This window comes from Papio anubis, chromosome 1 (assembly GCF_008728515.1).
Source record: "Papio anubis isolate 15944 chromosome 1, Panubis1.0, whole genome shotgun sequence".
NCBI classification, from domain to species: domain Eukaryota; kingdom Metazoa; phylum Chordata; class Mammalia; order Primates; family Cercopithecidae; genus Papio; species Papio anubis.
The window spans coordinates 17,895,629-18,182,795 of NC_044976.1; the positions used below are offsets into that span (position 1 = coordinate 17,895,629).

The following is a 287,167-nucleotide window of genomic DNA, read 5'->3' on the forward strand; positions in this document are numbered from 1 at the left end:
AAGCAATAAAGCAGGAAGGTGGGTTGGCCTGGGTGCTGCAGCCTGGAATGCCAGAGTTCAGACTTCATTCCCTTTGTACTGAGGTGCCCTAGAGGTGTCTGTGCAAAGCTGGGTTTCAGGAGACTAAGCTAGGTTGGAGGAGGGAGATGCTGCGGCCATCAGGGGTGACTGCAAGGGTGTAGGCGGCAGAGGATGGGGCCAGTTATGTCAGGCAGTGGAGTTGGAGAGGCAGGGCCGTGAGAAGCGCTGCTGATTGGATGTGGGAGCCCAGCGAGAGGGAGTATCCGGGCTTGAGAGACGTCAATTGAGAAGCATCTTTTGGTGCGCCACCTTGCGGGGATGGAAGGAATTGCATACTGCATCCTCCCCCAATGAGGAGGGACTTAAAGTCTTTTTTTTTTTTTTTTTTTTTTTTTGAGACGGAGTCTGGCTGTGTTGCCAGGCTGGAGTGCAGTAGCGCGATCTGGGTTCACTGCAACCTCCGCCTTGTGGGTTCAAGTGATTCTCCTGCCTCAGCCTCACGAGTAGCTGGGACTACAAGCGCGCGCCACCATGCCCAGCTAATTTTTGTATTTTTAGTAGAGACGGGGTTTCACGGTGGTCTCGATATCTTGACCTCGTGATCTGCCCGCCTCGGCCTCCCAAAGTGCTGGGATTACAGGAGTGAGCCATCGTGCCCGGCCTGGGACTTAAAGTCTTTACAAGGGATTAACACTGATAGCGCAGATAGCAACGCAGGCCCCTCTCTTTCCACTTTGTTTGCCTGTATGGAGCCAGCTCTCAACTGGTTTCCTTCCTCTGCTCCAAGCCTCTGAGGAGACTGAGTCTGCTTGGGTTCATATCTTAGCTGGACCACTTCCTAACTATAGTCTTGAGCAAGTCACATAAGATCTCCGAGGCTCACTTTTCCTATGTGCAAAATGGGGAATAATGGTCACACCTACCTCACTCTTAGGGTCGCAGTGAGCATTACGTGAGTCAGTGCACATGTAGAGTTCGGGACATGCCTGGCTTTAGTAAGACCTCAATGGATGTCAGCTGTTATTATGATTGAGAATGAATAATTGGCCCAAGCTGCAGGGTGTTGCACTGATCGTTTTGTTCATTTATTCCTTCATTGAACAGATATTTATTGAGAGCCTAATATGTGCCAGAGCTCCAGCATGAACCAGACAGACAGATCCCTGCCTTCAGGGAGTTTACCCAGTTGTTCAGTGCCTTCTGGCACAGAGTAGCTTTGGGCTGGCTGGCAACCTCCCTGGGGCCTTGATTTCTCCATCTCTGTCATGAGGCGCTTGCCCCAGTCCTCATGTACGGACAGGCATGGAGGTCTGGGGCAGACAACTCCCTAAAACTTAGCTGTTCCGTAGTGGCACCCACTATCTCCTGTGGGGAGGAAGCTCTCATGGCTAGAAGTAATCAAGCAAAAGCTGAGTATTCTTGAAAGCCCTCTTTACCCTGAAATGTTAAGAGGTCTAGGACTTCATTATTTCATGACCCAAATGACAGTTATAGGAGCGCACACACGAAGCGTCTATAAAGGTCTCAGCCAGGTATAGGACTCATGCCTATAACTCTAGTGCTTTGAGAGGCTGAGGCAGGAGGATCACTTGAGGCCAGGAGTTTGAGACCAGCCTGGGCAATACAGCAAGACCTTGTCTCTACAAAAAACTTAAAAAATTTAGCTGGGTGTGGTAGCGCACACCTCTAATCCTACCTACGTGGGAGGCTGAGGTAGGAAGGTAGCTTGAACACAGGAGTTTGAGGTTACAGTGAGCTATGATAGCATCACTGCCTCCAGCCTGGGCCACAGAGCGAGACTCTTGTCACTAAAAAAGAAAAAAAAAAGTCTCAAGTTCAAGATCATAACAGTATGGCCACAAGGTGGCACCACAACCCTGGCCCAATCTTAAAATAAAATTTTAAATTTTAGTACAGATCATATTCTAACAAACATTAGTGGATCCATCACCCAGAATGAACAAATGTTAAAGTTATTGCCAGGTTTTCTTTAGTTTTGTTTGTTTGTTTGAGACAGGGGTCTCACTGTCACCCAGGCTGAAGTTCAGTGGCTATTCACAGCTGTGATCCTAGCTCGCTGCAGCCTTGAGTTGTTGGCCTCAAGCAATCCTCTCACCCCAGTCTCACAAGTAGCTGAAACTAGAGTCGTGCACCACCACGCTCGGCTAATCTTTAGGTCTTTTTTAAAAATAAAATATATCAAGTATTGTGGAAAAGTGAAAGCAGAAAGACTAATATTCTGTACATTACATACAGATTTTTACAAAGCAACATTTATCAGGCAAAATTTTTTACTCATCCCATTCACAGCTCCACTGGCTTGGTTTCATAGCAGCAGAGAATTTGAGAGGCTTTGCATAACTTCACAGAGCAAGTGGCAGACTCTGGATGATGATCCCAGGTTGCTGGGCTCCCAAATCCTTCCACACAGCACCTCTCAGGGCTGTAGTTGTCCACATCAGAAATCCCTGGGCTCAAGGAGTTGGCACAGAGTTGAATGCATGATGATTGTGCTGATGGGAACACTAAGGCCAAGAGGTAGCATTTTTTTTTTTTTCAGATGGAGTTTCGCTGTTTTTGCCCAGGCTAGAGTGCAGTGGCGTGATCTCAGCTCACTGCAACCTCTGCCTCATGGGTTCAAGTGATTCTCCTGCCTCAGCCTCCTGAGTAGCTGGGATTATGGGTGTGCGTCACCACACCTGGCTAATTTTGTATTTTTAGTAGAGACGGGGTTTCATCATGTTGGCCCGGCTGGTCTCGAACTCCTGACCTCAGGTGATCTGCCCGCCTTGGCCTCCCAAAGTGTTGGGATTACAGGCGTGAGCCAACGCGCCCGGCCAACTAGCGTTAACATAGTACCAAAGACACAGATTACATCAATGTCAGTTAATCCCCTCAGCAACTCTGTGAGGTGGGTGCTGTATTGTTCTGCTAACTATCACAGAAGAGAAAACTGCGACCCAAGGAGATGGAGCCACTGGCCCTGAATCCCAGAGCTGGGATGGAGCTGGGATCCCAAGCCAGGTCTTTCTGACTCTCTGCCCAGGCTTGCTGTACTACGTTCTGTTCCTTGGGGGCATGGCAGAAGTCGTCACAGTGGTGCAGTGTGGTGGCAAGGAGGAAGGACAGGCCTCCTCTCTCTGCTTAAAAGATGCTTCTGTGGGCAAGGCTGGGGCTCTGAGCACCAAATAGCGGCTTAGAGTCGGGGGGTGGGTGCTGCAGGCTCTGAGGTGCCTGTGGGGAGGTTTTTGACCATCTGTGATGGGCTGTCTTTGCCATGGGCATTGAGCAGATCTGAGTTTCGGTTCCACTTTCACCACTTGCTGCTGGTGATCTGGGGCAAGGCCCTTGGCCTCTCTGAACCTCAGTTTAACATCTACCTCTCAGCATTATTGTGGGGATGGGAATAAATAACTGGCGGAGTAGGAAAGCCCCTGGGGACATCGCAGGAGCCTTCGATGTGGGAAGTATTATTTTTCTGTTTCTGTGGAGAAAAAATGATCCCACTCTGTTCTCTTTATACTACTTTTTCTTTTTCTTTTCTTTTTTTCTTTCCTTCCTTTCTTCCTTCTTTCCTTCTCTCTCTCTCTCTTTTTTTTTTTTTTTGACAGAGTCTTGCTATGTCACTCAGGCTGGAGGACAGTGGCACAGTCTTGGCTCACTGGAACCTCTGCCTCCCGGGTTCAAGCGATTCTCCTGCTTCAGCCTCCTGAATAGCTGGGATTACAGGTGCCCGCCACCACGCCCAGCTAATTTTTATATTTTTGATAGAGACGGGGTTTCACCCTGTTGGTCAGGCTGGTCTCGAACTCCTGACCTCAGGTGATCCGCCCGCCTCAGCCTCCCAAACTGCTGAGATTACAAGCCTGAGCCACCGCGCCCGGCCCACTTTCTATGTTGATTATGCCTATTGTTTATCGTCTGTCTCCTTCCACTAGAATGTAAGCTCCATGGAGGTGCGGATCTTTGTTTTGGCCACTGTAGGGTCCCGATGGGTCAGAACAGTGCCTGACTTCTAGTGGATGCGCCTTAAATATCTGTTCAATGAATGGATGAATAGAGTCCACAGTATTAATCTGCACAGCAGTGTTAGGCAGAGACTCTTTTCAGCCAGAGGGGAGAGATACAGAGGGAGGTCACACCCAGGGGAAACCACACCCCAGGCCTCTGCCTGCAGCGACTCTAACCCACCTGGCCTGGGGATTCTCAAATCTGTTCACGCTCTGTTAGACTAGGAGCGCCAACAGCTCAGGGACTTCATCCTTAGTACCCGGCCCCTTTGGCGATCGGGATGGTTTCTGCAGGGAAAGGTTAGCTTCTTGCTCAAACTAACGATGAAGAATGCCCAGAATTACTAACCCGTTTTACAGCTATGGTAACTGAGGCCCAGAGAGGTGTCAGGCGATTTGTCCAATATTTCCCAACTCCTGGTTCCCCTGAAAGCCTGGTGACCCCCTTGTGAGTGGGCAGGCACCCATTAGGGAGCAGTCCCTGGATAAAGGCAGGTCACAGCCCCCTTCTCCGAGTTCCGCCTGCGCCGCCGCCCCGTGTGGGTTGGGAGGGGCATCTGGGAGTGCGGGGGCTGCCGCAGCCCGGAAGGTGACCCCGCGCAGCTGGGGCGCTCGGATCTTCGGCCCACAGGCCCGGGGTGCCGGGACCCCGCCCGCCTGCAGGGCCAGGGCTCGGCTCTCCCCGCCCACCGTGAGGCGGGACGCACGCTCCGCGGCGCGGAGACCGCGCGCTCCAGGCTGCACCCAGCCGCTCCTCCGCGCGTGAGGGCTCCTCGCGGCGCCTCCCGGGTTCGGGAGACCCGGGCCCGCCGCCCGCCTGGCCCGCGGCCGCCTCTTCCTCTCGCAGCCCCGCGGCGCTTGCCGCAGTCGCAGGCGGCGGAGAAGCCAGAGCGCCCCAGGTACCAGTGCGGGCGGGAGGCGGAGGCGACCCTGCGGCCGGGTGGGGAGGGGGCGCCGCGCGGCCGCTGCCCTCCGCTTCCCGCGGGGCCTGGAGGTCCCGGCGCACCCCCGCGCAGTGTGCGCCCGATCCCGGTGCCTCCGCGCCAGCTGAGACCTGCCTTTCCCCGGGGGGCTTTGCTCCGGCCCCTAGGCCCCCGCCCTGCAGACCCCACCCTGGCACCCCACACGCCCACCGGCCGCGGGGAGCCTGCTCCGGCCCGAGAGCGCCCATTCACCCCCCGCGCCCACCTCCTCGCGCTCCCACTTCTCAGAGCTCTGCCCCGGCCGGACGCCCCTCCCCTATCTTGCCGCCCGCCCCCTCCAGGACTCTCTGCTCCCACCCCGGGGCGCCCATCCGACATCTGCTTGACTTCCCGCCGCTTCCTTTAGGGGCCTCGGCTCATCGGGTGCCCCTCCCCAAACTTCCAACCCGTTTGCTCCAGGTGTCCTTGCCCCGTTCCCGAGGGCGCCCAAATAGCCACTCTGCGTCCTCTTGTGGTCGCTGCCCCCTGACCTAGCGCGACCCAGTGCCCCCGCCCATGTCTCCTCACTCGCCTCCCCCGGGGGGCGTGGTGAGTCGCCGTCTGCTCTCGCCGACGGTGCCCGTCCCGCCTGCGCTTCGCCGGGGCCCTCACCTGCCTTCTCACCACCCTATCACGCCCTTACCCTCCACCCCCGGTCCCCATGGTCCCAGAGCCAGGCCCCACCGCCAATAGCACCCCGGCCTGGGGGGCGGGGCCGCCGTCGGCCCCGGGGGGCAGCGGCTGGGTGGCGGCCGCGCTGTGCGTGGTCATCGCGCTGACGGCGGCGGCCAACTCGCTGCTGATCGTGCTCATCTGCACTCAGCCCGCGCTGCGCAACACGTCCAACTTCTTCCTGGTGTCGCTCTTCACGTCCGACCTGATGGTGGGGCTGGTGGTGATGCCGCCGGCCATGCTGAACGCGCTATACGGGCGCTGGGTGCTGGCGCGCGGCCTCTGCCTGCTCTGGACCGCCTTCGACGTAATGTGCTGCAGCGCCTCCATCCTCAACCTCTGCCTCATCAGCCTGGACCGCTACCTGCTCATCCTCTCGCCGCTGCGCTACAAGCTGCGCATGACGCCCCCGCGTGCCCTGGCGCTAGTCCTGGGCGCCTGGAGCCTCGCCGCGCTCGCCTCCTTCCTGCCCCTGCTGCTGGGCTGGCACGAGCTGGGCCACGCACGGCCCCCAGTCCCGGGCCAGTGCCGCCTGCTGGCCAGCCTGCCCTTCGTCCTCGTGGCGTCGGGCCTCACCTTCTTCCTGCCCTCGGGTGCCATATGCTTCACCTACTGCAGGATCCTGCTGGCTGCCCGCAAGCAAGCCGTGCAGGTGGCCTCCCTCACCACTGGCATGGCCAGCCAGGCCTCGGAGACACTGCAGGTACCCGGGGTGTGCAGGGAGACCTGGGCTGTGGGATGGAGAGGAATGAGCAGCCCCTGGGAACCCCCTGGGCATCGCCACTTAGCACACATTTGCTCACGGCCCTGCGTGGCAGTTGTGAGTGCCCACCTTTCTTCTGAACTCCAGACCCAATGCCTGACCCACCCAGCACAGGATAGCTCCGTCAGGATAGGCGGCAGGCTTCTCCCAGGCACCATGTGCAACAGAGAATTTATGGTGGCCCAACTCTCCCCATCTTTGCCTCCCTGGTCTTCCCCATCATGGCAAATGGCACCATTTCGGCATCACATGCCAGGAACTTAGAAATACTTTTCTCCCTCACCCTCATGCCATTCATTAGCGAGATCTGTTGGTGCTCCCTCTAAACAGGTGCCATCTTCACTGCCACTTCTTACTGGGGAGGCTGCGTAGACTTCTACTGGCTCCACTGGTTCTGCTGCAGACCCACTACTCTCCATCTTCTGTGTAGAAGCCGGAGCAATTAAAAAAGAAGTGATCATGCCGCTCCCCTTCTTCAGACTTCAGGCTCCCCATTGTGCTCCAGATAAAGAAAACCTGTCTCAGGATCTGGCCTCAGGATCCCGCACTGCCAACCTCTCCAGTGTCACCTCCACTCTCCCTCTCTCTTACTCTACAACAGCCTTGTAGCCTTTCTCATGCTTCTAGAAGGCACTGGGCTTACTTCTGTGCCCAGGTCTTTGCACTTGCTGTTCCCTGTGCCTGGAATGTTCTTCCCCCGGCTGCCCTCTTCCCAGGGGACATCTTTGACTACCCTGTCTGCAGGCCCATCCACACTCCCCGTCCCTGTTATTCTCCATAAGAACAAGTCATAAGAATGACTTGTTCATTCTGCCTCCCTGACTTGAATATAAGCTCCAGGAGGGTCACACATATCAAGGTCAGTTTTTTTGTTTTGTTTTTGTTTTTTTTTTTTGAGACGGAGTTTCACTCTGTCGCCCAGGCTGGAGTGCAGTGGTGCAATCTTGGCTCACTAAAACCTCCACCTTGCGGGTTTAAGCTATTCTTCTGCCTCAGCCTCCTGAGTAGCTGGGATTACAGGCACCCACCACCACGCCAGGCTAACTTTTTTTTTTTTTTTTTGCACTTTGGGGCGGGGTTCCGCTCTTTGTACCTGGAGTTGAGTGCAGTGGCCGGATCTCAGCTCACTGCAAGCTCTGCCTCCCGGGTTTACGCCATTCTCCTGCCTCAGCCTCCCGAGTAGCTGGGACTACAGGCGCCCACCACATCGCCCGGCTAGTTTTTTTGTATTTTTTAGTAGAGACGGGGTTTCACTGTGTTAGCCAGGATGGTCTCGATCTCCTGACCTCGTGATTCGCCCGTCTCGGCCTCCCAAAGTGCTGGGATTATACAGGCTTGAGCCACCGCGCCCGGCCCAGGCTAACTTTTGTATTTTTAGTAGAGACGGAGTTTCACCATATTGGCCAGGCTGGTCTTGAACTCCTGATTGAGGTCAGTTTTGATCCCCACTGTGCATAGTAGGTCCTATCTCGTTTCGGTGCCTCAGAATGGGTTAGGTGCTCTTAGCTCAAGGCCTTGCATTGTCTGTAAGTGAGTGCCAGCTCTTGCCATCCAGGCCGCAGTGCACCTGACTCCTATTGTCCACCCTCGGGGAGGGGGTGGGAGTGTAGACCGACCAGGCCTGAGACCCAGTGACTTAGGTCGCAGGTCTTGAGGAAAGTCCAAGCTGGGCTCTTTTGGTGTAGCCTTGGGTGGCGAAAGCTCTAGGAGGGTGGGGGTTGCCTTGGAGGTCACTGGGCACATGGGGACTTGGCAGAGGGGTGAAAGGCTAACACCCTTCTTGGCAGTCCCCCAGACAAGCTTGCCTGTCCCACCCCAGTGGTGAGGCCCAAAGCTACCCCTGCCCATCACCTGGTGGGGACAGGGCCCCACATGGACTGGGAGTCCTGGCTGCGGCCCTGCTCCTTCCCCCATCCATGCTCCCTGCAGAATATTCTTGAGTCTTGGCAGGTGGCTGGGACTCTGATTTGCTTCTTCAGGGATAGGATGGCTGCCCTGGGCCATATACCCTGGGTTCTTGTTTTTTTTTTGTTGTTATTGTTATTTTTTAAGAGACAGGGTCTTGCTCTATCACCCAGGTTGGAGGGCTGGAATGCAGTGGCGTGATTATAGCTCACTGCAGCCTAGAATTTATCCTGGCTCATTCTAGCCTGGAGAGCTGGAATGCACTGGCACGCTCAAAACTCACTGAACTCTTGGGCTCAAGCGATCCTCCTGTCTCGGCCTCCCAAAGTGTTAGGGTTACAGGAGTCCTTGGGTTCTTGAAAAGGAGCATTTCACAAGCTTCAGGCATTCAAGAACTGCCTGAGGATATCTTCCTTAATGCCTCTTCCACCACCACCTCCACACCTTAAGCCACTTAATTCACATGCATTTAGCATTTTATTTATTTATTTAGTAGACACAGGGTCTCACTATGTTGCCCAGGCTGGCCTCGAGCTCCCGCTTCAGCCTCCTGAGTAGCTGGAATTGCAGGTGCGTGTCCCGGTGCCTGGCATTCTTAGCATTTTCTTTAAATCATCTCTTTTATCTTTTTGCTTCTATGAATTTGTTTAGAAAGAAAACTTCGTTATCTCCTCTAGAAATGGAAAATCTGTATCCCTTGCCATAAACAGAAGGCGATCACAAACACCACTTCAGTGAAGTTGAAGAAGCCCCAGCCCTATCACTAAAATGCAGCTTGGTGTGGTTGAGGTGATGAGCCTAGAGCCTGCTTTCTCTTTGTAGCGTGCTAGAAGGTATCACAAGCATGGTAGCATCAACCTGGGACTTTGTCTTGACGCACCTGGAAGAGCTGGAAGAGAGCTGTAACGGGCTGACGTGCTCACTCGGTGATTCACTCATTCTATGGGGTGTTCCTTTACCATCTAAAATCATCTCCATTCCCACAGTGCAGGAAGCTCTGCTCTCGTGACTAAGGATATGAGAAGTTGGCTGGTCTGGGTGAGGTTGGGGCAGGAGAGATCAGGATTCCTAGTTTCAGTGGTGCCGGTATCACACAGATTTTCTTTCCATGAATCTCACTGGCTGGTACTAGGATCGAACCTGAGTCTGTGGTCCTGGAACCTGGGCAGGAGTCTCCCAGATGCTAACAGCTGCAGCCCCACAATCTGTGGGCACTCACTGTGTGCCAGGTACCGAGCTAAGCTTATTAATCCCCCAAACACCCAAGGAGTCAAGTACTACCCGCACCCCTGTTAGACAGGTGGGGAAACTGAGGCTCAGAGAGAGAGGTGACTTGCCCAAGATTGCACAGTTGGTAAGTGGGGTTTAAGCTCAGATCTGGTTGGTACCATCACACTGTGCTGGTGTGCTGCCTGTGGGCAGTGATGCTCTTGAAATGCTTTGCTCGGGGACCCCACACCTTGCCCCTTTTCTTCTCTGTGCCTTCTGGTCTCCTCTGTTGGGTCCTCTGGATCCGCCCCAGCCATGGCATCCCTGGGCCTCAGTCCTCAGAGCACCTCGTCCTTTTTCCACATTTCTTCCATGAGTGACCTCATCTTGTCTCGTAACTGAAAATACTACCCACAGGCTGATGACTTCCTACCTGGGCTGCTTACAAGCGTGTGCCACCACGCCCAACTAATTTTCGTATTTTTAGTAGGGACAGGGTTTCACCATGTTGGCCAGGCTGGTCTCGAACTCCTGACCTCAAGTGATCTGCTAGCCTCGGCCTCCCAAAGTGCTGGGATTACAGGTGTGAGCCACTGAGCCTGGCCCTGACTTCCTGATTCCATTCTTGCTCTCTTTCAACCTTCCACAGTGGCTCTAATGATCCCTTTACAACGCAGTTCCTGCCGCGTCATTCCTCTGCTCTGATGGCCTTGTGTTTCACATCACCTGGCCTCTGACCCTGTCTGGCCTCCTCTCCTTCTGTAATCCCATTTGTTTCTTCTCTTTCAGTCATACTGGCATCCTTGCTGTTCCTTGTTCAACACACCAAGCCCGTTCTCCCTCACTTGCGGTTCCTTCTGTTGGAGCGCCCTTTCTTCAGGTCTCCACCCTGTTCTCCCCCTAATTTCCATCACTTACTTCCAGCCTCTGTTGAATTGCCTCCCCTAATCCCTTTCTCAAGAGTAGCACCTGCCACCCTCCCCAGGTCCTCTCCAGTCCTCATTTCCTTAGTTATTTCTCTCAGCAGCACCTCCTACCCCCTGACGTGTTCTATACCTACCCATTTTTGTTTATTTACTGTTTATTTCCTTCTTCTAGAATTTAAGCTCTGTGAGGGTGGGGAACTTGTTTTTCTGTTTTCTTTTCTTTTGGAGACGGAGTCTCACTCTGTCTCCCAGGCTGGAGTGTAGTGGCGTGATCTCGGCCCACTGCAACCTCTGCCTCCCGGGTTCAAGCAACTCTCCTGCCTCAGCCTCCCGAGTAGCTGGGACTACAGGTGCACACCGCCACACCGGGCTAATTTTTTGTATTTTAGTAGAGATGGGGTTTCATGGTGTTGCCCAGGCTGGTCTTGAACTCCTGAGCTCAGGCAATCCACCCGCCTTGGCTTCCCAAAGTGCTAGGATTACAGGCGTGAGCCACCATGCCTGGCCTGTTTTCCACCATGGTCCCAGGACTTAGGGCCACCTGGCACATCGTGGGTGCTCAGTATGTATTTGTGGAAGGAATGCAGTGAACACAGTGCTTCAGGGAGCCTGGGATTCCACCCCTGTTCCTGTGGTTGCCTGTTTTCTCATGCCTTTCAGAGTTACTTCTTGAGTGTCATGATCCTGAGCTTTTTATCGTGTTAATTCATTTGCTTGGTGACATGTATTGACGTCTGCTTTGCGCAGCAGATATTCTGGGCTGTGGATATGGTGGCGAATGAGACCGACAGTGCCTGCCCTCTTGAAATCTGTTCTAGTTAGGGATACAGACATTAATCATCAACCTGTATCACGATGAGGATTATGGAGCTTATAGAAGGGGTGCCTCCCCCAGCAAACATTCAAAATCTATTATTCACTGTGTATATTTGAAGATGAAAGCAAAGAACTCACACCAAGCCCCAAAGTGAAAGGCTGGAGGGGTCTTCATGGGTTGTTCAGGCCAGCGCCTTACTTCTAAGGCAGAGTGACTCAGGGGCCGCTCAAGCCAGAAATGTGTCTGTTCTAATCCCCCTGCTTTCTGGAAAACCCAAACTCTGCCTGTGTTCCTGCTTTCAAATCTACTCGGCTCCTAAGCAAGCCTCCTGCAGGCCATTTTCCTGATTGCCTGGTGAGCAGCCTGCATTTTGGGAACTTGCATCCGGGATGCTGCCTCTGCTTGGCCCTCCTGGGTCACCGCCCCTTTCTTCCCACCAGAGCTGGCCTAGAGGTGGAGGCCCCCTCAATGTTTGGACCTAAAGGAAGTGATGAGAATGAATCAGATGTGGGTGCCTTGGACCCCTTCCCTTTTCCCAGCCCCACTTAGCTTCCTGCCCCATTCCAGTCTCTAGCTTCCCTGCAGAGGGAAAGGAGCTGGGCATAGGTCTCGAGGCCCCAGTTCTTCTGGGATCAGAACATGGGAACTGGTCAGCCTTGAGCATTTCATCCCCTCTCCCTATGTCTGTTTATGGAAACGGGCTTTTAAAAGGCCACTGGTTGGCTTAATCATTTCCACCAGGTCTTCCCACCACCTCAGGGCTGGGAGGAAGGGGTCCTGCTTAGCACTGGGGCTGGGAGTGTGGGCTGGGGATGGAGGAAGAGCCGTGGGGCAGAGTGAGATGCTGCCAAAGCAGGGGAGTCTGTGTGTTGGGAGCAGGGTGGAAGGTAGGAGCCTGGATGTGGGTGGCACTGAGCCATCCTTGGGAGATTGTGGAGGGTCCAGGGTGTTAGGGACAGTTTCAGAGACGCAGCATGGGCCATCGGCTTGAGGGAGAGCCCAGTAGGAAAGGCCCAGCCTCTTCCTCTTCCTGGCAGGATTTCTGGGTCTCTGTGGCCCATAACCTCATCCCATCTCTACACCTCACCTTCCTCCCCACTCCCACCCACCCTTCTCTCCTTCAGTTCCCATGTCTTCCTTCTGTGTGCCCCTGTCTTCCCCTCCCCCTTCTCCTCTCCCATCAATTTCTCCTGCTTTTCCTCCTCCCCTTCCTTTTTTCACCCTTCCTCACCCAACTAAGCATCATTCTGTCTTAGTGATCCATCTTCCCTTCCATCTCTGTCTTTCCTCCTCAGAGGAGGAGGCTGTGATCACAGAAATATCTGTGAGGGGGAGGAGGGGGCGCAGCCAGGGACAGACTGGCAGAGTGACACTGCTGAGCATGGCAGGCTTGGCTGCTGCTCAGAGCCAGGCAGCCTGGTGCAGCCAGGGCTGGAGCAGGAGTCTGGGGGTCTAGCTGGTCAGGGTTCAAGCCCTGCCTCTTTTCTCTCATAGCTGGATGACCTTGGGCAAGGCATTTTACCTCCTTATGCTCCGGGGGTCATGACAGCTATCACACAAGGCTGTTTGAATATTCAATTAGATAATATACACAAACTACCAGGCACATAGTAAGTGCTCAACAAATTTCAGTTAAGCAGTGACTCACAACTGTAATCCCAACACTTTGGGAGGCCAAGGCAGGAGGCTCCTTTGAAGCCAGGAGTTCGAGACCAACCTGGGCAACATAGCGAGCTCCTATCTCTAAAAGTATATGTAAAAAATTAGCCAGGCCTGGTGGTCTGTAGTTACAGCTATTCGAGGAGGCTGAGGTGAGAGGACTGCTTGAGCCCAGGAGTTTGAGGCTGAAGTGAGGTATGATCATGCCACTGCATTCCAGCCCAGGCAATAGAGCAAGACCTCATTTTTTTTTTTTTGAGATGGAGTCTCGCTCTGTCCCCCAGGCTGGAGTGCAGTGGCCGGATCTCAGCTCACTGCAAGCTCCGCCTCCTGGGTTTATGCCATTCTCCTGCCTCAGCCTCCCGAGTAGCTGGGACTACAGGTGCCCGCCACCTCGCCCGGCTAGTTTTTTGTATTTTTTTAGTAGAGATGGGGTTTCACCATGTTAGCCAGGATGGTCTCGATCTCCTGACCTCGTGATCCACCCATCTCGGCCTCCCAAAGTGCTGGGATTACACGCTTGAGCCACCGTGCCCGGCCAAGACCCCATCTTTAAAACAACAACAACAGTTGTTCGTGCCTCTCTTTTCCTGTTGTTGGTAAAATATATGTTTCTGGGGAGCTCACCACTTTGACCCTTTCTAGGGAAAAACATCACTGTTGTCACCAGCACCGTCACCACCACCGTCACCACCATTATCAAACAGCTGAGCCAGAGACCAATAATAACGACAATAGCTAACACTTCTATGGGGCTTCCCATGTGCCGGCACTGTTCTAACTTTCTGTGTATTATTTTATTTTATCCTTATTATAATCCTATGAGGCAGATGCTGTTATAATGCCATTTTACAGAACAGAAAGTGGAAGCATAGCTTGCTTAAGGTCACTCTGCTAGGTTGTAACAGAGCCAGAATTTGAAACCAGGCAGTCTGGCTCCAGAGTCTGTCTTATAACTTTCACAGTATGATCAGACGATGGTAAAAAAATTTAATTGTGGGCTGGGCGTGGTGGCTCACGCCTGTGATCCCAGCACTTTGGGAGGCCAAGGTGGGCGGATCACCTGAGGTCGGGAGTTTGAGACCAACATGGAGAAACCCCATCTCTACTAAGGTACAAAATTAGCCGGGCGTGGTGGTGCACACCTGTAGTCCCAGCTTCTCAGGAGGCTGAGGCAGGAGAATCACTTGAACCCAGGAGGCAGAGGTTGTGGTGAGCTGAGATTGCGCCATTGCACTCCAGCCTGGGCAACAAGAGTGAGACTCTGTCTCAAAATAAATAAAATAAACAAATAAATAAATAAAGTTAACTGCATAAAGGAATACATAAACACACTTTAAAAATTCAACAATAGGGATGAAGGAAAAGACCCCCAAATTCTAGCTAATCACCTTTTACTCCCAAGGACATGCATCAATTTACGATATGTCCTTCTAGGTCTTGCAGGCTGGTCTTGAACTACTGACCTCAAGTGATCTGCCCACCTTGGCCTCCCAAAGTGCTGGGATTATAGGCATGAGCCACCGTGCCCAGTCTAAACCACTGTTCTTTTGATGGACATTAAGGCTGTTTCCAATTTTTTTCCTATCACGAGTAGTGCTGTGAGACACATTCTTGGATATATCAAGTGTGTAGGCATGAATGTAGGTGTTGGCTGGAAGCCGTACATGGGATTGTTGACTGGAAGGGCCCTGGATTGTCCTTCAGGCAGCTGCCCTCTGACATTGATACAGACGGGAGATGCAAACGACAGGACATGGCCCCGAGGGGCTGTGAGGTGGTTACAGGGGAGAGAGAATCCGGAAGAGTGATGCTGGCATCAGTCAGATGCCGTGGTGTGGACTGGTGACTGCCATTGACTTCTGCTCCATGAGGGCCTCTTGGTGACAGTGGTGGGGTTTCTGTAACCCCACCCTGACTGGGCCCATGGATGCCATCTCCAAAGGTGGAAGCAGCTTGGTGAAGTGGGCAGAGTGGAGTTCCTGGGGCCAGAAATGACAGATTCCCCAACTCAACTCTTACCTGCTGTGTGACTTCTGGCAAGTCATTTTGCCTCTCCGAGCCTCAGTGGTCTCATCTGCAAAATGGGGATGACAATGCCTATCTCTCATAAAGACTGAACAACCTAATGACTATCAAATGCCGATGTGTAGTAAGCGGTCGAGAAATGGAGATGATAACGCTGATTTGGGGCCATTCAGGTTTTGTTAGGAGGCCTTGTGCTGGCACAGTGTGACCTTGGGAAGGGTAGAGTGTCCTCTACCCTTTCTGAGTCTCAGTTTCCTTCTCTCTTTCCTCTTGCCTGTGTTCTTGAGTCAACTCTCCGGAAAGCAGAGGAGAAAGAAAAATCTGGATTTGTTCCCAGGGAGACTAGAAAGGGAATCTGAGTTCATCTTCACCCCATTCTCTGGAGCTCCTTCTCACAGTGATTGACCTGAGATATTCCCCCTAGTCCCTCAGTTTCCCCCATGCCCTAGAGCTCTGATAAGATCAAGGCTGCCTCCTGTCCCCTGCCCTCCCCAGGTCACTAAGGGTCGGAGCGATGCCTGGATGAGACAGTGTCTCCTCCTTCTCCATGCCGTCTATTCCCATTGATGGCAGCAATTTGAAGGTGTGGCAGGTCTTAGGAGATTCTTTGGGGGAAGCAGGAGCCTCTTCCTCCAGGCTGACCATGGTGTGGTCACAAAAGCCATATAGAGTCCACTCTGGAGTAGAGAAAACTAGAAGAGGAGGGAGGAGAGTAAAACCCTTTTACTCCCTCGCTAACTTGGAATGACTTTGGAGCAGAACTTGTGTATCATGGGGTGGAGGCGGAGGAGAGCATCCTCTCGCCATAGCATCTGAGCTGCAGTGTGGTGAGTCAGAGCATTTGTCTTGGCGTCTGTGCTGCTTTGGGGAGGCCAGAGCTGCTGGCAGAAGGACAGGGTCCCCAATAGTGCTCAAAATCACCCTAATCTTGCAACACTGAAACAGTAACATGGCTACCAGGTATTTAGCACCTACTCAACGTCAGACACTGTGCATGCATTTATTATCCATAGCTTCACAGTGATGTCGTAAGCTGAGTATCATTTCTCCCATTTTACAGATGTGGAAACAGAGGCTCTCTCAAGATCACAGAGCGAGTAAGTGGTAGAGGCATGATTTGAAGCCAGATCACCTGTCTTAAAAGCCCAGCTTTTGCCTCTGTACAACACCAAGACAGAAGGGAGAAACCAAGGCCTCTGTTGTGAATTTGTATAACCTTGATATTTGTACAACCAGTTTTCACGCGAAGAAACATGTTGAGGGATGGGGATTACAATGTGCTTCGTCTCCCTGTCCCAGCGACCTCCTTGCCATTTCAGAATTAGAATTCCAGCTCCTATGAAAAGACCGCATGTAGTTGGGGTTTCAGCACCATGGACAAGACACCAACTCTGGAGGCCTAGAAAGAGCAGGGGCTGGAGGAGAGGGCATGCGCAGCAGAATGGGGTGGGGTGTTGACTTTGGAGCTCCCTGGAGTTGACACATCTTGGCTTTGCCTCCTCCGCCTTTCCATCTGTGGAAGGCTGCCTGGGAATCTAGCTCCGCTCCTGCCTCCTTCTGACCTTCTCATCTCCCCGCATCCGACCCACCTCTGGCCTCGAGAACTAAGCAGGGCTCTCGTGCAATTTAGGAACTGCGCAAATCCCAGTGCCAGGAAAACCCCCGGCTGTCAAAGCCCAGATGTGTTCCCAGACAGCACGCACACCCTTTGCGTAGCTCATGATGAATTGTGCACACCACTGCCCATGGGCATTAAATAGTAAATAGAGGTGGGCCTCATTTTGTGTAAATCTAATATATGAAAATCCACATTGATTACAAAAAAAACACACATTTTAGAGGAGGGTTTCACATCCCAGCTTTCACGGACTCCTTGGGGTTTCTGGTGGAAACCTAGAGACTTCAAGGTCATCTCTGAACCTTCTGAAAGTGTGGAATGTTGTTTTCTTGTCTGTGTGTGTGTATAAAAATTTATAAGTCTTTTATTTTCTGGGGAGAGGTGTTTTTGTGTGTGTGTGTGTGTAGATTTTGTTAGCTTTTCAAAGGGCACATGAAGTTTAACAAGTGAAGAGCACTGCTGAGCTGAAGAATCATCCAGCTCAGAGAGCCCGTTGGGACTGTGGGGGCCAGTTTGCAAAGTCAAATTCTAACCTCCTCAGGCCCATGCCTTCCTTTCAGTAGCTGCTGGGAAGTAGCTTATTTCTCCTCCTTCTTCCTACCCCCTCATCCTCTTCCTGTCCACTTTTGAGAATGGAGATGCCTGCCAGTTCGCAGTATAATTGAGTTGTAAAATGCCAAGGTCACCAGCATCCTTAGGAACCTAACAAGAGATTTAGCTGCAAACTTATTGGCTTTGTGCACACATTCTCAAAAAAGCCTTTCTATTTTGTGGGGCTCAAGAGTAATTGCCCAGGCAAGACTATTGCTCCCAAATATGAAGAGAATCCACATACAAAGCAATTGCCAAGCTCTGGACAGTAATAGGTCCTCTTTTTCAAGTACTGTTCAACTGCAATTGATATGTGTGTGTGTGTGTGTGTGTGTGTGTGTGTGTGTGTGTGATGGAGTCTCGCTCTGTCACCCAGGCTTGGAGTGCAGTGATACGACCTTGGTTCATTGCAACCTCTGCCTCCCGGGTTCAAGCAATTCTCCTGCCTCAGCCTCCTGAGTAGCTGGGATTACAGGTGCCTGCCACCATGCCTGGCTAATTTTTGTATTTTTAGTAGAGGCAAGGTTTCACCCGGTTGGCCAGGCTGGTCTCAAACTCCTGACCTCAAGTGATCTGCCTGCCTCGGTCTCCCAAAGTGCTGGGATTATAGGCATGAGCCACTGCGCCCAGTCAATTGCAATTGATTTCTGTAGCACTAAAGGCTTTGGAAGGTGCTGGGCTCATTGTAATGTGTGTGTTGGCCTGTGTCATATATTGTCTTTGCAGGGATGGTTGTTCTGAACCATCTGATTTGTGTTTCAGGTATTCTTCTGTCTCATTGCACTTCCTAGAGCTCCTTATGAAATTCTGGGTCAGGGTCAGGGCTCAGTGTGGGATCAGGATCAGGGCTCAGTCTAGGTCCACGGTTGAGGCTTGGTTTGAGAACTTGGTTATGTAGGGCTTTATGGTAGGTGTCAGGCTTCAGCTGGGGACCAAGGTCAGGGCTTAGTTTATTGCTGATGTCAGGGCTTGGCCTGGAGTCAGGGTCAGGGCTCGGTCTAGGACTCTAGCTGGGACTCCGTCAAGGAACAGGGCTCAATTTAATCCTGGCACTAGGGCTCAGTCTAGAATCAGGATTGAAGCTCAGTCTGTGGCTAGGATCAGGGTCAGATGGGGGCCCTTTCTCAACTGACTCGTGTGGCCTTCCTTTCCGCAGGTGCCCAGGACCCCACGCCCAGGGGTGGAGTCTGCTGACAGCAGGCGTCTAGCTACGAAGCATAGCAGGAAGGCCCTGAAGGCCAGCCTGACGCTGGGCATCCTGCTGGGCATGTTCTTTGTGACCTGGTTGCCCTTCTTTGTGGCCAATATAGTCCAGGTAATGCCACGGCAGGGGCAGGTGAGTCCGGCCCTTGCATGAGAGGTCCTGGATCCCAGTCCAGGCATGGGGACAGGGGAGGGCAGGCTGCCTCTCGTGGTGCGTGTGTGTGTCTGCTCCATCCATGCTGGGAAGGGTGGCCTGGGTCCCTGCCCTGGGACCAGGCATGACGCATCCCCTCCCCTCAGGCCGTGTGCGACTGCATCTCCCCAGGCCTCTTCGATGCCCTCACGTGGCTGGGTTACTGTAACAGCACCATGAACCCCATCATCTACCCACTCTTCATGCGGGACTTCAAGCGGGCGCTGGGCAGGTTCCTGCCATGTCCACGCTGTCCCTGGGAGCGGCAGGCCAGCCTGGCCTCACCATCACTGCGCACCTCTCACAGTGGCCCCCGGCCCGGCCTTAGTCTACAGCAGGTACTGCCGCTGCCCCTGCCGCCGGACTCAGACTCAGACTCAGACGCAGGCTCGGGCGGCTCCTCAGGCCTGCAGCTCACGGCCCAGCTGCTGCTTCCTGGTGAGGCCACCCGGGACCCCCCGCTGCCCACCAGGGCTGCTGCTGCTGTCAACTTCTTCAACATCGACCCCGCAGAGCCCAAGTTGCGGCTGCATCCACTCGGCACCCCCACGAACTGACCCGGGCTTGGGGCTGGCCAGTGGGGAGCTGGACTGAGCAGAACCCAGACCCTGAGGCCTTGGGCCAGCTCTTGGCTAAGACCAGGAGGCTGCAAGTCTCCGAGGAGCCCTCTGAGCTCCAGGGGGGTGCGCAGAGCCGGCCCCTGCTGCCATCTCCAGGCCCCTTACCTGCAGGGATCATAGCTGACTCAGATACCATGTTCTGAAGGATGCTCCACCGTCGAGTGTAACTTGTGTGTGCAGAGGATGGGCTGGAGGACTCCGGATGTTGGGGAGAAGGGCCTCTTGGTCCAGGTTAGGGTGTAAACAATCATGGCTTTTGCCCATTCTGTCAGGCTGGACAGCAGGGAATGCCCCCACCTGCAGGCATGGATTAATGCTGGGCTGAACCCGTTGCTACTCACAGTGTAGTCCATGGACAATCAGCATTGCCATCACCTTTGGGTGTTTGTGAAAAATGCACATTTCTGCCCCTGCCCAGACCTGCTGAGTCAAAACTGCATGTTACCAAGATCCCAGGTGAATCACGTGCCCGTTACAGTCTGAGATGTGCTGCCTTAGATGATCTTTAACCCTGAGAATGATTTGCTGGAGGGTTTTTGGACCTACCAGTCCCCCCACCCTGGTATATATGTGGCAGCAGCTGCACCTGGGAGGCAGGCAGGCACACATGTGGGCCTCTGCCCTACCACCTATGAGCTCTGGGGCCGGACACAAGTTACTTAATCTCTCCGAGTCTCGGTTATCCCATCTGTAAGATAGAGAAATGATGCCTATCTTGCAGGGTTGTCTTGAGAATTAAGATAATGTGGGCCCAGCACCCAGTACCTGGTCAGTTAAGTGATACGTTCTGTTGCTACGACCCCCGGCTATCCCGCCCCCTGGCCTCTCTGGCTGTGTGTCAGGAAAGGCTCTTTCTTCCCATTGTTCTCTTTCCATTTGCCTCCCCATCTTCAGCCCCGGCCTGGCCTCCCACAGCCTGACTCTGGTTCCCGAACTCCCTGTTCTGGCTCCTGGGTGGGGACCCCATCTCTCAGGGACCCTCCCAGCTCCGAAGCTGCTGCACTGCCTCTCCTGGGGGCAAAAGGGGCAGGCGGCAGTTTCTTTTTCAGCCTCAGGACTGGTTTACCTCGATCCTGGGGGGTCCTTGGACCTAGAAGGGAACAACTGATGGGGGTAAACCCAGCCCCTTGCCCACCTCCCTCTGGCTTTCCCTGGGGTCAATGAGAGAAATGGGAATGGTAGCTACTTGGGTCAACAGAGCAGAGTCAAAGAAGAGCTGTCCCTGGTGTGGGGTGGGGCCCACGAGGCAGGCAGGTGGACTCTGGCACAGGGGCCTTGGTTTCTGGGGGCAGCGGGTTGGGGAACTCTTGGTCGCCACGGTTTACCTGCCATAGGTCCTTTTTCAGCCCTGCCTCCCCCAAGTTCCACCAACACAAACTCCCAGGGAGTCCTCCATGCCCGGCCTGGCCCTCTCCTTGGTGCTGATGAGACACAACTCTGGCTCCGGCCACGGGCCACGGGCCACGGGCCACGGAGGGGCCATGGTGCTTGTGGGGCTTCCTTTATCCCCCAGGCCTGCCCAAGGGGACTCTCAATAAACTCTAGCTGAAGGCAGTGGCTGTCGTGTGGACTGGATTCAACTGAAGGGCCACACGGGGCTTGAGAAGCAGCTGGTGTCGTGGGAGGAGGCCTGGGGGTAGGTGTCCTGGGTTCTGGTCCAGATTCTGCCCCTTTCATTTGGGACCCCAGCAAAATTCTTTCCCCTTTCAGAGCCTCCATTTCCCATGTGTGACACGGGCAGTTTAGTTTAAAAGCAACAAGAGTTGCATAAATATTTGTTTTTAAATTTTGTGTTTTAAGAGTTGGAGTTGGCACGGTGGCTCATGCCTGTAATCCCAGCACTTTGGGAGGCTGAGGCGGGTCGATCATTTGAGGTCAAGAGTTGGAGACTAGCCTGGTCAACATGGTGAAACCCCATTTCTGACCGGGCGCGGTGGCTCAAGCCTGTAATCCCAGCACTTTGGGAGGCCGAGACGGGCGGATCACGAGGTCAGGAGATCGAGACCATCCTGGCTAACACGGTGAAACCCCGTCTCTACTAAAAAAATACCAAAAAAAACACAAAAAACTAGACGGGCGAGGTGGCGGGCGCCTGTGGTCCCAGCTACTCAGGAGGCTGAGGCAGGAGAATGGCGTAAACCTGGGAGGCGGAGCTTGCAGTGAGCTGAGATCCGGCCACTGCACTCCAGCCTGGGCAACAGAGCGAGACTCCGTCTCAAAAAAAAAAAGAAAACTGAGGCTCCCATCTGTACTAAAAATACAAAAAATTAGCCGGGTGTGGTGGCAGGTGCCTTAATCCCAGCTACTCAGGAGGCTGAGGCAGGAGAAACCCTTGAACTCGGCAGGTGGAGGTTGCAGTGAGCCAAGATCATGCCATTGCACTCTAGCCTGGTGACAAGACTCCATCTCAAAAAAAAAAAAGAGTCGGAGTCTCACTCTTTCACCCAGGCTGTGGCACAATCATAGCTCGCTGCAGCCTCGAACTCCTGGGCTCAGGCAATCCTCCCGCCTCAGCCTTCTGAGTAGTTGGCAGTGGCTAATTTTTTTATTTTAATTTTTTGTCAATACCAGGTCTCGCTATGTTGCCCAGACTGATCTCCAACTCCTGGCCTCAAGCAATCCTCCTACTTTGGCCTCCCAAAGTGCTGAGATTACAGGCATGAGCCATAAATGTGTGTTGAATGAACAAATGAATACAAATGAATACACATGCATCTGAGCGGTGATCTGGCTCCTATGTTCTACCACTCTAATTTCTGCTGCCCTCCTCCCACCTCCCCCAGAGCTTGTCAATTCTTCCTCTGCCTGGGCCTTGATTTCCCCATCTGCACAACGGGGGTGCATTATCTCTGGCCCTGTCATTCAGGTACTGTGGGAGGAACAAAGAGGAAGGCTCTCACGGATGCAGACCCAGTGGCTTGGGGCTTGGGCACTGGAGTCTGACATACAGGGGCCTGGAACTTGGCTCCATCACTAACCACCTGTTCGGCCTTCAGCAGGTTACCTGATCTCTCTGAGCCTCAGTTTCCCCAAATATAAAATGAAGATAATAATAGTCCCTACCTCATAGGATTGCTGTGAAGGGCAACTGACACATCCCAGGCAACCACTTGGTATGTGGTACATGCTCAAGAAGTGGTAGCTTCTTATTGTTATTTATTGCTGTTGTTATCCCCTCTGTTCCTGCTACAGGAAATTCTTTCCATGTAAAATTCATTCTTGTCCCCAGGCCTAGTTCACAGCCTTACTGAAAGCAATTCAGCACGTATTCACCATGCTCTGTTAGTTATGTCCAGATGTTGCGTGATGGGGGAGCACACTCACATTGCATCTGTGTGACTAATGTCCCTGGAGTTGTGCAGTGCACAGCCTGCATGGCTGTACAGGGCAGATCTGATTGGATCTCCTAAGAGCAGGAGTGAGCTGCCCTCTTTGTACCTGCGCCTGCTCGGTTACTGCCAGTTGATGGTGGCTGTCAGCTGGTAGGCTGGAGTGTGGATGGAAGAGCAGGCATACACCTGGTTTTACTGAGGCCAGGGGAGAGATGGTGTGGGAGCCTCAGGTCCCAGAGAGCCCCCGGGACCTCCTGATGGGCAGCCAGACTCCAAAGCTATGAGAGGAAGCACAGAAAGCCCACAGCTGGCTTCCAGTTCTGGGGCTCTAAGCCGTGCTTGGTTGACTCTGCAGGTCTCTGATGAGGGGACGGCTGCTTCCTGGTGGGGTTTCCCTGGGGATAGGCAGCTTCCCCAGGGTGGGCGTGTTCTCTCTTCCAAATTCTCCTTCCTTCCATTTCCTTTCCCTTTCAGTCCTAATTCCTTCAGTTTAGGAAAGAGACCAGTGGAAATTCCGCACCCCCAGAGCTCCTGGGAGGAACTCGAGGGTATGAGAGAGAGCTGCATACAGAGATTGGGAAGGACGGCTCAGGTCCCCTGCTGTGGTCAGTCCAGCCCCGGGCTGGGGCCCTGGGTCTTGCAGGCACAATCGGGGCAGCCCAGTGGGTTGGGGTCCGTGCCATGGCTGCAGATGGGGGTGCTTTCAGGGCTGGCAGCAGCAGGAAGGGAGGCCCCTTCAGATTGGTCCAGCCCTGCCTGCACCTGGGCTTGGCTGGGGTCTGTGGACATGGCCAATTTGGAGGTGTCTCCGGATGTGGGACCCTGGGTTTGCCCAGCGTGGTGGGGGATATCTCCTGATGAGGCGGCAGCTGCTGCCTGGCGAGGCTCCTCGGGGGGCAGGCAGCCTGGGGCCAGCAAGAGCCCCTTCTCATCCCAGCCTGGCTTGGTACGGATGCCCACAGCCTTCAGGATGGCGTCCATCTGCTTGGCATAGTCCAGGTGGCCGCTGACCTGCAGGAGACAGTGAGTGAGCATCACGGTGGGTGTGTGGAGCCCAGCCCTCCCCAGGGACCTCCAGCCAAACTTCTGGGCCTCAGCATTGCCCTGAGCATCCACAGCCAACCAGTCACCAAACTCATGACTCCATTCCTCAGTGGCTCTCAAATCCAGAGTGGGTGGGAAGGCTCTATGTTCACAGCTGTTTTAGAATTTATTAAATAAAGATGAAGGATGTTTCTCTAAAAAATCTGGATCCTTTGGGGGCAGGAAGGAATCTCCTGATAAACAGAAAGGTGGTGTAGAAGCTCTCATTCTTTGCTTGAAGCTTTTTTTTTTTTTTTTTTTTTTTTTTTGAGACAGGGTCTTGCTCTGTTGCCCAGGCTGGAGTACCGTGGCGCAATCTTGGCTCACTGCAACCTCCACCTCCTGGGTTCAAGCGATCTTCCTGCCTCAGCCTCCTGAGTAGCTGGGATTATAGGCGTGTGCCACCATGCCAGTAATTTTTTGTATCTTTAGTAGAGAAGGGGTTTTGCCATGTTGGCCAGGCTGGTCTCGAACTCCTGGCCTCAAGTGATCCACCGGCCTTAGCCTCCTTTAGTGTTGGGATTACAGGCCTGAGTCACTGTGCCCGGCAGTTTTTTTTTTTTTTTTTTTTTTTTTTTTTTTTTTTTTTAGGGATGGGCTTTTTGTCAAAATAGCATGAGAAAAAAGAAAAATGAAGAGAGAGAGAGAGAGAGAGAGAGAGATGGGTTCTGTCCTCCAGGCTGGAGTGCAGTGGTACAACCATAGCTCCCTGCAGCCTTGACCTCCTGGGCTCTAGTGATCCTCCCACCTCAGCCTCCTGAGTAGCTGGGATTACACATGCATGCTACCATGCCTGGCTAATTTGTAAATGTTTTGTAGAGATGGGGTCTCCTATGTTGCCCAGGTCTTGAACTCTTGGCCTCAAGAAATCCTGCTGCCTCAGCCTCCCAAAGTGCTGGGATTACAGGCCTGAGCCACTGTGCCCAGCCGATGCCTGCAGCTCTAGGCTACCCCAGAAGGGCTCTGCTGCTCACTAGCTGTGATAGCTTGGTCAGGCCCCTGTACCCCTCTGGCTCTCAATTTCCTCCGCTGTAAAAAGGGGAACACAGGATAGTTTCACCAGAGGTTGGCTGTGAGGATTTTCCCTGGAAAAGTCCCCAAATTGGAAAGAAAGCTACAGAATACACTGCAAGGTGCTGGCTACAACTCACTCTCCCGTTTCTTTAGTCACAAGGACTCAAATTTACAGCTGGGCACACTCCCCAGGCTTCCTTGAAGCTAAGAATAGCACTGTGACTAGTTTTGGCCCATGAGTTGAAGCAGTAGTGTGATGTGGTGTTCCTTGGAATTCTCTTTAAGAGGAGGAGTGCTCTTCTTCCCTCATGTCCTCTTTCCTGCTGGCTGGAATTCAGACGAGGTGGCCAGAGCTTGAGCAGCCATCCTGGGCCATGAGTCAGCCCACAAAGGAAGGCAGAACAAGCAGCATGAGGGAAATCTGGTCCCTGAAGACTGTGGAGTGGCACATCAGCCCTAACTGGCCTATTCTGATTTCTTTTATGTGACGGAATCAACCCTTGTGTATTTAAGACAATTAGGCCAGGCACGGTGGCTCACCCCTATAATCCCCACTTTGTGAGGCCAAGGTGGGAGAATCACCTGAGCCCAGGAGTTTGAGACCAGCCTGGGCAAGATGGGGAAACCCTGTCTCTACAGAAAAATACAAAAATTAGCTGGGCGTGGTGGTGTGTGCCTGTAATTCCAGTGACTAGGTAGGCTGGGGTGGGAGGATCGCTTGAGCCTGGGAGGTTGAGGTTGCAGTGAGCCCTGACTGTGCCACTACACTCCAGTTTGGACAAGAGAGCAAGACCCTGTCTCCAGAAACAAACAAACAAAACCCACAAAACATTAGCAGGGCCTCTGTTATATGGGCCAGCATCTTAACTAAGACAAAGGCCAAGAACTCAGAAATGGCCACCCGCTTCGTCAGAGTCATATGTCCATCCCATTTTTGTGTTGGGATGTGTTGGTGAGTGTCAAGTAGGGGTGTGACTGAAATGCCTGATGCCTAGCTGTAATAATGGACAATGCCTGACACATAGTAGGTCCTTAATACATCGCAGCAAATAAGCTTACTGGATATACTCCTTTGCTAGGTGTCGGCGGCTCATTGTAGATGAAATTGAGCCACAGGGAGGTAAAGTGACTTACCCAAGGTCACACAGCTAGAATGTGGCAGGTCTGGGATTTGAATCCAGGCCTCTTTCCTTCTTTTATTTCCTTTTTCTTTTCTTGTCTTTTTTTTTTTTTTTTTTGAGATGAAGTCTCGCTCTGGCCCCCAGGCTGGAGTGCAGTGGCGCGATCTCAGCTCACTGCAAGCTCTGCCTCCTAGGTTCATGCCATTCTCCTGTCTCAGCCTCCCGAGTAGCTGGGACTACAGGTGCCCGCCGCCATGCCCAGCTAATTCTTTTGTACTTTTAGTAGAGACAGGGTTTCACTGTGTTAGTCAGGATGGTCTTGATCTCCTGATCTCATGATCCGCCCACCTTGGCCTCCCAAAGTGCTGGGAATACAGGCGTGAGCCACCGCGCCTGGCCATCCAGGCCTGTTTCTAAAGCCTGTTCTCTTCAGAGAAAATCAGCTGGGGAAGGAAGGAAGGTTAAAAATCATCCTCACTTTACAGAGAAGGACAGCAAAGCCCAGAGAGGGGTGGTGGTTTAATGACACACAGCGCATGGACAGCAAAGTCTGGTGCTGAGCCTGAGATGCTGCCTGCAGAAGCTGCTTAGCCTGGATCTGCCCCTTGAGATGGAGCCTTGCGTTCTCCCCGGTCAGTCGAGGGGACCTGCTTTAGTGCCAAAGATGCGTACGAGACCGGACTTTCCTTTAAGGCTGAAGGGGAAGGCTTTCTTTTAAAAAACAAGGACAGGAAAAACACCAGGGAGGCTGTTACTGAGAATCTCAGAAAACAGCACAAAGGCACTGCTGGTAACGTCTGCATTTCCGTTTCAATCACAAATCACACTGCGTGATTCAAATGATTTTTCAAAAACACGAAAAGACAATTCCCTGTACAGTTTTGTTATTTTCTCACCACTAGAATCTGCCTACCTCTCGTTCTTTTCCTCACGAATGCTTTTAAACAGATTCCAGGGAAAATACACACACATGTATCCACACCTCTAAGTGGCTTTTAGGGCCCTGGGTTCAGGGTGGCTGTCAAGACAGACCCAGTGCCCCTCTGCAGCAGGACGCATATTTAGTGGCTGCAGGGCCTGAGAAGGAACCTAAGTTTGGACTCTCTGAGAAGCTGGGGTGCCAGCCTTGGCTCTGTCTCTTACTAGTAACTGGGCCAGTCCTCACAATTTCCTGAACCACAGCTTCCTCATCTGTAAAATGAGAGTCATGACCTTGAATGATTGCTGTAAGGAGTTGAAGGGCCTAGCACTTCATGGGAACTCAGAGAATGCTAGCTTTTGATATTATGTTCCTATATGATCCAAAACAGTTTTCCTTTAAAAAATTTTCTTTTCTTTTCTTTTTTTTTTTTTTTTTTGAGACGGAGTCTTGCTGTGTTGCCCAGGCTGGAGTGCAGTGCCATGATCTTGGCTCACTGCAACCTCTGGCTACCAGGTTCAAGCTATTTGCGTGCCTCAGCCTCCCAAATAGCTGGGATTACAGATGTGCACCACCATGCCCGGCTAATTTTTGTAGTTTTAGTAAAGACGGCATTTCACCATGTTGGCCAGGCTGGTCTCAGACTCCCAACCTCAGGTGATCTGCCCTCCTTGGCCTCCCAAAGTGCTGGGATTACAGGTGTGAGCCACCACACCTGGCTTTTTAAATTTTAAATGTAGAGATGGGGACTTCTTAGGTTGTCCAGGCTGGTCTCAAACTCCTGGGCTCAAGAGATCCATCCTCCTGCTTCAGCCTCCTAAATTGCTGGGACTATAGGCATGAGCCACCATGCCCTGTCCCAAACACTTTTAAAGAGACATTATGCAATTTGAGTTCGTGATACCTACCTAAAGGAGCTGCTGGAAGAAATATTACAAACCATGAAGCACAGTGCCTGGTACCCCAGGAGGTACTCTGTAAATATGAGTTCCCTTACCTTAGTTTCCTAGAAGTGGGAGATGGAGAGTAGGGAGTTAGCTGGGCTGATCCATTTGGGAGCCCAAGATGGCTGCTCAAGCTCCAGCCATCACGTCTGAATTCCAGCCAGCAGCAACTTCACACCCACAGGGACAAGTGATAACTGCCTCCTAAGGACAAACAAGAACTGCCTCCCTATACCTTTGTAATGTTGTAGAGCGCTGGTGCCAGTGCTGGGTAGAAACAGGCCAGGAAGGGAGGTGTTCGTACCCACTGGCTGCAGCTGATACCAGATGGAAATTCCACTGAGTGCTGCCCTAGAACACACAGCTCTGGCCCTCCTTGACTACAAGTTGATCCAGGTCTCAGGCAACCCTAGTCCCTGAGCCACCCCTCTGCAAAGACCCAGGGGAGCAGTTGCTGGGCAGAGCTCTGGTTTTACAGTTAGCTGGAGAGATGAGAGAAGAGGGGTGAGGCGGGTCGGGAAAGAGTCTCTTCTCAGCACCAGAAAGTTCTGGCGTGGCCGGTACTGTGTGAAGATTCAGCCCCTGACCATCTCCCAGGCTCTCTTGATTGAATCTGCCAGCCACCTGGATACACGCTGAATGTGACTGGCGTGCAGAAGCCTTCCGTGGCTTCCCGTGCTGGCAGGGGCCTCTGTGAACACCCTGTGACGGCACTCATCACCCGTCATCATCACATTTTCATGAGGTTGCATTCCCTGATAAACTGAGCGCAGGGAAGCAGAGACCACCTCTCCCTCACCTCTGTGCCCCACAGCCAGCCCCGTGCATCGTGGGGGCTCGGGGGTGACCAGATCCCCGCAGGTACAAATGGGGCCCAGCCCTTCCTGTTTCCTACCTCAAAAGACACCCCAACTTACCCAAACAGAGGCTGCCATCACCCACCTCTGCCTCCCTCAGTGACTCCTTCCAAGCCCACGTTCTTTCACTTCTTGGACCTCAATTTCCTCATGTATAAAATGAGGCTAATAAAGGGACTTATACCACGTGGGCTGGCTGTGTGGTTCTGATAAGATAATACATGTAACAGGCTTATTGGTGCAGGGTTAGAGGTCACTACCAGAAGCTACAGAGATGTGTGAAAGAGGGCAGTACCAAGGCAGTGGTTAAGAGCCCAGGTTCTCCGGCTCTACCATTCACATGCCGTGGCACCGCCTTCAGCCTCTGTTTTCACATCTGTACAATGGGTTACTACCACTATGCAAACCTCTATGAGGATCAGATGACTTATCCCCATAAAACATGTGAGCTGTTGGCTACTGTGGTTATTATCGAGTATCTACTTTGTGCCAAGCCTTTGCTAAGTTCTAGGCCACCCAGCATTTCCTCTGCGACATGAAGAGTCTTGTCGTGGGCCAGCTCTCTGCACCCCAGAAGCCTCAGGAGTTGGTCCCTGGGGTGGCAAATCCCCCACCCACTGTAACGCAGTCCCTGTGAGGACTGACTGAGGGGCAGGAGGGCAGCCCCAGAGATGCGCCCTGCCTGCAACAAGGCCAGCCCAGTGGGTGATCACAAAGGGCCCTGCTGTGTGGTTGGTCCAGCAGGGAGAAGACAGGTCCTGTGGGTCTCTGTTGGGAGCAGAGGGCGGCCAGCAATTTCCCCGACAGCAGTAATGAAACCTCCCTTGGTTTTCAAGGAAAACAGGAGGCCAGCACAAAGGCAGTGCTAATTACCTCTAATTACCCAGAAGAGGAAAGCACTGTTTTTCGTGATGTGTTCCTAATGTGATAAAGAGCTATTATTAGGCAGGAACTGGGAAGCTGCCACGAAGACAGTCTGAGGAAGGAGTGGAGTCTCCAAAGCTGCTGGTCCCAGAGGCAAACAAACCGGGGGTGGTGGGAGGGGCAGGCCAGGAGGGACTAGGATTAAAGGAGGGCCTACTATTCGCTAAGCATCTTACATGCGCTGCCCTGGAAGTTAGGCATTTCCACCATTTCCTAGATGAGGACACTGAGACACAGAGAGGTTAAGTAACTGGCCCAAGGTCACACAGCCAGTAAACCAGTGGCAGAGCCATGCCTCTCTGGTGCCAAAGGCTGTGCTCTTCCTACCATATCCCATTCCCAGGAGAAATCAGATCTTGTGAGGGCTTTGCAGTATTAAAAGCTACTTTCTTCAGCAGGTGCTTTTTATCTCTGATTCCTCTAGCAAAGGGAGACTCCTGGGGTGCTGAGGCACAAAGTCCCTGCTCCCCTTCACCCCATTCAGGGTGCAGGCACCTTGAATAGGACAGAGAGCCCTGGACACGGGTCAGGACGCATCATCTCTGAGTCCTGTTGATAGTGACAGGAGGCAGCCAAATGCCGAGGCAGATAAGGGCGGGTCCCCGGTGAAACCCTACTTTCAAACCAAAAAAACCGCCTGAAGGCTGAAAGACTGGACTGCTGGTCCCAGATGAAACCCATGACCCAGAGTGAGAACTTTTGTTCCTGTTTGCCCACCCTTCCCCTATTCTGAGCACATAAAAGCCCTGGATTCAGCCACACTGTGGGGGCTTTCCTGCCTTTGGGTAGGGGAACCACCCCCACATCCCCTGTCTGTGGAAAGCTGTTTCATCATTCAATAAAACTCCCCATCTTGCTCACTCTTCAATTGTCAGCGTATCCTCATTCTTCTTGGATGCTGGACAAGAGCTCGGGATCCACCAAGCGCGGGTACCCAGAAAGGCCGTCACACTGGCCTTTTGCCCTCACCAGTGGAGGGCAGCTGCCCCACGCAATGCGGCCAGGGGCCAGCTGAGCTGTGAACACGCCACCGTCCATTGGGCTGTCGATGGCGGAACTAAAACAGCTAATTAGCACACTAACGCCCCCTCTGGGGCTTCGCAGTCACGGGTACCCCTGCCTGGGTGCTGCCATGTTCCACTCGAGGCAACACGCCTGGTCTGGCCACAGGCCCTGCATGGAGCTTGCTCCTGTGTCGTGTTTGGAGTGGTCAGCCAGACCCTATACTTGCTCGTTCATGTGCTTCCTCCCGCAAGGGGCTGAGTGTGGCAGACTGAGTATACGGGGTGCTCCTGCTACAAGTGTGGCAAAGGGGCCGAGAGAAAATTCTTGTCACTGTGGTTTGCTGGCCTTGTGACTCAGCTTACCTCATTCCCACAGGGAAGTGGGCAGCACAGTTTCCAACCTGGATTCAGAACCCAGACCTACAACTCTGGCTATGACTCCATGCTCCCAGGTCTCAGTCTCCCAATCTGTGATCTGGGGATGCTTAATACCTCCTCTAGGGAGTTGTGAGGTTTACAGAATGTGAGCCAAGTCTATCTGTGAAGACTCTTTTTTTTTTTTTTTGAAACAGAGTCTCACTCTGTCACCCAGGCTGGAGTGCAGCGGTGTCATCTCGGCTCACTGCAAGCTCTGCCTCCTGGGTTCATGCCATTCTCCTGCCTCAGCCTCCCGAGTAGCTGGGACTACAGGCGCCCGCCACCACGCCTGGCTAATTTTTTGTATTTTTAGTAGAGATGGGGTTTTACCATGTTAGCCAGGATGGTCTTGATCTCCTGACCTGGTGATCTGTCTGCCTCGGCCTCCCAAAGTGCTGGGATTACAGGCGTGAGCCACCACACCTGGCCCCTGTGAAGACTCTTTAACCAGGAGCAACCAGTTTCATAAATGGATGAGTCTAGAAATGCCTCTTATTCTACCCCAGTCCCTAAAGCTCCCAGTTAGGAAGGTACAGGGTGGCTTCATTTGTGATCCTCTGGTGGGTTAGGAATTGTGTCTCAGGGCCCTGGGAGTTTAGGGGTGAAGACACAAGTGAGAATGAATTGGCCCCAGTGACCTGGTGTCAGGCCAGGTGAGAGGCCCAGGTGACCTCTGGGCAGGGACATGGCCGACAGACTTCATGGACAGCAGCACCTGGTGAAGCTCGGATTTTGTTTTTTTGCGCAAGGATTCCCCCATGTTATCAAAGGCTCAGTCAAGTCTCAAAATACATGCAGCCCAGTGTGAGCCACACTGTGGTGGCAGGGATGGGTCTGGGGCCTAGCTTCATTGGCCATTGAGACACAGTGGTAGAGTGGTCAGAACAGGCAGCTGCTGATGCTGAATGGGGAAGCCAGAGTACCCCTCAAGCCAGGGAATTTTTAGATGCCCAGAAAGAAGTCTAGTCTGTCTGCAGGAAGGAGCTGCTCAAACGACCATTAGTGGAAACTGGGTGATATGGTTTAGCTGTGTCCCCACTCCAATCTCATCTTGAATTGTACTCCCATAAATCCCATGTGTTGTGGGAGGACCCAGTGGGAGATAATTGAATCTTGGGGGTGGTTTCTCCCATACTGTTCTCGGGGTAGTGAATACGTCTCCTGAGAGCTGATGGTTTTATAAGGGGAAACCCCTTTCACTTGGTTCTCATTCTCTCTTGCCTGCCACCATGGAAGACGTGCCTTTTGCCTTCTGTCATGATTGTGAGGCCTCCCCAGCCATGTGAAACTGAGTCCATTAAACCTCTTTTTCTTTATAAATTACCCAATCTTGGGTATGTCTTTATCAGCACTGTGAAAAGGACTAATACACTGGGTTACACTTGGGAAGGACTTGGCACTTGATAAATGGCAGCCAACAACATAATAACTAGAAACCAGAGATTTTGTTCTCAGGGTCCCCTGACATTGCAAAGGTTTTTACTGGCTGAAGTTGGCTTGTGCTTGTAGTTACAGCTTATTCCTGCCCACTGCCAACCCCTCTTTGCCCTTCCCCCTGTGGGGCACGTCTCCCACTATTTCTCATATCTACCTGGGCTAGGGCTACAACTACTGGCTTCAGACCTGGGTTTGAGTCCTGCTTTGCTATGTTTCAGTGGTGTGACCCTGGAATGTCTGTAAGCCTCAGTGACCTTGTCTGCACAATGGGGACAGTAATGTCTGTAAAAGGCTTAGGGCAGGCTGGGTGCGGTGGCTCATGCCTGTAACCCCAGCACTTTGGGAGGCCAAGGTGGGCAGATCACCTGAGGTCAGGAGTTTGAGAACAGCCTGACTAACATGACGAAACCTCATCTCTATTAAAAATACCAAAAAAAAAACCAACCAAACAAAAAAAAAAAATTAGCTGGGCGTGGGGGGGGGGGGGGCACCTGTAATCCCAGCTATTAGACAGGCTGAGGCAGGAGAATCGCTTAAACCTGAGAGGCAGAGGCTGCAGTGAGCCAACATCACGCCATTGCACTCCAGCCTGGGAGACAAGAGTGAAACTCCATCTCAAAAATATAAATAAATAAATAAAAGGCTTAGGGCAGAGCTGGGCATAGCGTGAGTGTCCACACGGGAAGCTATTAACTCCCTAGGATAGCATGTGGCAGGTGAACGAGGTTCTTTCAAGTCTAAAAGAACTCAAGCTGTTTGGGCGCAGTGGCTCACGCCTGTAATCCCAGCACTCTGGGAGGCCAAGGTAGGTCGATTGCTTGAGCTCAGGAGTTCAAAACCAGCCGGGACAACATGGTGAAATCTCGTTTCTACCAAAGATACAAAAAATTAGCTAGATGTGGTGGTGTACACCTGTGGTCCCAGCTACTCAGGAGGCTGGGGCAGGAGGATCACCCGAGCCTGGGAGGCAGAGGTTGCAGTGAGCTGTGATTGCACCACTGCACTCCAGCCAGGGCAACAGAGCAAGACCCCATCTCAAAAAACAAACAAACAAACAAACAAAAAAAAACGGCTGGATGTGGTGACTCACGCCTGTCATCTCAGCACTTTGGGAAGTTGATGCAGGCAGATCACCTGAGGTCAGGAGTTCAAGACCAGCCTGACTAACATGGTGAAACCCCATTTCTACTAAAAATACAAAACTTAGCCAGGTGTACTGGTGGGCACCTGTAATCCAAGCTACTAGGGAGGCTGAGGCAGGAGAATCACTTGAACCCAGAAGGCAGAGGTTGCAGTGAGCCAAAATCGTGCCATTGCACTCCAGCCTCGGTGACAGAGTAAGGCTCCGTCCCAAAAGAAAAAAAAAAAAAAAAAAAAGGAAAAGAAAAGAGGCCAGGTGCAGTGATTCACACTTATTATCCCAGTACTTTGAGAGGCTGAGGCGGATGGATCACCTGTGGTCAGGAGTTCAAGACTAGCTTGGCCAACATGGTGAAACCCTGTCTCTACTGACAATACAAAAATTAGCCAGGTGTGGTGATGCATGCCCGTATTCCCAGCTACTAGAGAGGTTCAGGTGGGAGGATTGCTTGAGCCCAGAAGGCGGAGGTTGCAGTGAGCTGAGATCAAGCCACTGCACTCCTGCCTGGGCAACAGAGTGAGACCTCAGCTCAAAAAAAAAAAAAAAAGAAAGATTAAAAAAAGAAAAGAAATTCAAGTTGGGCTTGCGTGGCTGCCCAGCAGGTGCCCTCTCACCCCATTCCCTGTAAGAATTCTTTCTGACGATCTGCCCCTGCACCCCAGCCTAGTTTTAGCTGCATGGGAACTCTCAGGGAGTAGGTTTAAAATGTGGACTCATGGCTCTGCCCCTAGAGGTGATGTAGAAGTTTTGGGCAGTGGAGCCCTGGGCTCTGCATTTTAAAGACATTCCCCAGATGTCCTGCTCTGCATCCCATCCTTCCACAGCCTGGCAGGCAGCTGCTTCTGCTTTTGGTCTAGCCTAAAGCCCTCTACCTGTGTCCTCTGCTTGCTCCAGCTGCTTCTCACAGAAACATACAGTCCTGACTAGTGAGCTGAGATGGGGCTGTTGGGGAGCCCTGGGTGGGCGGGGGGTACTCAGGAGTGGGGAACAGCAGTAATACAGGAGCAAGAGTGAGGGCTCTGGAGATTCAAATCCAATCCTGGTCCTGTTAATTGCTAGTTGTATATCTGTGTGTGTTTTTGCTTTTTAGAGACAGGGTTGTGCTCTGACGCCCAGGTTGCAATACAATGGCACGATCATGGCTCCCTGCAGCCTGGATCTCCTAGGCTCAAGTGATCCTCCCACCTCAGCCTCCCGAGAAGCTGGGACTATAGGCACACACCACCATGCCCAGCTAATTTAAAAAATTTTTATAGAAATGGGGTTTTGATATGTTGCCCAGGCTGGTCTCGAATTCCTGGGCTCAAGGGATCTGCCCTCCTGGGCTTCCCAAAGTGCCGGGATTACAGGCATGAGCCACTGCACCTGGCTCCAAATAAATTCTTATGCTCTATCTCCTGTAGCATGGAACAGGTTGGGGCCACTGTCTTCAGGGGACAGGGGTGGCTGGGCTGGAGCAACTAAGCAAATGCAAAGCCCCAGGAGGGACAGGCCAACACTCACCACAGAGGTCAAGTCCACATTCTCCACCCTCCTGTCCTGCAGCAGCACGGGCTGTAGGCCGGCGACACGGAGCTGCACCGAGGACGTGCGGTACACGAAACTCAGCAGCCAGTCTCCTCTGCGGGAGGGCAGAGAAGCATGTGAACGTTAGCACCAGCCTTGGACAGCCCGAGGACAGGACGGGCCAGGCTGCCTCCTGGGAAGCAGAGTGGGACTGGAGCTTCTGCGGGAAAACAGGGTCCCTGATTGCACAGTGGAGACGGAAGAGGAAGCAGCCACAGCTGATGCTTTTGGAGCCTGGCCTGGGTGCCAGGCATGGTGCGCAGGGCTATGCACAAGCACCAGGTAGCTCTATGAAGGCTGTTGCTTTGTTCCCAGCTGGGTCTCCAGAGCTAAGAACAGTGTCCGGCATGCAATGGAGGAATATCTGCTGAATGAATGAGGAATCTGGATAAAGTTCTCAAAAAGTCAGCATGTGGCTCAGGAGAGCTACTCCTAGCTCGGGAAAGGTGGCTTGTCAGGGCTCCCTGGAAAAAGAAAGGCAGAGAAGGTCTGCCTGTGAGGAGGGGAGGAGCTCTGGGGTCTAGGTGAGCTGGAGGGACCAGCTTGGCCTTCCCGGGACAGGCTCAGCCCAGGCTGCAGCTTCTTTCTCCCTGCCCTCAGGCAGCAGAGGAGGCGAGGGTGGTTGTCCAGGCAGTCACAGCGCCGGGAACATTCCTCTACTTTCAGGGGTGCTGTGACCCCACTCTGTGAACCTGGCCCCAGCCAAACACTGCCCCTACACTATCCAGAAGAAATGACCTTGGACCCTCTGCTGCCCATTGCTTCAGGTGCAATGAGTACTGTCTACAGAGGACATGGTCTGAGGGACCCCTGAGGCAGCCTTCCCTCGCAAACCCCTGAACTGTCTTGGGATGCAGCTGGGCCATCACAGAGCCATGCCCTTGGGCCTCGCCACCAAGCAAGTCTGTGCACAGGCAAGCTTCTGTTCTCCCCTCTGCACCCCAGACTCGGATCCAACTCAGCCCATCCTGCTGTCTTCTATGTGGACTAATTCTGACTCTGGTTTGCATGGCGTTATTTTTGCACACTTGTTCATCTTAAAGAAGGCCCCCCCTCACTGCAGGGGGGTAAGAACGGCTGAGAGATAGGAGGCCGGGGCTGGAGTCCTGGCGGCCCTGTCTATGTGCCCTGCTGTGTGACCACAGGCAAGTCCTCCACCTGTCCGGGACACAGGGTGTGGTGGTGCTCTCTGGGTTCCTCCAAGTTCTGACCCTCTGTGGTCTCTGAGCACGTGGGTTTGTGAGTGGGTACCACTCTGAAGACCCCCAGGAGGACTGAGTCCCTGAGCTGAGGGATCCTCTACAGACTCTCCTGCTGTGTCCTGAAGGGAGCTCATCCATCCCTAACTCCTTCCCCACTGTCATCTGCCCAGTCCTTCAAGTAGAAACCAATGTCTTGGGTGCCTCTTCCCTATGGCCAACGTATCAGTCCTCCCAATTCTTCCTCCCCTCTCCCCTCCAATACCTGTCCCTTGTGGTCCAGCCCTGAGAGTAGGCAATCCTCCCTCCCCGCCCCACGGATGAATGCAACAGCCTCCTCACCCCACTCCCTGCTCCTGGCCTCACCTACCTTGAGCCACTGGAGTCTTCCTAAAACACCCATCTGACCACTGTGCTCCCTCAGAAGCAGACCATGGCTCTCCATTGCCTCTGGGCTTTCTCATCTAGAAAATTCCTTCAGTCTCTCCAGAGACCAATGCTTTCAGGTCCTGATGATTATCTTAATATTGAGGGCCCAAGAAGCACTGTCTAAGAATGGATGGTTGCAGGGGGCAGTGGCTCACGCCTGTAATCCCAGCACTTTGGGAGGTTGAGGTGGGAGGATTGCTTGGGCCCAGGCATTTGAGACCAGCCTCGGCAACATAGGGAGCGCCCATCTCTACAAAACACACAAAAATTAGCTAGGTGTGGTGGTGTGTGCCTACAGTCCCAGCTACTTGGGAGGCTGAGGCAGGAGGATCATCTAAGCCTAAGGCAGTTGAGGCTGCAGTAAGCCCTGGTTGTGCCACTGCACTTCAGCCTGGGCAACAGAGTGAGACCTTGTCCCGAAAAACAAACAAACAAACAAACAAAAAAGGATGGCTAGAGGGAGAAAAGGGAGATCCATTCAAGCTGTTTTATTGAACTATTCGTAAGAATCCAGTGCATCAAATACTGGATATGAGGATGGTCGGGAAATGTTTCCAATACCACTGGGTGTAAATGAGCAAAGACAACATCATTCCTCCAAAATTATTTCTGTTGTAATTACGACAACATTGTAGTTAAAATGTGAATTACATGTATTTACACACACGTAGGGGCAGAGCAGGAACACAGATTAGAAGGTTCTGTACCCTCTCGCTGCGCTGAGCAAACCACAGGCCTTCACTGGCATTCAAGACCTTCTCCACCCAGCTCCGGACCACACAGAGCCAGGTTCAATTCCTGCCTTGTCAATTACGAGCTGTGTGACCTTGGACAGGTTGCTTGACCTTTCCGAGCCTCAGCCTCCTCAGGGTATCTTAGCTCCCAGCATTGGTGGGAGCATTAACTGAGGCGGGACATGTACACACAGGTGCTCAGGGAGCCTCAGTCATGACTATTAGTGCCTGCGCTGGACCTGTGTGTGCTGTGCCGCCTCTCTCCAGCTCAGTCTGTGCTTCCAGTCTCTGATGGGTTCCTATATCCATTCTTTCAAGATTCACCTTGGACATCCCCTCCTCTAGGGAGTGTCCCTGGGCCTCTCCACCCACTACTATATATATGTATGTTTTGAGACAGGGTCTTAACTCTGTTTCTCAGGCTGGAGTGCAGTGGCACAATCTTGGTTCATTGCAGCCTCTGCCTCCTGGGCTCAAGCCATCCTCCCACTTCAGCCTACCAAGTAGCTGGGACTACAGGTGTGCACCACCATGCCTGGCTAATTTTTGTATTTGTTTGTTTGTTTGTTTTTGTTTTTGAGACATAGTATCACTCTGTTGCCCAGGCTGGAGTGCAGTGGCACGATCTTGGCTCACTGCAGCCTCTGCCTCCTAGGGTCAAGCCATCCTCCCACCTCAGCCTCCCAAGTAGCTGGGACTACAGGAGCCACCATGCATGGTTAACTTTTGTATCTTTTTTTTTTTTTGAGACATAGTCTTGATCTGTTGCGCCACCATGCCTGGCTAATTTTTGTATTTTCTTGTAGAGACAGGTTTTGCCATGTTTTCAGGCTGGTCTTGAACTCCTTCCTGGGCTCAAGCGATCCTTCTGCCTCGGCCTCCCAAAGTGCGGGAATTATAGGTGCGAGCCACTGCGCCTATCCTCCATCCGAAACGATTAATCATTCACCCCTTGTGTGCCTGGTACTTGTTCCTTTTATGATGTTTGCCACACATCCTCCTGTGTTTCCCCTTTTCTAGAAAAGCAGAGAGTTCCCTGAGGGCAGGCCTGTGCCTTAGTCATCCCTATATCCTGAGCTGAACCGGGAACTCGCTGCCACTCTCTCCCAGGTCTTCCAGGCCATGCTGATATGCAAACCCCAGGCTGAACAACTGCCACCTGCTGAAGGCAGACATGGCTCACTCACCAGGCCTCGAGCCATCTGTGGGCATCTCCCTGCTCCTTCTTCTGTCATCCCCTCCTCACACGGCACCTGGGGCAGAGCCCACAGGGTGGCCTCTTGTCTCTGGGCTACAAGGAGCCCTCCTGAGGACTCAGAATGCAGCCATCTCACGAGGGGATGAGACAGGCCTGAGCTCATATCCTGGGTCTGCCTGTGAGACCCTGGGCAAGTCACTTGCCCCTCTCAGAGCTTCACTTCCTCAGGGATGTGACAGGCGGCAGTGCCATCACCCCAGCTAGCTTCCAGAAGGTTCGTGAATAGCCCAGGTAAGGGAGTGGATTTACAAAGAGCCTTATTAATGTCAATTACACATGAGTAAACTTGTGTAGTTGGGTAGTGTTGGCCTGAATCCCCTTCCCTCTCATCCTCCATGTTTAAGTTCACAGCAACTAAAAGGCCTTTGGAGACCAAGAATCTGAACTCCTGGCTGATGCTTAATTTAACCAAGGAACTACAGTTGTTTTGATCTACACTCTCTCTCTCTTTCCCTCCTTCCCTTTCTTCTTCCTTCTCCTCCTCCTCCTCCTTTCTCTCCATAAAGAGATGGCCCAGGGTCTCACAAAATAATTGAAAACCAAGTGTATGCGCCTCAGGTTCTCAACAGAACAGATGGGTTTAATAAGATTTTGCTGCGTTCCCCCTGCACACATGCAATTTTAATTCTTTCCCTTTGCTGTTTATAAAAAGTACTAAAAAATCATGTGCTATGTGAGTATGCCAAGTAATAAACATTGTAACTGTTATCATTTATTGGGCACCTACTAAGTGCCAGTTCTTCTGCTTTATAACATCATTTAATTTTCCCAGAACCTCTACACAGGAGGGACTATTATTCCTATTTTATAGGTGGGGACGCTGAATTCAGGGAAGTTGTTTGTCTAAACCCACTCAAACGGCAGAGGCAAGATTTTAACCTAGGACTATCTCACATCAAAGTCTTTGTCCATTCTTTATCTTTTTCTTATTTTTTATATATATATTTTTTGAGATGGAGTCTCGCTCTTGTGGCCCACGCTGGAGTACAGTGGTGTGATCTCAGCTCACTGCAACCTCCACCTCCTGGTTCAAGCAATTGTCCTGCCTCAGCCTCCCACCATGCAGCCTGGCCCAAGGTTGGTGCTCACTGAATTTACTGAATGAATATCCCAAGTGATTGATGATGATGAATGAAAAAAATGGTGACATTACCTGTCATTCACAAAGCATGTATGTACCATGCACACACATACACACATGTGAACATGGACAATCGTGCACATGTGTAGATACGCACATGTAAACACGCACACATGTACAGCTCTGTAAATCCTTCAAGTATCCTCGCAACTCTGAGGACAGTTGCTACCAGTATCCCTCTTTTACTGATGAAGAAATGAAGGTGGGCGTTAGAAGCCAGGCCTGCGTGCTTCCAAATCATGAGCCTTAAACATTGCTGCTCTGAAAACACCTTTGCTTCATCCAGAGGCTGGATGGACAGGGCTTCTTCTCAGGCCAATCTTAGAGGGCTCAGTTTTGGGTTTCATCCTCCCCCTGCCCCAAAGTCTGAGTCACAGCTTTGGCTGAAACCCCGCAGGTCCTCTTTCTCAAACCTCAAACAAGGGTTGCTTCCTTTCTAGCCCTGTGGCCGCCAGCCTTCAGGGGGCCCCTCCTCTGGCTGGAGGGTCTGTCACCCTGTTTGGGTACAGGTTCCTGCATGCCTCCTGTTCTAGTACCCTGCCCTTCCTCCAAGGCAGCACTCAGAAAGCTCAGCCTAGGCCCCTCCAGTCCCTCCTTCTACTGCCAAAGACTAACATAGACGCCTCTTAGACCTCGTTCAAAGACCTCCCTGTGGCCCACTCGCCCATGTCCCTTCCCCCAGCTCCAACCAGGCCAAGCTGCCCCAGCCTCTACTGTCATCCTGCTGCTCTCAGGCCTGATACACAAACATCTTCTCAGAATGCCCCCTGCTGTCCATCATCCTACTGGGGAGATGCTTCCCAGATCAGATCAACAGACCAGGGCCTGCTCCTAACAGGGCCGGTGCCCGGCCAGTTCTTGGGATCTTCCAGGACAGGGATTAGGTCTCGAATATGTGTCCCCAACACAGAGCGTGTGCATGCTAAGTGCTCAGTAAGCATTGCTACTTCCCCACTGGCACGAGGTCTGGACAGACCTGCAGTAGCCGTTGATGATCCTCCCGGACACCACCTTCCGGAAAGGCTCCCAGTGCTTCGCTTCTCCCTCCACAGGTGCACCCAGCAGGATGACATCCTCGATGATCCCTTGGCAATCTGGCAAAAGACCCCAGAAAAGGCTGTCAGTGTCCCTGGTCACAGTGGGTGCTGGGAGGGACTCTCCAACAGCAGTGGAGGAGATGAATGTCACACACATACACATGCACACACGTGAATCATGTGCATATGTGCATGTACACACATGCAAATGCAAACACATGCATGGATAGGCATGGAGGCTTCTACCGAGGTCCAGAACCTGAGCCAAGCCTCTTATATGCTTAATCTATTCCTTCAAAGGATCAATACCCCATTTTATTTATTTATTTATTTATTTATTTATTTATTTATTTATATTTATATATTTTGAGATGGAGTCTCACTTTGTTGCCTAGGCTGGAGTGCAGTGGCACGATCTCAGCTCACTGCAACCTCCGCCTCCCGGGTTCAAGCGATTCTCCTGCCTCAGCCTCCCGAGTAGCTGGGACTACAGGCACCTGCCACCACGCCCAGCTACTTTTTTGTCTTTTTAGTAGAGATGGGGTTTCACCATGTTGGCTAGGCTGGTCTCAAACTCCTCACCTCAGGTGATGCACCTGCCTTGGCCTCCCAAAGTACTGGGATTACAGGCGAGAGCCACCGTGCCCAGTCTCATTATCCCCATTTTAGAGTTAAGGAAAACCAAAAGTATCTGCAAGACCACATGGCTAATAAGTTCCAGCACAGCCTGAGTTGGAGCCCAGGTCTCTCTCCACCACCTACGAAGTTCCATTTGGGCTTCCATGTCAGAGTTTGTCTGAATTCAGGGTTCCAGGCTGATAAGAGTTTGAAAACCCTTGTAGTAGCAAGCTCTCTGAGGTCCCCTCTGGCTCTGAGGTTAAAAGACTCCATAGCACAGAATTCTGACTTTGCTCCTTTTGTTTCCAGGACAATGATAATCTGGCAGAAGAATTTAAAACTTCAGTAAGCTGACAGTTTGTGGTGAATAGCAAGGATGGCTCAGATACCCCTCCGATATTAGGGATATTTCAGGTGCTTTTATTGTTGGCAAGGCTGTTGCTGAAAAGACCCTTAGAGATCAACACGATTTCCCTTGGAAAACGAGGAAACAGGGTCAGAGACGGGATGGGGCTTGCCCAAGGTCACTCAGCCAATCAGAATAAGCCTGGGACCAGAACGCAGAGCTGCTGGTCCCTGGGGTCTTTCTCTCTGCTGTCTGCGATAACAACGTGCACAGTGATCATATGCGGGTTATCATTGCTCCCACAGTGCCAAATGGTTGTGGACCCAGGGATAACCATGAGCTCAACAGCTTTCTCTGGGGGCCGGCCATTCAGGGCGCCTTCTCTGCCGGGCAGAGTCTGGGGCTGCTTTTCGAGCCTTGGTGCGGCTGCCTGCAGGGCTGGGACCCCTTGTGGCCAGCGGTGGTAATAGCAGCATTCGTGAGCCACAGTCAGGATCCACGGACAGCTGTCAGAAAACCTAAAAAGGGAGCTGCCTGTGACCTTGAACTGAGACTCCTAGTTTGAACCCCAGAAAATAGTCCTGAGCACGGACAAACCAAGCTGGCAACACATTTACCCATCTCTGAAGCTGGGCTGGCAGCTGCCTAGCTGGGCCTCTCCCCCTTTCCTCCTTAGACCACTGCCACGCCCAGATGTACCCTTAGATTTTAAAGATTTGCTCTCTGCGTGGCCGCTGACCTGGAGATAAGCTATGTGGCAGGCTCTCAGCAATGCATGGTGTTAGCTAAGGGCGGTTGGCAAGAACCACCTTAGACCAGGGGTGTCCAATCTTTTGGCTTCCGTGGGCCACACTGGAAGACGAATTGTCTTGAGCCACACATAAAATACACTAACACTAGGCGGGTACCGTGGCTCACGCCTGTAATCCCAGCACTTTGGGAGGCCGAGGTGGGTGGATCACCTGAGGTCAGGAGTTTGAGACCAGCCTGGCCAACATGGCGAAACCCTGTCTCTACAAAAAACACAAAAATTAGCCAGGTGTGGTGGTGGACGCTTGTAATCCCAGCTACTCAGGAGGCTGAGGCAGGGGAATCGCTTGAACCCAGGAGGCGGAGATTGCAGTGAGCCAAGATGGCACTACTGTACTCCAACCTGGGCGATGGAGACAGACTCCATCTCAAAAATAAATAAACAAGCAAACAAATAAATAAAAATATACTAACACTAACAATAGTCGATGAGATAAAAAATAAATAAAAAAAAAGAATTGCAAAAAAACTCAGAATGTTTTAAGAAAGTTTAGTAATTTGTGTTGAGCTGCATTCAAAGCCATCCTGGGTGGCATGTGGCCAGCAGGCCACTGGTTGGACAAGCTTGCCTTAGACCCACCCAAGGTAGATGTGGATAGGCAGTCAGAGCCCATTACCACCTGACTGTTCCTAGAATGGGATGGTGCAGGAGGGGAAACCTATTTAGGTTAGGAAAAAGACAATACTGGCTGTGTCATAGCTGCTGGAAAGGAAAAAAAAAAAAGTCAAAATCCACTGTTTGGTTCAAAACCTTATAATACTAGAAGAATTCAGCCTTCCAGGTAAACTATGGAAAATCCTCACTCAGGTACCACTTTTTAATTTTTCTTTTTTGAGACAGGGTCTCCCTCTGTAGCCCAGGCTGGAGTGCTGTGGCGCAATCTGCAGGCTCGATCTCACAGGCTCAAGTGATTCTCCTGCCTCTGCCTCCTAAGTAGCTGGGACTACAGGTGTCTGTCATCACACCTGGCTGATTTTTTAAATTTTAGTAGAGATGAGGTCTTGCTATGTTGCCCAGGCTGGTCTCAAACTGCTGGACTCAGGTAATCCTCCCACCTTAGCCTCCTAAAGTGCTGGGATTTACAGGAGTGAGCTACTGCATCTGGCCCAGGTACCACTTGTAGTGTCAAGCAAGTCCCTTCCACAGGGACAGAAAATCCTTCAGCTCATCATGTGGATTCAGCGTAGAATGTCCCCAGTTTTCAAGACCAACAAAAGAAACTGAGATTTAAACATTTCAGTAATAATGGACATGAGAAGACCTCACTGCCCTTTTACTGCAGGGACAATGAGTGTTTGCTGAAACATGTTTGGGATTTATTCCTACTGCTACTGTCAGCTTTTTTTCTTGTGAATTTTCAAGGCATTAAGAGAGCCCTATATAGCTTTAGAAATATTCAGACTTTTTATGTAAAAGAGGGCAGGGATTAACTTCAAGTTCAGGAGTCAAGTCATAGACATGTAGAGCATTTATACTTGCATTTCTAATTTTTAAACAGTTCTCGCTAAGTTATTAATATTCTATTTTTACTGTGAGAGCTGAAGGCCTTTCATCCTATTATAACTTTGGCATTAAGGCAGTTCCAAACCTGCAGTAGCTGGAAAAGCTTCATCAGTCATGTCTTTACCCTCAGCTCTTAGAACTTATTGTCATTCACATGTGCCATGAAAAAAATGTCTCTTTCCAACACTTTCTTTGCTTCTACCTCTTATTGCTATTTTTAACACAGGAGCCCAGCTGATCCCTTTACATTGTAAGTCATAGGCATGAGATGTCTTTTTGGGGTGATGGAAATGTTCTAAAATTGGGTTTGGTGATGATTGCACAGCTCTGTATATTTCCTAAAAGTCATTAAATTGTGCATTTAAAATGGGTGGGTCTTGTGGTACATACATTACACTGCAGTAAAGTCAGATCATGTCACCTTTGTGCTTAAAAACCTCCCAGGGGACCCATCTCTCATGGAGTCAAAGCTGAAGTCATTGCAATGATCTCGAAGCCCTGCCTGACCTTCCCTTCATTCTCTGCTCCAGCCACACTGGCCTTGCTGTTCCCTCTTTGTTTTTTTTTTTTTTTTTTTTTTTTGAGACGGAGTCTTGCTCTGTTGCCCAGGCTGGAGTGCAGTGGTGCAATCTCGGCTCACTGCAAGCTCCGCCTCCCGGGTTCACGCCATTCTCCTGCCTCAGCCTCCCGAGTAGCTGGGACTACAGGCGCCCGCCGCTGCGCTCGGCTAATTTTTTCTATTTTTAGTAGAGACGGGGTTTCACCATGGTCTCGATCTCCTGACCTTGTGATCCACCCGCCTCGGCCTCCCAAAGTGCTGGGATTACAGGCGTGAGCCACCGCGCCCGGCCTGCTGTTCCCTCTTTGAAATGCTTTGGATGTTTGTCCCCTCCAGATTTCATGCTGAAATGTGATGTGGGGCCTGGTGGGAGGTGTTTGGGTCATGGGGGTGGATCCTTCATAAATGGCTTGGTGCCCTCCTCTTGGTGATGAGTGAGATCTCTCTCTATTAGTTCGCAAAAGATCTATTTACAGAGTCTGGCAACTGAGTGCAGTGGCTCACACCGGTATTCACAGCACTTTGGGAGGCCAAGGTGGGCGGATTGCTTGAGGCCAGCAGTTTGAGACCAGGCTGGCCAACATGGCAAAACCCAGTCTCTATTACAAACACAAAAATTATCCCGGGGTGGTGGCACATGCCTGTAATCCCAGCTTCCTGGGAGGCTGAGGCAGGAGAATCACTTGAACCTGGGAGAAGGAGGTTGCAGTGAGCCGAGATTGCACCACTGTACTCCAGCCTGGGCAACAAGAGTGAGACTCCATCTCAAAAATATATAACCTCTCGAAGTCTGCCTGGGCACATGCCACATGCAGGTTTAGGTGCCCTCCCAGACTTCTTGGTTGTATTAGTCCATTTTCACACTGCTAGAAAGACCTAGCTGAGACTGGGTAATTTATGAAGAAAAGAGGTTTAATTGACTCAAGTTCCGCAGGCATAACAGGAAGCATGACTGAGAGGCCTCAGGAAACTTACAATCATGGTGGAAGGTGAAGGGGAAGCAAGCTTGTCTTCCCATGGTGGAGCAGGAGAGAGAGTGAAGGGGAAGTGTGTCACACCTTTAAGCAACCAGATCTCGTGAGAACTCACTCACTATCACGAGAACAGCATGAGGAAATCTATCACTATAATCCAATCACCAATCACCTCCCACCAGGCCTCTCCTGGCATTAACACATGGGGATCACAACACCACGTGAGATTTGGGTGGGGACCCACAGCCAAACCATATCACTGGTATAAGGGTAAACAATTCTACTCTAGGGGTTTGGGATAGCCTAGTTTTTTGGAGGCTATTGAAGGGAAGCCTATGATGGTACTGCCAAATGCTGAACCATTCTGAATGCTTCCAGACAGTATCCCCAGTAGAGGAAAAAGAAAGTTCAAAGGTCAAAGACCCCCAGAATTTAGATAATTCAGTTTCTATCTTGTGAATTGCTCTTGTCCTGTTTTCAGCAGCTCACATTGGACTCCTGAGACGGTGCTTTACCACTTGGTACCCCTAAAAGTCTGGAAATTATCTTAGCTTTAAAAATAAAAATTAAAATTAAAAAAAAAAACCAAGAGCTGAGAATGGACAGCTTCGTCACAGCAGCAAACTTCAGCTCACACTATAGCCTTGGTCTCAAAAATTGTGTTTAAATTTTTTGTGAAACTAAACATTCTTAAAATGCACCAAGTGGGGCCAGCCCTTCCAAAGAGCCCCACAGAGAACCCTTTCAGACAGTGCAGGGCCTTTGCCAATGGGAATCAGGTGAAGGTCCCAGCTTCACCTTTGTCTTTTCCCCCTTTCCACACGGTGAGCTTCCTTAAAGTGAGGCAAACCCTCGCAGAGCTTTCTGCTGTCCCAGGGCCGGCTCCTTTAGCTGCCACTCAGAAATCTCATCAAACAGCTGGGAAGGCAGCACCGCTCACTCCCACATGCCTGTCATGCTGTCAATCATGAGATTCTTCTGGGCTGCAAAGACCAAGGAATCACAAGTTCAAGAAGCAAAAAAGAAGGATTTTCTCCCTCCTGGTGGGGGTTCGTGTGTGCAGCGAGTGATAAGGTAGGAAACCAAGGAGAAAGTTATCTCCTGACTGCGGGTCCAGAAAAGAGACCTTGAAGGAAACACTATGAACTGCACTAACACAAATGAAATCCATTCCAAAGATACGCATGTGCGCATGATAGACACATAGAGAGAGGCCACAGAAGGCGGGGGTGGGGGGGACCAAGAAAGGAGAAAGGGCGGCTCTGACTGTACCCCCAAGCCCTGCAGTGGAATGAGGTTCACACTGGAAAGAATTGCTTAAAGGAGCCCGTTTGGACATATATCAGGATTTGGGATGAATTCTTTAAGGGAATGACTAAGCCTTCATCTCTCCTCTTTGATTCCCATCTCTTTTATTTGGTCATGCAAAGTGATAAGGCTATTACTAACATCCCGGCGGGGAGACCCTAAAAATTAATCTGCACTGCCTGACCTTCCCTCCTTCTCCCCTCCCCCCGCCCCAGGGGGACTAAAGCCGGGTTTGTCTGAGAATAAAGCAACTGGTGGATACAATCCATGCAAGGGAAAGAAATCACATCAAATGTAATGTCTGCTGTCTGCTATCATGGAGATGAAAGAGCCAGCTGACCGAGTGACAGTCTGTTCCGCATTTCAGCTGGTATCTGGTGACAGCGCAGACATAATTTTCAGCCAAGTAAGAATTTGGGGACTCAAGGGTCAGGATGTTTAAATGTATCTTTGTGAGCACATTGACAAACTCTTTTGCTTTGGTTTTATCTTGCAAACATCATGGGCAGTAATGTTGGCCTAACTTCATAGCGGCAGGGAATGAAACCGGAGATTTTGCTGTCAGGGATTTTTTTTTAAAGCTCTGGAATTCTATTTTTTTTCTTTTCTTTTCTTTCTTTCTTTTTTTTTTTTAAAGACAGAGTTTCACTCTTGTTGCCTAGGCTGGAGTGCAATGGTGTGATCTCGGCTCACCGCATCCTTCGCCTCCCGGGTTCAAGTGATTCTCCTGCCCCAGCCTCCCGAGTAGCTGGGATTACAGGCATGCGCCAGCATGCCCAGTTAATTTTGTACTTTTAGTAGAGACAGGGTTTCTCCATGTTGGTCAGGCTGGTCTTGAACTCTCGACCTCAGGTGAGCCGCCTGCTTTGGCCTCCCAAAGTGCTAGGATTACAGGCGTGAACCACTGGGCCCAGACTGGAATTCTATTTTTTAAAAATTTATTTTATTTTTTATATTTTGAGATCGGGTCTTGCTCTGTTGCCCAGACTAGAGTGCAAGTGGTGTGATCATAGCTCACCGCAGCCTTAACCTCCCAGACTCAATCCATCCTCCTGCCTCAGCGTCCCAAGTAGCTGGGACTACAGGTCTGTGTCACCATGCCCCAATTTTTTTTTTTTTGATTTTTAGTAGAGATGGAATCTCACTACGTTGCCCAGGTGGGTATCAAACTTCTGAGTTCAAGCAACCTGCTTGCCTCAATCTCCCAAAGTGCTGGGATTCCGTCACACCTGGCTGGAATTCCATTTCTTAATCCTCGTCCTCCTCCTCCTCTTCTTTATCATCATCATCTCAGCTTATTTCAGGGTAGGCTCAGGACTAAGTGCTTCATACATCGATTAATTTCCTTTACACTTCCCAACAATCCTAGGAGGTAAGCATGACCACTTCCATTTAATGATGGGAAGCCTAGCCTCAGACATGCCAAGTAATTTGTCCAAGGTCACACAGTAAGTGACACGGTAGAATTTGGTTATGTCCACATTTTCCCTCCTACTCTCCTGTCCCACTTCCCTTTGCAATCAAATAAAACCTTGAACCAAAATATATGTCTTCTGACAACTGACATCTTTCAAAATTGTGTCTGAAAGTCAGAACTCACACGCCTGTGAAGGTGAACATTTCCGATTTTGTTGATTCCCTAGCAGACACTAGACACACTAGCAGGCTAGAACTTGCTCAAAGATTAATATCCCGATGTATAGACCAGGCCAAGGGCATGTGGCCTTCTGCTTTGGTAATCTCTAGCACATGTGCCAAAGCAGAGGTGGGTGAACAGACACCGCTACGAAAAAGAACAGGGGCCATGTGAAACACAACACACTTTCTAGTTTTGGATGGAGAGTTAGGCAATCGGCCCACATCCTGCTGCAGGAACTCAATTTTCCCATCAGAAAGATGAGTTGGAGTTAACAATAGAACTTCGAGAAACATAGCTGCTGGTAAGCTGCAGGCAGTCAGCCAGTAGAGAACAAGAAGTTTCATTCCACGTGTACGATGCATGCCTCATTTTATTGCGTTTTGCTTTACTGCACTTCGCAGACGTTACTTGCTTTACAGATGGAAGGTTTGTGGCAGCCCCACTTCAACTAAGTCTGTCGGTGCTATTTTCCCCCACTCTGTGATCATTGGAGCAGCACTTTTAATTTCCTACAAGAAGCTTTTCCTTTGCATTCACAATTTGGCTGTTTGATGCAAGAGGCCCGGTTTTTGGTTTGTCTCGCTTTCAACATGCCTTTCTTACTCAGCTTACTCATTTCTAGCTTTTGGTTTAAAGTGAGAAATGTGTGATGTTTCCTTTCACTTGAACACTTAGAGGTCATTGTAGGGAGATTTATTTATTTGTTTTTCAGACAGGGTCTCGCTCTGTCACCCAGGCTGGAGTGCAACAGCGCAATCACAGCTCACTGCAGCCTCGACCTCCCAGGCTCAAGTGATTCTCCCACCTCAGCCTCCCAAGAAGCTGGGATTATAGACACACACCACCATGTTGGGCTAATTTTTTGCTTTTTTTTTTTTTTTTGAGATAGAGTTTTGCTCTTGTTGCCCAGGCTGGAGTGCAATGGTGTGATCTCAGCTCACCGCAACCTCTGCCTCTCAGGTTCAAGCGATTCTCCTGCCTCAGCCTCCTGAGTAGCTGGGATTACAGGCATGAGCCACCATGCCTGGCTAATTTTGTATTTTTAATAGAGACGGGGTTTCTCCATGTTGGTCAGGCTGGTCTTGAACTCCCGACCTCAGGTGATCCACCCACATCAGCCTCCAAAAGTGCTGGGATTACAGGCATGAGCCACTGTGCCTGGCCAATTTTTTGCTATTTTTTTGGTAGAGACAGGGTTTCACCATGCGTCCCAGGCTGGTCTCGCACTCCTTGGCTCAAGTAATCCTCCCACCTCTGCAACCCAAAGTGCTGGGATTACAGGCACAAGCCACTGGGCCCAGCTATCCATCGTGTAGGGTTATTAACTGGCCTAACTTCAATATTGCTGTGTCTCAGGGAATAGGAAGGCTGGAGGAGAGGGAGAAAGGTGGGAACAGCCAGTTAGTGGAGCATCAGCACACACACAACATTTACTAAGTTCACCGTCTTACATGGACAATGTTTGTGGTGCCCCCAAAACAATTACAATAGTAACATCAAAGATCACTGATCACCATTACAGATACAATAAAAATGAAAAGGTTTGGCTAGGTGCGGTGGCTCACACCTGTAATCCCAGCACTTTGGGAGGCTGAGGCAGGTGGATCATGAGGTCAGGAGTTCGAGACCAGCCTGGCAAACATGGTGAAACCCTGTCTCTACTAAAAATACAAAGAATTAGCCAGGCATGGTGGCAGGCGCCTGTAATCCCAGCTACTCGGGAAGCTGAGGCAGGAGAATCGCTTGAACCTGGGAGGCAGAGGTTGCAGTGAGCTGAGACCATGCCATGGCACTCCAGCCTGGGTAACAGAGAGAGACTCCATCTCAACAAAAAAAAAAAAAGAAAAGAAAAGGCTTGAAATATTGTGAGAATTACCAAATGTGTCACAGAGGCTTGAAGTAAGCACATGTCATAGTGAAAAGATTTGAAATACTGTAAGAATTATCAAAATGTGACACAGGGACATAGAAGGCCACATGTCTTCTGTCAGTTAGCTATTGGCGTGTGGCAAACCATCCCAGAACTCAGAGGCTTAAAATAATCAGTGATTATGTCCCATGAGCCTACAAATTGGCCGGGCAGTTCTGCTAAAATCATCCAGGTATGGCTGATCCCACTGGGGGCACTCATGTGTCTGCAGCCAGCTGGCAGCTAGGCTGAGGCTGGCTGGGATGAGCTAGCTTTGCTAGGTGGGGTCTCTCATCCCCGCAGGAGCTAACCTGGAACCAATCTTATGGTGAGGTTCGAGGAGAGAGTGGAATTCACGTGCAAGGCCTTCTGAGGCCTACTAGGTTTGAAAATGGTGTGATGTGATTTCCTATGCCTTCTATGGGCCAATGCAAGTTACAAGGCCAGCCCAGATTCAAGGGGTGGGGAAACAGACTACACTTCTTGACTGGAGCGGTTTCAAAGTCACATTGTAAAGTGTGTGGATACAGGCAGGGGTGGGCATTATGGCCATTTTTTTGCCATCAGTCTACCACAGATGTACACAATATGTTTGAAACACTGCAACATACTGACAGCTCACGTGTAATGGGCAACGGGTTAAATCCCGGAAGACACTAATGCAGGATGAATCTTTCTTCAAATTTTTACCCAAGAAGAAGAGGAAGGGAAAACACTGGGAATGATGCCAGGCTGTTGGCAAGTGGCTGACTTTTGGGGATGTGATTTTGGGAGCCCTGGGCTAAGAAAGGATCCACATAAAGAACTAGAGGAGTGAGTCCAGGTAGAATCTTTTAGGCAAGATCAAGGTGGGCATGGTGGTGTGCACCTGTGGTCCCAGCTACTCAGGAGGTTGAGGCAGGAGGATGGCTGGAGCCCAGGAGTTCAAGGCTGTAGCGAGCTATGGTTGTGCCACTGCACTCCCAGCCTGGATGACAGAGTGAGACTCTGTCTCTAAAAAAATATCAATAACAACAACAACAACAACAACAACAAAACCCAAAAAAAACATGCTCCTTGAAGCTCAGAGATTAATTCTGGAAAATTCTCAGCCAATAAATTATCTCTCTCCCCTAGTCTCTTTTTCTTGGGCATTTCTATAAGCAAATGTCAAGCCTTAATTTCTTTCCTATTTTCCATCTCTTTATCTCTCCATGATGCATTGTGGTTAACTTCTTCAAGTCAATCTTCCAGTTCATTATTATTATTATTGAGACAGAGTCTCCCTCTGTCACCCAGACTGGAGTGCAATGCTGTGATCTCAGCTCACTGCAACCTCTACCTCCCAGGTTCAAGTGACTCTTGTGCCTCAGCCTCCCAAGTAGCTGGGATTACAGGCACATACCACCACATCCAACTAATTTTTGTATTTTTAGTATAAACAGGTTTTCACCATGTTGGCCAGGGTGGTCTCAAACTCCTGGCCTCAACTGATCCACCTGCCTTGGCCTCCTAAAGTGCTGGGATTACAGGTGTGAACCACCACATGCAGCCAGTTCACTATTTTTCTCTTTAGTTTTGTCTAAACCACTTTAATTTATCCAGTATTCATTGCAATGACTTTTTTTTTAATTTCTAGAAGTTACATTTGATTTATTCTCAGATCTCCCTATTCTTTTTTTTCAACGTCTTGTTCCTTCCACTTATTTTCAAAGTTTAAATTTATGTCTTTAAAAACTGTAACATATTTAGGGGGTGGGGAGGGCTTCTTCAGACCATTCTGCTGGGCACTAAGGGTCTAATTCTGATTTTGTTGTTTTTGTAAACTTTCTTCATGGTGGTTTTATAAGACTGGATTGAAAAGTCATTTTATAAGACTGGATTGAAAACAGCTGCTCATATATGGGAATCTGTGTGGCCTAGATTGAGAACCTACTTTCTCCAGAGCAGTTTCCTCCTTTAAAAAATTATTTAGGCCAGGCGCTGTGGCTCACGCCTGTAATTCCACCACTTTGGGCGGCTGAGGCGAGCGAATCACCTGAGGCCAGGAGTTTGGGACCAGCCTGGCTAACATGGTGAAACCCTGTCTCTACTAAAAATACACAAATTAGCCAGGTATTGTGGTGGGCACCTGTAATCCCAGTTACTCGGGAAACTCAGGGAGGAGAATCGCTTGAACCCAGGAGGTGGAGGTTGCAGTGAGCCCAGGTCGCGCCACTGCACTCCAGCCTGGGTAATAAGAGTAAAACTTCATCTCAAAAATAAATAAATAAATAAATACATACATACATAAATAAAATAAAAAGTATGGCCAGGTACAGTGGCTCATGCATGTAACCCCAGCACTTTTGGAGGCCAAGGTGGCAGGATCACTTGAGCCAGGAGCACGAGACCAGCCTGGGCAATGTAGGAAGGCCCCACCTCTACAAAAAGAATTTGAAAATTAGCCAGGCACGCCTATAGTCCCAGCTACTTGGGGGTGCTGAGATGGGATCACTTCAGCCCAGAGGGCGTCGAGGCTACAGAGGGTGCTGTTCATGTCACTGTACTCCGTCCTGGGTGACAGAATGAGACTCTGTCTTAAAACACATTATTTATTTATTTATTCATGTTAGAGACAGGGTCTCATTGTATAACCCAGGCTGCAGTACAGTGGCGCAATCATAGCTCACTGCAGCCTGGAACTCCAGGGCTCAAGCGATCCTCCCACCTCAGCCTCCCAAGTTGCTGGGATTACAGGCACAGATTACCAGGCACGGCTAATTAAAAACAATTTTTTTAGAGACCGGTTCTCATTGGGAAGGTTCTGTGAGATGATGTCTAGAATCACCTGTCACAGCGAGTATCTGATAAATATTAGTCCTTCCCCTCTTTGTATATTTGGTGCCTAATAAATGCTTATCAAGTCAAATGAAAACAAGAAGGATATAACTGACGACACGAAAATTTCTCAGGATATAGAAGAAGCTGCCGAGTTCTGCACAAGCCCTCAAGGAAAGGCAGTTGGTAACTCTCCCCAGCAAGCACCCTCTGGACACGCCCCCTGGGCTGGGATTGGAGGACGGATGGCTGCAGAAGTGGCCGTGAAGTGGCCTTTTCCTCTGTGAGGCTTGCACACCAGAGAGCTGCCACCAGGTGGTGCTGTGGTGACCACGTAAGGCCCGGGGCATCTCCAGGGCAGGGTCCTACCCCAGGAGCTTCCTACAATGCCATTCCCATTAGAGAGGGAGGGAGTGCCCTGGGAGTGGGGGCTGATCACATCCTAGAGCGCCCGCCCCTCCCTGGAGTCCCTGAGATGGATTCTTGAGCGTGGGACTCTGGGCTTAGCCCTGCCTAGAGGACAGGGCCATTTGGGTAAACCCTCAACTAATTTAATAGTTGAGGGTTTAAATTAAAGGGATGGGCCTGGTGCACCGGCTCATGCCTGGAATCACAGCATTATGGGAGGCCGAGGTGAGAGGACTGCTTGAGCCCAGGAGTCGGAGACCAGCCTGGGCAACACAGTGAGACTTCTTCTCTATTTTATTATTATTATTATTATTATTATTGAGATGGAGTCTCATACTGTTGCCCAGGCTGGAGTGCAGTGGCACAATCTCCGCTCACTGCAACCTCTGCCTCCCAGGTTCAAGCAATTCTCCTGCCTCAGCCTCCTGAGTAGCTGGGATTACAGGTGCTTGCCACCATGCCCAGCTATTTTTTTTTTCCTTTTTTTTTTCTTTCTTTCTTTCTTTTTTTTTTTTTTTTGCATTTTTAGTAGAGACGGGGTTTCACTATGTCGGCCAGGCTGGCCTTGAACTCCTGACCTCATGATCCACCTTCCTTGGCCTCCCAAAGTACTGGGATTACAGGTGTGAGCCACTGTGCCTGGCCAATTTTTTTGTTTTGTTTTTTAATTAAAGGGACAGATAAAGGGTCAGTAGAAAGAACCCTGGTGTGGGTGTCAGACAGGTAAGGGGCCCTCCCTTGGCTCCATTCATTAATTACAAGCTGTGTGACCATGAATAAATCTCCTGGGCTCCCTGTGCCTGCTCTCTTGAAAAACAGGGACCATTCTGGTGTGCCTCCCTCCAGGCTGGTTGTGAGGATGGATGAGATACCACTTGCAAAGGGCCCGACCTGAAAATGGTACTTCATCCTTCTCTTGGTGCAGTTCAACAGGTATCCATGCAGGCCCTGTCCCTGGGCATCCACGTTGGAGCTGCCAGCCTCAAGGAAGCCGGGCGGGCAAGAAAAGAGGAATCAAGGGCCGGGCTCAGTGGCTCAAGCCTATAATCCCAGCATGTTGGGAGGCTGAGGTGGGTGGATCACCTGAGGCCAGGAGTTCAAGACCAGCCTGGCCAACATGGTGAAACCCCATCTCTACTAAAAATACAAAAAAATTAGTTGGGCATGGTGGTGGGCACCTGTAATCCCAGCTACTTGGGAGGCTGAGGCAGGAGAATCGCTTGAACTCCGGAGGTGGAGGTTGCAGTGAGCCAAGATCATGCCACTGCACTCCAGCCTGGGCAACAGAGAGAGACTCCGTCTCTAAATAAATAAATAAATAAATAAATAAAGGAAAATTAAGCCATGCGCAGTGTCTTATCCCAGCACTTTGGGAGGTCGAGGTGGGAGGATCGCTTGAGGCCAGGAGTTTGAGACTAGCCAGGGCAACATAGTGAGGCCCTGTCTCAACAAAAATTAAAAAATTAGCCAGGTGTGGTGGCATATGCCTGTATTCCCAGCTATTTGGAAGGCTGCAGTGGGAGGGGTTTGAGCCCAGGAGTCTGAGACTGCAATGAGCTACAATGGTGCCACTGTACTCCAGTCTGGGTGACAGAATGAGACCGTCTCTTAAAACAAAAAGAAAGAGAGAGAGAGAGAGAGAGAGAGAGAATGCAACGCCTGTTTGCCAGTGTAATAATGCCCACACCTTCCAATGTGACTGGGAAGAAGAATGAGATGGACTCTGTTCCAGTCTGGCACACAGTAGGTGATCAATACACAGCAGCTTCCTGGCGTGTTTCTTATTTTGGAGAGGAGCAGGTGTTCTCCATCAAATTTCTGCCGAGGAATGCGGCAGCACCAACTAAAAATCATGCTTCCCATTGCTCCCTGAACCTGAGATCCAGGTACAACAACAATCCCATGAAGCAACTGCTAAATACACACAACGTAAAACCACTCAAACAAAAATCCAACTTGAGACTCGCCACCTAGTTCTGACTTCCAAGTACCCCGGTGCTCATCAAAGCGGAAGAGATCATTAGCTCCCATCTGGGTTCTGAAGAAGTCACTGCTGCAGCCTTCCTGACACATCTCTATTCAATCAGGCAGGCACCTTATAAAGATTATTCCCAGCCACGACATTCTTCTCCTGGTCCAGGTTTGTAAGCTCTAGCACTGACCTTTCCAGCTAGCCAAAGGCAGAGATATCCAAGGCTCTGCTGGCTAATTACATCTGAACCTGAGTTCAGTTCTCAAAAGGAGAGGGTGCGACTCTCAGACAGAAGTCAGGTTGAGATGGAAGGTCTCACTACAGGTGCAGCTGGCGTCACTATATCCCCTCACAGACAGGAGAAATATGCAGTCAACTGTTTCTGTTTTCGCTTTGATTGCTGGGAAGCTAACAGCTCAGTTACAGCACTGGGTAATGACAGATAAACATAATAACCATAACAGTAATAAAACAGTGGCTACTGAATGCCTATTACTTGTGAGCCATTCTGCTAAGTGCTTTATTGATTAATTGATTTAGAGACAGGGTCTCCCTCTGTCACCAGGCTACAGTACAGTGATGCGATCATAGCTTGCTGCAACCTTGAGCTCCTGGGCTCAGCTGATCCTCCGGACTCAGTCTCCCATGCAGCTGGGGCTACAGATGTGTACCACCATGTCTGGCTAATTAAAAAAAATTTTTTTTGGCTGGGTGCGGTGGCTCAGACCTGTAATTCCAGCACTTTGGGAGGCTGAGGTGGACGGATCACTTAAGTCAGGAGTTCAAGACCAGCCTGGCCAACATGGCAAAACCCCATCCCTACTAAAACGACAAAAATTAGCTGGGCTTGGTGGCAGACACCTGTAGTCCCAGCTACTTGGGAGGCTGAGGCAGTAGAATCGTTTGAACACGGGAGGCAGAGATGCAGTGAGCCAAGATCACACCACTGCACTCCAGCCTGGACGACAGAGTGAGACTCCTTCTCAAAAATAAAAATAATTTTTTTTTGTAGAGATGGAGTCTTGTTTTGTTGTCCAGGCTGGTCTCAAACTCCTAAGCTCAAGCGATCAATCCTCCTGCCTTGGCCTCCCAAGACACTGGGACTACAGGCATGGGCTACCAAGTCTGGCCCTGATTAAACTTTTACATTTTATTTATTTATTTAATAGAGATAAGGGTCTTGCTATGCTGGCCATGGTGGTCTCGAACTTCTGACCTCAAGCAGTCCTCCCGCCTCGGCCTTCCAAAGTGCCGGGATTACGTGCGTGAGCCACCACCACACCTGGCTCCACTTAATCCTTTCAATTGTCCTATGAAGAAAGTATCACTAGACCTACTTCTCAGGCGAGAGGACTGAGGCGTAGAGGCTAAGTACATGGGGTCTGTTTGCTCAGCTGGTAAGTGGCGGAGCTGGAATTCAGATCCAGGCCTGGCTGCAGAGTCTGAGTGCCTTCTGCTCCAGGCCTGCCTCCCTTGTACTGGACCTTCCCAGTGGGCTTAGAGCTCCTGCTCCTATTTGTTTTCTTCTGGGTGCTGATGTTTTATATTTTCCCATAAGTTGTTGCTTTAGTGGCTGTATTTCCCGAAATGCCTGAAAATCTTTTAGGGAAGAATGATGGGGCTTTGCATAAATAAATAAATAAATTAATTAATGTCTAAGAAAACGAGTTAACAAAAGATAGAAAAAATAAAGAACAATGAAGGCCTAGTAGAGACCCGAAAGGTCAGAGTTCACACATGAACACCCTGTGCTGGGGTGGCAAAGACGGGGTCCCCAAAACTCAGAGTCTGTCATTAAATCACAGGTACTGGGTATGCACTGACCCACAGGCAGAAACATTTTTATCTTCTGCTCTGCCAAACAGGCTTGGCAATTTTCTAAAAGACAAGTTTTGACAACACTGACAATGCAGGCTTGATGATCAGGGAATCTTAGATACGAGGGGGAAAAAAAAAAAAAAACGGTTTCCATTACAGAGTGCTGGGAACTGAGATGATTAATTAACATGTAAGTTAATGAGACTTTGGGGTGTTTTCTTCTCCAGTTGGAATTCTCTCCAACCTCAGAGGAATGTTCCTTTGCTGCAGAGGGTCTGGATTTGTCTGTTGTTGTTATAGACTGAGACTCAGGCATGGGACCTGGCTATACAAAATTCTGAGTGAGGGGGAGTCCTGGGAGGGACGGAAACTAAGAATGGTCCCCAGAGAGGGGATCTCCTTCTGGGACTCAGACAGTCATCAGGGCTCACTGTGGGGGCCAGGACAAGATACACTCCTGCAGACTATTCTCTCCATACACCTGTGCTCGCCACAGAAAGTTCAGCCGAGGATTTGTTTCCCTGGAGCTTAGGCAGACAGTGTGGGCACGTGCTGCACAGCATGAGAGTGACAGTTACTGCTGGACCTGGAGAAAGCAGCATTCAGTTTGCAACACTGTCTCCTGTGAGTTTTCCTAATGGGACTGCTCAGCTCTGGGTGCAAAATAGATTAAATTATATTTAGTGGCCAGGCGTGGGGGCTCATGCCTGGAATCCTAGCACTTTGGGAGGCCAAGACGGGTGGATCGCTCGAGCTTAGGAGTTCGAGACCAGTCTAGGTCACATGGCGAAACCCTGTCTCTACAAAAAATGCAAAAATGAGCCAGGCATGGTGGCATGTGCCTGCAGTCCCAGCTACTTGGGAGGCTGAGGTGGGAGGATGGCTTGGGCCCAGGGGAAAGAGGTTGCAGTGAGCTGAAATCGTGCCACTGCACTCCAGCCTGGGTGACAGAGGGAGACCCTGTCTCAAACAAAACAAAACAAAATAAAACACATACACACACACACGTATGTTTTGGAAAAGTCCAGGGCCAAACCTGGAAACATGCTGACCCTCCAGGTACTACTAACCTTGGGACTCTATCTGAGGGGCCAGCAGCCTCCCTGGACATGGCTCATCTCATTGCACATTCAAACACCAATAGCCTTAACAGATTCTCTGGGCAGGGCTTGATGTTTCACAATTTACAAGCAACTGACTCCATGATTAAATTGATCAGTCCTCTCAATTCCTGACTGACTACCCTTGGCCGAGTAGTCAGTTTCCTGTTACTGGAAGCAACTAAGCAGAGGCTAGTAGACAGATGGATGTCAAGGGGATCCTGTACAGCGTGGAAGTTTGTTTGAACCGGATGATTTCAAATGTCTGTTGGAACCCTGAGTCTAGGAGTCCACAGTCTCATGTTCAAGGGACGAAAGAATGAAATGAGGCCCAGCATAGCAGCCCCGATAAGATGTTCTAGCAGTGCCTTCTGGATCATTATCCTTCAACTGAGTATCAAGTGTCCTTTACAGGAGTCACTGCTATCAAGACTGCAAGTCACCTATTGTACAACAGTCTTAGCCAATCACTCAGCATGTACTATGTGCCAGGTTCCCTGCTAAGAGCTTAGATGCACTATTTTATTTTCCTTATGAGGTGGGTATCATTTGATCTACGTTAATAATAAGGAAGCCATGAAGAATGTAGGGGACTTGTACAGGGTCATACCGTTCCCATGATCTTAACCCCATGGCATGGAGAATTGTGGCCTTCTGGGTAATTATGAGCAACCAACTCTTTACTCTGCATATACTTTAGGAGTAGAAAGTGTGTCTACAAATGGTTACAGCAGGTGGTAGGAAAGACAGGCCAGGCAGATGCAGTCCTGGAAGAAAGAACCCCTGGGACACTTTTGTACAAGGGCTTCCCTGGTTCCAAGGGAGCGCTGCTGGTCTGGAGGTGGTGGGAGGTCTGGCACAAGCTCTGACCGTGGGGCAAGGGGGGCTGGAGGTGCATCCAGTGTCAGTGGCAGGAACAGTGGGATCCTCAGCCTCTCCTCCTTCCGTGCCCGCGCTTCTCTCTGCCCACCTTCTTCCCAGGCCTTCTCCTATTGCTCCTATGGGAAGAGGGGGTGCTGGCCTCATTAGTCAAGTGTGAGGACACTGATGGGCCACATGTACTAGTTGGCAGGTTGCTGTACATCAGGAAGCCGGGCTGCAGGCTCTCCTCCCTCCTCTGAGCTAGGCAAGTCACTGGAGGAGGTTAGGGCCACCTTCTCTCTCTCTCTGGCCCTTATCTGAAAGGCATAGGACTAGAACTATTTTGGATTTCAGATTTTTGAATATTTGCATTATTCTTATTGGTTCAGCATCCCAAATCTGAAAATCTGAAAGGCTCCATTGAGCATTTCCTTGGAGTGTCATGTTGCTGCTCAAAAAGTTTTAGAATTTGGAGCATTTTGGATTTTGAATTTTTGGATTTGGGATGCCCAACCTGTATTCATCTCATACGGGGGACAGTCTCTTCTTTGTCTTCCTGTCTCCTTTCTCCTTTGATGCCACTGGCCAGGACCCCATAGGCTCCCAGATCCAGGGCTGGAGCTTTTGGGTGGCTGAGCCTGCTGTGTGATCAGCACAGCTTCTTCCCTGGGGGTTACTGGGTCCCAGCCTAGGTGGCGTTGAAGTGGTGGGTGCCCCGGTCATCATGCAGCTAGAGTCTGTGTGCTCATCTCTCTCAGGGACCCTGTGGAAGAAGGAAGTAATTTCCAAGGCTAGTATTTGGGCATTCCTGGATTCCTCCAGTCACAGCATCCAACTTCAACACCAACAGCAATCATCACTGCGTTTCAGAGCGCAGATTCCCTTGCTCTCCTTTCCTCACCTGTCAATTGAAGGTGTTGGACAAGGTGATTTCTGGAGGCTCTTCCAGCTCTGAGCTGGGGCCCTGGAAGCTAGGTAGATTTATCTAGCAGATAATGGGGGCTGGTGGCCAATCTGTGAGAGGAAGGTGAAGCGAGTCACCTGGTGACAATGTCCTGTGGGTTAACAGCGAAGTGGAGAGGTCCAACCCCAGAGGCAAGGCTGGAGCAAGCCCTCAAATTCCTGCCTTCTTTAAATAACGAGACAACCCACATTCAAGGTGAGATCAAATGCCTTTTAGCCGGTGACAACTGCTAAGGTCAAGGGTGCCTGCATCCTCAGGGGGAAGCAAATGCCTTTGAAAGGGAGTGGGCAGGCTAAGAGTCTTGGAAAGAGCCTGGGGGCTGGTCGGCCTTTAGTTTAGATTAAAGCAGAGATTAAATGAATCCCACTTCTGTGACTCACTCCTCCCCTGAGAGTTGCCAGTTGGCCTAAACACGTTACTGCTATATTAGTGAGCTCAGAGGCAGTGAGTACTACAACCTTGGAAAAATCCATTTGGATAAACGAATGGAGAAGAAGAAGGGAACACTTACTTATTGGGAGTCTACTACGTGCCAAACATTGTGCTGTTACATCCACCATGTAAAAAGTCCAGCTTTGTGGTCGGACAGGCTGGAGCTGAACCCAGGTCCACTATTTGTAAATTGCTGCAGCTCTTTGCTGTGCCAAGTCCCATGCTGGGTGCGATGACGGGGGAGAACGAAATGGACACAGTCCCTGCCATCAATCTCCTTATAGGCAAAATGGGAAAATCAATAACTATATCTTAAGAGTTGTTTGTATATTAGATGAGAGAAAACAGGCAAAGCCCTTAGCCTATCACTTGGCATATAGTAGGTGTTCAATAAATGGTAGTTATTAAATCCTAGAATAACCCCCAGAGGGACCAATCTCCCAATTTTACTAATTAGTCTGAAGAGGTGAAGTGACTTGCCCAAGGGCATCCAGACAGTAACTAGTGGAGTCTGGGTTTGAACTGATGTTTCTAGACTCTAAGTCCAGTGCTCCTTCTTTTGTTTTTTTTTTTTTCTTTTTTGAGATGGAGTCTTGCTCTGTCACCCAGGCTGGAGTGCAGTGGCACGATCTCTGCTCACTGCAACCTCTGCCTCCCAGGTTCAAGCAATTCTCCTGCCTCAGCCTCCTGAGTAGCTGGGACTACAGGCGCACACCACAATGCCTAGCTAATTTTTGTGTTTTTAGTAGAGATGGGGTTTCACCATGTTGGCCAGGATGGTCTCAATCTCCTGACCTCATGATCCACCCGCCTTGGCCTCCCAAAGTGCTGGGATTACAGGCATCAGTGCTCCTTCTTTCATGTCATTCTCAGCTGGTTGCAATGATCCTTGCATCTTGAAGACACTAGGAAAAGTGATCAAATTGAGCCCACTTACAGACGGCAAAGGGATGGGGGAGCCAGGATTGACTAATGGACCCAAGTTCACAGAGCGAAGCAGGTCCTGCAGGCTCTATGGTGCTGAATGAGGACACCTGCAGGCAGGCTGGCTCAGCTCAGGGTGTCTCGCCAACTGCATGGACAGGCCTAAAAGGCATAGGCAATATGTAATATGTTGAATTCATTCCCTTCAAAGCCTTTTGGATGCAGAGGAGAATAAATGTATAAATAACCTGAAGCAGTAATTGATTTCCTATGGCCATTTCTTGGCTTAGCCAGCTACTACGAGTCAGTTGGAATTGAATTTGCTTTCCAACTACTTGATGTTTCAAAGGCTTTTAAAAGCAAAAATAAAGATGAATGCCCCCTTGTGATCAGGGCCCAGGGTCCATAGTGAGTGCTCAGATGCTGGCCATTCCTGGCAGCAGGCACCACCTCCCTGCCCTTGGCACGCGCTGGGGTCAGAAATATCCTTGGGGATGGGGTCAGTCACTCCGAAAGCAAATTCATGCCCTAGGCTGGGACTTGGACTGTTGCTGGAGGGGGATTGTTCATTGCTAGGAATTCTGACTATGCTGGTTTCCTGCCCAAAGGCACAATCATTTGGCAGGTGCATGTTTTGTCTTGGTTTTGAGTGGGCAGAGTCGTTGCCCAGGCTCTGTGTGTGCCAGCTGATCAAGCCTGATGGACAGTCTGGAACGCAGTGGGCTGAGCGCAGCTCGGTCACTGGGAAGTTTGGGCAATAGCTCAACCAGCGGGCCCAGGCCTTGGGGGCTGAGGAGTCCACTTTGCCTAGGCAGTTCGAGCCTTGCCGCACCCAAAGTCCTCGAGCACGGTCCCCTGCAAGAGCGCTCACAGCAAACTTCACGGCTGCCGTCATGTCCTTCATGAGCTCCTAACGTGTACTGGGCACCTCTACATGCCAAGGCCTGAGCCAGGAGCTGGTGACAGAGGGAACAAAACAGACGGTGCCTGGTGATCGTGAGTGTGTGTTTTCCCTTTAAGCATCAGCCACATTCTAGCAGGGGAGAGAGACCTGCGGGGAGATGCATCGTAACCCAACGTGGTGACCTTGGAAACAAAGATGGGCAAAGCACCGAGAGGGAGCAGGGAGGCAGCCGGACACAGTGCCGTGACCCAGTGTAGGTGATGGCCCTGCGTGTGATGCCTGGCTCAGCCACCTTCCAGCTCTGACTCTGGGCAAATCCCTTCGGCTCTCTGAGTCTCAGTCTCCTTATATTTATGATGCTGTAAAATGGGCTGAATAATACCTCACAAGGACGCTCTAAGGATCAGAGTTAACAAGACTGTTGCCATCAAAAGTGGTGTGTATGTCCCATCCCGCTCTGATGAACGCCCAAACCAAAACCAAATCCATACTTCGCTCTCTGAGATAATGCAAAAATAACAGGGTCACCTTGTCTAGTCTTTCCCATAAGCTGCTGATTTCTTAACGAGAACAGCTTTGTCCCTAGTGTGTGGAATGCTGATGTCTGAAGATACTGCAGACCCGTGAGGCTGGCTTTAATGATTTCATGAGCAAATGACTGTTTTTCCACCAAGAACAAACAAATAAAATCTCAGTAACCTTGGTGACCATGAGTGTGTGTATGTTTCCCTTTAAGTCCCTGGTGTCTCTGTGTGTGTTTAATTTGACAAGCCAGGTCTTCTGAAATCTGACCAGTTTACACCTTTTTGCAAGAAGCAACTTTTCTATCAATACATGTTTCCAAGCCTGAGTCTTCCCACCACGTGGAGCACAGAGCAGGGGATTTTTTAGCCGCAGCCTGAAGGACTGTCTGAGCAGCTCCACGTATGGATGGGTGGGTGACTGGGGAGAATTCTGGACAGTGGGAACAGGTGCACAGGCATGGGACGCCTAGGCTCGAGGAAACAAGAATTGCCCTGAGCTGCCGGGTTTCCTTCCTGCACCCAGGGGAGCTCTGGGTGTGGTTCAAAGAAGCTCAGTTGGTGGTAATCTCTGACTTACAACCAAAACAATCCTGATGGACCTACCTAGGCAAATCGCTTTGCCTCACACTGAGCCTCTGCTTCCTTAGCTGTGAAATGGAGACAATGATCCTGACCTTAGGTGGCTGTAAGGATTGGAGATTGAGTCATGAACAGGAACATGGGGCACTTTGGGAGGCCGAGATGGATGGATCATTTGAGATCAGGAATTCGAGACCAGCCTGACCAACATGGTGAAACCACGTCTCTACTAAAAACATACAAAAATTAGCCAAGCATGGTGGCGGGCAGCTACTTGGGAGGGTGGGGCAGGAGAATCATTTGAATCCAGGAGGCGGAGGTTGCAGTGAGGCGAGATCATTGCATTGCACTCCAGCCTGGGCTACAGAGTGAGACTCCATCTCAAAAAAAAAAAAAAAAAAAAAGAACACAGGGCCAGGCATGGTAGCTCATGCCTGTAATCCTAGCACTCTGGGAAGCCAAAGCTGGCGGATCACTTGAGGTCAGGAGTTTCAGACCAGCCTGTCCAACATGGTGAAACTCCCTGTCTACTAAAAATATAAAAATTAGCTGGGTGTGGTGGTGCACGCCTGTGGTCCCAGTTACTCGGGAGGCTGAGGCAGGAGATGAGCTTAAACCTGGGAGTGGAGGTTGCAGTGAGCTGAGGTCACACCACTGCACTCCAGCTTAGGGGACAGAGTGAGATTCGGTCTCAAAAAAAAAAAAAAAAAAAAAAAAAGAACACAGGTCAGCCATGGTAGCTCCACATTCCAGCTTCATCATGCTAGTCCTGTAACCATGCACTAGTTTTTTCACCTCTGTAAGCCTTAGTTTCCTCATCTGTAAAATGGGGATAATTAAAACCACAGAGGATTACTGCAAGGATTAAATAAGGCATGTGAAGTGTTTAACTGTGCCTAGCACATAGTAAGTGCTCAGCAAGGCTCCCAGCCTCCTCTGCTCCTCCCACTCCTCCAGGCAGGCGGTTTGGGTTTGCAGAAACCAATAATTGTGAGCTGGCCAGAGGAGGAGGAGGATGAAGATAAGGAATCAACTGATCTTACAAGCAGGTAGCAGGGATCTCAGTAAATGCCAGTTGAATTTGGGCCTGTTTCTGTCTGAAGAGAAGATTCCTTAGCTACACGATGCATTTAAAATACTCATCCAGGGCACATGTACCCTAGAACTTAAAGTATAATAAAAAATAAAAATAAATAAAAAATAAAATACTCATCCAGAAGGCCAGGGATTCCCATGGGAAATCAGCCCATCCCCGTCCTCCGGGGCACATCTGAATGTGTGGACTGCTCTGAGAATCTGAATAACAGTTGGGAAAATCTCCTCAGGAGCCTTACAGATCTCTAGGATGACGCATAGTAGAGCTGGGTTCAGCCCCAGATGGGTTTCTGCAAACCCAAACTGCCTGCCTGGAGGCGTGGGAGGAGCAGAGGAGGCTGGGAGGCTCGCTGAGCATCTGCCTCTATGTCCTGGTGGGCCGGCTTCCGCGACTCCTTCTGTTTCCTAAGCCAAGTGCTCTCGGGTTTGGAGTGGAAGAGATGGTCTTTATGTTAGGACAGGACGTGCAGACAAAGGGATGTCAGTGCCACCCAGAGGGCTGCCCTTGAACCTGGTATGAAAGAGCAGTAAGAGTTCCCTTTACCAAGCACCTATTATGTGCCAGGTGTTCCGTGGACTGACTGATACACACCACTGCTGATCCCCACCCCACTCTGCGAGACCCCAACTCATGTCTTTCGGAGGGTGGTTTTTTCAACATAAGTTCTGTGAGGTTGGTGCTGTATCTATTAGCTGTCAACTCCCTAAAGCCTAGTCTAGTGCTTAGCACACAGTAGGTGCTTAACAAATATGAGCTAGTGGAGTGAATTTGATTTTGAATAATTCTCTCTTTAGAAGGTCTCATATGGTATATTGCTTCGATGGAAACCATCCAACCAGGAGGGGCTGAAATATAGTAAGATAAAAATAGGAGCTCTGCTAAAAATACAGCTACCATTCAACCCATTAATCCCATTAAAGGGTATATACCCAAAGGAAGATAAATCGCTACATCATAAAGATACATGCATCTGTATGTTCACTGCAGCACTATTCACAATAGCAAAGACATGGAATCAACCCAAATGCCCATCAATGGTACACTGGATAAAGAAAATGTGGTAAGTATATACCATGGAATATGATGCAGTCAGAAAAATGAGTGAGATCATGTCCTCTGCAGAAACATGGAAGGAACCAGAAGCCATTATCCTTAGCAAACTAACGCAGGTACAGAAAACCAAATACCTCACGTTCTCATTTATAAGTGGGAGCTAAATGATGAGAACTCATAAACACAAAGAGGGGAACAAGAGACACTGGTGCTTACTTGAAGGTGGAGGATGAGAGGAGGGGAACGATCAGAAGCAGTAACTATTGTACTAGTAGCTGGGTGAGGAAATAATCCGCACAACAAACCCCGCCGACACGAGTTTACCTACATAACAAGCCTGTACACGTACCCCTGGACCTAAAATAAAAGTTGTTTTTATTTCTTTTTTTTAAGTAGGAGCTCTGGAGTTGGAAAAAGACATGTTAAAATCCTCATTCTAGGGGGAGCTACTCCACCTTTCTCTAAATCCACTCTTCTCATCTGAAACTGGAGGCAGAACTACTGGCCCCATGGGGTGGTTGTGAGGGTGGAAGAGAACGTACATGAAACTGTGCAAAAACTGGGCCTGAGAGCTAGGTCTTCATAGATGGTGGCTATTGCTACGCTACTATTTCTATGACTATGATTATTATATCATTCCCATTTATGGGCAGCTCTGAGTTTCAGGGCATTTTCACCAGGTCATCTCCTTCGACTCTCTGGGCACTGGGCATGGTCTGAGGGCAACTGCTGTCAAGAAGCCCAGAGCTTTGGCCCAGATCTGCCTGGGCCCTGCTCCCTGCCTGGCTGGATCCAGGGCTGTGTACTGGCCTTGGCTCTGTTGCTATGCTGGGAAACGTGCTGGGCACCATTCCTACCTCTGCCTGTGTGAAGGCCCCTTGGTGAAGCTCCTGGGCTCCCGGGCACCATCCAACACTGGGGCTGTTACCCAAGCACCCTCAGAGCCTGCCCCACTCTGCCTTTCCATCAAGATGTACTTCTAGCCTCCAAGCAATAATGTGAGGGAAAGTAGGGGAAGAGAGGAATGTCCCTGTTTTGCAGATAAGGAGACAGGGTCAGTGAGAATGGTGCCTTGGCTGAGACCTTAGCTGAGGATTAATCACAGAGGCCAGAATCCAACTAAGGTCTTCTGGCTGCTAATTGACCGTGAAGTTCTAGTGTGTGTTCAGGAAACAGAAGCTGCCATTTAGTGGTATCCTTATGGAACCATGAGGCCCCCATAGTGGATATAGACTAAGTTGTGGGGATAGTTACTAGGTACCACAAGTAGTTAGAAAGAGTGAATAAGATCTAGTATTTGATAGAACAACAGGGTGACTACAGTCAATAATAATTTTGTTTTGTGAGACAGAGTCTCGCTGTGTCGCCCAGGCTGGAGCACAGTGGCCCAATCTCGGCTCACTGCAACCTCTGCCTGCCAGGTTCAAGCCATTCTCATGCCTCCGCCTCCCAGGTAGCGGGGAATACAGGTGTGCCACCACGCCTGGCTAATTTTTCTATTTTTAGTAGAGACAGGGTTTTGCCATGTTGCCCAGGCTGGTCTCAAACTCCTGGCCTCAAGGGATCTGCCCACCTTGGCCTCCCAAAGTGCTGGGATTATAGGTGTAAGCCACAGTGCCCAGCCAATAATTTAACTGTACATTTAGAAATAACAAAAAAGGCCTGGTGTGGTGGCTCACACCTGTAATCTCAGCACTTTGCGAGGTTGAGGTGGGCAGGGCACCTGAGGTCAGGAGTTCGAGACCAACCTGGCCAACATGATGAAACCCTGTTTCTACTAAAAATACAAAAATTAGCCAGGTGTGGTGGCGTGCGTCTGTAATCCCAGCTACTCAGGAGGCTGAGGTAGGAGGATCTCTTGACCCGGGAGGTGGAGGTTGCAGTGAGCCGAGATCACGCCACTGCACTCCAGTTAGGGTGACAGGACGAGACTCTGACTCAAAAAAATAAAATAAAATAAAATATAAGAGTACAATTGTGCTGTTCGTAACACAAAGGATAAAAGCTTGAGGTGATGGATACCCCATTTTCCATGAGGTGATTGTTAAGCATTGCATGCCTGTATCAAAATATCCCACATATCCCATAAATATATTTGCCCACTATGTTCCCATACGCATACACACAAAAACCACAAGCAAAAAATAGTGCCTACTGGCCGGGCACAGTGGCTCATGCCTGTAATTCCAGCACTTTGGGAGGCTGAGGTGGGCGAATCACAAGGTCAGGAGATCAAGACCATCCTGGCTAACACAGTGAAACCCTGTCTCTACTAAAAATACAAAAAAATTAGCTGGGCGTGGTGGCGGGCACCTGTAGTCCCAGCTACTCGGGAGGCTGAGGCATGAACCCGGGAGGTGGAGCTTGCAGTGAGCCGAGATCGCATCACTGCACTCCAACCTGGATGACACAGCGAGACTCCGTCTCAAAAAAACAAAACAAAACAAAACAAAAAAAACAGTGCCTACTTCACGGGCTCTTGTGAGAATTAAATAAAATAATGTCAGTAAAAATGTTTAGTATGGAGAGAAAAAAAGGAATAAGCTGTATACTGTTTACCAAATGGTTCTAGCTGTCTGTCTCTGACCACATGGTAGGAAGACATTTACGGGCTCCTCCTTCATGTGAGGAATGTTTCCATGCCTTGCTTTGGCCAATGAAAATGTCTGTAAAAGTTACTTGTATTACTTATGGGTAAAGGTGCCTTAAGGACCAGTGCATAACTCACCACATTCTGTATACTACTGAGGAACCATATGTTGCCCTCGACCTGGGCATCTACAACAATCAGAGTTCCCCTGGGTACCCAGATAGCAGGAGTGAGAAATGCACCTTTGTTGTACCACATCTCTTCAATATTGGGGATGTCTGTCACTGTGGCATAACCTAGGCTATCCTGACTGATACACTGTGAATGCTGATAACATTCAAGTTCCATTTACTTATAGAGCATGTACTCTCTGTTGGTGTTATTCCAGGTACAGGAGGCACAGAGGTGAGTCAGACACAATCCCTGCCCTCAAGGGGCTTGCAGTCTCAACACTTATTTGAAAGGAAGCTGACCACACTGAGCTCAAGGGAAGGGCAGGCCAGGCTGTAAGAGGCACCTTGGGAAGGGTGGCAATCCCTACAGGAGCCACCCCTGGTGTTTGCAGAATCACCCCAAAAGGGAGAGGAAGCTGTGAAGACAGCTAATTCTACAGGCAGCTTTTCCTGGGGAGGGAGAAGGAAGGACAAGTTTTGTTAGGGGCAGTAGAGAGAGGAGGCTGGTGGAAGGATTATGTGCTCTGGGTGACTCTAGGATTTATTGCTCCATTTCCTTACTAGCTCTCAGGGGACTCCAGAAAACAATTAGTGGATTCAAATGTAATTCCTCTTTTACATCCCTTAACTCAGATAATGACAGCTATCCTGTAATTAGGAGAGGGTCTTCTCAGTGTGCAGATTAATTGGGTGTTAAACAGCAGGGCTGCCTGAAATCAGGCAGTGGAGCTGGGAGGAATTAGATGTGAAACAGCAGCCCTGGGCAAAGGGTGAAGAATTCATTGACGATCTTGACCACCTGGAGATGTGAAGATGCCCCACTGGTAATATAAGGCAAGGACTGGGGAGGCGAATGGTTGAGGAAGAGGGTAGGAAGTGCTGTGGCCATGGGAAGGAGTGGAAACTGGAGGCCCTGACCCTGTGGGAGGCCAATTTTTCTTCAGCTAGGTCCAGGGTCCACGCCATCCATGGGGGAGGGATTGCTATAATATGACGTGCCTACTCCCATTTACTAACAGTTTCTAGGAAATTATCAATGCTCAGCAAGTACTTCTGGGTTCTTATTATAGGCCAGCATTTCTATGCATTATCGCCTATAACACAATCCTCCTAAAAACCTGTTGTAGATACTATTATTGGCCATGTCTCACGTAAGTGGGGTTCAGAGAGGTTACGTGACTGGGTGCGTGGTGCGTCTGGAATTCAAACCAGAGGCCCGGACTCCAGAGCTCACACACTTGTGGCAACTAAGCTGGCAGCTCAGCGGGGAAGAGCCCTGCGGCCCGTCATCTACGACGGCAGACGCCTGTACCTTGCCATGCCCTGCAAGTGCCTGGTGCTGGGCCAGGCCCCGAGTGTGCGTGTATTTTTGTGATCACAAGTATGTCACTATGTCCCTGTTTTGATTTGTTCTGCTTTGTGCTTTGTGGGGTGGGTTAAAGCAGTCTGGGGAGAAGGGCTCTGCTCTGGTCCCCACCAGCTTCCTTGGCCTTAGGTCCCCAAACCGGGGAGGTCACACTCGAGTGCTTGGCTCTCGGGATCGGGACCTTTCTGTTCCCCTCTGCAGTGGGTGAGTTTTCAACTCCCCATTTCTACAAACCATCAGGAGTTCCCTTACACTCTGGAAAGAAAAAGGAAAACTGGGGATTTAAATGGCTTCGAGATCTAGCATCAGAGAGATCTTCCTTCCACCTGGAGATGCTGTGATGCTGTGAAGGCCGGCATGGGCAGTGGGGCTTTTAAACTGGAGTGGGGCCTGTGCACCCACCTGCATGGGAGGGGCTGCCTTCTGTCCCACAGAGAGAGCTGGCTACAAGTCTATGAATGTGCGCACACCTGCTGCTCACATTTGGAATAAGCCATGGCCAACTAAGGAACAGACCCCTCTCAGTGGGGCTTTTGCTCTATCACCCAGGCTGGAGTGCAGTGGCACGATCATGACTCACTGCATCTTCAGCCTCCTGAGCTCAAGTGATCCTCCTGCCTCAGCCTCCCAAGTTGGGACTACATGCACGTGCCACTACGCCTGCCTAATTTTTTGTAGAGGCAAATTATGTTGCCCAAGCTGGTCTTGAACTCCTGGGCTCAAGCAATCTTCCCACCTCAGTCTCCCAAAGTATGGAGATTACAGGCATGAGCCACTGGACCTAGCCTCAGTGTGTTCTTGACCAAGGTCAAGGCAGAGGATGACCAGCATCTTTTCTCACCTCCTGTCTAGATGATGAATGAGACAGGGATGGGATGTTATGAAATAAGGGGGGAAACTATCAGGCTGAATAATAATACTGTGGGGGTTGGGCATGGCGGCCCATGCCTGTAATCCCAGTGCTGTGGGAAGCTGAGGCAGGAGGATCACTTGAGACCAGGAGTTTGAGACCAGCCTGGGCAACACAGGGAGACCCTGTCTTTAAAAAAATAAAGTCTGTGGCCGGGCACAGTGGCTCACGCCTGTAATCCCAGCACTTTGGGAGGCTGAGACGGGCAGATCACGAGGTCAGGAGATGGAGACCATCCTTGCTAACACGGTGAAACCCTGTCTCTACTAAAAATATTAAAAAAAAATTAGCCGGGTTTGGTGGCAGGCACCAGTAGTCTCAGCTACTTGGGAGGCTGAGGCAGGAGAAGGGCGTGAACCCAGGAGACGGAGGTTGCAGTGAGCCGAGATCACGCCACTGCACTCCAGCCTGGGCGACACAGCGAGACTGCGTCTCTAAATAAATAAATAAATAAATAAATAGACTGTGTTTAGAGTTTTCTGTGCCCAAGTTCTACCTTCTGAAGGTGACAACAGGGGGGAAAATGCCAGCTGCACTTCTGTCCACTGGGTTCATCTTGGAGTCAGATTCCTATCAAATTCTTGTCATTTGGAAAGCTTCAGATGCTAGTTTCTTCCATTTCTTTTAAAACACAGAAGTTTTCTTTTTTTTCTCTCTCTCTCCCTCTTTTCTTTTTTAGTTTTTGCTTATTACCTACTCATCTGTCAATACAGAAGTTTTCCAGGCCGGGCGCGGTGGCTCACGCCTGTAAAGCCAGCACTTTGGGAGGCCGAGGCAGGTGGATCACTCGAGGTTAGGAATCTGGGACCAGCCTGACTAACACGGTGAAACCCCATCTCTACTAAAAATACAAAAAATTAGCTGGGCGTGGTGGCAGGAGCCTGTAGTCCCAGCTACTCAGGAGGCTGAGGCAGAATTGCTTGAACCCGGGAGGCAGAGGTTGCAGTGAGCTGAGATCGTGCCATTGCACTCCAGCCTGGGCAACAAGAGCGAAACTCCGTCTCAGAAAAAAAAAAAAAAAAAAAATTTCTAAATAAAATGCTGAAGACCTGTGGTGCCCACGTTAAAAGGACTCCCTTCTACCCTCAAATGTTTGTCCTCATCTGTGCCAAGCACTGGGGACACACACGACTGAGCAGGGCATGCGCTGTCCCTGACATGCAGAATCGATTCCTTCACTTGGCTCTTGGGTCATGTGTCCATCAAGCACCTCGTATGTGCCAGGCACTGTGATAGGCTAGGGATACAGTGACAAGAAGGAGAAACAGGGCCCTTGCCCACTTTCGCCCTGTGTGTTGGCCAGGCTACACAAACAATTGCCCAGGGGAGCTATTTCCAAAATAGAGGTGCCTGATCCCTTCCACATAGGGGCCTCATATATATATATATTTGGGAAAAGAATTGCCTGCGTGGTGCTGATGTGTACTTCCAGGTGACAATTACCGGTGGACTGGAAAGACAGATGAGCAAGCAGGAGGAATAACAGGGAGACAGGCCAGTGCTGGGAAAGATGTTCAGGGAAGAATGGAGTGTGGCTTGGAGAGACAGTCTAGCACAGGGTGAAGACCGCACAATCTCCGACCAGACTGCCTGCTCTGCCACCTCCCAGCCGTGTGATTCGGACAAATCCCTGCGCTCTGCATTTCTCTTTCCTCCTCTGTAAAATGGATGTGATAATAGTACCTACCTCACAGAGCTGTTGGAGGGAGTCCATGAAATAATACATATGATGACCTTAGAACTGTGTCTGGTGCATGAAAACACAGTGTATTCCAGAAGTGTGTGCTGCTGCGGTTACCGCTACTGCTACTGCTACTACTACTACTATTATCGTTATTATTGGAGGGAAAATTTCCAGACACAGTGAAACCTGAGAAATGAGTAGGAATTATCTAGAAAAGGAGATACAGAGGATGGACCAAGAGGGAACATTGTCTGGAAATCCAGCTTGGTCTGCTGGAGCCCGGCGTGTGAGGTGGAGAGAGGCAGGGGAAGGTGTTGAAGGCAGATCATGAGTGGGGCCCTGTGACTCATGCTGGAACACCTGCACTGATCTAGAGAATGGCGGGGGCGTTAGAGGCCCTTGGGATCTGCCGAGTTGCTGCCGTGTGAGTGTGTGCAGATGCGTGTATGAATGTGTGCAGGTGTGGGTGTGTGTGCGTGCATGTGTGTGAACTGTAGGGTGCCCAGCACCAGCGCCCCCAGGTCCTCCTTGGCAAGATCCACTCAGTTACTCATTCACTCCACAGTTTAAAGACCTCAATCTTTCCCCAGCATTGAATCAGCTGTTTCCAACTCCTTAGCCTGGCACAGTGCCAGGCTCCCGCCCTCACCTGTTAGCATTTCCTACCACCCCAGGTGGGGGGCCTCTTACGTGGGCTGCAGAGACACCAGATGCCACCATTTCTAGACATCCCTAAGAGCCCCGCCTTTGCCCGTGCTGGCCAACCCTCTGGGATGCCCTACCCTAGTCCAGCTGCCCTCTGCCAAATACAGCATAGTGGTTAGGAGGGAGGGCTCCAGGGCCAGACTCCCTGGGCCTGAATCCTGCACTTAGGATTCTTGTCGCTTCACCTCTCAGCCTCAGTTTTCTCATCTGAAGCAGGGAGACTGGCGGAACCTCCCTCTTGTGGCTGCGGTGAGGAAGGAATGTGATCTGAACACAGCCTGCCTTTGACCTGGTGGGTCTACACTAGCTCTTGGGCACAGTAGCACATGCCTCATTCCCTCACCCAAAGTCCAGCTCCCCCATCTTCCTGACCACTCACAGTGCACCGGACACTGCGGTGGGCACTGGGGGTGGGGGCGGCGGGGCTCAAGGCAGACCCTGCCTACCTGGAGTTCATGTCTAATGTGGGGCTGGAGAGCGGAAACAAAATGGCAAGTTCTGACATCTATACGACACTCACCACGGTTCCCTGTGCATGGTAGGTCCTCAGGTTGGAATTCAGAAGACATTTACTGACGGTACCCAAATTGGGGCCAGGGAACTTTCACATTCATTATGTCATCCCCCCATGATCCTTTGAGGTAAGTGCACAAAGCTCATATCCTTTGAGGAAGCTGAGGCCCAGGGAGGTTAAGTGACTAGCCCAAGGTCCGACAGCCACTCAGTGGCAAAGCTAGCAGCCAAATCTAGGTCTGCCTAATACCAAAACCCAAATCTCACCCATGGGCCATGAGGATCCAGGGGTGGGAGCAGCAAGCAGGAAAGATGCTGGAAGGAAGCTGCTTTGGGAACCATCCCCCAAAAGGCTGTATTGCAGGAAATTCCCAGTGTCACACTAACCAGCCCTGTCACCAAGAGGCCACCTGCCTTCCTCTTCCCTCTTTCCAGTTTCCAGCCTCACATGCTGGGGACAGCTGACAGTCAACCTCACTTCCGGTTACCATAGCCAAATGGTTAATGGTAATTAATTCAATTTGTTTGGCAGGGGAATTAAAGGCTTGGCTGTACTAACGATCTTAAGTTAACATAGCATTTATGCTAGCTGGAGGCAGAGACATGCCTTCTCCTCTAAATGAAGAATCAGTTCTATTAATAAGACTACATCTCTCTAGGTAATGAGCCTGGCAGATAGATGGTTTGCTGCCAGAGAGGGAAAGATGACAAAGAAAGAAGCAAAATGATGACAGCAGAGAGGATGGCAACTTTTCAAAGGCTTCCCCAGGAGACATAGATTTGGAGAGCAGGGAGGAGTCTGCATTGGCCGACAAACCGGCACCGATGGCCAGATACACGAGTGAGGTCAACTTGGACCTTCTGGGTGTTCCAGCTCTGACTACAACTGTATGACTAAGCCCAGGCAGGAAAGGGAAACGGTCTTGTCAACTCATAGAATTGTGAGAAATGATCAGTTATTGCTGCTTTTGGCCACCGTGTTTGGAGAGACTATTTTGCAGCAACAAATAACAATCATGGTGGAAGGCAAAGGAGAAGCAAAGGCAGGTATTACATGGCGGCAACCAAGAGAACGCGTGCAGGGGAACTGCCCTTTATAAAACCATCAAATCTCGTGAGACTTATTCACTATCATAGAAATAGCATGGGGAAAACCTGCCCTCATGATTCAATTACCTCCCACCGTGTCCCTCCCACGACATGCGGGGATTATGGGAGCTACAATTCAAGATGAGATTTGGGTGAGGACACAGCCAAATCATATTAAGTTCCAACACTTCTCTCCCATCCACCCTCCGCTCCCAGGTTCAGCAATTTCTTTCTGAGTTCCTTCTCTTGCCTTCAGAGTCCTGCCGCTGCTACATTCCACTGAGAGAAGGTGAGCTCACGTCCCAGGAGCAGTGAACCACTCCAGGTGCCCCAGGCTCGGCAACTCACTCTCCCAGCCAGCCCCTCCTACAGGCAGTCCCTGCTGGCAGATCTGTCCAAAACCAGCATTCTGCCCTGGAGACCTCACCTACCCAAGGCCAGGAGCAGGGGCCCTCAAGCTTTTCACTGCCTTGCACAGAAAGGATGACACTGGGAGCATGACACACTCCCAAAGGTGTCTGTGTGTGGTTGAATGGTGAACTCCCAGAAGATATGTCCACCCAGAACCTGTGAATGTGACCTTATCTGGTAAAAGGGTCTTTGCAGATATAATTAAGTAAATGATCTTGAGATGGGATCACCCTGGAAGAGAGTGGGCCCTAAATCCAATGACTGTCTGTCCTTATGAGAGAAGAGAAGACAACAGACAGAGACTGGAATGATGTGTCTACAAGCCAAGGAATGCTAAGGACTGCTGGCCGCCACAAGAAGCTGGAAGAGACAGGAAAAATCCTCCCCTAGAGCCTTCAGAGGGAACGTGGGCCTGCCTACACCTTGATTTTGAACTTCTTGTCCCCTTCATTCCCACTTGAGAAAGTGCATCAGGATGCAAAAGCCAGTGTCATTATTACAGGATGGTCCATCTTGCATCTACTCTAATGTATGTACAAAAAATAATTTTCCAAAGTTTGATGATGATTTTTCTTGATTTTTAAACTATTTTTAACTTTTAACTATTATTTCTAAGAACTGGGAACACATTTTGCAAGGCTCATGGCCCCTGGCCCAGAACCTCTGTCCCGGGGAACGAGCTTGTGAAGGGGTTTCTGTCTGTGTCAATAATCCATGCTCACCTTTCTCCTGAGCCATCTCCTGCAGACAGAAGTAGATGACTCTGGCTCCCAGGCTGAAGCCAATCAAGGTGACAGGTCGCCGGCCCTGAAGGGAAAAAGGACACAGGTGTCTGGAGGGAATACAGCCAGTTCTAGGAAAACATCAGGCCTGAGGAGGGCAGCCTTTGCACGTTCCTTATTACCTGATTCTCATCTAATGAATCATGCATGTGCTATTGCGGTCCCTGAGCTCTGATGTCTTAATCAGCAGAGTCAGGACCCTCATTTATGCAGGAGTGCACCTGCTGCTGAAATTGGCTTCCTCCAAGGCCAATAGGCAGCCCCCAGCTGGGTTAATTCCCTTTCATCTCAAACCATTACCCAGCCACCATCTCATCTTCCCCAGGAGATGGGGCTAGTCAATTACAAGAGCAACTTCCCTTGGACTGATCTGCCTTGTGGCAAATGGCTGCAGTGCTGCAGGACCCCTTCTGGAGCTGGGGAGATTAGACAGAAGGCACCCCCGGGTGTGAGGGGTAAAAAGGCAAGAGTGACAAGGGAGGGACAACTGTTCTGTTTCCAGATAGGAAGGTGGGGCACAAAATATTGGCTCTAAGTGACAAGATAAAGTAGTAAGTCAGATGGAAAGAGGAATTTTCTGACTTAAGGACTTGTAGTAAAGGCAACTCATTATGTGAAGACTCTAAAGAAAATGAAAGTTATCTGGGGGTGTCTGGGTACAAGCTTACACGGAAGGAGACGAGGGGAGTGGATGAACTCTGGATGCCCAGCCTGGTTTTATCAGTCTATTCCTTTTCCTTGGTTTTGAGCCAATACACGTATTCCACACCCCCACACCACTCCACTTACCACAGTAGAAAATCCTTTGTTAAACAGTATTCAAATCCCGCAGGAGCTTTGTGCCAACCCTGCTGGCTGCTGCCCAATATCATTCTCCCCTTTGTCCTTTACTCCTGAGTTTGACTGGGCATGCGGCCACCCAGCCAAAGACGAAGTCTCCCGGACTCCTCCATAGCTGGGGGTGGCCACAGGGCTGAGACTTAGCCAAGGGACTGAAGGCAAGCAAAAGCTGTGACTTCTAGGCATACTCCTCATCCCGACTTCCCTACCTCCCACTGTCTGAAACATACACGTAATGCGGGAAGATCTGTCTTGGACAAGAGAGAAGTCCGGCCAGGCACAGTGGCTCACGCCTGTAATCCCAACACTTTGGGAGGCCAAGGCGGGCAGATCACTTGAGGTCAGGTGTTTGAGCCAGCCTGGCCAACATGGTGAAACCCCATTTCTACTAAAAACATACAAAAATTAGCCAGGTGTGGTGGCAGGCACCTGTAGTCCCAGCTACTCGGGAGGCTGAGACAGGAGAATCAGTGAACCTGGGAGGCGGAAGTTGCAGTGAGCTGAGATCACGCTACCGTACTACAGCCTGGGTGATAGAGCGAGACTCCGTCCAAAAAAAAAAAAAAAGAGAGAGAGAGAGAAGTCCAGTGTTCAGGATGAGAGGCCAGGAGAGTGAAGGAGGCTGGACTTCCAATATTACGAAGCTGCCCATGTGGGAGACAGAATAATGGCTTCCCATGGATGTGTTCATCCTAATCCCTGGAACCTGTGAATGTTGCCTTGTACAGCAAAGGGCCTTTGTTATTTATTTATTTATTATTTATTTTATTTTGATTATTTTTTTTGAGATGCAGTCTTGCTCTGCTGCCTAGGCTGAATGAAATGCAGTGGTGTGATCTCAGCTCACTGAAACCTCCACCTCCCGGGCTCAAGCGATCCTCCTGCCTCAGCCTCCTGAGTAGCTGGCACTACAGGTATGTGACATCACACTCAGTTAATTTTTTTTTTTTTTTGTATTGTTAGTAGAGACAGGGTTTCACCATGTTGGCCAAGCTCATCTCCAACTCCTGACCTCAAGCAATCCACCTGCCTCAGACTCCCAAAGTGCTGGGATTATTAGGCGTGAGCCACTGCACCTGGCCTATTTATTTATTTTTGAGATGGAGTCTCACTCTGTCGCCCAGGCTGGAGTGCCGTGGCATGATCTGGGATCACTGCAACCTCTGCCTCCCAGGTTCAAGTGATTCTCATGCCTCAGCCACCCAAGTAGATGGGATTACAGGTGCACACCACCTCGCCCAGCTGATTTTTGTATTTTTAGTAGAGACAGGGTTTCACTATGTTGGCCAGACTGATCTTGAACTCCTGACCTCAGGTGATCTGAGTGCCTCGGCCTTCCAAAGTGCTGGGATTACAGGCATGAGCCACTTGTGCCCGGCTGGCCCTTTGTTATTTATTTATTTGAGACAGGGTCCCACTCTGTCATCCAGGCTAGAGTACAGCGATGCAATCACAGCTTACTGCAGCTTCCACCTCCTGGGCTCCAGTGATCCTCCCACCTTAGCCTCCTAAACAGCTGGGACTACAGGCATAAGCTACCACACCCAGCTAATTTTTGTATTTTTTGTGGAGACAGGGTTTATCATGTTGCCCAGGCCGGTTTCTTGGGCTAAAGCAATCTGCCTGCCTTGGCCTCCCAAAGTGCTAGGATTATAGGCATGAACCACCTTGCCCACGAGGCCAACAAAGGATTTTTGCAGACGTGATTAAGTTTAGGATCTTCAGATGGGGAGATGATTCTGGATTATCTGGGAGGAGCCAAGGTCATCACAAGCGTCCCTACAAGAGGGAGGCAGGAGGCATCAGTTAGACAGAAGGTGATGTGAGGATGGAAGCTGAGGAATAGAGAGATTTCAAGGTGTTACACTGCTGGCTTTGACGGTGAAGGAATGGGGCCTTTGAAAGCTGGCAAAGGCAAGGAAAGGGGATCCTCCCTAAGGCATGCATTTTTGCCTTTTGACCTCCAGAGCTGTAAAATAGTAAATCTGTTTTCAGCGGGTAAATTTGTGGTAATTTGTTACAGTGGCAGTAGGAAATGAACACATCAGCTTGCCCCAGATGCTGACCCCCAGACTGTTCCTTGGGAGAGAACAAACTTCTATCTTCTCTAAGCCAATGCCACTTTGGCCTTTGCCTTAGAGTCAAGCCTGCCAAAGGACTTTTCTGTTTCTTGTGACAAAGACACAGGGATTGAAGCGGATGGCCAGTTTCTCAAGCAGTTTACCTGCATGGCAGGAACTGCTAGTTGTCGTCCCTCAGCATCCATCCTCCCTTTTTTTCCATAGTAATTGAATTTCAGCTGGGTTCATCGTCACTTAGAATAAGTACTGTACTTCCCAGCTTCTGTGGCAGCTAGGAATGGTCATGTGACTAGGCTCTGGCCAGCAAGACACCAGCTGAAATGTTGTAAGGCTTTCCTGGTTCTTCTTCAGTTCTTCCTTTCTCCCGCTCCCTAGAGCTCAGATGATGCCATCTTGGATACAAGGTCAAGACCACAGAGCAACAAGGTAGCAGGAACCTGGGCCTCTGCACCACGGCAGGCTGTTAGGCAACCTTGCTAGGCTTCTCCAGGAAAATAAGCTTCTACCTTGTTTAAGCCATTGTTATTTTGGGTTTTCTCCCACTTCCAGCCAAAACAAATCCTGACAATGCAGTCATTTCTGGTACTATTTCTCAAGCTTTTGTCTCCATTCACTCGAGTTTATTTTGAAGGGGATGGTTTTATTCTGTTGGTAAGTACATCTTTACTAGATTCAAATTTAAAAAGTATTACGATGATGTCTCTTCCTAACCATTTTACACGGTATTTAGACCACCGAAGATGACCTCACAAAGTAGCTTTACACTTCTGGGAAGGCACACCAGGCTACCAGCATGTGGGAATTCCACTGGTGGCCAGCTGAGGCACCTGGTCTTATTCATTTTACTGGCTTCACTGCAAATTGAGTCAGAGGTTTCCACTGAAATATCGCCCCAGTGAGCCCAACGATTATCCTCAACGCTTGAATGAAGAGCTGCCACCCAGGAGCCACTTTTGCTTCTGCCAGAGTCCCCCAGACTTGTTCCTACCTGCAGATGCCCCTGTTATTCAGTCCTCACCTAAATACCTGCTAGAGCTGCAAAGTCTATAATTCTTACTGTTCATCCTAGGACACATTCATTACTTGAACTGGAGGGGCAGCAAGGACTCCTCATCCCCCCAAAACCACTGGGTTACCTCCAAGTAGCCCTGCCCCTCCTCCAAGTAGCCTTGCCTCTAAGGCTGATGTCTGTGAACAAGTTAGCCCCTGACTTCCCCTCTTGCCCCATGCCACGCCCACACAGCCATTCCCAGGTACCTGCTGCCGGGAAAGCAGGATGTGCGCCAGGTGCTTGCCAACCTCTGCTGATCGATGGAGACACACCCCCCACGGGTTGTCGATGACATTGGCGACACTGAGGAGTGAGGCTGGCCAGGTCAGGGCAGCCACAATGCCTGGGGAGGTGAGATAGTGATGAAGGGAATGGCCTCCATCCCAGGGTCCTACTAGGGAAGTGACTGGCTAACAGATGCTGGAACGAATGCATGCAGTCTCTAACTTGGACCTGCAAGCTTGCCAAGTATTGTCGAACTGCTAACGAGCAAAGCAATCTGAAACTCACGAATTTCTGATATACGGACTCAATCCCTTCTGCTCAAGTCCTTGTTACGTGTGAGATGGCCCCAATTCGTCTCCACACCTTGTACCCTCCCACTTTGCCTCATAACTCTGCAGGGGGGCCCCCTGCCCTGCCCATCCCCTCTAGACTCAGTCATATTACTTGCTTTTGCCAAAGACATTAGTAGATGTGAGGCTTGAAGTGGACTTGTGCATCAGGGCTAGCCTCTTGCACTTCCATCGTTGACATGGGCTCGTCTGTTCATCCCAGCAGGAGGATGAGAGACAAATGGAGCAGAGCCGAGTCGCCCCAGACCCGGCCAGCACTGATTGGTGGACGGTCAGCTGACCCATAGGCCCAGCTAAGATCCGCCAACTCCAGCCTCCTGGCTCCTGAACTTTACAGTAAACATCCCACGGAGTTTTGGGGTGGCTTGTCGCGCAGCAATAGCTGACAGACAGATCATGCGACTGGCTGTTTACCTGTCTTCTCTCCATAGGGATCATAAACTTCTCCCAGACAGGAATGCGGCCTTAACCTCTCTGTGTTCCTAGGGTCCAGCATGGTGCATGCCCTGGGGGTTTTGGGCATGTAAAACTATGCTACCACTGTGGGACGAAGGCAGTGGGCATGCTGTTGTTGTGGGGCAGGTAGGGGGGCTTACCAGACAATACTGTGTACTTTAGAGCCTCCTGGGCCACCATGTTGGCGAGACCACTGAGGATGGTCTCCAGGGCGTTGCCGAGCTCCATCAGGTACTTGGCTTCCCAGGCCAGGCAGTACTGCTCACGGCTGTGGGCCAGGGCGGCCCATGGGGCACTGAAGGTGCCTGGGGAGATCACAGGTAGGTGAAGTCTCTCTTGTCTATGGCAGAGGATGCCCCACCCCATCACCCCAGACAGGCAGCACCAGGACCACTCACCCTTGTTGGAAGACAAGAGGTCCACCCCCTGCCAATGAGTGGCAGCTGTCAGCAGAGCTAACAGAGCTCTGTGCAGCCCAGTGGGTCAGCAGGCTGGGCTTGAATCCCAGATCCTGCATTCACTAGAAGCCAGGTGACCCTGGGCACATCACTATCTCACCTTGAGCCTCGCTTTGCTTCTATGTGAAGTGGGAAGATGGTTTATCTCCCTTCATAGGGTAGGTATAGGAATGAAGTGTGTTTGAACTATGATATATGTAAAGGGTTATTTTCTCTCACGCTGAAATAATTCTGGCATTAAGCTGCTCATGACATACAACGAGAGCACACAATGGGACAAGCAGTGCGGTGCTGTGAGTCTGCAGCATCTTGATTTGACAAACATGGCCTGGGAGATAGCTAGAAATTTGGGGAAGAGGTGTTTGAGCCTGGCTCTGTTATCATCTTCCTGGGTCATCTAATTTTCCTGAGCCTCAATTTTCTCACTGAGGAAATATAAATATCAAATGACCCACGGGAGGAGGATGAGACGGCACCACTGTAGCGGTCGATGCCAAGTCGGAAAGTATAACCATGACACCTGCCTCCCTCATCCCCTCCTTCCTTGCCCACCTGGCTGCCTTCAGGATAGGAGCACAGAGGGGCCCCTAATCTGGCCCCCATGCATTTCTGCTTGTGGCCCAAGTGGTTTTCCTTTTCTTTTTTTGAGACAGAGTTTTGCTTTGTTTCCCAGTCTGGAGTGCACTGGCACCATCTTGGCTCACTGCAACCTCCGCCTCCTGGGTTCAAGTGATTCTCCTACCTCAGCCTCCTGAGTAGCTGGGATTATAGGCACCCACCACCACACCCAGCTAATTTTTGTATATTGTTAGTAGAGATGGGGTTTCATCATATTGGCCAGGCTGGTCTCGAACTCCTGACCTCAAGTGATCCACCCGCCTCGGCCTCCCAAAGTGCTGGAATTATAGGCGTGAACCACTGCGCCCAGCGCAAGTGACTTTTTCAAAACACAAATCTTCTCCCGCTCCTGCCTAAAACCCTTCATGAGCTCCCAGATCATACATCAGTTCCCCTAGATTACTGCCACTTGTCCTTGAGATTCCAGTCCAATTGCCTCTTCCATGCGGAAGCCTTCCCAGCTCCTCTGACAAATCAAATGCACCCTCCTCTTTTCCCGTAAGTTCTTATCACAGTCTGTAATTATTCACTATTTTCACATCCTGTTTGACGTGTGCCTCTCCTACAGTCTGTTTTATCAAACACTATATTCCCAAAGCCTGGTGATGTGATGCACAGTAAGCGCTCATTAAACACCATGTGGGAATGGAGGGGTGGAGACAGCTTCCTGGGGCAGCCTGCAGGTTCTGAGCATCAACCTCAGGCCTCTACTTGCCTGCCCCAAAGCTCATCCTTACCTGCAGGGTGCCACGTCTGCACAAGGACAACCCTGCAGCTGCTCCCCTCCCTCTGTGGGGACCCTGTCTCAGCTCAGCAACAACTTGGGGATCAATTGCCTCTCATTATGAATAAGGTGATAGTCAGCCCCGAGAGAGGAGATGGGCCCAGGACAGCGAGGAGCACGGGCTTGATGCCAGCCTGGGTTCTGAACCCAGCTCGATGGCTTCCACTGGTGTGACTCACAGCAAGGCACAGTGTCCTTCTGACCCTTGGTTTCCACATTTGTAAGGATGGAATAATAACATCTGACTCACAGGTGTGGTGGGGATCACATGAGATGCTGCATAAGGCGTTGTATACTTTGGGAGGCCGAGGTGGGTAGATCACGATGTCAAGAGATCGAGACCATCCTGGCCAACATGGTGAAACCCCGTCTCTACTAAAAAAACTAGCTGGGCGTGGTGGCACGTGCCTGTAATTCCAGCTCCTCAGGAGGCTGAGGCAGGAGAATCGCTGGAATCCGGGAGGCGGAGGTTGCAGTGAGCCGAGATTGCGCAACTGCACTCCAGCCTGGTGACAGAGCAAGACTTCGTCTCAAAAAGAAAAAAAGAAATAAAAAAAATAAAAAGGCGTTGTATAAACTGTAAAGTGCTCTACTGCATTGTGCTGTCCCGTGGCCAAGAATATGGGCTGTGGAGCCAGACAGAATGGGGGTGAATCCTGCCCCTGCCCCTGACTAGCTGGGTGACCCTGGGCGCCCCTTATGAGCCTCAGTTTCCTCATCTGGAAAATGGGAGGGCGAATGATGGCCCCTTCCCTGGACTGAAGTGAGGAGCTAAATGAGCCAGTGCATATGAAGGGCTTGGTCGTTGGCTACAAAGTTTTTATCTTTACTGTACATAATCAAGACTAATAAAGGGGTGGGCCAAAGAAAGTCTGGTTATTCCTATCACATAGAAAAAGCAACCTTGTGATGATAAGGCTTCTTTTCCTGGCTCTCGAGGAGGTGGGAATACATGATATTTTTTCCTTCTGAAACTTTCTGTAGCTTGATTATATTTCTTTCACCCAGTCCTTTCCCTGGGTGCCCCACCACACTAGACTGCTGGAGATCAGTGAAGACTTTCCTCATCCACAAACGAACTTGACCTTTAACCTGGGGCAAACTGAACAAATGGGAGCAAAATGAAGAAAGGACTTTGCTTTCCATGCCTGCCAGACTTGCAAATTCCTTTACCTGGGCTCTTGTTCTTGCTCCCTCCTGTAGCATGGTAAAATGAAAACAAATGAAAGGAAACCCTGGGCATTGGATCAGGAGACCTGGGTTTGAATTCTGCATCTGCTACTCTCCTGCCAGGGTTCCTCTTCCAACAGTTCAGGGTCAGAACAGCCTCACCTCGGAGGGTGGAAGTGAGGTTTCTAGGAGGTAACCATACCAAGTTCCTACTGTGCTGGTAAAATGCCAGACTCAGGGTAGGTGTGAAGGAGGCGCTCACTGAACGCTAGTGACCTCTGTGCATGGGTGGGGCCTGGCGGTCACGCACCAATAAGACCTGGCGCCTGGTGACACCTCTAAACGTTTTTCGCTGGCTTTCTTCTGCGTGGTTTGGCAGATCTGCGACTTCTGTCCTCAGGTCAGAGACTTGGGAACCCAGGAGGCTCCGGGGGGGGCGTGCCTGAGTGGCCAGGTTGGGACGTTTAGGATTCCTGCGCTCACCCTGCTCTTTCTCTAAGGGATGCAGTGTTTGTTGTTTGTTGAGCCTCTCGCTGGGCACTTGCAGGGGTCAGCCAAGCAACAAGTGGACCATGGTGTGAGTCCTCAATGCCACCCTGGCTAGAATCCCCCAAAATATGCACGTTCAAATTAGAACAGCAAAGGGAACTAAGGTTGTGTCATGCCAACGAGAAACCACGTGATGTTCATGCATTTCCTCACTTAATCTTTGCAGCATCCTGAAAAGGTGGCAAGAATTCGTTCCACTTTACAAATGAAGTAGCTGAGATACAGAGAAGTTACATAACCTGCTGAGGTCATGTAGCCAACACATACTGATCTCCCACTCACGTGCTTAAAGTCCTTTGCTATCTTCCACTTGCTCTGAGGACAAATTCAAACTTCTTGCCACAGCTCACACGCTCCTGCGTGGTCTGGCTCCACCCACATTCCTGCCTTCTGGCTCCCTGCTGCCATCCTGTGCCATCCTGTGCTCTTTTGGTTCTTTCAAACCACTGGGCCTTTGCACCTGCTGTCCTTTGGCTTGGAATACACTTTCTGCTCCTGGTTTATTGGGCTAATTCCCAGCTAGCCTTAGCCTAAATGTTACTTCCTTCAGAATCTTCCCCAGAAAAAATCCTGTGCTTCCCCTATTGTGCCATCCATAAAGCTCCCATTTAGTTACTTGGTCTGTCATCTATCTTAGGCTGTATGTTCTGTGGGACTAGAGGCCATGGCTGTGCTGCTCACCGCTGAATTCCTAAGACCTGGTTCAGTATATGACACATGGTAAGTACAGCAGTTTATAAATACTGCTACATGGACAGATAGGTGGATGGGTGGATGGATTAATAGATGGGTGGGCGGATGGGTGAGTGGGTGGACAGGTAGATAGGTAGAAGAGTAGATGGATGGATGGATAGATAGAAGGATGGTTAAATGGGTGGGTAGATGGATAAACAGGTGGGTGGGCGGATGGGTGAATAGGTAGAAGGGTGGGTGGGTGGATGGATGGATGGATGGGTGGATGGATGGATGGGTGGATGGATGAATGGGTGGATGGATGGGTGAATGGACAGGGGGGGTGGGTGGTTGGGTAGGTGGATAGATGGATGGAGAGATGATGGGCAGGTAGATAGATGTGAGATGAAGTTACCTCACCTCTCTGAGCCTCAGTTTCTTCCTCTGCAAAATGGGGCTCCCCATCACTGCTCCCTAGCCCAGGTAAAAACCTAGCCCAGGATCTGGCCCAGGCCAGCCACTGCCCACCCCCCTCCACTTCTGGTCCTCCTGGTCCTCACGGTATTTGCCGGACGCGAGCCACCCAGTGATGGCGATGGTGATGTGCAGCTGCCTGCCCTCCGTCAGAGGCAGAAATGTGAACTCTTCAATGGCTCCCACTCGCTTCTTCATCTTGTATCCTAAAGACCCAGATCCAAGAAAGAGAATGGAGGTAACTGGGGCCCCGGGGAACATCAGGGTGGCTGTATGTGCTCACACATGCACACAGTGAGGGCCGTCTGTGTGCCCTCCCCCTGGAAAAACATCCAACATTGTGTTTGAACTCATTAAGGTGGGTGCCATTATTGTCCCTGATTACAGACGAAAGCAAGAAGCTGCTGCTGAAGCTGGCCGGCCCCAAGTGGAAGAGCTGGTTTGGACCTCAGAGCCCAGGCTCTTACCCATTGCTCTGCCTTGGTTCTGTTTCTTTTCTCCTGCCCACACACTGCAGGGGTAGAACACACTCCACTTAGTAACGGCGAATCAAATAGACCAAGAGTCTCAGCAGGGGAGCAAACTCCTCTTGGGGAGCTGAGCAGGAATGTCTGTGCATGACGGGGTTGAGGGAGTGGGAGGGGGGCTGCTGCTGACAGATATCATTTGGAAAAACTCCCCCAGGTGATGCTGCTCAGGGAAGGGCAGCCATGTTCTCCCCAAACACGAGGAAGCCCAAGCATGGAAACTTCCGGATGGTGGAAGCAGGTTCAGATGGGGCTTTTCTCAGGAAGTACACACAGTTGCATGGGGAAAAAGCCAGCTTCTCAAACTCGGCCCTTACCCTGAGTCACCACGCGAGCTCTGGGAAGCCTGGGACCCAGAGTGAGAAAAGCCACGTTTCCTCTGTCTCCCAGGGAGCCACTGCTGGTGAGAATCCAGGCATGTTCTTTTAGGAACTGGGCCGCCCTGGCTGAAAATTCCTCTGAATCCATCATTCCTTTTGAACCTTACCTGTCAGGCCAGCTCCAGCTGCACCAAACAGCGAGGTCATGATGGCTATGCCGGCTGCTGAGCCCAGAGCCGCCGCCCCCGCGCTGCCAATAATCGTCGCTGCTCCAGCGGCAACAAGGGGCGCAGCTAGACCTCCGGTCACACCTGTGGGAAAAGCAGCAGTTTTAAGTGGGAGTAAAAATGTGGTGGCCGGGCGCGGTGGCTCACGCCTGTAATCCCAGCACTTTGGGACGCTGAGGCGGGCGGATCACGAGGTCAGGAGATCGAGACCATCCTGGCTAACATGGTGAAACCTCGTCTCTACTAAAAATACAAAAAATTAGCTGGGCGTGCTGGCGGGTGCCTGTAGTCCCAGCTACTTGGGAGGCTGAGACAGGAGAATGGCGTGAACCCGGGAGACAGAGCTTGCAGTTAGCCGAGATCGCGCCACTGCACTCCAACCTGGGCGACAGAGCAAGACACTGTCTCAAAAAAAAAAAAAAAAAAAAAAAAAAAAAAAAAATGTGTGGCTTGATGAGTTTTTACCCCTCAGCTACCTAATGCCTCCCATGGAAGCTTCTGACAGTGCTGATGAGCATACTGACTACTCACTGACTACCTACCGCATGCCAGGAGCCACCTCCCAGCTGAGCCCCTGCACTCTCCACTCTCACCCACAGCCTGGCATCATGTCTCTGTCTGCAAAACCCGGACCTGTGCCACCATCTCCAGCTGGACTCACCGATCACTGTTCCACCTCCGACAGTCGCCAGGCCTATCAGGAGATAACGCTTCCATTTCCTCCGGTTTTCTTTCTTCTTCCGGGATGCCTCAGCCATTCTGAGGGAAAAGAGGGTGGTCTTTAGGGCCAGTTGTGCCCAGGATCCCTTGAGACATCCCCACTACACCAACCCTCAAACAGGGGCCAATGCTGGGTAGCTACTCTGCCACTCAGAGTAAGGGACCAAAGTCACCCTGAGCCCATTGATGGTTTAAAAAGCTGAAAACATTCTAAAAGCCAGCCGAGGAATCTCAGTGCATGGGATGTACTACTTACCCAATGGATCCATCCTAACAGGGTTGCAATTTGAATAATAAAAAGACAAAAAAGTAATAATAATAGCAAGAGAAGCACAAAAAAGATCTTTAAACAGATGGTCCCAGAAGAAGCACAAAATAGATAATCACAGACTCCATCACCTCCCTCCTCCCCTCCCTTCTTCCCCACCCTGTCATCTGATCCCACCTCCCTCTGGGACATTTGGAAACCAATTTCCTTCAAAATGATCATTTTGAAGATGGGAGACCTTGGTCTTGGAGCAGTAGCTAGACTTGTTCAGACTTGAAATGGAAATGCTAAAAAATTTAGCAAAAGGAAAACATTTAGAGTGAATTGGGGTCAGGTGAGCCCTGAGAACTGATGTTGTGAGCACTCAAGAGTCAGGAAGCCCAATTTTCCTATTGGACATTCAGCCCTCAGCCCCTTTGCTGCGGCTGGGATGGAGAGGTTATTAAGTGGGAACTCTGAACTGAGGTTGGAGTCTGAACAATAACTCAGTGTGGAGTGATAGCAAAGCATGGTGATAATCAAAGAAGAAAAATGGTTAATCTTTACCGAGGGCTTCTTACATCTCAGCCACTGGGCTTTGCACTTCACAGGGTTAATCTTATCCTAAGAAGCAGTATGGTTATTGTACCCATATTATAGATGAATTAAGGGATAACAGTCCCTACCTCCCCATGAACTGTGAGGCTCCAGTAATAGATTATCTGTAAAGCATTTAGCACAGTGGCCGGCACACTGCAAGGGCTCAGTGCAATCAGGGCTGATGTCATCACGATGCTGCATCTCCCCAAGCCTCAGTTTCCTCTTTCGTCAAAAGGTGGATACTAATTTCTACCTCATAAAGTTGTTGGTTTGTAAGGATTAATTTCATTCCTTCTTCGTCCATTCAGTCAATAAAGTTATATTGAGAATGGATGATGTGCTGTGTTTTTGCATCTCCATGAGCAGAAAAATGTATGTGCTCAACCAGTACCTGTTTCCTTCCCTTCTCCCTCCTCATGAACCATACACTTCATTGAGAAATAGCTCCTTCTCCAGTCATCTAAAAGAAATGGGATTTGGCCAGGTATGGTGGCTCACATCTGTAACCCCAGCACTTTGGGAGGCCGAGGCAGGTGGATCACCTGAGGTCAGGAGTTTGAGACCAGCCTGGTCAATATGGTGAAACCCCACCTCTACTAAAAACACAAAAATTAGCCAGGCATTGGGGTGGGCGCCTGTAATGCCAGCTACACAGGAGTCTGATGTAGGAGAATTACTTGAACCCAGGAGGAGGAGATTGCAGTGAGCTGAGATCGTACCACTGCACTCCAGCTTGGGAATAGAGTGAGACTGTGTCTCAAAATACATACATACATACATACATACATACATACATAAACAAAATGGGATTTCAGTTGGGCATCTGGGGACCTGCTGTGCTTTTTGGTTCCCTGCCAGTTCACCTCAACAGATTTTTTTCCTAAGCATCTCCTGGGTGTGAAGCCCAGTGTTTCTCAGTCACTTCATTACACAGAGGCAGAAACCAATAGTAAAAATCTCTGTGCATATCATGATGCTGGTTTTCCACGATTGAAATTCACGTCATCGGTAGTGTGGGATGAGGCTGAACCACGTGCATCTAGCACAGTGGGAGGCAGGAGGGCCATCAAGATGGAGGGTTCTAATGTCAGGATTCAAACTCTGTGGATGTAGGCATGAATCCTAGCTCTGCTGTTGTAGTAGCTGTGTCACCATTCTCCACATATTCCGTTATCCCTCTTACAGAAAGATTATGCATCCCTGCCCTGTTGAACTGAGTGGTCATAGGACCAGTTTTAGCCAGTCAAATGTAGGTAGAGGTGATATGTGTCACTTCTGGCAGAATCTTTTTTTTTTTTTCCCTTTCTTTTTTTGAGACAAGGTCCGGCTCTGTTGCCCAAGCTGGAGTGCAGTGGTGGGATCTTGGCTCACTGCAACCTCCACCTCTCAGGTTCAAGTGATCCTCCTGCCTCAGCCTCCCAAGTAGATGGGATTATAGATATGTGCCACCATGCTTGGCTAATTTTTGTATTTTTTGTAGACATGGGGTTTTGCCATGTTGCCCAGGCTGGTCTCAAACTCCTGGGGTCAAGTGATCCACCTGCCTCAGCCTCCCAAAGTGCTGGGACTACAGGTGTAAGCCACCATGCCGGGACAACTGGCAGAATCTTTAAAGCTGGTGCAGGAAAGTGATTCATCTTCTTTCTCTCTGCCCCAAAACCAGCAATAATCTAGATGCGGTCACTCTGTCAGCCTGGGACCCAGAACCAGGACAATGTGAATTCAAGCTACAGCCAATCTGCAATGGACACACAGTATGAACAAGAAATACACCTTTAATCCTGTAAGCTGCTGAGACTCATTTGGGGGGTCACTTGTTACGGCAGCAAAACCTAGCCTATCCCCACAACGGACAGAACCACTTAATAACTTTGTGACTATGTACAAATTATTTGTCACATCTGAGTTTCCTCAACCAACAAATGGAGATAATAACAGTACTGAATTTCCAGGGGTATTGTGAGGACTAAATGAGACAGAGACACTGAGACATAGTGACTACCATCCTGTAATTATTCAATATGTTTATTGCTATTATCACTCTCTTCATTACTATTGTAATAATTTCCTCCTCAACACAGGCTGGCGATATACTTTGACCCTTAACTGCCTTAACCCTTAATTGATAACTCTTAATTCAGTTCGAAGTGGAAGGCTGAAGATTACTGACTTTCGGCAGAGTTCAAGGCCGAAGAAAACATTCAAGTTGCTGACGATACATGATGGGAATGTGCAACTAGACAGGCGATGTGGCACTGAGTCAGTGGCATCTTGATTCAACAAACACGGCCTGGAAATAGTCTGGAAATCTGGAGAAGAGGTGTTTGAGCTCAGCTCTGCCATGAACTTGCTGGATCATCTAATTTTTCTGAGTATTGATTTTCTCGCTTAGGAAATGTAACTATCAAACGACCGATGGACAGATGATGAGATGGCACACTGCAGTGGCCAATGCCAAGTATTAATAGAAAAATCTAACCATGACTACCTGCCTCTCTCTCCTCTTCCCTCCTTGCCTGCCTGGTTGCCTTCAGGACACTGTCATCTCTCCCCACTGTGACACTTACGCCCTCTGTGTCCTGACCCTTCTCTCCCCCTCTAGCTTCAACACTAATCACTTCCTCACTGACACATCACCCTTGGGAAATACTGAGCTGCCTCCAGTCACCTTCTGGTCCCTGGCCATCAAGGACCTCCCCGCCTTCCTGTGACTACTTCAACATTACTCAACTTTCAGGAGTCAGCCGAGGTGGGACACATCCTCCGGAAAGACTGGCCAAAACCCCAAGGTTGCTGAGATGCCCTGACTCTGGGCCCCCTAGACTCTGTGCCACATTATCCTGGAATTCTACACCAGTGATTTGCAGAGGGTGGGCATCAGAATCACCAGGGGGTGCCTGTTAAAAACATAGCTTCCTGGGGCCGAATCTCTGGGTCTAAGGATAAAGATTCTGTATCGGTAACAAGCTCCTCCTCCAGGGATTCTGCTGTAACTCAAGTTTGAAAATTGCTGAGCTAAGCTCTCACAGCATGGACCAAGCCATTTCCAACTCCCCACCCTCAGCAGCTTGCCCTGGTCTTGCAAACTGGAGGGTACTCAGGAAATCTTTCTTGTAAAGAGCCTAATTATTCCAACAAGGATTGGAGGTGACCACCTTGTTGTGGTGATATACTCTCCAACTCACTGTCCACATCTCTGAAAACCAGAGAGGTACAGGAAGGACATGTTGGCTAAATACAAATATATAGGCTGGGCATGGTGGCTCTTGCCCGTAATCCTAGCACTTTGGGAGGCTGTGGTGGGAGGATCCCTTGAGCCCAGGAGTTCCACACCAGCCTGGGCAACAGGGTGAAATCCTGTCCCTATAAAAATAAAAAAATTAGCCGGGCATGGTGGTGCATGCCTGTGGTCCACCCTACTTGGAAGGCTGAGGTGGGAGGATCGCTTGAGCCTGCGAGGTCAAGGCTGCAGTGAGCCACTGCTGCAGTGATCATGCCACTGCACTCCAGTCTGGGTGACAGAGTAAGACTCTGTCTCCTCCATCTCCCTGACAAAAAGTTTATAAGCATGTGTTGATTTGAAAAGAAGATATTTTTTCCTAAAGTTACTTGGCTAAGGCACTCTCTCCTAACATTCAGCTGAATGGCAAATCTATGTCCCTGTTTAAGTATTTGCATGTTCTTAATAATTGTTTTGGGGGCCAGGCACGGTTGCTCGCACCTGTGGTCCCAGCACTTTGGGAAGCCGAGGCAGGCGGATCATGAGGTCAGGAGATCGAGACCATTCTGGCTAACACAGTGAAACCCCGTCTCCACTAAAAATACAAAAAATTAGCCGGGCGTGGTGGCGGGCATCTGTAGTCTCAGCTGCTCAGGAGGCTGAAGCAGGAGAACAGCGTGAACTCAGGAGGCGGAGCTTGCAGTGAGCCGAGATTGTGCCACTGCGCTCCAGCCTGGGCAACAGAGTGAGACTTGGTCTCAAAAGAAAAAAAAATTGTTTTGTACATAAAATAGCTTTCTCAGGCATCGTTCGTTATTGCAGCACTACACTCTTACAATTACTTCAATTGTCTGATTGAATCTCAACACTGAAAGCAAAGGGGAGATGTTTGCTCTGAGTCACATTTACAACGCTAACACTCAGAGAACACCACGAAATCCGAATGACAGCCTTGCTCTCATCACCGACTGCCTGCTGATGAGACATTCAACGGTCACGTTGAAAAGAAAGACGCGAACCTGAGTTGCCGTTTCCATGTGAGCTGCCCAAAGACAAAGGCTGAAACCACAAGCAGATGTGGGCCAAATCCCAGGCTGAAGGACGCCCGCATTTTCTGTCTCACAGAACCACACATCAGTCTTTCTGTCATCTTATCTCCCATGAGAGGGTGTTTCCTGTCCTTATCCTCACCACACCTTCTGTTTTTAAATCACTTTTTTTTTTTGTGCTGACAGATAGAGATAGCTTATCACTGAGAGGTCTACACACGCGTTCCTAGTAAAGGCCTGGATGGCCCCATAAAATCATTATCTTTCTTGTTTTCTTCAGAATAAAGGAGAAACCCTGCCACTGCCAGCCAGGTCTTGAGGGACACAGTGAGAGCCATTCAGACTGGACACGGTGGTTGAATCAGATGCTGCTGACCAGTCATGTGACCTAGGCTGAGTTGTGCCACCCCTCTGACTTTCTTTCTTTATTTGTGAAACACTTAGGGGGCTGTTATGAGGATCGAGAGAGATGGCATCTTGTGCCTACATCTAGTAGGCATTCAAGAAAAATCTGATGCTGGCAACGTTCTTATGATGTGAGCAGTATCTTTACTAATTTATTTATTTTTAACTGTAATTTTTTTCTTTTTATGAGATGGAGTTTCACTCTTGTTGCCCAGGCTGGAGTATAATGGCATGATCTTGGCTCACTGCAACCTCCGTCTCCTGGGTTCAAGTGATTCTTCTGCCTCAGCCTCCCGAGTAGCTGGGATTACAGGCATGTGCCATCACACCCAGCTAATTTTTGTATTTTTAGTAGAGACGGGGTTTCACCATGTCGGTCAGGCTGGTCTCGAACTCCTGACCTCTGGTGATCCACCCGCCTCAGCCTCCCAAAGTGCTGGGATTACGACGTGAGCCATTGCAGCTGGCCTATGTGAGCAGTATCAACCCCAGCAGCTCATTAGCTCACATCTGCTGAGACTCTACTAAGTGCCAAGCACGGGTCCCAGCTTTTGATATGTGTTAAGTAATTTAATCCTCTCAACAACGCCATGACGGCGATACTACCATTATCCTCATGTAAGAGATGAAGAAACGAGGCACAGAGAGGAGAGGTGAAGTCACTAAACAAGTGAGGGAAGCTGGGTGGCCTTAGGGCTCAGACGGGGACCCAGGAGCAGAGGGGTGGGACGGGTGGGACGTCACACTCTAGACCTCAGCTGCAAAGAGTCACCTTGGTGGGCCTAGTAACGAACTCACCTCCCAGAAACACAAAACCTTACAGTCAAAAGAAATCTACGTATCATTCAATCCCTTAATTGTTTAGGTAAACAACGAAAATGTGTGCTGGTGTCCACGGAGGGAAAGCCACATGCCCAAGGCCACACAGAGGGTTAGAAGCAGAATCAAACCGAGAGCCAGGTCTCCTGGCTGAACAGTTGCTATGGCTTCCCTGGGTCTCAGATCCTTCCAGAGACCACAGAATCTGAGAGGTCTCCAAAGTCCCTAACATTGCATCAACAATTACATGTGTGAAGCCTTTTTCCGGGGAAAGGGTCTACACATAGACTGCAATAGGATCTATAATAGTCTATAAAAGGGTCTGTAATAACACAATTAGAACAGTATTATTAACAACAACAAATAATATTTATGAACTAGTTACTCTGTCCCAGGCTCACCTGAAACACTTCACATATATATGAACTCATTTAGGCCTCACAAGAACCCTGTGAGGAGGGCGCTACTATTATACCCATTTTACAGGTGAGGAAGTTGAAGCTCAGAGAAGTTAAATAATGCCCAAGCTCATGTGGCTGGTAAGTGGCAGAACTGGCCTGTGTTAGACCTTCTGGTTTATATCTTCCTTGACCGGGCATTACTGGTATTATCAGAACAAATCACTCCGGGTAATACATTTCTCTCTGATAATAAGATTTCCAAATAATAACTGAGAGGTTCCTTTAATTTCAAGGCATATAAGATCCTATAAATTCCCGACATATCCAAAGAACCTAGGATGCCCTCATGATTATGGTAATTGGCATGGATCCAGGTATTTCTATACTGACCCAACTCTAGGGGTCAAAGCTATTATGTCTACAGGTTATTTCAACAAACCAAGTTTCCCCCTTTCTCAAGGAAATACCCCTTGTCTTTGCTCTACTAACTGTGGCATGAGGGTGGCTCTGGGTGTCAATTTGGCTTTAGGATTAAATTCTCAGGCGGGCTGACCTGGTGTAACCTGGCTGGTCAAAGAACACCACCGCAACTGAAACAAAACCCAGAGCTGGGAGACGTGCCTGGTGCCAGGAGCCTATGATTAGGCTGTGACTGAAATCGATTTATTGCTCTGGGATTAGATCCTGTGTAAAGTGTCTGCAGAGAGCTGAGCTCTGGCCAAGTTACCAGGATTATTTCCTTCTACACACTCTTGACCATATATAGACAGCAAAGCAACTCTACAACTGATGGGTCTGGGACATGTCAGGGAGGGGAGGACTCACATCTACCGAGTACTTGCTGTGTGCCAGCCCTGGGTCAGGCATTTTATAATGTGCAGACATTCATTCTTCCCAGTGATCCTGGGAGGGCACTATCCATATTCCTGTTTCATAGATAAGAATATTGCAGCTTAGAAAAGCAAGGCCACCCGCCCAATGTCAAGCAGTGGACAGGTATCAGAAAAGGAACTGAATCTAGGTCAACTGTGCCCTTGAACCAGGTGTCACAAGAGCCTGAGGTGGAACAGGGTGTCAGGGCCTCAGGATGTTAAAGTCACAGATTCAAGGCCCTTAGCAATCATTCATTTCATCTTTTCTTTTTTTTTTTGAGACAAGAGTCTCACTCTGTCACCCATACTGGAGTGCAGTGGCACAGTCTTGGCTCACTGCAACCTCCGCCTCCCTGGTTCAAGTGATTCTCCTGGCTCAGCCTCCCGAGTAGCTGGGATTACAGGTGCATGCCACCATGCCCGGCTAATTTTTGTATTTTTAGTAGAGATGGGGTTTTATCATGCTGGCCAGGCTGGTCTCGAACTCCTGACCTCAAGTGATCCGCCTGCCTCAGTGTACCAGAGTGCTGGGATTACAGGCGTAAGCCACCGTGTCTGGCCCATTTCATCTTTTCTTCTTGCAAATGAAGTCAGAGGCCCAGAGAGGGCAAGTAGTTTGCTAAGGCCACCCAGCAAGTCAGGGCTATAGCTGGGACTCTGTCCAGGGCTCCTTTTACCTCACTATACCATCTCTTAAAGGGAGAAGGGGACTCTGTTATCTGCAAAGTACACTGAAGTGGAGATCCTTGGATCCTGATGGGGGTCGCAGGGCTCTCTTACTCAGATTCCTCCTCTTTGATTCCCTTCAGGCTCTCCAGGAACGTCTCTTCAAGGACATCCAGCTCCTCCAAGGGCACCTGGAGCAGGGAGGTCATGTGGCACACAAGGACTCTGGCCCGGGCATCATAGTGCCCTCGAAAGACAGAAACAACAGCGGAAAAGAATCAGTTTAGGTTTTAAGAACAGTGATGTTAGCAGTGTAACTGATAAAACCCACACTGGAAACAGCCTAAATGTACAACTCCATGGGAGCCAGTCAATGAAAGAAAATGACACAGTTGCCTGGACAGAATACTACACAACTATTAAAATATTCAGCAAAAGCAAGGTGGGACTGGGTGCAGTGGCTCACTCCTGTAATCCCCGCACTTTGGGAGGCTGAGACAGGCAGATCGCTTGAGTCCAGGAGTTCAAGACCAGCCGGGGCAACATAGTGAGACCGCCCCCCACCTCTACAAAAAAATACAAAAATTAGCCAGGCATTGTGGTGAGTGCCTGTGGTCCTAGCTACTCAGGGGGCTGACGCAGGAGGATCTCTTGAGCCTAGGAGGTCGAGGCTGCAGTGAGCCGTGATCATGCCACTGCACTCCAGCCTGGGTGACAGAGTGAGACCCTGTCTCAAAAAAGAAAAAAGGAAGGTGGTATTTCTCACCAGTCAAATGAGCAAAGATCAGTTTTTAAAATTTCACAGCTGTGAAGGAGATGATAAAAATGGGTGCTCAATGGGTGCTCAAAGACATTGCTGGTGGAAGTATGCACTGCTATAAACGTTCTGGAGGGCAACTGGACAACACATATCAAAAACTTAAAAAAAATACATCCCCTTTGCCCCAGGAATTCCATTTCTGGAATTTTAATCTTAAGAAAACAACCGTAAATGCAGACGATTTGTAGTAAATAAAGGCACTATGCTGTATTTATAATATGAAATTGGAAACAACCTGGAGATTTCCAACATCAGGAAATTCGTTATAAACCACACCTATCCAGCTGAAAACCATGGGGCCATAAAAAATGATTCCCAAGAAAAGTATGTCATAACTTTCAAAAATAAGTTCTTACCCAGAAGAATTTATGGCTAAGAGAATTTATGGCTAAGTGGTGGTACATGTCTATAATCCCAGGCACTTTGGGAGCTGACATGGGAGGATCACTTGAGCTCAGGAGCTCCAGATCAGCCTGGGCAACATAGCAAGATCCCATCTCAATAATTTAAAAAAATAAAAATAAAAAAGGCCGGGCGCGGTGGCTCAAGCCTGTAATCCCAGCACTTTGGGAGGCCGAGACGGGCGGATCACGAGGTCAGGAGATCGAGACCATCCTGGCTAACACGGTGAAACCCCGTCTCTACTAAAAAATACAAAAAACTAGCCGGGCGAGGTGGCGGGCGCCTGTAGTCCCAGCTACTCGGGAGGCTGAGGCAGGAGAATGGCGTAAACCCAGGAGGCGGAGCTTGCAGTGAGCTGAGATCCGGCCACTGCACTCCAGCCTGGGCGACAGAGCCAGACTCCGTCTCAAAAAAAATAAAATAAAATAAAATAAAATAAAATAAAATAAAAAAGAGGCAGTTCTGTTTGGATATATAAATAAAGAAAAAGGAAAATAAATGCTTATACAATGAAACAAAATTTTTAATGCATAGAAGATGGACTGGATAACATGTCATGAGGTCCCAACTAAGAAACAAAACAAAAAACAAATACCGCACAGGAAAAAAAAAAATGAAGGAGGCCGGGTGCCTGTAATCCTAGCACTTTGGGACGCTGAGGTAGGCAGATCACTTGAAGCCAGGAGTTCGAGACCAGCCTGGCCAACATGGTGAAACCCCATCTCTACTAAAAATACAAAAATTAGCCAGGCGTGGTGGGGGGCGCCTGCAATTTCCAGAAACTTGGGAGGCTGAGGCGTGAGCCACTGCGCCTGGCTGACAATTCAAATTTAGTATCTTATGGTTCTGAAGGCCAGATATTCTAAAATCACAGTGTTAGCAAGGAGAGAATCTGTTTTCTTGCTTTTCCCAGCCTGTTTTCCTTGGCTTGTGGCCCCTCCCTCCAATCACTCCAGCCTCTGCTCCCATGGTCACATCTCCTGCTCTGACTTAGATCCTCCTGTTTTCCTCTTACAAAGACCTTGTGATTGCATTAGGCCTATCTGGAAAGCCCAGGATCGTCTCCCCATCCCAAGATGCTTAATGTAATCACACCTGCAAAGTCCCTTTTGCCATGTAGGGTAACATATTCAGTTGCCAGGGATTTGGATGTGAACATCTTTAGGGGCCATTATTCTATCACTTAACCCTTGACCTGGCTCAACCATCACCTCCTCTCTGAACCCTCTCTGCATAATTCCTTCTTTTGGGGGTCTCTGATCACTTATACAGGCCTCTCTCTCAGTATCTTCCCCCATTTGATTGTACTCGTCATATCTTAGTAGACTGTAAGCTTAGTCATCTGTTTTTCCAACCCCTGTACCTACCTGGGGTGTGACACTTAGTAAGAACTCAAAAAATGTTTACACAGTGAATGAACCAATGAATAAACTCTTCTGATTTTTAGGTCAAATTCTCTGTGACTCAAGTACTATGACAGGCTTCCAAATTGAATCTTTTTGACAGAGAAAGTCACAAGGACCTGGCATTCAGCTACTCCGCACTCACCTTCCCGTGTGCCCTGGCCCTGTGAAGACACGAATTGTCTAAAACGCTAATTCCCCAGTCCAGCTGCCTATCAGCATGACCTGAGAAGCTTGCCAAAAATAGAGTTTCCTGAGTTCTGGTATAGGGGACCCTCTTTTCCCGTTTACCATGATGCAGTCTCTGAAGTCTTGAAGTTTGAGGTTTCAGCTTCTACAAAAGAAATCAGTTCCTTCCTTGACCCAGGGTCCCCAGAGTGGAACAGGGTCTCTCGGGGCTGCCCTGCTGTCTCCCGGGATGAGGAGCTGTCTACGTGCTGGAGACAGACACCACGTGCTGTGGCTTGGGGTTATTAGGTTCAGCAAACTTCACGGAAAAAAGGAGTTCCTTGCTTTCCCCATAGGAACAAAGACTACTGTGCCCACGTGATAATCGGGTTGTAGAAACCAAGCTTTGGCTCTGATGATTAATTGGTGGCAATGATAATTAGTTGCTAATACATACTCCACTGGTCAAGGCTGCAGTGATTCACCTTCTAGCATGCAGGCTGCCGGGTGCACGTGTGATTAACACTCCTGTGGTAATCTCAGGCACGGGGCTTTGTATCTTAGCCTTGTGTACAGGTCATTTCAAGGACTTGGTGGCTGGGATGCTGGTTCGTAGTTCAAGGCATGTTCCTTCTGGAAGCTCTAGGAGCGAATCTCCTTGTCTAGAAGGCAGTAGGGAGGGGCAGAGTCCTGGGCTACCCAGGATACTGACATTCTCTGGCCCAGGCTCTACTGCCAACATGCCAGGGGGCCAACTTGCTCCTTGAGAGCCAGTCCCAATAAAAGGTGCCCCATATGCCAGGCGCGGTGGCTCACGCCTGTGCCTAGAATTCCAGCACTTTGGGAGGCCGAGGCGGGCCAATCACTTGAGGTCAGGAGTTCAAGACCAGCATGGCCAATATGGTGAAACTCCTTCTCGAATAAAAAATGCAAAAATTAGCCGGGTGTGGTGGCGCACATTTGTAATCCCAGCTACTCGGGAGACTGAGGCAGGAGAATTGCTTGAACCTGGGAGGCAGAGGTTACAGTGAGCCAAGATCATGCCACTGTACTCCAGCCTGGGCAACAGAGGGAGGCTCCGTCTCAAAAACAAAATAAAATAAAAATAATAATAAAAAAGTGCTCCATCCACCCTGGGGCTCAGACCACAAGCCTGGGCATTGTTCTTACTTCTTGTTTCCCTGTCCCGACATCCACCCCACCAGCTGATGCTGACTGCTACACCTGCAAAACATAGATCCTGAGTCTGACCACTTCACTCCATCTCCACTGCCACCACCACAGCCATCGCTCTCCAACCACCAGCCGCCTCACCACTTTCTTATCTTCCACTCTTGCCTCTGCACTCCATTTGCCAAACGGCAGCCACTGAGCTTCTTTAAAGTCATCGATCCTGTCGTGTTCTCTCCCTGGCTTACAGCTCTCTGACCGCTCCCCAGTGCACTTAGAATAAAGTCTACATTTCTTTCCATGGTCTGCAAGACTGCACATTATCCAGCCCCTTCCTGCCACCCTCTCCCACCTCACCTTCTACCCGGCCCTGCTTCAGGCACCAGCAGCTCAAGAAGCCAAGCTCATGGCTGCTTCGGGGCCTTTGCACTTGCTGTTTTTGATATCTGGGAAGCTCCTGCCCCAGATCTCTGCTTGGCTGCCCTTTCCCATCAGTCAGGTCTCCACTTAAATATCACCTCCTCAGAGCAGCCAGCGGCTCCTGAATTAGAACAGCTCAGCCCCTAGTCACCCCATCTCCATTACCCCATTTCCCTGTATAGGTTTATTGTCTGCCTTTCCTCATCAGAATGCCTGTCCCACAAGGGCAGGGACCTTTGCTTTGTTCCTTGCTGTTCTCCCACTGCCTGGGACAATGCCCGGCAGTTAGTAGGTGCACAGTTAAGATGTGTTGAGTGATTAGCTGACCAAAGTTCTCTCTCGCCTGCCAGGGTTCTTTGCTGTGGCCACCTGCCCCAGGCAGCACAAAAGACCTTTCCCTGCCTCCCACCTCCACCTGAGACTCCCTCTCCCTCTCTAGTACCCTCTGAGTCCTGCTCCCCCAGGGGACTAGAGGAGAGTGGATTGATGGGTTAAGGCCTCTCTCCTCCTCTCAGTGGGGTCTTCTCTTACAGTGGTGAATTATTCTTTTTTTTTTTTTTTTTTTTGAGACAGAGTCTCGCTCTGTCGTCCAGGCTGGAGTGCAGTGGCCAGATCTCAGCTCACTGCAAGCTCCGCCTCCCGGGTTTACGCCATTCTCCTGCCTCAGCCTCCCGAGTAGCTGGGACTACAGGCGCCCACCACCACGCCCGGCTAATTTTTTGTATTTTTTAGTAGAGATGGGGTTTCACCGTGTTAGCCAGGATGGTCTCAATCTCCTGACCTCGTGATCCGCCCGTCTCGGCCTCCCAAAGTACTGGGATTACAGGCTTGAGCCACCATGCCCGGCCAGTGGTGAATTATTCTTAAATGTCATAGTCTTTTTTTTTTCTGTTTTAAGAGATGGGGATCTTGCTGTGTTGCCCAGGCTGGTCTCAAACTCCCAGCCTTAAGCAATCCTCCCACCTTGGCCTCCCAAGTAGCTGGGACTACAGGCACATGCCACAAATGTCAGAGGCTTGACCATGCCTGGAACACTCAGTTCCTTCCTCAAATTTCAGCTTCTCGGAAAAGCCCTCCCTGACCCAGTCCACTGCTTCCTAGTCTTTTACCATGAGTTATTTCTTATCTTTTTCTTTCTTTCTTTTTTCTTTTTTTTTTTTTGAGACAGGGTCTCACTGTCACCCAGGCTGGAGTGCAGTGGTATGATCTTGGCTCACTGCAGCCTCAGCCTCCCGGGCTCAAGTGATCCCCCATCTCAGCCTACTGAGTAGTTGGGACTACAGGCATGTGCTTCCATGCTCAGATAATTTATACATATATCTCTCCAGCAATCCACCCACATTTGCCTCCCAAAGTGGGTGGTGGGATTAAAGGCATGAGCCACCATGACCAGCCATTTCTTCTTATCACCATTTAAAACAAATATATATATATAATTTGCCTACTTGTTTGTCTCCTCTTCTTCTAGAATATAAAATATAAGCTCCAAATCCACTGTGCATCCCTAGTACCTCGGCCCATGCCAAAAACAAAGCAGAGGTTTAATAATCTTTGTATGCAAGAAGAATGGAATATTTGTAGAAATGAATGTATGACTGAGCTAGTGGAACTCTGTTGGGAAAGATCCAAACGTGAGGGACAGTTCTGCTGGATGAGATGTGTATCCCCTTTCAGCAGAAACATCCTATGATCAATAATCCTATTAATCTGGAAGCTTCATTTATCACCTACTCATCTAGATCAGATTCTGCACTATACTTTCTGCATGTAGTAGCTTACTGAATCCTTATGAGCCTCTGAAGTGGCAGGTACTATAGAAAGTCCATCTTCTCAAAAAGGAAAGTGAGGTGCAGACAGCTTAGGCCAGGGGCCCAGGTTCACCCAGCCAGTGAATAGTAAAGTGGCAGCCTGGCTGCAGAGGCTATGCACCTGACCGCCACCCCTTCCCCGCACCATGACACCATGACATGGGAAGCAGGGCCACGAGCTAGCAGAACACTATCTTCCAGTCACACACCTCTCTCCCAAGCCTGCCCATGCTTCCAGCCTGAGCTCCTTCCTCATGGCCTCCTTCTAAATCTGGGTCAGCCCATGATCAGTGGGTGCTGCGACATCCCCCTGTTGCTCCTGAGAGCTGTGCAGATTCTAGTCCAGTGTCCAGGCCCAGACTTTTGGACCCTGCCAGAAGGACCAAAGGAGTTGGTCTCTGGAGGTCCTTTCCAGCTCAGAGATCTGAGGGTCAGCTTCAGGGTACCTGTTCCTCCTCACAAGGAGAGACCTTCAAAGCCCAAGGCCAAATGGACTTCAAACAGCCCAACAGCAACATGGCCATGTGGAGACTTGAGAGTCACAGCGGGACAGTGGTTCTTAGAGTTCAAGGAACATCAAGGTCCCAGAGAGCTTGTGGAATTTCAGCTTCCTCAGTCCCACATGCAGGAGATCTGGGGTGGGGCTTAGGAATCTGAACTTTTAACAACACTCTCCGCTCCCAGTGATTCTGAAACAGGTGATTCCTACCCCAGGAAACAGAGCACTGGGCTCCCCTCTTGGAAATGAGCTCCTCCCAGTCTGAGATGGTCTGGATGTGCTCACGCCTGGAGGCAGAGCGCGATGCTCCTCCCGCCACCTCTGCAGGGAAGGGAACCCAGCATCCCTGGCCTGCTCCTAAGCAGCAGGCATCATGGCAGGAGCTTGCACTTGTGATTGCTGATCCTCCCCATGGTCCTAGGAGGTTGTCACTATGATGCTGCATTTTGCAAACGAGGAAAGAACAGGTGTAGAGTGGATAAGAAACTTTCTCAAAGCCACACAGTTTAGAGAGTGCTGGAGCTTGGATTATAATCCAAATTATCTGATGCCAACATTTCTGCTCATTCCACTATGACTGCCTTTTAAAGGCAAATCTCTTACTCTTGAGGGAGTTTGGTGTCTTAGGACAATCCCGTTTGGCCAGCTGGGAATCCTATAGTCTATGCACATGGGGTATACATACAATCTCAGGGGCAGCCCTAGGTCACGGGCCACAGGCACACCTAAAAGTTACGTTTCACGGGATAACAGTTCTTTGGAAAGATGGGGGATTGGGAAGGGTGACCCAGGGATCTCAGCTCTGCCACCAGAGGGCAGAAGTGTGCCAGCCACCCAGAACTGCGGGATTAGCCCTGGTGCCCATCCCAGACACACAACCACATACTGTGGGAGCCCCTGGAGCCAACTGGTCCCCCTGCTTCAGCAAGGGGCATGTTCAGAGTCAGGCTGTGTATTCACGACGGGACTCCTTCGCCCACCAGCATTTCTCAATACAAAAGCAGTTGCGTTCCATACTTCATTATGTAACACTCTCATGCATCAAAGGACAGCAGCACCCCGGGAACTTGGCCCTAAATGCCAGTTGCATCCACAAGTTGTGATAACAATCCTGACCTTCCCCACATTTCCAAATCCCCCAAATCAGGAGCGGGCGACAGGACAGCCTCCTGTTGTAAGGCGTTGAACCAGCCTGTTCCCAGTAATGGCTCCATCTCTGAGCGTGGGTCGGGGTTGACCTGGTACCTGCTGGGAGAGCCCACACCTTTGGGAAGAGATCATGGTCAATCCCCGTCCTTTGGGGGCTGCCCTCCAGACCAAAGTGAAGGCACCCAGAGGCAGAAACTTCAGCCTTTGTCAAACAGACCTGGGTTTAAATCTTGATCTGAGTTCCTACTAGCTGAATGGCTTCAGAAAGTCTCTTAACTTCTCTGAGCCTCAGTTTCTTCATCTGCAAAAGGGGAATAAGAATATCTTTTTTTTTTTTTTTGAGATGGAGTTTTACTTTCTCACCCAGGCTGGAATGCAGTGGCACGATCTTGGCTCACTGCAATCTCCGTCTCCAGGGTTCAAGTGATTCTTGTGCCTCAGCCTCCCGAGTAGCTGGGATCACAGGCACCCACCACCATGCCTGGTTAATGTTTGTATTTTTAGTAGTGATGGGGTTTCACCATGTTGCCCAGGCTGGTCTCGAACTCCCGACTTCAAGTGATTTGCCTGCCTCATCCTCCCAAGTGCTGGGATTGTTACAGGCCAAGAATATCTTTTTGATCGGGCTTTTGTTGAGGGGCAATAAGAAGATGGATGTGGTGAGCTTGGCTGGCACCTGGGACACAGTAAGTGCCTGATACAGGGTGGCTGATATTACTTTATGGGAAATTGTCATGTTTCCTCCATCCTGTACCTGTTAAGAAGCCACTCTCTGAGCCAGGGTGCCAGGGTGAGGCTGTGGGCTGCCTGCTGCTGTGCCAGGGCAGGGGCCCCTTGTCCCTCTTCCCCCTGGGTCTGAGGACACACCTCACAGGTCACACTCATACAACTGCTTACCCTACCCACCACACTACTATCCCTTGATTTACCAACTTTTAAAATTATATGCTTTTTCTAGAATATTTATTACGTAGCCCCATTTTTACCCTAAATGAATTATTTTCCATATAAAGAAGAAATTACACAGTATTCCAGTCCCATACACCCTGTCCATTGCTGAGTAATGGGTTTAAGCCCTGTTGTGTGCCCAGGGTCCCCACTTTGAGAGGCTGAGCCTGGCTGCAGAGCCCTCATGGGCTCAAGACTCAGGACGTCTTGGGGATGACTCCTGCCTTTTGTCCTCACGGCTTAGGATGATTAAGGACATTAAGGCGGTGACAAACTTACTTCAAGACCAGTGGTCTTGGAGCAAGGGGGAGAGAGAAGGGTTTGCTTCTGAGACCCTCCCATCTCCACCTTCTTGGATGCAGGATCAGTAAGAGCAGCAGCTCCTCTGGTTCCGGCTGCATGGGTGCCCGCCCTTCATTCAGGCCTCATCCAACCCTCTTAAAGTCAGCTGCAGGGGTGAGGGCTCCACTTATCTCCATGTGGGAGGCGGAACAGCAGGTAAGAGGTGGACTCAGGAGCCCGAGGCCTGGCTGGAATCCTAACTCCTCACTTTCCAGCTTGGGCAGGCATTTTATTCTCTGTGCTGTAGTTTCCTCTGCTGTAAAATGGGAACAGTAACAGCATCTACCTCCAAAGGCCATTGTGGGGTTTCAATGAATTAGTTCCTATAAAGAAAGCACTTAGCTCAGAGCCAGGCATACAGTAGGCACTCAGTGAGCATCTGCTATTAGAGTTACTCTCAGTGTCCCACACAGGGCCGGGCACACACAGCAGGTGTCAGTTCTTATTTGCGGAATAGATGGACCAAGCTGTTCGGATATGGATTATAAACTGTATGAATCTCAGGGATGTTGGGCCGGGCGCAGTGGCTCACACCTGTAATCCCAGCACTTTGGGAGGCTGAGGCAGGCAGATCACCTGAGGTCGGGAGTTCGAGACCAGTCTGACCAACATGGAGAAACCCTGTCTCTACTAACAATACACAAAAATTAGCCGGGCGTGATGGCACATGCCTGTAATCCCGGCTACTCGGAGGCTGAGGCAAGAGAATTGCTTGAACCTGGGAGGCGGAGGTTGCGGTGAGCCAAGATTGTGCCATTGCACTCCAGCCTGGGCAACAAGAGTGAAACTCCATATAAAAAAATATAAAAATAAAAAATAATAATAAAAAAAGGATGTTGATGGAGAACCCAGCAGCCAGGTGACAATATTTGCATTTTACATCAACCCAAGACTAACATGTCAAGCCTTTCTCATTCATCAGGGAGGCAGGGTTTGCAATCCAGTAATAAACACCAGGCCAGAAAGCAGAGCCACGTCTGCGGTAGAGAGTGCTGTGGCTCAAGTGCGTGTGCCTCCTGCAGTTCCAGGGCCTAGAGGTGACCCTCCCTTTGGATTCAGAGATCAGAGGGCAAAAATCACTATGCGGTTTAAGTCTACCAGGGACCAATACCGAGTTCACGTTGAGATTCACTTGGCCTTAAATGGAGTTTTGAAACTTACTTTGAAATGTGATCCTGGGCTACTCACTTAACCTGCAGAACCTTCATTTTCCCCCTGTAAGAGCAGGTTAACAGTACCGGCCTCAGCAGCAGATCTGATGATCATATACTCTGCAATAACTCAGAACCTATGTAAGCAGCCTAGAAGAGCAACTGGAAGAACTTAGGAAGATTACTAAATGCAAGTAAACCAGCCCCACCTGAGATGGCCATATTTTCAGTTTTGCCTCCTAGAGGACATTGGCAATGTCTGGAGACATTTTTGGTTATCACAGCTTAGGAATGTCTACCGGCATCTAGTAGGCCAGGGATGCAGCTAAGCAGCCCACGGCACACAGGATAGCCCCCCACAACAGAATGATCCAGCCTCAAACGTCAATTGTGTGGAGGTTGAGAGTTATCAGCTCAGATTTAGTTTAACTTTCATCACGTAAAAGACTTATTTTTTCGGTTGTGTGGGCAAAGTGCTTCGTGGGTTGCTACTAGATGAGGAGAAGGAAATGATTAGTACACACAAAAAATTCCACCCAGCTGCCAATATGGCATCGTTCGGTGACTAAGATCCCAAAACTCTCAGTAAAGGTCAACCTTCCAGGAAGTTCTGAAAAATGCAGCTTTTCATGCTGATTTCCTGGGCTGACTCCATGACTAATCAGTCCGTCTCACACCCAGGGAGAAATCCTGCAGCACAGAGAGCCTCCTCTTCTGCCCCCATCAATCTCTGTAGAAGGAAGACATTCAGCAAACCACGCTGCTCGGCATCTAAGCTCATTCTCCAAAGAAGAGTCGCCCACCCATCCTTCTATGGCGCCCTCCCTTCTTCCCTCCATCCAACAAGTACTAAGTGCCCACCATGCGTCCATCCGTGTTGTACTTGCTGGGATGCAACTGTAAAGAGGCCCAACAAGGGCACTGCCCTCATGGAGCTCATGGGGAAGGACCTGGACAACTGGCCCATCCAAGACACCAACCTTCTCCATACAAGATCCTTGTAAGGATCTTGACATGATTTACGAGATCATGGTCTTAGAACCCAAGACAGTTTAAAAAAATCGTGTTTTTATGGAACATTTGGCTCTTGCCCCTTATTTGTACTTGAAATTGCAGTTCAGAGAGGTTAAGCGACTGATCAAGGTCACGCGCAAGAGTCTCAGAGAAAGGACGAACATCCAGGTTCCCTGACTCCAGGGTTTTCCCATTTCACCATGGCCACCATCACCCCAGCAACACTCACAGCCTGTGCCCTGCCTGCCAGCTCCATGCCGGGCACTCTACAAGGATTTGCTCATGTAATCCTCACCACCGCCCTGTTAGGTAGAGACTACTGTTACTCCCTTGGACACCTGGGGAAACCAAGGCACAGAGACATTTAGTAACTTGCCAAGGTGGGGCTTGAATTGTAATACAATCAACCCCCAAAATACTCCCCATTCTTGGTCCCGGTCATTCATTAGAACAGAAAAAGAGGTCAGACATGACAACTGTCAGCAAGCCACTCCCCTCTCTGGGCCTCAGTTTCCTCATCTACATAAGAGGGTGGTCTAAGTGATTTGAGGGTCTACCTGCCTCTGACCTCTGGGGACCTTTGGAGCCCTGGCACCTGCTCCCATTGGGTCCCAGTGTGCCACTAAAGCTGTTCCTCTTACCTGCTGGCACCTGGTGAGGCTATCAGATAAACCAAAGGCACCTCCCAGACATTACCAAAGCCTGGTATTATTTAGATATGAGCTATTAGAAATATGAGATATATTTCCATGGGGATGCCTCAATTCCCTAATTCCTGAGGGTAAAATCTGCCAAAGTTTTGACTAACAGCAGTTGTTTTAGAGTGTCCAGCTCTGCCACTTACTAGCTTAGGCAATTACTTCACCTCTCTGAGCCTCGGTTTGCTCATCTGTAAAGTGGGAACGCCTACATTTAAAGGATGGCTGTGAGGATGAAATGAAACAGTGATTGACAAGAGCCAGGTAAGGTCACCAGCATTTAACTGGTGCTTAATAAGTGGTGGTTATTCTCAATGGAAATTTTAAGGGCGATGCTGGTTTAGATGTCGCCTATAATGAGAACGTGCCTGAGTGGGCATGAAGCACCAGGCAATGATGTAAGACAGGCTGTTTTAAACCCACTCAATTCTTCTGCCACAGCCAGCTCCGAGGTCACAAACAGCAGAGAAGAGTCAGTGGAGGTGTCTTAGGTGCCTAAGATGGTTTGGGGTTTGCAGGGGTGGGGTGCAGAAAGAGGTGGTGGGATGCATATGACTCTCTCTGGGTGAGGAAAGAGGGAAAGTCAGATTCCGGGCCCAAGGCTGCTTCTCTTTCTACCTGATGAAGAGGCAATGAGAGAAAGGAAGGGCTGGCCCAGGAAGCTGGAGAACTGCTTCTGACTCCCAGTCTACCTCTGCCGCTGTGTGTCCGCAAGGAAGCCCCTTCCCCTCTCTGGGCCTCAGTCTCTCCACCTGTGAAAATGAGAGGATCACCGGGTGTGATGGCTCACGCCTGTAATCTCAACACTTTGGGAGGCTGAGGTGGGTGGATCACTTGAGGTCAGGAATTCAAGATCAGCCTGGCCAACATGGTGAAACCCCATCTCTACTAAAAATACAACAATTAGCCAGGCATGATGGCACATGCCTGTAATCCCAGCTACTCAGGAGGCTGAGGCAGGAGAATCGCTTGAACCCGGGAGGCAGAGGTTGCAGTGGGCTAAGATCATGTCACCTGTACTCCAGCCTGGGGGATAAGAGCGAAACTTCGTCTCAAAAAAAAAAAAAAAAAAAAAAGAGGATCATCCACGTTGACCTTGATGTGTGAGATTCAGGTCTGCAAGATGGGGGCAACAGCCTTAACCACCTCACTGGAGGATGAGAGATGAAATGCCAGCGCAAGCCCTTAGTGCCACGCCTGCCACGCAGCCAGGACTTAGCACATGGTGGCTTCGCCATTATACTGATTCCAATATTAGATTCTATGTGCAGAGCTGCTGCCCTGATCTCCAGCAACCCGAGTCTCAGACCACTGTGCAATCCAGCCTTTCTCTCCAAGGGAGTCCAGGAGGATGAGATATTATTATTCTTCCCTCACTTCTGTTAAAAAAATAAATAAAGTGACACAATCGCTCTGTGATGAAATCTATGACAACTCCTGAGACTGCCTGGCCCTGGAAATGTAAGCTCCAGGGGGTGCAGACAGAAAATGCCCCAAACTCAGAGTCCAGTGACCGAAGCACTGTTCTCAGGCCAACCTTGCCACTCCCTTGGGGGCCACTTGGCTGTGTCTGCTAAATAAAGTATTAGCGAAGGCCTCGCCTGCCTGAAAGCAGAGGCTGGCCAGGTCACCCATGGAGACCCCTTTCAGCTCCACGATATGGAATTAAAATGCTTTGGATACAGTAGGCCCAAACAAACTCTTTGGAGCCTTAGAGCAGCGCTCCTCTGAGTAGAAAGCACTCAGGAATTGCCTGGGTTCCGTGCAGATCCCAATCAGCGGGTCTGGGCGGGGGCTGAGACTCTGTATTTCTCACAAACCTCCCAGCAGTGCCGATGCTGCTGGGTCCACGGACCACACTGAGAGTAGTAAGAGCTTAGAGGCTTTTTAAAAAATGGTAAAGAAAATGTATTATGCTCATAACAAGAATCCCCAAGGTAGGGTGACCCACGTGTCCTGCCATCCTGGCAGGCACTGACTGTACTAAATACACGTGCATGACCAAGCACACAGGAGAAAGCAGTTCATCCACCCTGCTGCCTGGGCTTGAGCAAGCCTCAGCACCCTACTCTTTTAGGGTCCCTGACTACCAGCTGCCCTGAAAGGGTCACTGGAGACAAACGCCAGGATTCCTGAGACAGAGTCCCAGTCCCCTTGCAGCTGGCACCAGACCACCAGAATCTGAGGGCTGAGACGTCACTTCTGAGCCCTCTCTCTTCTATCCTCTGTACCTGGTCTGCAGCAGTTCTGCAACATGAAGAATGGTTCCGGGGGCAGCCCCTCACCCCTGCTCTCTCTGCTCTCCTTGCTGAGGCCGGCCATCTGCATACCTGCCCAGGTGAAATCCATCCCACTCTCCCTCCTCAGGCTTCCAACTGGCCCAAAGCCCACCTGCTGCACTGCTACCCTGCTGACCTTCCCCTGCGGCTCCTTCCCACTATGAAATTCTGCTGTTCCTCCTCCTCCTTCCACTAGGAGGGTTCCAGTGGGAAGCCAGGCAAAAGTTTCCCTATTACAGGGTTTGGAGGATGCTGGAGATTTCTTCTACATTGTGTTTCCTCCCTGCTTGTTATCAGAATAAACATCAGAGGTCATGGCATCAAAGCTTCTCTACAGTTTAGAGAACAGAAGAAGCCACTTATGCAATAATAGGGGAGCCCTGGCAGAGAGGAGCTGGTGGGAATAAGTCGGATGGGAGCTGTGGGGGTGGGAAGGGGCTCAGGAGGCTGCCCGCATAGTGGCTTAATGCAGGCATCCTGGAGTGGTAGAGAGCAGTAGTCCCCAACCTTTTTGGCACTAGGGACCAGTTTTGGGGAAGACAGTTTTACCATGGACCAGTGCAGGGGTTAGGGGGATGGTTCCGGGATGATTCAAGCACATTACGTTTATTGTGCACTTTTTTTTTTTTTTTTTTTGAGGGGGAGTGGGCTTTTTTCCCCCGGCCGGGGTGGAGGGGCGCAATCTCAGCTCACTGCAAGTTCCGCCTCCTGGGTTCACGCTATTCTCCTGCCTCAGCCTCCCGAGTAGCTGGGACTACAGGTGCCTGCCACCAAGCCCGGCTAATTTTTTGTATTTTTAGTAGAGATGGGGTTTCACCGTGTTAGCCAGGATGGTCTCGATCTCCAGACCTTGTGATCCGCCCACCTCGGCCTCTCAAAGTGCTGGGATTACAGGCATGAGCCACCGCGCCCGGCCTATCGTGCACTTTATTTATATTATCATTACACTGTAATATATAATGAAATAATTATACAACTCACCAAAATATAGAATCAGTGGGAGCCCTGAGCTTATTTTCCTGAACTAGACGGTCCTATCTGAGGGTGATGGGAGACAGTGACCGATCATAAGGTATTAGACTCTCATAAGGAGCACGCAACCTAGATCCCTTGCGTGCGCAGTTCACAGGAGTTCGCGTTCCTGCGAGAATCTGATGCCGCTGCTGATCTGAGAGGAGGCGGAGCTTAGGCAGTCACGTGAGCAATGGGGAGCGGCTGAAAATACAGATGAAGCTTCATTCGCTTGCCCACCGCTCACTTCCTGCTTTGTGGCCCAGTTTCTAACAGGCCATGAACTGGTACCAGTCCGTGGCCTGGGGGCTTGGGGAATCCTGGTATAGAGGGCTGAAGAGTGCACCGCACCCCCCACCACTACCACAAAAAAGATACATCTGTGTCCCAGAATCTATGTATGTGACCTTATTTGGAAAAAGAGTCTTTGCAGATATAATTAAGTTAAAAATCTTGAAATGAGATTACCCTACACAAGAGTCCTCATAAAAGACACACAGAGGAGAGGAACAGGGGAAGGACGAGAGGCCACAGGAAGAAGAAGGCAAAGACTGAAGTGAGGCAGCCACAAGCCAAGGCACACCTGGAGTCAACAGAAACTGGAAGAGGCACAGTGGATTCTCCCCAGCAGCCTTCAGAGGGGGTGTGATCCGCTGATGCCTTCATTCCAGACTCCTTGGCTAGTGAAGGCAGTGAGAGGTGCTGCCACCTGGGGCCGGGTCCCCCATGGCCTTTTGACTTCAGGAAGGAAAGGAACCTGATGTCATTGGTGAGCTGGTGAGCCCTTCATTCATGCCAGGACCACGTGATGCTTCTCAGAGTTTATTTCACTTATTCCTCGCAATAGGCCCGCGGTTTTACCTCCTCAGTAACTCTCGAATCTGGCTCCTTCCCCTCTCCACCCAGGCCGCTGGTCTGAGCCACTGTGAGGCAAGAGATTCCTGTTGCTTTAAGCTGCCCGGTTTGTGGGAATTTGTCACAGCAGTCCTAAGAAGCCAACACAGGGAGCCCCGCACTGCCGTGTGCTGAGCAACCCTGGGTAAACTGCCTAACCTCTCTGAACTGACTTCCTGATCCATACGATGGGGCCATAAGATCTATTTCATTTATTCATTCAACAGATATTTACCAAGTGTGTGTGATGTGCCAGGTGCTGGGTCAGGCCCGGGAAGTGAACAAAATCAGACACAGACCCTGCCCAAATGGTGCCTTGTGGTCTCGTGGGAAGCCAGTTACCAATCCAAGAATCACGTAACTAGGGGCACAGCTGTGACCATGGTCCCTGGGGTGCTGGGAGCGTGCAAGTCAGGAGACCTGGAAGGCTTCTGCTGGGAGGTGATGACTGAGTGAAGGGATGAAGGAAAGGTCAAAAGTGAGTAGGCAAAGAGTGGCAAGAGGATATTTCCAGCCAGAGGAAGGGTATGTGCAAAGATGCTGCTGTACACAAAGCACACGTGACCAGGGGTGCATGCAAAGCTGCAAAGCACACGTGCCCAGGGGTGCGTGCAAAGCCGCAAAGCACACGCGCTCAGGGGTCTGTGCAAAGCCACAAAGCACACGTGCTCAGGGAGCTGCCGGAGGCCGGTATGGCAGGAGCCCCGCTGCAGGGGGACTGAAAGCAGAAGTGAGGCTGGAGCAGGACAAGGGCCAGCCCACTAGGGCCTGAGAGCCACACCAGAGGGGCTGATTTTTTCTCCTGAGTGCAGTTAGCAGGGAGGTGGTGTGGTCATGTGCGCCTTTGAAAAGAATCTCTAGCTGCCGAGTGGGGAGAAAACTGCTGGCCAGAGGCGTGGTAGGAAGGCCAGTGAGAAGGCCCTGCTGTTATCCAGGAGGGGCGACAGTGGCTCAGACCAGCGGCCTGGGTGGAGAGGGGAAGGAGCCAGATTCGAGAGTTACTGAGGAGGTAAAACCACGGGCCTATTGCGAGGAATAAGTGAAATAAACTCTGAGAAGCATCACGCGGTCCTGGCATGAATGAAGGGCTCACCAGCTCACCAATGACATCAGGTTTCTTTCCTTCCTGAAGTCAAAAGGCCATGGGGGACCCGGCCCCAGGTGGCAGCACCTCTCACTGGCTTTGCTAGCCAAGGGTGAAGATGGGTACCCACCATTTACAGAGCTTAGAAAATCAACTTACCATCCTTGAGTGAGACGCTCAGAAGGTCCTGAGGGAGAAGACAACAGGCATCAGTGACAAAGCTGATATACGAACAGCCCGCTCATTTGACAAATATTGACTCTTACCAAGTGGCAGAACAAGACAGACAAAAAGCCACTGCCCTGGATTCCAGAGGTGAGCCAGATGATAAGCAGGCAAGCAAAGAAAGAAATACATGAGGACTTCAGGTAGTGAGATAAGGAGGGGAAGGGGCTATTTCAAATCCACGTACTTTCCCCACCAACAGTCTGTATCACAAGCTTCTATCTGCTTTAACTACAGGCAGAGCTGGTGAGTGACATGCTGAAGGGCACACAATGAAGCTTCTGCTTCTGAAAAGAGGCACCACGGCTTAGGAGAATGTGGACTCTGAGTCAGACTACCAAGGTTCAAATCCTGGCTCCACCACTTACCAGCTGTGTGACCTTGGGCAAGTTACTTAACCTCTCTGTGTCTCAGTTTTCTCAACTACTATGAAATGGGGATGGCCCTGCTACTTACCTCATAAAGTCACTTTGAGAATTAGATGAGTTAGTTTTTGAAAAGGTACCAGCACATAATAAGCATTGTATGAGCATAAAGTCAAGAGTAAATATTCAATAATGATAATTCAACATCAGCTATGATCATGATATGATATTATGATGACACATTTTATCTTCCAACTGCTCCACCCCACTAGAAGTGATTTTTTTAGGCTAACATTGAAAGAAAATGATTTGTTCTACTGTCCCCAGCAGCCACCACCAGGTGTTGGGTGTACCTGAATGATCACCGTCGGGTCGTCCTTCAAGATGGGGTCCTTCAGTAAAATCTGAACAAACACATCTGCTCCTTCACCTCCCAGGCCACTCGCAAAAGCAGTCATGGTTGGCAAGACGGCTTCGGACAACTCCAGCCACTTCACCAGGCCTACCATGAACTCTGTGCAGAAGGAGCTGAAAGGCAGACATGGTCTTAGTTCCCCAGGATCCTCAGAGCTCAGCCTCCACTGGGAAGTATAGATTAGTTGTGGTCACGGATGTGAACGGCTGGCACGTGCACAACTTAGTGACTGTGATCCCTCAAATACAGAGGCAAAGACCTCATCTTGGGTGATGTGAATTTGTTTTTTGGTTTTGTTTTGAGATGGAGTTTCGCTCTTGTTGCCCAGGCTGGAGTTCAGTGGCGCAATCTCAGCTCACCCCAACTTCCACCTCCCGGGTTCAAGCAATTCTCCTGCCTCAGCCTCCTGAGTAGCTGGAACTACAGAGGTCACTGTAGGGAGATTTATTCATTTGTTTTTCAGACAGGGTCTCGCTCTGTCACCCAGGCTGGAGTGCAATGGCGCAATCACGGCTCACTGCAGCTTCAACCTCACAGGCTCAAGTGATTCTCCCACTTCAGCCTCCCGAGAAGCTGGGATTACAGACACACACCACCATGCTGGGCTAATTGTTGGCTTTTTTTTTTTTTTTTTTTTTTTTTGACACGGAGTTTTGCTCTTGTTGCCCAGGCTGGAGTGCAATGGCACAGTCTCAGCTCCCTGCAACCTCCGCCTTCCAGGTTCAAGCGATTCTCCTACCTCAGCCTCCTGAGTAGCTGGGATTATAGGCATGTGCCACCACACCCGGCTAATTTTGTATTTTTAGTAGAGACAGGATTTCACCATGTTGGCCAGGCTGGTATTAAACTCCTGACCTCAGGTGATCCACCCACCTCGGCCTCCCAAAGTGCTGGGATTACAAGTGAGCCACTGTGCCCGGCCCGGCTGATGTGGATTTTGGTTTCTTCTGTCACCAAAACTTTTATCAAAGAGGGTGATAAGCCACGGCAATGAGAACAATGGACGGTGACTGGTTGCATGCCTTGGGCCCGGGCTGTGCCAGTGGCTGAGGAATAAAGGTGACAAAACCCAGTATCTGAGGAAGTTCACAGCAGGGTGGACACTCAAGTAACCAAGTGTCCCGAGTGCTGTATGGTGCCCTAGGACAGAAGTGGAGATCAGTTCAATGCAGCCCACAGAGGGAGCCTCGAATCCACCTGCAGAAGTGACGGCAGCCACCAGAAAAGGCTTCCCAGAGGAGGCCATCTGGTCTCCTGGACGCTGCCAAGGACATGCTTTCTGGAAACGCTGGCTGCTGTGGAAGTGGAAGAAGTGAAGGGAAGAATGCCCTCCACGTGCACTGCCACCGCCGGTCTCTGTCCATAGCGGGCATTTGAGTGCAGTCCTACAGGAGCCCCCAGGGGAGGAAGGGATGGGGCCCCTCTAGGGGAGAAGGAAGCCTTTGAGCTGAGACACAGAGGTGGGGAGCCCAGAGCATGTGGGGGGACGATGGCAGAGTCCACACCAGACTTCTGACACAGCCACCTCTGTGGAGCGGGAGTCAGCTGGGTGGCAGGTGGGCCAGGCAATGTGGGCCAGGAGAGTCACTTAGAAGGCGATTATACCACTCCCAGGAAAAGACTGACAACCAGAAACCAGGTCTGTCTCCAAAATCAGAGTCCCAGCTTGCCTCAAACCACATTGCCTTGGGACTCCAACACTGGGTTCTGCCCTGTAGGGCAGAGGCTGCACTCAGGCCTCTCAGAAACATGCAGAGCTCCCAGGTGGTGGGGGCAATGTCAGGAGCCCCCTGCCCTTTCACCATGTGGCCCAGCTATCACATTCCTTACAGTGGGGCCAGGACTTTGATGGGAGTTGTGAGGAACTTGGGTGTAAATCCCAGCCTTGGCCAGGCGCAGTGGCTCACGCCTGTAATCCCAACGCTTTGCGAAGCGGGGCCGGGTGGATCACCTGAGGTCAGGAGTTTCAGACCAGCCTGGACAACATGGTGAAATCCCATCTCTACTGAAAGTACAAAAATTAGCTGGGTATGGTGGCATGTACCTGCAGTCCCAACTATTCAGGAGGCTGAGGCACAAGAATCGCTTGAACCCAGGGGTGGAGGTTGAAGTGAGTTGAGATCACACCACTGCACTCCAGCCTGGGTGACAGAGTGAGACTCTGTCTGAAAAATAAATGAAAATAAAAAAATAAAATAAGTATAAATAAAAATAAATAAGTATAAATAAAAATAAAAAAATAAAATACGTATAAATAAAAATAAAAATAAAATAAGTATAAATAAAAATAAAAAAAAATACGTATAAATAAAAATAAAAAAATAAAATAAGTCCTGGCCTCACCACTGGTTGAGTTCCTGAGAAGCTGCCCTGGAATGGAAATGATTAGGGCTCCCTTTAGGATCAACACCTTGGGGAGGGAAGGGAGGAAGCAGGGCTGGGCAGAGGGAGCAGCTGAGCTGTGATACAGTCTCAAGGGAGGTCTCAGCAGCCCCTGCAGGGAGTTCTAAAGATGGGATGACCCTTCAGAACTGCCCCCAGTGGGGTGAGAGGGCCAGGCCTTTACAGCTGTGCATCAGCCAGTTACTGGATGCAGGTGCCCCAGGGAGGGGACAGAACCTCAGGCAAGGTGGCTCCCTTCAGCTGAGGCAGGCCCAAAAAGGTACAGACAGCTCAGGGCTGTGCTGGCAGCCTTGCCAGCAGCTGGGGGTGAAAGTCCTTCATTCTTGAAGGGGAATCTTAGCAGACAGCATCTTGGGACAGTGTAATGACCTCTCTGTGCCTCAGTATCCTTATCTGCAAAATGGGTTCAAGAGACCAACTTCACAAGGTTGGTTGAGGGTGAAGTGAGATGATAAATATAAAGTGCCCAAAATTGAGCCTGGCACGTAGTAGAGGCTCAACTAATGTTAGCTAGCATCATTATTTTAATTTACAAGGTGGCAGATGGAGGCGGTGGAGGATGGCGTTAAGAGTCGGACTCTGAAGTTCAACCACCTGGGGGAGTCCTGGTTCTCCTGGAAATTGGCTTTGTGTCCTCACTTTACCTCTCAGCTTCATTTCCCTCTGAGATAACGTGGATAATAACAGGACCTGCCTCACAGGTGAGTTGGGCAGATTAAATGGCATGGTAACACTGTCTGGCACCAGTGAACCCTGGATAAATGTTAGCTACTGCTATCACAGTGATTATAATTTGCCCCACTGCAATTTACTGGGATTACCTTGGGGTGGTAATGAGGTACATATTTGGGGAGGGGATGGCTAAGTGAACTGAACATTACTTAGAGGCAGATTTATATACAGAAAGGGCTCAGGGCCAAGGGCTGCAGCATGGCCTGGCCCTGCTGTACTTGAAGAAAGTTTTGGGATGTAGAGAAGCATCTCTTAACAAGAGTGCAGGGGTAAAGAGCACAGACTGGTTCAAATCCGAGCTCTGCCACGAACTGTGTGATCCTGGACAAGTAATTTCACCCCTCTGGGCCTTAGTTTCCGTATCTGTAAAACAGTGGAGATGATAAAACCTATTTCATAGCATTGTTGAAAGTATTAACTAAGTAAGTATTTGTCATGAGCTTGGAACAATACCTGGCACCTACAAAGCACTAGATAGTAATGTGTTTCTTTCCACGGACAAATGAATTTGAAAAAATATATATGTAAAGTGCCAGCACAGCAATTTACCAAATAACAAGTAGCATTTTAAATCGGCAGGGCCTTGATAATTTCTACTAACGTGTTTGTTGGTCTAGTGGAAATACAGGAAAATCAATAGCAACAATGACAGCAGGTAACAATTGTAGAGCAACTATCCGTCAGTCCCTGTGCTGAGAGCTTCGTACACCTTAAGTTACTTAATTCTCACCGTGACCCCATGAGGAAGGGAGGTACTAGTTAAGGGAGGTACTAGTTTACCCCACTCTAGAGATAAGGAATCCTAGATCCAGAAAGGCTAAGTGACAGCTCCAGATTCAAACCTACATCTCTGGGACCCCAGAGGCTATGCATACCCACTGCAGAGGTTACCCCACTCCAGTGGTTATGTCCCTGAGCACCCACCATGCACGGGTCACTCACTGAGCAAGGGCATCAAACATCCCCTTTGATCCTACGCCATCTTACACATGGCGTGCCTGGGCTGCTGGGGTTTGTTTGTTTGTTTTTGAGACAGAGTTTCACTCTTGTTGCCCAGGCTAGAGTGCAATGGCGCGATCTCGGCTCACTGCATCCTCTGCCTCCCAGGTTCAAGCTATTCTCCTGCCTTAGCCTCCCAAATAGCTGTGATTACAGATGTGCGCCACCACGCCTATCTAATTTTGTAATTTTAGTAGAGACGAGGTTTCACCACGAGGTTTCACCATGTTGGCCAGGCTGGTCTTGAACTCCTGACCTCATGTGATCCACCCGCTTCGGCCTCTCAAAGTGCTAGGACTACAGGCATGAGCCACCGCGCCTGGCCAGGACTGCTGGTTAAATGTCTTCTCAAGGTTCTTACAGCAGGGACAGGACAAAGCCTCCCCTGGAATCCAGGCTTCCTGATTCCTACTCCAAAGCTCCTCCCATTCACCAGGGCTTAGAAAACTACAGCTAACCAGCCATATCTTGCCTGCAGCCCTTATTTGTGAATAAAGTTTTATTGAAACACAGCCAGATGCATTCCTTCACCTGCTGTCTGTGGCTGCTTTGTGCTATCACAGCAAAGGTATGAGGAACTGTGACAGAGACTGCCAGGCCCACATGCCTAAAATAACTGGCCCTTGGCAGAAGTCATCTGTCCATCCCTGCTGTACCCCATTAATTTCTCCATGTTTGACAAATGGAATTAATTAAAGGGAACAGCATCTGTGATGCTGACAGCATGGAGGAGAAATAAATGTTTTAGAGGGTTGTTTTATATCACGTGGGGACAAAAACTGCCAGAGTGTTTTCTACAGATTACTGAAACCAACAACATATCTGAGCTTTAAAAATACTGAGGTATTTATTTATTATTTTTACTTTTTTGAGATGGAATCTCGCTGTGTCGCCCAGTCTGGCGGGTTCAAGCAATTCTCCTGCCTGAGCCACCCAAGTAGCTATGACTACAGGCTTATACCACCACTTCTGGCTAATCTTTGTATTTTCAGTAGAGACGGGGTTTCACCATGTTGGCCAGGCTGGTCTCGAACCCCTAACCTCAAGTGATCTGCCCGCCTCGGCATCCCAGAGTGCTGGGATTACAGGCATGAACTACCACACCCGGCCAATATTGATGTTTTTTAAAAATATGTTTTGTGCATCAGAAAACAGATCAACCATGCGGAAACAACCGGCGTACTGAATGGGAAACATGCAAGAAAGAAACAGTCCACGGCAAATGCTTATGGCCAGGCCACAGCCACCTGTGCTTGTAACAACGCTTGGATATTGTGGAGCAGGGGTGGGAGACTCAGGACAGTAACTCACTGCCTCATGTGCCCTCCTAAGTAGCGCCTAGTATGGGCCTGGCACACAGTCCAGATTCATAAACATTTGTTCATGGAAACAAAGTACACAAAACTCCTCCTTGGCTAGGTATTGGTTTATCAGGTAGGAGTTTCATTATTAACAAGACCAACCAACATTCGCTTGGTAGTAGTTCAGTGTCAGGATCCGCAAGGGCCATCATCACATACCCTCCTTACAATCACCCTCTTGGATGGTGTTGTCAGCAGCTTCTCTGAAGCAATAATTCCCCAGACCCCTCTTCCTGGCCGGCAGAAGATGGAGGTTGAAAACAGCAAAAGCCAGCCAGCCCCGGTGGCTCATGCCTATAATCCCAGTACTTTGGGAGGCCAAGGTGGGCAGATCACTTGAGGTCCGTCAGGAGTTCGAGACTAGCCTGGCCAACATGGTGAAACCCCGTCTCTACTAAAAATATAAAAATCAGCCAGACATGGTGGCGTGTGCCTGTAATCCCAGCTATTCAAGAAGCTGAGGCAGGAGAATTGCTTGAATCCAGGAGGCAGAGGTTGCAGTGAGCCAAGATCATACCACTGTACTCCAGCCTGGGCCACAGAATAAGACTGTCTCGAAAGAAAAGAAAAGAGAAAACAGCAAACGCCTTTATTTGTTCCCAGGCTTCCCTGTACCTGCAGGTTGGGCACGTGACAAGATCTAGCCAATGACACCAAACGAAGGCTTCTTGGGGTATTTCGGGAGCAATGTCCTCCCTGATGAGAGACTTGGGGAGAATCCGAATCCCTGCCCTCTTCCTTTCTGCCTTGGGCCTTGTCCCGTGAGGGTGTGATGTATGGAGCTGCAGCAGCTATTTTGTAATCAGGAGGGGAAGGCCAACAGAATTGTTCAGAAGCCAACCCAAAGGCCTTTTTTTTTTTTTTTTTTTTTTTTTGAGACAGAGTCTCACTCTGTCACCCAGGCAGGAGTGCAGTGGCACGATCACAGCTCAAGGCAACCTCTGCTTCCCAGGTTCAAGTGATTCTTGTGCCTCATCCTGCCAAGTAGCTGGGATTGCAGGTGTGTGCCATCCACGGTTGGCTAATTTTTGTATTTTTAATAGATTCAGGGTTTTGCCATGTTGGCCAGGCTGGTCTTGAACTCTTGACCTCATGTGATCCACCTGCCTTGGCCTCCCAAAGTGTTGGGATTACAGCATGAGCCACTGTACCCAGCCCCAGAAACCTTTTGAGTCACTGAATCAACTCTGGAACCTTGGGATTTCTCATCAAGTGAAAAAAACAAACCTCCTGCTGTTTCAATCTCTCTTAGTGCTGTGTTCTATTACTTGTAGCCTGACTGCTAGGCATAGTGGCTCGAACCTGTAATCTCAGCTACTCAGGAAGCTGAGATGGGCGGATTGATTGAGGCCAGCCTGGGCAGCACAGTTTGACCCTATCTCTAGAAGAACAAAAAGTTAGCCAGGCATGGTGGCATGCGTCTGTAGTCCCAGCTACTCAGAAGGCTGGGGTGGGGGAAGACTGCTTGGGCCCAGGAGTTTGAGGTTACAGTGAGCTATGACTGTACCACTGAACTCCAGCCTGGGTGACTGAGTGAGACCCCATCTCTAAAAAACAAAAACGACAAAACCAAAAAGTCAAAAAAATATCTTGAGTGGTAGGAGTAAGTGTAGTATTATCTTCATTTTCTGGATGAAGAAACTAGGGCAAAGAAAGTAACTCACAGAGTTAGCAAGCAACCACTGCCATTTATGGAGTGCTTACTATGTGTTAGGCACTGAGATGTGTGCTTTGTCTACATCATCTCTTGATTGATTGATTGATTGAGACAGAGTCTTGCTCTGTCGCCCAGGCTGGAGTGCAGTGGCATGATCTTAGCTCATTGTAACCTCTGCCTCCCGGGTTCAAGCAATTCTCCTGCTTCAGCCTCCCGAGTAGCTGGGACCACAGGTGTGCACCACCATGCCTGGCTAATTTTTGTATTTTTAGTAGAGATGGGGTTTCACCATGTTGACCAGGCTGGTCTCAAACTCCTCAGCGCAGGCGATCCACCTGCCTAGGCCTCCCAAAGTGCTGGGATTACACACGTGAGCCACCGCGCCTGACTACATCATCTCATTTAATTCCTGCAATCACCCTGCAGCATGGGTATCATTAGCCCCATTCTACGGATAAATAAACTGAGGCTTAGGGAAGTTAAATAAACTGCTCGAGGTCACATGCGACTGGAATGTGGCAGAGTTAGGATTTGAACCCAGATCTGAGTCCAGAGCCTATGGACCATCTGCTTGCTTACAAAGCCAGTGTGAACCTACCTCTTCTTTTCACGAACCTTTACCAGGTATCTTTGCTATACTGAGCTGTGTGCAAGGCACTGGAAACTCTGAGATGAACAAGGTAGCTCCTGCCCTCCAAGAGCTCAGACTGGAGGGGTAGCAGGTATGGAGAGTTCCTACGCAGTGTGATGGTTGCAGAGATGGGTCCCTGGGCACACAGGTGGAACAATGCCCTGGTCTGGAGGACAGATAAGGGAAGGCGTCCTGGAGGTGACCCCCAAGGAGTTAAGTATGTTCAACTGTTGAGTCCAGTGGAGAGACAAAGACAGAAAAACAAAAACCCCAAACAGCTAAGACCCAAGGCATAAGCGAACTTCACTCATGCGGGACCACTGAGTGTAGGTGGGGGCCATGTCTTGAAAACACCGCAGATGCAAGAGTTTCTCACCATCTCCTGGCCCCAATCTTGTGCTCCCTGTCCTAGTAACGGTATCTCTGTGCGCCTACACTCTCTTCCCCCTCTGAACCTTTGGAGCCCTAGTGAACTCCTGCCTGTGCCTCACCCGCCACACTCAACCTCTTCCCAAGTCAACTCCACTCTCCCTGAGAAAAGTCTGTCCCATCGGTGTCCTCTCTCCACCACTCAGTCATTGTCCTGGTTCCCCTGGACGACTCCGCTGGCCTCCTAACTGGCTCCCTCCTGCCTCCATACTCTCTCCTCTAGAATTTTTTAAGGTCAAAGCCCATGCTCTTAACAGTTCTGCTATTCTGACTCCAAATATGTGATTTAAACACACACACATGGGGCCGGGTGCGGTGGCTCAAGCCTGTAATCCCAACACTTTGGGAGGCCGAGACGGGCGGATCACGAGGTCAGGAGATCGAGACCTGGCTAACACAGTGAAACTCCGTCTCTACTAAAAAATACAAAAAACTAGCCGGGCGAGGTGGCGGGCTAGCCTGTAGTCCCAGCTACTCAGGAGGCTGAGGCAGGAGAATGGCGTAAACCCGGGAGGCGGAGCTTGCAGTGAGCTGAGGTCCGGCCACTGCACTCCAGCCTGGGCGACAGCCTGGGCGATTTATTTTTTTTTTCCGTCTCAAAATAAATAAATAAATAAATAAATAAAATAAACACACACATAGGAGACACTGTCAATGATAGAGATGAAATATAACAGTGTCATTCTTTTGCTCCCACGACCCCCTATTTAAATCCATTACAGCACTCACTCATCTGTATCTGTCTGCTGTTACAATCAGCCATCTGGGCACCCCCACCTGGATGTAAGCACCTTGAAGGCAGGAGTCGGGCCTCGTTTATCTTTGTTTCCTCCACAGGGCCATGTGCTACACCCAGCACATGGTAGAGGCTCAACAAATGCATGTTTCATGAATGAATAAATATTAATATCTTATCCCTTCCTGGACGGTGTCCTACTTGATTGGGGGATGGTATCTGTCTCATTCACATTTACCCTCCATGTACTTCAAATCATACCTGGCATACAGTAGGTGCTCAAAAAATACTTGGTGAACGTATAAATGAGTGAATAACCGAACAAGGGGATGTCTTATCCCCCTACCAGACTGTGAGTTCCTTAGAGCAGCAGTCCCCAACCTTTTTGGCACCAGGGACTGGTTTCAGGGAAGATGATTTTTCCAGGGACCCGGCACGGGTAGGGTTCAGGATGAAACTGTTCCACCTCAGATCATCAGGCGTTAGTTAGATTCTCATAAGGAGCGTGCAACCTAGATCCCTTGCACGCGCAGTTCAGGATAGGGTTTGAGCTTCTATGAGAATCTAATGCTGCCACAACTCAACCTCTCTGCGCTTAGATTTCTTCGTCTACAGATGGGACCAGACAGTAGGTACCTGGAAGAGCTTTGTCAGTAGCAAAGGACACAGCCCATGTGGCTTAGTATTGATAAAATGCTTAGAACAGGAGGCAGAGGTCAGGCAGTCATTCCTGCTCGCCCACGGCTCACCTCCTGCTGTGCGGCCAGGTTCCTAACAGGTTACAGACCAGTACTGGTCCACGGCCTGGTGGTTAGAGACCCCTGCCTTAGAGGCAAGGACAATGACTTGCCCCTCTCTGCATTGCCTCATGGTGCCTGGCAGGCTGTTTGGCTGTCCGTAATTGTTCCCCTGAAGAAGCATGACCTTCCCTCTGTGAGACAGAAGAACTCACCTGTGTTCGGGTTCAGGAAATAGCTGGGACAGGGAGATGCCACAGAGGGCAGCATAGGCGAAGCGGTTGGCCTCAGTCAGCTCCCGGCCCATGGGCAGGTGTGGCTCCCCCTCTGCAGTGGGTTCAGCTACCAGAGGCCGCTGAGGCAGCTTCTGGCATGGCCTGTTCCACGTGGCCATTCCCAGCCCTGCAGGAAAAAATTTCCAGTGAGAAATGCTTCCAGAGGTAAGCCAAGGTTACTTAAGCATGACACAGAACTTACAAACCATAAAAGGCTGATAAAGTAGGCATCATTAAAATGAAGAACTTCTTTTCATCACCTTTAGGAGAGTCAAAACACACACTACAGACCGGGATGGAGGGAGGGATCTTCAATATGTGTATCCACAAAGGTCTACACACAGTATCCAAACAACTAACTCCAATAAGCCATTAAGAAAAAGAAATGAAGCAAATTTAAAAATGGGCAAAAGACTGGAATAGATACTTCATAAAAGATATTCCACAGTGAGCCGAGATTGCGCCACTGCACTCCAGCCTGGGTGACAGAGCAAGATTCCATCTCAAAAAAAAAAAGATATTCCTTAGGCCAGGCATGGTGGCTCACGCCTCTAATCCTAGCACTTTTGGAAGCTGAAGTAGAAGGATTGATTGGGCCCAGGAGTTCAAGACCAGCCAAGACAACATAGTGAGACTCCATCTCTACAGAAAAATAAAATAAAAGAATTAGCTTTTATTTTAAATAAAATGGTGGCACATGCCTGTAGTTCCAGCTACTTAGGAGGCTAAGGTGAGAGGATCGCTTGAGCCTAGGATTCGAGGCTGCAATAAGCTATGATCATTGCACTCCAGCCTGGGCTACAGAATGAAACCTGTCTCTTAAAAAAAAAAACAAAAAAATCCCAATAGCCAATAAGTATGAAAAGATGTTCAACATCGTTAGTCATCAGAGAAATGGAAAATAAAATCCCAATGAGACACTACCACTCACCTGTCAGAATAGCTAAAACTAAAAAGCCTGAGAATACCAAATGCTGGTGAGGATGAAGAACAAACAGAACTTTCTTTTCTTTTTTTCTTTCTTTTGAGATGGAGTCTCGCTCTGTCGCCCAGGCTGGAGTGCAGTGGCGCGATCTCGGCTCGCTGCAATGTCCACCTCCCGGCTTCACGCCATTCTCCTGCGTCAGCCTCCTGAGTAGCTGGGACTACAGGCGCCCACCACCTCGCCCGGCTAGTTTTTTGTATTTTTAGTAGAGACGGCGTTTCACTGTGTTAGCCAGGATGGTCTCGATCTCCTGACGTCGTGATCCGCCCGCCTCGGCCTCCCAAAGTGCTGGGATTACAGGCGTGAGCCACCGCACTTGGCCACAAACAGAACTTTCATACACTGCTGGTGGGATTGTACATCGGTACAACTATTTGAAAATGGTATGACAATATCCCCTAAAGCTAAACATACGTCTTCCCTATGCTCTGGCAATTCCACTCCTGAGAAATGAGGACTTATGTCACCAAAAGACACATACATGAATGCTCACAGCAACTTCATGCACAATAGTCGCAAACTGGTAACAACCCACATGACTATCACAGTAGAATGGATAAATGGTCATATTCACACTGAAACATTACACGGCAATGAAAAAGGAATGAACTACAGCAAACGTGAGTGAATCTCAGACAAAATGATACACAGAAAGCCATTCACGACAGAGTACCTACCATGGGATTCCCTTTACATGAAACTGAAGAATGGTAAACCCAACGTATGGTGATGGAAGTCAGATGAGGGGTTACATGTGGGAGGGAGTATTGGCTCAGAATGGGTGCAAAGAAGGTTTCTGGGTGGAATAAATGATCTCTATCTTGACCTGGGTGGTTATTACATGGGTATAAATATATTTGAAACTTCCCTGAGCTATATAGTTAAGATTTATGCACTTTGTGTATGGTACACCTCAAAGGAAGGAAGGAAGGAAGAAGGAAAAAAGGGAGGAAGGTCTCCTCTTTGTTCTCCTCCTTCTTTTGCTTCCCTCCATTCTTTCCTTCCTTCCCAGGGGCAGAAGGGAAAGGGAGGAGAAGAGTAGGAAGAGCAGGGAGAGAAGAGGAGAGAGGGGACACGCCACGAAGGCATCTGAGAAGGAGAAAGAACACTGGGAGCCACCAGGAAGGGTACAGGGAAGGGTGCCAGCCTCTACTGTAGGGGATCAAGGATATGAACGCAGGCTCAGGACCAGACAGACCTGGGTGTGAAAACAAGCACCGCCACTTAGCAGATGTGGGACCCTGGGCAACTCAACCTCTCTGTACTTAGATTTCTTCACCTACAGATGGAACCATACGGTATCTACCTAGAAGAGATGTGTCAGCAGTAAAGGACACAGCCCTGTGGCTTAGTATTCGTGAAGCGCTTAGAATGGAGTCTGGCACAGGGTTCGTGCTATATAAATGCTTGGCTAAAAAATAAATGCACAAAATGATCAACAAACAAGTAAAAACCTTGGCATGGTGCCTGGCACACAGCGAAGGTTTAATACTAACAAGACCTAACATTACTGAGTCATTACTGGGTGCAGGGTACCGGGGTTGCAATTTTAACATGCATTGTCTCAGCTGACTCTATGAGGCAGGTAGGACTGTAATGTTCAGTCTGCAAATTAGGAAACAGGCTCAGAGAAGTAACTGGGCTCCCCTCACACAGCCAATCAATGGCAGACAGATAGGGCCCAAAGATAGAACTGTTGGCCACCAACTCTGTTTTAAATATTCATCACATGGCCAGGAGCCTTCTAGCTCCATAACCACACTCCATACTGTTCTTGGTTCATAAGTTTGTTCCCATCTAGCTGAGCAACAAAAATTTTTGTTCTCAAAATATTACTTCTGTAGAGGAGTTATTTAAAAGTCTGTCTACAATTAATATTTCATTTATTTTCAAAACAACCCTGAGGTAGTTAAAAGCAACAAACCAACACTTTTACAGCACATAACTGTTTGCAAAGCATTTTCCAATCCGCTTAATTCTTACAACTACCATGTAAAGTTAAGTTGGACATGAACCATTATGATTTCCTCTTATCACCGAGGAACAGGCTTAAAATGATCAAGCAATTTCCCCAAAGTTACACAGTAACTGATGAGATCCAAACCAGACTTTTGACTCCAAACCTTGAGCTCTTTCCTCTACACCAGCACAGGGATCTTCCTTCCCCTATTTCAGATGGAGAAACGAAGGCCCAGAGAGGTTAAGACCTTGCTGAAAGTCACCCAGCAAGACTGGCCTCAATGGTTGCTCCAGGAACCCACATTTGAGATTCGCAGCAAATTTCCCTGGCTCAGAAGGTCAGCTCAGACCATGGCGGTGGAAACAGGGGGAACAGCATAAACCATGAACTGAGGGCAGTGCCAAGGGCAGCACTAGCCTGATGTCAGCAGGTCAACAATTTCCACTATATTTAATCAACTCCATGTGCCACTTGGAGGCTGTATTGATTGTACCTATTACTCAGAGGAGCCTAAGGTAGTATTTTACTAGACTGGTATCTGGGGAGCCCCACGCCAGTTCTTACCTCAATAATAAACAGCTTTCTGATAAGAGAAGGGTGAGCTGGCCTACTTCTAACCACAGAGGTATGAGGATGTGTCTAGTGTACAAAAGGCTAAGCTCAGGCTGGGCGTGGCGGTAGCTCGCGTCTATAATCCCAGCACTTTGGGAGGCCGAGGCGGGTGAATCACTTGAGGTTAGGAGTCTGAGACCAGCCTGGCCAACATAGTGAAACCCCATCTCTACTAAAAGTACAAAAATTAGTGGCTGGGTGCAGTGGCTCATGCCTGTAATCCCAGTACTTTGGGAGGCCGAGGCGGGTGGATCATGAGGTCAGGAGATCGAGACCATCCTGGCTAAAATGGTGAAACCCCGTCTCTACCAAAAATACAAAAAATTAGCCGGGCGTGGTGGCGGGCGCCTGTAGTCCCAGCTACTCCTGGAGGCTGAGGCAGGAGAATGGCATGAACCCAGGAGGCGGAGCTTGCAGTGAGCCGAGATCGCGCCACTGCACTCCAGCCTGGACGACGAGCGAGATTCCGTCTCAAAGAAAAAAAAAAAATTAGCTGGGCATGGTGGGGTGTGCCTATAATCCCAGCTACTCAGGAGGCTGAGGCAGGAGACTCACCTAAATCTGGGAGGCAGAGGTTGCAGTGAGCTGAGATTGTGCCACTGCACTCCAGTCTGGGCAACAGAGTGAGACTCCATCTAACAAAATAATAATAATAAAGCTAAACTCTGACCAAATTCATTCATTCATTCAACACAATTTCTCCTGATGCCCTACAATGCATTCTCTACATAGTGGCCTCAGTGACCTTTTTGCCACATGGACCAATCATGTCACTAGGTTGCTTAAAAGCCTGCAAAGGCCTCCCATTACATCAGGATAAATCCCAGTCCTGGTATGATGGCCTAAGAGGGGTGTCCAATCTTTCGGCTTTCCCGGACCACACTGGAAGAAGAACTGGTTTGGGCCACACGTAAAATACACTAACACTAATGATAGCTGAGGAGCTAAAAAAAAATTGCAAGAAAACCTCATAATGTTTTAAGAAAGTTTACGAATTTGTGTTGGGCCACATTCAAAGCTGTCCTGGGCTGCATGCGGCCCACAGGCCGAAGATTGGACAAGCTTAAAAGTCCTGTGCAATCCAGTTGCTGCCTGCCACTAAACTCCATCTCATGTCCCCACACCGGTCTCGTTCACTATGCTACAGCCACACTGGCTGTCTTTCTGCTCGTCCCCTTCAGGCCCTTGCACCTGCCACTCTCCCCGCCAGGAACACCCTTCCCTGACCATCACATCATCTGGCCTCAGCCCAGACGTCACCACCTCTGAGAGACCTTCCCTGACCACCCAGGCTACAGTATTAGATTGGTGCAAATTAATAGCAAGACCCACAGTTACTTTTGTACCAACCTAATATCTCTGTCTTCTATCCCAGCACCCTCTTCTATTTTTATCATACTCATTCTTATCTAAAATAATGTTTTTTTAAAAAAATTATTTCTTTACCTGTGTATACAAATAGTATAGAAGTTTCTTAAGGCAGTTCCCTAGTTGTTTTTTTACTGCCACACCCCTAGCTTTCTGGACAGGCCCTGGATCACTGTAGGCATTCAGGAAATACTTGCTGGATGAATGAAGAGGGGGCTAGGATGTGGGAAGCCCAGTTCTGGGCCTTAGGCAGATCAGAGGATGAAACTGACAAGTTCCCTGCTCTTAAGGGGCTGACATTCTAGTGGGAGACAGGCAATAATATGCCAATACATAATGACAAAGCGACCTAAGTTGGTCAAGGTCACAGAGCTAATAAGCGGTAGAACCAAGACACACACTCAGGAGGTCTGGCTGCAGAATCCATGCCCTCAGCAGCCCACTCAACACATAGGTAAACATTCCTTCAGGAAGTGGTCAGGGGAGGAACAGTTAGGCAGGGTGAGGGGATATGAAGTGATGGGGTGAAGTGGGGTTGGCTAATATACGTGGATGAAAGGTGTCATTCCAGCAGAGGCCTGCAGAAGTCACAGGATGGGTGGAGAGGTATTCCTTAGAGGAAACAGTATGGTGGTAGAGACAGACAAATACACAGACAATGGTGGCTGGACACAGTGGCTCATGCCTGTAATCCCAGAGCTTTTGGAGGCTGAGGCAGAAGGACTGGAGGAGCCTGGGCAACAAAGCGAGACTCTGTCTCTACAAAAATAATAATAATTTAAAAATTAGCCAGGCATGGTGGAGCACGCCTGTGGCCCCAGCTACTCAAGAGGTTGAGGCAGGAGGATCGCTTAAGTCCAGGAGTCTGAGGAAGTTGAGGCTGCAGTGAGCCGTGATCACACTATTGCACTCCAGCCTGGTGACAAAGCAAGACCCTGTCTCTCAAAGAAAAACAAACCAAAACAAACAGAAAAAACAGACAGTGACAATCCGTGTGATAAACACCGTGACAGGGGAAACATGAGAGACAGAGGGATCCCAAGACGGGGACCCTGAACCCAGCACTGGCTCCCTGGAGAAGGTGATGGTAAAGCTGAGACCTGAACAAGGAGTGAATCAGACAGGGGTGGGGTGGGCACATCTTTGACAAAGGGAAAAGCATGTGGCAAGACCCAGAGGTAAGAGGAGAAATGCTTTTGAAGAACAAAAAGATGTTTGGTGCAGCCAGGGCTTGGACAATGGGTGGGCGTGAAGAAATGAGGTGGGAGTGGAAGCTGCCAAGGGCTGCCGCAGGCAGGGCCAAGTTCGTCTCACTAAGGAGTTAGGCTTCCTTGTAAAGGCAACGGCCATGCGGGAGGCTGAATGAGGGTGCATGGAACCTCTTGGTACTATATTTGCAACTTCCCGTGAGCCTATAATTATTTTAAAGTAAAAAGTTTTTTAAAAAAGTAATGGAACATCTCTATAGAATTTTAAAAACCTTTTCTTGAGGCAAAAGTAAATTATCAATGAATATTGACCTCTTAAGGGGTTAATGAATCTAATAAACATGTATTAGCCCTCCTACAGTGGTGACTAAGCCAGGCACATAAAGACCCCCCATTGGGGAGATTATATTCTAGAGAGGGAGACAGAAAATGTAAACTCAGAAAGAAGACCATTTTAAATCATAACAAGGGGCTTCTGAAGGAAAAGAAACCTTCAGTACTTACCCAGATTTCAAGAAACAGCCGTGGGCCTCTCTCTGTTTGAAGACGGGCTGCTCAGGTTCTGGATGGTTCTTCGGAGAAATATGCAAATTGCCCTGTGGGAGCAAACCAGAAAAACCAGCCAGTGGGTCCACAGAGTGTGGGATCTGGGGAAGGCTACAGCAGGGGGAGCTGGCTGGTTAGCTAAAGCTCAGGGGAGCCTGGCACTGCACCGTCGCTCCTCTGGGCCCTTGCCCTGTACGTTCCTCGATGTGCGATGCTCTTCTCAGCAGAGTGGTAAGGCAGGCAGCTACCACTGCTGAGCACTCACCATGTGCCCCACACAGCCCTGCCACTTTCCATGGATTGTCTCACTGAATGTCCTTGTTCAACTCCTTGTACCTTGAGCTGTGGTCACTGCATCCAGCTCCTGGGCAGGCATCCTGTCACCTCCACATCTGTACCTGGTGCCTAACCACAGAGTGTGCACTCAGAAAATGCCAGTTATATGAACTGAGGAATGAATTAGCTTTTAGGCTTAAGCAAGAGCTAGATTTTCCTATTTTTCTCCCTAAAGGCGCTCCCGTTCTCACACACCAATGGAGCATCAGATGGGGAAGGGAGGTGGACGAAGGGCCAAGCATCTGGAATTACCCAAAGGAGGTCTTAGGACCCAAAATCTGGGTCCCCCAAAATTTCAAATAATTTGAGCTTCATCCTTAGTGCCATTTTCTTTTTCTTTTTCTTTTTTTTTGAGATAGAGTTTGGCTGTGCCGCCTAGGCTGGAGTGCAGTGGTGCCATCTCGGCTCACTGCAACCTCTGCCTCCTGGGTTCAAGTGATTCTTGTGCCTCAGCCTCCTGAGTAGCTGGAATCACAGGCGCGCACCACCATGCCTGGCTAATTTTTCATATTTTCAGTAGAGACGGGGTTTTGCCATGTTGCCCAGGCTGGTCTTGAACTCCTGAGCTCAGGCAATCTGCCCGCCTCAGCCTCCCAAAGTGCTAGGATTACAGGCGTGAGCCGCTGCACCCAGTCCTTAGTGCCATTTTCAATGCCAGTGAAAATAATATTTTTTACTTTTTTAAGCCTCAGTGGGGTTTGTATTAAGTTATCAGTGGGAATGCCCTTCTCCTAGAGGTTGCCTGCTTCCCTGGCATGAGAATGAACCTGTACTGTGCCTAAAAATTGAATATTCACACTATGAGTCCAATCATGTTAAAACAATGGGGAGGAGAAAAATGACTGGAAGAACATCCTCCAAAATTATCTCTGAATTGCCACAGAGATACCAGAGACTTTTCTGTATTTCCCCTAAATTTTCTGCCATAAATTCGCATTGCTTTTGAACTCTCTAGAAAGCTATTTTGTGCAGGTCTCTATCCGTAGAGAGGACACTGTTTGGACATGCACCAGGATGCCGGCAGTGGCTAACTCCAGGTAGGCAGCGACCCGGATTGGATTCTGGATGATTTTAATTTTTTCTTTATATATCTGTGTTTTATGAATTATTAACAATAAGTGTTGATTTTGAGATCGGAAAAAAAATAATTTAAAATTACAACATGCTGCACTGGTGCCAGTTCATACCAGCTGGTGACAATCAGTTCTGTGCTTCTCCATCCAACCCTGTGTCCGGTGACGTTGGCATGTTGGGAATATTTACGTCACAGAAATCGGCAAATGCTACATATCCGGGATAATTTTGTTCTAGAGAGATGGTAGACCAGAATTCGACTGAATATACAATATGACTCTAGTTCTGTTTTTAAAACATGTTTCGGCTGGGTGCGGTGGCTCATGCCTGGAATCCCAGCACTTTGGGAGGCTAAGGCAGGCGGATCACGAGGTCAGGAGATTGAGACCATCCTGGCTAACAAATGCCATCTCTACTAAAAATACAGAAAATTAGCCGGGCGTGGTGGTAGGCACCTGTAGTCCCAGCTACTTGGGAGGCTGAGGCTGGAGAATGGTGTGAACCTAGGACGTGGAGCTTGCAGTGAGCCAAGATCACACCACTGCACTCCAGCCTGGGTGACAGAGCAAGACTCTGTCTCAAAAAAAAAAAAAAAAAAAAAAAAATTAAATTAAAAAACAAACAAACATGTTTCAGCCAGGTGTGGTGGCTCACGTCTGTAATCTCAACACTTTGGGAGACTGAGGTAGGCACATCACCTGAGGTCAGGAGCTCGAGACCAGCCTGGGCAACATGGCGAAATCCCATCTCTACTAAAAATACAAAAATTAGCTGGGTGTGGTGGTTCATGCCTGTAATCCCAGCTACTCTGGAGGCTGATGCAGAAGAACTGCTAGAACCCAGGAGGCAGAGAATGCAGTGAGCCAAGACTGCACCACTGTACTCCAGCCTGGGTGACAGATTCAGACTCTGTCTTAAATGAATAAATAAATAAATAACAATAAAAAATAAAACATGTTTCACAGAGCAAAAAGATCAGAAGGAAATACATCAAAATGTTTATGATAGTTGTCTCTTGGTTGGTGGGGCTGAGGGACTAGAGGTGATTGGTTTCTGTTCTTTCTATTTTTCTATATATTTTAGCATTTCTGTCATGAGCTTATTGGTGCTTTTATAATGTAAAAAAAAAAAAAAACTTTTAATCAGAAATAATTCTGGCCTCTTGATCCTTAGAAGGGGAGTGTTTTATCTCAGAAAGCCCTGGGCCCATGTGGCCCAGCCAAGCCAGTGGGGATGAGTTCACAGTTAAGTCCCACACATTTGACCAATAGATCTTGTCAGTAAGAAAAAGAGGCCGGGCGCAGTGGCTCAAGCCTGTAATCCCAGCACTTTAGGAGGCCGAGGATGGATCTCTTGAGCCCAGGAGTTGGAGACCAGCATGGACAACATGGCAAAACCTCATCTCTACAACAAATACAAAAATTAGTCAGGCATGATGGTGAGTACCTGCAGTCCCAGCTACTCGGGAGGGTGAGGTGGGAGAATCACTTGAGCCTTGCGGGTAGAGGCTGCAGTGAGCTGAGATCCTGCCACTGGACTCCAGCCTGGGTGACAACAGAGTGAGACTCTGCCTCAAAAAAAAAAAAAAAAAAAAAAAAAAAAAGAGAGAGAGAGATTCCCTATTTAATAAATGATGCTGGGAGAACTGGCTAGCCATATGCAGAAAATTGAAACTAGATCCCTTCCTTACACCGTATACAAAAATTAACTGAAGATGGATTAAAGACGTAAATGTAAAACCCCAAACTATAAAAACCTTAGAAGAAAATCTAGGCAATACCATTCAGGACATAGGCACGGGCAAAGATGTTATGACGAAATCACCAAAAGCAAAAACTGACAAATGGGATCTGATTAAACTAAAGAGCTTCTGCACAGCAAAAGAAACTATCATCAGAGCGAACAGGCAACTTACAGAGTGGGAGAAAGTTTTTGCAATCTATCCATCTGATAAATGTCTAACATCAAGACGCTACAAGGAACTTACGCAAATTTACAAGAAAAAAACAGACAACCCCATTAAAAAGTGGGCAAAGGACATGAACGCACACTTCTCAAAAGACATTCATGTTGTCAAGAAACATGAAAAAAAGCTCAACATCACTGATCATTAGAGAAACGCATATCAAAACCACAATGAGATACCATCTCATGCCAGTCAGAATGGCAATTATTAAAAAGTCAGGAAACAACAGATGCTGGCGAGGCTGCAGAGAAATAGGCATGCTCTTACACTGTTGGTGGGAATGTAAGTTAGTTCAACCGTTGTTGAAGATGGTATGGCGATTCCTCAAAGATCTAGAAGCAGAAATACCATTTGACCCAGCAATCTCATTACGGGGTACACACCCAAAGGAATATAAACCATTCTATTACAAAGATACCTGCACGTGTATGTTCATTGCAGCACTATTCACAATAGCAAAGACATGGAATCGGCCCAAATGCCCATCAATGATAGACTGTATAAAGAAAATGTGGTACACATATACCATGCAATACCATGCAGCCATTAAAAGGAATGAGATCATATCCTTTGCAGGGATATGGGTGGAGCTGGGAGCCATTATCCTCAGTAAACTAATTCAGGAACAGAAAACCAAACACCACATGTTCTCACTTATAAGTGGGAGCTGAACAATGAGGACACATGGACACAGGAAGGAGAACACACACAGGCCTGTCAGCGGGTGGGGTGCAAGGAGAGAGAGCATTAGGAAAAAGAGCTAATGCATGCTGGGCTCAATACCTACATGATAGGCTGCTAGGTGCAGCAAACCGTCATGGCACATGTTTACCTATGTAACAAAACGGCACATCCTGTACATGTATCCCAGAACTTAAAAATAAAGAAAAGAAAAAGAAATGAACAAGGGTTGGTGGGACAGACAGGGCAATTCTCAGCTTCTCAGCTCTCCATGATGCCGGAATGGGGGAGCCCATGGTTTCAACCCTATGAATTGTCCAACTGGACAGGCTGGGACCCCAAACTCTTCCAGCTGCACAAACATAGGGGCAGCTGTGGGGTGGGAGATGTGCCACCTGCTGTGTGTCTGGTCCTTGGGGGCCTCCACCCGTTGATCTGATTTGGGATCAGGATCCAGTCCAAAGTAAAACTGGATCTCAAGTGTGTCTGAGAAGTTACACTGATTCCAAGAGAGTGCTATATTCCTGCGACAAGAAAAAGTCCCTTCTGTCAGGACCAGCAGTACCTCTGTGCCCTGGGGTCACCTAAGACACACAGGCCTGGTCCAGCAGCGCCCTGGGGCTCAGGAGTCACTGACGGAAGGAGGAGCTCCCAGCTCCCAGTAGCCTCCTGAGGTTCTTGTCCCAGGTACTGTGAAGACATCAAATGATATAGGTTGGCTGTGTCCTCACCCAAATCTCACCTTGAATTATAGCTCCCACAATCCCCACATTGTGGGAGGGACCTGGTGGGAGGTAACTAAATCATGGGGGTGGGTCTTTCCTGTGCTGTTCTTGTGATAGTGAGTAATTCTCAGGCGATCTGATGATTTTATAACGGGAAACCCCTTTTTGCTTGGTTATCACTTCTCTCTTGCCTGCCGTCATGTAAGACGTGCCTTTTACCTTCCGCCGTGATTGTGAGGCCTCCCCAGGCACACGGAACTATGCGTCCATTAAACATCTTTTTCTTTATAAATTACCCAGTCTCGGGTATGTCTTCATCGGCAGCATGAAAATGAAGTACTACACCAAGGAACTCCAAGAAAGACCCACACTTGACCTAGAAGACGACGCGTTCTCCAGGGAAACAACAGATACAGAGTGAGAATAACAGGGCAAACCCATGCCTACAGCTCAGCTGCACAGCCCAGACCCAGGATGGACAGAGGTCATTTTGGAATGGGACCTCGTTTTGATATGCTACGATTATGACTTGTGTCTAGCCAGTCACATCATCTGTCACCAAAGAAAATGCTGACTGGGTCATTTTTGTAAGTAGTGGGGGCAGTGAGACATTCCATAAATATCTGACCTCAGCTCCACAAGCACCCACAGTGGGCCCTCTGAATATTTGTTGACTGATGCCATAAACAATACCATTGGATTTCTTCTTGGAGAGATGAAAAATTCCAAAGTCAGCACCAAGGAGAAAATCAAGTATGGTCAATACCATCTTTGAAAATCCTTTAAATCGTCCTTAAAACTCCATGACCTGGGCCTTTAGAAGATCACATGCAAGAATGAACTTTTGTTTTTTCTTTACATGCCAGCCAGCTCTGGCCTTTTTTTCCCCCTCTTGGAGCAGTCAGTGAAGGTCAAGGTCAAACTTTTTTTTTGTTTGTTTGTTTGTTTTTGAGACAAAGTCTTACTCTGTTTCCCAACCTGGAGTGCAGTGGCACAATCTGGGCTCAGTGCAACCTCCACTTCCTGGGTTCAAGCAATTCTCCTGTCTCAGCCACCCAAGTACCTGGGATTACAGGTGCATACCACGATGCCTGGCCAAGTTTTGTATCTTTAGTAGAGACAGGGTTTCACCACGTTGGCCAGGCTGGTCTCGAACACCTGGCTCAAGTGAAACTGTCACTTCGGCCTCCCAAAGTTCTGGGATTACAGGCGTGAGCCACCACGCCCAGCCTCAAGGTCAAATTTGATGTGACTTATATTAGTGTGGGTAAGTGATTCTATTAGTGTGCCGCCTCTCTCATGCTGCTCCAGCCATACCCTACTCCTTGCAGCTCCTGGACCCCACCAGGCTTTCTCTCTCTCTCCTTTTTCTGATTGCAGTTGAGTTTTTAAATGATTCTCCGGTGCAATAAAATAACCATTAATAGGGAGATGGCGCTACAGCGTCATGGAAAGGCTGAAGACTAATTATTCTGGGGCCAAGGAGAAAGAAAAGCATTTGGCTAAGAAATCATTTACACCACGTAAAGCTATGGCACCATCCTTAGGCCAGAAATGCCACAGAGCATAGTAGAAGGTTACAATACACACGCACCCCACAGCCAAAATAAAGCAATCTTGAGATGCTCCTAGAAGGGCAGAGTCTAGGTGGGCCCAGGTTAGCACCCTCTGCAGCCATTTAGAAGAGATACCCATTCATTCTACACCTCTATCCAAAGTCAAATTGGAAGCTAGAGGTCAGTGAGGCATCTCAGGAGGTCTCCATGGCAACAGTTCCAACATAGAAGAACCCAGAGGGTTTTGGACAATCGCATTACAGACCAGAAGAAAACAGAGATGCTGGCATGGAAGGAAAGCTCCCCTCCCACTCTTGCGTCAGCGGTCTGGAGGAGGGGCAGGAAGGTGGGTGGGGTGACAGTGCCATTGGGGTGGACACCCAGGCCCTGTGATGTGTGCCCACATTTACCACTGCTCTCTTCCTTCCCCTGCCTGGTATTAATCACCGTCACCTCTTACTGGGTCACGCCTCTCCACACATCTGTTTTTTTCTGCCCTCACCCCAGCTGTTCATACATAGCACCCAGAGAGCACCATCTCAGAGTCAGGCCATGCCCCTCCTCTGCTCCAAACCCTCCAAGACTCCCTTCTCAAAGTCAAGGTCCTTACAATGGTGATGGGGCTGCTGCAATCGGCCTGAGTGGCCTCTCTGCCCCCCACCCCCGTTGCCTCTCCCATGCTGCTCCAGCCACACCTTCTTCCCTGCAGCTCCTGGACCCCACCAGGCCCGTTCCCACCTCACGGCCTTTGCATTGGCCATTCCCACAGCTAGGAATGATTATCCCCCAGATAAGGATACAGCCAACTCCCTCACCTCCTTCCTGTCTGAGATCAAATCTCACACTTCGGTGCAGCCACCCTGCCCACTGCCTGTTCTAGCCCCTTTACCCAGCTGCTCTACTTTGTCCACAGCACACACTAGCCTCCCAATTCTGTATCAGTTACTCATTTACATTTATCTTCTATCTCCCTCTGCTCACAGGTAAGCACAGTGGCAACTCAGCAACAGTTGTTGACTGAATGGTGGTTTCCACTTGGGATAACTACAAAATAATTACAGAGACAAATTTGCCTGAGAAGGAAGTGGGAGAAATGGCAAAGTCTGTAATAGTCCATTTGACCCACTGGTTTTCAAACTGCCCCCCAGAGCCCCAGAGTGATGGGCAGGATGAGACACAGAGGGGAACCCTCAATACCCCACCTTCAAATCATAATAGCACATGATCCAGTAATACCACTTCTGGGTATATATGCAAAACAATTGAAAGCTGGGTCTCCAAAAGATATTTGTACACCCATGTTTACAGAATTATTCACAATAGCCAAGAGTTAGAAGCAACCCAAATGCCCATCTACAGACAAATAGATCAACAAAATACGATCCATACACACAGTGGAACATTATTCAGTCTTAAAAAAGGAAGGAAATAGGCTGGGCGCGGTGGCTCAACTCTGTAATCCCAGCACTTTGGGAGGCCGAGACGGGCGGATCACGAGGTCAGGAGATGGAGACCGTCCTGGCTAACATGGTGAAACCCCGTCTCTACTAAAAAATACAAAAAACCAGCCGGGCGTGGTGATGGGTGCCTGTAGTCCCAGCTACTTGGGAGGCTGAGGCAGGAGAATGGCGTGAACCTGGGAGGCGGAGCTTGCAGTGAGCGGAAATCGCGCCACTGCCCTCCAGAGCGAGACTTCATCTCAAAAAAAAAAAAAAAAAAAGGAAGGAAATTCTGACACATATTACAACATGAACGATGAATGTACCCTGAGAAGTTACGACATAAGCCAGTCACAAAAAGATAAATGCTGTACAATTCCACTTCTGTGAGGTATGAGGAGTAGTCAAACTCATAGAGAGAGAAAGTAAAATGAATGGTGGTTGCCAGGGGCTGCGGGGAGCAGGAACAGGGGAGGAAGGTGGTTGTTTAATGGGTGTGGAGTTTCAGATCTGCCAGTTGGAAAGTTCTAGAGATTTGTTGCACAACGATGTGAATATGCTTGACATTACTGAACTACACACTTAAAATGTGTGCCCTTTTCCAAAAGCACAGTTTAATAATAAAATCAGCTTAGATTTTCTGGGGCCTACTTCCATGATCCCACTTCAGCTTCCCAACAACTTTATGAAGAAGAGACAATCGTTGTCCCCATTTTACAGATGAGAAAACTGAGACTCACAGAAGATTACAATGAGACAACTCACAGAAATTTACAAAGGTAAATTTCATGGTGTGTGTATTTTATCACAATTTTTACATTTAAAAAAAATTAGGGCCAGACGCAGTGGCTCACACCTGTAATCCCAGCACTCTGGGAGGCTGAGGTTGGGCGGATCACCTGAGGTCAGGAGTTCAAGACTAGCCTGGACAACATGGTGAAACCCTGTCTCTACCAAAAATACAAAAATTAGCTGGGCATGGTGGCGGGCACCTGTAGTCCCAGCTACTCAGGAGACTGAGGCAGAAGAATCGCTTGAATCCAGGAGGCAGAGGTTGCAGTGAGCCGAGATAGTGCCATTGCATTCCAGCCTGGGTGACAAGAGCAAAGCTCTGTCTCAAAAAGTAAATAAATAAATAAATTAATTAAAAATTTAAAGTTAAAAAAATTTTTAAACATTTAAAAATCACAACAGTAAAAGGTGGACAAATGTTAGCCACGTGTCACCTCTTTCCACACATCATCTTATTTTCTCTCAACAATCCTACAAGGTGGGTGCTATTATCATCCTTCCACAGATGGGGACAGAGAGGCCCTGAGAATTGAAGGTCAAGGTCACTGGACGAGTCACGTGGTATATAAACTTGTGCCTGGATCTTAGGCCACAGGCAGCCATCTTCACAATGGTGCTATTCTACCTCTCTTTGGTCTAGTTTACATCCTGGCCAGAGATTTCCAACACAATTTGAAAACTAGCAAATTGGATGAATCTGACGAGTTCTCATCAATCCACAGGCTCACATCCCACTTCTGAGCCCCAAGCACCTGTGGACGGGCCTAACCTGCCTTTCCCGCTTTGTTTTCTTTCACTCCCTGCTTGCAGCTCATCCTCAGCTAAACTGCACTCCCCTGCTTCCAGTTCACGCTGGGATACCACCTCAGGCCTCAGCTCAGGCTGTTCTCTCCCATCTGGGTCGCCCTGTCCAAATGGTGTCCTTTTCCAAAAGCACAGTTTAATAATAAAATCAGCATAGATCTTCTGGGGCCTACTTCCATGATCCCACTTCAGCTTCCTAACAACCTTATTAAGAAGAGACAATCACTGTCCCCATTTTACAGATGAGAAAACTGAGACTCACAGAAGCGGAAGTCACACAGCTGGCAAGACCTAGGATGCTCCTTCCAGGCCTGTGTGACCTCAAATTCCAAGTCCTTCTCCACTTTACTAAGTTGGGCGGGGGGAGGGGTTGCCATGCACTTCCCTGGATTTGTCCAGCGAATGTGGGGCCTGCCACCTCTGAAGCCCCAAAGACTTCATCTGGGCCCCTCCACCTCTTCTCGGACATAATGGCCGGTTGCCAATGTGTCTGTCTCCCTGAACAGGAGGGTCAGGGTGAGAGTGGATGAAGCCCGGGGCACCAGGGCTTTCCAATTAATATTTTGGTTATTCATTCCAGTGTAAAATAGCCAGCCCCTCCACTCCTGCCTCCAACCCAACCCTTTGTGATTTTTATTTATTTATTTATTTTGAGATGGAGTCTTGCTCTGTTACCAGGCTGGAGTGCAGTGGCTCGATCTTGGCTCACTGCAAGCTCCACCTCCCGGATTCAAGCGATTCTCCTGCCTCAGCCTCCCAAGTAGCTGGGACTACAGGCACGCACCCCCACACCCAGCTAATTTTTGTATTTTTAGTAGATCTCAATCTCTTGATCTTGTAATCCGCCCTCCTTGGCCTCCCAAATGCTGAGATTACAGGCGTGAGCCACCGCGCCTGGCCTATGATTTTCTTTATCAAATTTATCACCACTTGACAATGTATTATAGATTTATTTACGGTCTATCTCCCTCACTAGAGGAAGCTCAGAAAGGCAGTGGCTTTTGGGCCATGTTCCCAGACATATCCTAGGACAGCATGTGGCAGAGCAGGGGCTCCATCCCTGTGTGCTGAATGAAACAAGCCACAACTGAAAAATGACTTCAGCAGATTTTGTTGAAGGACAATATCGTTTTATGTAAAGTGAGGTCCCCAATGTGCTCAAGACGGCCTCCCTATCGGTGGATGTCATTACCGAGGACCTACTAAGCATTACTGAGGACCTACTAGCCCTGGTCCTGGAGGTCACAGGGGTTACAGTTAGGGTGGTGTACAGGGTATAACAGGAATTAATCCCAGCAATGAGTGTATAATTCCACCCTGAACTTAACCTCTCACATACAGGAGAAGTCTTGTGGCCTGAGGCATTTGGAGTACAAGTCTGGGTAGGGCTAAAATGTGAAGAATCAGAAGATGTTACCTGGGAAAAGGGAAGCAGGGGGTAGGAGTGGCCTGGAAGAGCAGATGCAAAGGTCCCAAGGAGGGAGGGGTGGCATGCCTGGGCACAGAGGGCTGTTGATAAGTGTCTGAGATGCGGCTGGAGGTGTAAGCTGGGGGACAGGGGTGCACAGCCTTCTGGTTCGTGTAAAAGGTTTTTGCTCTTTTCCCTAAAAAAATGGGAAGCCAAGGCCAGGCGCAGTGGCTCATGCCTGCAATCCCAGTACTTTGGGAGGCTGAGGTGGGCGGATCACAAGGTCAGGAGTTCAAAACCAGCCTGTCCAATATGGCGAAACCCCATCTCTACTAAAATGCAAAAATCAGCCGGACATGGTGGTGGGTGCCTGTAGTCCCAGCTACTTGGAAGCCTGAGGCAGGAGAATCGCTTGAACTCGGGAGGCGGAGGTTGCAGTGAGCCGAAATTGCGTCAGTGCACTCCAGCCTGGGTGACAGAGTGAGACTCTGTCTCAAAAAAAAAGAAGAAGAAAAAAGGAAAGAAGAAAGAAAGAAGGAAAGAAAGGAAAAAAAGGAAAGAAAGAAAATGGGAAGCCAGAGTGGGGTTTTAGGCAGAGGCAGAGGGTGGTATGATGATATCAGGGCACCTTGAAGTGGAGGTCAGCCAAACGGAAAGTGCATTGGATTTCACTCTCACCCCTTCTGTCTGCTGTCACACGTTCCAGAGAGCCACTTCCCCACTCCTCATCAGCAGCCCCAGTTTATAACGTACAACACTGTTTACAAAACACACAGGTCAAAAGAGAACACAATGAGAAACCACCCACTGACATTTCTTAGGTCCCACGTTAGCCAGCCCTGGTGGCTGATCCAGCCTTTGTAGCCCAGTGGTACCAGAGTAGAGAGGGATGGTTTGAGCCTTATGAGGAACTCTCCAGACCTCAGCCTTTGTGGGAGCTACATGCTGAGCTATGACAACCTAATCGATCAACTCCTCCTGCCCAACTCCTCCTTGGGCCTTAGGACTAAAAAGTATAAAGTCATGCCTGTAATCCCAGCACTTTGGGAGGCCGAGGCGAGTGGATCACGAGGTCAGGAGATTGAGACCATCCTGGTTAACACGGTGAAACCCCATCTTTACTAATAATACAAAAAAATTAGCCAGGCGTAGTGGTGGGCGCCTGTAGTCCCAGCTACTCGGGAGGCTGAGGCAGGAGAATGGCAAGAACCCGGGAGGTGGAGCTTGCAGTGAGCCGAGATCGCACCACTGCACTCCAGCCTGGGCGACTGAGCAAGACTCCATCTCAAAAAAAAAAAAAAAAAAAAAAAAAAGTATAGTCTTCCAAAGTGTCAGACACTGCACTGGGCCTTTTGTGGCTTCAGCTCCTTTAATTTTCACAACAACCTTGGAGATGGGTATATCACAAATGAGTAAACTGAGGCAAAAAGAGGTCATTGAGCTTGCCTGATCACTCAGTTACAAAGCTGCAAATCTAACACCTGAGCCCATCTCTGTCTGATGCTGCACACGAGGGCTTGAGGCCACTCTAACACCGGTCTCTTCTGCTGTCTTCATGTACTTCACAGCTGGGGAAACGCCAATGGTCTCCCCTGTGCCCAGCCCTCCCTCCCCAGGCCGAAGGGCAGGGCTTTATTTCACCCTCTAGAGTGTACTTCCTGAGGGCAGGGCTCGTTTTTTTCACTGCTGTATCCTCAGTGCCTAAACAATGCACAAAGTAGGAGCTCAACAAATATTTGAATGAACAATCCAAAGCCATTTGTTGAATGAACAAATGGATGTCCCCAAAGCTTAAAAAGAGTTTCATATTTTCTGCAATGAAATTAACACTGAGTTAGGGGAAAGGGGGTTCATGTGCTGACTCCTACTTCGAGTTAGGTAGTAGTCTGGGATGCTAGCCTGGCTCTGCTCGCAATTCCCAGTGCCACCCCAGGGAAGAGCTGGGCTGGTGACGACAAAGGCATTGTGGAGGCCAACTCTGTGCCAAGCACTGGGTCAGGCTCTCCAGGCAGGTAGCCCAGGTTTTTCTCTCTTGCTTCCTAGCTGCGTGGTCTTGGGGAAGTTACTTCACCTCTCTGAGCCTCAGTTTACCCAGCTTTAAAATCCACTCAAAAGTCAGCAGCAGTAATTCTTCCCTCCTGTAACTTCAGGCATGGGCGCCAGAAGACACGGCCTCCTTGTAACATGAGAGGCCTGGCTTTTCTCCAGAGGCTTCCCAAGCCCCGCTAGAACGCTCTGTTTGAGAGTCTGCGGGGCGGGGGTGAGGGGGAACGGGGGGGCAGGGAGAGACAAGGCGAGAGAGTCCTAGAGGCCTTCCTGACAGGGAGGTGGAGGGGCCACGTGGGGCAAGGGGAAGCACAGTGACCTCTTGTGAGACCTTGGACAAGCCCCCTTCCCCTCTGACCTTGACCAGCGTCCTCATTTGTCAAGGGAGCGGCTGGGTCACCTCTAAGAACTCGGAGGCCGAGGCCAGAGTCGCCCGAATGCTCCGTCCAGCCTCAGTTTCCCCCTCTGCCGCCCCACAAGATTTCTAAAAGCACTTCCGGCTCTGAAAACCAACCACCAGCAGGCGGCCTGGCTCAGGGCAGGCAGCGCCGGGGAGCGCGCGGCCGTTTCCTGGTGGGTCCAGCGTCCCTGGGGTGGAGGGCGGGGCGCAGGGCAAAGGGCCCCAGGGCTGGGCCGGGCTCAGAGTGCCCCGCGTGGGGCCGGCGGGGAGTGGCCCAGCGAGGTGCGCGCCACCGTGGCCTGGCGGCTCCGGGGCCCCCTTACCTGGAGGCGGCAGCGAAGGCAAAGGCGGAGGCGGCGAAAGCGGCGAGCTGCTCCTCCCGCCCGGCCCCTCCCCTCCCGGCCGCGTCCCGGCCCCGGGCCCGGCCCGTCCCGCCGCCTGCCCCGAGCTCGCCTGGTCGCCGCCGGCCGGGCGGAGCACTCGGGAGCGCGGCGCGGGGGCGCGGGGCCTTCCAGGCTCTGACTCGCCAGCTGCGGGTCCCGACCTGGCTCGTCCCACCTCTGCCCCACTTCCACCACCCATCGCGACAGGGGTGCCGGCCTCTGCAGGTGACCGGCTAGTCCGCAGGGCCACATCTGTGTGTGGGTCCATTTACCCTCCAGGAAGCAGCGAGACAGCGCGGAGCGGGAGAAGGGACCTGCAGGGTTGGCCTTTGCAGAAACTGCCCGCGAAGGACTCGGCCACTAAAGCAGCGTGCCCCAAAGCCACGGCGATGGAAGAACTCTTCAAAAATGTATAATGTAAACAAAGAACCAGTCACAGAAACCGCCTTCCCGCACGTGTATGCAGCACTTTGTAGTTTGCAAAGTGTTCAGATATCTCAGTTCCTCCTGATTCTTCTTTCATTTTCCCTAACGCTAAGTTTGGTCCTGTCTCAGGGCCTCTGCCTGGAGGCTGCCGTGCCTGGGACTCTCTGCCTTCAGGCCTCCCTTTCCCCCAGTCCATTTCCCGCTTTCCATTCTGGTCTCCTCTCGGGATGCCATCTGAGAGTCTTCCCTGACCACCCAGCACATTCAGTCATTGAACAAATTTACTGAGCACCTACTACGTGCCAGGTACAGTTCTTTTTTCTCCTTCCTTCCTTCCTTCTCTCTCTCTCTTTCTTTTTTTCTTTCTTGATGGAGTCTCGCTCAGTCACCCAGGCTGGAGTGCAGTGGCCCGATCTCAGCTCACTCCAACCTCCGCCTCCTGGGTTCAAGCGATTCTCCTGCCTCAGCGTCCCTAGTAGCTGAGACTACAGGTGCGTGCCACCACACCCGGCTAATTTTTGTATTTTTAGTAGAGACGGGGTTTCACCATGTTGGCCAGGCTGGTCTCGAACTCCTGAGTTCAGGTGATCCACGCTCCTTGGCCTCCCGAAGTGCTGGGATAACAGGCCTGAGCTACTGCGGCCGGCCTGCGCCAGGTACAGTTCTAAAGGCTGTGGAATCATGCACCAGGCCTCCAGTCCTGTTCTATTTTAATCATAGTATTTATCACTCTGAAATTATTTTGTTCATTTTTCTGTTTCCTACTTTATGTTCTGCCTCTCCAACTTTTTTTTTGTTTGTTTTTTGAGGTGGAGTTTTGCTCTTGTTGCCCAGGGTGGAATGCAATGGCTCGGTCTCGGCTCACTGCAACCTCTGCTTCCCAGATTCAAGCAATTCTCCTGCCTCAACCTCCCTAGTAGCAGGGATTACAGGTACCAGCCACCATGCCCAGCTAATTTTTGTATTTTTAGTAGAGATAGGTTGCGGTGGCAACCTTGGTCAGGTTGGTCAGGCTGGTCTCGAACTCCTGACCTCAGGTGATCCACCCACTTCAGCCTCCCAATGTGCTGGGATTACAGGCGTGAGCCACTGTGCACAGCCCCAACTAGACTTTGAAAGCCCTGGAGGTGGGTGGGTTTAGGCTGCCTTGCTCTCCTCTGTGAGCCCAGCCCCAGGGGCTGTGCCTAGCACTTGTAGGTGCTAAAAAGAAGCACTTAATGAATGGATCTCTTTCCCCTAGCAACCCTGTGAAATTTCATCACACCCATTCTAAAGGAGAGGAAACCCAGGCTCAGGTGCAGACAGTGCAGAAGCCACAGCTAATGAGTGCCAGAGCTAGAGCATGAATCATCGCGGCCTCAGAGGCTGTTGCCCTTTCTCCCAGTGAAGACAGTCTAGGGTTATGGGAGGAAAAGGTACTGACGGGAGTCAGAGACCAGCATCACAGCTCAGAGCCTGGGACTCATGTACCTTGTGAAATGTTCCATCCTCCATCTGCTCATCTCCCCACTGGCCAATGAGGACCAAGAAGGGCAACTCTACCCACCCATGAAGTTATTGTGAGGGTCAAATGGGTCAATCATGTGTAGGCTTTAGGGGAATAAGGGGTTATATCTGAGCATGTGAGCTTTGTCAAGATAGAGAATTTCAGCCAGCCCTCCTCTCAATGTCTGGTAGCCCCTTCCAGCCAGATCAGCTTTGTGGGACCATGCATCACTCTACACTCCCCAGCTTAGCCCTGTCTCTAATTTGGTTGGAGACCTTTGGTTGGAGACCTGTTCAGGGCCACTGCACACAGGCCCTAATCCCATCATTGAGGCTATGGGTAGGAAAGATGGAGAAAATATGTTTACCCCTTTTGGTGCATGCTTTTGAGATTTTTTAATGTTTGGTATTGGTCATTGAAGAATTTCATCTCCTCTAAGTAACTCTACCCCAAAGGAATGTTTAGGGAGTTGTGGAAGGGGAAGCCTTCTAACGTACCATTGACTAATTCAACCAGGATGTGTGGAGTGGCTGGTAGGGTTCTAGACATTGAGGATATAGCAGGGGAAAGAATCAAAGTGTTTCCAGCGAAATCATGGAGCTTACATTCTGGTTTGCAGGATGGGTAGAGGGAGATGGACAATAAACAAACTGATTTTATTTTATTTTGTTATTATTATTTTTGAATGAGACTGAGCATTGCTCTGTTGCCTAGGCTGGAGTGCAGTGGCACAATCTCAGCTCACTGCAACCTCCACCATGGGGGTTCAAGCGATTCTCATGCCTCAGCCTTCTGAGTAGCTGGGTCTACAGGCGCACACCACCATGCCTGGCTAATTTTTTTGTATTTTTAGTAGAGATGGGGTTTCACCATGTTGGTCGGGCTGGTCTTGAACTCCTGACCTCAGGTGATCCGTCGGCCTTGGCCTCTCAGAGTGCTGGGTTCACAGGTGTGGGCCACCGCACCTGGCCTACAAACTGATTTTAATCTGTTTTACAGAAAAAGTGAAGCAGGGAGGTCATGCTATAGAAGATGAAGCAGTCAGGGAACCCCTGCAGGTGATCTTTGAGGAGGCTATCAGGTTACAGGACACAGCATCCAAGGTAGACCCAGCAACTGCAAAGGTCTTGAGGTGGGAGTGTGGCTGGCCCTTATAAGAAAACGGTGTGAAAGGAGAATGGAGAGTGCTGGGGGAGAGTCCTGGATGAGATGAGATCAGACAGGTAGTGGGGGTCTTATCACTGAGCTTTTTAGAAATGCTGATGAGGGCTGGGTGCTGTGGCTCACCGCAGGAGTGCAGTGGCCTGATCTCAGCTCACTGCAACCTCTGCCTCCCGCCTGTAATCCCAGCACTTTGGGAGGCCAAGACAGGTGAGTCACTTTAGCCCAGGAGTTTGAGACCAGCCTGGGCAACATGGTGAAACCCCGTCTCTACAAAAAATAGAAAAATTAGCCAGGCATAGTAGGGCAAGCCTGTAGTCCCAGCTCCGTGGAGGGCGGAGGTTGCAGTGAGCCATGTTTGTACCACTGGACTCTAGCCTGGGCGATAAAGCAAGACTCGGGCTCAAAAAAAAAAATTTTTTTTTTTTTTTTTTGAGACGAAGTCTCGCTCTGTCACCCAGGCTGGAGTGCAGTGGCCGGATCTCAGCTCACTGCAAGCTCCGCCTCCTGGGTTTATGCCAGTCTCCTGCCTCAGCCTCTTGAGTAGCTGGGACTACAGGCGCCTATCACCTTACCCGGCTAGTTTTTTGTATTTTTTAGTAGAGACGGGGTTTCACCGTGTTAGCCAGGATGGTCTCGATCTCCTGACCTCGTGATCCGCCCGTCTTGGCCTCCCAAAGTGCTGCGAATATAGGCTTGAGCCACCGCACCCGGCCAAAAAAATTTTTTTTTTATTTTTAAAAATCTTTTTAAAAAGGTTTTAGGCTTAGGGCTACATGTGCAGGTTTGTCATACAGGTAAACTCGTGTCACAGGGGATCTGTTGTACAGTTTATTTCATCACCCAGGTATTAAGCCTAGTACCCAATAGTTGTTTTTTCTGCTCCTCTCCTTCCTCCCAACCTCCACCCTCAAATAGGTCCCAGCATCTATTATTCCCTTTTCTGTGTTCATGAGTTCTCATCATTTAGCTCCCACTTGTAAGTGAGAACATGAGGTATTTGCTTTTCTGTTCCTGCATTAGTTTGCTAAGGATAATAGCCTCCAGCTACATCCATATTCCTGCAGAAGAGGTGATCTCATTCTTTTTCATGACTGCATAGTATTCCATGGTATATATGTAACACATTTTCTTTCTCCAATCTGTCATTGATGAGCATTTAGGTTGATTCTATGTCTTTGCTAGTGGCTCACAGGTATTTCAAATGTGTAGGCAGGGCCAGGAGCCACTGATGTAGGGCCTTGTCTACTCAGTTAGGGGTGTGGATGGAGAGTTGTAGAGGGTTGAGGGCAGTGAATTGACGTGACCTCACCTTTTAAAAAGATCCCATTGGCTGCTGTGTGGAGGGCAGAGAGACAAGAGTGGACAGAGGAAGCTGGTTAGGAGGCTGTTGCAATAGTCCAGGCCAGAAACAGGCCTGTATTTATTAAGCACCTACTATGGCTAGGCACAAGAGCATATAATGGAAACAGAGGTTACTGGGTCCTCCCTTGGCCCTACTCCGTTCAGAATTTCTCAGGGATGTGGGAGCCTAGGAATTTGTATTTTTAACATGCTCCCCTGGTGATTCTGATGATCAGTCAGGTTCGGAACAACTAAATTATTGGACTTAATTTTTCTGGAAATTCTAGAAATCACCATAAATACTGCTTAGGGAGCACTGTCCTTGTTGCTGGCTCCATGTGCCTTCCATATATACCTTCTATCCTTCAGCCCTATGCAGTGTATATGATTATTAGCCCTGTTTCTCAGAGGAAGGAACTGAGGCGCAGAGAGGAATAACCTGGCCAGGATCACTGAGCTACAAGGTGGCAGAGTCAGGATTTGAACTGGGGTCTGGCTGATTCTGCTATCCTGCCCTTGATATTTACACCTGAATATCAATACAAGTTCAATGATATTTAGATGAGTTGCGGATAATGGATCCTCAATGAGAGAAGCCTCCTTTGCTATGTCCCGTTGATGTCTCTCCTCCTAGGACCGACGTGAGGGCTGGCCTGGCCTGGGTGTTTGTTGAGTGGAACTAAATTCTAGGGGTGATATCACTGAGGGCAGCCCATATTCTTTCCCATAGAGGATCCCTATGATGCTGTTGTGCTGAACTGAATGAGCCAGAAGGCCATTTATGGTCACTTCTTTCCTTACCACACTCAGAAATAAACTGAGCTCCCCTGGGGAGGGATTGGACACTCCCTTAGGGGAAGGCCAGGGTGGAGGTAACTTTGGACGATGTGTGGCTACCAAGGATGTGACATTGCTTAGCAATCTCTTGTTTGTGTTTCCAAGCCATCTTTGACCCAAAGAACTGAATAATTTTATGGTAATTGGACAATCAACTGGAATTGGCAGAGCTAAGTGTTGGGGGTTTGGAGTCAAAGCCATTTGGGTTAATATCCCCTCACTGTTTTCTTTTTTCTTTTTTTTTGAAATGAAGTCTTGCTTTGTCGCCTAGGCTGGAGTGCAATGGTGCCATCTTGGCTCACTGCAACTTCTGCCTCCTGGGTTCAACCAATTCTCCTGCCTCAGCCTCCCGAGTAGCTGGGATTATAGGCACATGCCACCACGCTTGGCTAATTTTTGTATTTTTAGTAGAGGTGGGGTTTTGCCATGTTGGCCAGGCTGGTCTCAAACTCCTGACCTCAAATGATCTGCTCGCCTTGGCCTCCCAAAGTGCTGGGATTACAGGCGTGAGCCGCCGTGCCCGGGCACCCCTCAATGTTTTCATGTGTTAGGTAGTAATTTTGTAGTCTCCTGCCATATCTCTTACACAGAGGTTTGGGTCATGACCTCTACCTGCTTCTTATCTAAGAATGCTTTGCACTTGCCCTGGTCTGATATTTTCTAATGTGTGAGACCCATATCACTGGTGGTACATGAAGTGCCTCTACCTGGTACATGAACTTGCATTAAATCACCTTGAATCACACAGTAAGAAAGCGATTCCCTTCAATCCTTGTTCTGTTGGGATTGTTTGATGCTATTGAATCTTTAAAACTCCTCTATCATTTGCTAATCTTTCCTTTTTAATGAAGGAAAATAGGCCTCAGGTCAAAGCGTAGCTTTAGACAGCCTCACAGCTATCTAAAATGTTGAGTTAGGATTTAATTATTTGTTTATTTAGTAAACTTTTTATTTTGGAAGGATTTTAGATTGACTGCAAAGACAGTTAAAGAGTTCTTATCTAAGAACCATATACCTTTCACCCTGTTTTTCCCCAGTGTTACCATCTTATGTAAACATATGGTACATTTGTCCAGACAAAGAAACTGGTATTGGGTATTGGTACTTACTGTTAACTAAAGTATGGAATTTATCAGTTTTCCATTAATGTCCTTTTACTGTTCCAGAATCCAATCTAGGACACCACATTGCATTCAGTGTTATTTATTTATTTATTTATTGAGACAGGGTCTTGCTCTGTTGCCCAGGGTGGAGTGCAGTGGTACAATCATGGCTCACTGCAGCCTCTACCTCCTGGGCTCAAACGATCCTCCTGCCTCAGCCTCCTGAGCAACTGAGACTACAGGTGCACACCACCACACCAGCTAATTTTTTTTTTTTTTTTTTTTTTTGAGACGGAGTCTGGCTCTGTTGCCCAGGCTGGACTGCAGTGGCGCGATCGGCTCACTGCAAGCTCCGCCTCCCGGGTTCACGCCATTCTCCTGCCTCAGCCTCCCGAGTAGCTGGGACTACAGGCGCCGCCACCTCGCCCGACTAATGATTTTTGTATTTTTAGTAGAGACGAGGTTTCACCGTGTTAGCCAGGATGGTCTCGATCTCCTGACCTCGTGATCCGCCCGTCTCAGCCTCCCAAAGTGCTGGGATTACAGGCTTGAGCCACCGCGCCCGGCCCACACCAGCTAATTTTTATATATTTTTGTAGAGAAAGAGTCTCACTAGGTTTGCCAACGCTGGTCTCAAACTTCTAGACTCAAGTGATCTTCCCATCTCAGCCTCCCAAAGTGTTGGGATTACAGGTGTGAGCCATCGTGTCTGGCCAGCATGACTTTATTAAGGGAAAAATCAGGCCCAGTATTAAGGAGAAGCCAGGTCCTGGAGGCCTTGCTAAGGAGGGTGTAATTTACCTTGAGGGCAAGGAAGAACCACCCGTTTTAAACAAGGTTGAAATTTGTTCTTTTCTGAAGGCCCCTTTCTGGCTGCAGTATGGAGAATGAACTTACTGCAGGGCAATGCTGGAGGCAGTAGTGACCAACAGAGCTGGATGAAAGCTTTCTCTCCAGGGCAATTAGCAAAGCTCTGAAACTCTCAGTGCAACAAGTGTGGACAGAGCAGGCATCTCAGCATAAGATTGAACCAGGCCAGGCACAGTGGCTGAGCACTTTGGGAGGCCGAGGTGGGCGGATCACGAGGTCAAGAGATCAAGACCATCCTGGCCAACATGGTGAAACCCCATCTCTACTAAAAATATGAAAATTAGCTGGGCATGATGGCATGCACCTGTAGTCCCAGCTACTCGAGAGGCTGAGGCAGGAGAATCGCTTGAATCCGGGAGGTGGTGGTTGCAGTGAGCTGAGTTCACGTCACTGCACTCCAACCTGGTGACACAGCAAGACTCTGTCTAAAAAAAAAAGAAAAAAAAAAGATTGAACCAGACACCAGAGTCTCAGACCAAACTCTTAGACCCTATAGTGTTATTATATTCGGTGTAACTTTTTAAAAGCTATGATGTACAGACAGAAAAAGCACATAGAGGATGTAGGCACTGTTTACAAATAATTATACAGTAAATACCCACCTGTATAACTACCACCTAAGTCAAAAAATAGAACAGGCCCAGTGCAGTAGCTCATGCCTGTAATCCCAGCATTTTTGAGAGACTGAGGCAGGAGAATCCCTTCATCCCAGGAGTTCAAGACCAACGTGGACAACACAGCAAAACCTTACTAAAAAAAACACAAAAAACAAAAAGTTAGTTGGGTGGATACAGTGAGCTATAATCGCACCACTGCACTCCAGCCTGGGTGACAAAGCAATATTCTGTCTCAAAGAAAAAAAAAAAAATAGAACATTACCAACATTACCGGTGTCCCAGAAGCCTCTCCCTAGTCAGAACCTCCTTCCCCTCCCAGAGATACTCTCTTCCATGATTATTCAAGTTTCATTCAGCTTTTTTACTTTAGTAAGTATGTGTAGATCTTGTTTCCCCAGGTTGTGCGATGGTGATGGGGTGGGGGTGGTCAGGAGTGTCCCTTAAATTGTACACCTTCCCAGGCACCTGATAGGCTGATGGGACGGGAGGGCACCCACTCTATGTTGAGACCAGTGCAGGTGTTGTATATGTCGTCTAATCGGATTGCCATAAAATCTGTATCAGGCAGGCCTGATGAGCCTACATTTCCCAATTCAGGGAAAGCACATACCGTACCCAATGTCACACAGAGTGTAAATGATAGATGTTGGATTTTGTTTTTGTTTTTGTTTTTTTTGTTGTTGTTGTTGTTGTTTTGAGACAAAGTCTCACTCTGTAGCCCAACCTGGAATGCACTGGCACTATCTTGACTCACTGCAACCTCCACCTCCTGGGTTCAAGCTATTCTCCTGCCTCAGCCCCCCAAATAAGTGGGATTACAGGTGCCTGCTACCATGCCCAGCTAACTTTGTGTGTATTTTTAGTAGAGAGGGGATTTTGCCATGTTGGCCGGGCTGGTCCTGAACTCCTGACCTCAGGTGATCCACCTGCCTCAGCCTCCCAAAGTGCTAGGATTACAGGTGTGAGCCACTGCATCTGGCCCTAGAAGTTGATTTTGAACCCAGGTCTGTCTTCACTGAGGGCTCTGTTCTTTCCTTGGCTTGTTCTGGTGGGGGTAGGGGAAGGTGAGGGAGGATGGGAATGACGCCGGGGGGGCAGGGGAATGGTAGGTACGGGCACCAAGAGGGGGCTTTAGAGCCGGACTGGCCTGCCTGGCTTCGCATCCCAGCCCTGCCACTCGGGCACATTGCTGACCTTCTCTGACCTTCTCTATGCCTCAGTTTCCTGCCTGATAGGGGTTTTGTGTTGATTCTACAAGAAGACGTGTAAAATGCCCAGCACAATAAATCATCACACATACCTCATGGGGTTGTCGTGAAGAATACAAGAGTTAAGTTTAGTTCAGGAAGCTTTTAGAACAGAACCTGCAGGTGGGAACTACTCATGAGCATTGGCCACTAATATTGTTCTTTTCCCTTTCCCTCACTTCCATGGGTGTGCAATGAGCTGCAGTTGCTTTGAAATTGCTGCATCTACAGTGACTTTGCAGACTGTTTTCTTCTGCAGATTGACTTCAGTGAAGGGCTCTGGCTGGGTGTCTGGAGAACTAGAGCTTGTTTCTTCTGGGGATCATGAGGCCAATGGAGTGGAGGCTGGCTTCCTCTAACAGTGCTGGCCTGAGCTCCACTCCATGTTTCCTGTCTGACCCTACTTGTAGGCAGAGCTAACATGGGCACCACTCTCCTGGGCCTGACGTCAGGGCAGCCTCCCCACAAGGTCAGTCTGGCTCTTAGGAGGGTGGGAACGTGTGATAGGAGGGCTCCTGACCACCTGGCCTGTGGCATTGCTTCTTGCCTGGCCTCTGGAAGGGCTGAGGCCCATGGTGGGATTTTTCAGCAGCCAGGATCCTGGACAGCTCCTGTATTTGGTCAGGGATATTGGTTGCAAGCAGTAGAAACTGATTCAGGCTATCGGAAGAAAAAAAGTTAATTGTAGAGAAGGAAACAGACTTCAGTGAATCAACCAGAGGGGAAGCACAGATATGGGGACGATCTGGTTTGCTACAGCAGCTGCTGCAGCCGCTTTCAAACATTCATTTCTCCTTGCATCACCAGCTCCAGATTCAAAGTTCTGGAAAAGAGCATCCGAATGGGATAACTTGGATCAGGGGTTAATAATTGGGAACCAGGCTGCACAGCAGGAGGTGAGTGGCAGGCAAGCGAGTGAAGCTTCATTTGTATTTACAGCCACTCCCCATCGCTCACATTACCACCTGAGCTCCACCTCCTGTCAGATCAGTGGCTGCATTAGATTCTCATAGGAGCATGAACCTTACTGTGAACTGTGCATGCGAGGGATCTAGATTGCGTGCTCCTTATGAGAATCTAATGCCTGATGATCTGTCACTGTCTCCCATCCCCAGATGGGACTGTCTGGTTGCAGGAAAACAAGCTCAAGGCAACTACTGATTCTACATTATGGTGAGTTGTATAATTATTTCATTATATGTTACAATGTAATAAAATAGAAATAAAGTGCACAATAAATGTAATGTGCTTGAATCATCCTGAAACCATCCCCCCATCCTGCCCCGCCTTCCCTCTGTCCATGGAAACATTGTCTTCCATGAAACTGGTTCCTGGTGCCAAAAAGGTTGAGGAATATTGACTTCGATCATGTCATGGCTGCAGGTGAAACAGGGTGGTGAGTTGGGGGAGGACCAGGGCCCCGCTTGGTATAGTGGTTGCTGGTGGGACTCTCCCTTCAACAAGATTAGACACAGGGCAGTTTCCTTAGATAGGGAGAGCGAGGGTGGCTGAATCAATCCAAGAGTTGAAGGAAAGAAGAGAAGACAAATGTCCACTGTAGTCCTGTCCTCCTTGAGCAAACAGGCTCTTACAGTGGGTACCTCAGTGTCCTAAAAGAGAAGCTGGCCTGCTTCTCACTGCAGACAGGCTGCTGAGAGAAACCGTGGAGAGTGGAAAGTGCAGATGTAGCCCTGGAGTCAGTCAGGTTAAATTCTAGGACCTCACCCGTTGGCTTGTGACCTTGGGCAAATGCCTTACCTCCCTGGGTTTTAACTCTTTCATCTGTGAAATGGATAATAATTCAGCAATTCTTATGCTTGCTGTCTGACTGCACATCGGGCAGAGATGCAGACTAAGGATCATTCAGGAACTGTAGGCTCTGATTCTTACTCCATCTACAACATCGTGGGCATTTGGAGGGTAAACATAGGGCTTCTCTGAGCATTGATTTTTCCATCTACACAATGGGAAAAGAAAATATGACCTGGTTTTGGGAGTCAACCAGACATGATTCTGAGGCTGACACTGCTACTTACCTGCTGTAAGACTCTGGGCAAGTTACTCCACTGAACTTGAAGTAGCTCGGGTTGATGGGCACAGTGCAAGCACGGGCACAGAAGAGGTGCTCTATTGGCTTCCTAGGGTGGCCACCCTCCTAAGGTGCCACTGACTGGCTTAATCAAGAGAAATGTGTGGTCTCACACAGTTCTGGAGATTAGGAGTGCAATGTCAAGTGTCAACAGGGTTGGTTCCTGCTGAGGGCTGAGACACAATCTGTTCCGGGTCTCTCCTCGCTTCTAGTGTTTTCCTGGCAATTTTTGTCATCCTTGGGGCTGCAGATGCATCACCCTGATCTCTGCCTCCATCTTTACATGGCCTTCTCCCTGTGTCTTCACAGCATCTTCGCTCTATACACGTGTGTCTGTGTCCAAATGTCCCCTCTTTATAAGGACGTCAGTTATAGTGGATTAGCACCCACCCTAATGACCTTATTTTAACTCAATTACCTCTGTTTCCAAAGAAGGTCACACCCTGGGGGTTAGGACTCCAACATATCTTTTTTGGGGGAACACAATTCCACCCGTAACAGGTGCTCAGCATCTATTAATTTCCCTACCTCATCAAATAAGATTGCATATCCTGCTCAGGACCTGGCACAGAGCAGAACCTCAAGAAGTATTTGTTGAATAAAAGAATGAGTGGATTCTAGATTCCATGGTGTGGGTTTTTTTTTTTTTTTTTTTTTTTTTTGCTGTTGTTCATTTGTTTGTTTGTTTGTTTGTTTGAGACTGAGTCTTGCACCGTCACCCAAGTTGGAGTGCAGTGGCACCATCTCGGCTCACTGTAACCTCCGCCTCCCGGATTCAAGCTATTCTCCTGCCTCAGCCTCCCAAGTTGCTCAGATTACAGGTTCATGCCACCATGCCTGGCTGATTTTTGTATTTTTAGTAGAGACAGGGTTTCACCATGTTGGCCAGGCTGGTTTCGAACTCCTAACCTCAGGTGATCCGCCCACCTCAGCCTCCCAAAGTGCTGGGATTACAGACGTGAGCCACTGCGCCCGGCCTCCATGGCGTTTTGAATTCTCCGGAGAGTTCTCTACTCTGTGGAGTGCTCCCAGAGATACACCCTCCCCCACTTTAAAAAAGTGATTTCAAGATACTCTAACAAAAATATAAAGTTCATGAGAACACCTCCAGGCACATCCAAGAACTTGGATCTGACTTCTGTTTTTAATGAGCTCAATGCTGTTCCCACAGCCAGAGAAATTACAGGAAAGTCCTTCCTTCCCAGAACGGCTCTGCTTTGCCACGGATAAAGAATTATTTGTTTTAGGAAAGCCTGAAAAACTTCCTCCAGTCATTTGAAAAGGCGTTCCAACAGTGAACAGGAGGCCCTAGCAATAAATCAAGTGAGGCAAGAAAGTGGCTCTGGGAGATGGGACAGGTAGATTCCCACAACCCTCTGTCCCAGGCACCCACTAAATCAGGAAGCTGTCACTGAATGAGAGGATGCCAGAGCTTCTTAATTCTTCAGTCTTGAGGGTGGGGGACCCACATAACTTGATCACTTATGATGTGCTAGAATGTTCCATCTGGTACAGCAAAGAGACTCAAAGCCCAGGCTCTGGAGTTAAACTCCTACAGTCTACCCTTGGCCCCACCACCATCTCACTGTGTGACCTTGGGCATGTTCCTTCACCTCTCTGTGCCTCAAAGTCCTCACTGATAATTTGAGAACAATAAGAGTACCTCCTTTATAGCATATGTGATAATATATGTAATACACATTGCAGGGTGCATTTAGATAATGTCAACAATTTTTGTTATTATCATATTGTTGAGGATGCTGCTGGTGCTGAGGCTGATCATGGAAAAGGTGAATTCTAGTGCCCAGGTTTATTAAATGTCTGTTCTCATCATTCCCATTAGGGATTTCTAGACTCAGTCCCATCTCTCTGTCTCTCCCTGTCTTCCCCTCCCTTCTTTATCTCCTTAGTGCTCAACCTTGGATTATTTCACTGATTCCCCAGCAACCCTAGGAGGTATGTATCATAACCTCAGTTTCATGGGTAAGAACCTGAGACGTAGAAAGACCAAGGGACTCTTAGGTGGATAACTGGAATTCAAGCCAGTATGTCTGCCTCTAAGGCTGCTGCATGGGGAGATGGGCCTGATGGGAATGAAATTTGGCCTCTCCCTATAATTTCTTTTCATCATTAGGACCTCCCCCTAGGACCTAGGCTCAGACTTCACCGCCAGACTGGCCTGCCCTGGACAATGCTCCACACTCGACTGGCTGCCCCCTGCTGGCTGTCAAGCTGAACAGGCCCCAAGAAACCCATTTACCCAAGAAGGCCAATGGTGGCTGATAAAAGCAGTCCACTAGACAGTGGACGTGCATCCAGCAGCACCCTGAATCCTCACGGAGGCCCCGGGAAGAGTGTATCTCCCACCTGCCACTTTACAGGTGACCAAACTAAGGCTCAGAGAAGTTCTGTATCTCCCTCCTGTTGCACACCGGGTCAGAGTTTGGATTTGAGCCCCGGGCTGGCTCTCTGGTTTCTTCCAATCACATTCTTTTGCAGGATGTCTATTTCCTCTGCTGTGTCTTTTTCCTTTGCTCTCTTCCAGGGCAGACTGGGTTGATTCTGGCCTCTGGTGCTCTCTGTTCCCATGCTGCCAGGGCCAGAGGATGACTGAGACCAGCTGAGCTTCTAAAAGGCTGGTGATTGCAGTGTCTGAACACCTTTACCCAGGGGGACGGAGGGCATATTGGTTGGGGAACTATCACATGCCAGGAATGAAGACAGGAAATCTCACTATTATAAATCACTCTTACAAATCTCACTATTTTCTGATTTTCACAATGTAAGATTCAGGGAAGTAAAGAGACCTGCTTAAGGGCAACAGTGGGGCAGGTGAGGTCTCAAACCTGGGACTCCAATGTTTCTGCTGGCCTAACTCACTGCAGAGGAGGCTAGAGCAGGGTAGTAGAAGTCTGCAGGAGAGCCATTCTATTTTTATCATTCTCTTTTCTTTTTTTTAATTAAAAAAATTTTTTTTGAGATGGAGTCTTGCTTTATCACCCAGGCTGGGGTGCAATGGGACGATCTCAACTTACTGCAACCTCTGCCTTCCAGGCTCAAGTAATTCTCCTGCCTCAGCCTCCTGGGTAGCTGGGATTGCAGGTGCCTGCCACCATGCCCGGTTAATTTTTTTGTATTTTTAGCAGAGGTTGGGTTCCACCATGTTGGCCAGGCTGGTCTTGAACTCCTGACCTCAAGTGATCCGCCTGCCTCAGCCTCCCAAAGTGTTGGGATTACAGGGGTGAGCCACCGTGCCTGGCTTATCATTCTCTTTTCTTTTCTTTAGCATGGATCACAGATTCTAAAGTTCTCTGGCCTCTCTGAGCAGCTGACTGCTGGAATTTGGAGGCTCCTGAATATTAGTTTCCTGTTCTCCATGCACTTCTCAAAAACCCTCATGTGGTGATCAGATTCCCACTTATTTTGGAGTTGCACACAAAGCAAGCAGCATCATGAGGCAGAAGGAGCCCTGGGTTATCTCGAGGGAGCTCAGGCATTGACTGTGCAATCTTAGGCAGGCGAATTCACCTCTCTGATCCTCAAGCTCCTCCTCTGCAAGAGAGAGATCATAATGGCCTGTACTTCGTAAGGTTATTGTGAAGATAAACTAGATAGTGCATGGAAAGCAGTTAGTGCGGTACTCAGCACAGAGTAAGTACTGGATTAACAAGTATCCACCATTATTATGGTAGAAATGGTGTCATTAGCAACTGAAACCTTGGGGGGAGGTTTTGATCTTGGTGAAGGTTCTGAGAAATATTACAGATCAAATAGGAGTGGAGAACTGAGTTGGGAGGGAATGTTCCTTGCCTATCCCACTGGCAGCTATCCCAAACTGACATGCCCGGGGCCAGCTCAGGAAATGCCCAGTGACCCTCTTCAGCCTGGGAGACACGGTGTTCTTCAGGCCCACTTGGTCTGGCTTTAAGCTGTGGGTCTGTGCATGCCCACACACACTCATAGTCTCTCAGCACCAGTTGCCATTAGGGCCAATGGCATGGGTGTCAGACTTGCCCTGAGACAACAGCACTCCTGTGAGGTTTCAAGTCTGTTTCCCATTTCTGGGGCCTTTGGAAGGAAATAATATGTCTCCTCCCACCCTCTGCTCATCTGCCCTCCCACATAAACCCCCGGCTGAGGCCTGCCCCTGGCAACCATGGAAAGTCATTTCCTCCAGCCAATGCCTCCCCTGTGTTAAGAAGCAGACATGGTGGAGAGAAGGCACAAAACACCCTTGCGACTTGCAGGGTGGGGTGGGAAAGGTGGGGTTATTGGTGAGGACCGTTGCATTTATGGGGCCTCTTATCTTTATGACAAAACCTCAGTAGGACTTGAGATGCAATAACAAAGAAAGTAACATCCATAAAGATCTATTTCTAACGTGTGGGCCTGAGCAATAGGTGGGCAGCTGGCCCCGCCTCTATGTGGACTGCAGTCCTTGTAACCCCGAGTTTTGCTGCTGAGTCAGGGCCTGGTGGCACGGAGTGGGGAGCTCTTAGTGAGGATGCTGGGAGCCCCAAACCCTGCCCTCTCCTCCCCTCCCCAACTCTGCCAGCTAAATGTGGGACTCCCGCTGCAGCTTCAGAAACACCATCCCTTCACCCACATTTTGTCTCCTCAACCCTAGGGTCAACTCCATGGGAGACCCAAACAACCAGGACACTTGCCGAGGCTAGGCTGGGCACGAGATGCACAGTGTTAGAGGAAGCACAGTGGGACCTCCCCGTGGACTCCAAGCTCCCAGGAGGGAAAATGTGTAACAATGGGAAATGTGAACCAACTGCTGCCCCCAACACACACACACACAAAAAAAAAACAAAGGAAAACAAGAAAACAAAACCAGCTACATAAATTGCAAAAAAAAAAAAAAAAAAAAGGAACCAGTTCTATTCTACAATAGCATCAATACTGCAATACTTTCATCAAGTTATATAAAGAAAAACCAGGAATATTGGCATAAGAGGAACAGGAGCTTCCCCCATCTTGTTGTGTTCAAGTAGTTTGTGTCTGCTCCCCCAGCCCCCAGCAGTTTAGCTGTGCTATCCCAAGGGCAAGTGCAAGCCTGTCATCCAAGCGTGTAATTCTTGACCCAGGCTGGCCATCTCGGCTTTGGCTTGCAAGTCCCGCTGGCATGTGATTTCCCAAAGGAGCCAGTCTTAGTCCGTAACCCCTTACCCTGTTCATTGTGGAAGTCCGGGGGCCCAAGGGCAGAAAGGGCTGCAGGGGCAGCCTCATCAGAGGGCACTCAGGCAATGGAAGAGATGTGGCTGTGTTTCTGCTCTCTGCAGAAGAGAGTCCTGGAGGAGGGCCAGCAGCTGCCCCGGCTGCTGGGGAGGCAGCAGAAGAGGGTGGACATCAGCAGGGCCAGGGCGATGATGAAGGTGAGCACCCACCGTAAGACACCCGGGTAGATGAAGGGCCCGATGAGGATGATGAGCAAAGCCAGCAGGAGTAGGTGTGCGGCCAGGCGCCGGGCTGCCACGTGGTTTGCACTTACTTCATCCTGTCCATCCTCTCCCACCAAGCTGGGGTGCCCTGCTGCCAAGTCAGCAGGACCCGTCAGCTCCTGAGGACAGAGCGGCACCTCTGTGCATGGCTGGGCCAGCTGCCTCACCACCGCCTCGTGGTCGCGCAGGCTGCAGATGAGGCCCCCGGGGACGGTGGTGACCTTGCGGCACAGTGGGCAGGTGATGGACCAGGTGTTGTCCTGCACGCATAGCAGGAGCTTCAGGCAGACGGCACAGAAGGCATGCTGGCAGGCCAGTAGCTTGGGTGACCGGGGACAGCTGTAGGGCTCCCGGCACACCAGACACTCCAGGTCACGTTCTGTGGAGCCATGATGACCCCCGGCGGGAGCCACAGCGGTGGTGGTTGTGGTGGCTCCTGCGGAGATGGGCTGGGGCTGTTGCAGGGTCTTGGTGCAGGCCATTCTGGGCACAGGGACCAGTGGGACACTGTTGCTCAGCACCTGGGCATTGGCAGAGAGTGTCAGCTGGCGCCGCTGGGACTTGGATGGAGTCTGCCTCTCCTTTTCACTCTGGCCAGGTGCCTGTTGACAACAGCTGTCTGACACTCCTCTTTCCCAGAGCTGCCCAGCTTGTTTCTTGGCTTACGTTGTCCCGTCAGTTATTATTATTTATTTTCTCAAATCCTAGGGTTAATCAGTAACTTGCGGGTCTGGAGACTTTGAATTGCCTGATAGGAGGGCAAAGTGGGCAGGGTCTAGTGAATCAGGACTTTCCTGTTGGGGCCAAGTGCCTGGTGGGTGGCTCAAGCTTTGGGATGCATCAGAATCCAACTCTCTCACCCCCACTTCCCAGGTCCCTGAACCTTTTATTTATTTTTTTTATTTAACTTTTTTTTTTTTTTTTTTTTTTTTGAGACGGAGTTTCTTTCTCTCACCCAGGTTGGAATGCAGCGGCGCGATCTCGGCTCACTGGCATCTACAAATCTGCACAATTAACAGACAACCCTATGAGTCGGACATAGGTGGATTGGGGGACCCCGCTTTCTCAGACGCAACCTTTTGGATGTCAGGATGAGTGGAACAAAGTTTGTTTGCGCTTGGAACACATTTATAGGCAGGTGGCCTTGGGAACAGGAGGGGAGAGGTAGAAAAGTGAGTGGAAGGAGCACAAAGCCCAGCCCAATGTAGAAAAACAAAAACCACATACAGTGCACAGGTGTTTGGCACCTGCTACTGTATTCATTTCCTTAGAGTCACAGCTGTTGTATTCACAGTTAGAGGTGTATGAGCCTCCAATCGGCGCCCTGCTGCACACTTCACGTGCCTAATCACAGGTGTCCTGTTGTGTGCTAGACATGCTGCGTATCCAGTAGTACTAAGAACAGCTGCCATTTATTTGGGCCTATCTAAGCCAAGCCCTGTGCCTGGGGTCCCCAGCCCCCATTTCCCAGAACCCTGATACAGCCTTGTAGGGAAAGCTGGGAAACAAGGGCAGGGTGTGGTCAGGGTAGGCTGCTGGCTTCCTGCCGAGGGCCCTTCCATGGGGCAGGAACTTGTGGAATCTACCAGCGTCCAAGGTCTGATTGAATCAATTTCATTGGTTTGTTTAGATGCAACTGGCCCCAGGCAGGTGACGTAGGCTAACAGGACTCAGGTGGGGACAGGCAGATATTAGCAGCACAGCAGTTAGGAAAATGTGATTTCCTTATTTTGCCCTGGAGGGCAGATGGTGGGGCACGTGCACTCCCTCAAACAAATGTTTCATTCAGGCCACTCTGAACTCAGAAGCCCGTGTAAAGGATCCTTTGGTGCTCATGTCACCTGCCAAGGGCCACACAGAGTCCTGTGCCTCTGTTTCAGCTCTTTCCCTTACCCCAGTTGCTGGCACTGCAGGCCACCCTCTGTGTCCTGTAGTCGCCAGCCCCACAGAGGCTCCCTCCCTTGTGGGATGGGTAACTCCTGCCTCACCCCTCCCCCACTGTCTCTGAAATCCAGTTCTCTCACCATCCCATCCCATCCCATTTCTTCTCAACCTGTAGCTAGACCCTCAGTTATCTCTGTTAAAGGAAAATAAATCTTTGTATAAGGTGTAAGGAAGGGATCCATTTTCAGCTTTCTACATACGGCTAGCCAGTTTTCCCAGCACCATTTATTAAATAGGGAATCCTTTCCCCATTTCTTCTTCTTGTCAGGTTTGTCAAAGATCAGATGGTTGTAGATGTGAGGTATTATTTCTGAGGGGTCTGTTCTGTTTCACTGGTCTATATCTCTGTTTTGGTTGGTACCGCATGTTCTCACTCATAGGTGGGAATTGAACAATGAGAACACTTGGACACAGGATGGGGAGCATCACACACTGCGGCCTGTCGTGGGGTGGAGGGAGAGGGGAAGGATAGCATTAGGAGATATACCTGATGTAAATGACGAGTTAACGGGTGCAGCACACCAACATGGCACATGTATACATATGTAACAAACCTGCACATTGTGCACATGTACCCTAGAACTTAAAGTATAATAATAAATAAACAAATAAAAATAATAAAAATAAATAAATAAATAAATCGTGGGGCCCCAAAATCACTAAGCCGAAGGGGAAAGTCAAGCTGGAAACGGCTTAGGGTCAAACTGCCTCCCATTCTATTCAAAGTCACCCCTCTGCTCACAGAGACAAATGCATTTCTGATTGCCTTCTTCGGAGAGGCAAGAAGCTCAAAAAAATGTAACCATTCTTATCTACCTAGGACCCGGAAGCCCCTTCCTTGCTTCAAGTCTTCACACCTTTGCTTCAAGTTGCCCCATCTTTCCAGGTGGAACCAATGTTCATTTTGCATATGTTGATTGACATCTCATGTCCCTCTAAAATGTATAAAACCAAGCTGTGCTCTGTCTGTCTTGGGCACATGTCTTCAGGACCTCCTGAGGCTGTGTCATGGAGGCATGTCCTCAACCTTGGCAAAATAAACTTTCTAAATTAACTGAGACCTGTTTCAGACACTAAGGTATAGATACACATCTATATCACGTTTTCCCCCAGATCAAGCTGGAGGGGGCCTTGGATCCAGTGCTGGGCATGTTTTTTCCCCCATGCCTAGCATTCTTTCCCCTTTTTTGGGTAACAGTTCTCTGTTTTCACTTTGGGCAACCACTGCCTCCCACTGTCATTCTGTGTGCTCATGGTGAGGGTGATCTCTGGCTCCAGCTCTCTGGAAGTGGGGACCTGATGCGATTCAGGACAGGTCAGTTAGCACGCTCTGCTCTGCGGGCGGCGGCCATTGGTTTGGGCAGAGGCATGTAATCTAAGCCAAGCCAATGAGATTCAATTCTGAGACTTCTGTTGGAACTCTTGAGAAGTTTCTCTTTCTGCTGGGTTTCCAAGTTAGAGGATGGAACCCTGGGGCTGCCAGGACCACAGCGTGCAGAGAACCTGCTCAAGAGTAAGGTCAGCACAAAAGAAAAATGAGAAAAGAATCAGACAAGGGCCTGATGATGTTATTCGAACACCTAGATCCAGCCACACCTGAAGCAGGACCCCTAGCATTGGATTTTTTTCAAGGATATTAACCTATAAAATCTACCCTGATTTTTATTCTTAAGTCAGTTCACATTGGACTTCTGTCCTTTGCAAGTGAAAGACCTCTATGTAACACAGCAATGGATGAAGAAAAGAAGCCTTTACTTGCTCTCTGACAAAGGCTCAGGCATTGATGAGACAACCAGACTTCGTACACAGCCAAGAGTGACCTAATGCCTGTGTGTTACGATGCTAGAAGAGATTCTGTGTTTTCTCTGCTTTGATTTGCATTGCATAATGTTCTTTTCTGTTTGCGAGAACCTAGGATGGGTTGGGGATGAGAGGAGAAAAATGTGTTGAGCCACATTCATTTATAATAAGAATAGAAAATCAGGTGGGCCACACAGTGATGATAGCTTGGCCAGTGCCCCTCTCTCCGTCTTTTTTTTTTTTTTTTTTTTGATATAGAGTCTCGCTCTGTCTTGCCCAGGCTGGAGTGCAGTGACACCGTCTCGGCTCAAGCGATTCTTCTGTCTCAGGCTCCTGAGTAGCTGCGACTACAGGCGTGTGCCACCACACCCACCTAATTTTGTATTTTTAGTAGAGACAGGCTTTTACCATGTTGGCCAGATTGGTCTTGAACTCCTGACCTCAGGTGATCCGCCTGCCTCAGCCTCCCAAAGTCCTGGGATTACAGGCGTGAGCCACTTCACCCGGCCGGCCAGTGCCCCTCTCTCTAGGCAGCTTAATGAGAAATCAAATTGTAAGAAGGTAGCTGAGTGAGGTTGAAATCAGACCAAGGGAAGTTATTTGGGTTAGAGCCTAAAAAATAACCTTTGACATCATTGGGCAACCACCATTAAGAAAACATATTGGCTGTAACAATCCAAGTATTACAGAAATAGATAAAGTAGAATGTGAAAGTTCCTTTCATTGCAACCTCTGAGAAATGACCACTGTTAACAGTGCATTCCTTCCTTTGTCCCCCTCCTACCATCTTGGCTTAGGAACAGCTTTGTTTCTTAACAGTGCCTTTGGGCCTTAACTACCATCAGCATTGACTATAGCTGGAAATCTGGCTCCCACCACTTTACCAGCTGTGTGAACTTGGGCAAGAATTTCTTCACTGCAGTTCAGTTTTAAAATTTGATAAAATGGAAGCCGGGTGAGGTGGCTCATGCCTGTAATCCCAGCACTTTGGGAAGCAGAGGTGGGTGGATCGCTTGAGCTCAGGAGTTCGAGACCAGCCTGGGCAATGAGGTGCAAACCTGTCTCTACTAAAAATACAAAAAATAGCCAGGCGTGGTGGTCCATACCTGTAGTCCCAGCTACTCGGGAGGCCAAGGCAGGAGGATAACTTGAGCCTGGGAGGTGGCGGTTGCGTGAGCCAAGATCATATACCACTGCACTCCAGCCTGGGTGACAGAGTGACACTGTGTATTTAAAAAAAAGTAAATAAAATAAAATGGAGACATTAACACTTGAGGAAATTATGGAAGATTATTTCAGCCCTCCACCCCCGACTACAACCTGCTCACGGGAGGCTTAGTAATTTATGTACTTTGGGTTGTAACTGACCTGGGTGAAATTGATCTCTTCCAGGGACATGAGATAAGACACTTTGGTGACCTATACGGCCAGTGCTTCTTGAAGAGGAGTGAATATGGTCAGAGTCTGAGGTGTAGACAGAAGCAGATCTATCCCAGGGGAATTAAAAAGTGTCTCTGGAGACTTAAAATATTAAATTCATCTAGGTTTCACATTCTTCTGCACGTTATATTTGTGCTTACTGCAACATTAGAATCCCGAAGCATACATGAATCCTTCCAAATCTCCATATACAACATATTTGTTTGTTTTAATTGCTGTATAAATATGTTGAATAAAGCTTTTTTTTTTTTTTTTCATTTGAAATGCAGTTTCTTCCATCTTATGGCTTCTCACAGCCCTGGGGTCATATGCATTCCATCTTGAGAAGCACAGTCTCATGTTGGAGTGAAATTTCACGAGCCAGGTCCCAGTCAAACACCGCGTTGCCCTCCACTCCTCTCTACCTTGGGCTAACCGGCAACCATCTCAGCTCACACTCTTGTCCCAGAATTCCCGCCTCTGTGCTCCTTAGAGCAAAATGACAATAACGAGAAAATGATGAATGTATACAGAGAAAGACAATCTGACAGAGATAGTGAATGTCTCAGGCACAAACTGCAGGAAGTTGGAAAACTACACTGTCTTTTTTTTTTTTTGAGATGGAGTTTTGCTCTTGTTGCCCAGGCTAGAGTGCAATGGCACAATCTTGGCTCACTGCAACCTCTGCCTCCCGGGTTCAAGCGATTCTCCTGCCTCAGCTGCTTGAATACCTGGGACTACAGGCGTGTGCCACCACGCCCAGCTAATTTTTTTTGTATTTTTAGTGGAGACGGTGTTTCACCATGTTGTCCAGGTTGGCCTCGAACTCCTGACCTCAGGTGATCCACCCGCCTCAGCCTCCCAAAGTGTTGGGATTAGAGGTGTGAGCCATCGTGCCCAGCCTAAACAGTCTTTTGTTTCCTGTTGTTTAAAAATAATTATGTTAAAAAATACAAGTTGATTGTAAAAAAAAAAATGGGATTACTGATGAACAAAAAGAAAAAGACATCAGTAATCAGATCTCACAGCCCACAGAGAAGGAGAGTTAATTCTGAATATTTCCTTTTAGACTGCTTGGCTTGCTTTCTTGTTTTTTTGTTTGTTTGTTTGTTTGTTTTTAGACAAAGTTTTTCTTTAGTTGCCCAGGCTGGAGTGCAATGGCGAGATCTCAGGTCATTGCAACCTCCACCTCCTGGGTTCAAGTGATTCTCCTGTCTCAGCCTCCCGAGTAGCTGGGGTTACAGGCGTCCGCCACCACGCCCTGCTAATTTTTTGTATTTTTAGTGGAGACGGGATTTCACCATGTTGGCCAGGCTGGTCTCGAACTCCTGACCTCAGATGATCTGCTCGCCTCAGGCTCCCAAAGTGCTGGGATTATAGGCGTGAGCTACCACGTCCAGCCTAGACTGCTTTCTGCATATACTTTTACAGACTTCCCCCATACACCCCCACTCCCACTAAAATGGTAATCTACTATTTACAATTTATATTTATATTTTTACTTAATAGGTTATCAGCACATCTCTTTCCATATTAATAAATACACTTCAAATCATTCCTGAAGGTTGTATAGTATTCCATCATGTGAATGTACCATATTTTAATTCATCAATTCCCATAAGTTAAATATTTAGACTGTTTCCATTTTTCACTGTTATCAACAGTCCTTTGACGGGCATCCTTGGACCTGCACTTTTCATTTTTGGCATTTTCAAAATTGTATGATATATGTTATCTTCTTTCTCTGCCTTTTGGACAGTGGTTCCAGTCTTAAAATTTGGATCTATGCTGACGCGTTTATGAACCTGGTTTAAGCCAGAAGGTTGGAACTATTAGCTAAGCAGCAACAGAAAAGAAAACTTTTGTCCAACTCAGAATTATTACAGTGTACCTACCCCGGAGGTTATAGAAATCAGACAGTGAACCTCTAGGACTACATGTTCTTTGAATCTAGAATAATTCTAGGGTCTGGACCCATTTCCCACTGCTGTCTCTAAACTTTCTCATCCGTCCCACCCTTATCTGTGGTTAAGCTCTGGTTCAGACTTCAGATTGGACTTCTTCTTTGACCTCCTTCTGATTGATCTCTTAGTTTCTGACCATCTCCTGGGACACATGTGGCCTGTCTTGAAGATTCCATTCTTAACTGTTCCCTCAATTCTATGATCCTGACACCGACTCTGACCCAGCCCTAACCCCTGGCCCTTCCAACACTGTGATATGTATGTCGTCTTCTCTCTCTGTTTTTTCGGCAGTGGTGCAGGTGCCAAACTTGGATCTTAGCTTAAGGCTAAGCTAGTGGGCAAAAGGAATCCCACCTTTGCACTTGGCCCAGGCTCCAGTGGAACACCAGGCTCTCACTTGGCAGAGATGTCTCACCTGTTGTGAGACGTTCTTGTCTTTACCCTCCATAACCTCTTTCCCTCCGTCCTTCATTGTTTGGATTAAGAATGTTAATCCTGGAAGAAAAGGATTTTGGTAAGAGTTGTTGTTACTTATTCATGGGAGTAGATGCATGAATAAGATGCATGATATATGTCTTTGGCTGACAAATCAAAATGTCTGAAGTCTGGACCTTGTCAGGCACTACTGCCTTCAACCATAGATGATCAACTCTAATCAAACAATTGGCGGAGAGACATTTTATCTGGAGGAATTGAGCTCATCTATTCCTCCAGTATTTCTTAAACTGTGGTTCATGCATCTCCAGTTTTCTGTGAGCTTCTAAAAGGTACCTCTGAAAAAATCTGGAGGTGGGTGGAGAAGAGGGTTCCATAGACAAATCAGTTTGAGAAATAATGCATCCTTCACTTGACCTTGGAGATTCACAATGGACATTAGAGCATTAAAAGCTTTAAGAAATCCAGCAGTTAAAACACCTGCTTGATTTTGTTTAATCCTGACTTTAACTTATTTGCCTGTGGAACTCTTTTCATACAAAACACTTTTCAATGCTATATGCAACTCTGGGATTCTGAGAGACACAGTTTAGGAAATGCTGAGGGATCAAGCTAAGCCGTTAGAAAGTTGCATTTGACTCTGGGCTTTCTAAACACTCTCACTGAGTTGTATTTTGGGACTATTCTGCTAGCTTCCTTCAAAGGATGCATCAGGAAATAGGGTTGTTACTGCATTTGCATTTGGGTTGTGGCTTGGGACACTATATGACAATATTCAGTGTCACCCATACAGAGCATGTGAAAATTTTCTTTTGGGGCTAAGTATTGGAAAAAGCTTTTTGCTTCCTCTGACAGCAGATTGTGTCTGTCCACACTACTCAGACATTCTGAACTACATAATTGACCCTATTTTCCATTTTTACTTTGGCCACCAGGAAGCTCAACCATAGCTACTGTGAAGTATCACATTTGGCATGTAGTGCTGCATTCCATCTCCATCCTCAGTCTATATTTTCTATCCTACTTTATGGTTTACCCTCTCCTGATGCCTGATGTTTGATTTTTGTATTTGTATTTCACTTGAATATATTTCTTTTTTATTTTTTTTTAAGACAGAGTTTCTCTCTGTCACCCAGGCTGGAGTGCAGTGGCACGATCTCAGCTCACTGTAACCTCCACCTCCTGGGTTCAAGTGATTGTTGCACCTCAGCCTCCCAAGTAGCTGAGATTACAGGTGCCTGTCACCACATTGGGATCATTTTTGTATTTCTAGTAGAGATGGGATTTCACCATGTTGGCCAGGCTGATCTCAAGCTCCTGGCTTCAAGTCATCTGCCTACCTTGGCCTCCTAAAGTGCTGGAATTACAGGTGTGAGCCTCTGCACCTGGCCTCACTTGCGTATATTTCTTATAAACAGTTGTGGAAAGAGGAAAGGTAGAAAAAGAAGAAGAAAATAAATAAAGAAGGCCAGGTGCGGTGGCTCACACCTGTAATCCCAGCACTTCGGAAGGCCAAAGCGGGTGGACTACCTGAGGTTAGGAGTTTGAGACCAGCCTGGTTAACATGGCGAAACCCTCTCTCTACTAAAAATACAAAAATTAGCTGGGTGTGGTGGCACACACCTGTAATTTCAGGTACTTGGGAGGCTGAGGCAGAAGACTCGCTTGAACCCGGGAGGTGGAGATTGCAGTAAGCCTAGATAGTGCCACTGAACTCAAGCCTGGGCAACAGAGCAAGACTCAGTCTCAAAAAAAAAAAAAAAGAAGAAGAAAAAAGAAACTCGGAGAAAGAATTGGCAAATATAGGAGAGTAGGCAGAGGTAGGGGGAGACTGTAGGTGCGTAACTTGGCATCCTCTGGCTTTCTCAATATTAAACCCCTGGGCCTTTGCCTCCTTCGACCCATGCTGTCCTGGATACCGAAAGCTTGGAGACAGCATGTGCCTTTCTGAGAACACTTCTCCACCTGTCCTCTGCTCGTCACATTCCAGGGAGCACAGACCTGAGGTCTGGACCACTGGACCGTGTAAAAATTAATCATCCCAAGCATGGTCTGTGATCCATTAAACTGCTATCCATGGTGAAATCAGCCCAAATACAGGAGGTTGCCAAACTGGCCCCTCTTTTTTCCCCAAAATGTCCAGTCTTGGCCTTTCCAGAGTCCTCCTGGGAGGAAGACACTCAACTCAAAATAAGAGAGGGTCCTGAGCCCATGGGCTTTGAGTGGAGGTTGGGAGGGTGTTTTTGAATAGACTAGCATGTTGGACAGACCTGTGTTCAAATCTTAGCTGTGTGTCTTCCAGCAACCATCTTATTTTGTTTCTTCATCTGCCTAATGGAGATTAAAATAGTGTTTGTGTCAGGAATCTTATTTTGGTTATGAGTTGGAAAATTCCACTCAAGCTGGCAGAACCCACAAAGAAAGGGCATTTCCTGGCTCATGTGACTGAAAAGTCCAGAGGTGGTGTAGCTTTGGGTGGATTTTGACCACATGGCTCTCGCAAGAGCTGCCATTTGTTGAGTGCTTCATGGGTTAGTCATTGACTCCTCCTTGGTGAGAGGCGACTTCCTGTGGCTCTTCTGCTGTTTTCCTTCCTGCCTTGATTTCTTTATCTGTAGAAAGGGGATAGTATCGTCTACTTTATAGAATTGCATGAGGCTTGGTGATAATGTGTGGAAAAAGCACCGAACATAGTGCTTGGCGCGTAAGAGTTTCTCAGTCAATGCAAAGTTTCTGGATTATTCAGGATCAAGAAGAAACCTTGAGGGGGGACAGAGACCTCCCTGCCCTATGTCTTCTACCCTTGTTATCTTGGGTGAAGAGGGGACCATGCTTTGTGTCACAGTGCCTCCCAGAAGCAACATTCTCAGTGGGGACCTGCATGGAGAACAGCACCCTAAGCTCACTTCTCCTTTGGCCACAAGCCATGAGTGTGATCATGTGCCCTCAGGGGTAGAGGGAGCCCCAGACACCCAGCCCTTGCTACCCCTAATACTCCTGGCTCACAGTAACCTCAGGACTCCAGACTTCCAGGTCACTCCTCACATCGGGCTTGCGAATCTCCAAAAGGCTCTGTCACGTTCTGTTCAGTCCCCTTCCCCGCCCCTCCCTGCTAACCTTCCACACTGCCCTCTGAAGTCCACCTCCATTATCAGCAAGAATCCCGACATGCTGACTTCTCCGAGGTCCTTTCACTCTCTGGCTCTCACAGAAGCCCAGCCCCACCAGGACTCTGGCCTGCTGCCCTCTCCAGCAGAGGCTGCTTTTCTCCTCACAGTGCTGGCACTGCAGGTGGGGCAGGTGCCTTCCTTGCCCCCTTACTGCCATGTACAGACCCTTCTCTCTCCTGTTATCCTAAAACCACTCCACTTGACCCTCGTGTCATCAGATGACACATTCCCCCACTCCTCCTTGTCCTTGTCTTTTGTTTGTTTGTTTGTTTGTTTGAGACAAAGTCTCACTCTGTCACCCAGGCTGGAGTTCAGTGGTACAATCTCGGCTCATTGCAATCTCCGCCTTCTGGGTTCAGGCGATTCTCCTGCCTCAGTCTCTTGAGTAGCTGGGATTACAGGTCTGTACCACCATGCCCAGCAAATTTTTTTTTGTATTTTTAGTAGAGACAAGGGCTTCGCCATGTTGGCTAGGCTGGTCTTGAACTCCTGACCGCAAGTGATCCGTCTGCCTTGCCCTCCCAAAGTCCTGGGATTACAGGTGTGAGCCACTGCACCTTGCCTTTGTCCTTGTTTTCTGCTGACTTCTCACTCATTCTCCCTCATTCTTACATGGTCTGGGTTCCCAGCTCACCGTTGCTTTCTCCCCTGACTCCAGCCTTAATTCATGATGATTTCACATGTGGGTGATCTCCAAACCTCAGGCCCTCAGTTCTTCCCCACTGCTCCCCCAGTGATCTCGACCTCCACTCAACCTCAGTCCCTTGCTCCAATGAGCACATTTTGTTTTCACCAATAAGTCGTAGTATCAGCTTCATGCATCCAGCTCTCTACCTACCACTTCCTGTCTTTCTAGCCCATTCTCTTTAGTCCTCAAACTCTGACAATCCTTGGACATTGGCACCCCCAGTGTTCCTATGAGAGTTTCATGGCCCCTCGACCCTCAATGTCCTCATCCCTTGCCTTCTCCAATATTTAATAATCCCAGTGATTACAATCACCAACTCTTTGATACAAACCAGTTCTCCACACTTTATTTATTATTTTTGAGAGGGGGTTATTTTTATTATATTAGGTATATATATTTTGAGACAATGTCTTGTTCTATTGTCCAGGCTGGAGTGCAGCGGTGGATCATAGCTCACTGCAGCCTCCACTTTCTGGGCTTATGTGATTCTCCCATCTCAGCCTCCTGAGTAGCTGGGACTGCAGGTATACCTCTGTGCCTAGTTTTTTTTATTTTTATTTTTGTCTTAGAGACCGAGTCTCACTGTGTTGCCCAGGCTGATCTCGAACTGCTGGCCTCCACCTCCCACCTCTGCCACCCAAAGTTTTAGGATGATAGACATTAACCACTGCGCCCGGCTTGGCCTCACTTTAAAATTTCAACTGGGATCTTCCAATGAGCCTTCAGTGCTGCTAGGCAAGTACCCACTATGTCCCTAGACCATTCACTGTCTCTTCTCCACTTTGTTTTTTCACATCCTCTGCTCTCTCCTCAAAGCCCCAACGCCTGAGAAGTAACCCATGAGATAAGAGAAAAAGATGGTGTTCTGGGAGTCAAAGAAAGAAAGGAGGGAGTGATCAACCAAGTCAAATGCTGCTTCTATTTCATAAATAAATCAAGGGCTAAAGATTGCCCACTGAATTTAACATGGAAGTCATTGGTGGAATGGTGGGAATGAAAGCCTGATTTGATAATTTTAAGAGAAGAGGAGTGTATACCCAGCATTTGTACATTTCACTGTATGTAAATTTTGCCTCAAAAGAAAAAAATGTGAACAAACATTATATAATAGGTAATGACACGCATACTAAATAATTTAAGGAGAAGTGTATTGGTATCTGCAATTTACTTTGAATTGCATAAAAAAATAAGATGAGTTGATGCATGGTTAGAAGGATGATTAGATATGCAATAAAGCAAATATAATATAATATTGATGGTAGAATCTAGGTGGTGGATATACTGGTATGAACCATAAACTTCTTTTTTTTTTTTCACAGTCTCACTCCACCGAGCAGGCTGGAGTGCTAGTGGTTCCAGGGGTTGGGAGGAGAAGGGAATGGGGAGTTATTGTTTAATGGGTGTAGAGTTTCAGTTTTGCAAGATGAAAAGAGTATGGAGATGGATGGTGGTGAGGGTTGCGCAACATTATGAAAGTATTTAACACCACTGAATTATCCACTTAAAAATGGTTAAAATGGGCTGGGTGCAGTGGCTCACGCCTGTCATCCTAGCACTTTGGGAGGCCGAGATGGGCAGATCACTTGAGGTCGGGAGTTTGAGACCAGCCTGACCAACATGGCGAAACCCCATCTGTACTAAAAATACAAAATTAGCTGAGTGTGGTGGTGCATGCCTGTAATCCCAGCTACTCGGGAGGCCAAGGCAGGAGAATCGCTTGAACCCGGGAGGCAGAGATTCCAGGGAGCCAAGATCACGCCATTGCACTCCAGTCTGGGCAATAAGAGTGAAACTTTAGACTTCAAGACAACAATCGTTACTAGAGACAAAGGACATTTTATAATGAGAAAAGAGTCAATCCATTAAGAAGATCTATCAATTATAAACATATATGCATTAACAATGTAGACCCCAAATATGTGAAGCAACAGTTGCCAGATTGAAGGGAGAAATAGACAATTCAAAAATAGTAGTTGAAGACTTCAAAGCCCCACTTTTAACAATGGATAGAATAATTAGAGGATCAACAAGGAAACAGATGACTTGAATAACACTAAAAAGCAAATTAGACCAAATAGACATCAATAGGAGTCTCCACCCAACAATTGCAGTACACAAATTCTTCTCAAGGGCGCATAAGACACATTCCAGAATAGACCACACGTTAGGCCATAAGACAAGTCACCGCTTTGAGAGGGCAAGGTGGGAGGACTGCTTGAAGCCAGGAATTTGAGACCAGCCTAGGCAACATAGCAAGACCCTATCTACACAAAAAATTTTTTTAAAAATGTAGGCCAGGCATGGTGGCTCATGCCTGTAATCCCAACACTTTGGGAGGCTGAGGCGGGTGGATCACCTGAGGTCAGGAGTTCAAGACCAGCCTGGCCAACATGGTGAAACTTCGTCTCTACTAAAATTACAAAAATTAGCCGGGCTTGGTGGCAGGTGCCTGTAATCCCAGCTACTTGGGAGGCTGAGGCAGGAGAATTGTGTGAACCTGGGAGGCGGAGGTTGCAGTGAGTCAAGATCGTGCTGTTGCATTCCAACCTGGGCAACAAGAGCGAGACTCCATCTCAAAAAAAAAAAAAAAAAAAAATTTAGCCAGGTGTGGTGGTGTGTGCCTGTAATCCTAGACACTCAGGAGGTTGGAACTGCTTAAGCCCAGGAGTTCGAGGCTGTGGTGAGCTATGATCATGCCACTGTACTCTAGCCTGTGCGACAGGGAAAGATCCTGTCTCTAAATGACAAACAACGAAAAACAAAGAAAAGAAAAGCAAAGAAAAAGCTGGGCGCGGTGGCTCATGCCTGTAATCCCAGCACTTTAGGAGGCCAAGGCGGGCGGATCACGAGGTCAGGAGTTTGAGACCAGCCTGGCCAACACAGTGAAACCCTGTCTCTACTAAAAATACAAAAATTAGCCGGACATTGTGGCATGTGCCTGTAGTCCCAGCTACTCGGGAGGTTGAGGCAGGAGAATTGCTTGAACCCGGGAGGCGGAGGTTGTGGTGAGCCGAGATCATGCCACTGCACTCCAGTCTGGACAATAGAGTGAGACTCTGTATCAAAAACAAACAAACAAACAATCAAAAGTCACAATAAGTGTAAGAGGATTGAAACCGTAAGTTATGTTCTCTGACCACAATGGAAGAAAACTAAAAATCAATAATAGAAGAAAATTTGGGACATTCACAAATATGTAGTAATTAAGCAATGCATTCTGAAATAGCCAATGAGTCAAAAAAGAAATCACAGAGGAAATTAGGAAATACTTTGAGATGAAAGAAAACAAAATCACAACACACTAAAACTAATAGTATGCAGCTAAAGCAGTTGATTAGAAGGACATTTATAGGTGTAAATGTATACATTAAACATGAAGAAAAATCTCATATCAATAACCTAAACTTCCACTTCAAGAAAACAAAAGAGGTAGAGGAAGAAAGAGAAGGAGGAGGAGAAACTAGATCCAAAGAAAGCAGAAGGAAGGAAGTAATAAAGATTACAGTAGAAATAAGTAAGATTGAGGCTATAAAAATAATAGAGAAAAATTAACAAAATTAAAAGCTGCTTCTTTGAAAACATCAACATAATTGACAAACCTTTATCTAGATTGACCAAGAGAAAAAGAAAGAAGACCTAAATTACTAAAACAATGAATGAAAAACACAGCATTAGTAATAAAAGTAATAAAAGAAATAAAAGTAATATGTGGGAATATTATGAACAATTGTATACCAACAAATTAGATAATCTAAATGAAATGGACAATCTCCTAGGGAGACACACATTACTAAACTGACTCAATAAGAAATAAAAAATCTGAATAGATCTATAACAAGTAAGGAGATTTAATTAATACTTTAAAATATTTCTTATTAAAAAAAATCCAGGAGCAGATGGCTTCACTGATGAATTCTGTCAAATGTTTAAAGAAGATTTAACACCAATTCTTCACAAACTCTTACAAAAAATAGAAGGGGAGAGAATACTTCCCAACTCATATTTTGAGGCCAGTATTACCCTAATACCAAAACCAGACAAAGATATCACAAGAAAAACAAAACAAAATAGACCAATATTCCTGATGAATATAAATGCAAAGTTCCTGAACAAAGAGCTAGCAAACCAAATCCAGCAATATATAAAAAGGATTATGCACCGTAACCAGGCGGGGTATATTCCAGGAATGCAAAGTTGGTTCAACATATCAAAACTCAATTAATGTGATACACCGTTTTAATAGAAAAAGAAAAAAACTATATGATCATCTCAACAGCTACAGAGAAAGTAGAAAAATCCAACACACTTTCAAGATAAAAACACTCAAGATGCTGGGCACGGTGGCACATGCTTATAGTACCAACTACTCAGGAGGCTGAGATGAGAGGATTGCTTGAGCCCAGGGGTTCAAGTTCAGCTTGGGCAACATATGGAGACCCTGCCTCGACAAAACAAAAACAAACACAAACAAACAAACAAAACATTCAGGAAACTAGGGAACTAGAAGGGAACTTCCTAAATCTGATAAAGAGCAACTACAAAAAAAAAAAAAAAAAAAAAAAAAGCCAGAGCTTAGATCATAATAATGAAAGACTGAAAGTGTTCTCCCAAAGATGAGGAACAAGACAAGCATGTTCATTATTGCCCACCCCTTCCTTCTTCTCCTTCCTTCCTTTCTTCTTTCTTTCCTTCCTTCCTTCCTCTCTCTTTCTCTCTGTTTCTTTCTTTCTCTTCTTTTTTTTCTACTCTGTCACCCAAGCTAGAGTGCAATGGCATGATCTTGGCTCACTGCAATGTCTACCTCCCGGGTTCAAGCGATTCTCCTGCCTCAGCCTCCCAAGTAGCTGGGATTACAGGCATCCACCACCGTGCCCGGCTAATTTTTGTATTTTTAGTAGAGACAGGGTTTCACCATGTTGGCTAGGCTGGTCTCGAACTCCTGACCTCAAGTGATCCATCTGCCTCGGCTTCCCAAAGTGCTGGGATTACAGGAGTGAGCCACCATGCTCAGCCACATTATTGCCATTTCTATTAACATTATTGTGGAAGTTCTAGAAGAGCAGTTAGGAAAAAGAAAACAAGGAAGAAAGGAAGAGAGGAAAGAGGAAAGAAAGGAAAGGAGAGGAAAGGCAAAGAAAGTCGTGTAGATTGAAAAGGAAGATGTAAAACTATTTCTATTTGCACATTACATGATCTTTTATATAAAATATCCTAAGGAAGACATTCCCAGACACTCCTACATATATATTATTATAGCTAATAAATAGGTTCAGCAAGACAGAGGATATAAGATCAATATACAAAATCAATTATATTTTTATATACTAGAAATTAACAACCTCAAAATGAAATTTTTAAAAAATTCCATTTGTAATAGCATCACAAATATGAAATACAAATACATTTAGCAGAAGAAGTGCAAAATGTATACTCTAAACTACAAAACACTGTTGAAGGAAATTAAAGAAAACCTAAATGAATGGAAAGATATCCTATGTTTATGGATTGGAAGACTTAATATTGTTAAAATGTCCACACACCACAAATTAATCTACCAATTCAATGCAATTCCTATTGAAAACCTAACTGGCTTTATTTTTGCAGAAATTGACAAGCTAATCTTAAAATTTATGTGGAAATTCAAGGGATCCAGAATAGGAAAAACAATTTTGAAAAAGAAGAATAAAATAGGAGAAGTCCCACTTCCCAATTTCAAAACTTACCACAAGGAGCTGTAGTAGTCAAAACCATGAGGCACCGGTATAAGTATAGATTAACTGAATAGAGTAGGAAGCCCAGAAATAAACTCATACATTTATGGTCAATTGATTTTCAACAATGATGCTAACACAATTCAATGAGGGAAAGAATAGTCTTTTCAACAAATGGTGCTGGAATAACTGGATATCCACATTTAGAAGAAGTAAGTTGGACATAATTTACCAAAATTAGCTCAAAAAGGATCAAAGACCTAAACATAAGAGCTAAAAGTATAACATTCTTAGAAGAAAACATAGGTGTAAATCTTTATGACCTTGGAATAATCAATGGCTACTCAGATGTGACATATTAAAAAAAAATGACTTCATGAAGATTAAAAATGTTTTTGGGCTCAGTAGCTCACACCTATAATCCTAGCACTTTGCGAGGCCGAGGTGGATGGATTGAGTGAGCTCAGGAGTTTGAGACCAGCTGGGGCAAATGGTGAAACCCTGTCTCTACCACAAGAAATACAAAAAATTATCCGGGCATGGTGGCGTGTGCCTGTGGTCCCAGTTACTCAAGGCTAAAGTGGGGGGATGGCTTGCTCCTGGGAGGCAAAGGCTGCAGTAAGCCGTGATCCCACCATTCCCTGCAACCTGAATGACAGAGTGAGACTCTATCTCAAAAAAGAAAAAGCAAAAATTAAAAACGTTTATGTTCCAAAGGCACTATCATAAAAGTGAAAAAATAACCCACAGAATGAAAGAAAACATTTGCAAATTCTATATCTGAAAGAGTCTAGTATTCAGAATATACAATAAACTCTTACAATTTAACAGTAAAATACAAATAGCTCAATTTAAAAATGGGCAAAGAATTTGAACAGACATTTCTCCCAAGAAGATATGTAAAAGACCAATAAGCAGGTGAAAAGATGCAAACCCAAACCACAATGAGATATCATTTCCCACCCACCAGAATAACTATCATCAGAAGACAGACAATAACAGGTGTCGGGGGAAATGTGGAGGAACTGGAACCCTCATATCATACATTATTGGTGAGAAAGCAAAATAATTCAACCACATGATTTGGAACACGTTTTGCCATCTCCTCAAAAAGCTAAAAATGGAATTCCCATATGACTCAGCAATTCCATTCCTAGGTATATACTCAAGAGAATTGAAAACATGTTCATATAAAAACTCGTACCTGAATGCTCATAGTAACATTATTCATAATAGCTGGAAAGAGGGAACAACTGAAATGTCTATCAGCTGGTGAATGGATAAGCAAAATACTCATCTATCAATACAATGGAATGTTAATCAGCTATAAAATGAATGAAGTATGGACACGGGCTACAACATGGATAAACCTTGAAAACATTATACTAACTAACAGAAGGCAGACACAAAAGACCCACATATATGATCCATTTATAGTGTCCAGAATATGCAACTACATAGAGTCAGGAAGTAGATTGGTGGTTCCTGGGGGATTATTGAATTAGGCTGGAGAGATTTGGGGAGTTATTGCTAACGGGTTTGAGGTTTCTTTTTGGGATGATGGAAACATTCTGGAATTAGATAGTGATGATGGTTGTACAATCTTGCAAATATACTAAAAAACACCATGTGGTATACTTTGAACAGGCGACTTTTATGGTATGTGAATTATGTCTTAATTTTAAAATAAGCCTAATTCTGCGTTATTGGAGAAGGAAGAGACAAGTATGGAAAGGGAGAAATCGCTAAGAAACCCTGGTTCCAATTGAAATTGGAGATTTGTGCGTGAACTCATGGCTTTCAATAGACGTAGATGGATAAATATGGAAATAAAGATAGATTTAAATGTGTGCATGCAAGTGTGTGTGTACATTCCTTATCACTGTCCACGGGGGCCTGGGAACAGTGACATCAGAAATGAGCACAGAACTTGGTTTCTAAATTCCATTCTTGGCTGGGCACAGTGGCTCATGCCTATAATGCCAGCAGTTTGGCAGGCTGAAGCAGGCGGATCACTTGAGGTCAGGAGTTTGAGACCAGCCTGGCCAACATGGCGAAACCTCATTTCTACTAAAAATACAAAAATTAGCCGGGCATGGTGGCATGCACCTGTAGTCCCAGCTACTCAGAAGACTGAGCCAGAAGAATCGTTTGAACCCAGGAGGTGGAGGTTGTAGTGAGCCCAGATCACACCACTGCATTCAAGCCTAGGTGACAGAGTGAGACTCCATCTCAATCAATCAATCAATCAATCAATCAATCAATTCCATTTTCTACCGAGGATTCTATCAAGGAGTCCAAGGAACCAGGACAACTCAGAAACATGGCTGATTCCAAGGCTGGAGTGGAGACAGTGCATGATGAATCTGAAACATGTTGTGCTAGAAAGTAAGGAAGTACTGAAAGAATTCCATCCCACTGTTCAAATCAGAGTCAATTTGGTATCAAAATAAGTAATGATAATAATGGATTCAAACTCGTGGAATAAAGTAGAAAACCATGAGTCTATCCACATGTAAGTCAATAAAATAATACATTGAAAATGTCAGGAGGGGCCAGGCGTGGTGGCTCACGTCTGTAATCCCAGCCCTTTGGGAGGCCAAGGTGGCGGATCACCTGAGGTCAGGAGTTTGAGACCAGCCTGACCAACATGGCGAAACCCCGTCTCTACTAAAAATACAAAATTAGCCAGGTGTGGTGGCGCATGCCTGTAATCCCCGCTACTCAGGAGGCCGAGGCAGGAGAATCACTTGAACCTGGGAGATGGAGGTTGCAGTGAGCCAAGACTGTGCCACTGCATTCCAGCCTGGGCAACAAGAGTGAAACTCTGTCTTAAAAAAAAACATTTAAAAATGTCAGGAGAAATAGGGTATTTAGGCAGTTTCAAAGTACTTCTCTACACAATACTTACTAATTACAAAAGGAAAAAGAATAACATCATAGTGGAAAAGTCAGACAGACAGAAACTTAATAATAATGAACATCATAAATAATGGGATGGATCTAAAAGTTACTCTATCTAGGCCAGGCGCAATGGCTCACACTTGTAATCCCAGCACTTTGGGAGGCCAAGGTGGGCAGATCACGAAGTCAGGAGTTCAAGACCACCCTGGCCAACACAGTGAAACCCCGTCTCTACTAAAAATACAAAAATTAGCTGGGCGTGGTGGCAGGCACCTATAATCCCAGCTACTCAGGAGGCTGAGGCAGGAGAATCACTTGAGCCTGGGAGGCAGAGGTTGCAGTGAGCCGAGATCACACCGCTGCATGCCAGCTTGGGCAACAGAGCTAGACTCCATCTCAAAAAAAAAAAAAAAAGTTACTTCTTCTAAGAGGATACAAGGAGAAGAACTCAATATTGCTTCTGTGGCATTCCTGGCAACGATGCAAAACCTAAATAAAATCATAAGGAAACATCAGTCAAACCCAAATCGAGGGACTTTCTATAAATTAACTGATGTGCCATCTTCAAAAATGTCATGTCCATGCAAGTCAAGGACAAACTGAGGAACCACTCAGGTTTAAGGGGAATCTAAAGACACTTTACTGCGAAACACAACATGAGATCCTGAACCGGATTTTTTTTACTATCAAGGACATTGTTGGGACAGTTAGTGAAACTTGCATGAGGCCTCTGGATTAGATGGTGTTCATGTCAATTTCCTGATTTTTCAGGGTTCCTTGTGGTTGTAAGGAATTGTGGAATGTCTGTGTTTGTAGGAACTACATCCTCTAGTATTTGGGAGTGATGTATCAGGTTGGTAACCTATTCTCAAATGGTTCAGGGAAGAAAGTTATGTGTGTCAGTAGTGCACTAAAGTCTGTTATGCTCCACATCTTTCCAACTCCACATGCAGTGACCTCATGTTGGCAGCATGAAATTGCCTGTAGTGGGAGTATTTACATCATGGAAATTGGCAAATGTTACAACTCCAGCCTTTTTCCCTCTGGACTGCCAGTTGTTAAACATTCACCAGCACACTGTTCTCTGTACCATCTTTCTAAATTTTTAATTAATTTGTGATTGTTTCAAAAAATTATTAACTTGGCCAAGCATGGTGGCTCATGCCTGTAATCCTAGCATTTTGGAAGGCTGAGGCAGGAGGATTGATTGAGGCCAGGAGATCAAGACCAGCTTGGGCAACACAGTGAGACTCCGTCTCTGTTAAAAATATATTAAACTAAAAAAAGAGAAAGAAGTTAATAAGTACTGCTTTAAACCTTCTTTTGAACAAGGCTTACAATAAATGTATAGCAGGCATTTGTATTTTAACCTCTATGCTTTCACTTGATACTTTTTTTTTTTTTGAGACCGAGTCTTGCTTTATCGTCCAGGCTGCACAATGGCACAACCTTGGCTCACCCAACCTCAGCCTCCCAGGTTCAATCCATTCTCCTGCCTCAGCCTCTTGAGTAGCTGGGATTACAGGCACATGCCACCATGCCTGGCTAATTTTTTGTATTTTTAGTAGAGACAGGGTTTCACCATGTTGGCCAGGCTACTCTCGAACTCCTGACCTCAAGTGATACACCCACCTTAGCCTCCCAAAGTGCTGGGATTACAGGCGTGAGCCACCACGCCCAGCCCTATTCTTGATAATCCTGTGAAGTTGAAATTACCACACCCATTGTAGAGACAAGTAAATGGAGACTTGGAGAAATTGCCTGGCATATTCCTTGGCATGTAGTAGTTGCTCAATAAATGATGGCTGACCATCTCCAGGTACAAAAGGCAAATCTCATACCAACAATTTACGACTCTAAATCTCATGTACTTGCTTTTTTAAGATAAACTTTTAAACATTAGTTTTAATCACACAAGTACTGCATCTGCATGAATATATATTCAATCGTAAAATTTAACACAGTAGACCAGGTGCAGTGGCTCATGCCTGTAATCCCAGCACTCTGGGAGGCCGAGGTGGGTGGATCATGAGGTCAGGAATTTAAGACCAGCCTGGCCAAGATGATGAAACCCCGTCTCTACTAAAAATTAGCCGGGCATGGTGGCGGGCGCCGGTAATCCCAGCTACTCGGGAGGTTGAGGTAGAGAACTGCTTGAACCCGGGAGGCGGAGGTTGCAATGAGCTGAGATTACGTCACTGCACTCCAGCCTGGGTGACAGAGCAAGACTCTGTCTCAAAAATAAATAAATAAATAAATTTAACACAGTAGGCCATGTGCAGTGGCTCATGCCTATAATCCCAGCACTTTGAGAGGTTTGAGCTCGGGAGTTTGTCTCTCTCTAAAAAAAAAAAAAAAAAATCCTGAACCCTGTCTCTCTCTTAAAAAAAAATAAAAAAAATAAATAAATCAATGCACTAAAGAGAAGCCTAACTTATCCTTTATCACATGCACTAACTTCTCCAAGGGCCCAGTCTCAGTTCCCTCTACAGGAGCAGCCTTCCTCATCAGTCCGGTGTTCTCCTCCAGGTCTTTTTCTATGCATTCTTGTTTTGCTCTAAACCACATTGACGGCCGGGTCATGGCCAACTTTGACAATCTGCAGCATTAGCATTTTCCCTGGGAATGAGCTCTTCCACCTTCTCCCTTTCTTCTATCCTCAGATTGTTGACCTTGATTTTTCTTCCCTCTTTCATAAAAAACACACAAAGTCATTTCACTGGCAATTGAGCCACCCTCCTCTGCACAGAGGCCTCGGGAGATTTATTTCCATCCCAGAGTAAAGTCCTAGGCTATAGTCTTGGCTCCAGCCTCGGTCCTGCGTTACAGGAAGAAAAAAAAATACCACAGTTGTTCAGTTTTTCCCTGACAGTGACCTCTTGCTCCAAAACAAACAACCATGACTGAAAAGGGGAGGAAAGAAAGACACAATGTTTTCCAAATGTGATACAGAATTCAAGGGGGAGAGGATGAGAGGGTGAGGGAGTGAGGGGTGGAGCTTGGAATATTTTCCTTTCTTTGTTAATCTTTTGCGGGGACTGTCTTTACTCTATAAGGTCAGCATTACCCATTCATCTCCAAGACATTTGTTTCCTAAAATAACTGAGTCAGCAACAGAGCGACCTTCCTCCAGCGAGTGCTGAGGCATAGGTCAGAGCTCGTGGTTGGCAGTATCAGTTTTCTGCCAAAAACGCTATTTGCTTGAAAAACAAATGGGTCTCTTGTTTGTAGTAAGAACACAGAATTAAAATAGGCCAGGCGTGGTGGCTCACGCCTGTAATCCCGGCACTTTGGGAGGCCTAGGCAGGCGGATGACTTGAGCTCAGGAGTTTGAGAGCAGCCTGACCAACATGGAGAAACTCTATCTCTACTAAAAATACAAAATTAGCCAGGCATGGTGGCACATGCCTGTAATCCCAGCAACTCAGGAGGTTAAAGCAGGAGAACCTCTTGAACCCAGGAAGGAGGCAGAGGTCGTGGTGAGCCAAGATCACGCCGTTGCACTCTAGCCTGGGCAACAAGAGTGAAACGCCATCTAAAAAAAGAAAGAAAGAAAGAAAGAGAGAGAGAGAGAGGGAGGGGGATGGAGGGAGGGACAGAGAGAGAGAGAGAGAGAGAGAGAAAGAAAGAAAGGAAAAGAAAAAAAGAGTGGCCAAAAAAAAAGGAGAAAAATGATTTAGTTCATTGAGAAGAAAAACCCTTTTTTCAGAAAAACGAGTTCCAAAAAGAGAAAAACAGAGGCCTTTTAAGTATATGCATAGCTTTTTAATTCCTTTTTAATTAAGCTGACTTTTAACCATAGTGCTCTTTAAAAAATAAATCCTTTTAGATTTCTTCTTACCTGACTTTAGCCATGCCAAGCTGCCAATATTCTTAGCTTTTGAACTTTACCAGAGGTAACCTCCTAGGTGCTTAGAGAAAGGAAAATTTAAGACAGTCCACGGAGAAGAGAATAGACAAGGTCACACAGATATTAAACCAGAAACAACTTACTTTCTGGGTGGGGAATTGAACCTGACCGCCACTCTGAAAGTGCAAAACCTTGGGTACTGAGTTACAGGATGGGACGGTTTCCATATCATTTTCCAGAAGAGGTCTAGAATACTTAATTTTGAGCTGGCAAAGGCTTTTGACTATTTAATATGATTTTTAGAGCTAAATATGGTATGAACCCTAAAATTATTGTTCCCTGAAGGCAGAGAGCAAAAGAAAGTACTGCCATGTGGTTAAAAGGTCAAACTCCCAATGGCATAAAACAACGTGGATATTTCATCCAGTTTCTTGTTTGTTTCAGGGACCTGCAGCCAAGTTTGTTACTGACCAACTTGCTGGGTTGTCTTGAAAAGTGGGTTTACAGGTGTTCTAAGCCCATGTTTTATCTTGAAGTACCCCTCGACACTGAAAAATGAATTCATAGCACAAAATACACCAGCTTAAGACTAGCCTTAGAATTCTCTTTTGCATTAATTAAAACTTTACAGGGGAGATAAACACTGATTTATTTATTTATTTATTTTTATTTATTTATTTTTACCATTCATTCAACCATTTGCCCAGAAAGAAAGAAGCCAGAAATTTAACTGGTGAGAAATTCTTACCCTTTTGCTGGCATTCCAGGGTTCTGTGTTCCCTTTCTTTGAGAGGCCTTGGTGATCCAGCTTGCAGCACCATCGCCCTGGGGGCCAAGCCGCGTTATAAAGGAAAAATTTTTTTTTCCTTCTGGCCAGAGCAAAATATGTGTGATAAAATACAGACAGGCCGGGTGCGGTGGCTCAAGCCTGTAATCCCAGCACTTTGGGAGGCCGAGACGGGCGGATCACGAGGTCAGGAGATCGAGACCATCCTGGCGAACACGATGAAACACCGTCTCTACTAAAAAAAAAATACAAAAAAACTAGCCGGGCAAGGTGGCGGGCGCCTGTAGTCCCAGCTACTGGGGAGGCTGAGGCAGGAGAATGGTGTGAACCCGGGAGGCGGAGCTTGCAGTGAGCTGAGATCCGGCCACTGCACTCCAGCCTGGGCGACAGAGCCAGACTCTGTCTCAAAAAAAAAAAAAAAGAAAAAGAAAAATACAGACATTAGCCACTTTGCTTAGCACCCAATATTAAACTGGCAAGTCTTACATTTGCCCTCAGACGGGCCCCATCATCTTAAATCCAACCTCCCACTTGGAGTTTCAACACATGGTCTCTGGGCAAGATGGTTGCCCTGAGGAACAGAAAAGATTAAAAAAAAAAAAAAAAAGGAAAAGAGAGAGAGAAAAGCATTGCCTGAGGCAGGCTGGGGAAGGTGAAATGATCAGGGAGGCCAGAGAAAGACCCGCCCATTGCAGCGACAGTTCAGGCGGCTGTGGCTGTAGCAAAGGGATCTTTTCCAGCAGTCCCATTCGCTTTCAAGTTTTTCCTTTCAGGGAGGAAAAAGCTCCCCATGCCCCAGATTCTGTACGTGCCTAATCCTGTCACCCACAGCCATTAGCAAAGAGTACAAGGCAGATGAATCCAAAGAGAGTAACAGTTAACACCCTGTAGTGGCAAACCTGTTCTTAAAGGGACTTTACCAAGAAGGACCTCTAATCCCCCAAATTTTAGAAGGGACTCTAACCCTCCTAAGTTGGGTCTTCAACACGAGGTTGGTCACACATTCCTGCCTTTTATTAAGAGGGCCCTCTAACCCATTCTGTCTTAGGAGAGACTCTAACTCCCATAAGTTGGGCCTTTAACCCAATCCCATTTTTCACCCCGGTACCCCATTACTTACCCAAAGTCATCCAACCAGTGCTCCAGTCTATCTCCTTTGGGTTGGGGGGTCTCCTTAGTATATGTTACAGGACCCCAGCACTTGCCCAAAGGTAGCTGTTGGATCAGGGTTTCTGCACTATAGTTGCGGTGGCCAGAAATATATTACAGGAAAGGGGTCCTGACGCAGACTCCAAGAGAGGGTTCTTGGATCTTGTGCAAGAGAGAATTCAGGGCGAGTCCACAGTGCAAAGTGAAAACAAGTTTATTTAGAAAGTAAAGGAATAAAAGAATGGCTGCTCCATAGACAGAGCAGCCTCGAGAGCCGCTGTTTGCCATTTTTATGGTTATTTTTTGATAATATGCTAAAGAAGAGGTGGATTATTCATGCCTCCCCCTTTTTTTTTTTGTTTTTTGAGACGGAGGTTTGCTCTTATTGCCCAGGCTGGAGTGCAGTGGTGCAATCTCGGCTCACTGCAACCTCCGCCTTCTGGTTTCAAGCGATTCTCCTGCCTCAGCCTCCCAAGTCGCTGGGATTACAGGTGCCTGCCACCACACCCAGCTAATTTTTTTGTATTTTTAGTAGAGACGGGGGTTTCATCATGTTGGTCAGGCTGGTCTCGAACTGTTGACCTCGTGATCCACCCGCCTCGGCCTCCCAAAGTGCTGGGATTACAGGCGTGAGCCACTGCGCCCGGCATGCCTCCCCTTTTTAGAACGTATAGGGCAACTTCCTGACGTTGCCATGGCATTTGTAAACTGTCATGGCGCTGGTGGGAGTGTAGCAGTGAGGATGACCAGAGGTCACTCTCATCGCCATTTTGGTTTTGATGGGTTTTGGCCGGTTCCTTTACTGTAAGCTGTTTTATCAGCAGGGTCTTTATGACCTGTATTTTGTGGTGACCTCCTATCTTATTCTGTGACTTAGAATGCCTTGACCGTATGGGAATGCAGCCCAGTAGGTTTCAGCCTCATTTTACCCAGCTCCTATTTAAGATGGAATTGCTCTGGTTCACATGTCTCTGACACTAGTTCTTGCCGCTCAGTCTCCTAAAGTGAGTCCCATGGAACAACCATTGCAGGAGATGTTTTGCAAACAAGAGATTCTGTGGGAAAAGCCCGGGAAATGACCCTGTAACAGGATTTGCTACCACATTTCTTCTTGCACAAGTACATGCATTTGAATTGCCAAGGAGCATGTGGGGTCAATGTGTATTATATTGTTTCCCAAACTTATCTGATCATAGAACTTCCTCTTCCCCTTTTAAGCAGAGCATCTTTCATAGCTAAGTGGAAGCAGAAAGTTTTCAGAAACTCATCTGTGGTTTCATCACAGCTGAAGATATTCCAGCTTTTCACCACATGGTTGCAGACCACCACCAGAGTAATCCTGGTCTCTGAAAGCAGCCAAAGGGAAAACCAAGCTGATACACCCTCCCCAGCAGGAAAAGTCCCTTTCTTCATAAGTGGAGATGATGGAGTTGACAGGCTGCCATAGGACAATGCAGCTTCAGGATCCCAAGAGATGGCTGGGGCTTCGTCTAGAAGGGGAAGCTGAGCCCAGAGAGAGAAAATGGCTTGTCCTAGTCACCCAGCTAGAGCTACAACCCCTTCTTAAGGCCCAATACCAAGGGGTTAAGCCTCAGTGAAATCCAGATTTCACTGAAATTTATAAACTTTATCTTGTTTAACTTTTTTTCTTTTTCTTCTTTTTTTTTTTTGTTTTGAGATGGAGTTCTGCTCTGTCACCCAGGCTGGAGTGCAGTGGCACAATCTCAGCTCACTGCAACCTCTGCCTCCTAGGTTCAAGGAATTCTCTTGCCTCAGCCTCCTGAGTAGCTGGGATCACAGGCGTCCGTTACCACACCTGGCTAATTTTTGTATTTTTAGTAGAGACGGGGCTTTGCCATTTTGGTCAGGCTGGTCTCGAACTCCTGACCTCAAGTGATCCACCCGCCTCAGCCTCCCAAAGTGCTAGTGCTGGGATTATAGGCGTAAGCCACCATGCCCGGCTATCTTGCTTAACTTTTAAGAAATATATATACACAGAGTTTCTGTACTCTTCATTTCATGGCACTAGCAACTGCCTGTAAAAGAAGGGTTGCCAGATGAAATCTATGGTGGCCAGTTAAATTTAAATTTCAGATAAGCAACAAACAATGCTTATACTAAAAAACTATTCATTTCTTTTCTGTATTTTTATTTGCTAAAGCTTACAGTCCTACTTGGGTCCGAAGCCCTTAGGAAAAATTTAACCATGGTGTAGTGAAAAGCACGGAAAAGGATTTTTTGTTTTTGTTTTTGTTTTGTTTTGTTTGAGACAGGATCTCACTTTGTTTCCCAGGCTGGAGTGTAGTGGTTATGATCATGGCTTACTGCAGCCTCTACCTCCCAGGCTCAAGTGATCCTCCTTCCTCAGCCTCCTGAGTAACTGGGACCCCAGGCATGCACCACCACACCAGTTTTTTTTTTTTTTTTAATTTTTTTGTAGAGACAGGGTTTTGCTGTGTTGCCCAGATTGGTCTCGATCTCCTGCTCTCAAGTGATCCTTCCACCTCAGCCTCCCAAAGTGCTGGGATTACAGGTGTGAGCCATGCTCCCAGGCAAAAAGTTTTGATATTAGGTTAACATTCTTATTTGGCCACTTACAGGCTTTGTGACCTTGGACAAGTTACTTAACAACTCTGAGCCACAAAGAGTTGTAATCAAAATTAATTGAAACATATAGGAAAGCTCCTAGCACAGTGTCTGGCATGTAGTTGGCACTCAAAAATGGACAGTTATTATCATTATTATTATTTTCTTAGAATAACACTCCTGGACAGGCCCTTGTCCTGGTCAAAAAGATGTAAATGTAGATCTTAAGGGAATGAGTTGAAAAATGTGCACTTGGCTTGGCAACCTGACCATATACTTCACCTTGTCTCCCATTACAACCAGAAAAATCCATAGCAAAATGAAGAATGTGGGCTTCGGCCTGTGTGGCAGGCACTGCTAGATGCCCACCTGGGGTAAAATCAAGTTTTGTGGAACCTGAAATTTATGCATTTTTGGGTGGGTGGAAGGAGAAAAATAATGTACAACTAAGTATATACAATTAGATATAACGCTGGGCGCGGTGGCTCACGCCTGTAATCCCAGCACTTTGGGAGTCCAAGGCAGGTGGATCACAAGGTCAGGAGCTCAAGACCAGCCTGGCTAACATGGTAAAACCCTGTCTTTACGAAAAAAAATACAAAAATTAGCCAGGTTTGGTGGCGTGTGCCTGTAATCCCAGCTACTCGGGAGGCTGAGGCAGAATTGCTTGAACCTGGGAGGCGGAGGTTGCAGTGAGCTGAGATTGTGCCACAGCACTCCAGCCTGGGCGACAGAGCAAGACTCTGTCTCAAAACAGAAACAAAAACAAAAGCAAAACAAACGAACAGAAAAACCAATTCGATACAAGGCACTGGAAGGGGGCCTGACAAGCAAGATGCCCCGAAGCTTGAGCTTCATTCGCTTTTCAGTAAACCTACTCTAATGCTTACCTGATACCCATTCCCCACTGCTTCATTCTTAGCAGAACACAAATTTTATTTGGGTGGCACTGTTTCCAGCTTTAAAATAATAATAAACAGCCCTCCATTTCCCAGGTTCTCTTGCAGTGAGACATGGCCAAATGACCTACTTCTGGCCCACTCAATGTTAATGAAGTCTATTACAACTTATAGAAAAGCAAATGTTTCCCCGATTAAGAGGGACAGGCTCCTCTGGCACTCTCCTTTGTCTTTGCTCTTTCCCTTTCTCCTTTCTCAGAATGACGACAGATTCCAGGAGATGGCAGCCAACTTGGTACCATGAGGACAAAAGCCACAGGTTAATATGGTTTGTCAGAAAGATAGAAGGCGCATGGATCCCGGGTGGGTGGCATTATGGGGCCACCATACCTGCACGGAATGGCCTATCTCCAGAATTCTTGTTATGCGAGAAAAATAAGTCCCTTTGTTCCAGCCACTATAGTCTGATTTCTGAAACGTGCAGCCAAGTACAATCTGAACTGGAACAGCATGAGACATACCGGGGTTCAAATCGTGACTATAACACTTACTATTTGGGCGACTTTGGACACGTTATCCAAATTCTCTGCAATTTAATAGTATTTACAAAACAAGGGTTACTATGATGATTAAATATTAAATTAATATTATAATACATTAATATATTAATATTAATAGAATAAATGCATTAAATATTAAATACAGAACTCAGAAGCAGACTTGTTTCTATGACAGATTGATATATGATAGAAGTGGCTTCAGAAATGAGTAGAGAAAGGACAGGTTGGTTATTTAGTAGATGGTGCTGGGGAAACCAACTCACTCTATAAGAGAAAAAGTTGGATGCCTAATTCCTACAATATGAAAAAAAAGTCCTTAAAGAGCTTAAAGACCTACCCAAGAAAGATAAAAACTGTAAAGCTAATAGAAGAAAAATGTAAGATCATATCTTGGACATTTTGACATGAGTATGAGTTTTAAGAACAAGAGTCCAGGCCGGGCCCGGTGGCTCAAGCCTGTAATCCCAGCACTTTGGGAGGCCGAGACCGGCGGATCACGAGGTCAGGAGATCGAGACCATCCTGGCTAATATGGTGAAACCCCGTCTCTACTAAAAAATACAAAGAACTAGCCGGGCGAGGTGGCGGGCGCCTGTAGTCCCAGCTACTCGGGAGGCTGAGGCAGGAGAATGGCGCAAACCCGGGAGGCGGAGCTTGCAGTGAGCTGAGATCCGGCCACTGCACTCCAGCCTGGGCGACAGCGGGAGACTCCCTCTCAAAAAAAAAAAAAAAAAAAAAAAAAAAGAACAAGAGTCCAAAACACAAATTTTAGGGGAAAAATAATGGACTCAGCTACATTAAACGTTAGCAATTTTTTTTTTTTTTTTTTTTTTTAGGTAGAGTCTCAGTCTGTCACCCCAGCTGGAGTACAATGGCATGATCTCAGCTCACTGCAAACTCTGCCTCCCAGGTTCAAGCAATTCTCCTGGCTCAGCCTCCCGAGTAGCTGTGATTACAGGTGCCTGCCACCACGCCTGGCTAATTTTTTTTTTTTTTTTTATTTTAGTAGAAACAGGGTTTTGCCATGTTGGTCAGTTTCAAACTCCTGAACTTGTGATCCGCCCGCCTCAGCATCCCAAAGTGCAAGGATTACAGGCATGAACCACCGTACCCAGCCTAAAAATTAACATGTTTTTTAAACAAAAGATGCCATAGCAAAATTAACAGATAGGTGGACCAGAGAAGAGATTTTCAACCTAAAACCAATAGGGAATTAGTATCTAGAGTTTAGATTCTAGGCCTGCACTGTTTAATATGGTTGCTACCAGTCATATGTAGTACTGAGCACCTTATAATGACACAGTCAAAATTGAGATGTGCTGAAGTGTGAAACATATAACCAAATTTCAATGTCTTAGCATGCACGAAGGACTGTAATGTATCTTAACAATTTTTTTATTGACTCTATGTTGAAATGATAGATTAGACACATTATGTTAGATGAAATATATATATGTGTATATATATATGTATTTTTTAATTTTATCTTTTTTTTTGAGGTAAGTTCTCACTCTGTCACCCAGGCTGGAGTTCAGTGTTGCAATCTCAGCTCACTGCAACCTCCACTTCTTGGGCTCAAGCAATCCTCCTGCCTCAGCTCCACTATGTAGCCGGGACTACAGATGCGAGCCACCATGCCTGGCTAATTTTTGTATTTCTTTGCAGCGACAAGGTTTCACTATGTTGCCCAGGCTGGTCTTGAACTCCTGACCTCAAGCGATCCACCTGCCTTGAACTCCCAAAGTAATAGGATTACAGGCACGAATCACCATGCCTGGCCAAAATATATTGTTAAAATTAATTGTATGTTTCTTTTTATGTTGTAAATATGGCATTAGAACATTTTTATTACATATGTGGCTCACATTATATTTCTATTGGACAGCACTGTTCCAGACTATATAAGAAACTCCTAAATATCTGCCAGAAGAAAAAAAATGGAAATGCAAGAGGAAAATGGACAAAATGTATTAACAGATGATTCACAAAAGGGGAAACCTATATGGCTAGTAAGTATATGAAAAATATTCAATCTCATAAATAATCAGAGGACTACAAACAAATACAATGATGAGATTTATTTGACAGCCAACACAATGGCAAAACTTAAATATAGTTTCAAATGGTAACAAGCATATGAAAACAAGAGGATCTTCATACACTGCAGATGGGAGTCTAGACCGGCAAAGCCATTCCTGAGTAATTCCAGTTGTACTAATGAAACTTTTGTGTGTATGCAAGGCAGATATTCGGTAGGTGTATACCAGTACGGCACACCAGCAATGCCTGTTCCAAGTTGTCAGTGCTGTGCCTTGATGGATGTTAAAATTTTTATTTATTTTTTGAGACGGAGTCTCGCTCTTGCTACCCAGGCTGGAGTGTAGTGGTGCGATCTCGGTTCACTGCAACCTCTGCCTCCTGGTTTCAAGCAATTCTCCTGCCTTAGCCTCCTGAGTAGCTGGGATTACAGGCACGCTCCACCACACCTGGCTAATTTTTGTATTTTTAGTAGAGATGGGGTTTTGCCACATTGGCCAGGCTGGTCTCGAGCTCCCAACCTCAGGTAATCCACCCGCCTCGGCCTCCCAAAGTGCTGGGATTATAGGCGTGAGCCACTACGCCTAGCCAGTTGTCAAATATTTTGAATATCACACACATATACCCTATGAAACAGCTATTCCACTTATGAGAATGTACTCTAGAAAAACTGTCTCACATACATCTGTAAGATAACCAGATACATATAAATAACTACAATGAGAGATTGACCTGATACCCATCAGACGTGCATACACTTTAACGCAGAATTGTCTGTGGAACAAGAAGATGGAGGCTACCTAGGTGGCTACCACTAGGGGACTGTTAAGTAAAACCTGGCCTATATATTTGATGAACTGTTATGTAAAATCTAGAACTCATGATCCAGATTTACATAACACAACATGAATACATATTAAGAAGAAAGTGTTGAGGAAAAAAGTAGGAACAGAATGAGATTTATAGTGTGGTTCTATTTGTGTGAATTAAAAAAACCCAAAAATCAACACCATACAGTAAAATATTTACACGTATATCACAATAGACAAATGGAAGATGTTAGATGGACTTAGGTTAAACAGAATCCGTTTGAATATTTATGGTGAGGAAGAAGGACAGAAGTGGAAATGGAGGGTGAAGAGGAAGAGGAAAAAATAAAATAAAATAAAATAAAGCAAAAGGGGGATCGTTTACTCAGGTTGCCATGTTTAGTAAATAAAAATATAGGACTCCCAGTTAAATTTGAATATCAGATAAAGAACAGATAGCATTTTAGTATAAGCATGTCACCATACTTAGACATATAAGTATGTCTATAATATTGACAGTGGTTAAACAAGTGACTAAATTCAAATTTAACTGGGAATCCTGGATTTTTTCTGCCAGCCCTAGACTCATGACATTGGCAAGTTCTCTCTGCCTGGCTGAGCTGTCCAGGTGGTCATAAGAGTGATGCTCATCAGATCATAGCTGTTGTCAGTTTGGTCCTGCTTCCCATCACGGCAGCCCTGGATGAACCCTGGCACTGCTCACACCTCTCCGATTGTGTCCCTGGATATCAACAGGCTGTCTCCTCATCAGAAGGGCAGTATGAATCAAGAGTCTCTTGGGCCATTTACAGCAATTACCACACCCTGCCCCGTGTTAAAGACCAGTCTTTAGGATTCCCTGGGAAATGCAGCCCATCACCTCTTACTTACGCGATACACTGAAAAGCACCTGGGGAGAAGGTCGAGAGTAGGTGAGGGGTGAAATCACAGGCATGGCTTTGGTTCAAATCCTAGCTCTGCCATTTATTAGCTATCTGACCTTAGGCAATTTATCTCCTGAGTTTCTGTGTTTTCATCTGTAAAATGGGAGGAAAAAAATCAATATTTTGCAAGTCTGTTGTGAGGATAATCAGAAAAAATAAGAAGAATAAAAAGAAAGTATATGTAGAGGGCACAGTAGAACTACTGAATATATATATTTTCTATAATGCTACATATATACACATACATATATGTCTACATACATACATATATACATATATATGTAGCATGTATAAAAAATATATATATGTGGCATGTATAGGAAAAAAAACCCTGGAAGGAAATCTAAAATGTTGACAGTGGTTACATAAATAGTAAATGACAGAGATCATGTAAGTGCTTAGTGCCTGATATTCACTCAATAACTGTTAGTTCTCATTTTTTGTTACTGTTTCTTGAGGTGGGATCATGAATAATGGTTATTTTTTCTTTATACTTTTTTTGTATGTCCCCCACATTTTCTAAGATGAAAGCATAATTATGTTTGAACCAACACACATTTGTAGGGCAGCTACCGTGTCCTGGGCACTATGTTGGCTGCTCGGCGCTGACCCTGAACAGACAAGGCTATAGTAGGAAGTGCAGGTTGAGATGACAGGATGATGTCTTTATGGTCACTGTTCTTGCTTCTGCTTTCTGTGTTGTAAAATCTGTAGACCTCATACAATACATGAGATAAGCAAAATAGCCCCCATGGGCTCGGTATCTTCATTTAGGTTTTCAGATTGTTCCTTCCCATCATATGCCCTCTTTCTTTCCTCTTTACTATTCTTCTCTTACAGAGCACTAGAAAGAGGCATTAAAAACCATCTAGCAGGGCTGGGCATGGTAGCTCAAGCCTGTAATCCTAGCACTTTGGGAGGCTGAGGTGGGTGGATCACCTGAGGTCAGGAGTTCAAGACCAGCCTGACCAACATGGAGAAACCCCATCTCTACTAAAAATACAAAATTAGCTGGGCGTGGTGGCACATGCCTGTAATCCCAGTTACTTGGGAGGCTGAGGCAGGGGAATCACTTGAACCCAGGAGGCAGAGGTTGCAGGGAGCCAAGATCATGCCATTGCACTCCAGCCTGGGCAACAAGAGTAAAACTCCATCTCGGAAAAAAAAAAAAAAAAAGCCATCTAGCAGGCTGAGTGCAGTGGCTCACACCTATAATCCCAGCACTCTGGGAGGCTGAGACAGGCAGATCATGAGGTCAGGAGATCGAGGCCATCCTGGCTAACATGGTGAAACCCCATCTTTACTGAAAATACAAAAAATTAGTCGGAGGTGGTGGCACATGCCAGTAGTCCTAGCTACTCGGGAGGCTGAGGCAGGAGAATCACTTGAACCCAGGAGGCAGAGGTTGCAGTGAACCGAGATCGTGCTACTGCACTCCAGCCTGGGTGACAAAGCAAGACTCCATCTCAAACAAAAACAAAAACAAAAACGAAAACAAAACAAAGAACAAGTTAATGCAACAATGTCACATCTGTGTTCAACTCTGTTTAGAAAACACAGGTTAGACTAAGCATGGCTTTCTTTGCATCTGCTCTCTAATCTGGGGCTGCTACTTATTTGTGTAGTCCTTTTTGAGCATTCAACAGATACTGTATTTATTGGGGGCTTTTTTATGAGTCAGACTCAGCAGACAGATGGAAGGAAATTCTAAAAGTTTGGGAAAAAACATCTTTATGTGAGAAAAAATTACGATTGACTAACATCAAGTACCCTTTCTGGGAGTGTTTATATTCAGAAAGAGGTTTCACTTCTTTTTACCTGAAAAGAACAGCTATAATAGTGGAATTTCGGCCAGTGTGACTTGTCAGGAGAGGAGGTCTATTTGGGGACAGGTATACCCTCCCAAAGTCACTCAAATCATGCAATGGAGGCAGCGCTTTCCTTGTCCGGGCAGAGTTCTTTCCAAAGGGTAGGCCCCAGTGGCAAGATGCTTTCCAGCTTATCTTGAGATAAGAAGGAGACGGGACCCCTGATGGGACTTGACCCTTGTGTAACTTTGCAGAAAAGAGAAGAGAGCAACAGTGGGAAGAACTTGCCCCATTCATGGCCATCTGGGTGGTGGCGCAGGTGTCTCCAGGTGTGTTCAGGTTGCCACGTCAATAAGCACGTCAGCCTGCACCTACCCTGCTGTTTCCAGAGAAACCCTCTCCTCTTCCTGGTGTCCTTTGCTCTGGGATTCAGCTTCCTCGACCATGACTTTGAGTAAGCACAGATCCCACAGAAATCCTTTGCCCTGGACTCTTTCTCTTAGTGTTTAGAAGCACATGTGTAGGTGGGAAGGAAAGACAGTGGGAAGGAATGTCAGATGACTGACTTCAAAGTGTCAACCCAAAGGCCTGTTTCTTCCTAAGTAGGTGGCCATGGCAAATGCTTTACCTTCCCAGGCTTCAGTTTCTTAATCTGAAAGTGAGGATAACGATAGACTCTTCAGAGGGTTGTAGGAGGATTAAATGAAATCACACATGAAAATGCTTTAGCACAGTGGTAAATGCTTAATTAATAGTAGCTTGGATCATTATTCATGCCCTGAAAATTCAGGATATGAGACCAATCAATTCTTAGGGAGGCTCATGGACCTGGCATGCACCTGTCTCCCACCACTGGCTCCCTGGGAGGCCCAAAGTCTACTTTGCGTATTTCCTAGCAGAGAAGTGGCTTTATCTGTGGGGTAAAGTCCCCCACTGCAGGAGGGAATTCAGGAGGTGGAACAGAATGGGTGTTGGATTCCGATCTCTGTGGATGACTCACCTGCTTTGGCTTGGAACTTGCCTGTGCAAAATGGGGATAATAAAGCATTTCCCCCTTCACTGCCCCACCCTTGTCTCCCAATTTATGAGGCTGGCAGGAACTGATTAGCTTGTAAACTGTTCTGGTCTCCCTTGGAGAGAAACATCTGATGGAGGCAGTAAGGATGGTTACAGTTTTCAGAATTGAAGATTTCAAAGCAACGCTTCCCAATATGTGGAAGTGAAGACTTTGTCATATCTGAACTCAGGCAAGTGTAGGGTACGAATAGTACAGTATCACCTGGGAAGGTCAATTTTGGAGAACCAATGGTCTTGGGGTTAGTATTTGTGCCTGAATCTATGTGGTAGGATAAACGATTCTCAGACCCTTGGCAACAAGGAACTTTTTTTTTTTTTTTTTTTGAGACGGAGTCTCGCTCTGTCGCCCAGGCTGGAGTGCAGTGGCCGGATCTCAGCTCACTGCAAGCTCCGCCTCCCGGGTTTGCGCCATTCTCCTGCCTCAGCCTCCCGAGTAGCTGGGACTACAGGAAAAAACAAGGAACTTTTATTCAAAACTTTGTGGTCAGGGCACAGGCTCTGAGTTGGACTCTCAGGTTTGAATTCCAGCTGAACTGTTGCTAGCTGTGTGATCCTGGGCCAGTGTGCTAATCTTTCTGAACCTCAGTTTCCTCATATGTAAAATAGAAGTAATAACAATATCTAACTCATAGGATTGTTTTCAATATGAAATGAGTTTAAAAAATCCAAAGCTTGAACAGAGTGCCTGACATAGTAAAGGCTTGGTAAGTATTAGCTTTTATCCATCTATACATCAACCTATCCATCTATATCATCATGATGTGGACTGAGCAGTGCTGTGTAGAAGAATCTGGGATTTGAAACAATTATACCCTGAGTTCCAATCCTGCCTGACTACTCAGAAGTTTTGTGACCTCTGGGCCTTTGCACATACTGTCCCTCAGTTTCTGTATCTAATGGCCGAAAGATGATCATACCTAAATAAGCTGTATAAAATACAAAAACATCTTTAAAGTGTCAAAGAGCTAACAAGACACTGAGGAAGACTGGCTGAGATCTGGGAAAAGACACGATCTTAGAGAGGTAAGCCCAATATCCCAGGCTGCTTTTGTCCAGGAACGTTGGCTGATGTTGAGTAGGCACTAAATGATTGAGCTGTAATTTTGTCAGCCTGTAGAGATCTGAGAGGGAACTAGAGTAGGATTTTGAATCGCATAAAAAGTAGAGATTCTGGTAAACCATTCTAATTTTTAGCTGAGATCCAGAAAGCCCATACTTCAGGAAAAAGGGTGAAATGAAAGTAAACCAACTCTAGCTTGAACTGTGGCTGGTCTTTGAGTCATCAGGGTAGCCCAGAAAATCTCAATGTTTTGAATTTGATTAAATCATCTGAGACAGTCAGTGGCCTCAGGTGTTTGACAGAAGCTAATGACAATCCCCTTTGGAAGAACAGAACATCATCCTTGGCCTCAAATTATTTTAATAATTATGTTTTAAAACACAGTATACAATAAGCAATGGAAGATATCTAGGCACGTGAAAAGACAAGACATTGCCTTGTCACGCCTGTAATCCCAGTGCTTTGGGAGGCCAAGGTGGGCAGATCACAAGGTCAGAAGTTCAAGACCAGACTGACCAACATGGTGAAACCCCGTCTTTACTAAAAATACAAAAATTAGCCGGGCGTGGTAGCGCATGCCTGTAATCCCAGCTACTGGGGAGGCTGAGGCCAGCGGATCACCTGAGGTCAGGAGTTTGAGACCAGCCTGACCAACATGGTGAAACCCCGTCTTTACTAAAAATCAAAAATTAGCCAGGTGTGGTGGCGCATGGGTGTAATCCCAGCACTCTGGGAGGCTGAGGCGGGCGGATCACCTGAGGTCAGGGGTTTCAGACCAGCCTGGCCAACATGGTGAAACCCTGTCTTTACTAAAAATACAAAAATTAGCCAGGGCTGGTGGTGCATGCCTGTATTCCCAGCTACTGGGGAGGCTAAGGCAGGAGAATCACTTGAACCCGGGAGGCAGAGGTTGCAGTGAGCCAAGATCATGCCATTGCACTCCAGCCTGGGTGACAAAGCAAGACTCCATCTCAAAAAAAAAAAAAAAAAAGACGAGACACCATGAGCAAGAGTCAACAGAAACAACTGACAGCAGAAACAGATCCATAGGAACTACTGTTGATGGAATTAACATAGACCAATCAGAAAACAACCATGCTTACTACATTCAAGGAGATACAAGTTGGAAGATGTTGTCAGAAAACGGGAAAGTGATAAAAAGTGATAGCATATTTGAAAAAGAACCAAAGAGAAATTCCATAACTGAAAAATGTAAGAACCAAAACTAAGAATGCAATGGATGGTTTTGGTGTTAGATTAGACACAGCTAAAGAAAAAATAGCAACGAACAGTAAAGGTCAAAACAGGTCAAAAGACAATCTTTTAAAGTAAAGTATGGGGAATTAAAAAGGCAGGAAATATAGAAGTAAATGACATGAAATGTCTAACTTAAGATTAATTAGAGTCTCAGAAGGAAAAAGACAATGGATCTCAGGTTATGTTTGAAGATAATGACTAAAAAAGGTGCCAGAGGCCAGGTGGAGTGGCTCACACTTGTAATTCCAGCACTGTGGGAGGCCGAGGTGGGCAGATCACCTGAGGTCAGGAGCTCGAGACCAGCCTGGCTAACATGGAGAAACCCTGTGTCTACTGAAAATACAAAATTAGCCAGGCATGGTGGCACATGCCTGTAATCCCAGCTACTTGGGAAGCTGAGGCATGAGAATTGCTTGAACCCAGGGGGTGGAGGTTGCGGTGAGCTGGGATCACACCATTGCACTCCAGCCTGGGCAACAAGAGCGAAACTGTCTCAAAACAAAACAAAACAAAACAAAACAAAACAAAACAAAAAAACAGGTGCCAGGATGAGAATACATTTCTTCACAGACACAAGAAGCCCAACAATTCCCTTTTGTTTAAAGAAGCCCAAGAAGAAACAGGAAGAAATCCACACCTACTGATGGAACTGCCCCAATGATTCCTATTCTTGGAACATTCTTGCACAATGCCCATTCTAGCTGAATCTTATCCAAGGGTACATCTTATCTTACATCTAAAGTAAACTAAAATACTTCACGTTTCTCCTCCTCTCCCCAGTTTTGAGTTAGGTGGACCCTCCTCTTTATTCCCAAAACATCCTAGGCTTACTTGGATTTTCTAGCAAATCATACTTGACATTGCCTCAATTTTTTTTTTTTTTTTTTTTTTCAGAGACATAGTCTTTCTCTGTTGCCCAGGCTAGAGTGCAGTGGCATGATCTTGGCTCACTGCAACCTCTGCCTCCCGGGTTCAAGCAATTCTCCTGCCTCAGGCTCCCGAGTTGGTGGGATTACAGGCGCACGACACCACACCTGGCTAATTTTTGTGTTTTTAGTAGAGACGGGGTTTCACCGTGTTGGCCATCTTGGTCTTGACCTCCTGACCTCGTGATCCACCCTCCTCAGCCTCCCAAAGTGCTGGGATTATCGGCATGAGCCACCGCGCCTGGCCCGACATTGCCTCTTTTATCTTGTCTCTTACACAAGACTGAGAGCTCTCAGAGGGTAGGGAATGTGTCTTTATTGTGGTTCCCCAGCATCTCAGCACAGAGCCTGGTGCACAGAAAAGTACTAGAAAATGTCTGTCCAAGAATTAAAGTTATCTAAATTCTTTGAGCCTCAGTTTTCTCATCCACAAAATGGGGACAACAAAACCAACCTCATGCATTCTCTACACGATTGTGAGAATTAAATCAGATGAAACTGGTGTACCAGACATTTCTCGACATAGTAATGATATACAGTTGAACTCTCTAAGCCTCTGTTTTTTTGTTTGTCAAATGGAGACAATAATACCCATTGGGTCATTTTTATTATGGGCCGAGACAAGTTATCAAGCATGTCATAGTTGACAGCGAGGGTTAAATGAACTAAAAGGATGCCCATTTGTTGAATTCCTCTGATGTGTCATTGGCTGTGTTAGGAGATTTATATTCATTATCTCATTTGCAAGTAGATGAAAACATGAAGCATATAGTTCTTTTCTTCACTCTTAGATGCCTGAGAACTAAAAGTCTTACAGAGACCTCATCATAGAACTGTCCTGGAGGAAGAGGAAGGAGAAAGAGAAAAAATGTTTTATATCCTGGGGGAAGCTCTTGATTTTCAAGCTCTGCTCCAAGCTCTGGGCTGAAGTAGAGAGCGATGACTTTGTAGAGCAGGATTACCTCTTGTATGCTCAGTCAATTAAAACATTTTTTTTGGATGATGCAAAAGTCTGCAACGCCATAAAGCCAGAGGGATGGTTAGTAATTCTGGCCTAATGTTACTCTTCCTATAATCAGTAACTTCCCAGAAATAAATATCCAGTTCAATAAAATGTCCAGTTCAGTAAAAACCATCCCCTTCTAGAAACAAGAAGGGGTACATGGTCAAAATCTCATGAGGCTGATTTGAAAGAACCCAAAACCCTGTTTTCCGTTGTTTTAGGCCAGCAACTGCTGGTGCACATTTTGTGTAGGCATTGTGTGGCACACCCATCTGATTTTTACAGCACTTACAGGTTGTATTAATTTGTGTTTTACTAGATGCTAAAGTTTCAGAAATCCTAAAATTTCAGAGGTTTAACACAATAGAAGTTCATTTTTCTCTCACTTTGTTCAATGAAGTTGTTATTAGTCAATGGATAGTTTTCCTCCATACGGTGACTCAGGGATCCAGGCCTGAATGATGACACACATCACTTCTGTTCATGTCCTAGTGGCAGAAGTTGGTCCCATGGCTGCACCTGGGTGCAAGGGGACTGGAAAATGGAACCCAGGTTTGGACAGCTGCTTTTAAGCAACAACTTCATACTATGGAAGGGGAGGCATCCGTTTTGGGTAGACAGCAATATCTTTTAGAAATGTATTATCATTATCATCATCATCATCATCATTATTCCCTACCCCCATTTTTGGGTGAGGAAACTGAGATTTCAATGTTTAGGTAACTTACCCAAGATCCATAGCTAGTAAGTGGTAGAAGCAGAATTTGAACTCAGGTAATCTGGTGGAAAATCCCATGTGCTTGGTACTGTAACCTGATAGCACACAATGATGAATAAGATGTAGTCATTCTCCCCAGAGCCCCGCAGGGAAAAGGTTATGTCACACATGCCCATAAGAAGTGCTTACACAATCATTCTAAGTCAGAGCTTAGCTTCCACCTTCAAAAAGAAGCCTTCCCTGCTGCCCTTATCTTCTAGCCATGCAGCACCCCCCGACAGTCTGTCTCATATACCCCATGTATTTTCTTCATCGTGCTATCACCATCTGAAATCATACACACATTTTTTTCTTTGTGTGTTGACTATCTCCCCAACCATAATATAAACTCCCTGAAAGCAGGGACCTGTCTGTCTTGTTAGTATCCCAGTGCCCACCATAGAATCTGGCATAGAGTAAATCTTTGATCAATTTTTGTGAAATAAATGAGCAGATATATCTACCAAGTGCTGCTGAAGCAGATACATTCATTTACTCATTCTCACGTTCATTCTCTCACGTACTTGTGGAGTCACATACTCATTCATTCATTTATCCATTCATCTGTAGACTCTCAAAAGTCAGGGCCTCATCTGGGGATAAAGAGATGATAGTTCTTGGTCTAAGAGTAGCTTGGGAAACCCTGAAAGACCTCCTGTAGGTGGTGATGTTAGAGCTGCAGGGAGTATTTTTGGGTTGGGGAAAGGGGTGTCATATTACTTCTTTGGACACTTACATTTTCACTTGATCTATTCCCAAATGCATTGCTCTCACTACCTTTGTAAACTACCGTTGTTGGGAAGAAGACCAGCCTGGCTACCATTTTATGACTGCAAAGCTCCTGAATGTTACAAAGAATCTAAGGAATACGTAATAGATTCACCATGCCACAAAGTGGGCTGGTCATTTCTGTCTCAGAGGGGAGCAATGGCGGGTTCCAGCTTCATAGCAAAGTGCTGGTAGCTTTTGTTAGTCTATAATTAAGTGACTCAGCCACCCATGTGACGGTCAGCCCATCTCAAATTCCTGATGCTACAGCAATGCCAATGTCACAGCTGTAAGCATGAGTGGAGTGTCCCCAAGGAACAGTACTCAATGTGTTCCTTAAAAATCTGAGTTGCATTCTCCAGTTTTCTTTTTGGACAAGCCAAGCCAATGAGTATGGTAGCGGTAGCTATGCTAATTCCTTGTACCAATAAATATGCTTATATTATGTCATGAATGACATACCTGACAGAATCAAAGTTAGGTTTGGCTGCTGGAGAATGAAATAGTTGATCTTTTCCCATGAGAGGGTACTCCAGCCCTGGCATTTTTGAGGTCTGGTGCTGATGGAAGCTTAGAGAACAGGCTTAGAGCAAAGAGCCAGGTGTTCCAAAGGTTGTTCACATCTTCTTTGGGATGCTTTTTATTAAAAAAAAAAAAAAAAAAAAGAAAAAAGAAAAACAAGAAAAACTTTATTGTAAAATTTTTAAAGTAAAATTTTACAGTAAATTTTAAAGTAAAATTTTAAAGTAAAATTTCCATGTGTGAAATTTAGAAAAATACAAACATGCAAAAAATGCACACACAAAAAAGTAAAAATCATGTCCATTTCTGAGAGTCCAGAAGTAATCAACTTAATTTGATGCCTATTCTTTCATTCTCTCTCTCTCTCTCTGCATGTATGTATGCGTGTGTCTTTTTCCAAAAATGGGAGCCTCACCTCTTTGCAAACTTCTGTTTTCACCCAATAACACATTGTATAGACCATTTCATTTCATTTGATCTGTCATCCTCTATGAGACTATTTTTGTTGGTTACTGATTATTCTATGATATGGAGGCATCCTTGTTTATTTGAAAAAGCCCCTTTGGGGTGGGCATTTAAGTTGCTTATCATCTTTCCCATGAAAACATATGACTGAATGATTATTTATGAGGCTAGGTATTGAGTCAAATGATGTGGAGCTTTAATTTAATTTAATTTTTTTGAGACAGAGTCTTGCTCTGTTGCCCAGGCTGGAATATAATACCATGATCTTGGCTTACTGCAACTTCTGCCTCCCAGGTTCAAGTGATTCTTGTGCCTCAGCAGCCCAAGTAGCTGGCATTACAGGCATGTCCCACTACCCCCAAGTAATTTTTGTATTTTTTGTAGAGATGGGGTTTCACCATGTTGGCCAAGCTGGTCTTGAACTCCTGGCCTCAAGTGATCCACCTACTTTGGCTTCCCAAAGTGCTGGGATTACAGGTGTGAGCCATCATGCCCGGCCTGGTGTGCACCTTTTAAATCATGGCATTTTTTTTCACCAGCAAAATGGAGAAACTCTAGTAATTCTAGCTGTGCAAATTGAAATAAAAGTTAATTTAAAGTGTGTGTGGGTGGAGAGGCTGAGTGTAATCTTATGATTAGCTGTAAATACAAAAATTAAATGCTCTTTTCTTTGAATAGATCTACTGCAAGGGGGTCATTTTGACCGCAATATTTTCTTCTAATGGAAAACAAAAGAGATATTCACCTGGGAAGTAGTAGGTAGTGGAAACACCGGATTTTCCCTCCTTTCAGGATGCTTAGGTCTATGCTTTCGCATGTGAAAATTTTTGTGAACTTTTAAGTGGGCTTGGAAACCTTCTGCTTTATTTGAGAGATCCTTTCTCTAGGACTGGGTTCTCCTAGACTTTACCGATATAATACATACCCATTTATTCCTTTCATCTTCTCCAAGAAGAGAAATGCACACAAAGGCAAAGGAAGCAGCTTCTTGGGCTATCAGCAGATGTGTCTTCTTCTTCTTTTTTTTTTTTTTGAGATGAACTCTTGCTCTGTCGCCCATGCGGGAGAGCAGTGGCCCAATCTTGGTTCACTGCAATCTCTGCCTCCCAGGTTCAAGTGATTCTCCTGCCTCAGCCTCCCGAGTGGCTGGGATTACAGGCACCTGCCACCATGCCTGGCTAATTTTTGTATTTTTAATAGACATGGTGTTTCGCCATGTTGGCCAGGCTGGTTTCAAACTCCTGACCTTAGGTGATCCACTCACCTTGGCCTCCCAAAGTGGTGGGATTACAGGCATGAGCCACTGCCTCCAGCCCAGATATATCTTCTTCACAGGACATGCGTGTTCTTGAGGAGGGCTGAGAACGATTCCCAGCTACTGTACAGGACCAGTGGCTTGTATCAGCAGTCACAGTGAGATGCAGGGTTTTCATGGCTATGAGGAGTTTACTCTCTCAACAACCATGTCCACCTTCATAGTCAAAGGCAGTTCTCTCCCAACCCAGCCTGATGATAGGATTTCCTCCCATTTATAGGATACACACTATATGCCAGGCAGGTTGCATTCATCAACTTGCAAGGTAGACATTTGTATTTCTATTTTGCAGATGAAGAGAGAGAAACTGAACGAAGTGAATGACTTGCCCAGGGTCACACATTTAGGAAGTGGATGAGCCAGGATTCTGATTCAGCTCCATCTGATTCCAGAGCCCCTAAACGCTCGCCTGTGTGCCTCATTGCCACTGTGACTTGTTACTATTCCTGTAACTTTGAACTCATCAGAGGTGGGTAGATTTTGACAAAGGGATTGTTATTTTTCGTTGTCTGTGTTTTGTGGCTCCAGCAATGCCATTTTTCTACCAATCATACATGTTAATGTTCTGAAAAACTTGGTTTTATGGATATAACCGAAGAATCCTGAGGACATAGAAGCAAATCTCTTTATCTAAAAATGTGGGCTGGGGGCGATGACTTACACCTGTAATCCCAGTGCTTTGGGAGGCTGAGGTGGGAGGGTGGCTTGAGGCCAGGTATTTGAGACCAACCTGGGCAACACAGGGAGACCCTGTATGTAAAAAAAAATTTAAAAATTAACCAGGCATGATGGTGTATGCCTGTAGTCCCAGCTACTTGGGGGGTTGAAATGGGAGGATTGTTTGAGCCCAGGAATTCAAGGTTATAGTGAGCTATGATCATGCCACTGAACTCCAGCCTGGGTAGCAGAATGAGACCTTGTCTCTCTAAAAAAAATAAAAAAATAAAAAATAAATTTGGGCTTCTGGTTCTGGTTGCCATGAAGAGAGGGACCTACTCATCCTTCAGGAATGAGCTCTGGGCTCTCTGGAAGCTTTTCCTGATGCTGCCGTCCTCCCCTCCAGTTCTGGATCGGATGCCTTAGAACTCTAAATCTGTCACTTGACAGAGGCATCATAAAGAAATGTTCAGCTTTGACGTCTGCCTCTCCCAGATACAAGGGCCTTCTTATCAGTGCTGTCTGCCTTGAGTGCCCAACAGATGAGTCTGGGCTTATCTGGCACAGTGATTTTCAGCTTTTCACTTCCTGCATCTGTCCATTCCACTCAACGACCATTTCTGGGGCCTCTTGGGTGCCGTAGATAACTAAGACAGAGTCTCCACCATGGAAGATACCTGTCTAGTGGAGGCAGGCAGATAGTAAATTTGAACATTTAATAGCAAAAAATTGAAAGCGAGTGAACAAAAGCTACATGTATCATCAACATGGATAAGTTTCATAAATATACAATTTGGCCAGGTACGGTGGTTCAGGCCTGTAATCCCAGCACTTTGGGAGGCCAAGGTGGGTGGATCACCTCAGGTTAGGGGTTCGAGACCAGCCTGGCTAACATGGAGAAACACTGTCTCCACTAAAAATACAAAAATTAGCAGGGCGTGGTGGCATACACCTGTAATCCCAGCTACTTGGGAGGCTGAGGCAGGAGAATCACTTGAACCTGGCAGGCAGAAGTTGTAGTGAGCTGAGATCACACCACTGTACTACAGCCTGGGCAACAGAGTAAGACTCTGTCTCAAAAAAAAATATATATATATACACACACACACACACACACACACACACACACACATATAATCCTTTATAAACAATAAAAGTCATGTAAGACACATCTCCCTTGGTCTCATTTATATAAAGTTAAAAATGCTAAACAATACTGCATATGATTTAGTGATACAAACCAATGTGTGATAAATACCAGAGTGATGACAGTGGTTACCTCAAGGTGACAGGGAGGAACTCCTGTTGGAGAGTGGTGGATAGTGGGCTTCAATTGTATATGTGACATCTGATTTCTCAGGGGAAGAGTGGGAGACATGTGAGTGGACGTGGCATTATCCTCTTCTTATATTTGTAATTACTAATATTTCACTTTAAAAGGTAGGCTCTAGGCCAGGCACGCTAACACCTGTAATCCCAGCACTGTGGGAGGTTGAGGTGGGTGGGTCACGAGGTCAGGAGTTCAAGACCAGCCTGGCCAACATAGTGAAACCCCGTCTCTACTAAAAATACAAAAAACTAGCCAGGCAGGGTGGCAGGCACCTGTAATCCCAGCTACTCGGGAGGCTGAGGCAGGAGAATCACTTGAACTCGGGAGGCGGAGGTTGTAGTGAGCAGAGATCATGCCACTGTAGCCTGGGTGACACAGCAAGACTCCATCTCAAAAAAAAAAAAAAAGGTAGGCTCTAAAGAATTACACACAAATATATACATGTAGTCTCATCCTTGTTTTATATTTTAAAATAGTTTTATGTTTGTCATGGAGAAAAGGTGGGAGGAAATATTAGGTTAAACCATACGAAACTGTCATTTTTGTGGGTTGAAAATGGTCAAATACCAGTAATTTCATATGATTCAACCTAATACATCAAAATGGCAACAATCATTTTTTCTGAGAGTGCAAGTATGGGTGATTTTGTTTTCTTTTAAATTTTTAATGTCTTTTTTGGTTTTCTATCATGAACATGTCTTTTTTTTTTTTTTTTTTTGAGATAGAGTCTTGCTCTGATGCCCACGCTAGAGGTCAAAGGTCAATGGCGCGATCTCAACTCACTGCAACCTCTGCCTCCCAGGTTTAAGCAATTCTCGTGCTTCAGCCTCCGCAGTAGCTGGGACTACAGGTGCGCGCCACAACGCCTGGCTAATTTTTGTATTTTTAGTAGAGACAGGGTTTCACCGTATTGCCCAGGCTGGTCTTGAACTCCTGACCTCAGTTGATCCACCTACCTCGGCCTCCCAAAGTGCTGGGATTATAGGCATGAGCCACCGCTCCCGATATCCAGGTATATTGGGAGAAAAGAGAGAAAGTTGTTGGGCCCACCTTGCGGATGGGACTTCATGCCCAGCAGTGTGGGATGATGAGGGGAGAGAGGGCTGTGTTCCAGTTCCTGCTCTGCTAGTAACCAGCTAATGTGACCAACAGAATCACTTTACCTTCTTGGGGCCTCAATCTCTCCATCTATAAAACAGTAGAGTTGGAAAAGAATCATTTTCAATGTGCTTTTCTGTTCTATGAGCCTTTTCTGCTTTATGCCAAGTCTATTCCCTTAGACGTGGGGGAAAGTCGAGTTGAGGGCGGTTCATCTCCACATTACAAAATATGTCTTTCTGCTACCCCTTCATGTGGCCTGTAGAACAGACTTCCACTTCCCATCACCTCCTAGTTAGTTCCTTTGTGCCCCAGGGTGGGGTCCTGGCACAGGTGCCGATGATGCAGTTGTAAGTCATGAGTTTATACAGGGTGACGATGACTGCAAATACTGTGGGCCATTAGGATCTCTGGCACAGAGACACCAAACAAAGACATTGCTATGGAGCTGTAAAAGATAAATCCTGCAGTTCACTGAATGAGCATGAGGAAGAGGAGTCCTCCACTGCCACCCCATGACCGTATTTTCCCCATTAAGGGCCACTGATGAAATGGATCAAGTGAGGGTCACATAAAAACAATAGCTGATGTTTTATTGTCCTTGACAGAAATGCAGAATGTTCTCCCTCCCTCCCTCCCTCCCTCCCTCTCTCTCTCTCTCTCTTTCTCTCTTTCTTTCTTTCTTGACAGAGTCTTGCTCTGCCGCCCAGGCTGGAGTGCAGTGGTGTGTGATCTCGGCTCTGCCTCCCAGGTTCAAGCAACTCTCTGCCTCAGCCTCCCAAGTATCTGAGATCACAGGCGCCTGCCACTATGCCCAGCTAATTTTTGTATTTTAGTAGTGACAGGGTTCCATCATCATGGCCAGGCTTGTCTTGAACTCCTGACCTCGTGATCCACCTGCTTCAGCCTCCCAAAGTGCTGGGAATACAGGTGTGAGCCACAGCACCTGGCCAGGTTTCTAGCAATTTGTAGTGGCTAGGAAAAGGAATGATGAAGGATATTAAACCCTTCATTTTACACATATGAATAATTTAGTATATGTAATATAGTTTGGTCTTACAGACATTTAGGAGAAAGTAGAGAGAATGGGCAGCGGTGAGGAAGGAAAAAAAAAAAGTCCAGAAATTAAGGGAAAGAGGAGGAGGGAAACTAACACTTATGGTGCCAGGGACTTTGCTGGAGTTGTGATATCAATACCTCAGAACAATGGAGAAGAAGCCCCAACTGCTCTCATTTTTCCACATGAAGAAACTAGAGCTCAGAAAGATTATGGAAAACAATGCTGACCACACAGCTTGTAAGAAGTGGGAAATGGACTCAATTCTGTCTGACCACTCCAAAACTGGTTATTTTATTTTTTATTTTGGTCCACCCTATGCTAAGTGGGTGAGATAAAAGGAGCACTGGAAATGCAGAGGAAGAGCACGAAGTTGGAGAGGGAAAGTGGGACAGGCAGAGGCACACAGAGGATGACCAAGGGCCATCAAGAACAGGAACTGCAAGCAGAAAGAGACGGGAGGCTGGGCACAGTGGTTCATGTCTGTAATCCCAGCACTTTGAGAGGTCAAGGCAAGCGGATCACCTGAGGTCAGGAGTTCAAGACCAGGCTGGCCAACATGGTGAAATTCTGTCTCTACTAAAAATACACACAAATTAGCCAGGCGTGGCGGCACGTGCCTGTAGTCCCAGCTACTCGGGAGGCTGAGGCAGAAGAATCGCTTGAGCCCAGGAGGCGAAGGTTGTGGTGAGTCAAGATCATGCCACTGCACTCCAGAGTGGGCAACAGAGCAAGACGCCATCTCAAAAAAAAAAAAAAAAAAAAAGGAAAGAGAGAGAAAGGAGTCAGAGAATTCCACGCGCGCGCGTGTGTATATGCAAACACACACACGCCCTCGACATCACTATCACTATCACTATCACCACCACCACCATCACCACCATCACCACCATCATCGCCACCACCGTCACCACCACCACCGTCACCACCACCACCATCTAAGCAGAAGCAGAAACACAGGGTGACTGAAAGAGGGAAAAAAAGTCTTGTTAAGTAACATTCTTCCCTGTGCCCTACTAGGATACTGTCATGGAAGGTAATTGATATGGTTAGGCTCTGTGACCCCATCCAAATATGCTTTTGAATTATAATCCCCATAATGCCCACGTGTCGAGAGAGGGACCTGATGGGAGGTGATTGGATCATGGGGGCTGTGTCTCCCATGCTGTTTTCATGATAGTGAGTGAGTTCTCACAAGATCTAATGGTTTTATAAGGGTCTGATAGTTCCTCCTTTGCACACTTGCTGTCTCTCGCCTACCATCATGTAAGACGTGCCTCTTTCCCTTCTGCCATGATTGTAAGTTTCCTGAGGCCTCCTCAGTCATGCAGAACTGTGGGTCAATTAAACCTCTTTTCTTTATAAATTACCCAGTCTTGGGCAGTTCTTTATAACAGTGTGAGAATGGACTAACACAGTAATCAAACCATGTTGCATTTTCACAACATTAGGAACAAATGAGGAAATGAAAGACCTGGCCTTGGCTGGGGTCGCAGTGGCTCATGCCTGTAATCCCAGTACTTTTTGAGGCCATGGTGGGAGGATCACTTGAGGCCAGGAGTTTGAGATCAGCCTAGGCAATACAGTGAGACTCCATCTCTACAAAAAATGAAAAAAATAAAAAAATCAGTCAGGTGTGGTGATGTGCCCCTGTAATCCCAGCCTCTCGGGAAGCTGAGGTGGGAGTATTGCTTGAGCTCAGGAGGTGGAGGCTGCAGTGAGCCGTAATCACGCCACTGCACTCCAGTCTGGGCGACAGACCAAAATCCTATCCCTAAAATAAAATCAAAATAAGGCCGGGCGCGGTGGCTCACACCTGTAATCCCAGCACTTTGTGAGGCTGAGGCGGGCAGATTATGAGGTCAGGAGATCGAGACCATCCTGGCTAACATGATGAAACCCCAACTCTACTAAAAATACAAAAAATTAGCTGGGCGTGGTAGCATGTGCCTGTAGTCCGAGCTACTCAGGAGGCTGAGGCAGGAGAATCGCTTGAACCCCTGAAGCGGAGGTTGCAGTAAGCCGAGATCGTGCCACTGCACTCCAGCCTGGGTGACAGACAGAGCGAGACTCTGTCTCAATAATAATAATGATAATAATAATAATACTACTAATAATAAATAAAATAAAGACCTGGCATTGGTACCAGAGATTGCCCACCTGAATTCATCCTTCTTACAGGTTCTGCCAGCTAACCACTTGTACTGAGCACCCCCAACTGTGCTAAGGCCACTTGTGGAGTGGGTTTGGGTGGCGAGCTGAGGGGATGCTTTTTGTCCTGATTATTTGATGTCTACATGTGTCCCTTGTGCCCATCAAATAGAGTGAAATATTATGAATTCAAATTCTAGTAATCCTGGCTGGGCACTGGGGCTCATGCCTGTAATCCCAGCACTTTGGGAGGCTGAGCTGGGCAGATCACTTGAGGTCAGGAGTTCAAGACCAACCTGGTCAACATGGTGAAATCCTGTCTCTACTACAAATACAAAAATCAGCCGGGCGTGGTGGCAGATGTCTGTAATCCCAGCTACTTGGGAGGCTGAGGCAGGAGAATCGCTTGAACTGGGAGGTAGAGGTTGTGATGAGCCAAGATCATGCCACTGCACTCCAGCCTGGGCAACAGAGTGAGACTCCAACTGAAAAAACAAGAATAAAAACAAAAAAAACTCACCAAATTCTAGTAATTCTTAAACTGTGACAGTTTGAACATGGCTGATTTGATATTTAATTTTGCTTAGAGAACCTTGTCCTCAGAAGAAGAGCAAATTAGCAATAAAATCAAGATTGATCAGAGAGCGATATGGTGAGAAGGGCAAAAGAGCAAATGCTAAGAACTCTAAGACTTCAGAAATGCCTGTTTCTAGGGGAAAGCTACATGCTTACTGCAAATTCCTTTTAGTTAATAAAGTAGATCCCAAGATAACACTATAGGGCTTCAATGTGAGGGAAAAAATGGATTTTGTTAGTCTAGAAAAATAATTTCATTAGCCAGTTGTGGTGGCTGATGCCTATAATCCCAGCACTTTGAGAGGCTGAGGTGGGAGGATTGCTTGAGTCCAGGAGTTTGAGATCAGCCTGGGCAACATAGTGAGACCTTGTCTCAAAAAAAGAAAAAAAGAAAAAGTAATAATTTTATTAATTTTGCAGGGTGCGGTGGCTCACACCTGTAATCCTAGCACGTTGGGAGACCAAGGTAGGCAGACCACCTGAGGTCAGGAGCTCAAGACCAGCTTGGCCAACATGGTGAAACCCCATCTGTACTAAAAATACAAAAAACTAGCTGGGCGCCATGGCGGGCGCCTGTAATCCCAGCTACTAGGGGGGCTGAGGCAGGAGAATCGCTTGCACCCGGGAGGCAGAGGTTGCAGTGAGCTGAGATCATGCCATTGCATGCCAACCTGGGCAACAAGAGCAAAACTCTGTCTCAAAAAATAATAATAATTTTATTGATTGTAATGATGCACACAATACACGAACCCAATACCCTCATTTAAAAATAGATATGAAACAAGGATAAGGTAGGTTTCACCCTTTCCTCTCTTCTTACTCTGATCCATTTGCTATGTATCTTTCCAGACCACTTCTACATTTCTAAGTATGCAGATAGAGGCAAGAAGATTGCTTGAGTCGAGGTATTGGAGGCTGTAGTGAGCCCTGGTTGCCCCACTGCACTCCAGCCTGGGTAACATAGTGACAGCCTGTCACTAAAAAAGAAAAAAAAAAGTACACACATATACTTGCAGAAAACATGTAATTCTTCTGTTGTGTCTTATGTTGTTGAGTTTTACACAAAGGCTGCACTGAATGGATCATTCGGTCCCATGCTTTTCATTTGACCACATCCCTAGGAGAGCTAACCATGTGAGTTCATCTAGACCGACATCATTTCTCCACCACCTCATTCTTGTTTTGTTTTTATTTTTTAATTTTTTATTTTACTTTAAGTTCTGGGATACATGTGCAGAACGTGCAGGTTTGTTACCTAGGTATACATGTGCCATGGTGGTTTGGTGCACCTAACAACCCGTCATCTATCCACCACCTCATTCTTGTAAGCTGCTGCATTGCATGTAATAAATAGCTGTTCCATAATTTAAGAGGCCATTTTCCTATTGATGGATATTTAGGTTGTTTCTAGTTATTTGTTTTTACATACCATCATGCCTTAAACACCCTTCTGTTGACTCGTCCTCTTGTGTGACGCTCCACGGGCTCCTTCCGGATCCTTTGCACCCTCTTGGGCCAACGCCTAACCCTTCTGCAAGGGTGCTACAGGATACCAGCCGACCAGATGGTTACAAATTCCTGCTGTCTGTCCCAGACAGCCTGGAAAAGCGAACAAAAAGCCGTAATTATTCTTGTAGCTTCTCCAGTCTCCAGCCAATCAGCTTCAAAAGCACAAGAAGCTATTAGCTACAAATGCCTGCCCCGAGGGAGCTAGGGACTTCTCCGGGGTCCCGCATGTGCAGCTAGGCTCAAGGTTTAGCTTGTAGTGACCTTTTCCTCATTTTAATGGCTAAAAAAAAGGCCAGGCGCAGTGCCTCACACCTATCTGAGCACATTGGGAAGCTGAGGCGGGAGAAGCCTGAGCAACATAGTAAGACCCCATCTCCATAAAAATTAAACAGAAAATTAGTGGGGCGTGGTGGCTCACGCCTGTAGTCCCAGCTACTAGGAAGGTTGAAGCAGGAGGATGACTTGAGCCTGGGAGGTGGAGGTTGCAGTGGGCGGTGATGGCGCCATTGCACACCAACCTGGGAGACAGAGCAAGACTCTGTCTCAAAAAAAAAAAAAAAAAAAAAGTAAAAAACACACCCCTAGGTAGTTTTATATGTTAATGATACCTGTGATGCATGTTATAGCATGCAGACGCTGACTGCATGTGCCAACTACAGGCCTGTCTTTGCATGTTTGACCGCAGCAGTATTTTATGAATATGCATGTACAGCTCCCATAAAGGCAATTGCCCTTAAGGTATTAGGGGCTGCCTCTCTCTTTTAGCAGCCTGCTTTGCCTCTCAGAGTGTACTTTTGAAGCAGTCACACTGTCTGGGGTATATACCCTGGGGTTCGTCGTCTCACACCAGGAAAATTTAGGTCACGGACACCCGAGGAGTTTAGGAACTGAGGTTTAATGGGCAGAAGAGAAGAGAAAGAGAAACAGCTCTCTCCGGAGAGAGAGAGGTCTCTGAGTGGAAAAGATTGGCTGGTAGTGATGCACTGCGTTTTATAGTCCAGCTTGAGGAGGTGGTGTCTGATTTACATAGGGCTCACAGATTGGTTCAATCAGGTGTGACATTTACATAGCAGGGAAGGCTGGTTGCCCCACACTAATCTTATTATGCAAATAAATTATCCTTGGTGGGCTATCTTATCTGCTCCTCACTGTACACGTGGTTGGCAGAGAAGAGGTGATGAAGCCGCCATCTTGAACATGTCTAGTCCCTAGTTCCCTGTGGCATTTACCCGTGCAAGCTCCCAGCTTGTTTGTCTATGTCTGCAGCTCCACTTTACAGGCTACTCTTTGTTAGAAAATGATTTGGGGCTGCTTTTCACTAAAAAGAAAAGCCTTACCGAGGACTCCCATGCTCTTACTATCTGCGTAAGTGATTTCTTCTTAACTCCTGTATCACTTTTGCTTTGCAATAAACTGCTTTGCCTACTCTTTGGAGTACTTTGGACTCACTCTCAAATTCTTTTACGTGGCGAAGTCAAGAACCTGAACCGGCCAACTGACAACACTTGGACATACCTTCTAGTGCACGTGCATGTAATTTGCTTTAGGACTATTTGCGTTTCAGAGTGTACTTTTGAAGGAGCTACATTGTCTGGGGTATATACCCTGGGGTTCATCGTCTTGCACCAGGAAAATTTAGGACACAGATAGACATGAGGAGTTTAGGAGGAGATGTAATATTTCTATTTTGAGGACAGATCATGAGATGTAGACACTAGACATTTAAAATGTTACCGGATACAGGCCAGGCACAGTGGCTCACGCCTGTAATCCCAGCGCTGTGAGTGGCTGAGGCAGGCGGATCACTTGAGGTCAGGAGTTCGAGACCAGACTGGCCAACATGGTGAAACTTTGCCTCTACTAAAAAAAATAAAAAATTAGCTGGGCATGGTGGGATGTGCCTGTATTCCCAGCTGCTCTGGAGGCTGAAGGAGGAGAATCTCTTCAACCCAGGAGGCAGAGGTTGCAGTAAGCCGAGATCATGCCACTGCACTCCAGCCTGGGCAACAGAACAAGACTCCATCTCAAAAAAACAAAACAAAAAACAAACAAACAAAAACAAAGTTACCAGATACAGTCCAAATTGCCCTCCAAAGTGGTTAGATAAATTTACCTCCCAACAGCAGTGCACGAGAGTTCTCATTTTCCCATGCCCTTGATGGCATGTTCTTGAAAGTGCTAAAGCTGCATTTCTTCACTAAAATTCTGTTAGTCACACTTTTTACTAATTTATACTTTCATCCAATAAGGTTTGATTATTATTATTATTATTTTTGAGACAGGGTCTTGCTCTGTCACCTAGGTTGGAGTGCAGTGGCACACTCACACCTCACTGCAGCCTCAAACTCCCAGGCTCAAGTGATCCTCCAGCTTCAGCCTCCCGAGTAGCTGGGACTATAGGCATGGATCACCATGTCTAGCTAATTAAAATTTTTTTGGTAGAGATGGGGAATCTCACTTTGTTGCCCAGGCAGATTTTGAACTCCTGGGCTCAAGCGATAGCCCCACTTCGGCTTCCCAAAGTCCTGGGATTACAGACATGAGCCACTGTGTGGGCCAAAGATTCTTTTAATTAACTCTAGTGAAGTGGGCAGAGCATTCATTTTATTTACAAGTACTATACTCCTTCCCTTTGGCCTTTAAATATAATTTATAGGCAGCATTGATTTGCACTTAGAGACACTGTCTAACACAGGTCTCTGCTGAGAGAAGAGAAATTAGCCCATTCAAAATCTGTGTGTGGGCTAAAGGCTAAGGGCTTATGCAAGAAATGTTTTGGTTTTTTTTTGAGATGGAGTTTCATCTTGTTGCCCAGACTGGAGTGCAATGGCACAATCTTGGCTCACTGCAACCTCCGCCTCCCGGGTTCAAGCAATTCTCCTGTCTCAGCCTCCCCAGTAGCTGGGATTACAGGCTGGCCTCGAACTCCTCACCTCAGGTGATCCGCCTGCCTCTGCCTCCCAAAGTGTTGGGATTACAAGCATTAGCCACCACGCCCAGCCGAAAAGATTTTTACAAGAAGGGCAAGTGTTCGCTTTTCTATCAATATGTTAGCAGTCTGTATTTCCACATGTTTGGTGGTAAGAAACTTTTCTTCTTTGGTTTCTAAAGTTTGGAAGTCTTTGCCCCTGAGCTCATGAGATTGCCAGAGAAATGATTCAAACAACTTCATTAAATAGGTACTTACTTCATGCCTGGGCTTTACATTTTTATTTAACCTTTACAACTCTCTTTTCCATTCTTATCATCATCGGAAAAATGCAAATCAAAATCACAATGAAATACCATCTCATGCCAGTTAGAATGGCTTTTGTTAAAAAGAAAAAATAGCAGATGTTGCTGAGGCTATGGGGAAAAGGGGAACATTTTTACACTGTTGGTGGGAATGTAAATTAGTTCAGCCACTGTGGAGAGCAGTTTGGAGATTTCTCAAGGAACTAAAAGTTGAACTACCACTCGATCCAGCGATCTCATTACTGGGTATATACCCAAAGGAATATATATTATTCTGTCAAAAAGGCAGATGCACCCGTATGTTCATTGCAGCACTATTCACAATAGCAAAGACATGGAATCAACCTAGGTACCCATCAACAGTGGATACTCGGCAGGCTAAGGCAGGAGAATGGCGTGAAACCAGGAGGTGGAGCTTGCAGTGAGCCGAGATCGTGCCGCTGCACTCCAGCCTGGGCGACAGAGCGACACTGTCTCAAAAAAAAAAAAAAAAAAACGTGGTACCTATACACCATGGAACACTATGCAGCCGTAAAAAAGAACAAAATCCTGTCCTTTGCAGCAACATAGAACAGCTGGAAGCCCATTATCCTAAGTGAACTAACGCAGAAACAGAAAACCAAATACTGTATGTTCTTGTAAGTGGGAGCTAAACATTGGATACACATGGACACAAAGATGGGAACAACAGATTCTGGGGAATGCAAGAGTCGAGAGGCAGTTGGGGGAAAGAGTTAAAAAACTACCTGTTATGTACTTTGCTCACTACCCGGGTGACAGATTCATTTGTAAAACAAACCTCAGCATCATGCAATATAGACAGGGTTTCACCATCTTGGCCAACTGGCCAAGCTGGTCTCGAACTCCTGACCTCAGGCAGTCACCTGGCCTCGGCCTCCCAAAGTGTTGGGATTACAGGCATGAGCCACTGAGCCTGGCCTCGGTTTTTTTTTTTTTTTTTGAGACGGGATCTCGCGCTGTCGCCCCCGGTGGGGAGTGCAGTGGCGTGATCTCGGCTCACTGCAAGCTCCGCCTCCCGGGTTCACGCCATTCTCCTGCCTCAGCCTCCTGAGTAGCTGGGACTACGGGGGCCCGCCACCTCGCCCGGCTAATTTTTTTGTATAAAGTAGAGACGGGGTTTCACCGTGTTAGCCAGGATGGTCTCGATCTCCTTACCTCATGATCTGCCCGCCTCGGCCTCCCAAAGTGCTGGGATTACAGGCATGAGCCACCGCGCCCGGCTTGGCCTGTCTCAGCTTTAAAACCTAAAGTCCTGCATCCCAAGAAAACCTGTAGTCCAGGCAAACCTAGGTGGTCACTCTTGGATGGAGTTAGGATTTCCAGTGGTCTTGGACAGAAGGGCGACCTCTCCCTTGAGCTACGAAAGAAGGCGGAGAGATGAAGAGCAGGATTAAACAAACAAGTGTGCGGGCTTTGGAGCCAGGGCAAAGCTCTCCCTCTTAGCTGTGTGATCTTCTTGAAATTATTTAACCACTCAGATTCAGTTTCCTGTAACTTGCGGATAATTAAACAAGAATGAGCCGTGTGAAAGTGCCTATCCAACTGTAGTAGGCTCGCAACAAGAGTTTAAATCGTTTTTATTCATCCCCGGTCCTAACTGTTGCCGCTGCTCTGTGTTCCACTCTTCTATCATCTTTACTTTCTCTCCTTGACTGGTTTCAGCTTTGTTCTCTCTGGTCCCTGTCGGGTCGCTCCTGCCACTCACGTTGAGTACCATCCACCGCTAGAGGGCAGAATAGAACAAACCAAGATGGGTGTCCCTCTAGCTCTCTATGGCGTCTGCTCGCCGAGCCCCGCGAAGGAGGCGGGGATTCCGTCATGTGACCGGGGTGCCGGGCGCCGGCGCAGGCGCGGTTGCTGCGTCGTCGTCGCTGGGCTCCGTTGCCCGCGCTGTTTTGCCTTCTTGACGCTTGAGGCGGCCGCTGGGGGGTCCTGTGGCTTTCCCTTCTGCCGCTGGGGACTGCAGGCTAAGGCCATGTCCCGAAAGCAGGCGGCGAAGAGCCGGCCGGGCAGCGGCAGCCGGAAAGCCGAGGCCGAGCGCAAGCGGGACGAGCGGGCGGCTCGCCGGGCCCTGGCCAAGGAGCGGCGGAACCGGCCGGAGTCCGGCGGCGGCGGCTGCGAGGAGGAGTTCGTCAGCTTCGCCAACCAGCTGCAGGCCCTGGGGCTGAAGCTGCGGGAGGTGCCGGGGGACGGGTGAGGCGGGCCGGGAGCGAGGGAGGCGGCGCCGGGGGACGCGCCGGGCTCGGCCTGGCGACCGTCACCCGCTCGCGTCCATCCATTCATTCGGGCTGCCCGGGCGCCTCCCGCGAGCCAGCCACGCTCCGAGTGCAGGGCGTCCAGCTGCGAGCGAGGCGGACAAGCCTCTCGCCCCGAGACGCTCGCGGGGATCCCAGAGGGTCCTAATCATGGCAGACGCCGCGAGCGAAATAGAAAGTGGGTCCTGAGACCGTATACGGGAGCAGAGTCACTGGGTTGTGGCCAGGAAGGGCTCTCTGAAAGGTGACATTTAAGCTGAGTTCTGAAGGAATGAGATGGAGCCAGGCATTGGAAAAACAGTCATCATGAGGATAAGACCGATCGAAGGAGTTTGAGTAAGCCCCGCTTGGTAGAACGCTTTGCCTCCTTTGAGTCCTTGGTGGTTGGGTGATGCCCCCATTTACATTTGTGAAATTAGGTCGCCTGTTGTTTACTGAGCTGAAGGCAGCTTCTCTAATTTCTGCTTCCATGGGCCTCAGTTTCTCTGTAAGCAAAGGTGCTTACCCAAGCCTTCATGGGACTTAGACTGAATCCAGGTCCAGCTTTCTTTAGGGAATGCGGAGGGAGAGAGTGGGGAGGAGGAAGAAAATTACCTTCAAGAAAGAGGATATGCTTCGGGAACATGGATGGAAGAAGGAAAAGGGTCAGGAAGAGAGAACTGTGAGCATCCCCATTGCAGGGGCAGGTAAAAGGTTATCTGGTTGTCAGCTGTGTCACTTTGGAAGATGGAGTGTTAATAACAGCCTGGCTTTTGTTTTTTTCCTCCCAGTATTTGAGTGCTCAGGTCCTGCAGAGGGAAGACTAAAATGAAATTAAAGACCATACGGAATTGCCTTAGTTCATTATTATTGTTGATTTGTGGAGACGGGGATTTTGCTATGTTGCCCAGGCTGGTCTCGAACTCCTGGCTTCAAGCGATCCTCCTGTCTCGGCCTCCCAAAGTGCGGAGATTACAGGCATGAGCTACCACCGCCAGCCAGGAATTGCTTTAGATATTAACTGCAGAAGAAGGTGTTTTAAAAAATTTCACATTACATTGCAGCTTATTGATCAAGACCGAACTGGTCCTATTTCCCTTTCCCACCGTTCCTATATATGCTCATTGCTTCAGGCAAAAATAGTTCACCACACTTTGCTGCGTTGCTGTTTTTGCTTGAGATGCAGTTGGAACTTGATTACATTTATTCACCATCATCTGGCATAGTGCTTGGTACATGGAAGGCAGTCAGTACATTTTTGCTGAATGAAATATAAAAATAATAGAGGGAGACCAGCTAGCCTAAGCATAAGCACAAGACACTGTTATAGAAACAAAAATACCATTTTTATACAGTGGAATTGCTGTGGAACATGGGGCTTTTCCTTGCAAATGATTGAATTGTTTGTGTCTGCTGTGCTGGATGTAGTATTCTCAATGTCAGGGTGCCCAGAAAACTTAAGTACTCAATAGAAGGTTACTTAGGAGGAGGAATCAGCACCAGGACTTGTAAATTCTTGAGCTGGCTTTCATAAGGTTATGGGAAACTTTGGGGGTATTACTTCTCTCTATCCCCACACCCCCATACACACACAGCATACTTCTCAAGTTAATTCAGCACGCCTTAAGTAAGGTGCTGGGAATATGTTGATGACTGAGATAGTTAAGGACTTTATAGCCGAAGGTAGAAACATGTAACAATGGGTCTCAGCTTTTTTGATGTTAAGGTCTCTTGGAATTCTTAAAAATTACTGAGAAACCCAAATAGCTTCTTTATATGGATTATAGCTATGAGTATTTACTATATTAGAAAATAAAACAAAGTTTTAAAACACAAGAATACACACACATTCCATTAGCGATCGGAGTGATAACTTCATGCATCAGGTAGCCTCTGGAAAACACTGTGCACTTGCGAGAGAATGAGAATGAAAAATGTACATTACATCTTAGTTTTGAACTCATGGATACTCTGAAAGCATATCAGAGACCTTCCCACATCTCCTGTCCCTTGGGCCACACTTTGAGAACAGATGATACAAATAATTAAAATATAGTTTGATATATTTTTATTAACAGTGACTGATTATAATGGTACTATTGAGAAGGAAAAGGCAGTAGCCTCTGAATTGGCCAGGAAGGCCTTCTCATTCATTCGGTAAATACTCATTGAATTCACTGCTAGCTGCCTCTCAGAGGGTGTCATAGTCTGGGTCATGAAGGACCAATAGGAGTACACCAAGAGAACATTCCTATCTGAGGAGGAGTGTATACAGAGGCACAAGGACGCGATGTTTTTGGGAGATCTACGGGTTGTTCAGGGTGACAGTAGTGTAGGGCACAAGGGTAGAAGTAACAGGCAATGAAGCTCCAGAGACCAGCTGGACTGGAGTGCTCATGTCTCTCTTCCGAGGTCCCTGTTCTTCGGACAGTGTTGGATAAAATGATCATATTTCCTCTTGTGTGGGCTTCATGGAGCTAAGCACCTTGTGTTCACAAGTCCTTCACATGAGTTCCATTAGCTGGACCGTGGTTCAGCCCTTGTCAGTATCATAGTCCTTTCAAATGCGGTGACGACAGACTTTATCACTGCAAGGGATGGTGTTTCCTGTGTATGTGATGGGCTGGCAGGTGTCAACAGATTCTTCTCCCCGCCCCCCAGACAGTCTTGCTCTGTCACCCAGGCTGGAGTGCAGTGGCACGATCTCGGCTCATTGCAGTCTCCACCTCCTGGGTTCAAGTAATTCTCCTGCCTCGGCCTCCTGAGTAGCTGGGGTTACAGGCACCCTCCACCACACCCGGCTAATTTGTTTGTATTTTTAGTAGAGATGGGGTTTCACCATGTTGGCCAGGCTGGTCTTGAACTCCTGACCTCATGATCCACCCGCCTTGGTCTCCCAAAGTGCTGGGATTACAGGCGTGAGCCACCGCGCCCAGCCAACAGATTGTTTTATTAATATTTATTAAGGACTCAGGGTGAAATACAATGAAGTTAAAGACTATTAAAAAAATAGTTGACATCTCTAGCGTTCCCTTTTTTCATTCAGATGTGATTACAATCTGGAGTAGCCTGATAGAGTATCTGTGGGCGTGTTCATTGTTGGCAGTATGGTACCTGTAGCATTCTGGAACCCAAGGGGATTTAGGGATGAATTAGCCAATATCCTGTAATATAGCCTTTACATGGGTTGAGTCAGCTTAGCATAGATTAATCAGGGAGCTACTTAGAGGGTTTTGTAGTGCTTCCTGGACCAGCTTCATATCTGGCGTGTTGTCTGAAAGGTGGACCCACATAAATTGGATTCATTTTTCAAAGCAAGAAAGAAGCAGTTTAACCTTGATGTTGTCCTTAAAAACATGATTGGCTGTAGTGTGAAAAGAATGTCTAACTCTATTTATTAGGCCACACAGTATTAACATCCCTCTGAACTACATCTAGTTGTGTCTTACTAAATGTAGTTCTGAGTTACGTTACTCATTAGCAGTGTTCTAAAACGGAAACACGGAAGAATCACTAATTTTAGCTATTTATCTGTTACTAACAAGTAGTTTATTTTTTAATTTTAGTTTTGTTTTTAATATTGTAGGATCACAGTAGTAGAAGGGCATTCACACATCATGTCGTCTAGTTAGTGCCTGTGTCACCTGAACGGCACTGCCATCTTTTGTGCCTCACTCAGTGGTTTTCAGTTGGGTGCCATGCTAGAATATCTGGGGAGGAACTTTTGAAACAGTTCAGGGCCTGGGCTCTCCCCTAGATCAACTACATCAGAATCTTAGAGTGGGGCCTGGTTATTGATGTTTTTTTTAAAAAAGAATTTTACAGATGATTCTTATATGCATCCATAATTGAGAGTGACTGATTTAGAGTCTAGATTCTTGACTAGTGTTTCTCAAACTTCAGCATGCAACATAAGCACCTGGATTGCTAGGGAAAACACCTGGAAGGGCTACATTGCTGGGCTCCAACCCCAGAATGCCTGATTGAGTAGGCCTGGGTGGGCCCCAGAATTTTCATTTCTAACAAGTGCCCTGGGGATGCTGATGCTCCTAGTCAGGGAACACACGTTGAGAATCAGTGAGCTAGATCAGTGCTGTCTAGTGAAAACAGTATGTGAACCACCTATGTGATATTAAAATTTTTCCAGTAACCACATTAAAAAGAAACAGGTGAAATGAATTTTAGTATATTTTATTTAAGCTATTATATGTAAAATATTACTATTTTGACATACAATTCTATAAAAAATTATTAATGATCTCTCATATTTTCTTTTTCTTTGGAGACAGAGTTCACTCTTGTTGCCCAGGCTGGAATGCATGATCTCGGCTCACCGCAACCTCTGCCTCCCAGGTTCAAGCTACTCTCCTGCGTGTCAGCCTCCCGAGTAGCTGGGATTATAGGCATGCGCCACCACACCCAGCTAATTTTGTATTTTTAGTAGAGATGGGTTTTTCCATGTTGGTCAGGCTGGTTTCAAACTCCTGACCTCAGGTGATCTGCCCGCCTTGGCCTCCCAAAGTGCTGGGATTACAGGCGTAAGCCACTGTGCCCAGCCAATGATCTCTCATATTTTTTTATATGACCTCTTCAGAATCTAGTATTTTACACAGATAGCACACCTCACTGTGGATTAGCCACGGCAGGTGCTCAGTATACGGCAGGTGCTCAGTAGTCACATGCGGTTAGCAACCCTTATTAAAACAACACACATCTAGACAATTGCTGTGTATTGCTAGTTATAGAAATTGGCAAAATCCTGAGTCTATATAGTCTACCTCTATAGAGCTAAGGTGAAATTACCTTTTATTTGCCAAAATCTATGTCTCTGTAGGAGCTTCCAGGTTTTAGTTTTATTATACAGGTATAATTTTAATTTCACATGACAGTTGGAGGTATTGATCATGTCCCCCTGAGCCTTCTTTAGGCCAAACATCACTAGTCGTTCTTCATAGTGTATTTAAAACCACATAATCTTATCTGAACACGTCTCTCTCAAAATACAGTAGCTAGAATGGTACCCAGGACCCTAACTGTGGTCTGACCTCAAATAATAAAACCTTCTCCTTTTCCACATATTTACTATTATGACTGCAGCCTAGAGAGCACATTAGGTTTTTTGGTGCGTGTGTTGCAATATCGTCTAATACTAAATTATTGCGCACTCAAAACATTTGCATGCTCTTTATGTAATTAGTTGTTTTTGTGAACTCAAATGCAAGACCTGCCTTATATCCCTATAACACAGTGGTTCTCAAACGGGTGGTTTTGCCCTCCAGGGGACATTTGACAATGTCTACAGACATTTTTGGTTGTCACAGCTGATGGGGAGGGAGGTAGTGATGTTCTACTGGCAGCTAATGGCAGCGGCCAAGTGTTCTCCTAAACTTCCTACAGTGCACAGGAAGCCTCCCACAACAAAAAAAAAGATCCTGGAATGCCAATAGTGTGGAGATTGAGAAGCCCTGCTGTAGGTAATGGTGAGATTGTGAACTCAGGAAGTGGCCCAGATCTCGTAGAGGCCCTTTGGGCAACGGTGCTTTGTTCTCATGAGTTTCTTGAGAGCTCTTGTTGGGCTCCCCTAGGGAAACCCAGGTCACTGGAGTGTTTGTTCATTACCTTGTAATCTTGTCAGAAGAGGAAGTGATTTGTCTATTTTGACTTGTTTTTGGTGAGCTCAAAGAAAGTTTGGTAAGTATAGAAAAGCATATTAAAAAATGTAACAATTACTCTTAAATATTACCTTTAATTGTACTACCTAGGGGTAACTATGGCTATTATTTTGGTGTTGACATTGGAGTGAGAGCCACGTTATTTGGACTTGGATCCTGGGCCTACCACTTACTAGTTTTGTGACCTTGGGCAGGTTTCCCGTGAGGAACGGTAATAGGACCTTTCTCAGAGTTGTGAGGACTAAACATGTTTGATACATACATTGTGTTTAGAACAGTCCCTGGCACATTGTAAAAACTATTTAAGTGATTGTTTCTGTGTGTTTTCTTGGCATACGTTTGTGTGTGTTTCTGTCTGTGTATGTATATAGCGTACAGATGAGTATGGTTGAGCTCATGTGGCATATACATACAGTTTTACACCTTTTTTGGAGAACATTTGCTCATGTTATTAAAAGTTCTTACCATACGACTGTAGAATACCATGAATTTTGGTACATTAAATGTAAAATAACTACATAAATTTGTGATAAATCACATCTCTTAAACTAAATTCAAGAATAGACTAGTGGTGGCAGATACTGATTAAGAAAAATTGGAGAGAAAAGCTTGACATTTAAATTGTTTTATCGATTAGCTTACTTTTCCCCATGGTTAAAAAAAGACTACCATTGTCAGATTTTAGCAAGACACCTCAGTCTAGCCTATAGAACTCTATATTCCATTCCTTCTGGAATGTCGTCTTAGATTGTTGGAAAGCTTCTTGGTTTTTAATTTATAGAATCTGTCTTAATTCTCCCTTCCCCTGCAAAAAAAAAAAAAAAAAAAAAAAAAAAAAAAGAATATATTCTTTTTTTTTTTTTTTTTTTGTTTTTTTTTTGAGGTGGAGTCTCGCTCTGGGTCCCAGGCTGGAGGGCAGTGAGGCAATCTCGGCTCACTGCAAGCTCCGCCTCCAGGGTTCCCGCCATTCTCCTGCCTCAACCTCCCGAGTAGCTGGGACTACAGGTGCCGCCACCACGCCCGGCTAATTTTTTTGTATTTTTAGTAGAGACGGGGTTTCAGTATGGTCTCGATCTCCTGACCTTGTGATCCGCCCGCCTCGGCCTCCCAAAGTGCTGGGATTACAGGCGTGAGCCACCACGCCCGGCCAAAAAGTATATATTCTTATACATTAGAAGAGATTCCAGCCTTTCTATAGCTTTCTGTTGAAAATACACTTTTCTGAGTTGGAAAAAAAAAAACCCTTTTTTCCTACACATTTAGACATGAAATCTTTCTGAAAGTGATGAGTTTATATTTTGGAATCACAGTGTCATAGTTTTTCATTCGGAAGAGTAAACAGTTGGGTGTAAAACTGGGCAACTGTTTGGCTTCAGAATTGTTTATTTCCATAGTTTTAAGGATACCAGATTGTGTTTGTCTTGTTTGAGTCTCTGTGTATCTAAGCCTCTGTGTTTGTGATAATTTGGAATTTAGAAGCCTTTGAGGGGTTTGAAAGTAAAGATAACTCTTACAGTTTATTACCAGTATTTTAATTTTAGAGAAACAAAATATGGTGTTTAAAGTTTTCATTTGGCAGGAATAACAATGGCATTGTTGCTCCCTGGGTGATCAGTGAGGAGGCGAGGAGGAAGTGTCTTTCCATAGTACAACTGTTTGTTGTCCAAGTGCTTTCCTTCTCATGACTTTCTCCACTGTGTTCTTAGGACTCAAACAGAGTATTGTTCAGTTGTTAGTATCGGGAGCTTCACAAATTGCTATTTTTTGGGTACTGTTTGTTAAATGAATGATTACTTAGCTGGGCAGCTGTAGTGGAACTTGTTTTAGAAAAGAGGCTCTAGATAGGACATCATTTTGGAAGAGGATCTGCAAATCATAGCCCTTAGGCATGGAATGACCTGTAAGGTCTGGACCTTGTAGTCAGGTGGTTAGTGTATCACCGGCTCCACTTGTTGAAGCAGCTGAGGCCCAGGGAAGTTTAATGACTCTCCTGAGTCAGCTAGCTGGTACATGGGGAATAGAATCCTTGTTTGCTGCCTCTCAATAAGGTAATGTGGTTGAATATTCCCTGGTGCTGTCCCCCGTGGTCTTGGAAGAATCCTGGACTGTTAGAGTTGAGTCTTCACTTCTGTGTGCCCAAAATATTTCCATGGATGATCTGGCATGAAGCGTCATTGTTTTAGATGAACTGAGTTCATTTTTGAAAGGTCTTGACTCATGTTGTTGTTTTGACAGCAATTGCTTGTTCAGAGCTCTTGGTGATCAATTGGAGGGACACTCACGAAATCATCTCAAGCACAGACAGGAGACAGTGGACTACATGATAAAGCAACGGGAAGATTTTGAACCCTTTGTAGAAGATGACATTCCTTTTGAGAAGCATGGTAGGTTCACTGTGGAACATTGGGTCCTTCAGGAGTAATGCATTGGGTAATTAAGTCCCCTGGCATCCTCCACCCTCCCAGCCAAGGGTTTGGTTATATAAATCACGACATTTATTTATTCAGCAAATAATTGTTTGCCTACTTGGTCGGCGGCAGCATGCTAGGTAGCTGGAGATCAGTAGGTTTAGCGGTATATGCCCTTAATAAACATGATGATGTTAATTGACCTGAAAAGCGATTCATGACTTCTTCCTCAGTGGGGTGGGAACAGCAGGCTATGACATAGCTTGTATAGATTGATCCTATTTTTAAAAGGTATACAGACACAGCAGGAAAAGTCTGGAAAGATACTGTTTGTTAATTCTTAGCTTCACTTATTTTTCAGAAATTACTCATTCTCTTTAAACTTCTATAGAAGGGAGATAATAATAGCATCTATCTCATAGGGTTTTTGGTGAAGATTAAATTAGATAACAAAATTAAAATAAGCCCTTAGTAAGCGTTAGCCATCTGGGGATCGTGGGACTATGGTATTTTAAATTGTCTTCTCTAGACTTTTTCTGACTTTTAGATGATCATGTATTACTTTTAAAATTAGAAAAAACCAATAAAATCATGTTAATTTCTCACCAAAACCCCAAACACAATCTGTTTTCTTTGAGGCAAATCAGTTAGTGATTTTAGTTGGTTCCTGTTTAATAGGCATAGATCTTACAGAAAATGCATATGAACTTGTAAACTTTAATTTCAACAAATATTTACTGAGAATCTACTGTGCTCGCTGCTGATATGTTTTACAAATGGCATTTTCATCACAGGGCTCATAGTCTTTTCTGTCTGTTGTCAGGAAAGGGGATTGATCCTTTTATTTTAGCGAGCTAACTCTGGAGGCCATGCTGAGAATTGATGGGGAGGGAGACTGAGCAGGGAAACTAGTTAGAAGGTCTCCACACTGGCCAGATGAGAGTAGAGGAGGTCTCCATCACGGCAGCTACTGAGGATAGTGAGTAAGGCCCAAACCAAGCCACACTTTGGCAGTGTAATTGACAGGACACATTGGAGGTGAGGAGGATAGAGGGAGGAGACGAGTGATTCTGAAGTTCCTGCTTAGGGAATGGGTAGATGACTGTACCGTTAGCAAGAGAGAGGGCAGCAGGAGGGGAACATTTGGGAGAAAAGCTATCAGTGATCCCAAAACCTTTCCCATTCCTCACTAGGAAAGAACTTACTCAGTAGGCACCAGACACGGAGCAACCAAACTTCCAGTGGGTGGTTTGTACCAGTCACTGAGTTCAGATGGTCTCTCTTCCTGGAATTACTTTTTGGTTATCAGATAGACATAGTTTACTGGATAGTCAGCAGTTTACAAATTAAATGTATGTATATGGGACAAATTTTGTAGTTTAGTGCTGTATGAAATGAATTGTGTCATTAAATCCTGTGAAAACATCATTTTGGATGAAATGAGTTTTTAGTTTGTGATGTGAAACTCCACTTTGAACACTGTCAGTGAAGATCACATGGTGGATTTGGGAGTGTTACAGGATAGGGAACTCAGATCTTCAGTTGCCAATGTGATAGTCACTGTAGATGAACAGTGGAAAGGTGTTTTCTTGCAATGGCACTATGCATACCTGTTGCTCGGAGCTGCTTAAGAATTTGAGCATCACAGAAGTAAGACGTCACTTTGACGGCCAGAGCAGAAATGAAAAGAAATGTGGAAGTCTGCACATTGTCGTTGTGTGTCAGTTGAAGGCTTGGCTTATTACATTGATCAGTCTTGAGTCAGCGTTACCTGTTTTTAATGTCAGTATGCCTACCTTGTTGTACTGTGAGATTCTCGAGCAGGGACTGTGTGTCTTTGTTTTGCGGTGTGGCAGTGCCCGGCATCTAGTAGGCATTCATAAAGTATTTGTTGAGTGAATAAATGAATGGTTCACTAGTCTATTGAGGACCTCATCACCCTTGCATCTGGCTGTATCTTTAGGCTTATTCTTTTCTTTTAGACTGTGGCTTCAGAGAATCAGCAACGTGTTTCCCCCAACTGTACAGATATCCAGATCAGAACCTGAGTATCTTAATGTTTATCTTCCTCCCTCCTCATACCCCTTCATTACATCTTATCACTCTACTTCAGTAGTTTTTCTTTCACTGCTACTGCACCATAAAATCAGACCTCTGTGGCCATTTGCTTAGATTTCCTGAATACTGTTTGGTATCGTTGTCTCTTGATTCCCTCACTCTGTTTTCTACATAACAGCCAGAGTGAGATCTAAGTGTGTTTTTCCTGTGTCTAAAACCTGTTGGTGACTCCCCTGTTGACCTCAGGATAGAGCCCAGACTTTTTAGTTCTTCATGATCTGGGATTTTCTTATTTCTATGTCCTCATCTCTTGCCATTCCCCCCAGCGTTTTCTCACTTCCTCCACCTCTCCATCTCAGCATTCTCAGTTCCTGCCATACTAGAGTTTTCTCTCTCTCTCTCTCTCTCTCTCACATCTGTCTCTCCTCTACTTAGAACATCATCCATTTCTCCTGTCTTAACTCCTCCTTGTGCTTTGGGTATTAGCTTAGTTGTCTCAGTTGAGAAGCTCCTCTGATACACCTTACCTCCCCCTCCTCAATTCCTCAATTCTTGTATCACGTGGAGTTAGCCAAACTGTAGGGTTTGAGAGCACAGTCCTTGCATGACTTCCCTCAACTTTTGGTACCATCTACAAGTTGGGGTCTCCCAGAACCTCCCTTAGATTCCATAATATGGTAGTAGGACTCACAGAACTCACTGAAAGCTATCATGCTAACAGTTACGGTTTGTTACAGGGAAAGGATACAGATCAATACTACTAGCCAAAGGAAGGGATGCATAGGGCAATCTGGAAGGGTTCCAGACACGAAGCTTCTGTTGTCCTCAGGGCATATTCTCATGGCATCTGTGTGTGACAGTACACACAGAATATTGTCACCTGGGGAAGCTTACCCCAACTTTGGTATTCAGAGGCTTTTGCTTATTGATTTATTGTCTAAGTGGTTGAACTCAGTCTCCCCTCTCACCCTATCACCACCACAAAGGTCTGATGCCGGATGTGGTGGAGGGGCCCATCATGAATGACAGATACTCTCATCACCTTTGGGAATTCCAGAGGTTTAGAAGTGACCTCCCAGGAGCCCAGCATAAAGGCCAGACCTCTCTTTGGGCAAGGCCAAATTCTTACTGTACATGCCCTTCCCGAAGCACTTGTGCATCGTTAGTGCCTGTCTTGTTTGCCCCTCACTGGTTGTGAACTCTGCGAGGGCAAATTGATGGAGTGGCTGAGAGCCAGGACCTTGGCATTGGGCTGCCTAGGTGAAACCTCAGCTCCACTGTGTACCAGCTCTTTGACCTTGGCACAGTTTTCAGCTATTTTGCATCTGAGTTTCATCATGTATAAAATGGTGTGTATAATAGTAGTTGTCTATGAGACGTGATTAGACCAGTGCTTGACACATAATAACCATTCAGTAATGCAAGCTGCTAAGATTGCTGTGTTGATTGGTATGTTCCCAGTGCCTTTTATTGAGTTAGCATATTGGAAGTAATCAGTAAACATTTATCGAAGGAAGAAATAAATGGATCTTTACTTTATGAATGACTAGTGTTCTTCTCAGTAGCAGTCTTTGTATTGTTCAACTAGCTGAATTCCTAGATTCTGACAAAGTTAATGGACTTTTCCAGATCTATATCCTTGTTTCTCATTATTTGGAACTCAGTAAATACCAAAGCATGTTTGCATTTGGATTTTTCCACTATAAAGACATCATTTTTCTCTCCTATTTCCATGCAGTGGCCAGTTTGGCAAAGCCTGGTACTTTTGCTGGCAATGATGCAATTGTAGCCTTTGCAAGAAATCATCAGTTGAATGTAGTGATTCATCAACTTAATGCCCCTTTGTGGCAGGTAGGTCACCTGTTTAAACATTTATCTTAAGCTCTTGTTTCTAAATCAGTTTTGGGAATATCTGAAGATGATGGGGCTTGACCTGTGAACATGGAATTATGCAGAGTGACTGGACTGTGAGCCTAACCAAAGACAATATTGTTGTGGTGGCTCAGAAGTAATCCCTGTGCTATGTACAAATGGAGTCCAGAGTATAATTTAGAAATCTTTTAAAATGCTATACATATTCAACAGTCAGCTAATTGGGCAGGTTGGGGACAGAGAACCTAGTGTGGAAACACAGGCCACCACCCCCTAAAATCAGTGCTGCTTATTGCTTTGTACCTCAGCTCCTAAAGACTGAGCATGTGGTTTCTGTTAATTCCCCACCCACCCTGCCCTGCTCCACCACTCCCCGATTTCTCACTTTTACTAATTAAAAAGTTAAAATACAGTACTTGTAGAAAAGTTAGAAAATTGAAAAAGCTCATAAAGGGAAAAAATTTTATTAAAAATTACATTTAAAATTTTATTGAATCACCCAGAGAGAGATTGCTGTTAATGTTTTAGTGAGTATTCCTGTCATTCACACGCACTTAGCTATAAAAACATTGATACATGAAAGGAACATACCACAATGTTTTTACACACTTTTAAAACACACACACATGTATCCATATCCACACACATATGGACACTTCTGTGTTATTAGCATAAAGGTAACGGTGCCCTTTTTTTCATATGATACCTGCATATATTCCTTTGTAAATTGCTCCGTCAGTCTTTGCTGATTAAAAATAGGTTTATAGGGATATAATTTACACGTAGCAAACTTCATCCTCTTCCAAGTGTACAGTTCTGTGTGTTTTGACAAACAGTCATGTAACCACCACTACTATCAACACACAGACTACTGTGGAAAAAGTCACTTCCACGCTCTTTGTACTTTGTAGTCACTGGCCCCCTCCCCCAATACCCAGCCTCTTGTAGCCCATTCTCTGATTTGTCCTTACAGCTTTGCTTTTCCAGAATGTCGTATTAAAGAATGCAGCCTTTTGTCCCTGGCACAGTGTCCTTTTAACAAAATTATGCTACAACAAAATAAGATACTCCAGGGAAGGTGAGAAATTTTACCTTATGGGGATAGAATGAGCAGGAGTGAAACAGTATCTGCTTGTGTTCTTTGGGGCAGTGTTGCGGATGTCCTGACATCAGGATACCAGATAGAGGTATCATATTTTCCATGGGGCTCTCTTTTCTAAGGGTGATGTTTGAGCAAGAATACTGGTTACTCCTTTGTTCTATTTTTTGTCATTAAACTTACACTGTTTTGCAGAAGTTATCAAAACCATTTGAATACCCAGCAGAATGACCCTCACCTTGAAGGAGAATACTCAATACCAACTCCGTAATCAGCTTGCCTTTTCCTCCACTGATGACTTTTTCCCCAAAGTTTCTTAGTTACCTAGGTAGTTGTGGAAGACAATTCTGCATAGGTAAAAATTTTTTTCAAATATATTTCTGTAGTGTTCTGTTTCATAAATTCCTGAACATTGAAAGTACATCTTCTTGAAATAAATTTACTAATATTTCCATTGGATCCCCCTATGTCTTCCTACCCCAGTGAAGCATCTTGCAAAATTTAAGAACTGAAACTGCATTGGTTGCTACTGTCATGGTTATGAGCTCTTACATTAATAAAGAGTAGGCTTACACTCGTACCATGGAGTTATTGAAACCTACATTTTTTTTCTGGTTATAATTGGAATATGTGTTCCTATGAACAGTCTAGATGTATGTAACATAGAATGTGAAAGTCCTCTGTAATCTGCCCATGAAAGTCACAGTTAACAATTTGGTGAATATTCTTCCAGTTATGTTTTCTATTCATCTATGCTATTCATGTATATATATCATTATTATTAAGTATGTAAGTGCTTTAGGGATTATGTCATTCCAAGATTCTAATAAACTGTTTGCTTTCACATTGCTCTTCCTGGGAGACAAATGGTGCTCTCTGTTTTGTGTGTGTCTAAACCAGACTCTCTTGCATTTGAGATCTACGTATTCTACTGGAAAAACCTTCCACAGTACTGACATCTAGACTTGTGTGCTTCCTGTTTGTTCCATGGCTTTTGCTTTGTTTTTAGACCATGGATACTGTTTAAATTAAGGGTAGTATCTTACTACCTGTGATTTTCAGTAAAAAGAATGTGCTGATGTTTTGGAGTTTAAACAAAGGAACCGTTACTGGGCTTTCTAAGGGACAAAGTCAGAACGAGAGTTTGTGTGGAGGTGGCGAGTTTTATTTGGGGTATGCCCAGACCTTAGGGCTTCTGTTCTGCACGACTCTAGGGAGCCCCATTCTTGTGCTGTGCGTCAGGGGGTTAGTTCACATAGAATACCTTGTGGTGGCGCCTCCAGGGTTGAGCAGTGCAGGCCATACTACTTCATGTAATTGTGCTTTGAAGTTGATGTAGGTGGGAGGTTTGGGTTTGTTGATAATGTTTCTCACTTAGGTGGTTAACAGAAAATGCTATTTTCATTTTAATAAAAGGGGTGGATTTACCTTGAAGCTAATGAAGTGTCAGGCCACTCATTTCTAGGACTCCCTTTCTAGGTCTTGGGAGAGGTTCTACCAATTTTATATTTATAATTTTGCATTTTTTTTTTTCTCAAAGAGAGCCTTCAAATAGTTAGGGCTTCAAGCTCAACAAATCTGGATATGCCCCTAGGCTTTCCCCGTGGAAGGGGCTTGTGCATTAGTGGGGCTAAGAGGTAATCAAGCCTCTGAAGCTTAAGCTTATTTAACTTCATTGCAAGTCTGTCCCTGGTTTTTGAATTTCTTACATGGATTTATTTCCATAGAGTTACATATTAAATAAGCATATAGAAGCATACACGCGTAGGAAGGAGGTAGTTTGGAAATTGCTTGTGACATATCCCAGGCATGTTCCCAATTAGTGTCTGCATAGACCTGCTGACTGGGCTTCCTCAGCAGGCCAGGTGGGTGTTTCTCTCCAGAGATTGACAGTGTTCAGATCCTCACTAGCATGGCCCCTTCTTTTGTCTACAGATTCGTGGTACAGATAAAAGCAGCGTAAGGGAGTTACACATCGCATATCGGTATGGAGAGCACTACGACAGTGTTCGGAGGATCAATGACAACTCGGAGGCACCTGCACATCTCCAGACGGATGTGAGTGAGGCCTCGGTTTTCTCTCGTATTCTCAGCCCTGCAGGAAACAGGTCGAGAGCTGGATATTTGGCGCTAAAAACCCGTGATGTTTTTGTGGAAAGTTGGCGTTAAGAATCTGTGGGCCTGATTTTAAAAATATTTTTTATTTCTTAGTTTAGGTGAGAGTGATAGATAAAATTGCTTATTATTTTGCTTTTTCTGATAGTTGATAGTTATGATTGTGTGTGTATAAGATGCATGGAATTTTCAAATTATTTTTATGTTTTAAAATTAATCTACACTTTTTTTTTTTTGGAGACGGAGTTTCGCTTTTGTTGCCCAGGCTAGAGTGCAGTGGTGCGATCTTGGCTCACCACAACCGCCACCTCCCCGGTTCAAGTGATTCTCCTGCCTCAGCCTCCCGAGTAGCTGGGATTACAGGCATGCGCCACCACACCTGGCTAATTTTGTATATTTAGTAGAGACGAGGTTTCTCCATGTTGGTCAGGCCGGTCTCAAACTCCTGACCTCAGGTGATCTGCCCATCTTGGCCTCCCAAACCGCTGGGATTACAGGGGTGAGCCACCGTGCTTGGCCTAATCCATGCTGCTTATCTGAAATCTGAAAACTATAGTAAAGGTAGAGAAGAAAATAAAAAACACATAAAGTCAACTCAGCTACCTGAATGTACATTTTGTTACTGTTTTGGTAGATTTATTTTCAGTCATTTAATGCATTAAAACACGGTTGACTTTGTATTTATATAGCTTTGTTTCCTGTTTTTAAAAATTAACATTATTGCAGAAACCTTTTCTCCTGTTTTTACACATGATCCAAAACCATTGTTTTTTAAACAGTTTTATTTATTTTTTGAGATAAGGTCTCGCTCTGTTGCCCAGGCTGAAGTGCAGTGGCACCATCACAGCTCACAGCAGCAGCCTTGTCCACCTGGACTCCAGCGATCCTGCCACCTCAGCCTCCTGAGTAGCTAGGACTACAGGTGTGCACCACCATGCTTCGTTAATTTTTAAATTTTCTGTAGAGATGAAGTTTCACTATGTTGCCCAGGCTGCCCTCCAACTCCTGGGCTCAAGTGATCCTTGTACCTTGGCCTTCTAATGTGTTGGGATTACAGGTGTGAGCCATGGTGCCTGGCAATTTTAATTCTTGAATACGTCATATTTGTCCATGGATTAGAATTCAAAATATATAATGGGATATATAGTGAAAGTCACTCTCCTACCCTTGTACTTCAGCCACATTGTTCTCCCTGGATGCAGTCAGTGGTATTAGTATATCATAAAATCTCCTATGGTTTACATATCAAGCAAATATATGTGTATGTGCACATATTCCACTTTTGCCATTTTTATACTCTCCCTACTACTAGTTGTAGCATCCTACACGTCCCACACATACATCCTGCACTGTGCTTTTCAAATTCAATGTGTCTTGGGATTTAGTTCATGGTAGTACATAAGGAACTTCCTGTATCCTTTTTAAAGGCCACGTAGTGTCCTGTTCTATAGATGCATTATAATATTTTTGACCACTCACTTACCAATGGGCTTTTAGGTGGCTTCTAATCCTTTGCTATTACAAGCAATGTGCAGTACCTTTTATGTACCTCATTTCACACATGTATCTGTGGGACATATTCCTAGAAGGTCCTTGCCACATCAGAGGATGTTGATAGGTATTGTCAAATTACTTTCTAACAAGATTTCACCAGTTTAAGCTCCCACCTGCCGTATGTGGCTCTTTTCCTGCACGGTGCACTTTGTCAACATAGTGTTAACTATGTTTTTATTTATTTTTATTTTTTTATTATTTTTTTTTTTTTTTGAGACGGAGTCTCGCTCTGTCACCCAGGCTGGAGTGCAGTGGCCGGATCTCAGCTCACTGCAAGCTCCGCCTCCCAGGTTTACGCCATTCTCCTGCCTCAGCCTCCCGAGTAGCTGGGACTGCAGGCGCCCGCCACCTCGCCCGGCTAGTTTTTTATATTTTTTTTAGTAGAGACGGGGTTTCACCGGGTTAGCCAGGATGGTCTCGATCTCCTGACCTTGTGATCCACCCATCTCGGCCTCCCAAAGTGCTGGGATTACAGGCTTGAGCCACCGCGCCCGGCCTGTTAACACATTTTTAAATCCTTTTCATTGTTAAGGGAAAAATTGTTTACTTAACCTAGTTTTAATTTGCGTTTCTCTTATTTATGCATCTTTTCCTGTGTTTAAGACATATTTCTATTTTCTTTTTTGTAAATGGTGTTCATTTTCTTTCCCCATTTTTTCCCTATTATGTTGTCTTAATGATTTTGGGGAGCTTTTTATGTATTAGGGAAATTAGCCTCTGTCTGTGGTATGAGTTGCAAATAGGTTTTCTCATTCTGTCATTTGTCTTTTTCTTTCTCCTGTGGTCTTTGCTATGAAAGAATTTTAGATATTTTCATGGTTAAATTTGTTAATGATTTTATTATATGCCCTTTGGATTTTGGGTCGTAACTAGGAAAGTCTTTCCCACTCTGAAGTTAAAAATAATTCTCCCATAGTTTATTCTAGTACTTTCATAGTTTCACTTTATTTATTTATTTTTTGAGACTGGGTCTCACTCTGTCGCTGAGGCTGGAGTGCAGTGCCATGATCATGTTTCACTGCGCCCTCAGCCTCCCAGGCTCAAGTGATCCTCCTGAGTAGTTGGGGCCACAGCTGTGCACCACTATGCCTGGCTAATCTTTTATTTTTTGTAGAGACAGGGTCTCACTTTGTTGCCCAGGCTGGTCTCTAACTCCTGGACTCAAGCAACCCTCCTGCCTCGACCACCCAAAGTGTTGAGATTGCAGGTGTGAGCCACTGCACCCAGCTTATAGTCTGACTTAAAAAAAAAATTAAATCTTGGCTTCTTTTGGAATTTATATTCATATAAGGGTGTGAGGCTATGGATCCAATTTTATATTTCCCTTGTGATTACCTAGTTGTACCGAAACCATTGATTAATTATACATCTTTTCTGCACTGATTTAAAATGCCACTGTCTTTCCATATACTCAATTCCCATATGTATTTGGGTCTATTCCTAGACATTTGGTTCTGGTCCACTGATCTCCCTGTTCACATGTTGATGCCTCATGGTTTTAGTTGGTATATTTTAAAATCTGGTAGAATTTTTCACTCATAATTAATTTTCTTTTTTAGCGTTTCCTTATATATTCTTGCCTTTTCTAAAAAAAACAAAATGAGGCCAGGCGCGGTGGTTCACGCCTGTAATCCCAGCACTTTGGGAGGCCGAGGCGGGCAGATCACGAGGTCAGGAGATCAAGACCATCCTGGCTAACATGGTGAAACCCTGTCTCTATTTTATACAAAAAATTAGCTGGGCGAGGTGGCGGGCGCCCGTAGTCCCAGCTACTTGGGAGGCTGAGGCAGGAGAATGGCGTGAACCTGGGAGGCGGAGCTTGCAGTGAGCAGAGTTGGTGCCACAGCACTCCAGGCTAGGTGTCAGAACGAGACTCCGTCTCAAAAATAAACAAACAAATAAATAAATAATAAATGTTAGAATCAATGTGTCTAGTTCAAAAGAAATGCTATTAATTTTTTTTTTTTTTTTGAGACAGTCTCGTTCTGTTGCCCAGGCTGGAGTGCAGTGGTGCAATCTCACCTCACTGCAACCTCCGCCTCCCAGTTTCAAGCAATTCTCCTGCCTCAGCCTCCCAAGTAGCTGGTAGCTCGCCACCACCCTTGGCTAATTTTCATATTTTTAGTAGAGATAGGGTTTCACCACGTTGGCCAGGCTGGTCTTGAACTCCTGACCTCAAGTGATCTGCTCGCCTTGGTCTCCCAAAGTGCTGGGGTTACAGGTGTGAGCCACTGTGCCCGGCCCTATTAAGTTTTTTAAAATTGGAATCTCATTAAGTTAATAGAGTAATTTAAGGAAAAGCTGACATCTTTCTGATGTTGAGTCTTTTATTATTTAATTGACTTTATGATCCATCGGAACATTTTCTTCATATAGATCTTGCCCATTTTTTGTTGAGTTTATTCTAAGGAGGTGTTTTGTGCTTTTTGTGTATTATAAAGAGATCTTTTATATTTTCTAGTGGGTTATCATTTGTCTATGAGAGCTGTTAATAAAATGTTAATTACATACTTAGGTATTCCACAGAACCCCTCTCTTTTTAAAAATTAAAGCAAAATTCCCATAACATAAAATTAATCATTTAAAAACATACAGTCCAGTGGTACTCAGTACATCCCCAGTGTTTGTTGTACAACCATGTTCTCGGTCTAGTCCCAAAATATTTTCATCACCCCAAAAAGAAAACCTCATGCCCATTAAGCAGTGACTCCCAATTCCCCCTGTCCCCTAGCAACCACCAGTTTGCCTTTCTTCTCTGTGAATTTGCCTATTCTGGACATTTTATGTAAATGGAATTATATGTGACTTTTTCTTTGTGGCTTCTTTCCTCAGTATGATGTTTTTGAGAGTCATTCATGGTGTAGCATGTATCAGTACTTCATTCTTTTTTTATGGCTGAATAATATTCCATTATATGGAGAGATGATTTTTTGTACATCTATTCATCTGTTAATGAGCGTTTAGGTTGTTCCCACCTTTTGGCTATAGTGCTGCTGTGAGTATTTGTGTACAGTATTTTTACAAATACCTATTTTCAGTCTTTTTGTATATACCTCGGAGTGGAATTGCTGGGTCATATGGTAAACCTAAATTGAACTTTTTGAGGAACTGCCAAACTGTTTTCCACAGCAGCTGCACTGTTTTTCTTGCCAGGCTTTGTTTTCTCTTCATCCTAACATTTTAGTTTTTTTCTTAAATGGTCATCCTACTTAGTATCTTAAAGTTTTTGTTTTTTGATACGGAGTCTTGCTCTGTCGCCCAGCCTGGAGTGCAGTGGCGTGATCTCGGCTCACTGCAAGCTCTGCCTCCTAGGTTTACGCCATTCTCCTGCCTCCGCCTCCCGAGTAGCTGGTACTACAGGCACCTGCCACCACGCCCAGCTAATTTTTTGTATTTTTAGTGGAGATGGGGTTTCATCGTGGGAGATGGGGTTTCATCGTGTTAGCTGGGATTTCATCGTGTTAGCCAGGATGGTCTCTATCTCCTTACCTCGTGATCTGCCCACCTCGGCCTCCCAAAGTGCTGGGATTACAGGTGTGAGCCACCGCGCCTGGCCAGTATCTTAAAGTTTGGAATTGCATTTTCTTAATAGCTAATGACATTGAACGTCTTCTCATGTGCTTTTCAGCCATCTGTATATCTTTGGAGAAATGTCTATTCAAGTCTTTTGCCTATTTTTTAATTGGTTCTGCCTTGTTGTTTTTGAGTTGTAAGAGTTTTTAATATATGCTAGATGCTAGAGTCTTATCAGGTGTATGATTTTCTGTAATTTTTTTGGTTTGCGGTAGTTTTTTTTGTTGATTCTCTTGTTTCAGTTACAGAATTATATCATTTACAAGGACAGATTACTTTTTTCTTTTTAATTTTATACTTATAATTTATTTTAGCTAATGGCTTTGGCTGTTACCTCCAAAATAGTGTTAAGTAATAACGGTGGGAGTGATGATTGTGTTTCTTCCTTTGGTGGGAATGAAGACATCATTCTGTGGATTTACAGTGGTTATTTAACCATACCCATACTATAAAGCCTTTCGGTGGTTTTGTTACTCACTAGTATAAGTAACACTGTTAGCCCTTTTACCTAAATCTTTTCTTTTCTTTTTCGAGACAAGGTCTAGCTCTGTTGCCCAGGCTGGAATGCAGTGGCGTGATCTCGGCTCACTGCAGCCTCTACCTCCTGGGCTCAAGCCGTCCTCCCACCTCAGCCTCCTGAGTAGCTGGGACTACAAGTGCATGCCACCATGCCCAAAGAATTCTTTGTGTTTTTTTGTAGAGATGGGATGTCACTTTGTTGCCCAGGCTGGTTTTGAACTCCTGAGGTGAAGTGACCCACCCCATCAGCCCTCCAAAGTGCTGGAATTACAGGTGTGAGCCACTGCACCAGGACCATAAATCTTTTCTCTATTTGATATTATTTCCTTTGGCTAAATTTCAAAACTGAAACTACTGGGTCAAAGACTCCTGTAACTCTTTGTCAAATTCTTAGCGTTTAATTTTATAATAGAATGCTTTGTATTAACATTCCGAGGAATATACTGCACGTTGCTGGAGTCCACTATACTTTTACGTTCAAAAAATAGAGCTGTCTTTGCCCATTTACCTATCTCCCTGCATTAATGGGAAGCAGAAGAAGGTGGTTGAGCATCTACAGAGGGATGATTTTAGCTTTTCTGATGTAAGGCCCAGGGTGTAAAGGTCTCATGGATCCCAAGTGAACTGTTCTTTGTGGCTTTAGGATTTGGATTGACAAGTTTCCCTGGGTGCTTTTCGAGATTAGAGTGTCTTGTGTTGAAGATTGTGAACATAGTTTGATTCTCAACACAGTTCCCTGATTATTATTTGTTTCCTTTAGTTTCAGATGCTTCATCAAGATGAATCAAATAAAAGAGAAAAGATCAAGACAAAGGGAATGGACTCTGAAGACGACCTGAGAGACGAAGTAGAGGATGCTGTCCAGAAAGTTTGTAATGCAACTGGATGTTCAGTTAGTATTTCTGTCATGCAGGAATGATTTAGAAGCAAGTGTTGCTGTGCCTAGCTTACGTGTTGCTGTGCCTAGCTTACATCTTAGTTTCGTAGGACCTCTCCAGCATATCAGCACCTTGTGGGGCAAAATAGGCCCATGAGATTTATAGTTCGATTAGCATATGTGGCTTAATGAGAGCTGTTTATTCATTTCCCTGTTGTTTGCTAGACTTCACCCAGTACTGCTCAAAGTTCTCAGGGAGTATGTGGATTTAATTTTTCCTGACTAGTGTTTACAGTAGTACAAATGCAGTTTTATACAGGGCGTTCATTTATAAATGTACATTAGATGGTTATTTCAAGGGACCAACCTTATTGAAAATTGACATTTTCTAAATGGAAAAGGTCCTGAAACCTTGTCTTAATTCTCACTATCACATCTTTATGTTTATGATTATTAATTCTCACTATTACGTCTTTATGTTTATGATTATTCTCACTCTTACATCTTTATGTTTATGATTATTGAAGTAGAGCTAGGCAGAAAAATATACTGAGAGTTTTGAAGTGATTTTTTTGTTTGTTTGTTTCTTGGATAGGATTTTAATTTAATAGTCCAGAATCTGGAAGCTGAAAATTATAATATTGAATCTGCAATAATTGCCATGCTTCAGATGAACCAAGGGAAGATAAATAGTAAGTCCATGACTGATATTTATAGGCCTTCAAAATGGTTTTGTTGGTAATTTTCCAAATATTTATTTTTAACCAAGTCACAGGTGGTAACTGTTCTGTCATTCATTTAGGAGTTGTTTATTGAGCATGTTCTGTATGCAGACATTTTTTACTAGGTCCTGGCCCTGCTTCAGGGGGAGTGTAGTTCAGGCGTGGAGGGTGGATGGTGGAGACAGGTAAACTGGTGTGATAGTACATAATGGGGTGGGAGTACAGGGTGCTGGGGGACACATCAGGGAAGAATTACCCTGTTTAGAAATAAGATGCCCTTAGAAGACCAAAATGATAACCAGAATTGCTTTCCTGGTGGAAATATTTAGATTTCTATTAACTTGTGATAATTTTGATTTTTTTTTTTTTTTTTAAAACATGAACCGAGTTTAATTTTGTGACTCAGAGGAAAGAAACGAGATGTAAAGGCCTGGTGTGGTGGCTCACACCTGTAATCCCAGCACTTCGGGAGGCCGAGGCGGGCAGATCACAAGGTCAGGAGTTCGAGACCAGTCTGACGAACATGGTGAAACCCCGTCTCTACTGAAAATACAAAAATTAGCTGGGTGTGGTGGTGGGTGCCTGTAATCCCAGCTACTCAGGAGACTGAGGCAGGAGAATCGCTTGAACCTGGGAGGTGGCGGTTGCAGTGAGCTGAGGTCACACCACTGCACTCCAGCCTGGGCAACAGAGCGAGACTCTGTCTCAAAAAAAAAAAAAAAGAAAAGAGATGTAACATCTTATTACCTTCTCAAGTCATTTATTTAAAATGGTATCAATAAATACTGATTGCCAGATGTTACATGTCAGATACTGTTTCTGGCATCATAGTTCTCCATGTGATGAGGTATTTTACTATCCACTATGTATTGGCTGTACTTTTAGAAATCTGTAAGTAACTTGGTCTTTGAGACTTTAAACAGCACCCTCCAGTGATCTGTGCTGTTCAGTATAGTGTGTACCTGCCACTTGTGCAATGAGACTGGGGAGCTACATTTTAAATGTTTAGTTTTAATTTAAATGTAAATGGCCACATATAGCTAGTGGCTAATACATTGGACAGCACCGCTTTACAGCCTGTTTGTGTTCTCGGTTTTGGGTGCAAATGGAAGACTTTCCCGTAAAAATTCATGTTAAAACATAATTTATCTAAAAAGCACTCTGCTGTTGGGAAGCTGATCAAAAGGCTGGTCAGTGGGTTATTTTAACATTTATCTTCCCACTTTTACCAACTTTTTCTTCCTATGTTTCCCACTGTCTTGACATTAGAATTTGTCTCAAGGAAACTTACTTCCCCTGTGGCCAAAGTAGGGACCCAGGTAATTTTGGAATCATTAATACAGTAATCACCTGTGTAACTCTCTCAGGTTCTCAGTTTTAATGAAATATCTTTCTTTGGAAGATGCAGAAGAGAATCTTGAGCCCACTGGTCGAGTGCTGAAGCAGTGTGGCCCTTTATGGGAGGAGGGTGGCAGTGGTGCCAGAATCTTTGGAAATCAGGGCTTAAATGAAGGCAGCACCGAAAACAATAAGGCACGGGCCAGCCCAAGTGAAGAAAACAAAGCAAATAAAAACCAGCTCGCAAAGGTATGTAAGATGGGGTTGAAAGGGTAGGTGGTGGGCAGGTGTAATTCTGTGGCAGTGGTGGGAGCTTGAGATAATCTTATTTGTATTTTCCTTCTAATTTATAAGAGTAGTGTGGAAAATCTGGGGAATGCATAAAGATACGTCAAGAAGCAGAATGACCTCACTTACCCTGTTTGGTGTATGCAGTGACAATTGGAAGGAAATATACTCTGAAATTGTCCTCAGTGTACAAATGAAAAGCCTCCTTTTCCCACCTAACATTACTGTACGTGTGGGCTTTTCCCATGTTTATCCATGTTTTTTATAAATGCCATGATCTACAATGAACACCTTTGTGTATAAATCTTTGGGGTTTTGCATAATTATCTTGGATAAAATCCTAGAAGAGGAATGAACAGGTTAAAGGTCATGAATACATGAATCTTTTAAAGGCTTTTGGTAAATTGTCAAGTGCTTTCCGGAAAGGTACATCTCCCTCCCTGCCCTTCACTTCCACAGGTAGTATGTGACATCTTCCATTTCACTGAATTTGGAATCATTTTAAAGATTTTCACCAAGAAGTTCTGAGCTCAAAATGCCACAGTGTACAAAGCCACAGCAGAGGCAAAGATGCAATAAGCTTCTGAGGATTTTGTCAGAATTACCTGGGGCATTAAATTATGTGGGGAAAAGTGTCCTCTGACACGTGTGTGTGTTACCTCTTGCTGGATGAGGGCTGATTTCTTTAAGGGAAGAATGGAATTGATTTTGTTTGCTAGTTCAGCAAGGAAATATGAATTTAAATGTAAATTTGAGCAGCAGTGGACAGTAAATCATCTTTGGCATCTTAGATTGTTTTTCCCTGTTGCTGCTGAAAAGCAATCTGTGCCCTTTGCCACCATCTCCCTTCTAGCAGGTGGCAGCTTGAGCCTCCCTGCTGCCTACTCACCACCGCGGCCTTCTCTCTCAGGTCACAAACAAACAGAGGCGAGAACAGCAACGGCTGGAGAAGAAGAAGCGGCAGGAGGAGAGGCACCGCCACAAAGCCCTGGAGAGCAGAGGTAGCCACAGGGACAACAACAGAAGCGAAGCAGAGGCGAACACACAGGTCACCTTGGTGAAGACCTTTGCTGCTCTCAACATCTGACTCTGGCCTCTTGGGAGTTGTAAGAAGCGGCTGGAAAAGGATTGCTGTGTGCCAGACTTTCCAGCGAGGCCGTCCTTTTATGAAACGAAACACAACCAACAAAGCCCACACATGAGCTCCCACACTGAGTTAGTGTCCTTCGAGCTGCCTCTTTTTTTGTTCAAAGTTTTATTAGTGATATGTTTTGTTTTATGAAAATGCAGTGAGGCCCTTCATATTCTGTAATACAAAATTAAAATACTGAGTTTTAGGGGCAGATAGGTCAGAAAAAACCTGTTAAGTGGTGGCTTTATTTGCCCGAAAATCAGACTTCAGTGACCCTAGGATCTTTCCTTAACATTTGGGGTGAGTTTTGCTGTAATTGTTCATGAGTAGTTTAGAATAATTGTTAGAACTTGAGAATGACAAGTTTCCTTAGTTTCTCTTTCATTTTCAAACAGATACTAACATAGGGTAGCTTATAAATGATCTCCAACTCAGGAAAATGCTTTGATTTACTTTCTTCTAATCCAAGTTACTCAGAAAATAATTCAGGAATTGTTTTCCCAAAGTTACATGAGGGCTGTGGCCTGCAATCAGGATGGAAATTAACCGCATTTCTCTCCTTCCTGATTCTGATGTTATTTCAGATGGGATGTAGGTGCTGTTAGTTCATTTGCACTCAAGCCATATGATAAATGCAGCTGACTGTTAATTAGGCCTGGGCCTTGTTGGGAAGTTGACAGTGGTGGTGGTGGGTTTTTGGTATTTGTTTCCTGACAGTGGGGAGATGGCATGTTACTACTTGTGATACAGTTCTGGAATTCTGATAGTATGTAGAGCAGGGTCTGTAGTTCTAACAGGAGAAGAACTCCTGGGGTTTTGCCTAAGAGGAGTCTAAATAATTATGTTTTTATAGAAGAAGCCTGGAAGAATAAGGTTTTTCATGTTCGCATTTTAAATGAGGATTTTCTTCCCTTCTGTTGTAGACTTAGTTGCCTTCAGAGAGATACATGGTAACTTGACCTTATAGGTCGCTAAACTTAGTATTGTGGAAGTTAAATCTTATAAAATGCCACATGTATTTCTTTTTATTTAAGCCCTGTTTGGCATTTCGAAGTTGGGAAACTCCAGCATCTGCTGGGAGTTGTTGGACCAGCAGAGTTGGTTGACTTAGGTTGGACCAGCAGGGAAGAGAATATACTTTGGTTAAGGCCTTGGAATGACTCTTCAGTTCTGAAATAGACAGACTTGAGCAATGGAGAGATGTCATTCCTAAAACTGAGTTGGTGGATGTGAACTTAACCACAACATCCGAGGTGGCCTATCGTGGATAATCTTTGTCTTTTGGGACCTAATACTTGGGCAAATAATTGATGCTGAGTTGAAAGTTAAATATTAGTTATCTTCCCCACCCCTCACATTTCACAATTAGAAAAATTCGGAGGCAAAGTGATAACTAAAAAGTTTGGTAGTTCCTGGAGTCGTCAGATTGTCTTTATCAGCAGGCCATTTGCTTTCTTCAGTTTCACTGCTGTCTTTTGATTTTGTTTTTGACTTTGGTGGCTTTTTGTAGTTGGAGCATCAGTAGTCTCTTGGAATTGCTCCTAGGACATTGTGATTTGGATTCTTCTTGGGTACAGTACATTGTAAAATTTAGCAGATTAAAAGTGCACAGCATTTTTTCTGTGCACATCGCAGAGCCCTGAGCTTGAGGCTGTGTTGCTGTACTCATTCCAAACGAATGAAAGATCTCTGTTGCCTTCCTCTACGGGAGTGGGATCGAGAGTGCGTTAGGATCTGTGGTTGTCTTGGTTTTCAACACTGGGCAGACTCCTGACTGGCTGAGTATTTCTGAAGAAGATGCTTTCCTGTCTGTTTTGTACTGCTTGAGCTCAGAGGCCAGATCCTCTCAGAAAGACAAGATTGTATGCCAGAAATTCAGATTAGCAGTCAGTTTAAGAGAGACTCATTGTCAGAAGTAGTAGAATTGCTTTATTTACATGGTTAATGAAGGTGGCCTTGGGCCCTGTTGGGTTTTAGAAGTTTTAGAAGCTGCTAAAAAGTTATTAAAGAATATTGGTAACATTTATTTATAAATTACCTAATTCTGATAATAGGCTTCAGCATTTCTGGAGTGTAATAACGGTGATTTAAAAAACTAATCAAATGGCTTTAGTAATTTTCTTTTATTACTGTTTCACAGCTTTTCAGTTACAGTTGGTCTGGGGTACATGCATCCAACTTCAGTGATACTTTCTAGCTAATGGTTTCAATTTAGACTTCACTGCCTCAATCTCATTGGGTACATAAGGTAGTTGGAATCGATATGCTTAGTTGCCTCAGTGGGCACTGGAAAATTACTTCACTGGCAGCCCGAGTGGAGGCCCAGTATGTTTAGTCCTGGGACGACTGTTGTCAGCAGCTATTACTCTAGTACAGGTACTCTGTGAACTCTTTATTAGGAACTGAATGTGTCTTAACCTCTGTGTTATATCTTGTAGAGATTTATGTTACATGAGATTGTCTTGGTAGCTTGTAGTTTGGTCAGGAGAAAGGGGATGGAGCAGTGGTACATAGCTGCTTACTGCTCTTAAAACTGTATATTAAAGGTTTTATGGATTTTAAAAAGATTTTTTTTAGAGGTCAAAATAAATACAATTTTAGTGGCAACAACTTTGAACTAGAGAGGTAGATGTATTAAAGCAACATAGAACCATAACTTCTAGATAATATAGTTGCCACTAGGAGATATTAGAAAGTTAGAATGTATATGTATATTTAGTTTTTCAATAATAATGAACATACACTTTCAGGAGCAAAGTATGCTTGAGAAATTGTGGCAGAAAGAATTTTAAATGTTAGTCGACGTTGTCTGTAGTTTCTTTATTAAGCTCTGAAAACACTTCCAATGCCAATTTGATTCTGAGGGCTTGGGAAGTGGGGTCTCCCTTGTGGAGCAGCTGGAGCTGACTGGGAGGGAGCCTTTCCATGGGTAATTTATTATGCCTGCCCTGCTTGCCCCAGGGAGCTTCTTCAGTGTGAAATGATGTGATTTTCGGGGGTGGGTGTGGGGGTGGGAGGTGGGGTGGGAGGAGGGCCACCTTCCATCAGGGAGAGAGTTGCTCACATATTACACAGGTAGCATCAGATGGACTTCGGCGCTGAACTGTACTCGTAGTGAGTCCCCATAGTCAATGTGCAATTTCTCTACCTCTGAGAAACTCTGTAGACTCTGCCTGGGTTTTACTGGGTCAGCATAGAATGCTATCAGTTTACCTCTGTGAAATATTCAGTCAGTTGAAGAGAAACTTGGATTCCTAGTCAGAGGTGACTAAAAATTACCCTGACCAAAAGGATCTTTGCCAGGGGAAGAGAACTGAGCTTCCTGATTTTAGTGTGACATGTCAGTGGCCCTGTCAGACTCCCGTTTTGGGTAGATGTGTAGCTCTTCACTTTCTTACCTCAAGGCTCTGTCTAGCCATGTTAAATCTTTAGACTCAGACTCGGATGCAGTTTTTATGTTTTGCCATTCTCGTTCACAGCTTCATTCATCACAGCTTTCAGAACAAGTGTTGCTAAAACTCTGGGGCCTTTGACAGTTGTTCTGAGGTGATGTAATAATGGCACTTTTTATAAGATGTGTTTTCCTGGCTCTAAAGTAAATTTTTTTTTTTTTTTTTTTTTTTTTTTGAGACAGAATCTTGCTTTGTTGCCCAAACTGGAGTGTGGTGGTGCAATCTCGGCTCACGGCAACCTCCACCTCCCGGGTTCAAGCAATTCTCCTGCCTCAGCCTCCTGAGTAGCTGGGATTACAGGTGCGTGCCACCATGCTTGGCTAATTTTTATATTTTTAGTAGAGATGGGGTTTCACCATGTTAGCCAGGCTGGTCTCGAACTCCTGACCTCGTGATCTGCCCACCTCAGCCTCCCAAAGTGCTGGGATTACAGGCGTGAGCAACCCTGCCCGGCCAGTAAATTGTATTTTTTTTTAATGACATCATTGAAGATCTAGATGGCATAAATTAAGACGTCTGCCATCGCATATTAGTAAGGGGACAGTCATTTTTGGAATGTGGAGAGAACACGGAACACCAGTCACCAAGTGTATGGAGGATGCAGAGCTTACCGTTCTCCACTGATGGGGGCCTCCGGAAAGAGCTGTGCCTTGTGGTTGGCCTGGCCGTCTTCCGTCCCGAGGTGAAATTCCTTTAAAACCTCAGATTCTGACCTATATCTTTGAAGCAGCTGCTTTGTAGCATCCCTCTCTTTACTGTCCTCGTTAGGACTGTTTTGTGGTTCTGTGAAAATGTTTAGCGTCCTTGCAGAATTACTTGAGAAGGGGCTGGTACCAGTGTAAAGAGTCTATTTCTGTAAAACTACGAACTTTTGCATAGGGAATTTATTCTAAGCAGGGCATAGCCATGATCCAGAGCTGCTGCTGCTCATTGCCAGTCCTTGCGGCCGGCGGTGATTGCTGGACAGAGCCTCTGTAGCCTGACTCTCATCCTTGGTATGTCAGCCCGCAGCAGGCTGGCAGCCGTCCATGACAATCGTGTTAGCTCAGCCACAGACCTCAGCTGGCGGTTTGATCCCTGGCAGTTCCCTCGAGCAGTACTGGTGAGAAGCTCCCCACATTTTCCCACTCTTAACGGTTCATTTTTCATAGTAGGAAGGGCCCTTGGCCTTCCCAGTGACTCTTCCAGAGTCTCCACCAGCACTGAGCTCAGAGAAAAGAAGAAAAGGGCCAGGAGTCAGATGTCACACCCGGGGGCTCCCCTTTCCCATGCACAAGTGTTGGCGTGCGTCAGTCCCCTTTACAGAGGGGTGGATGTGTCCGTGGAGAAGGGGCCTTCTCTTTTTCTAATTGCACTATACGTGTTCTAGCTTCAGTCTGGAGAAACTTAAGACCTCCATGGGGTCGTGATCCATAGACTTAGCAAGTCTTGCCTTATCTATGGAGCTCGATGGTGAGAATTGTGACCATTGTCTGATGTCCATAGTTCCTTCCCCCTAGATCGTTTCTTTCCACGGATTGTGTTCATCTGAACCATTTTATTTTTTATTTACCAAAGTACTGTACTTGGCTATTTGCAGTGTTTTCAAAACCAAATGTTTCTTTTTTGTGTGTTTTTAATCTTCGATACTTGGTGCAATAGAAGCTGCAAAGATGTGCCACTTTATCTATGAAATGGAGTTTTGTATACCAATAAATTCTAGTTTAAAAACAAAGTTTTAAGTTGTTTTTATTAGTATCTGACCACCGTTTGAGTGGGCAGGGAGACTGAGTGTGCTGGAAATGTCCTTTTTAGAGACGTTGTGTGGAAGGTTTGTGTGTGTGCATGTGCTGGATTGAGTGTTCTCGGTGTGTAGTCCTTTGGGATCTGACTAAGCTTAGAACAGCTGATTTTTGCTTTAGTGCAGCTAAGTGCAGCCACCACACACAATGGCAGGGCCATTCTTAAGGACTACACACTTAAGATTTCTGCCTGATATCTGAGAGCACCTCTTGATAGTTTGAAACTGTTTAAATGTGTAGCAGTTGTCTGTCAGCGGCCACTTTGGGCTCCTCTAGAACTCTCAGTGTTGTTTGACCCCATTCCAGGAGGAGGCTCCCTGCCAAGGCACAGACAGCACCATCTGGGGCATGACTCACCTAGAAGGGTCCACAGGAAACTAGAGGGAGGGGAGTCCTTCAGTGCGTCCAGCAGGGGCCCCATCCACACAAGCGCTCTGGCCAGTCAAGGACTGGCTCTAAAGACCTCACCATATCATGGTTTTGACTTTGAGACTCCCATTCTCCCGTTCTTCATTTTGTATTCAACAAGCAGCCTTCTGAATTGGCTCCCTGATGCCTTGATGTCAAAAAGGACTGTATGGTTTCCTGGATGAAAGGCAAGAATATTCCAGCTCCTGCAAGCAGATTCTCCTACAGTCTCTCAAGCGATCTTCCCTGTGTGGTGGTTCTTCACTCCACAACTGAGAGACCCATCATCTCTGGATAGACAAACACTGTCTGGTTCCTGAGCCCATGAGGCCCAGATTCCAGACCCCGTTAACCTGAGATTCTTCCAGAAAACCTGCTATGGTCCAACGTGATGTCCCAATCTAGGTGCTGCCCGCACACGGAAAAACTTCCATGGCCTCCTTAATCCCATTCCAGGGATTCAGCTGGGGCCAGGTGGCCGCTTCTAGGGATTCGAGGGGCTTCCTGTTTGGGCAGCGTTGGACCAGGTGACCTGTAAGATCCTGTGTGGGAGATAGGATGAGTCTTTAAGGACAGAGAAGTGTTCTTGAGCCAGGTAGGGACACGTGGCTGTACCTTTGTCCCTTCTTCGTAACTGCTCATGGTCACCTTGGAGAAAGCCTGGCTGAAAACCTGGGTGTTTAGAGTTGCATCAACCAGACACCACCCCAGGCTTCTGGCCTTTCCCTTCCTCCAATGCACAGACACAGGGTGTGTGTCTTGAGATACAGTTCATAAAAAGCCCTGCTCCAATATGGTTTTGGCTAGACAGAATGGTTTTTGCTGACGGAATGGGCACTCTCAGACCATTTAGATGCAGAGATTTAGAACTTGGTTGCAAAGGCTTGAGGCCAGTCCTGTCACTTCACAGATTCTGGCTTGGCAGAAGGAAACATTTCCTACCTTCTGGGAGAAACTCGTCCGAACCGCCCTATGGTAGAAGGACTTGGGTATCCCCAGAGGATTGTTTCTATTCAATTTATTCATCCATCCAAACATCCAAGAATCCATCGAGTGAGCCTCTACTCTGTATGGGTCCTTATTTCTGGGCGTTGAAACGGTCATGGATCCTGCCTTCAAAAAGCCTCCAGTCCAGGAGTGAAAGTGGACATGTCACTGACCCAGGAGACAGCATATGCCGTGAAGGAGGTACTGATGAGAGGGCTGTGAGTTCAAAGAATTCGGGAAGGCTTGATGGAGGAAGTGATATTTGGACGAGGCACGAAAGGGGAGACAGGACGCAGAAATGGGAGCAAAGGCATTTTGGACTGAATGGCCAGTGCAAGCGAAACCTAGGAGTGGGATGCTCCAGTGTTTAGGACAGAGCTTATTAGGGATGCACAATGAGTTTGGAGAAAGACTGGGAACTTCTTCAAACACCTGTCATGTGCCTTTCTCTACTGGAAGAGTAATGCTGTGCTTGCTGAATGGATTCTCAAGATCAGGCCTGGGTGTGGTGGCTCACGTCTGTAATCCCTGCACTTTGGGAGGCTGGGGCAGGAGGCTTGCTCACACCTAGGAGTTCAAGACCAGCCTGGTCAACCTAGCAAGATCCTATCTCTATGCATGCACACACAAAATTACTGGGGTCTGGTGCCGGGTGCCTTTCTGTAGACCCACCTACTCAGGAGGCTGAGGCAGGAGGATCACTTGAGCTCAGAAGTCTCAGGCTGCAGTGAGCTATATCACACCACCACATTCCAGCCTGGGTGACAGGGTGAGACCCTGTCTCAAAACCCCAAAATAACAAAGATCTGCCTGACTGCTTTGTAGTGTCTGGAGCCGGCCTGCGTGTGCATTCTGACCTGGGAATGTTACAGGTAGCTCCTGCCTGGAAATATGCTGCACCATCTACCTGTGCCTCTGGGGGACATTAGCGTAGAATTCAACTGAACAGGTACCTGTTTGGCATCTACTGTGTGACAACTGCAATTGGAGAGCAAAAATACAGAAGGTGGCCAGGCACAGATGGAGCAGCTAGTGTGCCCTGGGCCCTCTGGATACATCGTCTCATTTGAACTTGAAAACCACCCTGTGAGGCTGATGGTTCCATTCAGGAATAAATAATGGGCCCAAGGTCACAGCTTAGTAGCAGAGACAAGATTTGAACCCACAGCAGTCTGCCGCCACCATGCAAGGACCCAAATAACGGGGCAAGCAGTTCTAGGAAAGGTATAAACACAGCTTGGCAGTTCAAGGAGGGTGAAATCTGCTCCAGTTGAAACTGCATCATGGAAAAGGTGACATTTGGGACTGGGCAGGGTGGCTTATGCTTGTAATCCCAACAGTTTGGGAGGCTGAGGCAGGAGGATCGCTTGAGGCCAGGAGTTTGAGACCAGCCTGGGCAGCATAGCGAGACCCAGTCTCTACCAAAAATAAGTTGGCCAGAATTGATGGCACACACCTGTTGTCCCAGCTACATGGGAGGCTAAGGTGGGAGGCTTGCTTGAGCCCAGGAGGTTAAGGCTGCAGTGAACTATGATCGTGCCACTGCAGTCCAACCTGGGCAAGAGTGAGACCCTGTCTCTAAAAATAAAGGAAAAGGTGACATTTGGGATTCACTTTAAGCCCATGGATTTTAGCATGGTGATGAGCCTGTGAGCAAGGGAGGCTTTTAGGTTGAGAGAAGCTATTGCACAAGGGTATGAAGGCGGGACAGCAGAGGAGCTTAGTAAATAGATAGGGCTGCATAAAAGAGGCTGGAAAAGCAGATGATACCAAGCCTTGGATACCAGGGGCTGGTGGACAATGGGGAGCCACCGATGGATCAGGAGCAGAGGAGTGACATGATGAAAATCAGGCTCTGGGAAAATGAAGCTGGCACCGGTGGACAGGACGGAGACGTGATGAAGGATGGAGGGTTTAAGAACCATTAGTCCTGGCCGGGTGCGGTGGCTCAAGCCTGTAATCCCAGCACTTTGGGAGGCCGAGGCGGGCGGATCACAAGGTCAGGAGATCGAGACCATCCTGGCTAACACAGTGAAACCCCGTCTCTACTAAAAAAATACAAAAAACTAGCTGGGCGAGGTGCGGGCGCCTGTAGTCCCAGCTACTCGGGAGGCTGAGGCAGGAGAATGGCGTGAACCCGGGAGGCGGAGCTTGCAGTGAGCCGAGATCCAGCCACTGCACTCCAGCCTGGGCAACAGAGCGAGACTGCGTCTCAAAAAAAAAAAAAAAAAAAAGAACCATTAGTCCTGATACTCTCTTCTTAGGGGTGTCACATTACTTGCTAGTGTAGAATAGTTGCTGTTTTCTGTCTGCTGGTTGACTCTGATTCGTGTCTATCTCCAGCATCCAGCAAAAGACCAGAAGCACAAAAGACCAGAAGTACAAAACTTATTGAAGGAAAGAATTAACTTTAGTATTCAGTTCTCTGGTGGTGACATTGCAAAGAACCCCAGTGAAGCAGACGCATGTCCATGAAATCCTAATCAGACTCTTCATTGAACTTGGGAATTCCACTGTGATTTCTGGTCACTTACTGAGCAAGGTATTTACCTTTGCACTTCATGCGTAGCTTTGGTTAGGTGCTAAATAGGAATAAAAGCAAAACCAATCCAAATCCTGTCATCAAAATTGGAGAGGCAAACTATGAAACATTTAGGTGAGAATGTCCCCTCCCCAGCTTTGACAGTCCCCTTGGCTTAGTTTACTCATCCAATGAATTAGCACACATAAAGCACTTAAAACAAATGCCAAGTGCTCAGCAAATGTTAGCTATTGTTACGACTATCCATTCATTCATTCATAGAACACGAGTGATTTTTCAGTGCTAGCCATTATTTGTGCATTTTCATGCATGCTAACTCAAACTGTGCCACAACCAGCCTGCTGGGGAGATGTCATACTTCCATTTGACAAATGCAGAGACCGAGGCTGTGACCATTTATCGGCACTTAGATTTTAATGTGCACACGAATCATCAGTGGGGCTTGTTAACTTACAGATTCTGATTTCAGCAGGTCTGGGGTCAGGTTCAAGATTTTGCATTTTGAACAGGATCCCTGCTGCTTTTGCAGCTGCCACTGCCCATGGACCACGCTGAGTAGCAAAGGTCTAAGCAGAGCCACTGCTGCTAAGTAGCAGAACAAAGCGCTCTACCTGGAACCTCTGAGTTCAAGTTCAGGGTTCTTTCCTTTTTTCAGTCCCTTTTGCAAGTCTGCTGCTGGGTATCAAGTGATTGTTCTCTAGATACGCACACATAGGCAAACAGGATTTAGGCAGGCCCCTTGATGCCATCATCAAACATTTATTGAGCCCTGGGAAAGCAAAGGGTAAAGGCTGGTCTGTGGCCAAAAGACTCACAGCCTGGTTTGAGTGGGTGGGGGCAGGGGTCACAGCAGGCTGCGCTGGAGTCTTGCTCCTAAGTTTCAATGTTTGTTTCGTCAGAAAGTTATACAACTGTAAGATCATCAGGTAGGTGTCCCACTGGTGCCTTAAATCCATCATGCCCAGGGTGTCACCTCTCTAATCTGCCCATATCAGCTCCTCCCTGTGTTTCCCGTTTCCACAGTGGCCGTCATCCTCAGATGGTTGTGTGGCCGCCTTTGGCATTTTCTCAGTATATTTATTTATGAAAATGTGAGGGGACCAATTTCACTAGCTCAGAAGCACACTTGGCCCACCTGAGGAAGAGAAGTCGAGGTTTAAGCCAGGCGCAGGTTTCTCCCTAGTGGCCTGAATGAAATGGACACCAGAGGGCGCCTCAGAACCACTTTTCCTACAAACGAGGTTTGCACTCTTCCCCCACACAGGCCGTTTTTGCTTTAAGACATGGTCTTTGGGTGATACTTGGCGAGGATTTGAGTCAGTTACAATAGCAAAGTACACATGCCTGTCATGTCTTTCTTCTCCTTCCTATTGCTAGCACAGAGCTTGTTCACCTTTTAAAGGTCACAGCAATACATCCCTTTGATTGTCTTTTTTTTTTTTTGAGACGGAGTTTCACTCTTGTTGCCCAGGCTGGAGTGCAATGGCACGATCTTGGCTCACTGCAACCTCCGCCTCCCAGGTTCAATGATTCTCCTGCCTCAGCCTCCTGAGTAGGTGGGATTACAGGCATATGCCACCATGCCCGGCTAATTTTGTATTTTTAGTAAAGACTGGGTTTCTCCATGTTGGTCAGGCTGTTCTCAAACTCCCGACCTCAGGTGATCCGCCCACCTTGGCCTCCCAAAGTGCTGGGATTACAGGCGTGAGCCACTGTGACCGGCCATCCCTTTGATTTTCTTTGCTCTCCTCCCTGCCCTCAAGGTCTTGAATGCTGTGCACAGGCCCTGGGAAGGGTGAAGGGAATGGACATTGTTGAGTGTCCACTGTGAGCTTTGCCCTGTGCAATGCATTGGCAGGTGCGCTATCATTGAGCAGGTGAATTCCTGGTCCTGTAAGATTTCATCAGCATATAATAGATAATTCTATCTTTAGAAGTACCATCTGCTGAAATAGATTGCTTCCAGAATAGGCTGCATTCCTCCTGGTGGGAATCCTTGAGTGCATTACATTCTTCATGGCTTCAGAATTGGGAGCTTGGAGTCGGCCCTCGATGCTGAACCCTTTCCTCCTCCTCTTCCTGTGTCCTCACAGCTGAACTGCCCTGGGCACTCTGGTCTTTCCAAGATGACAACCAGCAGGCCTGGTTAACATGGCCATACCAGAGCGTGGGTGGCTGATGACAACTTCATGAAGAAATGAAGGGCCAGGGAGTGGGGACACCCCCTCGGGTAGAACATCCCCTCTCTGGCCCCCAGGGGCCTATCAAAGAAGGGGTGTGGATAAGACCATCTAGAGCTGCTTCTCACTCTTAACCAATCTTTGCCAGTGGGGGGGGGGGGATTTGAGGCCTGATGACACAGTGGGGACAATATTTTTAGATTGGTATTTTTCATGCTTCTCACATTAAGCCATATGGCCAGAAATATTCCTTCCAGATATTGCATTATTTTGGATAAGATTGTAGAATGTTAGAAAAAGAGTCATAGGGCAGGGCGCAGTGGCTCACACCTGTAATCCCAGCACTTTGGGAGGCCGAGGCAGGTGGATCATGAGGTTAGGAGATCGAGACCATCCTGGCTGACACGGTGAAACCCCATCTCTACTAAAAATACAAAAAAATTAGCCGGGCATGGTGGCGGGCACCTGTAGTCCCAGCTACCTGGGAGGCTGAGGCAGGAGAACAGTGTGAACCTGGGAGGCAGAGCTTGCAGTGAGCTAAGATTGCGCCACTGCACTCCAGCCTGGGCGACAGAGCAAACTCCGTCTCAAAAACAAAAAAGAGTCACAGAAACTTACTGTCATGGAAAATTAAAAGAATTTAATGCTGGAATTGCTGGCAGGGCCACCCATGTCAGACTTGTTCCCAAATTATTCCAATGCTTAGCACGTTGTCAGCACAAGGTAGGTGATCAGAAAAATAATGAATGAATGAAACTTTAGTGAATTAAACCCTAGAATGACTGATAGAATTTGAGACTCAGAGAATATTAGAATTATGGAAAACATTATTCACTTATTCAGAAGAAGGAGCTGAGATCCCCGAAGTTGGTGACAGTCTTCCGGGTGCTGAAGGATCCATGGCTCCTGGGGCAGGGTTCTTTCTACAGAGAAGGGGTAGCCTGGGAGGCTAGTGATGGTCCAGGACGTATCTCTGAGCTCTGAAGCAGGGATGGGTTTGCAGGAAAGGAATTTTCCAGAGGGAGGGCCTTTGGTGCCAATGTTCCCCAGGACTGGGACTACAGCAGCCTGAGGCAGGACCTCAAGGGACAGGGAAGAGGCCGAGCACAGCCTCAGCAGGGCGGGGTGGGTCCGGTACACAGCCTGTTGGGGTAATGGGCATATTTGCGGTTGTAGGTGCCCAGGTTGCGACGAAAGCAGAGGGCGGCCCTCTTGTCACACTCGCAGGTCAGCCGCTGGCAGGTGGTCCTGCCGGCTGGATGGGACAAAGTGAGTCAGGGACCACAGAAGCTCAGGATATGTGTGGGACAGCTCTTGGCTGCTCCTGGGTCCACGTTCTTGACCTGGACCAACTCCATTCTGATGGAAGCCCAAGCTCTCGCGTTGTTTCAGGAATGGGTGAGACAAGAGACAAGGGCGGGGTGCACTGTGGCTCGGGACACCAGGGAAGCTGGAAGCTTGCCCTCGCTGTCCCTCCCTGCTCTCAAGCCCACGCTGACTGCCTTTAGCTCTCTCCTGCCTTAGAGACACCACTTGGCTCGCTCTCACTGCCCCCAGCCAGGGGGATTTCTAGGCAACCCCTGCGCCCCTATGTGATGTGTTGCTGATGGCGGATTGTGGCCATCAAGCAGAGAGGACAGCTACGAAAATGACAGCAACTCACTCTGATGGCTATGTGTGCCCCAGAGTGGCGTGGGCCCAGGCTGGAAGCCACCGGGACCAAAGCTGGGGTCTGCTTAGGGCCCTCTGCCTGTCCTCATCAGAGTGGATAGAGCCGTTTTCTGCCCATGCCCAGCCTGGGAGTCAGACTTCTGCCATGACCTGCCCTCCCAAGAGCCAGCTGGCATCAGCTCTGTAGGGGCCCAGAAGGCTCCTCCTGTCTCCACTGCAGCTGCCTCTGTCACCTCTGCCTGCAGTGGCTCCAGCTCCCTTTTTTCTCCATGACTATCTCACAGCTCAGACCAGGTGCCTCATTTCGCCCCTTGAAGGTGAGCCTTTCTCTGCCGTCAGGGCTCTGCCCACGCCTGCTATGTCAGCAATACTCAGGGATGGAAGGGACTTAACACCGAGCCGGTCAGCCTCTTTTTGGGGGCTCTTTGCAGGAGCTGGACTGAGCTGGGGAAGTAGGTATAAGCCTCTCCGTTTTATAGATTAGGAAACAGAGGCTTTCCAGGAATTATATCACTTGTCCAAAGTCACAGGCAGGTGGAAGGTGACGCCCTGAGTAGAATCCAGAGCTTGTGTCTCCACCTGCCTGCCTCCTCCTCTAACTCTTCTTCTCAGCCCTGATCCTGGCAGGTGGCTGCTCCTGCCTTTCATGGACTTCCAGCGACAGGGACTCAGTACCTGGCACATTGCCCTGCCAAGTTGATGACTGCAGAGGAAATGGAGCCAGCTCTGCCCCGCCCCCAGGACAGAATTTAGAGAACTGAGCTGAGTCTTCTACGACCTCCCGAATCCTTCCGCGTTGAACCATCCGCCCACCAGGCCCTGCCCTTCTTTCAGGCTGCTCCTGGCTTTGTGGCAGGGAGAAAGCTTGCCTCTCCCATGTGGGGGTCTCTGCACGCTGTCACTTGGTTTAGGCTGCTTGCCTGGGCCTGGGACTAAAGGAAAGCTAATTGGTCCAAGTGGGCATTGGACATGGCAAAGCTGAGCAAATGGGTCCAGCCTGACAGTCCCAGTGAGGAGTCAGCCCTTGGAAACCACGTCTGCTGTCCCCAAAGCCCCAGCTCGTTCTGTCTTAGGGACTTCACCTTTAGCTCCTGCTGAGGCCCTGGGAGGGTGCCTGAGTCCAGCTCCTTTGGGCCCTGGCTCAGCTCAGCCCCCTCCGCTCCTCTTTCCAGAGGCTGGAGCTGGGAGGTGTCTGTGGGTGGGGAGATACCTGGGGCTGAGGGCTGCACTGATGGGGTATGGGCTTCTCTAGCCTGGGTACCCGGTGAACATCTGGGTCTCACTGTTACATGGTGATGGGAAACCCCATGCCTCCAGCCCGGGGTCTGGTTCTGATAAGGCCCAAGGTCACCATCAGGAGGGGCTTCCTGTCTTAAGCTGCCTCCACCCACCTCACCACAGGGTGTCTGTGTCACTTCAGGGCTGTCCACCTACCGCAGAAAATGCCACGTTTGCTGACAGAGAAAAGATACTTTTCCAGTTTGGGCTCACAGCCCAGCTTCTCCAGACGTCCATAGCAGCAGTCGTGGGCGTGGCAGCACCTGTAAGGGTCATGGTCAACCTGGGGGGACCTGTGAGCCAGGCTGGGTTGGACCAGGGGCTGCTCGGGGGCCCAGAGCCCAAAGCGGCCCAGAGGAGAGATCAGCCTGAATTTTCCAGGCGCACCCCCTTCTCCCAGGATCCTCCCAGGATCCCCCAGCTCTTCCATCCCCATGGAGGTCCCCCTGCAGGCTGCCTCCTCACCAGTCAGTCTCGTCCACCGGCCAGTGGGAGCCGCCGACGCCGCAGTAACAGCCATAGTCGTTGTACTGCAGGGCAGACTTGCCTGTCATCTTCTCGATCATCACCCCGAACTGGACCAGGTTCCCTGTGACCAGGGCCACTGTGGAGAGGGAGAGGGGGAGAGGGGCAGAGGGGGAGAGGGGGAGAGGGGCAGAGGGGGAGAGGGGGAGAGGGGGAGAGGGGGAGAGGGGGAGGGAGAGCCCCACCCTCTGCAGCCAACTTCCTCGATGTTCCCTCAAATCTGATCACAGGCATCTCTCCAGTTGTCCAGTTAAGCTCACCTCCCCAAAGCAACCCATTCTCAACAACAAGCATGGTAATAAAAGTAACAATATTGCCAATGACAGCCTTTGCACCTTTATCCCCCTGGTCTTCACCTCCAGTGTGTCAGCCCCTCCAATGTCCCCTCCCACTATTATCTTCTATCTACAACACTATCACTCGTTCACCCCTTCCAGGGGCTCCTCACCAGCCACCAGTCCTCCCCAGGTGTCAGCCCTTATCTCACCCAGGAACACTCTGTCCCCTCAAGTCTCATCAGATGGCACTGGACCTGTCTCCTGACCACCTCCGCTGACCTCCCTGAATTCCTCCCGGTGCTCCTGACTCAGCCATGGGGCTGAATCCTGCCCACCTCGGCAGGTTGGAGCTAAACATGCAAGCTAGGGTAGGAGAAGGAGCCCAGGGTGTGCTGTCCAGGATGCTCCAGCCCCTGGCCCATGTCCCTCACCCCTCCCAGCCTGCATTCTCCTCCCCTCTGCTCCAGCCACTGCTGGCTCAGGCAAAACTGGCCTCGGGGTCACCCTGGTGGCAGGAAGGGGGCAGCCTCCACTGTTTGGCATCCACCATGCCCTCGGTAGGGCCAGGCTCAGGGGCATCTAGGGAGCTTGGGGTTGCCAGATGGGGCAGAAGAAGGCTGAAGGTCACAAAGATCACTTACCCAGGAGGCAAAGGAACACCAGCACGTGGGGAGGTTTCATCCCAGGTTATGGAGAAGGGAGGTGCACAAGGAGCACAAAAGGCAGCAGAAGAAAGCAACGGGGGCACCTCTGATCTCAGGGCGCCTCCTAATTAGTTAAATACCCAGGTCCTGTCCACTCCCTGTCATTAACCCGTGAGTGCCCAGTGATGCAACGATTCTTCCAGGTCTGACACTTTGGCCAAGTCCCCGGGGAGGGGCCAGCTGGGGCCTGTGGGCTCTGCTTCCAGGCAGTGTAGGGTATGGTGGGCAATCTCGTGGCTCTTTATACTCACACCCCTCCCGTAGCCCACCCTTTCCAATAAATCATCCATTGACCAAGCTGCAAGGTGCGGGCTGTGACGGATGCTTGTCATTCTTGATATCTTTTCCTCGTCCCCATTTGACTGAGACTCAGAGAGACTGAAAAACTTCAGTTCTCACAGCCTGGAGGTGCCCAGGGCCAAGTCCATCCTGTTTCCAAGTTTCCACCCAGGCAGAACTGGAGGCAGGAGACCCCCGGCCTGGCCTGGCGCTTCCCCTCCCCGACCCTCCTGCTCTGGTCTGTGACTGGGATCACTGACTGTGCACCTCCGTCACCGTTCAGGGCCTGGCAGTCACTGGGTCTGTGGCCTTGGAGTCCTGGTTCCATTGCATACTAGGCGGCCTTGGGCAGATCCTTTCCCTTGCTTGGAACCTCGGTTTTCCTGCCTGTATTATGGGGATAGAAGGTGTCCCTCTTGCCTCCCGCACAGGAGGATGGAAAACTCACACGCAACCAGGCAGCCAGCCCTCACCGAGTACTTGCTATGCACCTGGCACTGTGCCGAGCCCCTTTCAAGCAGGACCACAGCCCCATCATGTGGGCGCTGCAGTCATCCCCATCTTACAGAGGAGGAAACTGACGCACATGTGTAAGTGATGAGCTAGAATTTAAACCCAGGCAACCCAAAGGGCTTCACCTGGGCCAATTCATCCAGCACGAAGTGGAGGCGGTGCCTAGCACCCATGCTACTTTTAGTGGCCCCAACAGAATGTGTTAATTTCTTATCAAAGTAGGAAAAAAATAAGTACCATCACATCTGGATTATATTTGTCTTCAAACCAACACAGTCATAACATTTTATTTTATTTTATTTTTTTATATGGAGGAAGAGCCCACAAAGGCCAGTGTGCCCAGGGCCCATGACAACCGGCGTGCTGCAGCCCTGGGCCTAACCAGTAGGCTCCTGGCTTCAGGAGCTGGTCTAGGGCCTGGTGCCAGCCTCCCTTCCAGGAGACGAGACTAAACCCAGTGAGTCTGGGTCTCACCCTACAGGCTGGAAGGAATCCCGACACAAATTCCCTGACCCCAACCAGCCAGAGGATAGAGGCCCAGGGAAGTTTCACCTTGGAGTAAGGAGAGGAGGGCTGAGTGTTAATACTCTTGTGTTAAAAACCTTTTGTCGGCTGGGCACGGTGGCTCACGCCTGTTATCACAGCACTTTAGGAGGCCAGGGCAGGTGGACCATTTGAGGTCAGGAGTTCGAGACTAGCCTGGCTAACATGGTGAAAACCCATCTCTATTGAAAATACAAAAATTAGCCAGGTGTGGTGGCAGGCACCTGTAATCCCAGCTACTTAGGAGGCTGAAGCAGGAGAATTGCTTGAACCTGTGAGGCGGAGGTTGCAGTGAGCTGAGATTACGCCACTGCACTCCAGCCTGGGTGATAGAGTGAGACTCAGTCTCAGAAAAATCAATCAATCAATCAATGAGAGTAAAGCCCAGGAAACTCTTGTCTCCTGCCCCTCCCATTCGTTTCCTGCTAATAACTCCTCCTGGGACTCTTTTCCTGCTGGGCTCTTGCCCTGCTTCAGAGAAGACTTCGGGGGAGAGGGTCAGAGAGGTGAGTCCACCTGCCCAGGATCACCTACCAGCTGTGAGTCATGGTCTCCTGAAAAGGGAGACCTTTGTTCACCATTTCCTTTTGATCTCCTAGCAGCCCCTGGCTCTCCTGGCCTGGGTTACGAGAGCCCAAACAGTGAATCACTGAGGAGTTACCTTCTAAACAACTGAAAATTAGCGTCGATTCCCTGGGAGGTTTGGCCCACAGCCATTCCTGTGGTGGCATAAGGCGTGTTTCCCAGGAAGGGCCAGGTTTCGGAGACGATCCCTTTTGTGACCCATTTTGAATCCGGCCCAGCTAGGACAGGGCTCCTCCAAGTCCGTGCAGGTCTATACCTGTAGCAGAAAAGTAAAGACTATAGGGCCAGAGCCAAGCAGAAAACGTCAGGCAGGCTTCCAGGTGGAGGTGCTCTCAGTTGAGGTTTGAAGCTGGAGTGTTGGTAGGACTTGGACTTGGAGGGCAGTTCAGACATTTGGGGAAAGGTAATTGATTTTATGGTCTTCACCCATTGGCACAATGCGGTAGAAAGCATCAGCAAGACCAGGGCTTGAGTGATGACCCCTGCACTTAGGGGCTGTGTGATCTTGGCCAGTCCCATCACTTCTCTGAGCCCAGCTTCATCTTCCATAAAATAGACTGTCCTCTCAAGGTTGTAGACCAGAAGAAAAGGAAATGAAATGAAATATGTAAAGCCTTTGCAGGAGGCCTTGCCCAGGAGCCATAAATATTGGGTCCCTCCTTTTCTCCTTTCCCTGGCCATGGAGGAAGAAGATGCTGTCCCAGGAGCTCAAGGCACTTACTCCCACTGGGGTATAGCATGTGACCTGGCCAGGGCTCCAAGCACTTTGATGGGATTACTGTCCCTGCTTGACAGGTTTTAACTTTCACGATGGAGGGTTGTTAGGGTAGAGGTGAGTGGAGGGAACAGGGCCCAGCCTCTCAGTGATATCTTTTTTTCTCTTGATATAAACTTGTCCCTTTTAGCTTAGAAGTCACCATCATCATCATCATCATAATCACTATCAGTATCATATCATCATCATCAATATTACCATCATCGTCACCATCACCATCATCACCATCAATATTACCATCATCATCACCATCGCCATCACCATCACCATCATCATCACCATCACCATGAATATCATTAATATGGTTTTTATCTGTGTCCCTACCCAAATATCACATTGAAATGTAATCCCCAGTGCTAGAGGTGGGGCCTGATGGGAGGTGATTGGATCATGGGGTCGGTTTCTAATGGTTTAGTACCATTCCCCTAGTGCTGTTTTCCTGACAGAGTTCTCATGAGATCTGGTTGTTTAAAAGTGTGTAGCATCTTTCCCCTCCCTCTATTCCTCCTGCTCCAGCCAGGTAAGACGTGACTGCTTCCCCTTCACCTTCCACCATGATTGTGTGTTGGCAACCAGCCTCAACACCACCTGTAGGGTACCTGAAGTCTGGTGGCAAAAAGAAATGAGAAAAGACAGGTTAAGAGTTCATAAAGGTGGGAGCCAGGGGGCCAGTTGCAAAACGGAGGCTGCAAAAGGCTCAGAGCTCTGGTATCCACAGTATTTATTGAGTACAATCACTTAGATCTAAGAAGCAGATGTTCAGGGCGGAACAGTGAAAGGATGGCAGTGCGTCGTAGGCGTAATTTATAGCAATAGTAGTTTAAATGAATCTCCTTTATGCTCAAACAGTATATCTTTAACTCATCAGAGAGTAGCTAGTGGGAGTGGGCTTAACTAGGAGCCTGCATGTCTGTCTGCTTTCCAGTGCTTCAAAGGAGTGTCTTTCTCCTTGAACACAGTGTTTACAAATAAGAGAGTGGGTCTCGCTCTGAGCATGGGAACATGACGGCAATTAGGAGGCTTTCCTCCTCAGAGGCCTCTTGTGGCTTTCCACAACTTATTGTCCTATATTTTTATGGCCAGTTTATACAGGTACCCCAGAAGCCCTTTTCCCAACATACCCCCCTTTTTTCTTTTTTAAATCCGCCATTGCTATTATGGCTTGTTTGTGGTGTCTTTTTTTTTTTCAGAGGCATCTTTCACATCTGTAGACTAAAAGCAAACAGTGTAAACAGATACACATTAAAGCACAATTTGCAATTGTTGATCCTCCAATGGTCTTAATTCATTTAAGAGGATTTACCTTTGAAAGTCCATCAGCAGCTCCAGTGAGAGTGTTAGTCATAGGCAGGAGAGTTAAATGAGCCTGAGATGCTTTAAAAACCTGTTCCTTAAATTTGGCTATATTTAATGTTAAATTTTTATTCTTTCCTTCCAGATGATGTCTAACTTTTTTTCTAATGATGTTTAGTAGCATTATATAAATGGGGAGTTATGCAGAAATCAGAAGTATTCTAATTACATTGCATTTGCAAATGATGCTCTAAGCTCATTATACGATCTCCTATCTAAATAATAGTCTAAGATCATTTGTTTGATTTGCCAATTGTTGGTCTATCCAGGTCTGAGAATTCTACAATTTTGAGGAATTCTTTTGTCAATTATTTACATATTTTGCAGTTTGAACAGAGGAGTGTAAAGCAATTCTAGCAGCTGCAGCAGTAGCTGTGACTGCAGTAAGGCCTATAATGACTGCTGTAAGGGTAAAAATAAATTTTTTTGTCCTGGTAAACACTCCTTTTAACATTTCTGTGATGATATGAATGGAAGGAGAGGCTTCTTAAAGTCTATTGAGGGAAACCAGTATCCAAACTCCTTCTTTAGCAACACAGATGTTTTTACACCAAACATGGAATCAATACAGGTGAAAAGGCGACAGTTTTGACAAGTAATAGTTTGAGAATTAGGTCGAATATCAATACTTCTGACCATCAACATAAAAGGAGGCTTGACACAACTTTGAATGGGCACCGTTTGGTTGGAAGAAAACTGATACAAGTCTCTCACTTTTTTGGATATAATAGTTTTCTTCCTAAACCTGAATATGAGATTGGGCCATCATTAATGTCCATAATTTGGGATGTTCAGGGTCTATTATTGCATTAATCATTTTCGGATGTGGGCCAGCCGTACCAAAATCGGTCCAAATTATGGGAAACGGGGCACGTTTTTTAGTGTAAATAGTGTCATCTTTTTGACAGTATAGTTTCTGTTTTAGTCCTGTCTTGCATCTATTATTCTGATTGGTACAATTAACTGCAAAGGTCCCCTTAGGGGACCCATCAATGACGATTCCATAGGAATTATTTTGTAGTACCACAGCGTGATCAGAGATGCAATTTTTTCAAATCAATATTTCTAAATTCTTTGAACATTGTTGTGGTTGTTGACATCTCTCTTTTCTGGGCTTGAACTATTTTAATTGAACTGAACTTTGTGAATGATCCAGGCTCCATCCACAAAATAAATGATAGGATACTGATCTTTGATTATGACCTGGAATTTTAACTAGCCAATGTTGTCGGTAGCCTTTTAAGCAACCGATAGCCGTCCCTATGCAAAGAGGGGGGAAGTGATAACCTGTGGACACATTTATTAACATTCCTTCCTCGTCTGGGTGACAGGGCCCACGAATATCTGTAGACTCAGGCATCTAAACACTATCATTAACATAAACCTTAACTGGGGGTTCCAACTTTGTGACAGGCCTAATTAAAGGTGGAAATGGGACATATGCCTAATAGGTATAATTTTGGTCTGCTGTACCCACAGGGAGACTTACTGCCATAGTAATTACCACAGTTATAACCACTATCAGGTTACTTGAGGTTAGTGGTTTTTTTGTGCCTTTAGGTTTTTTTCTGCAAGCTGGGTCAGCCTCTTGATCTGTCCTCAAATTGGTGGGCTTGCTTGATGGGTTTTGTTGGTCTTTTTTTTTTTCCTTTTTAAACAAAAATTATTATTATACTTTAAGTTCTAGGGTACATGTGCACAACGTGCAGGTTTGTTACATATGTATACATGTGCCATGTTGGTGTGCTGCACCCGTTAACTCGTCATTTACATTAGGTATATCTCCTAATGCTATCCCTCCCCACTCCCCCAACCCCATGACAGGCCCCGGTGTATGATGTTCCCCACCCTGTGTCCAAGTGTTCTCATTGTTCAATTCTCACCTATGAGTGAGAACATGCAGTGTTGGTTCTGTCCTTGTGATAGTTTGCTCAGAATGATGGTTTCTAGCTTCATCCATGTCTCTACAAAGGACATGAACTCATTCTTTTTATGGCTGTATAGTATTCCATGCTGTATATGTGCCACATTTTCTTAATCCAGTCTGTCATTGATGGACAATTGGGTTGGTTCCAAGTCTTTGCCAAGTCTTTGTTTATTGTGCCTCTATAAACATATGTGTGCATGTGTGTTTATAGCAGCATGATTTACAATCCTTTGGGTATATGCCCAGTAATGGGATGGCTGGGTCAAATGGTATTTCTAGTTCTAGATCCTTGAGGAATCACTACACTGTCTTCCACAATAGTTGAACTAGTTTACAGTCCCACCAACAGTGTAAAAGCTTTCCTATTTCTCCACATCCTGTGCAGCACCTGTTGTTTCCTGACTTTTTAATGATCACCATTCTAACTGGTGGGAGATGGTATCTCATTGTGGTTTTGATTTGCATTTCTCTGATGGCCAGTGATGTTGAGCATTTTTTCATGTGTTGGCTGCATAAATGTCTTCTTTTGAGAAGTGTCTGTTCATATCCTTTGTCCACTTTTTGATGGGGTTGTTTCATTTTTTCTTGTAAATTTGTTTAAGTTCTTTGTAGATTCTGAATATTAGCCCTTTGACAGATGGGTAGATTGTAAAAATTTTCTCCCATTTTGTAGGTTGCCTGTTTATTCTGATGGTAGTTTCTTTTGCTGTGCAGAAGCTCTTTAGTTTAATTAGATCCTATTTGTCAATTTTGGCTTTTGTTGCCATTGCTTTTGGTGTGTTAGTCATGAAGTCCTTGCCCATGACTATGGCCTGAATGGTATTGCCTAGGTTTTCTTCTAGGGTTTTTATGGTTTTAGGTCTAACATTTAAGTCTTTAATCCATCTTGAATTAATTTTTGTATAAGGTGTAAGGAAGGGATCCAGTTTCAGCTTTCTACATATGGCTAGCCACTTTTCCCAGCACCATTTATTAAATAAGGAATCCTTTCCCCATTTCTTGTTTTTATCAGGTTTGTCAAAGAGCAGATGGTTGTAGATGTGTGGTATTATTTCCAAGGGCTCTATTCTGTTCCATTGGTTTATATGTCTGTTTTAGTACCAGTACCATGCTGTTTTGATTACTGTAGACTTGTAGTATAGTTTGAAGTCAGGTAGCGTGATGCTTCCAGCTTTGTTCTTTTTGCTTAGGATTGTCTTGGCAATGCGGGCTCTTTTTTGGTTCCATATGAATTTTAAAGTAGTTTTTTCCAATTCTGTGAAGAAAGTCATTAGTAGTTTGATGGGGATGGCATTGAATCTATAAATTACCTTGGGCAGTATGGTCATTTTCACAATATTGATTCTTCCTATCCTTGAGCAGGGAATGTTCTTCCATTTGTTTGTGTCATCTTTTATTTTGTTGAGCAGTGGTTTGTAGTTCTCCTTGAAGAGATTCTTCACATCTCTTGTAAGTTGGATTCCTAGGTATTTTATTCTCTTTGTAGTAATTGTGATTGGGAGTTCACTCATGATTTGGCTCTCTGTTTGTCTGTTATTGATGTATAGGAATGCTTGTGATTTTCACGCATTGATTTTGTATCCTGAGACTTTGCTGAAGTTGCTTATCAGCTTAAGGAGATTTTGGGCTGAGACGATGGGGTTTTCTAAATATACAATCATGTCATCTGCAAACTAGGACAATTTGACTTCCTCTTTTCCTAATTGAATATGCTTTATTTCTTTCTCTTGCCTGATTGCCCTGGCCAGAACTTCCAACACTGTGTTGAATAGGAGTGGTGAGAGAGGGCATCCCTGTCTTGTGCCAGTTTTCAAAGGGAATGCTTACAGTTTTTGCCCATTCAGTATGCTATTGGGTGTGGGTTTGTCATAAATAGCTCTTATTATTTTGAGATACGTTCCATCAATACCTAGTTTATTGAGAGTTTTTAGCATGAAGGGCTGCTGAATTTTGTTGAAGGTCTTTTCTGCATCTATTGAGATAATCATGTGGTTTTTGCCTTTGATTCTGTTTATATGCTGGATTACGTTTATTGATTTGCATATGTTGAACCAGCCTTGCATCCCAGGGATGAAGCCCACTTGATCATGGTGGATAAGCTTTTTGATGTGCTGCTGGATTTGGTTTGCCAATATTTTATTGAGGATTTTTGCATCAATGTTCATCAGGGATATTGGTCTAAAATTATCTTTTTTTTGTTGTGTCTCTGCCAGGCTTTGGTATCAGGATGATGTTGGCCTCATAAAATGAATGAGGGAGGATTCCCTTTTTTTCTATTGATTGGAATAGTTTCAGAAGGAATGGTACCAGCTCCTCTTTGTACCTCTGGTAGAATTCGGCTGTGAATCCGTCTGGTCCTGGAGTTTTTTTGGTTGGTAGGCTGTTAATTATTGCCTCAATTTCAGAACCTGTTATTGGTCTATTCAGGGATTCAACTTCCTCCTGGTTTAGTCTTGGGGGGTGTATGTGTCCAGGAATTTATCCGTTTCTTCTAGATTTTCTAGTTTATTTGCATAGAGGTGTTTATAGTATTCTCTGATGGTAGTTTGTATTTCTGTGGGATTGATGGTGATATCCCCTTTACCATTTTTTATTGCATCTATCTGATTCTTCTCTCTTTTCTTCTTTATTAGTACTGCTAGTGGTCTATCAGTTTTGTTGATCTTTTCAAAAAACCAGCTCCTGGATTCATTGATTTTTTGAAGGGTTTTTTGTGTCTCTGTCTCCTTCAGGTCTGCTTTAATCTTAGTTATTTCTTGCCTTCTGCTAGTTTTTCAATGTGTTTGCTCTTGCTTCTCTAGTTCTTTCAATTGTGATGTTAGGATGTCAATTTTAGATCTTTCCTGCTTTCTCTTATGGGCATTTAGTGCTATAAATTTCCTTCTACACACTGCTTTAAATGTGTCCCGGAGATTCTGGTATGTTGTGTCTGTGTTCTCATTGGTTTCAAAGAACATCTTTATTTCTGCCTTCATTTCTTTATGTACCCAGTAGTCATTCAGGAGCAGGTTGTTCAGTTTCCATGTAGTTGAGCGGTTTTGAGTGAGTTTCTTAATCCTGAGTTCTGGTTTGATTGCACTGTGGTCTGACTGACAGTTTGTTATAATTTCTGTTCTTTTACATTTGCTGCAGAGTGCTTTACTTCCAACTATGTGGTCAGTTTTGGAATAAGTGTGATGTGGTGCTGAGAAGAATGTATATTCTGTTGACTTGTGGTGGAGAGTTCTGTAGATGTCTATTAGGTCCACTTGGTACAGAGCAGAGTTCAATTCCTGGATATCCTTGTTAACTTTCTGTCTCATTGATCTGTCTAATGTTGATAGTGGGGTGTTAAATTCTCCCATTATTATTGTGTGGGAGTCTAAGTCTCTTTGTGGGTCTCTAAGGACTTGCTTTATGAATCTGCGTGCTCCTGTATTGGGTGCATATATATTTAGGATGGTTAACTCTTCTTGTTGAATTGATCCATTTACCATTATGTAATGGCCTTCTTTGTCTCTTTTGATCTTTGTTGGTTTAAAGTCTGTTTTATCAGAGACTAGGATTGCAATCCTTGCTTTTTTTGCTTTCCATTTGCTTGGTAGATCTTGCTTTATTTTGAGCCTATGTGTGTCTCTGCACATGAGATGGGTCTCCTGAATACAGCACACAGATGGGTCTTGACTCTTTATCCAATTTGCTAGTATGTGTCTTTTAATTGGAGCATTTAGACCATTTACATTTAAGGTTAACATTGTTATGTGTGAATTTGATCCTGTCATTATGATGTTAGCTGGTTATTTTGCTTCTTAGTTGATGCAGTTTCTTCCTAGCATCGGTGGTCTTTACAATCTGGCATGTTTTTGCAGTGACTGGTACAAGTTGTTCCTTTCCATGTTTATTGCTTCCTTCAGGAGCTCTTGTAAGGCAGGCCTGGTGGTGACAAAGTCTCTCCGCATTTGTTTGTCTGTAAAGGATTTTATTTCTCATTCACTTATGAAGCTTAGTTTCGCTGGATATGAAATTCTGGGTTGAAAATTCTTTTCTTTAAGGACATTGAATATTGGCCACCACTCTCTTCTGGCTTGTAGAGTTTCTGCTGAGATATCCGCTGTCAGTCTGATGGGCTTCTGTTTGTGGGTAACCTGACTTTTCTCTCTGGCTGCCCTTAACATTTTTTCCTTCGTTTCAACTTTGGTGAATCTGACAATTATGTGTCTTGGAGTTGCTTTTCTTGAGGAGTGTCTTAGTGATGTTCTCTGTATTTCCTGAATTTGAATGTTGGCCTGCCTTGCTAGGTTGGGGATGTTCTCCTGGATAATATGCTAAGGAGTGTTTTCCAACTTGGTTCCATTCTCCCCGTCACTTTCAGGTACACCAAACAGACGTAGATTTCATCTTTTCACATAGTCCCATATTTCTTGGAGGCTTTGTTCATTTCTTTTTACTCTTTTTTTCTCTAAACTTCTCTTCTCACTTAATTTCATTCATTTGATCTTCAATCGCTGATACCCTTTCTTCCACTTGATCAAATTGGCTACTGAAGCTTGTGCATGCATCATGTAGTTCTTGTGCCATGGTTTTCAGCTCCATCAGGTCATTTAAGGACTTCTCTAGACTGTTTATTCTAGTTAGCCATTCATCTAATCTTTTTTCAAGGTTTTTAGCTTCTTTGCAATGGGTTCGAACATCCTCCTTTAGCTCAGAGAAGTTTGTTATTGCTGATCATCTGAAGCCTTCTTCTCTCAACTTGTCAAAGTTATTCTCTGTCCAGCTTTGTTCCATTGCTGGTGAGGAGCTGTGTTCCTTTGGAGGAGAAGAGGCGCTCTGATTTTTAGAATTTTCAACTTTTCTGCTCTGGTTTCTCCCCATCTTTGTGGTCTTATCTACATTTTGTCTTTGATGATGGTGACGTACAGATGGGGTTTTGGTGTGGATGTCCTTTCTGTTTGCTAGTTTTCCTTCTAACAGTCAGGACCCTCACCTGCAGGTCTGTTGGAGTTTGCTAGAGGTCCACTCCAGACCCTGTTTGTCTGGGTATCACCAGCAAAGGCTGCAGAACAGGAAATATTGTAGAATGGCAGATGTTGCTGCCTGATCATTCCTTTGGAAGCTTCATCTCAGAGGGGCACCCGGCTGTATGAGGTGTCAGTTGGCCCCTACTGGGAGGTGTCTCCCAGTTAGGCTACTCAGGGGTCAGGGACCCACTTGAGGATGCAGTCTGTCCTTCTTAGATCTTAAACTCCATGCTGGGAGAACCACTATTCTCTTCAAAGCTGTCAGACAGGGACGTTTAAGTCTGCAGAAGTTTCTGCTGCCTTTTATTCAACTATATCCTGCCCCCAGAGGTGGAGTCTACAGAGGCAGGCAGTCTTCCTTGCGCTGTGGTAGGCTCCACTCAATGTTCGAGGATGCCAGCCGCTTTGTTTACCTACTCAAGCCTCAGCAATGGTGGACACCCCTCCCCCAGCCTCTCTGCCACCTTGCAGTTCGATCTCAGACTGCTGTGCTAGCAGTGAGCAAGGCTCCGTGGGCGTGGGACCCTCTGAGCCAGGCACGGGATATAATATCCTGGTGTGCCATTTTCTATGGCCATTGGAAAAGCACAGTATTACGGTGGGAGCATCCTGATTTTCCAGGTACAGTCTGTCACGGCTTCTCTTTGCTAGGAAAGGGAATTCCCAGACCCCTTGCACTTTCTGGGTGAGGCAATGCCCTGTCCTGCTCCGTGAGCTGCACCCCCTGTCTGACAAGTCCCAGTGAGATGAACCCGGTACCTCAGTTGGAAATGTAGAAATCACCCATCTTCTGCATTGCTCACACTGGGAGCTGCAGACTAGAGCTATTCCTGTTCAGCCATCTTGGAACCTCCCTCCTTGTTGGTCTTCATCTGGCCGGCTGAAATGTTCATTCAAGACATCAGGTGTGCTGGGAGGTGGAGATCTTGGTTCCAAAGTCCTTTTCTCTTCGTTGGAATTTTGCTCATGGTAAAGTTTAAGATGTCTTGTAGGTACCTAAACTGGAAGCTGTTTTTCTCTTGGTTTGGAAATAAAAGCAAACCCTCTTCCCCATGTTATAACTCTCCCTTTTTCCTAGGTCTTTGTTTTAAAGTCCTTCCACCACACTGGTATTCCCTCATGAACATTTACCTTCTGTCCTGTTAAATGTTATTCAGTAGCTGTAGTAACCTGATTCCAGGAGATGTTCAAAAAATGTAAGGTAACAAGAGCCAATTGTAATTGCATATAAGGGGTGGAGTATTCCTCATCTCCCTCTATTTTCTGTTTATGTAATTGAATTTTTAAGTTTGATTGGCTTGCTGAGCAATCTCTTGCCCTTGAGAATTACAGGGGATACCTGTACTGTGTTCAGTGCTCTACTGTTTTAAAAATGTTTGGAAAGATTTACTACAGTAGCCTGGTCCATTGTTTGTTTTTAATATTTGTGGAATTTCTATGACAGCAAAACGGGAAAGCAAGTGTCTTTTTATATGTGCCGTAGTCTTGCTGGTTTGGCAAGTAGCCCATATAAAATGAGAATATGTATCTATGGTCACATGGACATAGAAAGTTTGCCAAATGCAGGAACATGGGTGATATCCATTTGTCAGATCATGTTAGGTGTCAACCCTCAAGGGTTTACACCAGTTTCTTGATGCGGTAGTTGCAGTACCTGGCACTGAGGACAATGTTGTGCAATGTCCTTGACCTGTTTCCACGTAATTTGATATTCGTTTTTAAGTCCTGCTGCACTAAGGTGTGTTAATGAGTGGAAACTTTGGGTATCAGTAAGTATGGGGGAAAGCAACAAGTCAGCTTGCTCATTTAGCCTCAGTCAAGCGTCCTGGAAGATTGGTATGTGCTCAGGTATGAGTTAAATAGAAAGGAAAATCCTGAGTATGCACAGTTGTTTGTAAAGAGTTGAACAATTGATAAAGCTGTTCATCAATAATATATTTAAGGAAGGCAGTTTCAATATGCTAAGTAGCTTGCACAACATAAGCTGAATCTGAAAGAATATTAACTGGCTGATTAAAATCTTTTAATACTGTAATCACTGCCTGTAATTCAGCTCTTTGGGCAGAGGAAAAGTTATGACGTGTTTTTGTTGTTTTGACCCTTCTTACATTGTTTTTTAGTATGTCCCATTTGTCCACAATTTTAACAGGACCCTGAGAACTTTTGTGTTATTTCTAAACTTTTAAACCTGCCATTGCCTGGGCTAGGAGATTAGCTTTATATACATGTCCTCCAATGCCATCATAGGCTTTAATATATTCACTTAATACCTTGTCTTTTGATGCTTTTCCTTTAACAGGTCTAATGGCTGGCTGGCACTCAGAATTAGCATTTTCAAAGGCCAATAGTTGGACAGTTGTCTCTTGGGCATGTGCATCCAAGATAACCTTTTGAGCTGCATCATGCAGGTGGGCAATGAAGTCCAGATAAGGTTCCTTAGGGCCCTGTCTGACTGAATTAAAGGAGGGATATGTAACACCGGGATCCTGAATCTTCTCCCAGGCCCTCATACACACTGATCTGATTTATGCAATGGCTTCATCATTCATCATTATCTGTTGTTCTATTATACCCCAGGCTTGTACTATTCTAAGCAATTGATCAGAGGTAATGTTAACAGGAGGCTCAGATCTAGCATTTCTATGCACCTGATTAGTGGCCTCATCTGTCCAACAAACCTTAAATTGTAAAAATTGAGAAGGGGATAAAGTAGACTGAGCTAATGTCTCCCAATCATAGGGGCACAGACATTTGTCATAAGCCACAGTCTGTAATAAAGTCTGAACATAAGGTGAGTTAGGTCCATACTGCCCTATTGCTTGTTTTAGATCTTTTAATATTTTAAAAGGAAAAGGTTTCCAGTGAGCCTGAGCATGCCCCCCAGCCTGCTGAGGTGGTATCATAGTCACCGGAAACTGCCAAGTCTCCAAGTCCCCACTTTCTCGTGCCTGACGAATGGAAGCCTGTATGGCCCTTTCTCCATAGTGAACTGCAGGATGAGCCAAATTGCCCCCTCTCCATAATGAACGCAGGTAGGGCAATAATGGGCGCAGCGAGCCGAGTCTTGGGCTCCCTCCCCCTGCACTCACTCGGCTGAGGAGGAGGTGGCCGTTCCAGACATTCCTCTGAAGGAGCTTGGGCTGAACAATTTTCTGAGTAGGTTTAGGGAGACTGGGGAGATTGGCAGAAATCACCTCCGGACTCTCTTTTTTGTTAGTACTTCGTAGAGGTGGTTCAGAGTCCTGATCATTAAACTCCTCTCTCATCTCCTCTGACTCAGCCTCATCATCTGTCTGAAAAGGCTCCAGTGCTGCCTGTACCAGTGACCAAACTGACTAAACAGGCAAAAGATTTCCTTTTCCTTTCTATGTTCTCTTTTAAGGTCCTTTCCAACTTTCCCAGTCTTTTAATTCCAAAGTTCCCTGTTCCAGGAACCAAGGGCAAAATTGTTCCACAGCATGAAACAAATCCATAAGATTTTCTGTATCAACTTTTACCCTACCACACTTCAAGAGCTGCTGTAGCAAGCTCAAATACATGGCGTACTTACTTTCAGTTTGTCCCATTTGTGTCCCTAGCTTTCTCCGAGTGCCCCGCTTACCTGCAGAGCTTAAAACTTTTTCGTCCTTGAGAGTCATTTGTCCTTCACTCCTCCATTCCACACACTCGAGTGTTCCTTCACCAGATTCTTTCAGGACCCACGTTGGGCGCCAGAATGTTGGGGACCAGCCTCAACACCACCCATAGGGTATGCAAAGTGTGGTGGTGACAAAGGAATGAAAAAAGACAGGTTAAGAATGGGAGCCGGGGGCCAGTTGCAAATCTCGCTCTGAGCATGGGAACATGACGGAAATTAGGAGGTTTTCCTCCTCAGAGGCCTCTTGTGGCTTTCCACAACTTATTGTCCTATATTTTTATGGCCAGTTTATACAGGCACCCCACAAGCCCTTTTACCAACAATTGTAAGTTTCCTGAGGCCTCCTGAGAAGCAGAAGCCATTATACTTCTTGTACAGCCTACAGAACCTCTTTTCTTTATAAATTACTCAGTTTTAGGTATTCCTTTATAACAATGTGAGAATAGACTAATACAATCACCATCATCATCATCATCATCACCATTGATATCACTATCCTCATGACCATCATTATCATCACCATCATGATAGTCACCATCACCATAATTATCACCATCAACATCACCATCATCGCCATCAACATCATCATTATCACCATCACCATCATCATCATCATCATTATCAACATCACCATCATCACCATCACCATTATCATCATTATCACCATCACCATTATCATCATCATAATCATCATCAAATTACCATCATCATACTCACCATTATTATCACTGTCATCACCATCACAATCATTACCACTAACATCACCACCATCATCATCATTATCCTAACAATAAAAATGGCAGAACAAATGAGTCTCATTTGTTAATGCCCTACATGGTAGCACTGTGCTGAGGGCCCTTATCTGCTACATCTCATCACTTGTCACAGACTTGTGTTGCTTTCCTCAGACCTTTAAGGATTTCTAAGCAAAATGGGATAACCTTATTCCTGGAAGAATTAATTGCTTCTTCAGTCAATAAACTATATTGAGGACCTACTATGTGGTTGGCATCCATCAGAGAGCAAAACTAGGTGTGGTTCCTGCCCTCATGGAGCTTACAGTCCACTGGGGAGATAGATATTACTCATTACATACTGAATGGACACTTACAAATAGAGATAAGTAGCTTGATAGAAAGTTCCACGGGGTGGGCCGGGTGTGGTGCCTCACGCCTGTAATTCCAGCACTTTGGGAGGCTGAGGTGGGTAGATCACAAGGTCAGGAGTTGGAGACCAGCCTGGCCAATATGGTGAAACCCCATCTCTACTGAAAATACAAAAATTAGCTGGCTGTGGTGGTGCGGGCCTGTAGTCCCAGCTACTTGGGAGGCTGAGGCAGAAGAATCGCTTAAACCTAGGAGGCAGAGGTTGCAGTTAGCCATGATTGCACCACTGGACTCCAGCCTGGGTGACAGAGTGAGACTCCATCTCAAAAAAAAAAAAAAAAAAAGTTCCATGGGGCTCTGAGAGTGTTTTATGGGGCTGTCTCTTCTGGGCAGGGAGTCAGTGAAGGCTTCTCTGTGGAAGAAATGATTGACCAGGGATCTCAAAAAGTTCCCTGGGTAGAGAAAGAAGTAGAGAGAGTTTAAATGGAGGAACAGCCTGTGCAAAGGCCCTGTGGTCCGAGGGAGATGGCACCCAGGAAAGGCTGAAAGGAAGCTAAGGACCTGGGGCTGGTGGTGGGTGGGCCTGGAAGGGCATGATTTGCTGGGAAGCTGACCCTGGGACCTTGACCTCCCATTCCCTCGACAGAAAGGCTTTTGTTTGAGCTGTTTCAAGTGGCCTAGAGCCTGCGGGTAGTGGCGAGGACCAGGGAGTCCCCCAGGAGAATGGGACACTTTTCTGACAGACCCTTTGCTATTTTCGTCCTGGTATTGCTCCCCGCAGCAGGGAGCCTCTGTGGGCACCCAAAGGCCTGGGAGGCTTGTCCCTCTAGTAGGAAGAAACTTTGCACAGCTGTCATCACACAGCTGGGCTCCCCTGTCTGTGATGGAAAGTAAAGAATGGGAGTCCATGGCGTGGGGTTGTTGTCATCTTTTAGAAGGTCACCAACATCTTTGTTAAGTGGCACAGCTGGGCCTGGTTGGTCTTTGTCCAGGGAACAATGGAGCGCCAGTGAGGGGACCACTCCTTCAGAATCTAAGGAGTCTGAGACACAGGAAAGAATCTCATATGGGGTAGCAAGAGATGAGGCTTCTGGCTCTGTCCCTAGTCTTGGGAGGCACCCCCAGGGCCTCTGTTTCCTCATCGGAGAGAAACTGCAGGCGCCCATGCAGTTCTAAATCGTGCCATAGCCTTGGCTCTGGTGGGATCTTTAGTGGGGGATGACAGATGGGAAAGAGGCTGGGTTCCAGTAATCTGTTGCTAGTGACAAGCCACCCCCAAACACAGTGGCTTTTTAAAGCAAGAGCATTTTTTTTTTTTTTTTTTTTTTTTTGAGACAGAGTCTCACTCTGTCACCCAGACTGGAGTGCAGTGGCATGGTCTCGGCTCACTGCAACCTCTGCCTCCCAGGTTCAAGTGATTCTCCTGCCTCACCCTCCCAAGTAGCTGTGATTACAGGTGTGAGCCACCATGTCCGGGCTAATTTTTTTTTTTTTTTTTTTGTATTTTTAGTAGAGACGGGGTTTCACCATGTTGGCCAGGCTGGTCTCAAACTCCTGACCTCAAATGATCTGCCTGCCTCAGCCTCCCTAAGTGCTGGGATTACAGGCGTGAGCCACCACACCCAGCCAACAACAGCAATTCTTGGAGTCAGTTGTATTTCTCACAGTTCTTGGGGTCAGTTGTATGGTTCCTTTGTTGGCGTCCCCTGGGCTTGCTCAGACGGCTGTCATCCGCTGGATGGCCATCTTGGCTGGAAGGTCCAAGATGACCCCACTCCCATGTTTGGTAGCTGGTGCTGGCTGTCAGCTGGGGCACCTCAATGCCCTTCCTCCACTAGGATGAGGGGTGTGCCACTCCTTCATGTGGCTTGATGGGCTTCTAAGAGGGCAAAGGCAGAAGCTGCTTAATCTCTGGAAGCCCAGGCCCGGGGACCCACCTGCAGTAGTGCTTTTGCCATATCCATTTGATCAAAGCAAGTTACAATGCCAGTCCAGATGCAAGGGGCCGGAGAAATAGATGCCACCTCTGAAGATGGGGAGTAATAAAGTCACATTACAAAGAAGCTTACCTGCTGGGATGGGAGGCTTTTTTGGCCGTTAAACAATTTATCACAGACTGATGGGAAAAGCACCATTCTTTGGGATAGCTTCAAAATGACTTATACCAGGCATTGGCAAACTTCTTCTGTAAATGGCCAGAGAATATATATTCTAAGCCTTTGTGGGCCATACGGTCTGTTGCACTACTCAACTCTGTCCTTGTAGCTCAAGAGCAGCCATAGGCAATAGACAATCAAAAGGACATGACCATGTACCAATAAAACTTTATTTACAATAAAAACAGGCTGGATTTGGCTCATGGGCCATAGTTTGCCAATCCCTGACTTACACACACACATTGATGATTAGCCTGGGAGCATCTTGAGGGCAGGAACAATATTTCATAGAGATTTTATAGATTCATGTCCCTGCTTTTAGACATAATAAGTTCTTAGAGCCCATGATGTTTCAGCTTATTCATTCTTTCCGTAAATATTATTGGGCACTTACTATGTGAGGTGCTATTCTAGGCACACGGCAAGGAAGATAGACAGTTCACTTGCTTTCTCAGAGCTTGCATTCCACTGGTTGTAAGGAACAGAAAAAAATGGCTTAACCATTACAGGGAATTTTGGCACAAGTAACTGAAGAGTCCATAGGTAGATCAGCCTTCAGGTTAGGTTTGATCGGGACTCAGGTTCGGTTTCTCTGTGATTTTCCACTTACTTCTGCTTTCCGCCACATATTGGATTTGTCCCCTTTATTCTGAGTTTTATTTTGCCAACAGTAGCGATATGAGCACCAGCCAGTGGCTTCCCGGGGCTACCTGCTTCCCTTGTTCTCATTCAAGAGAGAGACCTCTTCCTCCACCATCAGCAAGAGCTCTAATGGGCTCACCTTAGGTCCTTTGCTGACGGACTCAATTCTTGTGCTTGGGAAAGTGGAAGTGGTAGTTGGCTTAGATTTGGATTACCATGACCAGTGACCCCTGATGGCTTACACTCATCAGAGCCCACTTCCTGGGACTAAGCCTGGGGCCAGTCCCGTTTCCTGCTGAAACAATGGGTGAAGGACAGGATGTATGTCAGAGAGGCCATCACAGTAAATAGGAGCCATCGCTAAGCAAAAGTCACAATCTATCTTCCAGTTATTCCATAGGAATCAAAGCATGAGGGGTCAAAGCAACAAGCAGTGAAGTACAGGGGGTTATTAGGTGGTGTCAGAGGAGCAGGGCAGTGAGACATGAATGGTCAAAGCTGGAACTGGCTTCTACTTACAGGCCTTGGGTGTATCAGGCCTGAAGAGGCCTTAGAGATTATGTCATCCAAACCTCTCATAGTATATAAGGGGAAACTGAGACCTAGAGAGGAGTAGGGATTTGCTGAAAGTCACTCAGGGAGTTAGTGGCCAAATTTGAGGTAAAATTTGGGTCTCTTGCCGTTCTGTTTCTTTGCTTCTCCCTCACATTGAGCACAAGCCCCTGCAATTAGTAGGTACTCAGTAAAGATGTTGATTTGCTTTGCTTCCAATTATGGCAAATCCATGCAGGGGGAGGGGGTACATTCACAGTAGATGTATCTCAAGACATTCACGAATCTCCACATTTACAGCTGATAGCAGGCTGCCTATTAACATACCATGATAACATGCATCGACTTTGGACAAACAGACCTGAGTTAAAGTCCCAGTTCTGCCACTTATAAGTTCTGTGACCTTGAATAAGTTACTCAGCCCCTCTGAGAACCTTGCACACCCAGGGCCTGGCAGATTGGACATACATGAGGCATAACTGAAAACCATTAAGTAACCCCTCACAGTGAATAACTGCCCAGGCAAAAGACAAGTAGAGAAGAAAGAGCCACATGGCAGTATAGATGTTGGGGACTGGCTCAGTGGGTTGCCCAGCACAGCCTATGAAACATGATAGTTGTACACACCAGCCTTCTTTTAAATCCTTATCTGCTGGTGGCTCATGCCTGTAATCCCAGCACTTTGGGAGGCTGAGGCAGGCGGATCACTTGAGGTCAGGAGTTCGAGACCAGCCTGACCAACATGGCGAAACCCTGTCTCTACTAAAAATACAGGGCGTGTATTTTATACACGGCTAAATACAGGGCTAATTTTAAAAAATTAGCAGGGGGTGGTGCTGGGTGACTGTCACACCAACTACTCGGGAGGCTGAGGCAGGAGAATCGCTTGAACTGGGGAGGCGGAGGTTGCAGTGAGCCAAGATGGCGCCACTGCACTCCAGCCTGGGCAACAGAGCTAGAGCTGGACTCTATCTCAAAAAAAAAAAAAAAAAAAAAAAAAAAAAATTCCTTATCTGCACCCTGTTCCTTTCTGGCCAGGAACAGTTCCCTGGAATGTTGTGGCTCACACTCTGCTCTTTAACCAGGTAACTCCTTCCTGTCTCGGCACTGACGTCAGTTCACCAAAGAAGCCATATTAGTTAAGATAATGCTAGTGGCTGCGACAAACAACTCCCCAAGTTTCGGTGACTTAACACAAGTTTATTTGTCTTTCATGTAACAGGAGAATGCAGGTTGGCGAGAGTTGAAATGGGGTCACGGGGTGGGGCACTCTGCCCATGCCGCCTTTCAGGGATCCAGGTTGATGAAGGCTTTTCTGTCTTTGACATGTGGCTTTCAGAGTCATCCTGAGTACTGACATCAGCCAGCAGACAGGGAAGAGAGAAGGTGTGGAACAAAACACCCATTTCTTATTTATTTATTTTAACTTTTAAGTTCAGGGGCATAAGTGCAGGTTTTTTATATAGGTAAACTCATGTCCTGGGAGTTTGTTGTACAGATTATTTCATCACCCAGGTATTAAGCCTAGTACCCATTAGTTATTTTTCCTGATCCTCTCCCTTCTCCCACTCTCCACCCTTTGGGAGGCCCCAATGTCTGTTGTTCCCCTCTGTGTGTCCATGTGTTCTCATCATTTAGCTCTCACTTATAAGTGAGAACATGTGGTATTTGGTTTTCTGTTCCCGTGTTAGTTTGCTAAGGATAATGGCCTCCAGCTCCATCCATGTTCCTGCAAAAGACATGATCTCATTCTTTTTTATGGCTATGCAGTATTTCATAGTGTATATGTACCACATTTTCTTTATCCAGTCTACCATTGATAGGCATTAGTTGATTCCATGTCTTTGCTACTGTGAATAGTGCTGCAACGAACACATGTGAAAAACACCCATTTCTTAACCATTTAGCCTAGAAGCCATAGCCATCACTTCTGTTCACATTCTACTGGTGAGAATAAATCACATGACCTCACTCAGAAGCAAAGGACACTGGGAAATGTAGTCACTGTCTAAGCAGTTGTGTTCATTCCGGTAATAATCTCCCAATGACCAAGGAAGAAGAACCAGAATCTTTGTTGTCTGTCACAGAAATCTATTCCATGTTTTTAAGGCATTTGTACTTTTCTGTCATAGCACTCATCATAGTTTATTTAGCATTTAAAAAAATTTGATGACTCTTTGATTCTCTCTTCATTTGCAGTTGCTAAGTTCCATGAGAGTAAGAGATTCATCATTATATCCTCGGTGCTTCGCACAGAATAAGTGATCAACAAATGCGTGCTGAATGAATAAAAGAAGATGTATATTTATTAGATGACTTTTTATATGACTATATATTTATATATTGGTGCTTTTCATTGCAAGTGACAAAAGAACCAATTTTCCTAAGTTAAACAATAAAATGGCTTATTGACTCAAGTCAGTGAGGATTCCAGAAGTCTGGAAGCTTTCAGGTGTGGCTGGATCATGGTTCTGGCTCTGTTTCTCTTGCAGTTCTTTCTATCTTGCTCTGTCCTAGTGTCATCTTTGTTCTTAAGTTGGTTCTGTCACGGCTGGAAGATGACTGCATGTGCCACCGTGACTGACCTCCTACTTCCTCATGGAGAGAACTGAGGAAGCACAACTTTCTGCAGTCATTGAAAAACAGTCTTCAGCTTTGTTCTGATTAAACCTAGCTCGATCTTTGTTGCATAGGAGATAAGATGGAAGCTGATTGGGACTTATCCTTTGGGGTCCACCGTTGGATCTGAGGGTGGGGAAATAGTTCACCCAACTGCACAATTGCAAAGGAGCAGCTCCCCAAATAAAAATACAGGTTCTGGAAGGAAGGTGTTAAGAGGCAAATGGATGCTGCTGAAATAATCAGAGCATGTCCCTCCCACTACTGTGTTTCTAGAAACAAGGGCATTTCTAGAACCATTTATAGTAAATCCAGAAATGCCTATTACCTTGGAAGTGGGTTGAGGAGAAAGGCTCACTGTTTTGAGGTTCAGGAGAAAAAACAAATCCAAACCAATTTAATAAAACTGTGGAGCTGAAACTACTCTCAGAGAAAAATTCAGAAGAACCTCAACTGGATTTGGGCAATTCTGGAGATATTTGCTGTAGGCCCCAGAGTCTTTTTTTTTTTTTTTTTTTTTTGAGATGGACTCTCACCCTGTCTCCCAGGCTGGAGTGCAGCGGCCCAATCTCAGCTCACTGCAAGCTCTGCTTCCCGGGTTCAAGCGATTCTCCAACCTCAGCCTCCTGAGTAGCTGGGACTACAGGTTCCCGCCACCACACCCAGCTAATTTTTTTTTTTTTATTTTTGTATTTTTAGTAGAAACGGAGCTTCACCGTGTTAGCCAGGATGGTCTCGATCTCCTGACCACCCGCCTTGGCCTCCCAGGCGTGAGCCACCGTGCCCGTGCTCTAGGCCCCAGAGTCTTAATCTTGGCATATGAATTTTGTTGTCATAAGTTTCCAGAAGATACATCATGATATCCAGGAGAGCATACCAAGGCCCAGAGTGTTTTCCTGTCAGCCAGAACACAAAACAAACAATACAAGTCCCTTAAACAAAAATAAATGACAACCAAAGGAAGAAAAACCAGCAAGATTAGATGCAAAACAGAGAGCACGTCTCAAAGACAAAGCAAACCAGCTCTGGTCCTCCCAGCAAATCTTACAACACAAATAGAGACACTGCCAGAAGTCAGAAAGAAATTGCCAGAACAGAAGCAACCACCCCAGTGTTGCCTGGAGATGCTCAAAATAGGTGCAAATTAATGGTTATCAAGTCCTTACAAAGAAAGAAAATAATTGAACACATTCCATATAGCAAACATTTACTTTTCTGACACTCTGCTGATTGAAAAGATGACAAGACTAAGTGCTAATCCCAGTGGACACAGAAAAGCAAATGTGTGAGCATCTGAAACAGAGGTGTGGGCGTCACAGAGGAGGGGACAATTAATTCTGCCTGGAGTCTTTCAAGGAGAGTTGCAGAGATGAGCTGTCACCTGGGCTGACCCCTGAAGGATGAACAGGGTTCAGCTGATGGTCGAGGAGGAGACTCAGTAGGAGCTGTGGGTACAAAGGCCCCGCAAACTCAGAAGCCCTGTGGACATCTTTGTATTTCTCTGCTCAGCATTCATTCTCCCTTCCTTTGATGCCATCATTCCACTTTTCCTTTGGGAAAACCCCTCTCTCATTCTATGTGGTCCTGTTGGAACTGCCTATCACAATGAGGCTCCACCCCCAAAGGCAGGTACATGACCCAAGCCAGCCAATCAGCCTCTCTCTTGGGACTCTGCCTCTTTAGCAGAGTGATCCATTAGCCTAATGCTCCTGTAGCAGAGCCATTCTGTCCTGAGTGTCTTCAAGAGACTATCTGTGAGGTCATGTTATTGAGAGTCCCTGGGTTCTGTCCTTCTGAAGGCCTGGTGAATCAGCTCTTGCTTCTATTTCATAAATCATCCAGCTTGCTTTCTTTTTGGCTTTGGTTAGCCAGAATAAGTTGTCACAGCTTGCAACCAAAGAACTTTAACTGATATGGAAATTAGTACCAGGATGAGAGTTGCAGACAATAGCCCCTAAGGGAAATAGGGAATCGGGCAGAGAGGAGACTATGATTAGGTGCACTAACTGCCCATGACACCCACAGTCACTAAACAGTCACCTGCTCACCATGGGCAAAGCTTGGGGGACTGGTTGGTTGCTGACATATAACAATGGGGAGGCCTCATGATGGGATGGTTGCCTTGGCAACATTAGGTTAATTAAAGAGGGAAATACTTGTCATCCCTGGCACCACCCAATATATTATGGATAGCATTTCTTTGTTTATTTCTTCTGTTTCCGCCCCCCTTAACCCCCCAGTGCCTAGAATGATGCCTGGCACAGAGTAGGCATCTAAGCATTTGGTGAACAAATGTGGGTGTGAATAAACAGCAAGCTCAAACTTAGGATTGCCCGAATACGAAACAGAAGATTTGTCCCAGAAAGAATGAAAGGAATTTGCTGATTTACATTCTCAAAAATCAAAGGAGAAACTGTGGGAATAGATACTGAGCCTCCCTAATGAAGAATAAAATTTTGGGTCATATTGAATTTATTGCTGTGAGTGCCCTGACCTGAGATTCTGCAATTGGATGTGCTGATTTGGACAGCCCCTGTGAGCCTAATGTTGCCTAGGTTGGTGAATTCAAGTGCTGGTTCACATCACATGACATGGAAAGCCAGCCTCGATTGTCTGAACAATGAAGACAATGTAAAGGGAGGAATGAAATGTTTAGGAGACATGAACTCCAGAGGGTATTTATCCCGTGCATCCTGCCTCCTGTGCATCCTCTCACTATCTCCCTGAAATGGTCTAGATTCCACTCCTGTCATCCCTGCTTTGAGAACCAGATTGATGAGGGGAGCATAAGAATGTTTTAAAAAGCTTATTCTTGGCTTCTCTTTCTTGGCCAGGGATGACAGTGGGAAGGGTTGCAGCTGAAATTCTTTCAGTATGCTTGAGGGATGCCAAGATTGGTACAGCCAGGAGGTAACCACAGGGGCAAAACGGGTGTGGTCATCGTGGAGGAAGTCATCAGATCTCGGAGCATGGGCTAAGCCACATGGGAGTCCCCAGAAATGAAATGGGTGAGCAACCCACTAAAGTCTTGTTTGATATGGAGGTCAATGATATGAATATACAGGACCTCACCTTCAGTAGAGTTCTTAGAGTTCCTTAGAGTTCAGTAGGCTGTGCTCTGTCTGGATGTCCCCTCTAAATTAAAAGGTAAGACTCAGACTGGTGTTAGATTTCTATTAGGCACAGCTGCCATTCATTCCTTTAATCCTGGAGCTTCTTTTTTAAAAAATTATCTTTGTGGGTTAGATCCAATGTTCTTTGTACTTGATATCTTCACCTTAGCTTACCTTCTTATGTTAATGAATGAACTGTATTGTCAAGTCATTTTCTATGAAAAAAAAAAAAAAGCAAAGTTCTAGGTCCTTCCTTGTTCAAAAATATCTTGGTTGCATCATATTTTCACTGGATGTATAATTCTAGACCAGGGCTTGGCAAACTATGGCCCATGGACCAAATTCAGTCTGTCACCTGCTTTTGTAAATAAAGTTTTATTGGAACATAGCCATGAACATTCATGTCTATAAGGTCTATGGCTGCTTTTGTACTGTTTTGGCAAAGTGGAGTAGTTGTGACGGAGGCTTTTTACAGAAGAAGTTTGCTGACCCCTGCTTTAGACTAAAAGTAGTTTCTCTTAGGACTTGGGAGGTATTTCTCTATTGCCTTCTGCTGTCCGGTGCTGATGACAAGGAGTCTGATGCCAATCTGATTCTTATTCCTTTGTAGATATCGTGTTTATTTCCCCTTCTATCTCTGGAAACTTTTAGGGTCCTTTCTTCATCTTTAGTATTCTAACATTAATGTGACTAGGCACAAACTTTTTCCCCATCTATTTTGCCAGACCCTTAGTGGGGTTGTTGGATCTGAGGACTTATTCTTCAGCTCTGGGACACTCTCATGTTTCTTTGATAATTTTTTTGTACTCTTTTTGCTTTTTGGATTTCCTATCAGCTAACTGTTGAACTTCTTGCTCCTCTGAATCTCTTATCTTTTCTTTTTTTATTTGGAGATGGAGTCTTGCTCTGTCGCCCAGGCTGGAGTGCAGTGGTGCAATCTTGGCTCGCTGCAAGCTCTGCCTCCTGGGTTCATGCCATTCTCTTGCTTCAGCCTCCCGAGTAGCTGGGACTACAGGCGCCTGCCACCATGCCCGGCTAATTTTTTTGTATTTTTAGTAGAGACAGGGTTTCACCATGTTAGCCAGGATGGTCTCGATCTCCTGACCATGTGATCCACCCGCCTCAGCCTCCCAAAGTGCTGGGATTACAGGCATGAGCCACTGCGCCTGGTCTTATCTTTTCTATTATGTTTTCTCTTTTATTGTCTTTTTCTTCTACTTTCTGAGAGTTTCCTTGACTTTAATCTTTCTACCTTTCCTTGATATTTTTTATTTTTATTTTTTTTTGAGATGGGGTTTTGCTCTTGTTGCCCAGGCTGGAGTGCAATGGTGCGATCTTGGCTCACGGCAACCTCCACCTCCTGGGTGGAATCAAGCAATTCTCCTGCCTCAGACTCCCAAGTAGCTGGGATTACAGGCATGTGCCCAGCTAATTTTGTATTTTCAGGAGAGACGGGGTTTTATCATGTTGGTCATGCTGGTCTCAAACTTCTGACCTCAAGTGATCCACCTGCCTCAACCTCCCAAAGTGCTGGGATTCAGGGGTGGAAGACATCTGGTCCCACTTGTTCTCAGGAGACTCTTGGCTGGGAGCATCTGTGAGAAGCACATGGAAGTGAGGCTGAATTCCTGCGCTGGGCTTTGGGAACTTCATCAAAGACTCCTGGGCCCAACCTTGACTTGAAGAGAGTAGAGCCCCACTCTTCAAACACAGCACGTGATCACCAGGAAAGGCAGCCATGCTGTACAGAGACCCTTTCCCAAATGTTCTCAGCTGGGCAAATCCTCAGGACTCCCACACAACTTCAAGGGAGGAGGAAGTGATTACCCCCAGAACA

At 47.1% G+C, this 287,167-nt stretch overlaps 5 protein-coding genes across 11 annotated transcripts; 2 read left to right on the top strand and 3 right to left on the bottom strand.

Moving 5' to 3' along the window:
* The first annotated feature begins 5,170 nt into the window (after positions 1-5,170).
* Positions 5,171-20,751, top strand: HTR6 (5-hydroxytryptamine receptor 6). The gene is made up of 3 exons (XM_003891241.4): positions 5,171-6,368; positions 18,338-18,496; positions 18,685-20,751. The coding sequence occupies exons 1-3, from the start codon at positions 5,655-5,657 to the stop codon at positions 19,132-19,134; spliced, it is 1,323 nt and encodes a 440-aa protein (XP_003891290.2). The 5' UTR covers positions 5,171-5,654; the 3' UTR covers positions 19,135-20,751.
* A 1,585-nt stretch (positions 20,752-22,336) lies between these two features.
* Positions 22,337-144,776, bottom strand: TMCO4 (transmembrane and coiled-coil domains 4). Of its 6 annotated transcripts, none has more exons than XM_021936757.2 (15): positions 144,666-144,776; positions 130,742-130,833; positions 124,045-124,231; positions 114,083-114,257; positions 113,299-113,326; positions 95,994-96,126; positions 87,542-87,639; positions 86,821-86,964; positions 85,893-86,012; positions 81,222-81,386; positions 80,257-80,393; positions 76,019-76,103; positions 40,694-40,811; positions 34,894-35,011; positions 22,337-23,540 (listed from the first exon to the last, which is right to left on the bottom strand). In XM_021936757.2, the coding sequence occupies exons 3-15, from the start codon at positions 124,221-124,223 to the stop codon at positions 23,136-23,138; spliced, it is 1,905 nt and encodes a 634-aa protein (XP_021792449.2). In that variant the 5' UTR covers positions 124,224-124,231; positions 130,742-130,833; positions 144,666-144,776; the 3' UTR covers positions 22,337-23,135. The 6 variants fall into 6 exon arrangements, with proteins under 6 accessions (XP_021792449.2, XP_031520782.1, XP_031520792.1 ...); XM_031664922.1 differs by lacking the exon at positions 144,666-144,776 and adding an exon at positions 144,334-144,415; XM_031664932.1 differs by lacking the exon at positions 144,666-144,776 and adding an exon at positions 143,969-144,233.
* A 15,664-nt stretch (positions 144,777-160,440) lies between these two features.
* RNF186 (ring finger protein 186) lies at positions 160,441-161,857 on the bottom strand. The gene has a single exon (XM_003891243.5). It carries the CDS (start codon positions 161,500-161,502, stop codon positions 160,819-160,821), a length of 684 nt encoding a protein of 227 aa, XP_003891292.1. The 5' UTR covers positions 161,503-161,857; the 3' UTR covers positions 160,441-160,818.
* Positions 161,858-219,099: 57,242 nt separating this feature from the next.
* On the top strand, positions 219,100-249,893 carry OTUD3 (OTU deubiquitinase 3). 2 transcript variants are annotated; one of them, XM_009200778.4, is made up of 8 exons: positions 219,100-219,459; positions 227,408-227,556; positions 231,377-231,489; positions 234,545-234,667; positions 241,131-241,238; positions 241,843-241,939; positions 243,372-243,556; positions 244,506-249,893. In XM_009200778.4, exons 1-8 carry the CDS (start codon positions 219,242-219,244, stop codon positions 244,680-244,682), a joined length of 1,170 nt encoding a protein of 389 aa, XP_009199042.3. In that variant the 5' UTR covers positions 219,100-219,241; the 3' UTR covers positions 244,683-249,893. The 2 variants fall into 2 exon arrangements, with proteins under 2 accessions (XP_009199042.3, XP_003891293.3); XM_003891244.5 differs by having other exon boundaries at positions 219,101-219,459; positions 241,131-241,262.
* A 6,922-nt stretch (positions 249,894-256,815) lies between these two features.
* On the bottom strand, positions 256,816-260,722 carry PLA2G2E (phospholipase A2 group IIE). Its single transcript, XM_031662975.1, has 4 exons — positions 260,471-260,722; positions 259,492-259,630; positions 259,183-259,289; positions 256,816-257,332 (listed from the first exon to the last, which is right to left on the bottom strand). The coding sequence occupies exons 1-4, from the start codon at positions 260,508-260,510 to the stop codon at positions 257,190-257,192; spliced, it is 429 nt and encodes a 142-aa protein (XP_031518835.1). The 5' UTR covers positions 260,511-260,722; the 3' UTR covers positions 256,816-257,189.
* Between the last annotated feature and the right edge of the window lie 26,445 nt (positions 260,723-287,167).

Bases quoted from the DNA above. Each gene is read 5' to 3' on its own strand.
- TMCO4 (XM_021936757.2), bottom strand. From the start codon at position 124,223: ATGGCCACGTGGAACAGGCCATGCCAGAAGCTGCCTCAGCGGCCTCTG. The intron at 40,812-76,018 runs GTGAGCATGGAT...GTCTTTTGCCAG, and splicing joins GGAGATGGCTCAGGAGAAAG to ATTGCCAAGGGATCATCGAG. The intron at 23,541-34,893 runs GTGAGTGTTGGC...TGTCTCCTGCAG, and splicing joins ATGTGGACTTGACCTCTGTG to GTCAGCGGCCACCTGGACTA.
- RNF186 (XM_003891243.5), bottom strand. From the start codon at position 161,502: ATGGCCTGCACCAAGACCCTGCAACAGCCCCAGCCCATCTCCGCAGGA.
- OTUD3 (XM_003891244.5), top strand. From the start codon at position 219,242: ATGTCCCGAAAGCAGGCGGCGAAGAGCCGGCCGGGCAGCGGCAGCCGG. The intron at 219,460-227,407 runs GTGAGGCGGGCC...TTGTTTTGACAG, and splicing joins CGGGAGGTGCCGGGGGACGG to CAATTGCTTGTTCAGAGCTC. The intron at 231,490-234,544 runs GTAGGTCACCTG...TTTTGTCTACAG, and splicing joins TTAATGCCCCTTTGTGGCAG to ATTCGTGGTACAGATAAAAG.
- HTR6 (XM_003891241.4), top strand. From the start codon at position 5,655: ATGGTCCCAGAGCCAGGCCCCACCGCCAATAGCACCCCGGCCTGGGGG. The intron at 6,369-18,337 runs GTACCCGGGGTG...TCCTTTCCGCAG, and splicing joins AGGCCTCGGAGACACTGCAG to GTGCCCAGGACCCCACGCCC. The intron at 18,497-18,684 runs GTAATGCCACGG...CCCTCCCCTCAG, and splicing joins TTGTGGCCAATATAGTCCAG to GCCGTGTGCGACTGCATCTC.
- PLA2G2E (XM_031662975.1), bottom strand. From the start codon at position 260,510: ATGAAACCTCCCCACGTGCTGGTGTTCCTTTGCCTCCTGG. The intron at 259,631-260,470 runs GTAAGTGATCTT...CCCTCTCCACAG, and splicing joins GGTGTTCCTTTGCCTCCTGG to TGGCCCTGGTCACAGGGAAC. The intron at 257,333-259,182 runs GTAGGTGGACAG...TGTCCCATCCAG, and splicing joins CAAACGTGGCATTTTCTGCG to CCGGCAGGACCACCTGCCAG.